The 236,577-nt window shown below is 60.2% G+C and overlaps 26 protein-coding genes across 63 annotated transcripts; 11 read left to right on the plus strand and 15 right to left on the minus strand.

Moving 5' to 3' along the window:
* Positions 1 to 71: 71 nt before the first annotated feature.
* Positions 72 to 9,635, minus strand: LOC114000803 (alanyl aminopeptidase, membrane). 2 transcript variants are annotated; one of them, XM_039386456.1, is made up of 21 exons: positions 9,115 to 9,635; positions 5,229 to 6,121; positions 4,861 to 5,006; positions 4,648 to 4,784; positions 4,441 to 4,567; positions 4,180 to 4,334; positions 3,983 to 4,096; positions 3,723 to 3,866; positions 3,581 to 3,646; positions 3,373 to 3,438; positions 3,040 to 3,212; positions 2,869 to 2,948; positions 2,569 to 2,702; positions 2,406 to 2,461; positions 2,142 to 2,289; positions 1,941 to 2,032; positions 1,687 to 1,797; positions 1,430 to 1,597; positions 1,181 to 1,321; positions 982 to 1,063; positions 72 to 437 (listed from the first exon to the last, which is right to left on the minus strand). In XM_039386456.1, exons 2-21 carry the CDS (start codon positions 5,822 to 5,824, stop codon positions 285 to 287), a joined length of 2,889 nt encoding a protein of 962 aa, XP_039242390.1. In that variant the 5' UTR covers positions 5,825 to 6,121; positions 9,115 to 9,635; the 3' UTR covers positions 72 to 284. The 2 variants fall into 2 exon arrangements, with proteins under 2 accessions (XP_039242390.1, XP_027601194.2); XM_027745393.2 differs by lacking the exon at positions 9,115 to 9,635 and having other exon boundaries at positions 5,229 to 6,864.
* Positions 9,636 to 9,871: 236 nt separating this feature from the next.
* On the minus strand, positions 9,872 to 16,394 carry LOC114000804 (AP-3 complex subunit sigma-2). Of its 2 annotated transcripts, XM_027745395.2 has the most exons (6): positions 15,899 to 16,389; positions 15,539 to 15,630; positions 15,341 to 15,452; positions 14,245 to 14,316; positions 10,942 to 11,049; positions 9,872 to 10,612 (listed from the first exon to the last, which is right to left on the minus strand). In XM_027745395.2, the coding sequence occupies exons 1-6, from the start codon at positions 15,965 to 15,967 to the stop codon at positions 10,484 to 10,486; spliced, it is 582 nt and encodes a 193-aa protein (XP_027601196.1). In that variant the 5' UTR covers positions 15,968 to 16,389; the 3' UTR covers positions 9,872 to 10,483. The 2 variants fall into 2 exon arrangements, with proteins under 2 accessions (XP_027601196.1, XP_039242400.1); XM_039386466.1 differs by lacking the exons at positions 15,341 to 15,452; positions 15,539 to 15,630 and having other exon boundaries at positions 15,899 to 16,394.
* A 164-nt stretch (positions 16,395 to 16,558) lies between these two features.
* On the plus strand, positions 16,559 to 39,114 carry ZNF710 (zinc finger protein 710). Of its 6 annotated transcripts, none has more exons than XM_027745387.2 (5): positions 16,559 to 16,769; positions 35,282 to 36,707; positions 37,237 to 37,428; positions 37,879 to 38,053; positions 38,304 to 39,114. In XM_027745387.2, the coding sequence occupies exons 1-5, from the start codon at positions 16,633 to 16,635 to the stop codon at positions 38,474 to 38,476; spliced, it is 2,103 nt and encodes a 700-aa protein (XP_027601188.1). In that variant the 5' UTR covers positions 16,559 to 16,632; the 3' UTR covers positions 38,477 to 39,114. The 6 variants fall into 6 exon arrangements, with proteins under 6 accessions (XP_027601188.1, XP_039242392.1, XP_027601190.1 ...); XM_039386458.1 differs by lacking the exon at positions 16,559 to 16,769 and adding an exon at positions 17,918 to 17,928; XM_027745389.2 differs by lacking the exon at positions 16,559 to 16,769 and adding an exon at positions 18,643 to 18,676.
* Positions 39,016 to 44,039, minus strand: IDH2 (isocitrate dehydrogenase (NADP(+)) 2). Of its 3 annotated transcripts, XM_027745392.2 has the most exons (11): positions 43,957 to 44,039; positions 42,901 to 42,992; positions 42,344 to 42,509; positions 41,790 to 41,950; positions 41,561 to 41,704; positions 41,315 to 41,451; positions 41,057 to 41,208; positions 40,862 to 40,974; positions 40,677 to 40,774; positions 40,466 to 40,558; positions 40,084 to 40,171 (listed from the first exon to the last, which is right to left on the minus strand). In XM_027745392.2, the coding sequence occupies exons 2-11, from the start codon at positions 42,949 to 42,951 to the stop codon at positions 40,084 to 40,086; spliced, it is 1,203 nt and encodes a 400-aa protein (XP_027601193.1). In that variant the 5' UTR covers positions 42,952 to 42,992; positions 43,957 to 44,039. The 3 variants fall into 3 exon arrangements, with proteins under 3 accessions (XP_039242393.1, XP_027601193.1, XP_039242394.1); XM_039386460.1 differs by lacking the exon at positions 43,957 to 44,039 and having other exon boundaries at positions 42,901 to 43,854; XM_039386459.1 differs by lacking the exon at positions 43,957 to 44,039 and having other exon boundaries at positions 39,016 to 40,171; positions 42,344 to 42,992.
* Positions 44,040 to 46,666: 2,627 nt separating this feature from the next.
* On the plus strand, positions 46,667 to 59,065 carry SEMA4B (semaphorin 4B). Its single transcript, XM_027745454.2, has 15 exons — positions 46,667 to 46,699; positions 51,262 to 51,399; positions 54,333 to 54,493; positions 54,736 to 54,798; positions 54,917 to 55,015; positions 55,128 to 55,239; positions 55,506 to 55,622; positions 55,723 to 55,880; positions 56,074 to 56,255; positions 56,354 to 56,501; positions 56,643 to 56,853; positions 56,934 to 57,049; positions 57,194 to 57,357; positions 57,434 to 57,528; positions 57,664 to 59,065. The coding sequence occupies exons 2-15, from the start codon at positions 51,312 to 51,314 to the stop codon at positions 58,437 to 58,439; spliced, it is 2,490 nt and encodes an 829-aa protein (XP_027601255.2). The 5' UTR covers positions 46,667 to 46,699; positions 51,262 to 51,311; the 3' UTR covers positions 58,440 to 59,065.
* Positions 59,066 to 60,479: 1,414 nt separating this feature from the next.
* On the minus strand, positions 60,480 to 63,613 carry CIB1 (calcium and integrin binding 1). The gene is made up of 7 exons (XM_027745452.2): positions 63,539 to 63,613; positions 63,259 to 63,293; positions 62,700 to 62,802; positions 62,244 to 62,334; positions 61,886 to 62,055; positions 61,726 to 61,814; positions 60,480 to 61,423 (listed from the first exon to the last, which is right to left on the minus strand). The coding sequence occupies exons 1-7, from the start codon at positions 63,587 to 63,589 to the stop codon at positions 61,402 to 61,404; spliced, it is 561 nt and encodes a 186-aa protein (XP_027601253.1). The 5' UTR covers positions 63,590 to 63,613; the 3' UTR covers positions 60,480 to 61,401.
* A 75-nt stretch (positions 63,614 to 63,688) lies between these two features.
* On the plus strand, positions 63,689 to 69,016 carry GDPGP1 (GDP-D-glucose phosphorylase 1). Its single transcript, XM_039386457.1, has 2 exons — positions 63,689 to 64,234; positions 67,899 to 69,016. The coding sequence occupies exons 1-2, from the start codon at positions 63,736 to 63,738 to the stop codon at positions 68,996 to 68,998; spliced, it is 1,599 nt and encodes a 532-aa protein (XP_039242391.1). The 5' UTR covers positions 63,689 to 63,735; the 3' UTR covers positions 68,999 to 69,016.
* On the minus strand, positions 64,667 to 67,889 carry LOC114000824 (calcium and integrin-binding protein 1-like). The gene is made up of 7 exons (XM_027745450.2): positions 67,719 to 67,889; positions 67,446 to 67,480; positions 66,887 to 66,989; positions 66,431 to 66,521; positions 66,073 to 66,242; positions 65,913 to 66,001; positions 64,667 to 65,610 (listed from the first exon to the last, which is right to left on the minus strand). Exons 1-7 carry the CDS (start codon positions 67,767 to 67,769, stop codon positions 65,589 to 65,591), a joined length of 561 nt encoding a protein of 186 aa, XP_027601251.1. The 5' UTR covers positions 67,770 to 67,889; the 3' UTR covers positions 64,667 to 65,588.
* A 2-nt stretch (positions 69,017 to 69,018) lies between the features above and the next one.
* On the plus strand, positions 69,019 to 77,519 carry TTLL6 (tubulin tyrosine ligase like 6). Of its 4 annotated transcripts, none has more exons than XM_027745434.2 (14): positions 69,019 to 69,522; positions 69,925 to 69,965; positions 70,970 to 71,088; positions 71,573 to 71,703; positions 72,067 to 72,223; positions 72,437 to 72,580; positions 73,145 to 73,230; positions 73,336 to 73,561; positions 74,008 to 74,198; positions 74,799 to 74,987; positions 75,453 to 75,594; positions 75,912 to 76,091; positions 76,382 to 76,709; positions 77,295 to 77,519. In XM_027745434.2, exons 1-14 carry the CDS (start codon positions 69,350 to 69,352, stop codon positions 77,513 to 77,515), a joined length of 2,328 nt encoding a protein of 775 aa, XP_027601235.1. In that variant the 5' UTR covers positions 69,019 to 69,349; the 3' UTR covers positions 77,516 to 77,519. The 4 variants fall into 4 exon arrangements, with proteins under 4 accessions (XP_027601235.1, XP_027601237.1, XP_027601236.1 ...); XM_027745436.2 differs by having other exon boundaries at positions 72,091 to 72,223; XM_027745435.2 differs by having other exon boundaries at positions 69,020 to 69,522; positions 75,918 to 76,091.
* Positions 77,520 to 77,536: 17 nt separating this feature from the next.
* NGRN (neugrin, neurite outgrowth associated) lies at positions 77,537 to 78,463 on the plus strand. Its single transcript, XM_027745451.2, has 2 exons — positions 77,537 to 77,942; positions 78,187 to 78,463. Exons 1-2 carry the CDS (start codon positions 77,818 to 77,820, stop codon positions 78,443 to 78,445), a joined length of 384 nt encoding a protein of 127 aa, XP_027601252.1. The 5' UTR covers positions 77,537 to 77,817; the 3' UTR covers positions 78,446 to 78,463.
* HDDC3 (HD domain containing 3) lies at positions 78,438 to 80,652 on the plus strand. The gene is made up of 4 exons (XM_027745448.2): positions 78,438 to 78,668; positions 79,106 to 79,161; positions 79,248 to 79,488; positions 80,485 to 80,652. The coding sequence occupies exons 1-4, from the start codon at positions 78,536 to 78,538 to the stop codon at positions 80,631 to 80,633; spliced, it is 579 nt and encodes a 192-aa protein (XP_027601249.1). The 5' UTR covers positions 78,438 to 78,535; the 3' UTR covers positions 80,634 to 80,652.
* Positions 80,653 to 80,716: 64 nt separating this feature from the next.
* On the plus strand, positions 80,717 to 87,877 carry VPS33B (VPS33B late endosome and lysosome associated). 3 transcript variants are annotated; one of them, XM_027745439.2, is made up of 23 exons: positions 80,717 to 80,845; positions 80,962 to 81,042; positions 81,111 to 81,172; positions 81,291 to 81,340; positions 81,540 to 81,607; positions 81,824 to 81,869; positions 82,168 to 82,262; positions 82,603 to 82,707; positions 82,989 to 83,085; positions 83,199 to 83,276; positions 83,576 to 83,649; positions 84,542 to 84,628; positions 84,716 to 84,806; positions 85,028 to 85,102; positions 85,399 to 85,463; positions 85,531 to 85,585; positions 85,667 to 85,713; positions 86,004 to 86,136; positions 86,417 to 86,490; positions 86,966 to 87,067; positions 87,245 to 87,320; positions 87,395 to 87,511; positions 87,737 to 87,877. In XM_027745439.2, exons 1-23 carry the CDS (start codon positions 80,750 to 80,752, stop codon positions 87,814 to 87,816), a joined length of 1,854 nt encoding a protein of 617 aa, XP_027601240.1. In that variant the 5' UTR covers positions 80,717 to 80,749; the 3' UTR covers positions 87,817 to 87,877. The 3 variants fall into 3 exon arrangements, with proteins under 3 accessions (XP_027601240.1, XP_039242415.1, XP_039242414.1); XM_039386480.1 differs by having other exon boundaries at positions 80,750 to 80,845; positions 81,114 to 81,172; XM_039386481.1 differs by lacking the exons at positions 81,540 to 81,607; positions 81,824 to 81,869.
* Positions 87,878 to 88,148: 271 nt separating this feature from the next.
* Positions 88,149 to 94,364, plus strand: PRC1 (protein regulator of cytokinesis 1). Of its 5 annotated transcripts, none has more exons than XM_039386483.1 (14): positions 88,149 to 88,265; positions 88,629 to 88,761; positions 89,062 to 89,184; positions 89,512 to 89,745; positions 89,824 to 89,994; positions 90,206 to 90,355; positions 90,593 to 90,740; positions 90,824 to 90,960; positions 91,189 to 91,284; positions 91,422 to 91,568; positions 91,926 to 92,036; positions 92,209 to 92,319; positions 92,898 to 93,081; positions 94,091 to 94,364. In XM_039386483.1, the coding sequence occupies exons 1-14, from the start codon at positions 88,255 to 88,257 to the stop codon at positions 94,210 to 94,212; spliced, it is 1,878 nt and encodes a 625-aa protein (XP_039242417.1). In that variant the 5' UTR covers positions 88,149 to 88,254; the 3' UTR covers positions 94,213 to 94,364. The 5 variants fall into 5 exon arrangements, with proteins under 5 accessions (XP_039242417.1, XP_027601242.1, XP_027601244.1 ...); XM_027745441.2 differs by having other exon boundaries at positions 88,150 to 88,265; positions 92,898 to 93,083; positions 94,135 to 94,364; XM_027745443.2 differs by having other exon boundaries at positions 88,150 to 88,265; positions 92,898 to 93,047; positions 94,135 to 94,364.
* Positions 93,835 to 99,628, minus strand: RCCD1 (RCC1 domain containing 1). Of its 2 annotated transcripts, none has more exons than XM_027745445.2 (7): positions 99,338 to 99,628; positions 98,581 to 98,929; positions 95,718 to 95,839; positions 95,452 to 95,553; positions 95,205 to 95,311; positions 94,963 to 94,992; positions 93,835 to 94,761 (listed from the first exon to the last, which is right to left on the minus strand). In XM_027745445.2, the coding sequence occupies exons 1-7, from the start codon at positions 99,492 to 99,494 to the stop codon at positions 94,447 to 94,449; spliced, it is 1,182 nt and encodes a 393-aa protein (XP_027601246.1). In that variant the 5' UTR covers positions 99,495 to 99,628; the 3' UTR covers positions 93,835 to 94,446. The 2 variants fall into 2 exon arrangements, with proteins under 2 accessions (XP_027601246.1, XP_027601248.1); XM_027745447.2 differs by having other exon boundaries at positions 94,522 to 94,761; positions 95,159 to 95,311.
* UNC45A (unc-45 myosin chaperone A) lies at positions 99,628 to 106,031 on the minus strand. 2 transcript variants are annotated; one of them, XM_027745433.2, is made up of 20 exons: positions 105,930 to 106,031; positions 105,595 to 105,753; positions 105,004 to 105,040; positions 104,730 to 104,905; positions 104,538 to 104,630; positions 104,151 to 104,318; positions 103,801 to 103,969; positions 103,388 to 103,558; positions 103,113 to 103,284; positions 102,642 to 102,942; positions 102,387 to 102,481; positions 102,161 to 102,302; positions 101,854 to 101,994; positions 101,588 to 101,715; positions 101,338 to 101,404; positions 101,064 to 101,177; positions 100,845 to 100,960; positions 100,639 to 100,756; positions 100,396 to 100,551; positions 99,628 to 100,188 (listed from the first exon to the last, which is right to left on the minus strand). In XM_027745433.2, the coding sequence occupies exons 1-20, from the start codon at positions 105,939 to 105,941 to the stop codon at positions 99,928 to 99,930; spliced, it is 2,796 nt and encodes a 931-aa protein (XP_027601234.1). In that variant the 5' UTR covers positions 105,942 to 106,031; the 3' UTR covers positions 99,628 to 99,927. The 2 variants fall into 2 exon arrangements, with proteins under 2 accessions (XP_027601234.1, XP_039242412.1); XM_039386478.1 differs by lacking the exon at positions 105,930 to 106,031 and having other exon boundaries at positions 104,730 to 104,921; positions 105,595 to 105,681.
* An 85-nt stretch (positions 106,032 to 106,116) lies between these two features.
* On the minus strand, positions 106,117 to 108,674 carry LOC114000829 (protein shisa-like-1). Its single transcript, XM_027745455.2, has 3 exons — positions 108,615 to 108,674; positions 106,579 to 107,000; positions 106,117 to 106,390 (listed from the first exon to the last, which is right to left on the minus strand). The coding sequence occupies exons 1-3, from the start codon at positions 108,672 to 108,674 to the stop codon at positions 106,171 to 106,173; spliced, it is 702 nt and encodes a 233-aa protein (XP_027601256.1). The 3' UTR covers positions 106,117 to 106,170.
* A 54-nt stretch (positions 108,675 to 108,728) lies between these two features.
* Positions 108,729 to 117,203, minus strand: MAN2A2 (mannosidase alpha class 2A member 2). Of its 5 annotated transcripts, XM_027745432.2 has the most exons (24): positions 117,118 to 117,203; positions 116,662 to 116,816; positions 116,226 to 116,480; positions 115,975 to 116,119; positions 115,701 to 115,872; positions 114,974 to 115,101; positions 114,675 to 114,848; positions 114,191 to 114,377; positions 113,936 to 114,113; positions 113,606 to 113,808; positions 113,170 to 113,352; positions 112,885 to 112,999; positions 112,646 to 112,713; positions 112,307 to 112,472; positions 111,809 to 112,045; positions 111,600 to 111,722; positions 111,395 to 111,509; positions 111,169 to 111,302; positions 110,913 to 111,054; positions 110,576 to 110,709; positions 110,210 to 110,287; positions 109,722 to 109,916; positions 109,523 to 109,633; positions 108,729 to 109,366 (listed from the first exon to the last, which is right to left on the minus strand). In XM_027745432.2, the coding sequence occupies exons 2-24, from the start codon at positions 116,791 to 116,793 to the stop codon at positions 109,214 to 109,216; spliced, it is 3,528 nt and encodes a 1,175-aa protein (XP_027601233.1). In that variant the 5' UTR covers positions 116,794 to 116,816; positions 117,118 to 117,203; the 3' UTR covers positions 108,729 to 109,213. The 5 variants fall into 5 exon arrangements, with proteins under 5 accessions (XP_027601233.1, XP_039242408.1, XP_039242409.1 ...); XM_039386474.1 differs by lacking the exon at positions 110,210 to 110,287; XM_039386475.1 differs by lacking the exons at positions 110,210 to 110,287; positions 117,118 to 117,203 and adding an exon at positions 116,914 to 116,983.
* A 453-nt stretch (positions 117,204 to 117,656) lies between these two features.
* Positions 117,657 to 122,852, minus strand: FES (FES proto-oncogene, tyrosine kinase). Its single transcript, XM_027745383.2, has 18 exons — positions 122,608 to 122,852; positions 122,336 to 122,509; positions 122,171 to 122,267; positions 121,581 to 121,764; positions 121,293 to 121,430; positions 121,063 to 121,182; positions 120,866 to 120,988; positions 120,611 to 120,797; positions 120,454 to 120,531; positions 120,029 to 120,238; positions 119,810 to 119,932; positions 119,527 to 119,580; positions 119,287 to 119,405; positions 118,990 to 119,084; positions 118,788 to 118,911; positions 118,533 to 118,690; positions 118,217 to 118,339; positions 117,657 to 118,054 (listed from the first exon to the last, which is right to left on the minus strand). Exons 1-18 carry the CDS (start codon positions 122,827 to 122,829, stop codon positions 117,912 to 117,914), a joined length of 2,472 nt encoding a protein of 823 aa, XP_027601184.2. The 5' UTR covers positions 122,830 to 122,852; the 3' UTR covers positions 117,657 to 117,911.
* A 2,432-nt stretch (positions 122,853 to 125,284) lies between these two features.
* FURIN (furin, paired basic amino acid cleaving enzyme) lies at positions 125,285 to 139,592 on the minus strand. The gene is made up of 16 exons (XM_027745414.2): positions 139,333 to 139,592; positions 137,169 to 137,536; positions 133,223 to 133,321; positions 132,531 to 132,626; positions 131,851 to 131,979; positions 131,535 to 131,611; positions 131,096 to 131,184; positions 130,716 to 130,888; positions 129,683 to 129,895; positions 129,502 to 129,602; positions 129,269 to 129,372; positions 128,962 to 129,079; positions 127,907 to 128,086; positions 127,680 to 127,804; positions 127,149 to 127,265; positions 125,285 to 127,071 (listed from the first exon to the last, which is right to left on the minus strand). Exons 2-16 carry the CDS (start codon positions 137,346 to 137,348, stop codon positions 126,503 to 126,505), a joined length of 2,370 nt encoding a protein of 789 aa, XP_027601215.1. The 5' UTR covers positions 137,349 to 137,536; positions 139,333 to 139,592; the 3' UTR covers positions 125,285 to 126,502.
* Positions 139,593 to 145,097: 5,505 nt separating this feature from the next.
* MFAP1 (microfibril associated protein 1) lies at positions 145,098 to 149,507 on the plus strand. The gene is made up of 9 exons (XM_027745422.2): positions 145,098 to 145,368; positions 145,454 to 145,673; positions 146,283 to 146,412; positions 146,716 to 146,903; positions 147,341 to 147,449; positions 147,520 to 147,680; positions 147,930 to 148,089; positions 148,569 to 148,658; positions 148,785 to 149,507. The coding sequence occupies exons 1-9, from the start codon at positions 145,290 to 145,292 to the stop codon at positions 148,965 to 148,967; spliced, it is 1,320 nt and encodes a 439-aa protein (XP_027601223.1). The 5' UTR covers positions 145,098 to 145,289; the 3' UTR covers positions 148,968 to 149,507.
* A 339-nt stretch (positions 149,508 to 149,846) lies between these two features.
* HYPK (huntingtin interacting protein K) lies at positions 149,847 to 150,909 on the minus strand. Its single transcript, XM_027745425.2, has 4 exons — positions 150,672 to 150,909; positions 150,426 to 150,481; positions 150,186 to 150,237; positions 149,847 to 149,992 (listed from the first exon to the last, which is right to left on the minus strand). The coding sequence occupies exons 1-4, from the start codon at positions 150,855 to 150,857 to the stop codon at positions 149,897 to 149,899; spliced, it is 390 nt and encodes a 129-aa protein (XP_027601226.1). The 5' UTR covers positions 150,858 to 150,909; the 3' UTR covers positions 149,847 to 149,896.
* A 667-nt stretch (positions 150,910 to 151,576) lies between these two features.
* Positions 151,577 to 155,873, plus strand: SERINC4 (serine incorporator 4). 2 transcript variants are annotated; one of them, XM_027745417.2, is made up of 12 exons: positions 151,577 to 152,078; positions 152,196 to 152,327; positions 152,730 to 152,908; positions 152,995 to 153,074; positions 153,169 to 153,262; positions 153,325 to 153,536; positions 153,809 to 153,904; positions 153,976 to 154,102; positions 154,415 to 154,487; positions 154,704 to 154,755; positions 154,861 to 155,017; positions 155,332 to 155,873. In XM_027745417.2, exons 1-12 carry the CDS (start codon positions 152,028 to 152,030, stop codon positions 155,546 to 155,548), a joined length of 1,470 nt encoding a protein of 489 aa, XP_027601218.2. In that variant the 5' UTR covers positions 151,577 to 152,027; the 3' UTR covers positions 155,549 to 155,873. The 2 variants fall into 2 exon arrangements, with proteins under 2 accessions (XP_027601218.2, XP_027601217.2); XM_027745416.2 differs by having other exon boundaries at positions 154,704 to 155,017.
* Positions 155,874 to 159,574: 3,701 nt separating this feature from the next.
* SERF2 (small EDRK-rich factor 2) lies at positions 159,575 to 162,931 on the minus strand. 6 transcript variants are annotated; one of them, XM_039386461.1, is made up of 9 exons: positions 162,381 to 162,757; positions 162,082 to 162,248; positions 161,900 to 161,988; positions 161,526 to 161,743; positions 161,283 to 161,455; positions 161,129 to 161,206; positions 160,849 to 160,952; positions 159,877 to 159,985; positions 159,575 to 159,775 (listed from the first exon to the last, which is right to left on the minus strand). In XM_039386461.1, the coding sequence occupies exons 1-9, from the start codon at positions 162,613 to 162,615 to the stop codon at positions 159,737 to 159,739; spliced, it is 1,212 nt and encodes a 403-aa protein (XP_039242395.1). In that variant the 5' UTR covers positions 162,616 to 162,757; the 3' UTR covers positions 159,575 to 159,736. The 6 variants fall into 6 exon arrangements, 4 of the variants coding, with proteins under 4 accessions (XP_039242395.1, XP_039242397.1, XP_027601225.1 ...); XM_027745424.2 differs by lacking the exons at positions 159,575 to 159,775; positions 159,877 to 159,985 and adding an exon at positions 160,312 to 160,759 and having other exon boundaries at positions 162,381 to 162,931; XR_005565492.1 differs by lacking the exon at positions 159,575 to 159,775 and having other exon boundaries at positions 159,901 to 159,985; positions 161,129 to 161,455; positions 162,381 to 162,931.
* Positions 162,932 to 165,803: 2,872 nt separating this feature from the next.
* Positions 165,804 to 173,592, minus strand: PDIA3 (protein disulfide isomerase family A member 3). Its single transcript, XM_027745421.2, has 13 exons — positions 173,320 to 173,592; positions 173,123 to 173,201; positions 172,326 to 172,443; positions 171,843 to 171,950; positions 170,826 to 170,955; positions 170,237 to 170,353; positions 169,727 to 169,852; positions 169,106 to 169,288; positions 168,467 to 168,575; positions 167,540 to 167,668; positions 167,054 to 167,133; positions 166,488 to 166,545; positions 165,804 to 166,204 (listed from the first exon to the last, which is right to left on the minus strand). Exons 1-13 carry the CDS (start codon positions 173,487 to 173,489, stop codon positions 166,085 to 166,087), a joined length of 1,527 nt encoding a protein of 508 aa, XP_027601222.1. The 5' UTR covers positions 173,490 to 173,592; the 3' UTR covers positions 165,804 to 166,084.
* A 4,843-nt stretch (positions 173,593 to 178,435) lies between these two features.
* Positions 178,436 to 187,795, minus strand: CKMT1A (creatine kinase, mitochondrial 1A). The gene is made up of 9 exons (XM_027745423.2): positions 187,543 to 187,795; positions 182,102 to 182,300; positions 181,642 to 181,737; positions 181,304 to 181,525; positions 180,694 to 180,779; positions 179,658 to 179,781; positions 179,355 to 179,489; positions 178,902 to 179,027; positions 178,436 to 178,686 (listed from the first exon to the last, which is right to left on the minus strand). The coding sequence occupies exons 1-9, from the start codon at positions 187,689 to 187,691 to the stop codon at positions 178,570 to 178,572; spliced, it is 1,254 nt and encodes a 417-aa protein (XP_027601224.1). The 5' UTR covers positions 187,692 to 187,795; the 3' UTR covers positions 178,436 to 178,569.
* Positions 187,576 to 235,140, plus strand: PPIP5K1 (diphosphoinositol pentakisphosphate kinase 1). Of its 8 annotated transcripts, XM_027745402.2 has the most exons (33): positions 187,576 to 187,680; positions 193,438 to 193,606; positions 193,892 to 194,066; positions 194,538 to 194,733; positions 194,826 to 194,916; positions 195,881 to 195,966; positions 196,202 to 196,356; positions 197,367 to 197,468; positions 197,749 to 197,910; positions 198,889 to 199,010; positions 199,468 to 199,569; positions 200,271 to 200,357; positions 200,800 to 200,875; positions 201,378 to 201,487; positions 202,421 to 202,506; positions 202,914 to 203,042; positions 205,018 to 205,139; positions 205,882 to 206,064; positions 206,972 to 207,113; positions 207,758 to 207,981; positions 208,864 to 208,991; positions 209,478 to 209,592; positions 210,955 to 211,062; positions 212,311 to 212,427; positions 212,704 to 212,865; positions 213,975 to 214,065; positions 219,661 to 219,783; positions 222,106 to 222,210; positions 223,571 to 223,633; positions 226,128 to 226,307; positions 232,110 to 232,247; positions 232,650 to 232,763; positions 233,365 to 235,140. In XM_027745402.2, the coding sequence occupies exons 3-33, from the start codon at positions 193,920 to 193,922 to the stop codon at positions 234,045 to 234,047; spliced, it is 4,449 nt and encodes a 1,482-aa protein (XP_027601203.2). In that variant the 5' UTR covers positions 187,576 to 187,680; positions 193,438 to 193,606; positions 193,892 to 193,919; the 3' UTR covers positions 234,048 to 235,140. The 8 variants fall into 8 exon arrangements, with proteins under 8 accessions (XP_027601203.2, XP_039242407.1, XP_039242406.1 ...); XM_039386473.1 differs by lacking the exons at positions 222,106 to 222,210; positions 226,128 to 226,307 and having other exon boundaries at positions 233,369 to 233,589; XM_039386467.1 differs by lacking the exons at positions 222,106 to 222,210; positions 226,128 to 226,307 and having other exon boundaries at positions 187,577 to 187,680.
* The last annotated feature ends 1,437 nt before the right edge of the window (positions 235,141 to 236,577 follow it).

The following is a 236,577-nucleotide window of genomic DNA, read 5'->3' on the forward strand; positions in this document are numbered from 1 at the left end:
AGGGTCCCTGGCACTTCCTGCCCAGCCCCTCAAAGTCCCTGCAGCGCAGTCCCCCAGCACCCAGTCCAGGAAACTGGACAAGCCTTTTATTTGCACACTCCCATGGCTGCACCAGCACAACATCCCTCCCACCCTGAGTCCCCCATGACCCTGCTGCCCATTAACCAGGAGTCAGGCCCCCCACTGGCAGTGGGGGACTGGGGCACAGGGGGCTCAGGGCCATGATGAATGGAGGTTGGAGTGGGTGAGGGTCTGTCCGGGTGGCAGGGGGAGGGCAGGCACCGTTATCTGATCTCGCCCTCGAACCAGTTCAGCACTGTCTCCCGGTTCTCCTTCACCCAGTCGATGTTGGTGCGGGTCCGTTCCAGCGCCTGCTCCAGCGCCCGCGTCCCCGACCCGAACCCGATGTCCTGGTTGTCTTCCTTGAACTGCTCCAGCTGCCAGGCAGAGACGGGGCTGGAGCAGGGTGGGGGCAGGCCTGGCAGCCCCTGGCAGACCCCGGCAGCCCCCAACACCACCCCAACACCACCCCACCAGGAGTACCCCAATAGCCCCTGACAACCCCTGTGAGCACCCCAGCACCATCCCAGCAGCTCTCAGCAGCTCCCTGGCAGAACCCCAACAGCCCCTAGGAGCAGCCTGACAGTACTCAGCACCACCCCAGGAGCCCCCAACATTACTCAACATCATCCTGAGAGCCCCAGTAGCATCCTGACAGCCCTTGGGAGGCCCCCAGCACCACCTCAGCAGCCTCCAGGAGCACTCCAGCAGCCCCCAGCACCCCATGGTAGCACCCAACAGCCTCCAGGAGCACTTCAAAAACCCTTGGGAGCCCCCAGCACCACCCCAGCAGCCTTCCAGCAGCCCCATGGTGGGGACAGAAGCTGCCTGCAGCCCTGGGCACATGAGGGGTAGGAATCCCCCTCTCTGCTGGGGCTGGGGTCCCCATGCCCAGGGTCCCCCATCAGGGTCCAGCCTCACCTGTTGCAGCTCAAACTCGGAGGAAAAACGCTGGGTCACAGATAAAATCAGGCGGGAGAAGGAGAAGGAGCCACCCCCATACCTGGGAAAGCAGAGGGGTGCTGAGTTGGGGGTCCCGCTGAGCCACAGCGGAGGGGACAAAGGAAGGAACAGTGGGTGTGGGCAGACAGGGATGCCCCCAGCCCCCTGCAGTTCTCACTGGCTGAAGAGAGTCCTCCAGTTGCCGCGGATGAAGTCCCAGGCCAGGGGCTGCCCTACCACGTTGCTGGCAATGCTGTTGATGGTGGAGGTGGCATCCTGTTTCCTGATCTTTGTGGGGTCAACGGTGTACTCCAAGTACCTGGGAGGACACAACGTTGGGTGAGGGGCTGGCAGGGGCAGCAGGCATGATGTGGGGTGAGGGGCTGGTGGGGGCACCCCCATGACGTCCAATGGACCCTGCACCCACCGGCTGAGGATCCAGGAGTGGGGGCTGCAGGCGAGGGCTGTGCGGAGCTTGTCAGCCTCGGACACGACGACAGCCTCCTTGAACCTTGCCCAGAGGAAATCCCACGCGTCCTCCCCGCCCGTGGCCACCATGCTGCAGTAGATGGCCGAGCGCAGGTTCGGGGGAACTCTGTTGGAGTAAGAGCCGTCAGTGCCGGGACCCCCCTGCCGCGCCCAGCCCAGCCACGCACACAGTGCCGGGGCCCCCTGGGCACTCACGGGTTGTTGCTGCTGTTTTGCTGCCACTGGCTCAAGTATTGGGTGGCCAACTCCTGGCACTCGGTGATGCCGTATGTACAGGCGGTGCTGATGGCATTGATCTCATTGTACCTGGGGAGAGAGGGGCCATGAGGCTGGAGTCCAGCACGGGGCACCCACCAGCTGGCACAGCTGCGGGCGGGGCCGTGCCCTCTCCCCAGTGTAGTCGGGGAGACTCTGGGGATCCAGCCCAGCCCCAGGGCCACAGCACTCACTGGTCCATCAGGTCACTGGGGATCGTGGTCCAGTTGCTGGTGATGGTCTTGTAGTAGTTGAAGAGAGGAGTCACCTGCTTCTGCATGTATTTCTAGGGGGCAGGAGCAGGTCAGCACCTGGTGGCACTGGCAGCAGCCCCCACTCCCCTGCAGGGGCAGCCCCGGCCCCTCACCCCCGGCACGTGGGGTGGCACCGCTCACCGTCATGGCCCCAAAGACCTCGCTGCGGTCGAACATCAGCTGGAAGTACTGGAGGTTGTTGAGCGCTGCCTCCCAGGGCATGTACTCTGTCTCCTGGCTCAGGAACCGTGTCGTGCTCAGGGCCAAGGTCACGTTGACGTACTTGGCTCTGTCGGGGTGAGGGCAGCGTCAGCTCCCCAGCCCCACCACCACTGCCCACCTCAGGGTGCCCACCCCACCTGGCCCCTCGCCCTTGTGGCACTCAGAGCACCCAGCAGAGCTCACCTGGCCAGGTTAAAGGCGTCATCGATGATCTGGGCACGGTTGATCACAGGGAAGACCTGGAAGAGGACAAAGGCAGCATCTCAGGGTAGCCCGGAGCGGGGTGTGGGGTGCATGGGGGATGTGGGGTGGGGTCCCACGCTACAGCCCCAACCACCCTGCATACCGTGTGGTCAGTGGTGAGCTGGTTGAGGAGCTGGTCCCAGTTCTCCTGGTTGTAGTTGACACGGAAGTATCCACTGACATTGAGGTTCAGCAGGAGCCAGTTGGGACTGTCAACCTTGAACGTGTTGTTGGTGTCTGGAAGGAGACAGCAGGCTCTGCTGGAGCTGACCCCACCCGCTGGGGGGGGAAAGCTCAGCCCCCACCACCCAGGTGGTTGAGGTACCCCCCAAGGGACCCCAAACTGTGCCAGAGCAGGGAAATTGGCAGCAAAACCACCATTCACAGCCAGGACACACCGTACCTGTGGCTTTGGTCAGCCAGTACCTGTCATTCACAGTGCCACTACGTGTCATCCAGGTGATGGGGACGATCCAGGTGTAGCTGTGCCGGGGACAGACAGGTGATGGGACTGGCCCATACGTCACGACCCCCCAGTCCCAGGTCCCCTGCTGCTGGACCCTGTTCCACTCACTTGAAGACAGAGGGTCTGTCCACTTGGGAATTGGGGTCCAGCAGGAAGTGGGTCTGGCTGATGGTGCCGTTCAGGGTGTTGGCAGTTACCACAGGGAAGCCCATCTGCAGCGTCCAGCGGTCCATGATGTTGCTGATGGTGTCAGGCAGTGGGACCCTGTTGTTCTCCACAGCCTGAGGGGACGGCAACACCGCTGGTCACCGGGGCCAGGGGCACAGGGCCACAGGGCTCAGCCAGTGCTGCACCCCTCACCCAGCACAGGAGGCCCTGTCCCACCAGGCAGCCCCCAGAGCTGGGTCTGGGGGAACAGCTCGAACACCAGCCCCCTCCTACCTCTTGCAGATGGACCCAGAGGTCAGTGTAGACGGTGTTGTTGTAGGCGAAGGTGTGGAGGTAGGACTGTGGGAAAGCACCAGGAGACATGGGTGGGCAGGGGCAGGTCTGGGGTGTGGGACACCCCCAGAGTACCCAGGGAGGCCCCTACCATGGGATGCCCACCCTGCACTGGGCTTGCTGCCCCCTGGCACCAGCAGTGTCTCACCTGCAGCCCCTCCTTGAAGACGTCCTCGGTGAGGAAGTCCGAGAGCATACGCAGCACTGACGCTCCCTGCAGGGACAGCAGGTCAGAGACCCCAGGGACACCCTGCAGCCCACCCCCCACCCCAGGGTGCCTCTGTTCCCACCTTGCTGTAGCTGATGCTGTCAAAGACCTCGCTGATCTGGGCCGGGGTGTTGATCTCATCCTCGCGGGAGGAGAGCGGGTGGGAGGTGGCCAGGGCGTCTGTCGCCATCACCTCGTGCACCTCATTCAGCACCATCAGGTCTTTCTGCAGGGGAGTGACAGCACCTGCCTCAGCCCTGCGTGCACCCCCTGGCACCAGGGCAGCCCCCGAGGCGCCTGCTCCCCCTGCCCACGCCCCTGCCCGCTGTCCCCACCACTCACAATGCTCCAGGAGGGTTCGGCCTGGTTAGCACCCAGGTACTCCACGTACGAGGCAAAGCCCTCGTTCAGCCACAGGTCGTTCCACCATCGCAGCGTCACCAGGTTCCCAAACCACTGTGGGGGGCACAACACCCCATCAGACACCACCCATCAGCCCTGGGGGTGGGGAGGGGGTGGGCAGGGGTCGCAGTGGGTACCTGGTGTGCCAGCTCGTGGGCGATGACGGTCACCACCCGCTCCTTGTTGCTGATGGAGGAGTACCTGTCGTCGAAGAGCAGTGAGTTCTCCCGGTAGGTCACCAGCCCCCAGTTCTCCATTGCGCCTGCATTGAAGTCGGGGAGGCCGACCTGGTCTGGGGACAAAGGGGTCCCATCACTGCCTCGCTGACGAGGTGCCATCTGCCCCCCCCCCGCCGCAGGCACCTTGACCCAGTGCCCCAGATGCCCCACAGGACCCACCAGACTTTGGGAGTGGGTACGGCGTGTCGTAATGTCCTTCAAAGAAGTTGAGGATGCGGCCGGTGACGCTGAGTGCATAGCTGCCCTGGCCCTCGTCAATGGCTTCGGGGCGGCCCCAGATGCTAATCTGGAGAAGAGAGATGCAGGGCTCAGCAGCAGCCCAGGCTCAGCCCAGGTGGGAAGGGGGTGCCCCACACCCCAGCCTACCGTTACATTCCCCGATTTGGTCGTCACGGAGCTGAACTGGCTGACAATGAAGGCCAGCAGGTATGTGGACATCCTGGGAGTGGTTTCAAACTCTGTGACATTCCAGCTCTGCTCGCCCATCATCTCCTGCCGGCTGCCTGCAGGGAGCAGAGGGTCACCCTGCAGCCCTGCCAGGCCCCCAGCCCCCCTCCGGGATCCCACCACCCCACTCACTCTTGACGGGCATGTTGGAAATGGCCGTGTAGTTGGAGGGGTGGATCAGTGTCACTGTGAAGTTGGCTTTCATGGCCGGCTCGTCGAAGCAGGGGAAGGCTTTGCGCGCGTCGGTCGCCTCCATCTGTGTGGTGGCCACCACGTGCCTGCAAGCCAACCCTGTCAGGCCCAGGGGGCCCTGCAGAAGCTACACCCCCCAGTTCCCCTGCTCCCATCCCTGCTGGGGCAGCATGGGGATAAGAGGAGCCCCAAAGCCAGCCCATGCCCTCCCACCCTGTGTCCCCCCACCCTGTGCCCCCCATTCCCCTTCCCACTGCCACCCCGGGCCAGCCCTGTGCCCTTCACGCTGTCCCCTGCCCTCCACCTACTTGGTGCCCGACTCGTCAGTGTACTCGCTGCGGTAAAAGCCAGCCAGGTCGTCGGCCAGCTCCCCAGTGAAGCTGCTGGACAGCCGGTACCTCTGGCCCTGCTGCAGGGGAGCAGTGAGCTCCACCACCAGGTACTGGGTGAGGGTCTCCAACCAGGTGCGGGAGATGGAGGGGGCTGCGCCGCCACCCTCCGCCTGCAGCGTGGCGTGGAAGGAGCCCTGCATGGTGTAGTTCAGCTTGTTGCTGTGGATGAGGATGAGGTTGGTGGCTTCCACACAGACAAAGACCACACTGCTGTTGCCCTTGAAGATGTACATGTTGTTGGCATCGGGCGTCAGGAAGGGCTGCAGGGACACCTCGTAGATCTCCGGCTGCAGCGTGGCTGGCAGCCTCCACCGGTTCCAGGGGTTGTTGGGGGCAGCGGTGGTGGTGGTGGTGCCAGGGCCGGCTGTGCTGGTGGTGTCTGGATGCGACGTCCCCTTGTTCTTCTCCTGGGCATACACCACCGAGAGCGCGATGATGGTGGCCACGGCCCCCAGGCCCAGCACGATGGCCACGATGCCCACACTCTTGCTGATGAAGAAGCCGGCTGCCATGGTGGGCAGCGGGAGCAGAGCCGGTGGAGGCAACACTGGCACGGGTGCGGCTTTTAGCCTCTTGCTCCCACAAGGTTTATTAGTCCAAGTTAATGGGTGAAGGATTAAATGGCCACGGAGCTCAGGGCGGCGGCAGCCCCTGGCATGATCTTTCCACCTGCCCACCCCCCAGCCTGGCAGGAGCACCAACACCCAGCGCCGCTGCAAGCAGGAGCAGAGCCAGCAGAGGGGGGTCACACTGTCGGTGAGAGCTGCGAGCCAGGGCCCCCAGGGTGCCTCCCTAGCACTCGCCTGGCTCTGCAATAGGAGCACAGAGAGGGTGGTCACAGCCCGTGGCCACATCCCCACCATGATGCAGGGCACAGTGGGTGTCACCATCAGTCGAGCCCAGACGCGGGCTCAGTGTCACCCCCTTTGCTCTCGAGTGACAGGGTGCAAACTGCTGTTGGGGAGTCTCAGATGACCCCCTACCAGCAAGGGGCACAGCTGACAGGCTGCCCCCCCACCAGAGAAAGTGGGGGGGTGGGGGTCAGCGCAGAGGTCTGGCAGCAGACCTGGAGCAGACCAAGGAGCCCGGGAGGAGCCCACCCTGCCCACAGCCCTCTCAAAGTCCAGGGTCATGAATCTGGTGGCACTGGGGTCAAATTCCATCCTGGTGAGCCCAGCCCCAGTGGGCACGTGCAAGGTCCCCACTCAGGGCAGGGTGGGGAGGTGACACATCCTGTCACACAGTGGGAACAGAAACTCCTGTTCCCAAGATCCAGGCGATAGGGAGACATGGGCAGGTGCTGCCAGGAGCCACAGCTGAGGCAAAGGGCAAACTGGGACAGGGCAAGGGGTGTCCTCAGGGAGCCCTGCCCTGTCCCTGACAGCACCCAGCCGCATCCATGGGGATCACTGTGCCTGGCACAAATCACTCTAGATGCTGCATCATCCCTGGCATCCCCTGGTTGGCACAGCCAGGCCATCCCCTGGCCCAGTGGCCACCGCTGGTTTGCTCAGCCTGATCCCTGCCCTGGCTTTGGCCAAAGGCTACAGATCTGGGGACAGGCCCCCAGGACCAGGGGCTACAGCTGGCTGGGAGTGTGCCAGGTACCCTGCACACCCTCCATCCTGCACTGATGGGCACAGTGGCCCTCCCCACAGCCCCTCAGGCATGGCACTCAGGCACCCACCCCCGCTCACCCCAATGCTGACCCCTGTTAACTCCAGCCAGACCCCTCCTCAGGCTTCTGCACTGCCCCACGGCATCCACCCCCACTCCCCCAGTGCCTACAGGATCCTGCCCCCCCGGAAGCCCCCTCCATGGAGTCCACAGCAGCACACACACATGTCCCATGTCCCATACGTGGCACAGATGTTGGGCATCACCCACACGGGCACATGGGTCCCTTGAGATTTGGCCCCACACGCCCCAAAGCCTGACACCCCCCAGAGTCCCCCACACCTTCATGCACCCCCGCAGACCCCCCAACCCTCCCCATTGAATACGGGCTCCATAACCTCCATATATGTGAATCCCACTGCTCACCCCACACCCCACAGCCCCCGCCGGCCCCTATGCACCTCCACAGCCCCTTCCCTGACTCGGCCCGCTCCAACCCACCCCCCGGACCCTCGGCTCGGGGTCTGTCCCCACCCCCTTCCCGCGGCAGAACCCCCACTCACCTTCCCGTGCTCAGCCGGGGGTAGCGAGGAGCAACGGGGTCCTGCCCGCCCTGCCCCGCTTCCTGCACCCTGCCTGCACCCCTCCGGTCCCCCTGCCTGCACGCGGCTCTGTCCGTCTCAGCTCCGTGCTTTCAGCTCCGGGAGGAGGAAAGTCTCCTCCAGAGCTCCAGGGTAGGAACACCGAGCTCCCGTCCCCTTAGCCCCGTGGCTGCTGGCCGGCGGGGCGGGGGCACGGCTCGGGGCAGACATGGGCTTGGGCTCCCCCCGCACTGGAACAGGCTGAGGAGGCAGCTCTGAGTGGGGAAAAGGTGCCTCCGCCCCGAGCAGAAAGCGACCCCCGGGGCTCCGAGACTCCCGGGACCACCCTCGGGACCCCCAGGGCTGTGGGACCCCCACCGCCCCAGCTCGGAGGCGTTAGCCGGGTGTGCTCGTCCCGTGCCCCTGCTGCGTTGAACCAGCCCCACCCAGCCAGCCCCTACAGCCCGGAGCTCGCCGGGGTCCTGCTGGGGGTCCCCTCCCTCACACCAGCCCTGGCCAGGACAGTCAGCACGGGAGTGTCTAGAAGGGGACAAACCGTCACCCGGCAGTCACCGAGCCGGGCTGTGCCCCCTCCTCACAGCCCTTGCAGCACCCCGGCACCCCAGGAACGGTGTCCGTGCTCGGGTGCCCCCGCTCATCTCCCCAGCCCAGCCCCCTGTACCCCAGCCACAGCTGGCACCCCCTGCCCTGGCAGCGGGGGTTCAGCAATGCTCCCTGCGGGCAGTCACGGCGCTGTGCTCGGGGTGCAGCACCCCCAGGTGCTGGGGAGGAGGCCTGGATTTGGGAACATGCTGTGGCAGGCAAACCCCGGCTGAGCTCAGCAAAGCCCGGCACCCCTGAGTGTCACAGCACAGCCCGACTGGGGCGGGCAGTGGGCTTGGGGCCGGGACCCGCGGGAGTCATCCCCAGGATCCAGCCCCATCTCCCATCTCCGGACCACGCAGGCAGCTCGGAGAGGGAGCGCTGAGACTCCGGGCAGGCCCTGCCCTGCACACGCTGCGGGCCCCCCGCTCGCTCTGGGGTGTGGGAGGGGTCCGGTAACCCCGCGCAGCCCCTCCGGGCACGACGCCAGGTCGCTGCCAGCGCCGGGCTCTCACAGCTCCCGCACGACCCACCGCCACCGAGGTCGGGGCTGCAGCCCCGTGGGCGGGGAAATAGGGGGCCAGGGGTTCAGCCCAGCGCATCCTTGGCGAACCACCCCATGGCAGGCTCGAGGAGAGGGAGCACCCGGGGGCGGCAGAGGGGATCCCCTGCCCCCAGCACGGTCCCCGGTCTCCAACCTCCCGCAGAGCCGCGGGGCTGAGGTGCCGGCCAGACGCAGGACAGGGAAAGAAGCCGCTACCGGAGCCGTGGAGGAAGCACGTGTGGCCGGACACATCTCCCACCGTCACTGGGGTGCTGCGGTGCGGGACCAAAGACATCACCCACGGCAGCCGACCCCCTAGCCCACCGAGCCCCTGGCCTGGCACAGAGTGGGATACCAGCACCTCACCCTGGGGCAAGCCAGAGCTTTCCCCTCCAACCATCCCAGTGCTGCCAGACCCCGAGTCCCAGCCCCAGGACATGGCCCACACATCGCTCACCTGCACCCTTCGCTGCCTGTCCTGGCAGGAGGAGGAGGAGGAGGAGAGCCAGCAGAGAAGAGCACTCAGCAGGTTGCCTGGCTCCTTGACCTCCAGGAGCACTGGTGTGGCTGGTGGCCAGCTGGGGAGGGGTTAAGCTGCAGGGAGGGGAAACGACAGGAAAATTCCTTCCAGGCAGAGTCACGGTTTCCCTGCCAGGGGAAGTGGATGCAGAGCCCGGAGCACAGCTGGGGAGCAGAGGAAGGGCCCTCGGCCAGCCCCAGGGGCTGGTGGCCAGATGAAGCTGCAGTGGAGCCAGGGGCGTGGGGCACATGGCTGGAGGAGCCTGGAGGTCACTGTGGCCCCCAGGACCAGCCACACTCGCCCCTGGCCTCAGGGGACCCCAGTCCCACAGCCCCCACACACCCACCAAGCCGTCAGGGCTCATGGCTGCTCTGCCCAGATGTTCTGCAGCAGGGAGAGGGCAGGAACGCTGGCAGGGGGTGATATGCCAAAGGCTCAAAGCCGGGGATGCCACTGTCACAGCCTGAACTGGGCCATCACCCTCCCTCCACCTGCTCCAGAAGTGGAGATTGCAGCCAGCAACACTGCCCTAAGCCCCCCACCCTCCCCTGGGATGTCCTGGGCCTCCTTATCCACCTCCCGGGCCTCCACCAGCCCAAAGCCCCCCAGGGCCCCCGCCCCAGAAGAGCTGCCCTGGCCCACTCCTGGTGCTCCCACCGGGGCCTGGCCAGCGGCACCCACAGCAGACACAGACACGGGTTCAAGGGCAGTTTATTGGGACACAGGAACACACTCAAGCAGCCCCAGCCTGGCCTGACCCTGTGAGCTGCCACCTGCTCATCCCCCAGCTCACTCAGCTCCCATCCCTCTCGCTGCCATGTCCCCACTCCTGCAGGTCCCCCCCCCACTGTGCCCAGGGTTTGCAGCAGCTCCCAGGAGTGACCCCCACCCAGCTGGGGTCCATCCCAGTGAGCAGGACCAGGGCAGGGGACAGCCATGGCCAGGAGGATGGAGGAGACAACCTGCAGCTCCTGATGAAGCTGTCACTACAGGCATGCATTTAGCACTGGGAATCCCAAGAATCCTGGGAGAGGCAGGAACCGGCTCTTCCCCACAGCAAGGAGAGGTTGCACTTCCATGGGGAGGGAGGGGAAGGAAGGGCACTCACCTTCTTGAGGGACCAGAGAGCAGAACTGAGCCCAGGTCCAAGGTGAGCCACCCTCCATCCCATTCTCTGAGCCCTGCCACTGCTCCCTGCCCTCGGTCAGCCCAGGCATCCTGGCAACTCTGGCCCCTGGGTACCACACAGGCAGTCCTTGAGAGGAGCTGGGGACCCCAGCTCTGCTTGGCCCCTGCCATGGGCCGCTCACATGAACTGGGACAGGTTGGGCACTTTGATGTTGATGTCCCCGATGTTGATGTTGCGGGGGATCTCGGGCAGGTTGATGTTCTTCACGGCTGACACAGCGCGGGAAGGAGCGGCCGAGAGGCCTCCCTGGGGACAGAGAGACTGTGACCACTGGCCCCCGCCCCACAGCACCCAGGCAGCTGCATCTTACCAGTGACAGTGCAAATAGGGCAATAAACCTTTTATTGCCTCAGGTCATTATCCTGATGGGAAAAGCCACTCCCATGCTTGGGCAGCTCCCCCGTGCTCCTGAACTGCTGATGTCCCCAGCCCCACCCTGAGGGCTCGGGCAGGCAGAAACTGGGGATAGCCCAGATGTCTCCCCCACATGCCCACCCCAGACCTCACAGGCCAGCTCCCCTCACAGCCTGGGATCCGTCAGCCCCATGGGGCAAAGCCACAGCATCAATGCTCACCTCCGCCTTCTCCAGCTTGCCCTGGGCCTCCACCTGTGCCACGATCTCATTCATGTTTGTCTCCAGCACCATCCCACCGATCACCATCTCCTGCAGGATGTGGTGAACCTAACAGGGAGGGAAGAAGGGAAGGGAAGGCTCAGAACCCAGCCCTGGCCTGGCAGCGGCCACAGCGCTGGCATGGAAGCATGTCAGGGGCCAGCATCTCCCCCCCTAAGGAGATAAATCCAGCTCCATCCCCTCCTCAGCTGCCCAGAGAATGAGAAGATAGCCATGGTCCTTGGCATGGGAAGTCCCACGGTCCTATTTACCACCCCTGCTCTAGAAAACACCCACTCCAGAAGCCAGAGCGAACAGACCACCGGGCACAGGGCAGCCCTCAGAGAGGCCAGATCCAACCCATCCTGCTGGCACAGCCTGGCTGCACCACTTCTGACACAGCCAGTGAAGTCTGATCCCTCCCTAGGCCAGGAGCCAGGTCACAGCAGGAATGTGTGCTAGAAAGGACCCCAGTGGGCAGCAGGGACCCCACCGGGCAGGACACTTCTCCCCAGGAGCAGCTCCTTCTCCCCAGAAAGCCAGCCCAGAGCCTGGCTTCTCCACTGTCTCTTAGGAAAGACAGGACTGTGATACAGGCACAGAAAAAGCACAAAACTGCCAAGGGAGTCTACTCCTTCCCTGGGGTTCCTTAGGTCCAAGGATGAACAGCCAAGGGAGGCTGGTGGAATCATAGAGCCACGGCACGGAAAGGGCCACTCGTGGTTTGCAATCTCAGAAATCCCAACCAGCCCCAGGGTGGCAGCCAGGTGGCTGGTGGTTGCAGCTGGTGGCTGCAACTACCCTCAACTCCAGGATCCAGCTCAGCCAGGCATTCCCTGCACAATCAGCAGCTCCTGCTGAGTTCCCGGCACAGATAATGGATTTATGGGCCCCAGTTACTTCCACGAAAGAGGCTGTGCAGGAGCATGGTCAGGTTACGAGATTGTTTAATGGCCTCACAGGGCCAGGCTGCACTTGTCAACACCACATGGCAAACACTGCCAGGGCAATGCTGGGGAGAATAAAGACAATGAGAAAACCTGCTCCAAGGGGGAAACCAAGCTCTGTGCCAACGGTGAGGTGATCCATCCCAGGGCTCCCCATGAGTTCCATCCTGCTCCGACAGTGCCCGGAGCAGCGAGGTGTGCGGGATCAGCACAGCACAGGGTGAGCCACAGGTACCATGGCAGCTCCTGGGACTCCCAGAGCCCTGGGACCCCCCTCCCACAGCCCAGCCCCAGCACACACCGCGCCGGCCAGAGCGAGCAGCCCCCACAGCCCGACAGCATCTGGGAACATCAGGAAATGTTCCTTCAAGGTCTGGCTTCAGCCCAAGTTGGCCCAACACCAACGGGGCAGAAATCCTGAGCAAGCTTTGTTTTCCAAGCCGAAGCACAGCACTTCCTGAGCAATCCGTGTCCCCTGCAGGACCCCACAGCTGCTGAGTGCAGCTCGTGCTCCTCTCCAAAGTGGGAAGCACGACCGGGAGGAGGTGGGCACAGCTCCCCCCTGAGCCTCCCCATGTGACAGGGGGGCCCCACAGCTCTGAGGCTGGGGAACCCAAAGCTCAGATAAAAGCACTGGTGTCACTGGTGCCCAACCAATGTCCCCCTTCATCTGCCCACGGCAGGCACAGGGCTCCAGATCTGCAGCACTTCTGGTCCCACAACCCCTGTGCTGCAGGTAGTGCAAGGTGAATCTTGAGGCAAAGAGAGAAATCACAGGATGCAGCCAAATCTGCACCTGAACTCCTGTCAGCCCCTGCCTGGGGAGACAACCACAACCCTGCCAGGGCATCCAAGGGGTGCAAACCAGAGCCCAGCAGGACGCACTGGCACATTCCCAGCGCCCCAAACACTGTCCCTCTGTGACCAAGCTCCTGGAAGCACAGGAACATGAGCACATCCGAGAAATAAACACGTGCCAAATATAGAAAGAGATGGGAGGACCAACTGACAGGGGCCAAGACTCAAGTCAAAGCTTGGAAGCAGCAGGAGCACAGGACGCAAAGTAAACAAGGCTGGGAGGGTCTGGGATGACTGAGCTGTAGGGTCTCCCCTATCAGAACCCCCTGATTCCTGTCTCCTGAACATTCTTCCAGGCAGGAGAGGTCAGAGGAAGGGTGACCCCGCTCTTGCTGGCAAAGCTGACAGGCTATGGGGTGAGGTGCCCTGCCCCAGGGCTGCAGGCTGGCTGTAGGGCTCAGTGTAAACCGAGAGTAAGGCTGAGCGAAAAGCTGCCAGGTCCTGGTCATCCACAGGGTCAGACCCCATGAGCACATCCTCCCCCCACTGCGGGCAGGGGTGATCTGGGCAACTGCCACCGCTTCTCCCATGGCTGCTCCTCCCTCATTCCTCCTTTGATAAACCCTTGATAAGTGCTTTTGCTGACAACATAATCATGTGGCATTTCGGAAAGGTTACAGCTGGGTAAACGGTAAAACCAAAGCTTGATATAAGCAGCTGGGAACACAGAGACCCCCCAGACCTGCTCACTCCCCTTCCCTGCCAATTCCCAAGTTGGAATCACCAACAGAAAGGGGACATTTTTCTTTTCCACTGCTCTTTTTTGTTGACATGTTTTTGTCTTCAGCAAAGCAAGAAAATCTTGATCAACAGCAACTGCAAGCACAGCACCGTCAGCCAAGCCTCTCCCTGCTCCAAGCCTATTCCTGGCTATCTACTCCTGGCTATCTTCAGCCTCATGACCCAGGAGATGATCAAAGGGGACGGGTTTCCGCCCAGAAACTCAGTCCAGCTCAAGAGGAAGCATTACAGGCTGTGGCTCAAACCAAAGTTTACCCAACACTTTGAATTCCAAATACCTCCATTGTTTGTTCACTTTTTTTCCTGCAGCCATTGTTCCTTCCCTTTTTTTCCCCTGCAGCTGTAGTAAAATGTTAAGGACTCCCAAGGAGTGTCACAGCTGGGGCAGAGGCAGAACGCCCCAGCACCACACCAGAGCCTGCCCAGTTCCACCAGCACAGCCCTGGAGCACAGATCCCTGTCACTTGGCTGCGGTCACCTGGCACGAGTCCCTGGAACCATGGTTGGGCACAGCTCACCCCTGGGCTCAGAGCAGCCTAGCACTTGGATCTCTTGTCAAGAGAACACGATGCAGCTTTCTAAGACCCCCGGCTGAAATCTTTGCACCCAGGATCGCAATCCCTGGCCACACAGTGACCCCTGATGCCTCCACACTTTCCTGGCCAGCTCCTGCCTGTGGGAGCGCAGGCTCTGGAGCAGCAAGGAGCCCACCACCCACCTTGTCCATGTGGAAGATGAGGTCCAGCTCACAGACGTTCTCAAAGCATTTGTCCAGTGTCTCCACAAACACCTGGGGAAGCAGAAAGGACAGTCAGCACAGAGACCAGGCAAGATGGTCACGCAGTCCCATGGAACGCTCCAGGCATGGGGCAGAGCAGCTGGAAAGATGGAAAAGGCCCTGGGGCTGCTGGTGACAGAAGCTGAACACGAGCCCAAGTGTGCCCAGGTGGGCAAGGAGGCCACTGGCCCCTGGGCTGTGCCAGCACTGCTGTGGCAGCAAGGCCAGGGCAGTGCCTGTCCCTTTGCTGGCACTGCTGAGACCTCGAGGGCTGTATCCAGTTCTGGGCCCCTCAGACAAGAGACACATTGAGGGGCTGGAGCTTGTCCAGGGAAGGGAACAGAGCTGGGGAAGGGGCTGGAGCAGCAGGAGCAGCTGAGGGAGCTGGAGGGGCTCAGCCTGGAGAAAAGGAGGCTCAGGGGGGATCTTCTCCCCATGTCCCGGTGTTTAAAGGGTGGCTAAAAAGCTGGAAACTCCCTTCATACAAGGAGTCATATGGAAAGTCACAGGGTGATGGATACAAGTTCCTCTTGGGAGATTCCAGTTAGACACAAAAGGAAAATTTTTCCCAAATAAAACACTCAGCCATTGGAATAATCTTACAGAGGAAGTAATTGGATTCCCCGACGCTGGACACCTTCAGGTGCATCTGGCCAAGGTGCTGGGCCTTGTCTAGGCCGTGCTTTGAACTGAAAGGTTGGACCAGACAATCCCTGAGGTCCCTGCCAACCTGGGATTCTATGATTCTAGGATTAACTTTTGGACTTGATGCTCTTAAGGGTCTTTTCCACCCTGAAATGATCCTATGGTTCTATTTTTTAAAGCCATTCATTTGGGTTGGCTTCTCCCCCTCTGCCCGTGGCGGAGCAGCCACGAATGGGCTCAGAGGGCAAGTGCAGCCCCCCCTTCCCCCTGCGGCCCCCGAGTGGCTCTTCAGGCCTCCCGGGGCTGGCACAGGGATGCCACGGGCATGAAATGCACCTGAAAGGTGGCGGGGCGGGGCTGTGCCCAGGGATGGGACCCTGCAGGGACACACCTGGATGAGGTCCAGGATGCCCAGCTCGCTCTCCGAGGAGTCCACACAGAAAACAAAGTACAGCGTGGCATAGTGCCGGTAGATCAGTTTGTAGTCCGAGCCGCCGAACAGGCTGTGGGGACACGGGGAGAGCTGAAGGGCTCTGGGGGGGCCATCTGGGCGAGGCGCAGCCCGGCACAGCCCCTCCCCGGCCGGTACCTGCCGCACTCGAGGAAGTTGCAGATGTGGTCATCCCGCTTCAGCACCAGGTGGAAGGTGTCGCGGATGATCTGCTGCTGGGCCTCCTCCGCCTGCCGGCAGGACACAGCCGAGGGCACCCGTGGGGGCACGTCCCACCCGTGGGACCCGCGACCCCCGCTGCCCCTGGGACACCGTGAGCCGGCGGCTCCGGGCGACAGGCCGGTCCCGGAGCCAGCCCGGGGCATCCCGAAGGACACGGCCAGGGCACCGGCAGGGCTCCGCCACCCCGCAGCGACCGCCCCGGCTCCCGGCCCCCCCAGCCCCACCGAGCCCCACCACACCTCCAGCCCCGCACCGATCCCGGCCCCGGTCCCGCACCAGGTGTTGGTAGAAGCGGACGAGCCGCGGCTTCCCGTGGTTGTTGAACACCAGGATGGCGTTGATCATCCCGGCGGCGAGTCGGGCCGGGCCGGGAGGAGGCCCGGGAGCAGCACCGGGAGCAGTCCCGGGACCGCGGCCGCCCCGCAGGAAGCCCCTCGCCCGCCCCGGAAGCGCGGCGGCGGCGGCGGCGCTGCGGCCCGGCCCGGTGGGCTGAGCCCCGCGGGGACCCTGCGAAGCCGCCGGGGCTCGGGACCGGCCCGGGGTGCGGGGTCGGGCTCGGGGGGATGCTCAGAGCCGCTCCTGGGCGGGGGCTCCCCGGGACGGCGCGGCTGCACCGGGGCCTGCCGCCGGGCGGGACGGGCGGTTCCTCGCGGCCCGCGGCGGGGCAGGATGGGCAGGTTTGGAGCCGGGATGCGGCCACTGCTGCCCGCGGCGGGACCGCCGGGACAGCCGGGACCGCCGGGACAGCCGGGACCGCCGGGACCGCCGGGACAGCCAAGACACGCCGCCAGGGGGCGCAGCAGTCCCGCCGCAACCTGAGCGGCGCCGGGGCGGGGCTTGGCGTTAGGCCACGCCCCCGCTTAAAGGACCAGCAGCCCTGCCTGCCCGGAGGGGGCGTGCCCGGGGCACCGGCGGGGGCAGAGCTCGCCGGCCCCGGCCCGGTCCCGCTCGGGTCCGGCGCGGGCACACACCGGCCAGAGCCCGCATTAACGTCCCCTGTGCTGGGGAGTATGAGAAAAGGGCGGGACAATCTCTCACGGCACCGGGGGCTACCCACGGGCCCTGACCCGCGGGGGCACGGACACGGCTTCGCGGAACCGGCACGGGGAGGGAGAGAGCCAGGGACAGCGCGGGCAGGGAGAGACAGGTCAGTGCGCGCCCCGGTGGGCGCGGGCGAACCGGGAGAGGGACCGGGAAGGGCCGTGGAGCGAGCGGGGCAGCGCATCGCGCGTCCTGATTGGCTGGGGCCGCTCAGCCTCCAACCTCCACGGTCTGATTAGCTGAGGCAGCTGGATCCGCAATCTGATTGGCTGAGATGTCTGGAGCATTCTGAATCCGCTCTCTGATTGGCTGGGGCGGGTGGAGGCTCCTGAATCCGATTCCTGATTGGCTGGGGCGGACGCGCAGCTGCTCCCTGACAGCCGGCGGGGCCGGGGCCGGTCCGGTCGAGCCCGAGCCCCAGTCCCTGAGCTCCGAGCCCTGATCTCTGAGCCCCGGTGCCTGAGCCCCGAGCCCTGGTCCCTGAGCCCCGACTGGGCTCCCGCTCCGCCCGCTCCCCGCCTGGCTCTGCCCGCGCCCGCTCCGTGTCCCACCCTGTGTCCTGCCCTGTGCCCTGCTCCATGCCCCGATCTCTGTCCTGCTCCATGTCCCGCTCCGTGCCCCGCCAGGTGCCAGGTCCGGGCGCACCCCCCGCTGAGGCCCCCGCGGGAATTCAGAGGAGCGAATCTCCCTGTGCCGCGTCTCTTCCCATCCGTATTTGCATATATTTACGCAGGCAGAGCCGTTCTCGGGCCGCGCGGGGCGAGGCCGGGCTGGGAACTTGGGCAGGGAAGTGGCGGTTTGGAGACCGGTGACGCCGCCGGGTCCGGGCTCCGAAAGGCCCCGGCAGGGACGTGAAGGGGTGCTGGGCAGACCCCGCCAGGCGCGGGGGATGTGAGCACCGGCAGCGGGGACGGAGCGGGGAGCTCGGTTTTCACCGAGAGTACAAAAAATCAGAAAAGCAGAAGTGCGCCCAGACAAAGGGCTGCGTGTGGAGACAAACTCTGCTGCGATTAGTCTGGCCGGCGCCACCTGCTTCCATGGAGATGAGAATCTCCCGACGCACCAGTCGAATCCCGGCTGCCTCCGCGTGCTCCTTCCTCCATGGGGAGGAGACCTTCCTCCTCCTCCTCCTCCTCCTCACGATAGGAGCCGGAGCCTGCAGCCCGCAGACCCCTGGCCGTTGCCACCCACTCTCCTTCCTACGCCACATCCCATCCCTCCCTTTGGGGACCGGCTGCCTGCTGCTATCACATCCCCACGGCCATGTAGGTCAACATCTCTCTCCACCTTCTTGGGGGAACCAACAGGACGACCGATTCTTGGACCACCAGCTTCCCTTCCCGCACCACATCCCGTCCCCTTCCCTGCCTTTGGAGACTGGTCATCTCCTGTCACCCCACCTCTGCAGACCCCAGCCTCTCCCTCCACCTCCTTGTGGGGGTGAACAGCACCCCTCCCAAAACCCTGCAATTCCTGTAACATCTCCAATTCCATTAATCCCATTTTTGGGGGGAAGGAGGTCCTTACCATCAACCCTAACAAGCTTTTTGGGATGTACATGATCTTTCCCACCATCACAGCAGAGGAGAGCAATGCCCAACCAGGATATGGGTCCCTTGGGAAGGGCGTTCCCCGCTCCCGCTATCACTCTATGGGTGATAACCTCCCAAAAAGAAAAGAAGGGGGAAGTAGAAAATGATCCCTGGGGTGCTGGAGGGGTTAGGGTTAGGGCATGGGGGTCCCCATCGACCACCCCCACCACCATTCCCCCCGGCTTTGTCCCCCCAGACTGGTACCGAGGGCGGCCCCGGCTCCGGTGGAGGATGCTGCTGCACGGGGGGGCGTTCGCGGTGGTCGGGCAAGTTGAGGAGGGGGAGGAAGATGAAGGGCGGGCGAGTTAGGAGGAGCTGCTTTGCATCCCTTCACGTCAGCCCTGCCTCATTCCCTCCTTCTTCCTTCCTGCGCACCCAGCGCCGGGCCCGGAGCCGCCGCCGCCGCCCCGTGGAGCCGCCGGTGAGTCTTCACCGGACCACCCCGTGCCCCTTAAACTCCCCCAACGAGGGGGACAACAGCGGGGGGGACAACAGCGGGGACACCGGGATGTGGCCGCCTTCCTCCCCCGCGCGACGGAGACGAGAGCGATGGCGGCGGGAGGTACCGGGAGGAGCGGGGAGGACGAGGGGGTTCCTCGCTCCGCGCGTGGGGCCGCCCTTCCACATGGACTCCCCCCCCCCGAGAACTTTCCCCGTGGCTGCTCGCAAACTTTCTCCTCCGGGAAAGTTGCGGGGAGGGCGCGGAGGGGGGGGCTGACCTGTTGCGGGACGGGGTAAGCAGCGCGGTGGGGACCTCGCGGCAGAATCGCGTGTGGGAGAGATGCTCGGGGGGTCGAGGTCGGGCAGCACCCTGGAGTTTGGGGGGTCAGGGCGGCAGCCGGGTGGTCCCCGCGGGCCGCGCCCGAAGTTTGGGGACAGTTTCACGGACCAGCCAGCGGTGGGGGGCCCGGGTAGGGCCTCCCGTGTTCACAGAGGCAAAGTGCCCCGCGGGGGTGAAGTACAGTGGGGAGGGGGGGTGTGACTCCATGGGCCAGTCCCATACCAGGCAGGTCTCGCTTCGCCTCTCTCCCTGGAGCACCCCAGGATTTCCCAGTGTGGGACCCCCCAGTGTTCCGTGGGAGCTGCGTGGGGGCTGGGGGGCTTTGTGTGCTGTGCCCTGGCGAGGGACCGCAGGGAGCCGCCTGCAAGCCCTCTGGTCATCAACCGAGTGCGGCAGATAAATTAGTTATAATTAATTAATCCATCAAGCATTAGGAGTTTCCTTGTGACCCGCCATGTAGGCAGAGGAGGGGGGTGATGGGAGGGGATGGGAGCAGTCCAAGCTTGACCCGCATTGTGACAGGGAGCCTGACCCCCCTCCCCCAGCTACAGAGCCTCCCTGAGTCCAGAGCCTGAAGCCTCCCCCCAGGTCCAAAGCCAGCAGCTCCGTCAGCCTCAAACGTCCCACGCTGCGCTCCTGCACCCCAGACCATGATCCTGCACCCCACCCCACACCTCCACTCCCCACACCATGTTCCCAGCCTCACCTCAGCAGCTCCTGTATCCCAGGTTTGAACCGGCCCTGCCAAGCCGTGGATCCGAGCGGCTCCTGCATGGTGCAGCTGGATCATGTGGGTGATCAGGGCCAGCCACAGGATTGAACAAACACAGCTTGGTTTGGAGAGAGAGTCCAAGCACAGTTCTCCCCGGGGACCCCAAAGAGTCATGGGGGGGAACTGGCCTCAGCATTCCCTCTGGAGCCCCAGGGGATGCCCAACCTCTGGCTGGCCATGGAGAACAGCAGCTGGGGCAGCACTGGCTGGGCTGTTACCATCCCCTGCTCCCACCCCAGGTGACAGTGTCCTCACTACAGGAGCAGCTGTGGAGCCAGTCACATCCCCCTCAGCTGGGCCCAGCTCCTCTTCTGTGAGCAGCCTTCCTTCCATCAGTGCCCTCCTTATTTCTCCACTGTATTTCTCCAAGATGAGAAACGGGAGCTGAAGCTTTGCTACACCCCAGGACACATTCCCACCCAAACTTGGGGGGTGACTCGGAGGGTTGGACGTGGGGCTCTGCAGCAGCGGGAGTGGAACATCTCCTGTGGTGCTGGGTCACGGCTCATCATGTTGACATTTTGGGTTTGGTTTAATCCCTGAGAAAGGGTTTGTTTCAGATAGTTTTATTGGGCTGTTTTAGTTTATCAACTAGTTTGGAAATCATGGTGTGGAGAGGGACGAGCACAGGCCCTGTCCTGCTCTGCTCCACATCTGAGAATGCTGAGGAATCTGCAAAGTGGTGGGTTTGTCTGCCAGGAACATGCCAGCGTCACATCCCATGGGAGAGGGGCTGCCTGCACTCCTTTATTTTAGTTATTCCTTGTGGAGAAGTCAGGTCCAGCTCAGCCTCTCCCAGAGCCCTGTCTCTGGGCACATCCCTGGGGTCTGCCAGGCCAGGGCCAGTGAGGGGATGACGGGGAGCCAAGTGCTGCCCTGACAGGCTGGGGGCTTCCTGCCAAATTTGTTGCCACTGCTGCCTCTTCCCTCCGCCATTCACTCCCAGCTTTAGTTTCCCAAGCCCCATCGCATCCCTGACCCGCAGAGCTCACCTGCCTGGGCACAGGTGGCAGCATCTGGAATGGCCCAAACACCTGCTCAGGGCACACGTGCCATGGAGGTGGTACGGTGGGGCGGGAAGAACACTGTGGGATGGGTGGGATGGGGTGGGCTAGGAGGAGTGGAAGAGCACTGTGGGATGGCTGGGATGGGGTGGGCTGGGAGGAGTGGAAGAGCACTGCGGGATGGCTGGGATGGGGTGGGCTGGGAGGAGTGGAAGAGCACTGCGGGATGGCTGGGATGGGATGTGCCAGCAGCGCCGCAGTCCCATCCTTTGTGCTGCCCATGGCCAGAGCCCTCTGGATGAGTCATGGTCCCTGCTAAGCTCTTCTTGCAGGGCTTGACCTTGGGGACAGGGACTGTGATCGGTGACAAATGTTTTCCCTTTGTCCCTCTGTCCCACATTTTCCTTCTCATCCCTGTGAACACCTTCCTTCTCTCACTCCCTTGTCCTGGCGAGCAGCTGTGGGTCGCAGTGGCGTGGGGCGGGAGAGGCTCCAGCACAGCCCCTGCCTAGCATAGCTTTCCCTAAATCCCAGTTTCTATCCAAAGCAAGTGAAATGTGAGATGTCAGCCTGGAAGGAGGTGCTCCTGCTGGGGTGAGCCATGGAGGAGGGTCTGTATTTCTTTATTTGGGGGGTCTGTATTTTGACACCAGGGAGGCTGCCACTCCGCTCACCCATCTTCAACGGAGGAACAGGGCTCTCCTCACTGAGAGAACAAGCAGTCATGAACTTTCTTTCCAAAACTTTAAATTAAGGGAGAGAAACATAATTTTTACTTTTCCTGGCCTTCCATCACAGCTGTCCCTCTGTCATTTGAGTGACAGTCAAGTGTTTCTACCACAAATTAACAGGAACAACATGTCAGCACCTGCATGAAACTCGTGGTGAAGCAGGTGGCTCCACAGTGTCCCTGTGCTGTCACCTCCTGGTTCTCGGAGTGTGTGGTCAATGTTCCCTGCAAAATGTCACCGTTTTTAGTAAAGAAGTGCCCAAGTGTTCTGTTGTACAGGGCAAAGATAAACTTGAAGAAAGTTCGCAAGAATCTTCTCCAGATTGGATCCGAGGATAGCCCAGGGATGACGGGGGTGCTGGGAAGCACCATGGCTGTGCAGAGCAGGGAGCTGTGGCAGGACAAAGTACCTCTTGCAGCCCCTGAGCTTTAAGACCAGGTTGGCCATCCAACCTGGCCTTGAACACTTCCAGAAATGAGGCAGCCACAGCTTCTCTGGGCAACCTGTGCCAAGGCCTCCCCACCCACACGGGGAAGAATTCCTTCCCACTATCCCATCTATCCCTGCCCTCTGGCAGTGGGAAGACATTCCCCCTTGTCCTGTCCCTCCAGGCCCTTGTCCAAAGTCTCTCTCCAGCTCTCCTGGAGCCCCTTTAGGCACTGGAAGGGGCTCTCAGGTCTCCCTGGAGCCTTCTCTTCTCCAGACACCGACACAGCCTTGGTCTTGGCAGAGGGCAAACCCAGCCAGGCCATTCTGGGCAGTATCTTGCCACATCCATTTGGGAAGAGCAGGCTGGGAGGAGGAAGCAGCACACGGACGTGCTCATTGTTTTACTTCCACATCTCATCCAGGAGGACCTGTGTTCCTGCCTATGCACTGTGCACCTCGACACACTGTGCTGGGCAGTGTGGGAGCTGCGGCCGGGAACGGGAATTTCCTGGGGATCGCAGGTGGGAGCCACGAACAGCGCTGGGATGGTGAGGGGCTGCTTCTGCTTTTTCCGGAGTCTTTGCTGTACAGATGGCCCCATGGCAGGGCTGTGCTCCCTCTCTGGCCAGCAGAGCCATGCCAGGCTGGAGCCCCTGTCCCGCCCGTGCTGGTGGGTGGCCCGGTGAGGGAGAGGAGGGGGAGGAAGGACAGGCAGAGCTGCCTGAGGAAGAGCATTCACCGCTGCCTCTAAATTTATCTTTCCTGTTTCTCGGCAGCAGCATTGTCTCGTACCCATTCTCTGTGGTGTCAGGCCATTCTCCCCCCTCTGCCTCTCTTCTGACATCCCGTCCCTCGCCGTGTTATCCCAGTTAACCAACTCTGTCCCTCCCCTGCTTTTGCTTTCATGTGTTTAACTCTGACATACTCCCTGGCTGGTGTTCCCTTCCCTCACCTCCAGTCTGTTCTCACACCCACCATCCTGGGGCCCTCCCCACAACCCTGCACAGCAGCCCCTGGCTGTGGGGGGTTAAACTGGGGGTTGGGGGTGTCTCAGTGCCTGTGGGCTCGGGACTGGGAATCCAGGAGCAAGCTGGAGAATGGGTTGTGAGGTTTCCCTTGATGAGCCCTTTGTCCAACCCATGTTGGGCTGCTCTCAGGGGAGAACTTCTCTCTCCCCTTGGAACCATGGAATCGTTTTGGTTGGAAAGGACCTTTGAAATCACAGAATTCCCAGGGTAGCCTGGCCCTGCTCGTCCCAACCTTCCTGGGAGATACTGCACGTGGCTGGGCAGATCAAGGACATCCTGGACCACCCAGACAGATCAGGGATGCCCAGGACTGACCCGGCTGGTGGCTGCTGTTGGGAAGAGTTGTTGTTGCAGTAAGGATGAATTTTCCTAGGAGCTGCTCCCCTTCCCAGCCAATCCACAAGGATTGTGAGGCTTTCCCTCCTCACAGAGGATTTTCCACTCTCAAGTCCTGACCCCTCTGCCATCTGCAATGGGGGCACTGTAAACTCCCAACTCAAACACCTTCCTGCTCCTTGCCAATCCAGTCTTTGTTCATTTATTGAGCTGGATGAGAGTTGCCATTCCCAGGCACAGATCGACCTGCCCTCCTGGCTCTGCCCTTGCCTTCTCTCCAGAGCCATCAGTTTGTCATCGCCATGACCGTTCTGTGCTCACTGTGCACAAAATCACCAGCCCCACAAGTGTTCAAAAGCTGTGTAGATGTGGCACTTTGGGGACATGGGTTAGTGGTGGCCTTGGCAGTGCTGGGGAACAGTTGGACTCAATGGTCTTAGAGGACTTTTCCAACCTTAGTGATTCCATGATTCCAGCCCTGCCTCATGTGTCCCCATGGCTTGGGGGACACCAGCTCACTGGGGGCTAATACTGCCATTTGGAGGAGCTCTGACCCGGGCCAGGGGTGCCCTCTGGAGAGAAAACACTTTCTCAGCAGCAGAACTGTAGGCAGAGCTGGACAAGTCTCCTCCATCAGAGTGCTCAGTCTCCTCTGTGCTGAATCCCTCCTCATCCATTCCCGTCCATACCTCGGCTGCTCCACATGTGCCAGCAGGGCCTGACTGGGCCATCACCTGGGGAGAGCAAGCCCTGATTTATGGGGACTCCAATGATTTGGTTTGGTTTTGTGATTATCAACAAGAGACACATAGAAAGAAATGATTTCAACAGCTGAATATTGTGTGTGTTTGTAGGACTTTCTGGCTGAGATAAGAAAGGGAACAAAGTACAGGGATTGTGCAGACTGGGATGAAAACGGGGACGGAGGGTGGCACAGACCTCAGGGCTAGCCAGGGCTGCTGGAGCCAAGGCAGAGACAGCCAGCCTCCCTGAGACCTTGGGAAATATTAATTAGGATGAGTAAATAGTGCAGATATCCCCACCCTCCCACTCACAGCCAGGATTTGCCCACTGCATCTCCCCGTATCGTCTGATGAGCCCTATCTGGGCAGGTGATCCATCCCCCAGTGCCCCTGGCAGCCCCTGGCCCAGATTCACCTGACACCGGCTCCATTTTCAGGAGAGGGGCAGACACGAGCTGCAGGTCCCCAGGCATCACTCCCTGGGCACAGCTCCTGCTGTGCTGGGCTGTGTCCTTGCCAACAGTCCAGCTGGTGTGACACACTCCGGACAGCGGTGCCAGACCCTGTCCTTTGAAGTCCATTTCAAAAGATAAATACGTGTTTTTCTGTGTAAAATCCCTCTGCCCAGAGTTGGGAGTGTGGTGGGAGCTCCCAGGGCTTGGTAACACACACGGACACGTGTGCTGGGAGCGGAGTCGTGTCCTGCCCTGGCCCTGTGACCCGGCAGCGCTGTGCAGCCAGCACAGCAGCCCCAGCGGACACCTCTGCCTTCCCCCTGGGAAAAGCAGCAGGGTACTCTGCTGGATCTCAGCCGTGGATCTCAAAGACATTGGCCATACAGGCGGGCTGGGGCTGTGGGGACTGGAGGAGAACAGCTGGCTTTGGGACATACAGGAATACTGTGTCTTCCACATCTGGCTCAGCACAGTCACTCCCTTGGGTCAGTCCTGAACTGGGAATTCATAAACTGCCCCCAGTGAGAACCTTTGTTTGGTGCCTCCTGCTCCATTCTGTCCGACCCAGCCTCCCAAACACTCGTCCCTGACCTGCTCAGCTGCACAGAAAAGGATCCGAAATGTTTCCCACCTTGGGGATTTGAAAGTAAGAAGTGGTGTTGGCAGCTGTGCAGCTGGTTAGTTCCTGAAATAGTGTGACATGTCCAAGAGCCTTGTTATCAGAAGATTGGGAGTGGGACATTCTGGGAGATCTGGTCCAGTGCCTGCTCCAGGTGAAAGGGGTCCAGTGCTCCCCAGTTCCTGCCTGTACCTCTGCCTGCCCACAGTGGAAAGCTCCAATTACCACTCCTCCTTCAGCTCTGGGCTGTAGGAAGTGGCACTGTCTGTGTTTGGGACTGGGCTGTGTGGGCTGAGTTCCGCAGCAGGGTCCGTGTGCTGGAGGTGATTCCCAAGCCATGGAGCTGGAGGTCGGTGTCTCCCATGCTGTTTCGGCTGTGCTTTGCCATGCGCAGGCTCACCGGGACCTCTCCCTTTGCCAAGGCAAACCGCCTTGGCACACTGGCGTTGTGCTCAGGGACGTTCTGGGAGGCAAAACAGCCTCAAAATCTGGAGTTGGGAGAGCAGACACAGCATGAAGTGTCCCCTCGCCTGTCCCCAGCGCAGCCCCCGCCCGGCTGCTGGAGCCAACTCTGCTGGGAGCGGCTGCAGGACTGGAAGATTTACACATGGAAGATTATCCAGCTGAGTATTAATTATCACACTCAAATTAGAACCTCTTGATTATGATTAAGTTATTAGCCGGCCTGGCAGTGGAGACAGCAGATGCGGTGCTGGTGGCAGAGCTCAGTAATGCCTGGCCACGGGTGGGCACAGCATCCCTGAGGGGAGCAGGCAGCCCCCAGCCCTGCAAGGCTCTGGGACTCCCTTGCCCCTGCTCAGGACAAGCTGTAGGAGAGCAGCGAGGAGCTGAGCGTGCCCATGCTGGGCTGTGCTGAGATTCCTGCCCCTGTTGGCCTCGGGGACGGCGGTCATGGTGTGAGGGGTAATGTCTGCCCTGGTCATGGTGTGAGGGGTAATGTCTGCACTGGTCATGGTGTGAGGGGTAATGTCTGCACTGGTCATGGTGTGAGGGGCAATGTCTGCACTGGTCATGGTGTGAGGGGTAATGTCTGCACTGGTCATGGTGTGAGGGGTAATGTCTGCACTGGTCATGGTGTGAGGGGCAATGTCTGCACTGGTCATGGTGTGAGGGGTAATGTCTGCACTGGTCATGGTGTGAGGGGTAATATCTGCACTGGTCATGGTGTGAGGGGCAATGTCTGCACTGGTCATGGTGTGAGGGGCAATGTCTGCAGGGGTGTGGGGGCACAGGGGTGCATCCTGGTGCTCGGCACATGGGAAGATTGAACCTGTCCACAGACTCACGTGCAGTCCGAGGTGTTCACCTTCTTCCCGGCCTTTAACTGTAGTTGGACATCCCTGGTGCCATGACTGGATCTGGGCCAGTGGTTAATTAAACAACTGTGTCCCGTTACTCCATCCTCGCAGCTCAGTGCAAGACGGAGCCCAGGGAGACAGGGACAGTCAGGCCTAGGAGCCACTGTCCTGCAGCATGGACAGGCTCCACACATGGCAATATCAAAACTGGACTAAAATTGTTCCCAAGGATAAGAGCAGCAATGCTCTTGAAAGTGAGACTCTTGAGACCCTTCCCTCTGTGGGGATCTTCCCTCAGTCCTCACATACGAGCAGCTGTTTCACATCCCACCGGGCAGCCCCTGTTCCCTTCAAGGTGACACACATCTCCCATTCGTACTCTTCCGTGTTGGTTTTCCCCTTTGCAGCCAGCTGCCTCACACACACCAGGGTGCCTGAGCTCCTCTGTGTTGTCTCCTGGGACCTCTGGCCGTGTTTATGGCTCTGCCCCGAGGTCCTGGCAGTTTGTGATTAACCCCAGCTCCAAGGGGTGCTGAGTGCGAGCAGTGCCAAGCAGGAGCGATCCCACATGAGCTCAGGACTCCCTGCCCCTGTGGCTCCCACCCACAGCTGGGGTGGTGCTGGGGCTTGCAGACCCCAGTAAAAGCCCTGTTGGCCCTCTCTGGGCAGGGGTGGGCACTGGGGGCTTTGGGATTTGCAGGGTGAGGGGGCTGCACCCACCCTTCTCCCCGCGCTCCCTTCAGGGCTCAGCCCAGGACCAGGCCCCCAGTTTTGCATCTGCCACAACCATCCCTCATCTTTCCCTGCAAGGTTTGGGGGTTGACATGAACCCACACTTTTTCCTGCAGATTTGTTTCCTCTGGGTGTTTCCTCCCCAGTTTTTCCAGAGGGATGAGGAGGTGGTGAAGACAGTCCTGCCCAGCACCGCTCAGTCCCGTTTCCTTTCTGTCCCCATCTGCATGTGTGAGTGCTGGGAGCAGGTTTGTCAGCGCCTCAGCGCCTTTCAGCGACTTCGCAAAGAGCAGATTTATTTTCTGCTATGCTGAGAATTAACTCCCTTTTCTTCCTCTTCCCTCTGCCCCCGCTGGAAAGAGAGAGAATGCAGGGAAGAAGAAAGGATTTCCATCGCGGTGGTGATTGGCACAGCCCTGAATGAGAGGTCATTCCAGCCGGCTCTTTCTTTTCAGGGCCCTTTTTTCCTGCTCCCTGTATTCAGGCTGTCAGCATTCTTTCTTTTCAAAGCTCCTCTGTCTGTCTCTCTCTTCCCCCTCCTTTATTTTTCATCCCTTTTCTTTACTTTTGCTGTCTTTTCATTCTGTTTTTCTCCACCCCCTTGGGGCTCCATTTTTTCTTTCCCTTTTCCTCTATTCAGTTCCTTTTTTCTTGCATCTCTTTTGAATAGCTTGGCTATTTTCGGAGAGGAAAGGAACTGTGCCGGGGAGAAGCCGTTGCAGCAAGGAGGAACTTGAAAGTCTTTTCTTTCCCTGTTTATTTCACTTAAAAGCAAAAATTGTTTTCCAAGGCAGAGTGAGGGTTCTGTGTGAAGCCTTTGAAGCCAGGCTGGGACAGCAGCAGGGCTGGGAGTCCTCCCTGCTCCTCGCTGTGCCACACACACTGCTGGTCCCGAACTGCTGACAAAGCCCCCAAAGCACCAGGGGGTCAGAGGTCGGTGCTGCCTTGGCTGGGCTGTGGGTGCTCCTGCTGCCAGAGGGGGTCTGGACAAGAGCAGCCCCTCTCCCTCGGCTCCCCCCACACCAGTTACCTGATTTAAAGGCTCTTCCTGCTGCTGGGGCTCCTGGGTGGCAGCATTTTTAGGGATGACGTGACCATAAGCTCCAAAGGCAGATCCTGGAGCTCTCCACTGCAGCACATACCTGCACAGCACATGGATGGGGATGGACAGGCCGTGTTTGTTCCAGAGGGGAACAAGGGGCTCATACAAGGAGTCCATGGGGAAACGTGGGATGTGCCGGGACAGAACGGTGCTGGGTGCCCAGGGTGGACATTGCCCATGGACACTCCCTGCACTCGGGTCTGAGGGACACAAGGGGCTGAGGTTTGGTCCTTTCCACAGAGGAATGGCAGGAAGGGTCTCATCCATGTCCATAAAGCCACAGTGATTCCAGTGGGTCTAAGGAAACCCCTCACTCAGCAGCATGAGGCTGGTCCCCACATCACTGCTCCAGGTGCTACCAGCAGCTCAGCTTGCTGTCACAGTTGTCCTGGCAGCCCAGCACGGTGTTCTGGGAAAGGCTGTGAGGGCAAAAGGGCTGGAAAATCAGGGCTGAAGCAGGATGGGTTTGGTCTGATGGAGAGGAGATGCTGTGCCATGTGGCACAGCAACAGGAGCTCCTCAGGAAGGCAGTGGTGGGGGCGAGGAGAATCCTCCTCCCAGAATGTTCCCAGCCTGGGTGCTGCTCCAGGCATGAACCCTCAGTGGCTTTGGTGTGGTTTTGGTGCACCTTTGGTGCAGTTTTGATGCGCTTTTGGCTGCTCATGGAGTGCAGGTTTTCCACTCCAGCGTTTGCTCTGGCTCGGCCCGTCCTGAGCAGCAGTTCCCCAAGGAGACCTCCCTGGAGCAGGGACAGCACTGGTGGCCATGGACCTGCTCTGCTGGGCTCCTGGCTGTGCCACAACACAGGGGTCCCCTGGAAGTGACCCTGAGCCAGAGCCAGGCTCCTTGCTTCTTCCCACCAGCCCCAGAGCAGCCTGTCCTCCATCCATCTTTCCATCACCCCCATGACCAAACAGATGCAGGCAGGACTCTGGTTTTCAGGAAACAACTTTTCCCCGTGAATTTTAGTCTCCTCTGGTTGTTTTGAAAGGACATAGACATTGAGGCTGATCTATGGCACAGGAGCCGCCAGCTTCTGTGCTGGTTGTGTTAGGATCAGAGAGTCATTGGAATCCCAGGTTTGGAGGGACCTCAAGGATCACCTGGCCCAACTTCTTTTGGGAAAAGCCTGGTCTGAACAAGAGGGGGCTGGAGGTTGGGGCTCAGCAGCCGTGTCCTGCAGTGGAGGCAGTGCAGGGCATGCCTGGGGTGCTCCTCTGTCTTAAAACCACGGCTCTGGGGGGTGCAATGACCCCGCCAAGCAGGGACCCCTCGCCTGCCCTTCAGGGCAGGATGTGGTGGAAGGGTGCAGGTGCCTGATCCTGAATTCTGCTCCCTGCTGTCGGACAGGAGCTGGAGGAGGGGTAGCAAGGCACAGTCACTCTGTTGTCCTCAGCCAAGGGGCACTTCGTGGTGCAGGCGGGGGTCCCGTGCTGGGCAGGAGCGGGGCCAGGGCCCAGTGGTTAATTAAATAGATCATTTATTTAAAGTGAGATTCAAATAATTGTAAACCTGAGATAGAGAAGGTATCAGAGGAGATAAAAAGGGAGAGAGAGAGAAAGGAAGCAAAGGACAGAGGTTCGAAATGGAGAGGGAGATTAGGAGAGAGATGAAAGAGAGAGGAGAAAGATAAGAGGGAGAGAGGGGACAGATCTCGGCTCGAGATGGGTGTTGCCAGGGAAACGAGAAGAATGAGGGAGCAATGGAGGGATGGAGGAGCAGAGGATGCTGGGGGTGGGGAACAAGGGATTGAGGAGCAGAGGGATGGAGGTTCGCAGGAGGGAGGGGTGGAGGGATGAAAGAGCAGAGGAATAGAGGAACAGAGGAATGGAGGAGTGAGGGATGGAGAGTTGGAGGCTGGAGGGCTGGAGGAGCAAAAGCTGGAGGAAAAGAGAGATGGAGGCTGGCTGGCTGGAGGAGCAGAGAGATGGAGTCTCAGTCTGAGAAGGAGAAAAAAATGGATTCCCAGCAGAATGGGAAGCAGGAAAGGGATGTCCCAGCTCAGCATGGGAGTCTTTGTGCTGGGAAGAGCATTTGGGATGGCAGCTCTGTCCCTCTACAGTGAGCAGCCACAGCACCTGCTGCTGCCCCCAGCCCGACCCTCTCACCCCAGCTCCCATGGGTGGATCCCACATCCCTGGCTGGTGATGGGGGAACCAGGCAGCTTCGTGCTCCACACACCTTTGTTCTGCAGCACCAGTAACCTCTGGTTACTTGAAAGCCATTCCCTTTTCCCTCTCAGTCAGAGTTTGCCAATAACCAGGTGGCTTCAAAGGGGTAAATATTTGCTTCTGACTGATGGACACGAGTGGTCTGGGTGAGAATCCTCCAGTTCCACGGAATATGTTCAGAGGAAGCCCCCGTGGAGCAGCTCTGGAGGGTTTGACATGCTCTGACAACATGGGGCCACTCCTCCCCAAGCTTTCATCTGTCCCATGGACCCCAGGTCCTCACTTTGCCTCACTTGGTTTTCCACCTGCTCTTACTAGAAACATTATCAACATCCCGCTGCAAATCCCAGGTTATGTCCCTTGTTTTGTGAAGCCAAAGCCTCTAAAGACGATGCTTCCTCCACCCAGAACCCCTTCAGTGACACACGTGATGTCGTGTCCACTGCTCTCTGATCCGCTGGCAGTCAGTAGAGGTTTCTTTTTTCTAGAGAAGCTTTCCTTAAAACAAAAGTTTTCCTTTTAAAATGTAGTTCGACTGTATCTATCTGGACACACCAACTGAATTTAAACACGTGTTTGCTTTCAGTGGTAGCAGTGCCTGGCCCTGCACAGCTCCTGCCCGTTTCACTGAGCTTTGACTCGTTTTTACAGCAGTTCCTCTGTGCTGGGGGTCAGTTCTGGGGCAAGAAGTGCTGGTGTCATATCTGCCATGGCAGCCAGAGCTGCTCTGCACATGCCACCAGCACAGAGCCAGGGCTGGGCAGTGAAGCCAAGGTGAACCCCAAATCCTCAGGCTGGTGCAGGACAGACACGCTGGGTCGGGTTTAGGAATAATTTTAGTTGTTATGATTTTCAGGAAAACAACATTATTCTGTTTGGAATTGTGAGGGTTTGAGCAGCTTTATGTGAAATCCACAGGCAAGATGAAAGCCTGTTTTCCCCTTTATTAAATTTAAATGAAAGCTGCTTTTGAGAAAGGAAGGAAAATAAAATCAAAGGTTTTCTCACAAATATCAGATCAGCTATTTTCTGGTAAAAAGTGCCGAAAAGTTTTAGCGCCCCCTCCTCCAAGAAGACCCCCCATGCCCAGGGTCCCTCCTCACCCTGAGCCCCAGTTTGGCTGGGGCTCAACCCCAGTGCCCCAGGAGCTTCACCTGGGGCTTGCACTGCTGCATCTGCCCCCTGGGAACCTCTCAGGACCCCCAGGCATCAGCAGCAGGGGGTCTACAGAGGGGTCCTGCAGAGGGTCTTGTAATGGGAGTTCTGCAAAGGGTCCTGAAATGGAGGTCCCACACTGGGGACCTGAAATAGGAATCCTGCAAAGGATGTCCTGCAATGGGGTCCCCACAATGGGTCCTGCAAAGGATCCCACATGGGGGACCTATGATGGGGTTCCTACAAAGGATTGCTGCGAAGGGGGTGCTGTAGTGAGGATTCCTGCAAAGGGGTCCTGCAATACCTGTCCCACAATGGGGGTCCTGCGAAGGGGACAGCCAGGAACAAGCCCCAGGTGTCCTCCTCACACGACCCCGGGTTTGTCAGGCAGCCCTTGAGCCCATGCAGGGAGCCAGGTGGGATAAGCTGCTGCTGGTACCAGCTGGGCTCTGGCACCTGCTGCAGTGCCTGTGCTTACCCTGATGGAACTGAGATAAGAGGGAGCAGTGGCAGCAGGGAGGGCTCCTGCATCACTGGTGGGGGTTACTGCTTCTTGGGACAGCTGTGAGAGGTAAATTCCCCAAATCCTTTGTATTTTGGGTACCTGGGACTCCCTTCCCTGCCGGAATAGCTGGGTGAGGAGGTGAGTGCTGCTGGCCTCTGGGCTGGTGGGGGAGGCAGGGAATGGAGCCAGGTAGAAAGCAGGGATCTTTAGTCACTAATGCTGCGGTGGAGGCTGTTGGGGGCAGCCAGGGCCAGGGAACAGCTCCATGGGAGTGGGTGGTCCTTTAGCTCAGGGTGCCCTGTTGGGGACCTGATGGGTCTCAGGTGTTGCAGGTAAACCCGTGGGTGCACAGGTGAGGCTTCCATGGATCAGATGTAATGTTTTTAGGCTGCTCAGTTTAGGATTTATCAGGGTCTCATCTCTGGAGCAGTAGTGCTGGCAGAGGGGCTGGATGGGACAGTGGCACAGGTGATGGGGCAGGTGGGTGAAACTGAGGGAAGTAAAACAGCAAAGGGAAGGGAAAAGTGTCCAGGGACAGACAACTCTTAGTCTGGTGGCTGGAGAATCTAGAATCCAGCAAGGAATGTGCTGGGGCTGAGGAGCCTGTTGGGCAGACTTTGCTGCCAGAGGGACCTGGGTGAATATTTGGGGGGTTGATGATGCAGCAAGGGAGGAAAATAAACTAACACAAGGAAGTGAAAGCCATGAAAAAGCCCTAACTGACTGGGAGGTAAGCGAGGAGCTGGTGGAGGCTCTGAGGGGGGCAGCCAGGGTCAGGGAGGGCAGGGACTACAGATGTGCCAGGGCAGAACACGGCTCTTCCCAGATGTGTTGGGAAAGATGGGAGGAGAGAGGAGATTGCACTGAGACTAAACCTCACAGTGGGAGGAGACATGGTGAAAGAAACCCAAATTTCACAACCCCAAAGGATCAGGGACAGCAGCCACTGCTGCTGGTCCAGGGAGCATCTGTCCCGTGGTGTCAGAGAGCAGAGAGCGGCGGCCAGGAGAGGAGGACGAGGGGACTGAGAGCTCGGCACTCACCACTGGTGGAGGGGACTCTGGCAAGTGTATCTGCGTGACCCCCATGTGGGAAAGGGATGGATGGGCAAGGGTCTGCGTTGGGAAATGAGCTGGAGGGACCTGAGCCTGGACCAAAGGGCTGGACTTGAAAACTAAAATTTATTAAGCCTGAAGGAGGGTTTGGTTCCCAGCGGTGGCACTGGGCAGGGACCCCAAGTTCAGTGGGTGAAAGCCTGCAGGTCCAGCCCCAGGAAGGGTCTGGAGGTCTGGGCTGGGGAGGAAGAGGAGTTGGAGAAGTTGCTCACGTCACTGCTGGGGTCAGCACTGGGACAGGAGTCTGTGCAGTGTCCAGGAGCTCTGCATGCTCCAGCCCCAGGCATCGTCCTGCTTCACTGAACCGACTGCTCTAGGGGGACCGGCCATGGCAGGACAGGACTGTGCTCTGTCACAGCAGTGGACCCAGCACTTCTCCTTTAGCAGCTTGAGCAAGGCTGGAAGTAGCTCCCTTGAAGCACAGAGGTGCCAGCAGTGCACTGCACTCTGGAGCCTTGAGGGTTTCCTGGGGGAGCTGAAGTATGTGACCCCACCTCACTTGCCAGTGTATTGGGAAACGGTGTTTCCAGCCGGCTCGGCAAGTCCCGAGGCATGAACAGGGAAGTGAGAGCGGGAAGTGAAACAGCTGCCTCTGCCGTGTTCCCGCTTCCCCGTGTGGTGTTTGTGCAGCTGCAGCTCTGGAGCGCTGTGGCCTCAGACAGCAGAGCTTCTATCCCGTGTCCCAGGGCTCCTGTGTCCAATGGAGACAAGTGCATGAGGTTTGTGCAGCACAAGGCTCTGGTTTTCCTGCTGAGAAGCAGAGCTCATCCCCTGTGGAAAGAATCCGCCTTTACTTTCCCCTAAAGCCCCTGGCTTGGGGTGGTAAGACCCCCTGGTACTGGTCTGTGGGACGTGTGAGTGTGTCAGTCTTGCAGCTCCCTCATCTCGTGGTGCTCGTTTTGGGGGACAAAGACCTGGCACTGTGCTGGGAGCCCAGTGTCCCTCCACCGTGCCAGGGGCATGGGGAGAGCAGCTGGGACCCGTCTCCCATGTCCCTTCTCCTCTGCCTGCAATGGGCAGTGCAGGTCCCCCATGGAGCCCCATGGGAAAGGGGGTCCCGTCTGGCGGGGTGGGGCCCCAGGGCTGTACTGTGCATGCTCTCCCTGGCTGCTCCCTCTTCTTCCTCCCACCCCTCCTCTTCTTCCTGCCACCGCCCTCCCCCGCTCCTTGCTTTGTTTCGCTGCCTCCGCACTCATCCTCCCCCCCATCCTCTTCCTCTCCATCTCCTCCCTGCAGCCCGAAGCCGCCCCTCCCCTCCATTCCTGCCCCCCGCCCCCGATCCCTCCCCGCTGCCTCTCCGGGGTGCCCGGGCAGACAGAGGTGCTTGGCTGAGACCTTCCTCCCACCTCCCCCCAGTATCCCCCTGGCAGCTCAGGCCTGGGCAGGGTCCTCTCACTGGGTGTGTCTGACCGTGGGCCGAGAGTCGCTGGCGCTGTGCCCAGTGCCGGTGCCATGGTGGCCCAGAAGACAAGAGGGGACTGGGGAGGGACCCCATACCCTGGGTGTCCATGGGCAGCAGACCCCCGCCGTTGGCATCGCTCCCTTTCTCTGTCTCTTCCTGTTCTCTCGCTGGTTTTTCCCCTTCCCCGTCACCATCCCATCCCCTTCCCCATCCCATCCTGTGCGCTGTGGCTGCTGTTCAGGTGGGCATCTCCCAGGGCCATGAAGGGACTGGCAGGAGCAGACAGCTGCCTGCAGCGGAGAGGCCGATGTCCCTGGCCACACTCCGTGTCCCTGCAGCTGACCTGGCTGTGGGGATGATATCCGGGCACAGTAGGGGTTCCCCACTCCTGGGAGTCACTGCCAGGAGCTTGAGGGCGTGCAAGGAGCCAGACCCCAGCCTCGGTGACTGATAGCCTGGCCAGAGAGGACATGTGGTGCTGGGCATCCGCACTGGCATCACCCACTTTGGTCTGGGGTTCACTGGGGATGGTGCTAAGGAAAGTGGTGATGGCTGGAATGAGCCCCTCACAGCACAGTGTCTGTGTGTGGGGTGCTGGGGCTCACGGCCGTGTCTCTCCCTCCCCAGCCATGACGGCGTAGGCCAGTGGCGAGAGATGAATCGGTTCAGCGAGTGCGGGACGCAGACGGATGCGGTGGTGGTGCTGTCCCTGGCACAGGCTGCAGTCCTGGGCCTGGTGTCCGATAATGAACTGCTTGGGGCCACCATCACCCCCACCGGCTTCTTCCCGGGGCTGGCCGGGGAGCTGCCGGACAACACCACGGCAGAGCCTGGGGAGCCCGAGGGCGAGGAGCAGGTGCCCGGGGATGGGCAGGATGAAGACACCCTGGAAGCAGAGTTCTCCCTGGAGAAGCACGCCCGGAGGAGGAAGCGGCCACCTGTGAGGCTGGTGCCCAAGGTCAAGAGTGAGAAGGCAGAGGTGGAGGCAGAAACGTCATACGACACGTCCGTCCCCGGGGACGACGAAGGCGAGGGGCAGCGAGGCCACCCGCCCCAGCCCCCAGAGCCCGGCCAGGAGCCGGCAGTGCATAGCGGTGCCATGAAGATGATTGACCTGGGCACCTTCAGCAGGAAGCCCCGGCGCCTGCGGCACCTGCGGCGGCACCGGGAGCTGGAGGGCACCGAGCGGCGCCGCGGGGGCGGTGACCCAGACGGCGGCCCCGCGGGGGCCCTGCGGACCACAGGCACGTTCGAGGCGGGCGCCCCGTCCCCTGGTGAGGTGGAGGCCCCCGCGCCGGGGGACCCCGAGCAGGTGAAGAGCGAGCAGGGCTGTGGCTGGCAGGAGCCAGGGGAGCTGGAGGCAGAGGTGGCCGGTGGCACCAGCGAGCGCAGCAGGAAGGCGCAGCTGGACCGGCTGGACATCAACGTGCAGATCGACGACTCCTACCTGGTGGAGGCCGGGGACCGCCAGAAGCGCTGGCAGTGCCGCATGTGCGAGAAGTCCTACACCTCCAAGTACAACCTGGTGACCCACATCCTGGGCCACAATGGCATCAAGCCCCACTCCTGCCCACACTGCAACAAGCTGTTCAAGCAGCCCAGCCACCTGCAGACCCACCTGCTGACCCACCAGGGCACGCGGCCCCACAAGTGCGGGGTGTGCAGCAAAGCTTTCACCCAGACCAGCCACCTGAAGCGGCACATGCTGCTGCACACTGACATCAAGCCCTACAGCTGCCGCTTCTGTGGCCGTGGCTTTGCCTACCCCAGCGAGCTGAAGGCGCACGAGGTGAAGCACGAGAGTGGGCGCTGCCACGTGTGTGTGGAGTGCGGGCTGGACTTCTCCACGCTCACCCAGCTGAAGCGACACCTGGCCACACACCAGGGCCCCACGCTCTACCAGTGCCTGGAGTGCAGCAAATCCTTCCACTACCGCAGCCAGCTGCAGAACCACATGCTGAAGCACCAGAATGTCCGGCCCTTTGTCTGCACAGAGTGTGGGATGGAGTTCAGCCAGATCCACCACCTCAAGCAGCACTCGCTCACGCACAAGGTAGGGCCTGGGGATCCCCAGGGGTGCTGCCCTTGCCGTGCTCTAGATGCGGGTGCTGGGGGAGAGGGGTGTCCCAATGTCCTGCAGCCCTGGCCAGGCCTGGGAGGAGATGGGTGGTGAGTGGGCAGTGGCACCTGTGGCTGGTGTTGCTGGGGTCCCTGGGACCCAGCCTCTGTCCTTCTGTGTATTCCCATCCTTGGGGAGGGAGTTTCAGACCTACTGCAGGGTGACCCGGGGGACCCTGGCCAGGAGTTGCCACAGGCCCTCTGGGTGGGCTGTAAGTGGGGATTTGCCCTTTTCCAGAGGTTCTTGCATGGGGCTGAGCCACAGACCAGAGCTGGGACAGAGCCTGTCCAGCCCCCACCCACAGCCCCTGCATGCTGCTGGGCTCAGGCTGGGCCATGCTCTCAGCACAAGGAGCCCATCCCTCACCCATGGTGTCCCCGCTCCATGCCCAGCACTGCCCATGTGCCCCCGGCACCTGGGGGTCTTGTCAAGCCCCTGTCCACAGCTCTCCCACCCCTGGCAGGGTGTGAAGGAGTTCAAGTGCGAGGTGTGCGGGCGGGAGTTCACGCTCCAGGCCAACATGAAGCGGCACATGCTGATCCACACCAGTGTCCGCCCCTACCAGTGCCACATCTGCTTCAAGACCTTCGTGCAGAAGCAGACGCTCAAGACCCACATGATCGTGCACTCGCCTGTGAAGCCATTCAAGTGCAAGGTACCGGCGGGACTGGGGGGCTGGCAGAGCCAGGGAGGGGGAGAATGGTCCTTTTGTGCAATGCCCCTGGGAATCTGGCCAGGCTGAGCTGTCGGGCACTGGAAGCAGATTTGTGATGCCTCCCCTGCTTGCTTCGGCATGGAATATCTGCTCCAAGCTGTGGTGGGAGCAGTGCTGCTGATGGAAGGACAACCACTGCCTCTCTCTGATCAGTGTTGGATGCTCTGGAGCTCCCAGCGCCAGCACTGCATCCCCAAGCCCCCCACACAGAGGGGGAGGAGGGCATGTGGCAGGAGCCACAAGGGACCCCGGGGGGGCAGCAGCCCCTTTACTCTTGGAGGGAGCCATGGGGAACCTTTGGGGCAAGGTCTGCTCTGCAGAGCCCTTGGCAGCTCTGGGGGTGCCCCCGTGCTGGGGAGCCCCGGCTGACCATGGGCATGCTGCTGGCAGGTCTGTGGGAAGTCCTTCAACCGCATGTACAACCTGCTGGGGCACATGCACCTGCACGCCGGCAGCAAGCCCTTCAAGTGTCCCTACTGCTCCAGCAAGTTCAACCTGAAGGGCAACCTCAGCCGGCACATGAAGGTCAAGCATGGGGTGATGGACATCAGCCTGGACAGCCAAGGTGGGTCCCCAGTGTGGACTGGGCACTGTGGCTGCCCCCAGCAATGCCAGTGGCTCCGGGAGCTGGGCTGTGTTGTGGCAGCTGTGGCAAGTTCATGTCTCCTCACCCAAGGGCTGCCCCCACGAGTGGCCTGGATTGAGCAGGGCTAGGGCTCCCAGGGAGCTTTGGGCTCCAAACCCAGGGAGGGGGGAGCTGCTGGCCCAGCCCTCCCCACAGGTCTGTCACCGCGTGTCCCTGTGCTGACTCCTAGATGCCATGATGGAGCTGGCCGGGCCCGACCACGCCGAGCTGGATGGGCAGCAGGAGATGGACGACTTTGAGGAGGAGAACTCTTACAGCTACGGGGCAGTGGGCAACCCCCCGGACGAGCACGCGCTGGCCGAGCAGGCCATGAAGGAGATGGCGTACTACAACATGTTGTAGCCGGGGCTGGCAGGGCTGTGGGGGCTTGGCAGGGTGAGAGGGGCTGCGGCATCCAGCCAGACCCCCTAGAACTGGAGGTGGTGCTCCTGCTGGGGTTGGAGAACACAGGGATGTCCAGAAGCCTTTGCCGGACCTGCCGTGGCTCCGCTGCTGCCCCCCTGCCCGCGCCCCGCGCCCGGTGACTTGAAACTGCGGGCAGGGGAGGCACAACCCAGAAAATCACTGAATGGGTAAGGGTGGAAGGGGCCACAGTGGGGCAAGATGATGAGCATCACTAACTATTCTACCTCCTGGGTCCCCCCTCGGGTGTGCTGGAGCTCCCCCCGGGCTCCCCAGGGGGCAGAAGCCCCTGTCCGCGGGAGGAGGTGGGTGTGCCCTCCTGCTCGCCCTGGGGCTCCCTGTGCCAGGCTCTGGGGCACAGAACAGAGTATTTTCATAGAAGCTCAGGGCGCAGTCGGTGCCCACAGCTCGGGGTCCAAAGCTGCAGCCGGCGGCATATCCAGGGGAGGCAAACCCAGCCCAGCCCCAGCAAATGATGGTATTTTGAAAGTAATTTATTTTTTTCAGATGTGCCGCGTGGTTGGATTTATCTTTTCACCGAGTTCAGTTCCCTTCAACCAATGTGCTTTGTAAACCCGTGTAAGCTGTGTGGTCTGTGCTGGGAGCCGGGGGGGGCTGCGGGGGCCTGAGAACAAACTGGCACCCCCTCCTTGCCCCTCAGCTGCTCTAGGGTTCAGGAAAAGGTTCTCGCTTGGGCAGAGGTGGGGGTTTGCCTCCTCCATGCCCAGGGATTAGGGAGGAAGCAGCTGGGGCAATGCTGGGTCCAGGACTGCTATCTAGGCTCCGCACCCTCCCTGCTGTGGGATTGGGGTTGGCAGCACCCACATAATTTCCCCCAAGTGTGCCCAGAGCTGGAGAGGGTCCTGGTAGACATCAGGACCTCGGGTCCAGCCAGAGCACAGGTTTTGGGACCCCTGTGCTGACCCCCCCACCCACTTTGTGCCCTTGGCTGTGCTCCTTGGGGCTGGGCACCACGTGCCCCATCCCCAGAAGCCCTGGGCTGGCTCTGGAGGTGGCCCCACTCAGCCTCCCCACAAGGCAGTGTGCCTACCACCCTTGCCCTCCACCTCCTCCCCTGCAACATCATCCAGCCTGGGGGCAGGATGGAGATGGCCACAGCTTTGGCCAGCCCAGACCTCTCCTCAGCATGGCAGGGCTGTGCCCCTTGCCAGTGTGGACCCCCACACGCTACCTCTGGCCAGTGCCAAAATGCTGGGGCACACGGCCTTCCAGGCTGGCGAGGCTGAGCCGAGGGGTCTGGTACTCCCTGTGCCCCCCATGCCCACACTGCAGAGCTGTGCTACTATGATGTGCCATGGCTGGGGAGGTGTTTAATGGCACCACAGAGTTATGGAATACATGAATCAGTTCAGGACAGACCCCCCCCCCAGCCCTACAACTCCTGCTACAAAGGCTTTAAAAACACTCATAAGAAAACTGCTTATAAAAACGATTCATCTGTTCCTGAGGAGTGTCAGGGAGCTGGGGGTGGCACTGGGCCCCTCCCTGCCCTATCCATCCTGGGAACAGCAGGGGCCCCCTGCCCCCTACTTCTTGCCCAGGGCCTTGTCCAAGTTGTTCTTGATGGTGTCGAGGAAGTCTGTGGTGTTCACAAAGTGCTCATTCAGCTTCACACTGTGGGGACAGAGAGGGGTTGGGGGGGGGATCCCTGCCCACCTCCCCTCACAGGCAGCACGGCCCTGAGTTGTGAGATGTGACCCTTGTCCAACCCCACCAGCTGCGAATAGACACCCCAAGTCCCCAGGGACTTTCCAGAGACCAGCAGCTGCCTGTGGCCACTGCGCAGGGCCAGCCTGCCCTTGTGGCTGCCCTGCGGGGACAGCCCGCCCTTGTGGTCACCCGTGCAGCCACGTTGCCCTGGTGCAGACGGCTGCCTCCCCCCTGCTCCACCCCCAGAGTCACCCGTACTTGGCGAGGCCGTGGATGCAGCCGGCGAGATCCTTCGTCATCGTTCCGCCCTCCACGGTGTCCACACAGACCTTCTCCAGCGTCTGTGCAAACCTGGGGGTGGCAGCGCCGCAGCTCCAGCACAGCCAGCACCAGACCCTGCCACAGCTGTGCCTGGGGCAGCTGCTGGCAGGGACCCTCACCCCAGGGACCCCCACCCCACCGTGCTCACTTGATGAGGTCGGGGTTACTGTCCAGCTTGCCCCGGTGCTCCAGGCCACGCGTCCAGGCGAAGATGCTGGCAATGGGGTTGGTGCTGGTGGGTCGTCCCTGCGTGGAGAGAGCGGTCAGTTGTCTGGTGCGGGCACCGCACTGTGGGCCTGGCACAGGCAGGTCCTGCCGGCAGAGCACACCCACCTTCTGGTGCTCCCGGTAGTGGCGGGTGACAGTGCCGTGGGCGGCCTCAGCCTCGATGGTCTTCCCATCCGGACACACCAGGACGGAGGTCATCAACCCCAGGGAGCCGAACCCTGCAGCAAGACAGGGGTCAGGGTGGCTCTGTGAGGGTGAGCACACATAGCCCACCCCACCTGTCCTCTCCTACTGCCCCACCTTGTGCCAGGATGTCTGACTGCACATCCCCGTCGTAGTTCTTGCAGGCCCAGACGAAGCCGCCAGAGGATTTCAGCATCTGGGCGACCATGTCGTCAATGAGCCGGTGCTCGTACCAGATCTTCAGCTTGTCAAACTCAGTCTTGTAGTGCCTGGGAGCCCAGGCCGGGGGTCAACTGCGTCCACCCCAGGTGGGTCCTGCTGCCAGCCCCTCCTGGGCAACCCCCCACAGCAGCCCAAGCCCCCCCAGGTCCATACTTATCAAAGATCTCCTGGAAGACGTCCTTGAAGCGCCCGTCATAGGCCTTGAGGATGGTGTTCTTGGTGCTCAGGTAGAGTGGCCACTTCTTCTGGATGGCGTACTGGAAGCAGCTGTGCGCGAAGCCCGAGATGGACTGCGTGGGAAGTGCACAGACCCCCTGGGACTCTGACCCCCCGCCTGGCAGCTTCCCCAGGGTGGCAGGGCACGCTGCCCCGCAGGGACCCCTCCAGCCCCACCGGTACCTCGTCTGTGTTGTACATGCCCATGCCCACGCCGCCACCGGGGAAGTTGAACACCTCCCACTCCTTGGCCCCACTGCCATCCTTCGGCGTGAAGACCATCTTGAACGTCCCAGACTTGCTCACCACGAAGTCAGTGGCTTTGTACTGTGGGGGGCCGGGCAGAGCATCAAGCAGTGGCCACAGGAGCTGCTGGACATCCCCACACCGCCAGCCCCTGCACCAGGCTCACCTGGTCGCCGTGGGCATGGCGGCCGATGGTGATGGGCTTGGTCCAGCCGGGCACCAGGCGGGGGATGTTCTTGCAGATGATGGGCTCTCGGAACACTGTCCCCCCCAGGATGTTTCGAATGGTGCCATTGGGGCTCTTCCACATCTTCTTCAGCTTGAACTCTGTGGGACATGCAGAGGTGAGACCCTCAAGGACCCCCAGACCCCCAGAAGAACCCAGCCCCTGCCAGCCCCCACTCCACCGTGCTGTGGGCTGACTAGGTGCTGGGCTGGCCAAGGGGTGGGACAGCCAGCGCAGAACCGTGACTGGCATGGGGCAGTTTGTCCCCCAGCCCCATGCCTGTGGGGTCCCCACAGCACCCACAAGCCCCCCAGGATGGGGAGGGAGACACAGCGCTGAGCATGGTGCATCCCCCAGCCCACCAGAAACCTGAGCTGGCAGGGGGGAAGCACTGCTGACCCCGAGGGGCTGCACACAGACAGGGGGCTCAGCACTCCATGGAGCTGCCAGCACCCCACACTGTGGTGGGAACTCGGCCCCTCACCCCTGCCCACCTTCCACTCTGGCTTCGTCAGGCGTAATGGTGGCACACTTGACAGCCACACTGTACTTCTGGGTGGCCAGTGCCGAGTCAATGGTGACTTGGTCATCTGTCTTGTCCCGGTGTGGCAGTCCCAGGTCGAAGTACTTCAGCTGGACATCCACATTGGGCAGGATGAGCTGGGGGGCCGGGAGAGCATCAGAGCAGGGCGACAATGTGGGGTGCCTGGGGAGCAGCACCCTTGCACAGCCAGTCCCAGCACCCACCCCAGCACAGCCCAGCTGCCTGCCAGGGACCGTCCCCCCCCAGCCAGGATGATCCCCTCTGCCTGGGATGGGCCTCCTTGTGTGGGATGGGCCTCCCCACCCAGAACAGTCCCGCCTCCCTGGGACCCTCTCACTTCCAGGCCTTCCGGAAGCTGCGCTGATTTTACCACCTGCTTCCTGCGGACAGAGGGACGGAGGTGGGAGGGACGGACGGAGACCAGCACAGGCACCGCTTGCTCCCCATACAACCTCCTCAGCTTCACTTGTGGCACACCCACCCATTCCCAGGGCAGGACCCCGTCACCTTCTCCTTGATGAAGGCCCAGATGATCCTCGTCATCTCGTCCCCATCCATCTCCACCACTGGGTTGGCCACCTTAATCCGCTTGTCAGCATCTGGGGAGCAGCTGGAGGGTGTTAGGGGTGCACCCCTGGCCCCGCAGCTCCTCACCCTGGTGTGTGGCCAGGGCGTCCTGCGGGGACCACACAGCCCCATCCGGCCAAGTGCGGGTGCCACCCCAGCTCAGGAACAGCTACAGGTCGGGGGCAAACCCTGCTGGGGTCCGGGCCAGTTCATGGGTCCAACACTGCTGTGGCAGGGGTCAGGGTGCAAAATGCCCCATGGCAGTGGGACAGGGACAGGTGCACATCCCCCTTGGGGTGGGACCCATGCGCAAGCTGGGCTGCAACGCCCCGGTGAGACTGAGACCAGGACCAGGTGCAACCCCCCTGGAGCCAGGCCCAGGCACAAAACAGGGTACAAATCCCTGCCTGGCTCCTGGACCGGGACTAAATACCTCTGGGTGCCAAACTTGGCTGCGGGTCGGGCTGTAAAACCTCACGTGGGACCCAGACCAGAGGTGACCCCCCCACACACCTGGGCGGGACCTGAGCGCTGACGGTCTGCAAAACTCTACGTGGAGCTGGGAGCGGCAGTTGGAGCGGGAGCAGGAGCAGGAGTGAACCTTCCAGGGGGGCAGATCGGGCGGCAAAACCCCGTGTGGGTCTGGGAGCAGGAACGGAACCCCAAGGCTCCGACCGGGTACAAGCGGAGGTGCAAAACGCGGCATGGAACACGGACCAAATCCCCCTGGGACCAAACTCCCCCGCAACCAAACTCATCTGTAAAATCCCTCGTGGAACCGAGACCAAACCCCCTGGGACCAGACCCAGCTACAAAACCCGGCGTGGGTCCGCAGACGCCCCCCGGGACTGTCAGCAAGCGTGGATGCGGATCCAATTCCAGACATCGGCCCGCAAAAGAATCCGACTCGCCTCCCCGTGGGTCTGGAGCACACCCCCCTCGTGGCGTGCGCAGCCCCAAGGACACGAGGCTCCCCCCCCCGGTCCCCCCACTCACAGTGCCGGCGCTGCCCCGCGCAGGCGGCGGGGAGCGGGCGGCGGGACAGGCGGCTCAGCGCCGGGGCGGCGCGGAGGTAGCGGGCGGCCATGGCGTGGGCGGACGCGACAGGGCGGACACGGGGGCGCGGTTCTCTCCGCCCCGGGGCGGGACAGAGTCCCGGCCCCCGCCGTGGGGCCCCGCGAGAGCTTCGGAGGGGCCCGCTCGGGGTCCCACGCGGAGGGCTCGGGCCCTTGCCGCATCCCCCCCCCCGATGCCAACGCACAAGGTGACCAGAATCCGCAGCGGCCCACATTCCCAGCAAAGGGATGTGGCCTTCCTGGGTACATCGGGGTTGCAGACACGCGGCCAACCCCCGCGTACCAGGACCAAACCAGGACCAAACCCACCTGGCATCAAACCCGGCTGTAAAACCCTGTGTGGAATCGGACCAGACCCTCCCAGGACCAGATCCAGCTATAAAACCCTGCGTGGGACCAGGACCAAACCCCCACAGAACCTGACCCAGTTGCCAAACCCCACATGGATCAGGGACCAAACACCCCCCAAGACCTGATCCAGTTGTAAATCCCCACGTGGAACCAGGCACGAACCTCCCTCCAAGGACCAGACCCGACAGCAAAACCCCACGTGGGACCAGGAACAAACCCTGCCCTGGAATCAAACCCAGCTGTAAAACCCCTCGTGGAACCAGGAACGAACCCCCCTGGGATCAGACCCATCTGCAAAACCCTTCTTTAAATCAGGATCAAACCTATGCAGGATCAAACCAAGCTGTAAAAACCCTTGTAGGACTGGGACCAAACCCCACTGCAAAATCCCGTGTAGAATTGGGGGGTACACTGAGACTGGGGACACGCTGCCATAGCCTGTCCCTACATGGAAGCTGGTGTTCCTACTCATGGCTGGCGCGTGACTCGGCAGCTGGATCCAGCGGGACAAGGGCAGCTGCCACTGTTGCACTGGGGACCTTCACCTCGCCTGGCCCCTGCATGGGAAGGAGGAGGAGGAGGAGGAGGAGGAGAAGGATGGGGGTGATGCACACCAAGGGCCCCCCAAGAAGGAGCATGGAGTGTGCTGGGGTGGCCAGGAGGCTGCTTGGGCTAGGATTTGTGCTTCCCTGCTGTCCCAGCCAAGCCTATGGCTTTTTTTAGCCACATGGGATGGGCAGATCCCGCTCCAGGAGGAAAAACAGCTCTGGAGCTGGCAGCCCCCGGCGGAGGGGCTGGGGGGGGGCCGCAGCGGGCACTGACGTCTGCCTGGCTTTAACATTAACCAGAGCAGGAGCCACGGGGCCGCAGCAGTGGGGGGGTCAGCACCCAGTGCTCCAGGGTCCTGGGTGTCCCACTCCCACTACCCGCCCCATGGCACACCACCTTGCCAGCAGCCCCGCAGCCCGCATGCCAGCACTCCTGGGCCTGCCACCCGGCACAGGGCCCAGGGGGCTGCCTGGCTTCCCCCCCCAGATGCCCTCCCAGCTGCCCTTGCCCTGGCCCGCGGTCGGAGCCGCCCAGTGACCGCAGCACTGGCAGGACGAGGTCAGGCCAGCGCGGCAGTCGTCCCCCGCGAGGAAAGGACAAGAGCAGTCATGTGGCACAGGCCCAGGAAAGGCTCCAAACAAAGGCATCATCCGTCCATCCCTGGCTGCAGCCCAGCCACCCGCCCTGTGTCACACCAGTGTCCCCAGTGAGGTGTCCCAAGGGGAACTGGAAAGCTGGCAGGGTTGGCTATGGGGCTGGGATCTCAGCAACAAGTTGGGGACCCAGCCAGGGGATGAGCAAGGACATGGAGGAGGGTCTGCATGTCATCCCCCCGCCCACAGGCAGCCCCATATCTGCCCGTGGGCAGGGGCACCGGGGCGCTCATGGGGGCCACGGGCTCAGTGGGGCAATGTGCCATGTTTCCTTGTGCTGTCCCCAAATGTGGGAGCTGCTGGCCTGCAGGCTGGGGTGGGGGCTGCAGTCCCCCCTTCAGCAACCATCCGACTCCCCCAAGCCTGCTGCAATGCCCCTGCCCCAGGACCCCTATGGGGACCCCTGCCCACCCAGCACTGACCAGTGTTTTGGTGCCCACTATCCCAGCAGCTGCTCTGGGCCCTGCTGACATCCAGCTGGCAGCCACTGGCTCCGAGCGTGCCACCATGGGGACACCCATGGCCATGGTTACCCCAAACCTCACAGAGCCATGGGTCACCATGAGGTGCCCAGAGCCATGAGTTACCCCAAAACTCCCAGAGCTGAGTGTCACTTCCAGGGTCTCACCGTGATGCCTGGGGCCAAGTGTACAGGCACCAGCTGTCCCCACAGCCACCCTTGCTACTGGGCATCCTGAGAAAGGACCCCCAGTGGGTGCTGCCCCCTAAAACCACGCTCCCCGCCAGCCCCACGGCGCTGTGGGCCCCTGGCCGTGGAGAGGGGGCTGGGACATGCAGCCTCGGGGACACCACCATGGCCCCATTTGGGCCAGTGTCACTCCAGCAACGGCGAGGGGGGTCACAGCCCAACCCTACAGCTCCCGCCCCCAGAGCTGAGCCCGAGTCAGCCAGGAGCTGCCGCCCGGCCCCTGCCCCCCGGGACCCCCGGGGCGGGGCGGGCCGGAACGGGGAGGGGCGGGGCGGCCTTTGTTGTGCCGCGGGCGGAGCCCCCGGAGCCGCCCCCGCACCGCCCCTCGGCGCCGGCGGGGAACACCCCGCAGCCCGCCCCGCTGCCGGCGGCTCCCGCCGCGCCCCGGAGCCGCCGAGCCGGTGAGCAGTGGGGGGGCACCGGGCACGGGCGGGGATGTGTGTGTGTGTGAGGCGGAGAGAGAGAGAAAGGGAGAGAGAGAGAGAGTGTGTGTGTGTGTGTGTGTGTGTGTGTGTGTGTGTGTGTGTGTGTGTGTGTGTACGTGTACGGGCGACTACGTGTGTGTGTGTGAGGTTGTGTGTGTGTGGCTGTGCGTGTGTGTGCGGAGCTGTGCGTGTGTAGGGGGATGCGTGCGTGCGGGGCTGTGTGTGTGTGTGTGTGTGTGTGGCTCTGTGTGTGTGTGTGTGTCTGTGTGTGTGCGGGGTTGTGTGTGTCTGTGTGGCTGTGTGTGTGTGTGGGGCTGTGCGGGTGTGCATGCACAGGGATGGTGTGTGCATGTGCACGGAGGTCCCCGAGAGATGGGTGCACAGGGGATGGTGGAGGGGCTGGGGTTGCGGGTGAGTGTGAGAATGTGTGTGTGTGACTGTGTGTGAGTGTGCATGTGTGTGACTGTGTGTGAGTGTGCATGTGTGTGCCCATGTGTGTGACTGTGTGTGGCTGTGCCTGTGCATTTGTGCGTGCATGGGTAAGTGTGCATATGTGTGCATGTGTTCGTGGTGTGTGTGTGACTGCACCTGGATGTGAGTTTGCCTCTGTGTGTTTGTGAGTGTGCCTGTGTACACGCGTGTATGTATGTGCAAATGTGCTTGTGTGTGTGTTTGTGTGTGTGTGTGTATGTGCAGGGTGCAGGCACACCGGGGGCCACTCCCTCAGCCTGTTCCCAGACGTGTGTTTGCTGCCCAGGGTGTGAACACCCCGTGACCTCGCTGCGTGTGTTTACATGTGCCGGGTGTGTGTACGCCGTGGCTTGGCCGAGGGTGTGGAAGTGCAGGCACGGACGGTGCTTGGGATGGGTGTCATTGGCTACTCGTGGGGAGGCATGTTAGTGCACGCTCAGGGGTGGGACACACGTGTGCGTGGTGTGTCCCACTGTGTGCTGTGCCCTGGACACCTGCACACATGCTGTGTGTCATGGCCGTGTGGCCACAGCACCTGAGGAAGTATTGGAGCCCAGGCAGCCCCTGGGCTGGGGGCGCAGGGAAAGTCAGCATCCCATGGGCTGTCAGGTCACACCATGGGCCCCAATGCCTGCTCCACCCGGGCCTGGGGCTGCTTGGGGGGCTGGCACCCCCTCTGATCCAGGCATCACTATGGCAAGGGTAACAAGGGTGACGTGGGACCAAGGAGACTGGTGCTTGTTTGGGCTCTGCAGAGCCCAAACTGGCTGGGAAGGGGGCATCCATCCCTGAGCCAGAACCCCCCATTCCTGCACTCCAGGGTTCCGATGTGCCTGTGCTTGGGGCCCACCACCTTGCTGCCCACCAAGGGTGCCCGCTGCCAGGGGTGCCTGCTGGCTCTGCTCTGCCCTGTGCCAGGGGTGCCTGACAAGCAGTAGGGGCTCAGGGAAGCATCCCATGTATCCTGCAGCCCCCTGGGCAGGCAGTGCAGAGGTGCAGGCAGGCACTGGCATCATGGGGGACAACTGGGCTGTCCAGTGGGGATACCCCATGTGGGGATACCCCATGGCCCTCAGAACTGAGCCTCTAACATTGTGCAGGAACAATTGGACAAGTGTGTGTTTTGGGGTGCCCGGTGCCCTGGGTGCAGGGTCCCCCACAGCACCCTGCTGGGGCAAAGGGGCCTCTGTGGGGCAGTAGGGGCTTGCTGTGTGCCACCATCAGACAGCATCAGCACCCCAGCCTGGAGGTCCTGGCAGCAGAGTCTGAGCTGGTGGCAGGCCAGGGTCATGGTGGTGGGCCAGGGTCATGGTGGCAGCCCAGCTTTGCCCCATGGGAGGCTCTTGGCTCAGGCAGGGTGTCACAGCTGGTGCACAGGGAATGAGGGATGCCCCGGGGCCCTGTGGGGAGCCCTCATGCCGCAGGCCAGAGGCTGCCCCAGCCCCTCATCCTGCTTGAGGCCTCTCCTGGGGGGCTGGTGGGAAGCAGCAAAGCTGAACCATGCTCCAGCTGTGGCCATGCCTCCAGATATCCCCATGCAGAGAGACCTGCAATCTCCGAGCAGCTGGTGCTGAGCAGCTGGAGCTGGAGCATCTGTGACTCCGCAGGGCCCACAGCCACACACTGCAGGTGTGTGTCACGCGTGCTCACACGCTGTGCATGTGTATGGCCAGGAGGAGGGACCGCCTGCTTCTGTCTGGCAGCTCCCACAGCCAGCCGAGCCGGGGGTGCGTGTGTGAGCCCCGGGAGCTGGGGAGAGCCCAGGCACGTGGGCTGTGTGCGAGCCGGGTGTGGGTCTCTGAGCAGGGGCCATGCCCACACTGCTGCCCATGCTGGGGCAGGCTGTGGAGGAAGGTGGGAATACACAGGCAGCAGCAAAATCGAGGCACACGCAGCCCTGTCCCCGTTCCCTGCAGGCAGCAGCAGCACTCAGCTCCACCACCACCTTCCCAGGCACCCGCTGCCAGTGGAACAGGGCGGCAGGCACTGGCTTTGGAATTTGGTGCAGAAACCGCCACCCCACCTGCCCACTGACCCTAGGCTGTGTGTTTTGGTGCTGCCCAGACACCCAGAGTGGTTTCCCCATGGCTGGCAGCAAGCAGGGAGGGTGGCATGGCCACCGCACGAGTGCGTGCCGGTGCCTGCAGCGGGGTACAGGGCACGCACGGGCCTGCGCGGGTGCAGAGTGGGACAGGGTGCTGCGGGTGCCCCCGGCACTGCCCCACTGGCAGCTGCGTGGGCAGGACAGGAGATAAATGGGAGTTTGGCGTAAACAGCCCCAGCTGCCAGCAGCACTGGAGCGGCACTTAAAGGCGCAGGCTCTGGCCTGGCTCCACTGCCTGCTCCTGCCCTCCCTTCCCACTCTGCCTTCCCTCCCTCCCTGCTTGACCCTTCCCTCCTTCCTTGCCTGCCCCTTCCTTTCCCTCCTGCTCCTGTCCCCCCTGCCCACCCCAGAGCAGCTGCCCTTCCCACAGAGGGGTCCTGTCCTTGCTGTGTGCCATCACACCGTGGTGTTGGCACTGCACTCCCACGGCCATGTACAGGTGACGGCTCAGACCGCAGAGTCCCCCAGGGTGCCGTGGGGTGCCATGGGGAAGGGGGCCATGTCTGCAAGGGGAGTGCCTGCTCCCACCCCACACAGGGTGACATGCCTGGCTGACTCCTGTCTGTCTATGGCACTTCCTGGGCAAAGGGTGCTGATAAGGCCGGGGTGGAGCTTTGGGGCTGTCCCGGGCCTGGGAAGGAACCTCTGGCTTCGGCAGGCACAGCAGGAGCAGCAAGAACAGGAAGGAAGCAAGGCCAAGGGGGACAGCGAGGTACCCCACAGCCCCAGCCCCTGAACACCAGCCAGGTACAGCCCAAGAGCCGGCACTGTCCAGCAATGCTGAACAGGCAGAGTGTGCGAATGTGGGCACAGTTTTTCCAGGAATGTGGGCACAGCCATTCCAGGAGCATGGCTGCAGTTGTCCGGGGAGTGTGGGGAGTGCTCCTCCTATGCAGGGGGCTCACAGGGTGTCCCACCAGTGGGGTGCCAGGGCTGGGACTGGCCAGGCAGGGCATGGGGAGTGGTGGGAAGGGCAGCGGTGGGCACCCCAACCCCAGGAGAGCTGTCTGCTGCAGAGTAGCCCCCAACCTGCATCCCTCTGTCCCCCTGTCACCCTGTTGCCATGGCGATATGAGGAGCTGTAATTAATAACAGTTGCGTGGGAGCTGCTGGCCGGGCGGGCAGCACTCCCGGGGGTGTGGGGGCTGCAAATCCTCCCCACACCTTGGCCGGGAACAAAGCCCACCGAGGGCCCGGGCAAAGGGTCCTGCCCAGCAGTGCCTGCTCGGCAGCATGGCCACACCAGGACCCCCGGGACGGCTACAGGGGATGGCAAAGGATGTGTCCCCTCTGCCGGGTGCTGCCTCTGGGGACACCGGTACCAGCCAGTTCTGCCCGTGGCAGGGCTGGCACAGGCACCCCGTGGGACCCCAGTGTTCCCGAGGGAGGGCAGGGAGCGCTGGGCTGTGCCAGGCAGAGCCCTCAGCCCCAGCAGAGCGGCCATGGGGCACAGCCTGAGCTGAGGGGCTGGGGGGGCTCTGGCAGCAGCCGTGGGGCCGAGCTGTCCCCAGGGCAGACAGACACCCCCAGCCAGTCCCTCCCGGGCCATCCCCGGGGTCCTGGGTCCGCCGGTGATGGAGGGAGGTGCGGGGAGTGGCGGGGACAAAGCCCCGTCCCCTCCGGACCGTGACGGCCGCGGGGCGGGGACCAGGGCCGGGTCCCACCGGGGCGGAGCGGGGGCGGTACCGGCGGGAAACCGGCCGCCTCCTCTTCCGAGCGGCCCGCCCCGCCCGGGGCACCGGCGGGACTGGGGCAGCCGGAGCGGCTCGGTACGGCGGGGAACGGCTCGGCAACAGATCGGTAGTGCTCGGTCCGGTTCGGTGCGGCCGGGCGGGGCTCTGCGCGTGGCCGCCCCGCCCGGTGCCGAGTGGCGGGCGGGCAGCCCCGGGGCCGGGCGGGCGGCGGGGTCGAACCGGACCGTACTGTACCGTACCGAGTCTCTGAGCCCCTTCTCTTCCTGCAGGTCTGCAGCGCCCGGGCGGCTTCGCGGCGGCGGCGGAGGCTCGGCCCGGGATGGCGACCCGGCCGGTACTGCCGGTCCTGGCTGCGCTGCTGCTCTCGGCGGCTCCGGAGCCCGTCCCGCGGGTCAGCCTGCCCTACGGTGAGTGTCCGCTAACCTTCGGTGGGTGAGGGCCCGCCGGCACCGGGGAGGGGGGTCAGCCCTCGCCGGGGGCTCTGGCAGGCGTCCCCACTGGGGCGGCGGAGGGTCCCACGTCCCCCCGGGCTCCCCGCGCCGCGGGACGGGGCGGCCCCGCCTGGAAACGCCGTGTGACAGTGCCGAGACTGCACAGCCCCTTCCAGCTCCCCGGGGCACGGGGGGACACGGGGACACCCTCGTCAGCGGATCATGGACCGAGGGCTGGGGCAGAGCCCCGGGGATGCTGTGGGGCACAGGGACACACGTCTCTGTGTCCAGACCCGCACCAAGGGCGGGAGGGTCTGGGGCACCCAGGGGTGCTCATGTCCTTGCACGCAGGGCAGTGGTAGCAGCCGTGTCCTGTACAAGATGGGATGGGCTGAGCCGGTTGGGAGGCTCTGCCTGTGGGCCCCCTCCCTGCTGAGTGTGTCCCCGGGGCTCCCCCAGCCCTGCACTATGCTGTGCTCAGCTCCAGGCAGCCCTGGGCCCCACTGAAGGCCCCCGTCAGCCGCATGGCCCCAGAGCACTGAGGGCTGGGGAAGGACATCCGGGAGGGTGCTCAGCTAGGCAGAGCCCTCACAAGTGGGGAGCCTGGCTGCAGCCCCCTCCTGCCCTGCAGAGCCCCCCAGCAGCTGGCACAGGGTGGAATAGCAGTGGGGCACGCTCCTTGGGCTCAGCCTTGGCAGCTGTGTTGGGACGGGGGGGCTGCCCACGGGTGTCCAGACTGGCTGCACTGCCAGGAGAAGGTGGCTGGATCCAGCTGCTCCCGGCCAGTGGAGCCCATCCCATCCTGCGCTGGGCAGGGCCTGGGAGGGTGCCGTGGTTTGGGCAGCTGGGAGCACTCCCTGGCTCAGCACGCTGTGGCTCACTGGTGTGGACGTGGCCCCACCACATGCTCCCGTGACCGCTGGCCATGGCCATGGTGGCACCAGCAGATGTGGGACCCGCCGAGCTGGACGGGAGGCTGGAAGCCAGCACGATGGCCAGCTCAGTGTCGTGCTGTGCTGTGCTGTGCTGCCCAGCCCTGCCTGCACAGACGGGTTCTGCCCACCTGAGAGGCTATGGGGCTGCAGCCACAGGCAGTGCCTGAGGGTCCCAGCTGGACCCCAGCGCTGCAAGAGGAGCTGTACGGAGGATTAGGGAGAATGGGGGAGACCTCCAGGCCTTAGGGTGCCAGCCCCATTACCTGCGAGGTGAATGCCCTTCCCCCCACCCCTGCACATGGTCCGGCGACCCCGCAAGGAGCACACACAGACCACCAGAGAGGGATGGACGAAAGAGGAGGTTTATTGTGGGGTTGGGATTTATAAGGCTTTTAGGAGGGTCAAAGGGGGCCAATCGCAAGTTCAGGGTCACACAGAAAAAAACATCAGGTAAGGGGTCAACAGCCAATAGGAAGGGGTTAACAAAGGACCAATGAGAAACACCTCAGGACACCTTCCCAGGACACCTTGTGTGAGACAATAGCTTCACAGGGGGTGTCTGGGAGAGGGAGACAGTGACACTGCAGAAAATACAAAAAGCCCATTTTGAAACATGTTTAAACCACAGTAAAAACTTCTGTTTCTATAACATTTGAGCTGTTTTCCTCACCAGTCCATCTCTGACAGGACTTTTTCCATCCTGCATATGGCAAATCCATTGCCACAGAGCTGGGCAGGAGGCATGGGCCAGTGACCGGTGTGTGCCCAGTGGTGGCTCCCGTGGAGCATGGCTGCATGGGGCTGCAGTTAGTGGGAGGGAGGAGCTGGGAGCTGCTCCCCTGGGAGCGCTGGATGTGCCTGCAGCAGGTTTGTCTGGAAGAAGCAGGTCGTGTCCTGACAGGTCCTTGGCAGCCGCACCAGCAGCTCCCCATGTCAGGACAGCTCTGCAGGGCGCAGGGGCCCTGCTGCCCCTCTGCTGCCGTGCCCAGCACAGGTGGCATTGTCCCAGCACTGGGGTGCAGGACCCCTTGCAGGGGATGCCCCGGGGCATTGACTTCCCTCTCTCTGCACCACTGTGGGAGAACTGGAGTGGGTGCTGGGGCAGGGGCCAACTGAGTCTCGCAGGGTAGGGGGAGATGCTGCCCCATTCAGAGGCATTTGAGGTGTGTGGAGCAATGGGGGGGAGAGCAACAGGGTCCTGCCCCTCAGCAGTGTTGCCTCACAGGTCCTCAAGTGCTCGTACTGGCTCTTACCTGGCAGGGACTGGCAGGAGCCCCAGGGCTATCCTGGTGGGGCTCTGGGAGCAGGCAGGGGGTCGGGGGAGGTCGGGGAGTTCCCAGGGTGTCAGAGGTCAGGGAAGTTGGCAGTATGAGTCAGCCCAACGTGTCTCGCTGACACAGCCAGGCCCATCTGATTCAGAGCAGCAGCAGGAGAGGAAGGGTTTCCGGGGCCAGGCCACCCACGCGGGACAGGACGGGACGGGCACTCCCTGACTCAGCACAGCCACTGCCCCGTGTCTGGCACAGGCTGAGCCCCAAGGGCCAGGGTGGGCAGCACCGGGCTGAGCCCTGAGTCCAGCACAGGCTGAGCTCTCTGATCTCTCTGATGCTCTCCCTACTGCGATGTTGGGGTCCCCGTGGGCCCGGGCTGGGCTGAGCCTCCTGCGCCACAGGGCTGAGCCCTTGGGGCTGTGTGCAGCTGGGCAGCTGCCCCAGTGCTGGGCAGGGCTGCTGCAGCATCCCCAGGGCCTGGACACAGCAATGCCTCATGGCTGCCCTCGGGCACTATTGTGGCCGTGTACAGTTCACCGCAATGTGTGTGGTGCCACACGTGTCTGGCAGCATAGGCCAGATCCAACCCTGGTTGCTCTGGGTGGATGGCACGGCCGAGGTGCTGAGCAGATGGGCCGTGGTGAGGAGTCTTGGGGGTCAGGTGCCCATATGAGGCTGATGCCAGTCACTGTCCTCCCAACAGACTCAGCCGAGCGGGTGGTGCAGCGGTTTGAGGCACCCGGCGTGTCCAACTACACGGCCCTGCTGCTGAGTCGGGACGGCAGGACCCTCTACCTGGGGGCACGGGAGCTGCTTCTCGCCCTTAACACCAGCCACTTCCAGCCCGGTGCCCCAGCTCGAAGGGTGAGCTTAGGGATGGGATGGGCTGCCCACAGGGAGGGAGGGGGCACCTAACCAGCTGGAGTGCAGGGACTGCCCTCCCCACCAGCATTTTGGGTCTGAGTGAGCTGCTGTATTCAGGAGCAGCCACCCCGGAGCAGGATGGTTGGCGTGGGGGGGACATGGGTGCTGGGGATGAGACCAAGGAAGGTGTGGGTGGACCAGGCAGAGACAAGGGGCTCCCAGTGACTGTCCCCTCTCCACAGTTGCTATGGAGTGCGGATGAGGAGAAGAAGAGGCAGTGTGTGTTCAAGGGCAAGGACCCCCAGGTGAGCCCCACTACCAGTGGCTGTCAGGAGCTGCAGTAGAGTGGGCAGTGCCTGTGCAGGGTGGATGCGGGTGGGAAGGCTGAGCCGAGGGCTGAGCTGGCTCCTCTGACCCCTGCAGAGGGACTGTCACAACTACATCAAGCTGCTGCTGCAGCTGAACAGCACCCACCTGTACACCTGTGGGACCTGTGCCTTCAGCCCAGCCTGCGCCTACATTGTGAGTACAGGAGCAGGGCCCCACTCAGGTCCCTCCACACTGATGGGGCCCTTCAGCGGGGTCCTGGGCACTGGGGTGAGCGCTGCCAGCTCACAGCCTTGTCCTGTTGCAGAACATGCAGCACTTCAGCCTGGAGCGGGATGTGTCAGGGAAGGTGCTGCTGGAGGATGGGAAGGGACGCTGCCCCTTCGACCCCGAGTACCGCTCCACGGCTGTCATGGTCGGTAAGGCACAGTGCCCTGGAACTCTCACTCTCCCTGGAACTCTCACTCTCCCTGTGCTGCCTCAGGACCCTTGCCCTCCCTGTGCCACCCTGGCACCCTTACCCTCCCTGCAGTGCTCTGCGACCCTCGCCCTCCTCCCTGTGTCTCACCCTCCCTGCATCTGCCCCACCAAGCTGAGCCAGGGCCGGGCTGTCATGGACCCTGGTGGGGAGCAGGGCCATGCCAATGGCATGCGCTGAGTCTCAGCAGGAGCATGTCTTTGGTAGATGGAGAACTCTATGCCGGGACTGTCAGCAACTTCCAGGGCAACGAGCCAACCATCTCCCGCAGCCAGGAGAACCGCATTGCCCTCAAGACCGAAAATTCCCTCAACTGGCTGCAGGGTGAGCACTGGGGCTGGCACGGTTGGTCAAGGTCCTCGTCCCCCAGAGCGTGGGAAGCTGGGGATCGGGCCAGTAGTGCTAAGGGTCCCTGTGTCCCCAGACCCAGTGTTCGTGGGCTCAGCCTACCTGCGCGAGAGCCTCCCTGCCGGCAACCCTGAGGGCGATGATGATAAGGTCTACTTCTTCTTCAGTGAGACTGGAAAGGAGTTTGACTACTTCGAGAACACCATTGTCTCCCGCATCGCACGTGTGTGCAAGGTGGGCACAGAGCAGTGGGGGTGCATGGGGGACTGTGCCTGGGATATGACTCACTGTTGGGGTGGGGGGTATGTGGGAGCACCCTGCACATTTCCAGCCCTCGGTGCCTGGACCCCTACTCCACTCACCCAGCCCCTGAGGCTCCCCATGGGCACAGCTGTGGTGTCACGCCCTGACCCGCTGTGCCACACAGGGGGACCAGGGTGGGGAGCGCGTGCTGCAGCGGCGGTGGACGACCTTCCTGAAAGCTCAGCTGCTCTGCTCACACCCCGAGGACGGGTTCCCCTTCAATGTGCTGCAGGACATCTTCGTGCTCACCCCGGGTGAGCTGCGCTGGAGGGACACGCTCTTCTATGGGGTCTTCACCTCACAATGGTGAGTGACAGGGACCTGGGCCACTGCGGGGGACAGTGCAGGGGGTTCAGCAGAGGCAGAGGCCTGATCTTGCCACGGGCTCTGCCTCTCCCCACCAGGAACAAGGGGGGGCTGGGCTCGGCCGTCTGTGCCTTCCCCATGCGCAGTGTGCAGCGTGCCTTCGGCGGGCTCTACAAGGAGGTGAACCGTGAGACGCAGCAGTGGTACACGGACACTGGCCCGGTGCCAGAGCCCCGGCCAGGCACAGTAGGTGCCCCCTTGGCGCCTGCCCAAGCGCAGGACGCGACACAGCCCCTCGCGCTCTCCTGGTCCTGGCGGCCGCCACAGCAGAGCCGCCCACCCACCCGCTGCCCTGAGGACTACCAAGCCCCTTCCTCTCCCCCACAGTGCGTCACCAGCCACACGCGGCACCTCAAGATCAATTCATCGCTGCAGATGCCAGATCGGGTGCTGAACTTCATCAAGGACCACTTCCTGATGGACAGCCCAGTGCGCAGCCAGCCGCTGCTGCTGCAGAGCCGCCGGCGCTACCAGCAGATCGGCGTGCACCGCGCGCAGGGCCTGCACGGCACCTACGACGTCCTCTTCCTGGGCATGGGTGGGTGCAGGCAGGCTCTGGTGGGGCAGGGTGTGCACTGTGCGCCCTGGCCCCACTCAGCACAGCCCCTCTGTTCACAGATGATGGGCGGCTGCACAAGGCTGTGCGAGTGAACCACGGCGTGCACATCATCGAGGAGATCTGCCTCTTCCCTGACGGGCAGCCCATTCTCCAGCTGCTGCTGGACCAGGACCAGGCAGGAGCCAGGGCAAGGGGGGAGGGACACGGGGGGCTCAGCCTGCATGAGGCAGGTCCTGTCTGTGGGCTGGGAGACAGAGACCTGGGAGGGCAGGGGTGTGCAGGAACCCACCCCCTGACACTGCCGTGTTTCTTCTCACAGGGCCTTGTCTATGCAGCCACCTACACAGCAGTGGCCCAAGTGCCCTTTGCTAACTGCAGCCTGTACCGCAGCTGTGGGGAGTGTGTGCTGGCACGGGACCCCTTCTGTGCCTGGAGCCGTGGTGCCTGCCGCAGGGTCACCCAGCACCCCCCAGCACACCCACAGTAAGTGCTCACCCATTCTCCTCCATTCCCCTGCATCCCGCAGCACCCTACTGCCCTGACACCTGTCTGTCCCCAGGCTCTGGGCACAGGACATCGAGGACGCTGACACGGAGCGGCTCTGCCAGCTGGCCAATGCCTCCCAGCCCCGTCCCCGCATCCTCCTGCCCCCAGGTGAGCTCCTGTGGGTGCTATCATGGGACTGGGTGTCTCAGGGGCTCCCACACAACCCAGGCTCCCAATCTGCACCCCCATTACTCCCCCATCTGCATCCAGGGTCCCCTCGCTGACCATGAGTTCTGTCTGCAGCCTCGGGTGCCCCATGCCAGCGGATCCAGCTGCCGCCCAACGCGGTGCGGCCGCTGCCATGCCGGCTGCTCTCCAACCTGGCCTCGCGGCGCTGGCTGCACGACGGGGCACCTGTCAACGCGTCCTACTTGGTGCTGCCCGACGGGGCCCTCATCCTGGTGGGCAGCCCCGAGCGCGCAGGCACCTACGAGTGCTGGTCACTGGAGGAGGGATTCCACAAGCTGATGGCCAGCTACTGTGTGAGCGTGCAGGAGCTGGGCCGTGGGCCGCTGGACCCTGGCAGGAAGGTGGCCTCCGGCCATGATGCCCTGGAGACAGTCAGCACGTCCCGGAGTACCTCGGCAGTGGGCAGCGCCGCAGCACGGCTGGATGGCAAGACCTACTGGACTGAGTTCCTGGTGATGTGTGTGCTCTTTGCTGCCGCCGTCTTCGTGCTGGCCCTCTTTGTCCTGCACCGGCACCGCGATGGCATGAAGGCCTTGCTGGAGCCTGGAGACCCAAGCCGGCACCAGAAGCCACCTCGCAAGCCAGTGGAGAGCCTGCCCCTGAATGGCAGCAGCTTGCCCAGTGCGGCATCTGAGCACAAGGGCTACCAGGCCCTGCAGGACAACTACATCGTCAGCACCCCAGTGCACGAGCCCTCGGGCACGCCACGCGCCTTCTCCGAGTCAGAGAAGAGGCCCCTCCACGTCCGGGACAGCTTTGTGGAGGTGTCTCCTGCCTGCCAAAGACCCCGGGTGCGCCTGGGCTCTGAGATCCAGGACTCAGTGGTGTGACAAGGACGAGAGCCAAGCCCTCGCCCATGACCACCTCTGCTCTGCTGAGCCTCACCGGACCGTGCCGCGGCCGGGGTCTGTGTTGTCTGTGTGTGCATGCCTGGAGCCTGGTGCCCGTGGCCTGCGGCAGCACCCACCAGCCAGTGGGGTCTGGACCCCTGGGAGCTCCCTGGGCATCACCTCGGTACTGGCAACGGTGGGTGTGAGGGGTGCTGCATGCCTTCCAGGGATGTCTGCGGGACCGTGCCAGCCCAGCGTCCCCACCATGGGAATGGACACAGTGCCTGGCTCGGGCTGCTGGTGCGGCCCCGGCTCCGCAGGGCCCAGACCCCCTCTATGCAGAGAGCAGGAGGGGGCAGCCACAGCCCCCTCGCACCCCGACTCACTGTGATGTCCTGCTGTGGGACCCAGGGCCACACGTGTGGCCAGGTGGTGCCGGCCCCGTGGCATGTGCTGTGTGTCTGTGTTTGGTTCATTTTTAATACGTGGAAAATGTGAATCGTGTCCGGGGAAGGGGGCAGGGAGCAGCTCCCCCTGCACCGGGTGGGCAGGGACACCTCATGGCCCCATGTGCGTGTGCAGAAATGTCAGTGGTTTTTATATAAAGTCCAAGTGTCTCCTTTGGACATGTGTGTGCAGTGGGGCTGGGCGACTTCCCAGGCTGGAACCATCCTGGTGGCCCCACGGAGAGGAGCCATGTCCGGCTCTTGGTGCAGCTGGGGGAAGATCTGCTGTGGCTGCACCTCACTCAGTCAGGGCAGGAGGGCCATGCTGGCTGTCAGACTTGCAGAGTCCCCATGTGCTTGGCTGAGCATTGGGCCAGGGCACGGGGGGCCCTGCAGCGCGGTGGCTGTGTGCCTGCACAGCTGCCCAGGGCTGTGCCAAGGGTCCCTGTGACCCTCTGGCAGGGTGTCACTTGAGCAGCCATCGGCTGTCTTGGGGCCGTGCCTGGAGGCCCATGCTGCAAAGGGCAGCGTGGTGGAGGCAGAGCAGGGCTGATACTGTCTTGACACCATGAGAAGCTGCGGAAGGCAGAGGTGAACAGGACTAAGAAAACTTGGTGCCTGGGGCTGGGAGCGGAGCAGCCTCCAGCAAGAAGGGGCTGTGGCAGCCCCTTCCCCAGGACCATGGTGTTGTGCTGCACATAGGACCCACTGCCCATCTAGAGAGCAGCAGGTCCTTGTCCCCATCCCACCTGGCTGTAGGCAGACCCCAGCTGCTTTGGTGGCAGGACCTGACTCCATGGTAGCTGAAGACCAGGACTGGGACTACGGTGCAGTGCTGCTCATGAGCCCTCACACACCTTCACGCCTGGGGAGCACCAGCTGCACCAGGACGGGGCTGACGGAAGCAGTGAGTGCTGCACAGAGCTGGCGTGTTGAGGCAGGATCACCCCCAGGGGCCAGCACTGCCTCACTCCCAGCTGGACCTGCACACTGTATTTCCAGCCCAGCCTGTTCTGGGACATCAAAAAAGCCACCGGAGGCGTTGGCTGGTGCGTTGCCAGCAGACACGGCCCTGGGGCCACAGGGGTACAGGCCTTGGCGGGCAGATACTGTCAGCTACACGGGGCACTGAGCTGGAAGGGCCAGCAGCACAAGGAGCGGGAGACAGAGTGTGAGAAACAGCCATGCCAGTGCCTCAAGCTGCTTCTTCCCAGCACAGGGGCTCTGCAGGGCCAGCTGGAGCCCAGGCCCAGGCCCCTCACCAGCCCAGTGGGGCCGCTGGCTGCGGGCCAGGGCAGAGCCGGTGGCTGAACGGGCACAAAGGGCCCCAGCGCTGCCCACAGCGAAGGCCCCGCTCGCCTGGCCGGGATTTGCCTCAGAAGCACCGAGATCTTTGTGCTGCCCAGAACAATCCCATCATGGAGGAGGGAGGGAGGAAGGCAGGGGGGTGGCCATGGAAAGGGCTGTCACCGCGCAGGACGTGGGACCTGTCCCACAGCGGTGGCTCGTATACGGGCAGACGGGCCTGGCAGGGGCCCGTGTCCCCAGCACCCTCGTGGCACCTGTCCCGCAGCCAGACAAAGGCAGCAAAGAGTGAGGGTGAAACCGGAGCCCTTTATTTGTGTCCTCACAGGGGCTGGGGGAGGAAGAGGCCGGCACAGCCAAGCAGCTGCTGGGCTGGAGCCAGAGGAGGGGCAGAGAGGGAAAGGGAGGAAGAGGAGAACAGGCTTTGAGAACGGTCAGTGCTGAGGCAGCACGGGGGAGTCCAGCTGCACACCCGTGGGCTGTGCCAGTGGGGAAGGAATGTGTCCTGTGCAGCCGTGGGGGGACAGCTCTGCTGTGGGTTGGCACCTGTACAGTGACACTTGGGTTATTGCTCAGAGAAACGGCCCCCGTTTGGGTTATTGCTCAGGAAAAACGATCCAGAATTTGGTTATTGCTCAGAGGATCCATGTTCGGGTTACTGCTCACAGAAATGAATCCATGTGGCAGCAGGGACGCTCCCAGGAAGATGAGGAAGCTGAGAAGAGGCTGGAGAGGGAGGCAGCTCTCTGCCTGCTGCTGGAAGGCACAACTTGGGAATTGGTCTTTAGGGATTTGGGAATTGGTCCCGAGGGCAGGGAGGGGGGCTGTGCTGGCGCAGAGTGGCCCCAGGCAGGAGCAGCTCAGCCTCCCCCACCTGCAGAGCTGCCCTTGGACTGCATATGGAGTCAAACTGGTGCTGGGAGAGCAGAGGGGCTGCAGGAGAGGCAGATTCGTAGGGCCCCCCACTGCCAGGCACCTGAGAGGAAAGCAGGAGGGCTCCTGCCCAAGGCACTGTGGCATTGCTGGGCCAGTGAGGGGCCAGGCCTGTGTTCTCTGAAAGAAAAAATGGCTGAGCCCACAAGGAGCTGCAGGAGCCAGAGGAGCACTGGAGGAATTGGAGGAGTGGTAGAGAAACTGGAGGAATGATGCTGGAGGAACTGGACAAGTGGTGCTGGAGGAACTGGAGGAGTGGTGTTGGTGAGCCATGGGGCTCACAGGACGATCTTGAAGGAGCTGCAAGAGATACAACAGGTTCTGCATCTCCTCGCTGGGTCACACAAAGAGTTTGCGAGCACCCACTGCTGCAGGGACCCGTGTTCCCACGTGGGAGAGGCTCTGGAGAGCCAGCTTGGGATGCAGAGCCAGCTTGGGATGCAGAGCCAGCTTGGGATGCAGCTCACTCTGCCATTATGGCAGACCTGGCAGAGGGCAGCCCTGCCCTCCTGTCACCATAAGCTCTGCCCCAGCTCAGCAACTGGGACAATGAACCCCCCGACAGGCCCCGGGATAGGCTGTGCTGCTGGGCACCACCGCACCTGGCAAAGTCTGGGGAGCGGGAGACGACATGCTGGAACTCGGAGAGGTTGATGGTGCCATCCTTGTCGATGTCAGACTCCTCCAGGATCTGGGGGGAAAGGGATGGTGAGCTCTGTGCCTGGGGCCGTGCGGTGTCCGTGCCCTGCCCGACGCGCTCACGTTTTGGATGAGCTGCTCCATCTCCGCCCTGCTCAGCCGGGACTCCTCGCCCTGCCCCGTCAGGCAGTTCACCAGTTGCTCCAGGTCCTTCCTGTCCAGAGTCCCATCGTCGTCAAAGTCTGTGGGGACAGGAAAGGTACCTTTTGGAAGGGCCACAGAGACCCCAGAGAGTCACAAGCACCAGCACTGCGCAGCTTCATGCGCATCACTGTGCCAAAACAGCCAGTCCCACAGGGAGTTCCTAAAGCCACCGTCCCCATGGGCAGCCCTCCTGAACATGGATTCATCCCCCCATCCCCTCTTCCTTGAGGTGTGGGGACCCCAGGAGACAGCAGCAGTCCCCAGCCTTACCAAAGATGCATGGCAAGGAAGTCTTCAAAGGACATGCTGTTGTCCCCGGCCTCCGAAGTGGAGAACACATGGCAGATCCGGTGCTGGAAGGGGTTTGCCTGTGGACACGGGAACGGCTCAGGCAGGGCTGGGCTGGGCTGGCTCCCTCCGGCACACACCGGCTGTGGCTGCTGCTCCAGCAGCTGAGCAAGTGCCCCACTCTGCCACCAGTGCGGCACCCACAGCACAACTGAGCCTGTCCTGTGCCTCCCGGGATGCACCACAGGGATCCCTGGGATCCATGGCACAGCAGGAGGAGGATCCCCGGGATCCTCAGCGACTCACTGGGGACGAGGAAGCTGTTTGTGGGCACAGCTGAGGGCAGAGCATTGGCACGGTGAGGCCGTGGTGGGTAAACCGAGGCCCTGCCCAAACATGCCCCCACCCAGGAGTAGCAGCGTCCTGTGTGTGCCAGGCACCGTACCCGCAGCTCAGGCAGCGTCAGGATGTGGCTCTTGGGAACCCGCGCGGAGCAGGCGTTCTCCCGCTCCTGCTTTGGCAGCAGTTCACTGAACCTCTTGTAGGCACTTGAAGAGGAAAGAACAAGAGCGGCTCTGTGGTGCTCCCGGGATGGCAGCAGCCCCTCTGGGCACCGGCAGTGCTTCCCAGGGCCGGGCGGGTGCATGCCGGCCCGGGGGTCCCCCAGCTGCTCCCGGGGCCAGGGAGAGGAGCCGGCCTGGTGCTGCCCGCCCCAGGGCTGGGGATTCAGAGGGGGCTCGGGGCGGCTCCCCAGTCCCCACCCCGCCCGTCAGGGCGGACCCGGCCCGGCCCGCGCCACCGGCAGCACCCGCGGACCTTTGCCCTGTGACACCCCGCTGTCAGGGAACGGCACCGGCACCTCCCGGCTCAGCGGGGCATCACGGCGGAACGGTAGCCCCGGGGCAGGGCCGGGGCCCTCCGCGACCCCCAGCACAGCCCGAGGCCCCGGGACTACGGGGGGCCGGGGGTCTGCACCCACATCCCGCCCCACGGGCGGTACTTACAGCAGGATCTCCTGCTTGCTCAGGAACGTCAGCTCCTGCGGGGAGAGTGTGGGTCAGCACCGGGCACCGGGGTCAGTACCGGGGTCAGCACCGGGCGCCGGGGTCAGTACCGGGGTCAGCACCGGGGTCAGCACCGGGGTCAGTACCGGCAGCGGGGTCAGGGCCTGACCCGGGGCAACGCAGCCCCGGGTCCCTCGGCCTATGGGCAGCTGCCCCCCGGGGTCGCGCCGCCCCCGTGTCCCCCCGGCGCCGCCCCTCTCCGCCGGTGCCGGTGCCGTACCTGGTACTCGCCCAGCGCGTCCCGCGGCAGCAGACTGGCCGAGCCGCCCATGGCGCCGCTTCCGCCGCCTGTCACTCACCCGCTGCCGTGGCAACGCCCCGCGGCCAGACAGCCACGCCCCCCCGTCCCGCGTAGCCCCGCCCTCCCGGCGGACCCCGAGTCCGCGGGTTCGCGGCTGAGCCCGCCCCGCACCGGCAATGGCGGCGGCGCCGGCGGCGGGCGAGGAGCGGGGCGAGCCGAGCCCCGAGGAGTTCGTGTACGGCGAGGAAGATTTCGTGCTGCAGCCGGCCGGCTGGGACGACCCGGACTCCGCGCCCTCCCGCTTCGACAGGGCGCTGCTGGCGGGCTGGAGCGACCGTATGGAGCGGGGGCTGTTCCGGTACCGGCTCGGGCCGATGCCCACCCGCGTCCTGCCCGGCCCCGTGCGCCTCGTGGCGCAGCTGAACGAGCAGCGCAGCGCCGAGCGCCGCCCACCGCAGCCCGTCCGCAGCCTCCGGGACCCCTTCGACCCCGACGCCTTCAACTTCACCCGGCTGCGCCCCGCCGAGCTGCTGCTCCGCCTGCGCCGCGCCGGGGGCCCGGGGCCGCCGCCCGACCCGCTCCTGGTGGCCATCAACGCCAGCCCGCTGGAGCGGGGCCACGTCCTGCTGCTGCCCGAGCCGGCGCTGCGGCTGCAGAGAGGATGGCACCGGGACTGAGACTGGGACGGGAACCGGCGTGGGTTGCTCCATGGCGGGCCCCACACCAGCACAGGGGCTCTGCAGGGCCAGCTGGAGCCCAGGCCCAGGCCCCTCACCAGCCCAGTGGGGCCGCTGGCTGCGGGCCAGGGCAGAGCCGGTGGCTGAACGGGCACAAAGGGCCCCAGCGCTGCCCACAGCGAAGGCCCCGCTCGCCTGGCCGGGATTTGCCTCAGAAGCACCGAGATCTTTGTGCTGCCCAGAACAATCCCATCATGGAGGAGGGAGGGAGGAAGGCAGGGGGGTGGCCATGGAAAGGGCTGTCACCGCGCAGGACGTGGGACCTGTCCCACAGCGGTGGCTCGTATACGGGCAGACGGGCCTGGCAGGGGCCCGTGTCCCCAGCACCCTCGTGGCACCTGTCCCGCAGCCAGACAAAGGCAGCAAAGAGTGAGGGTGAAACCGGAGCCCTTTATTTGTGTCCTCACAGGGGCTGGGGGAGGAAGAGGCCGGCACAGCCAAGCAGCTGCTGGGCTGGAGCCAGAGGAGGGGCAGAGAGGGAAAGGGAGGAAGAGGAGAACAGGCTTTGAGAACGGTCAGTGCTGAGGCAGCATGGGGGAGTCCAGCTGCACACCCGTGGGCTGTGCCAGTGGGGAAGGAATGTGTCCTGTGCAGCCGTGGGGGGACAGCTCTGCTGTGGGTTGGCACCTGTACAGTGACACTTGGGTTATTGCTCAGAGAAACGGCCCCCGTTTGGGTTATTGCTCAGGAAAAACGATCCAGAATTTGGTTATTGCTCAGAGGATCCATGTTCGGGTTACTGCTCACAGAAATGAATCCATGTGGCAGCAGGGACGCTCCCAGGAAGATGAGGAAGCTGAGAAGAGGCTGGAGAGGGAGGCAGCTCTCTGCCTGCTGCTGGAAGGCACAACTTGGGAATTGGTCTTTAGGGATTTGGGAATTGGTCCCGAGGGCAGGGAGGGGGGCTGTGCTGGCGCAGAGTGGCCCCAGGCAGGAGCAGCTCAGCCTCCCCCACCTGCAGAGCTGCCCTTGGACTGCATATGGAGTCAAACTGGTGCTGGGAGAGCAGAGGGGCTGCAGGAGAGGCAGATTCGTAGGGCCCCCCACTGCCAGGCACCTGAGAGGAAAGCAGGAGGGCTCCTGCCCAAGGCACTGTGGCATTGCTGGGCCAGTGAGGGGCCAGGCCTGTGTTCTCTGAAAGAAAAAATGGCTGAGCCCACAAGGAGCTGCAGGAGCCAGACGAGCACTGGAGGAATTGGAGGAGTGGTAGAGAAACTGGAGGAATGATGCTGGAGGAACTGGACAAGTGGTGCTGGAGGAACTGGAGGAGTGGTGTTGGTGAGCCATGGGGCTCACAGGACGATCTTGAAGGAGCTGCAAGAGATACAACAGGTTCTGCACCTCCTCGCTGGGTCACACAAAGAGTTTGCGAGCACCCACTGCTGCAGGGACCCATGTTCCCACGTGGGAGAGGCTCTGGAGAGCCAGCTTGGGATGCAGAGCCAGCTTGGGATGCAGAGCCAGCTTGGGATGCAGCTCACTCTGCCATTATGGCAGACCTGGCAGAGGGCAGCCCTGCCCTCCTGTCACCATAAGCTCTGCCCCAGCTCAGCAACTGGGACAATGAACCCCCCAACAGGCCCCGGGATAGGCTGTGCTGCTGGGCACCACCGCACCTGGCAAAGTCTGGGGAGCGGGAGACGACATGTTGGAACTCGGAGAGGTTGATGGTGCCGTCCTTGTTGATGTCAGACTCCTCCAGGATCTGGGGGGAAAGGGATGGTGAGCTCTGTGCCTGGGGCCGTGCGGTGTCCGTGCCCTGCCCGATGCGCTCACGTTTTGGATGAGCTGCTCCATCTCCGCCCTGCTCAGCCGGGACTCCTCACCCTGCCCCGTCAGGCAGTTCACCAGTTGCTCCAGGTCCTTCCTGTCCAGAGTCCCATCGTCGTCAAAGTCTGTGGGGACAGGAAAGGTACCTTTTGGCAGGGCCACAGAGACCCCAGAGAGTCACAAGCGCCAGCACTGCGCAGCTTCATGCGCATCACTGTGCCAAAACAGCCAGTCCCACAGGGAGTTCCTAAAGCCACCGTCCCCATGGGCAGCCCTCCTGAACATGGATTCATCCCCCCATCCCCTCTTCCTTGAGGTGTGGGGACCCCAGGAGACAGCAGCAGTCCCCAGCCTTACCAAAGATGCATGGCAAGGAAGTCTTCAAAGGACATGCTGTTGTCCCCAGCCTCCGAGGTGGAGAACACATGGCAGATCCGGTGCTGGAAGGGGTTTGCCTGTGGACACGGGAACGGCTCAGGCAGGGCTGGGCTGGGCTGGCTCCCTCCGGCACACACCGGCTGTGGCTGCTGCTCCAGCAGCTGAGCAAGTGCCCCACTCTGCCACCAGTGCGGCACCCACAGCACAGCTGAGCCTGTCCTGTGCGTCCCGGGATGCACCACAGGGATCCCTGGGATCCATGGCACAGCAGGAGGAGGATCCCCGGGATCCTCAGCGGCTCACTGGGGACGAGGAAGCTGTTTGTGGGCACAGCTGAGGGCAGAGCATTGGCACAGTGAGGCCGTGGTGGGTAAACCAAGGCCCTGCCCAAACATGCCCCCACCCAGGAGTAGCAGCGTCCTGTGTGTGCCAGGCACCGTACCCGCAGCTCAGGCAGCGTCAGGATGTGGCTCTTGGGAACCCGCGCGGAGCAGGCGTTCTCCCGCTCCTGCTTTGGCAGCAGTTCACTGAACCTCTTGTAGGCACTTGAAGAGGAAAGAACAAGAGCGGCTCTGTGGTGCTCCCGGGATGGCAGCAGCCCCTCTGGGCACCGGCAGTGCTTCCCAGGGCCGGGCGGGTGCATGCCGGCCCGGGGGGCCCCCAGCTGCTCCCGGGGCCAGGGAGAGGAGCCGGCCTGGTGCTGCCCGCCCCAGGGCTGGGGATTCAGAGGGGGCTCGGGGCGGCTCCCCAGTCCCCACCCCGCCCGTCAGGGCGGACCCGGCCCGGCCCGCGCCACCGGCAGCACCCGCGGACCTTTGCCCTGTGACACCCCGCTGTCAGGGAACGGCACCGGCACCTCCCGGCTCAGCGGGGCATCACGGCGGAACGGTAGCCCCGGGGCAGGGCCGGGGCCCTCCGCGACCCCCAGCACAGCCCGAGGCCCCGGGACTACGGGGGGCCGGGGGTCTGCACCCACATCCCGCCCCACGGGCGGTACTTACAGCAGGATCTCCTGCTTGCTCAGGAACGTCAGCTCCTGCGGGGAGAGTGTGGGTCAGCACCGGGGTCAGTACCGGGGTCAGCACCGGGCGCCGGGGTCAGTACCGGGGTCAGCACCGGGGTCAGCACCGGGGTCAGTACCGGCAGCGGGGTCAGGGCCTGACCCGGGGCAACGCAGCCCCGGGTCCCTCGGCCTATGGGCAGCTGCCCCCCGGGGTCGCGCCGCCCCCGTGTCCCCCCGGCGCCGCCCCTCTCCGCCGGTGCCGGTGCCGTACCTGGTACTCGCCCAGCGCGTCCCGCGGCAGCAGACTGGCCGAGCCGCCCATGGCGCCGCTTCCGCCGCCTGTCACTCACCCGCTGCCGTGGCAACGCCCCGCGGCCAGACAGCCACGCCCACCCGTCCCGCGTAGCCCCGCCCTCCCGGCGGACCCCGAGTCCGCGGGTTCGCGGCTGAGCCCGCCCCGCACCGGCAATGGCGGCGGCGCCGGCGGCGGGCGAGGAGCGGGGCGAGCCGAGCCCCGAGGAGTTCGTGTACGGCGAGGAAGATTTCGTGCTGCAGCCGGCCGGCTGGGACGACCCGGACTCCGCGCCCTCCCGCTTCGACAGGGCGCTGCTGGCGGGCTGGAGCGACCGTATGGAGCGGGGGCTGTTCCGGTACCGGCTCGGGCCGATGCCCACCCGCGTCCTGCCCGGCCCCGTGCGCCTCGTGGCGCAGCTGAACGAGCAGCGCAGCGCCGAGCGCCGCCCACCGCAGCCCGTCCGCAGCCTCCGGGACCCCTTCGACCCCGACGCCTTCAACTTCACCCGGCTGCGCCCCGCCGAGCTGCTGCTCCGCCTGCGCCGCGCCGGGGGCCCGGGGCCGCCGCCCGACCCGCTGCTGGTGGCCATCAACGCCAGCCCGCTGGAGCGGGGCCACGTCCTGCTGCTGCCCGAGCCGGCGCTGCGGCTGCCGCAGGCGCTGACGGCCTCTGCGCTGCGCGGGGCGCTGGAGGTGGCGCTGCTCAGCGCCCACCCGGGATTCCACGTGGGCTTCAATGGGCTGGGCGGTGGAGCCTCGGTGAACCACCTGCACCTGCACGGGCTCTACTTGGGTCGCCCATTGCCGCTGGAGGCGGCACCGGCTGAGCCGCTGGGGCCGCGCCTGGGACTGCTCCGTGCCGGACCGGCCACCGCCTTTCTCTTCTTTGCCGCTGGCCCCGCGGCGCTGGAGCCGGTGTCGCGGGCCGTGTGCCGGGCGGTGGAGCACCTGGACGGCGCTGGGCTGGCCTGCAACGTGCTGGCCACGCGGGGCGACCCTCCGGCGGGGCCCGGCGCCAGCAAAGACCGCGGGCTGCGGGTGTTGCTGTGGGCGCGCCCGCCCCGCTTCGGCCCCAAGGTGGGCGAGCCCTTCCCCGTGGCGGTGTGCGAGCTGGCGGGGTTCCTCCCGCTGCCCGCCCCTCCGCTCTACTGGCACATCACCGAGGCACAGGCCCTGAGCGCCATCCGCCAGCACCTACTGCCCGAGCCCGAGCTGCTGCGCCTCGGCGGAGAGCTGGCGCGGCTGCTGGAGAGCTGACGGCACCGGGACCGAGACTGGGACAGGAACGGGCGCGGCTGCTTGAGAGCTGACGGCACTGGGACCGAGACTGGGACCGGAACGGGCGCGGCTGCTGGAGAGCTGATGGCACCGGGACCGAGACTGGGACAGGAACGGGCACGGCTGCTGGAGAGCTGACGGCACCGGCACGGCTGCTTCAGGGCTGGTGGCACCGGCGCGGTTCCTGGTGCCGCCCGCCAGGGGCCGCTGCGCGGCGGAGGACTGCGGAACTGACAGTCACGTGCCCTCAGCGGGGCCGCTCTGGCTGGCACCGCCCGCGTCTCTATAGCCTTGTCGCCATGGGAACGCGGCGGCCCTGGGAGTGGCGCGATGGCGGCGGGCGGTGGCGGGGGGGGGCCGGGACCGGGACCGCCCTCGGGAACCCCACCGGGCGAGGAGGCCGCCCCTGAAACCCCACCGGGCGAGGAGGAGGCGGCCGCCGCCGCGGTCCCCCTGGACCGTTCCGGTGCCCCCGTCGGCCCCGAGACGCGGAGGAAGCGCAGGCGAGTGCTGGGCCGCAGACCCCCGGCAAGGCCCGGGGAGAGCCCTTCCAGCCCCACCCCGGGGCGCCTCCCGCTGCCTCAGTCGTGCTCGGTCCCGGTGTAGCCCGGCCCCGCTGCTCCCCGCGGGCACTGCCCTGCCGGGGCCCGCCGCCCCCAGCCCCCGGGAGCTTGTCCGGGGACCCACAATAAACAGTTCCCCTGAAACTGCCCCAACGATCTCCCATGTGACGCACCCAGGCGCGGCCCCGTGCCCGGGACCCCTGTGCCCCATCTCCTCAGGGCTGTACCCGGTCAGACCTGACTGCTGTGCTGCGTCTGTGTGAGGGATCGGGCTGTGTCCCCCCTCCATCCCGTGCCCACTCCCTCGCTGAGCCCCTGTCTTCTCATCTCTCTCAATTCCAGTGTCCCCTCCATCAACCTGAGCGGCTGCAGGTACGAAAGCGGTAAGTCTGAGGGGCTGCAGGGTCCCTGTGGGGTCCCTGAGGGGCCCAGCCCACCCCTGCAGGCTCTGTGGGTGCCTGTGCAGCCGGGAGCACTGTTAGCATCCAGTTCTCACTGTTTTATTTACTGGTGCCCAGTGACTGGGTCCCTGTGGTAGTGGGGAGTTTGTCACACTTTGGACTGAGGTTTCCCCTGGTTTAAAATGTGTAACAGCAGCATAAGCCCTCAACATCCCCCCACACCTGTGTTTGCCAGGTGTCTGCTAAAGTGGGTGAGAAGGGTTCAGTCAGGTACAGTGCAAGGGGGTACCTGGGCTCGGGAACAGGACCTAAGGGCTCTCAACTGTTTCAGGTAAAGCTGGTGGTGGAACAGTCAGGATCCATACCTTGAACCTCCCCCTGTGCCATCCATCCCCAGTGACTCCAAGGAGCTGGTTCCCCTCCCCTGTCCCGCTTTTCTTTCCTGCCACAAGCTGGATCTTAAAAGAACAAACTCCTGGCCCTTGGGGGGTGTTATTAAGCCACTTCGCTAAGGTGTCTTGGTGTGCACAGACCTCCATCACCCCCCCAGCCCTGCGAGGGCCAAATTCAGACCTGGCACTAACATGAACCATCCCAACCGAGACCCTTTGCCCCAGAGCTGTCTTCTGCTGCCAAAAGACCTTGGATTTGGAGATTAAAGTCACACTTTCCTAAGACCTGTACCTGCCTGTGAAGTATCAAACCCGTGGCAGGTTCAACCCTGCTGTCAAGTGGCCCTGGCACCCCAAGGCAGGTGGAATTAGAGGGCTGAGAGCACCCAGAACATCTTCAGCCAGAGGCTGGGGGGTAGGCCAGGTAAAGCTGGTGTTCCTGACACCTCCCAAAGGGTCCCACCAATACCTTGTACTTCTGAGAGAAGTGCAGCCCAGAGAGGTTTGTTCCACGTCCTGTCCCTGGTTATTTTGGGGGTTTGTCAGTCACTGTGGCTCCCCTGCCTGCCCCTGTCACCGCTTGCCTTGGCACAGTTCGGCGGGCAGCACAGCACTGCGGGCTGAAGGAAGCGGGAGAGAACGAGGAGTGGACAGTGTGCTGGACAGACACCTCGGTGTCTCTGGAGCGCCTCATGGAAATGAAGCGGTTCCAGGTAAACAAATGGGCTGTCCAGCAGGAATCGCTCAGGGAGGAGGGTAACACGGGGACTGTTGATGGAATAGCATATGGCAGAGTGGAACAGAGGCATCCAAAGCAGTGCCTGTTACTCATCTGTGCCTCAGCTCCGCACCTTTCCTTGTGCCGTGTCTGTGGTCGGTGCCTCAGGAGAACTCAGCAGCTGCAGTAGGAGTGGGAGCACTGCCAGCCCTGTAACGTGCTGTGAAATAAATGGGCTGGGATGACGAATGGTTTCTGTGGTGCTCCGGGCAGGGAGAGCTCCAGGGCTGAGATGGAGCAGATAAATCACTGGTGACGCTCAGATAGAGCAGCTGTAGTGCAGTCTTGCCCCTCAGCAGCAGTTCAAGGCAGCTGCAGGCCCAGCCTCCTGCCTGCTCTGCTGCCGGTTCTCCGCAGGGCCGGGAGGATGCATCCGTGCGGGGCTTCTGCTGATCTGGCTTTTTCTGCCCCTCTTTCAGAAAATCAACCACTTCCCAGGCATGATTGAGCTCTGCCGTAAGGACCTGCTGGCTCGCAACCTGAACCGCATGCTCCGGCTCTTCCCCGAGGAGTACAACATCTTCCCCCGCACGTGGTGCCTGCCAGCCGAGTGAGTAGTGTGGGACAGCGCCACGGGGACGGGCTCACACTGGGAGGGGTAGCCTGCTCGCCTGCTCCCTCTGGGCACCAGAGCCCAAATCTTACTGGCTCCGGCACATTATCGTGGTGACCTCTGCCACGGACCTCCTGGTACAGATGCAGATGTGTACAAGGAAAAGGTGGGACTGGGAGAGCTGAGTCAGGTCACACAGGGACCAATCTGTGACTCTTGTAGATCAGGAATGGAGGTTCTATATCTCCCCTGTGGACATTTGATTTGTACTGGCCCACAGTGCCATGGTTTCAGTACCCAGCTGTTAGAGTTCAGAGGGTGTTTTTTGCAGCTAGTGACCATCACCCCTTCCTTGCACAGCTATGGAGATTTCCATGCCTACAGATCCATGAGGAAAACCAGAACATTCATCTGCAAGCCCGACAACAGCTGCCAGGGAAAAGGGATCTTCATAACCCACCACCCGGAGGAGATCAAGCATGGGGAGCGCATGATCTGTCAGCAGTACATCTCTGAGGTACCGGGAGAGTTCTGGAACACCAGAGGAGGATTCCAGCCTCCTCATTCTGCCAGAATCCCACATCCTTCCCATGTCTCCCCAGGTCTGCTGGGGGTGGCTGTGGCACAGCAGGGGCACGGCCAAAGCTCTCCCCCTCCTCTGCTGCCAAAGAGCAGCACAGGCAGATGGGGCAGTTCCTGATCTCACCCTTGCTCCTGACTTTCCTCACAGCCCTTCCTCATTGATGGCTTCAAGTTTGACATGCGCATCTATGTGCTGGTCACATCCTGTGACCCGCTGAGAGTTTTTCTCTACAAGGAGGGCCTGGCCCGGTTTGCCACCATGAGGTACATCGATCGCAGCAGCAGAAACCTGGTAAAAAAAAGGATGTTTCAAAAAACCTCACATAGTATCTGTAGGTGTCACTCCCTAACTTGTCCTAGGGGCATTCCAGGCCTCGAAAAGGTTGGGGGCTGCAAGGATCCCAGCTTGCTGCTTTCCTGTTCTCCCTCTATACCCCTTCCTTGTTCTCCTCACAGGAGGTATTTCAGGAGGGTCTGAAATAGATCTACCCCCAGATCTAGCCTCACATTTGGGCTGTTTACTGACATTACCACAAAATCATAGAGTTGTTTTGCATTGAAGGAACACTGGAAGGTCTCCAACCTCATGTTCAAAACTGGGTCAACAATAAACTCAGATCTGGTTTCTTGGGGTCTCACCCTAGCAGGTGTTGAAAACCTGCAGGCCAGAGCCCCCTTGGTGCCTCTGGCCATCACCTACTGCTCCTGGCCCTGAGGAGCGTGCTCCATTCCACACCATTCCTGCTCTGCCCATGCATCAGGCAGAAAAGAAGGACCTGGGATTGTCTGGTGGGGCTGTTTCTGTTCTCGCTGCGTGGTTCAGAGTGAATGAATGTCTCTCCTGGTTTCCTGCTAGGGTGACATCTGCATGCATCTGACCAATTATGCAATCAACAAGCACAATGAGAACTTCGTCCAGGATGACACAATGGGCAGCAAGAGGTACTGGCACATCCAGGCACCACAGGAACGCTGTGGGACTCTGGTTTACCTCATCCTTCCTGGGGTGGCACAGCTCAGCCCTTACCACCTCCTGTCCCCATGCAGGAAGCTGTCCACCCTGAACACCTGGATGGCAGAGCACAGCTACGACACAACAAAGCTCTGGGCAGATATTGATGACATTGTCATAAAGACACTGATTTCGGCTCACCCTGTGGTGAAGCACCACTACCAGAGCTGCTTCCCCAACCACGCTGCCGGCTGTGCCTGCTTCGAGATCCTGGGCTTTGACATTTTGCTGGACAGAAGGCTGAAGCCGTGGCTGCTGGAGGTGAGGGAGGAGCAGACAACTAAAACCTGGGAGAGGCCTCAGGACAGGGGGGTTGGCATGAACAGGACTCGTTTGATTCAAAAGGGCCACCTCACTCACAGAATTAACCAGGCTGTGAAGCCAAGCACCCTGCTGTGAGTGGGATCCAAGACAACCAGTTTCCTGCACACCCTTTAACAGCAGGGAATTTCCCAAACCTTAGGACCCCTTTTCCTGTAAGAGCACCCTGAGTTTGTGACAGCTGCCCTCTACTTGCAGCCTGTGGGCTGGGATCTGGGTGACCTGTGGCACAGTAGGCACCACACTGCAGGGACAGAGTGCTGTGTGTGGCCTCCTGCTTCCTGTCACTGATATAGAGAAGAGCATCCATGGATAGTGTGGGGGGTGGCCAGGGCCATGGGCTGGGAGCTGGGGTGCCAGGTTAGGTTACTTGCTTGTCTTGGCAGGTGAACCACTCTCCCAGCTTCTGCACAGACTCTCAGCTAGACCGTGAGGTGAAGGATGCCCTTCTGTGTGACACCTTCAACCTGATCAATGTGCACGCCTGTGACAGAAGGAAGGTGCTGGAGGAAGACAAGCGGCGGGTAAAGGAGCGGCTCCTTCAGGCCAACCAGACCCAGACTCTCCGTGAGTCCAGGTATTGCTGTTTCCCTCAGTGCTACACGTCTCCAGTGAGGAGAGACAGGGCATGGCAGAGCAGGATAATGCCAGGGCTGGCAGGTGAAGCTCCCAGACCCCATGGCACTGTGCAGCCTCTGAGCTCTCCCAAGCCATCTGCATCCTGGAAGGAAGAGCTAAGGGCTCCTCTCTGGGTACCAAGAGATTTGTGACACCTAGTGCTCTGTGCCCCAGCAGAGACATCCCCATTGAGCAGCACCTGCTTGTCACATCCCTCGGTGCAGACAGGCAGAGCCAGTGTCCCTGGGCTGGCAGGGATGCTTACAGGAGGGACCACAGCCCTGCCTCAGGGACCAGGAGCAGCTGAGGGCATGGACCCTTCTCCAGAGCAGGATTCCTTTCCAGGGTTGAGGGTTTCCCCCTCCTCTGTCTGCGTGCCCTTTCACAAGGCCAGTGTTTACTGAGCCTGCTGCCTTGCAGGCAAAGCGGGGACTCTCTCCAGCTGCTGTTTCCATATGGAGTCCTGGGATAACCCTGGGAAACACCAAGCATGTCAGCCCTGTGCTCTGCCTGCCCCGGAGCTCCCTGTCGCAGCTCCCTGTCCTCCCTCCGGCTGCAGGCGCAGGGAGCAGGAGAGCAGCCAGGCTGCCTGGCTGGCACAGGCCGAGACCTACGAGAACGAGCACCTGGGCGGCTTCCGGCGCATCTACCCAGCACCTGGCACAGAGAAATACGAGCCCTTCTTCCACCAGGGCAGGTCCCTCTTCCAGGAAACGGCAGCCTCCAAGGCACGAGAGGAGCATGCCAGGTACACTGCTCCTGTGGAAACCCTCTCCTCAAGGGGGGTATGGACACCACTCGCTCCTGAGCCCTCCTGGGGAGCCACTCTGCTGCTTGGCAGGTGTAAGCAAGTGGGGAGAGCAGGAGGGGAAGGGAAGGAGCCTGCACGTGCTGTGGCATCACAGCAAAGCAGTTCCTTTTGGATGGACCCCAGAGAGGCAAGGGCAGCGCTCCATTGACTTTTGGACCCTGGAGAAACCATGTCCCAAATGTCCCACTCCCTTCTGTTAGGCAAAGCCTAATCTAAGCCCATTTCTCTTTTTAAAAGTCTCTTTACAAGCATCCCTGGCCTATCTCTTGGCACACTTCTATTATGGGCTGTTTAGACAGAACTTTGGCCTGCAGTAAATGTCTTCAGGTCAAAGGCTGCCCTACAGCCTTTTGCTGTTGTGGCTCTGACTGAGCAGTGAGTGACTCTGCTGTTCTGTGGCAGGCAGCAGCTGGAGGAGATTCGCCTGAAAAACGAAAAGCTGGAAGCTGCCACCAGGAAGAAGAAAACAGAGAGGATCCAGAATAGAAGCACAGCTTCTACAACCCACCTCACTCACAGAAGCACCAAGACATGGGATAGAAAGGTATCTCAGTGTCAGCATTGTCCATGGGCTCTCCAAGGCAGTGACATGGCTCTGGGAGCCATGCTGGGCCATGGATGCTCCCATGGAGCAGAAATTCCAGGTTTGACTCCCTGTATGAAGTCCAGAAAATCGACAGCTTGTGGTGGGCAGCACTTGCAAGCAGCAGTGTTGTCCTTTCCTGTTGTGGCTCCCACTAGGATCTCCATCCCACCCCAAGTCTGTGACTCTCCCCAGGGTTGGAGCAGCCCATGGCTTTGTCTCACCTGTGCGTTATCCCAGGTTCAGCTTTGCTGTAGCTCAGGTGTTTCTCTGCCGAGGTGCAGCACGTGCAGTATGACTCCATGCAGCCCCAGGACATTGTGGAACACGAGGAGAAGAGGAGAGTGACTGCTCTGCTGCAGCGTGAGAAGCTGATCCGAGACCTGGGCATCACCAACCAGCTCTCTCGGCTGCTCCCCACAGCTGACAGCCAGGGATCCTGCACCCTCCGGAGCCAGGTAACGGGGTCACCCAGATCCACCCACAGCCAAGGCAGGAGGATGGTGAGGAGTGAATAGGGCACTGAGTGTCTGGGGCAGGATGGGGGTCCCAGCTCCACTGCCGGCAGATCAGCTGCTGTGCTCCTGGGGTGATGTGAGTCTGGGATGGTTGTGGGGGTGTACCTGGGGACAACGTGCAGGGGATGCTTTAGTGAACACCTGTACACGACTAGAAAAGACTTTTTCTTCCCATCTCCTGCCAAGGCCTCCAGAGCTAAGCCATGGCCATTTGCCTTCCCTCCTTCCAGCTGCAGTTTCCATGGGATGCCCTTGGGAACCAGGACACCCATGACTTAATGATGGTCATCTCAGTCCTGGGAGGCCCAGCCCATGCCTCGGAACACTGGGTCAGAGCCGAGGCCCTGCAGCCGGACACGCTGGGCCCAGCCCCCAACGACGTGGACACCCTCTGTGTTCGAGGCCGGAGTGTCCCGTACCACACGCGGCACGAGGGCTCCCGGGTGCTGGGCGGGGGCTGGCTGCGGGGCCGGGCAGCACGGGCAGCCGTCACCCACCCCGAGGGGCTGCTGCTGAGAGACCAGCAGCTCCCTGGTGCCAGAACACAGGCTGAAGGCTGTGAGTACACATCACCTTCCCATGGATACTCCTGGCCTTACCAGGGTGGGAGGAGTGGGCAGGCTGGATGAAGCTCAGAGTGCCAGGGGTGCTGGGACCCTGCGGAGGGGCTGCTGTGCTCTGCTCAGGGCACTGATGACCGCTGGAAGTCTCTGCTGGAGGCCATCAGCATCCCATTCGCAAGGGCAGGGATGAATGCAGGTGGATTGCCAGAACCAAGGGTTGATGTATGGGGAGGAGGGAGCGTGAGAAGCCCCAATGTATGGGAGAGAGTGAGCTGGAAGCACAGCAGATGGGACAGTCGAAGGGGTGTGTTAGCTGCAGTGGGTACGGAGGGGACACGGTGACATAGCACGGCCCCCACCAGGCCCATGCTGCTCTCTGCCTACAGTCCCACCACCCCTCACCCAGCCCTGCTCTGCTTCCCAGCATCAGCTCCACCCACTTGGCAGCCATAAGGCTGGGGCAGCAGGGCCAGAGGGAGAGCTGCCAGGGCCAAGCCCCACCGGGGAGGGCAGTGGGGACTGCTGACCCACAGAGCTGCCCGGTCCGCAGACAAACCCACATCTGTCTGTGCTGTTCCAGGTGATGCTGCCAGCCCGTCGTCCTCCCATGCAGGCAGCTGTCCCCCAGCATCCCCAGCCAGCCCGGGGGAGGTCAAAGACGATGGCATCTTCAGCTGTGCTGTGGTCCAGGAGCTCCCCGCCGCCGCCGCCGCTCATGTGCAGCACACACGTGCCTCACACCATGGCAGAGCCTCACTGTGCCAGTGTGTCACACACTTCCAGCATGAAAGGCACAAGTAACGTGGCCGAAGGCTCAGCCTTCCTCTTGTGGGTGCTCGCTGGACAACCAGGGCTGCTGGATAGGTTGGCTATCCCCATCAGCCCCGGGGCCGGCTGCGGAGCCCCCTGACCGGAGCCTGGGCCCTGCCCGGGTCTGGCCACGCGCCCCGGGCAGCTTCACCTCTGCCGGGCCAGGGGCTGGTGCCTGTGCCCGCACTCCTGGCTGCGCCCCCGCGGCTGCAGCCGGGCCCGCCACGGGCCACCTCGCTGTGGATCCCGCCGGGGCCGCCCCCCGCCGGCCCCGCCCGTTCCCGCTGCCGGTCATGGCGGCGCTGCTGCGGCCCGGGCTGCGGGCGGCCGCGCTCCTCGCCAGGACCCCGCGGCGGGCGGCGGCGGCGTGGCCCGGGGACCCGGAGCCGCCGGACCCGGCGCTGGAGGAGGCGGAGAGGTGCGGGGCGGCCGGGCCGGGGCCGGGCCGGGCCGGGCCGGGCGCTCACGTGTGTCCCCCGCAGGGGGCGGCGGCGGCGGGTGGCGGCGCGGATGGAGCGGCTGCGGCGGGAGCTGGGCGGGGGGCGCGGAGCCCCCGAGCGCGTCCTGACCTGGCAGGCGATGGAGCAGATGCGGTGAGCGCGGGGATGGGAGGTTCGCGCCGCTCCCGGTGACCGCCCCGGTGACCGTGCCCGTGCCCGCAGGTTCCTGCGGCAGGAGCTGCCCGAAGAGTGGCCGCTGGAGCGCCTGGCCCAGGGGTTCGGCGTCAGCACCGACGTGGTGCGGCGAGTGCTGCGGAGCCGCGGCTGCCCTTCGCCGCGCCGCCGCCTGCGGCAGGACCGGCGGGCGCTGAGCGCCGTCGCGGCGGCACCGGGGCACGAGCGCGAGGTGCGCGCCCCCGACGGGACGCTGCTGTACCGACTGCCGCGGGGCTGGGGCGGGCCGGGGCCCGGCGCGCAATAAACGGTGTTGGGACCCGCCTCCGATCGCGCCGCTTCCGCCGCGCCGGGCACGGGCTGCGAGGTGGCGGGGACGGGATTCGAGCTGCCGGGCATGGGCTCCGAGCTGCCGGGCATGGGCTCGGACGTGGCGCGGCTGCTGGAGGCCGCGGACTTCGCGGCCAGGAAGCACAAGGAGCAGCGGCGGAAGGACCCCGAAGGCACCCCCTTCATCAACCACCCCATTGGTGCGGAACCCCCCGGCACCGCGTCCTGCTCCGGAGGGATCCTCAGGACCCCTCCTGCCCCTGAGTGCCGCCCGCCCACGGGAGCCCCTCACCCCGGCCCCCGGGGAAAGCCGTGTCCCCTCTCCCATCCCACGTCCCTGAGCCCCTGCCCTAGCCACGTGTTCTGCTGTGGGTGCTCCCCCCACGCTGTTGCCGTGCAGTGGACGGTGCCCATGGGAGCTGATGAGGGACCCTTGGGGGCAGTGCCAGCCTCCGGGAGTTGCCTGATTGCCCAACCTAACGATTCACCCCTCAGGATGTGCCCAGGGTGGATCTTGGGGACCCCTCCTTGCCCTCTGTGCAGTGCAGCCCCTGTGTAACCCAAGGCACGGCTGTCCTGGCCCAGAGTTGCCCTTTCTCCCCCCGTGCCCGTTCCCAGCTCTCTGCTCTGGCCGCAGGCGTCGCCAGGATCCTGGCACACGAGGCTGGTGTGACGGACATTGTGGTGCTGCAGGTAAGGCCATGCCCTCCCCTGCCTGCTACTGCTGCGGCAGGGCCTGGCCTGGACCCTCTGGCCCCCTTGACCCTCCCTGGCCCCAGGCCGCCCTCCTGCATGACACGGTGGAGGACACAGACACCACGCTGTCTGAGATCGAGGAGCTGTTCGGGGTGGATGTGAGGCGCGTGGTGGAGGAGGTGACAGACGACAAGATGCTGCCCAAGATGGAGCGCAAGCGGTTGCAAGTGGAGCGGGCGCCCGGCTGCAGCCCCCGTGCCAAGCTGGTCCAGCTGGCAGACAAGCTGTACAACCTGCGGGACCTGAACCGCTGCACCCCCCAAGGTACCGCGGCAGGGCCCGGCCGTGCCCAGGGCAGCTCCTCTGCCTGGGGCAGGGCTGGTCCTGCGCCCTGCACGGAGGGACAGACCTGCCGAGGTCACCCCGGACCTGGGGTGGCTCCAGCCAGGGGCAGTGTGGGGAGCATCTGTCCTGTTGTGTGCCAGTGTCGTGGTGTGTGTGTGTGTGTGTAGTGATGTCTCAGTCTGTCCCGGGGTGTGTGTGTGGTGGTCATAGAATCACAGAATCAGCCGGGTTGGAAAGGACCTCTGAGATCAAGTCCAACCCTTGATCCACTACTGCCGTGGTTACTAGACCATGGCATTAAGTGCCACATCCAGTCTCATCCTAAAAACCTCCAGGGATGGAGAATCCACTACTTCCCTGGGCAGCCCATTCCAATGGCTGAGCACCCTCTCTGTAAAGAGTTTCTTCCTAATATCTAACCTAAACCTCCCCTGGCAGAGCTTAAGACTGAGCCCTCTTGTCTTACTGATAGCTGCCTGGGAGAAGAGACCAACCCCCACCTGGCTACAACCTCCTTTCAGGGAGTTGAAAAGAATGATGAGGTCTCCCCCGAGCCTTCTCCAGGCTGAACAGCCCCAGCTCCCTCAGCCTCTCCTCACAGCACTTGTGCTCCAGTCCCTTCCCCAGGCTTGTTGCTCTTCTCTGGACCTGCTCCAGCACCTCAGTATCCTTCCTGAACTGAGGGGCCCAGAGCTGGACACAGCACTCCAGGGGTGGCCTCACCACTGAGTCCAGGGGAAGAATCACTTCCCTGGACCTGTTGGCCACACTGTCCCTGATACAGGCCAGGATGCCATTGGCCTTCTTGGCCACCTGGGCACACTGCTGGCTCAATGTCTTGGTCTGTCCTAGTGTGTGTGTGGTGATGTCTCGGTTTGTCCCGATGTGTCTGTGGGGTGGTGATGTCTGGGTCTGTCCCGTACCGAGGTCAGGGCCGGGGCGGCTCCAGCCGGAAGTGACGTCATGTTTCCGCAGGGTGGTCGGCGGAGCGCGTGCAGGAGTACTTCCGGTGGGCGGCGCTCGTGGTGTCCGGGCTGCGGGGGACCAGCGCGCCCCTGGAGGGGGCGCTGCAGCGCCTGTTCGAGGAGCGCGGCGTGGCCACGCGACTGCGGGGCGGCCAATAAACGTGCGTGCAGCTCAGCGTCTTGCGTTGCTATGGTGTCGCTCGCTTCCGCCGCTGCGGGTTCCGGCCGCGCCGCGGCCGCGCTCGGGCGTTCCGGGCGCCGCGCCGGCCCCCGCCATGGCCTTCGCCGGGCGCCGCGACGCGCCCGAGCCTCCCGACTTCGGGATCCTGAAGCGGCTGGCGCGGGACCAGCTCGTCTACCTGCTGGAGCAGGTCCGAGGCCGCGGGACAGGGGTGCCGCGCCGGGGTGGCGGGGCTGGGGTGGGCTCGGGCGGGGCCGGGCCCCGGGGCGGGCGGTGGGTCCCAGCCCACGCGCACCCTGCCCGCAGCTCCCCGGGAAGAAGGACCTTTTCATCGAGGCCGACCTGATGAGCCCCTTGGACCGCATCGCCAACGTGTCCATCCTGAAGGTACCGCAGGGCCCGGCGGGCGGCCCACTCCCCCCCCCGGCCGCGCTGAGCCCGCCGTGTCCCCGCAGCAGCACGACGTGGACAAGCTGTACAAGGTGGAGACCCGGCCGGCCCCCGGCGCCAGCGACCAGTGAGTGCCCGGCCCGGCCCCGGCGGCAGCTGCACAGCCCAGGCACGGCTGTGGACGGGAAGGGCCCAGCGCAGGCAGGGCCAGGTACGAGGAGCCCTCGCTCCCCTCTGTAACGCAGGTTCTGCTTCCTGGTGCGGCCGCGGGTCAGGACGATGAGGTTCATCGCTGGTGAGTGCGGCACCGGGGGCAGGTGTCCCTCCACGGGTTCCGGTGCTCTGGGCCACCGCTGGGAGCGGGCCTGAGAGGGGCTCCAGACGAGCCCCGTGCCCGAGGCCTCACTTGTGCCCGGGGCGTTGGGGCCCCGTGAGCTGTGGGGCCCCGGGCCGAGGGGGGGCAGCTGTGCAGGGGCTGTACGGGGTGTCCACAGATATTGTCAATGCTGACAAGATGTCAGGGAGAAGCAGGAAGTACAAGATCATCTTCAGCCCCCAGAAGGTCAGTGCGACCCCGCTGCCCGTTCCCACTTCATACTGTGCCTGCCCAGCCTTTGCACCTCCCACCCCATCTGTTGGCACCAAAAGTTGTGTGTTGCTAACCCAGGAATGTTTAACTAAAATCGAGTGTTATGATGCCTGGGAAGGAGCTGGGCCGCTCCAGAGCTTCTCCCGCTCAGAGCCTGCCTGGTCCTGAGGGTCTCCCCTTCTCTTCCAGTTCTATGCTTGTGAGATGGTGCTGGAGGAAGAGGGGGTCTTTGGTGGTGAGTGGAGCTGTGATGCTGGCTCAGGGTAGCTCTGACACCGCAGGGTTCCGGTTGAATCCCAGTATAGGGATCCCTGTGTGGGCAGGGAGCACGAGTTGCTTCGAGGGTAGCTGCCAGTCTGTGGGCAGGCATGTGCCCACCACAGCACCAGCCCCTCTCCTCTGCCTGTAGGGAAGAGAGAGGGCCCTGCCACCCATCCTGTCTCTCTGACACCCTGTTTTGGGGTTGTCACGATCCCTGGGGCTGTTCATGCACAGTGATGGGTAACGGTCCCCTCTCCCTGCCCCAAACCCAGATGTCACCTGTGATGAATGGTCTTTCTACCTGCTGCCCCTGGACGAAGATATCATCAGCATGGAGCTGCCTGAGTTCTTCCGCGACTATTTCCTGGTCAGTGGGACGTGGTGGGTGGCAGCCTATCGTGTCCCCTGTGTCTTGGGACAAGGGCAGCATTTGGAGAGCAGGTGTGATGTCCTGCTTGGCTCCTCAGCCACACCACTTGTCCTGTCTGCTCCCCAGGGGTGCCTTTTGGGGGTAGTGGCTGCTCCCACCCTGTGCTGGCCCCTCTGCTCCCTTGGGAGCAGCTTTGGGGCATCCCAGCATGTTCCTGTGTGTATTCCTGTGCACGTACCTCCTGGAAGCGCCCAGCCCAGGGCCCATTCTGTCCCCAGTCCAGTCCCCTGGCAGTCATTCCCAGCCAGCTGCCCACACACACTCCCTGGTCCCACAGGAGGGGGATCACCGCTGGATCAACCCCGTTGCCAGAGCCCTGCAGTTGCTGAACTCCCTGTACGGCCCTTTTGGGAAGGCCTATGGCATCGGCCGCTGTGCCAAGGTACAGCCGGCACCGGGAGTCCCTCAGGTCCCCTTCAGCTGTGTGGCAGCACGTCACCACAGAGCTGGCACACCTCCGGACGGCGCTGGGGGCTCGGCAGGCTTTTGGGGGTCCCATGTGCCAAGGGTGGGCAGGAGAGCAGCGGCTCCTGCTCACTGGGGTGTGTCCTGGAGGGGGGAACGCTTGTGCCTGTCCTCCATCATGAGCCTCAGTGTCCCCCGTGGGACACCCTGGCCGTGCCTTGGCTGCACCCCCACCCTGGCACATTCTGCCCCTGACAGATGAGCCACGAGCTGTGGCGGGACCTGGAGGAGGAGAGCGAGGGTGAAGGCCAGGGCAGGAAGCCCGAGATTGGACATGTCTTCCTCATGGACAGAGGTGGGCTGGGGTGGGAGCAGCTGGTGAGAGTGGCCGGGGGGAGCAGTTTGGGCAGCGGTGGAGGGGCAGGGAGAGCCCCCGGGAGGGCAGCCTGGCACTGGCTCTCCTTGCAGATGTGGACTACGTGACAGCGCTCTGCTCCCAGGTGGTCTATGAGGGGCTGGTGGACGACACCTTCCGTATCAAGTGCGGTGGGTGCCCGGGGACGGTGATGGGGCAGCCGGGGGCTCTGCACTCAGGACAGGGGTGGCATGGGGCTCTGCACCTCCCTGCCCAGAGTCCACAGGGTTTGTGCCCGGCACTGTCGTGCACAGGGCCGTTCCTACAGGGACAGCCCTGATGTGAGGTGCTGCTGGAGGTCGTCCACAAGAACAGCCCTTGCTCTGACCAAGCAGCTGGGCCACATCCCCTGCCTCTGCTGCAGCAGGGCTGGTGTGTGCGGGGATGCCACTATGGCTGGGACAAAGCAGCTCTTCACTTTTCCCTGCAGGCAGTGTGGATTTTGGGCCAGATGTCACTTCTTCTGACAGGAGTATTAAGGTGCTGCTCAATGCCCAGGACAAAGTGAGTCCTCCCAAGCCTCAGGGGAAACAGGTCCTCATAGGGGGAGAAGGCAGAGCAGGGCATTCCCTCCCCTAAGCCTGAGCAGAAGTGGCCAGGGGCTGCTGGGCCCCTGAGTACAGATTGGGATGAGCTGGGGCACAGAGACCAGGGAAACATGGTCTGCAGGTGCAGCTCCACTTCTGAACTTGGCAGAGTCCCCACACACAGGGGCTGTTTCGTGAATGAGTGTTTTAAAGTTGCTTAAGGAATCGCCATCAAAGGTATTGGAAAAAACATGTTTAATATAAAAGCGACAGCTTGACAAAGTTCGGTGGCAAAACAATCACTCTAATTCAAAATCAACCCAAAAATATATATATGGAGGCTGAGATGGCAATAGGGGCAGAGAAAAGGATAGGTAAGAGTAAGGAAAAAAAGGAATATGGACTATGAAATGGAATATGGAATATGGAATATGAAAAAGGAATATTGTGGCTCAACTGCTGTGACTCAACTGCTGTTGAGTCACAAGGTTCATAGTAACTTTTCATCCTGGCCACAATTCAGGTCGGTAACTTTCTATGAAAGTTTGATAATAAAAATATTATTCCACTTGGGTTGAATAAAGCAAGAAAAATAAGTTTCCAAGGCTGTTTGTTAAAAAAACAGAGCTTGTTAGACAGCACTAATTCTTGGGAACAGACAGTGCTTCTGAAAAGCTTGAGAAGAGCTCAACCCAAGTGCTGTTCATAAAGGCTGATCCCTAAGGAGCATTTCTCAGATGATAGTGCAGGGGGATGCATCACCACAGGCTGCCGTGCCTCTGGCCAGGGTTTTGGGGCTGGCTGCTGGTGGGCGCTGGCCCCCCCGGGGGTGCAGCTGGCTGGGCCCGACAGCTGCGGTGCTTCTGCAGGTGTTCAGTCAGATCCGGAATGAGCACTTCTCCAGCGTGTTCGGCTTCCTGAGCCAGAAGTCACGAAACCTGCAGGCACAGTACGACGTGAGTGTCACCCGGCGTGCGGGACACCCGCGGCACTGTCCCTGTGCACAGCCAGGCCACCTCCCTGATGCTCTCTCCCTTCTGCAGCGGCGCCGGGGCATGGACATCAAGCAGATGAAGGACTTTGTGTCCCAGGAGCTGAAGGGACTGAAGCAGGAGCATCGCCTGCTGAGCCTGCGTAGGAACCAGAGGGGAGGGAGGGGTCCTTGGCTGTACTGCAGGTGCCTGAGTTCTGGGGGGAAGGGGGGAGCTCGGGGGGCCCTACATGTCCCCAGGAGGGGCAGGTGACCCAAGCAGTGGGCAGGGCGGCAGGGGCCGTTGGTGTGTGCCAGTGCCTGAGGTGACAAGCTCCCTGCAGAGCCCATTCCCCTACAAAGCTGCCATCTCTTGGTTCCACAGATATCGGTGCCTGTGAGTCCATCATGAAGAAGAAAACCAAGCAGGACTTCCAGGAGACCATCAAGGCTGAACACTGTGAGTACTGCTCCCTGCCCCCATCTGCACCTACCCCTATCCCAGTCTGTCCCACAGCTCCGCTCACCCCAGGCCCAGGCAGCCTCACACCTGGGTGTCCCCAGCATGGCCACTGTCCTCCCAGTCCCTTTGTGTGGGGGTATGTCTTGAGATCCTAAATAGGGTCAGGTACCCTCTGTGTGGGGGATGGTGTGGGGGCTCTGTTCCTCAGGGCTCTGGGAGAGCGGCTAAGCCCAGACCACGGCTCGGTGAGCTGGCACGAGTCCAGGGTGACAGTGCCTGTGCTCTCGCCACAGCACTGCTGGAGGGCTTCGACATCCGTGAGAGCACCAGCTTCATTGAGGAGCACATCGACCGGCAGGTGAGGCCGTGGGACCGGCTGCTCTGGCCGCCCTATCCTGCCCCTGCTCACCACCTGCTCCCCACAGGTGTCCCCCATCGAGAGCCTGCGCCTCATGTGCCTCCTGTCCATCACAGAGAACGGTGAGTGCCCGGCTGGGCTGGGCTGGAGCAGTGGCACTGGGCCCCAGCCCTGGCATAGAGCTCACCTGGTGCTTCCCACAGGTCTCATCCCCAAAGACTATCGCTCCCTGAAAACCCAGTACCTGCAGGTGAGGGGCTCAGAGAGTCACAACAGAGCAAGGGCTGTGTGGGACGGGGGTTCCCCTCCCTATGGCTCTGGCCACAAGACACGGGGCAGCAGTGCTCCCCAGGGATGGGCCCTGCCTCTGTGAGCCTTGTCTCTGAAGGATAGCCCCTGCCTCCACAGGCTCTGCCTGAGCCAGGAGCTCTGCCTGTGCCTGCCAGGGGGCTCTGAGCAGCCTGTGCCCCCTTACAGAAGGGACACCCTTCCCATGCCCGCAGCCAGGGCTCCATGCTGATCTGGCTGCTCTGTTCCCAGAGCTATGGGCCCGAGCACTTGCTGACCTTCCACAACTTGAAGCGCATCGGGCTGCTGACGGAGCAGGCGGCTGGGGAGACCCTGACAGCGGTGGAGAGCAAAGTCAGCAAGCTGGTCACAGACCGTGCTGCAGGTGAGCCAGCCTGCTGCCCTCATGTCCTTGGGAGCCTGGCAACAGAAGCTGCTGCCTTAGAGCTGGCTGGAAGCACGTGGCAAATGCAGAGGCTCCAGGCACTGAGTGTGTCCTCAGCAGTGGTGCTGCAGGCAGGGCACTGGGCTATCCACAGGGGCAGTGGGGCTGGCAGCCACCATGGCCATCCTCCAGAGCCCACAGCTCTGCACATCCTGCTGCCAGCCTGGGGCTGGGACCCAGGCAGGGTCTCTGAAACATTTCTCCATGCCATGTTTTCCAGGAAAGATCACAGATGCATTCAATTCTTTGGCCAGGAAGAGCAATTTCCGAGCCATAAGCAAGAAGCTGGGGTTGGTATGTCCTTGGGGGCTGCTTGCTGGCCACAGAGCAGAGCCCATGCCCGGGCTGCAGGCTTGACATCTCAAAGACACACTGCTCAGGGCTGGAGCTGGAGCTGCTGCAGCCGCTCTGGGCAGCCTGTGGGCTTCTCCCTGGGACCGGGGGGCAGTGCCAGCTCCCCACTCTGCCCTTGACCACTGTGGTGGAGGGCTGGGGCTTGCCTTGCCCCCTTCAAACAGAGCTGTCCTGGGGTCAGCCCTGTGGCCTCTGTCGTGGGCCAATGGAGAGGTGCTGGGGTGCTGGTGCAGTGATATTTCTGTCCATGGCCCCCCGATGCACCGCCCGCCCAGGCTATGCAATGCTGGTCCTGGGGCAGCGGGGCAGGAGGTGGGGGCAGAGTGTCTGTCCCTCCTCACCCCCTGTGCCTCTGAAGGGGGGTGAGGCCCCAACCAGGCTGGTCCCATACCCCTGGTGTTGCCTATCCTTGCAGATCCCCCGGGTGGAGGGCGAGTATGACCTCAAAATGCCCAGGGACATGGCGTATGTTTTCGGCGGGGCCTACGTGCCCCTGAGCTGCAAGATCATCGAGCAGGTGAGCTCACCTGCTGCGGGGGAGAACTGGGCACATCCCCTTGAGCCCCTACCTCCCTCGGGGGGTCCACTGGGGGTCCCTCTGCCCAGGGCTGAGGCTGATAATGCTCATCTGCTGCTCGGAGCCTCCTGAGCCATGCCCAGCCTCTGTGGCCAGCCTGACCCGCCCATCCCTCAGGTGCTGGAGCGCCGGGGCTGGCAGGGCCTGGAGGAGGTGGTGCGGCTGCTCAACGGCAACGAGTTCTCGGTCTCAGGTAGCGGCTGGGCTGGGCTGGGGGCAGGGGGGCTGGGGGCTGGCAGGGGTCCCACCATGCCCTGTGCCATCCAGACAGCACCGTGGAGGACAACCCCGCCTGGGAGTCCCAGCGTGTCATCCTCACTGTCTTCCTGGGGGGCTGCACGTTCTCCGAAATTGCTGCCCTCCGCTTCCTGGGGAAAGAGAGAGGTAGGAGCTGCCTGCGAGGGGCAGGGAGCAGGCAGCAACCTGGGGGTCCCACTGTCGCAGCGTGTGGCCGAGCAGGGGCCACACTCAGGGCTAGCGCTGGCTGAAGTCCATGGGGAAGGGGGCCGTGAGGTACGAGGCTCTTCCAGGAAATGGCCAGGGACAGAGCTGGGAGCGCTGGGGCTGCCCCTGGGCATAGCCGGGGCACTGACAGGTCACATCTCGTAGGATGCAAGTTCATCTTCCTGACCACGGCCATCACCAACAGCGCCCGGATGATGGAGGCCATGATCGAGGCCAGGGCCTGAGCCCTGGGGGGGCCCTGCGGCCCCTGCACCCTCTGCCAATAAACGGCTCTGTTGACGGCGACCGGCCCGGGGTGTGTGCGGGGACGGGCCCGGGCTCTGCGCGGGGGGTCCCGTCCCGGTGGCCCCCTGGCGCATGCGCAGTGCGGCGCAGGCACCGCCCGGGTGTGGCGCGCGGGCTGCCGCGCGCGGGCTCGTGGCCGCTGCGGCATCGCGAGCGCGCGGCGGCGCCGTTGCACGCGGCCGGACGGCGGCGGCCTCGCCCGTGATTCGATGGAAGAGCCGAAGGTTCTTCGCTGCCATTGGCTAACGGGCGGCTTGGGGCGGGGCAGGGCGCGGCCCGGGTGGCGGTTGTGGGCGGGGCCGCGGTGACACGACAGCCAATCAGCGCGGCCGGGAGGGGAGTTCGAATCGGCGGAGCGGCGGCGTCCGGCGGGAGCGATGAGGAAAAGGTGCGGGAACGGGGGGGATACCGGGAATTGGGGGATAGCGGGAACGGGGGGGATACCGGGAACTGGGGGATAGCGGGAACGGGGGGATGGAACGAGGGACAAGGACCGGGAGGATACCGGGAACGGGGGGACAGGGAATGGGGGGATACCGGGAATAAGGGAGACAGGGAACGGGGGGATACCGGCAACGCGGGGACAGCAACGGGGATACCGGGAGCGGGGGGGATACCAGGAACGTGGGGGAGACAGAGAACGGGGATACCGGGAACGTGGCTGGGGGTGCGCGGCGCGACGGGAGCCGGTGGCTGCGGGAGCGCTCGGCCCGGAGCCCGCCCTTGGCCGTGACGCCCGCGGTGCCCCCAGCGAGGTCCTGGCGGCCGAGGCCGCGTCCTGCCTGAGCCGGGCCATGGCGGCGCTGCGGGACATCTGGGAGGAGATCGGCATTCCCGAGGAGCAGCGCCTGGAGCGCACCGACGTCGTCAAGCAGCACATCAAGGTGAGGAGCGGGGGCGTGTCCCCGGGTTGGGGGCTCACCAGATTCGCTGTCGAGCCCCCAGCCCGGGACCCGGGCAGCTTGGCATGAGCTCTCTCAGGGCCCCAGGACTGGACCGATGGGGGTCCCTGCCCGGGTGGGAGCATCCAGGGCTGTCACTGCACCTCTGCCCTGGCCCTGTCCCACTGGGGCCCCCACACTGCCCACTCTCACTCAGCCCCAGCAGGGGTCTCCAGTGGTGGTCCTGCTGCTCTGCCTGCTCTCCATCCTCACACCCTGCTTTGAACCATGCCTGTGCCACAGAGTCTCCTGGACATGATGGTGGCAGAGGAGCAGAGCCTGAAGGAACGTCTCCTGAAAAGCATCGCCATGTGCCGGAAGGAGCTGGACACCTTGTGCAGTGAGCTCCAGCTGGGCCCCTTTGAGGTGAGGTGTTGCTTTTCACTGCTGGGATCCTGCTGCTGCCCTGCCTAGGCGTATCAAGAGGCCAGAGCTCACAAAGCAAACGCCTGTTCAAAACTGGGTGCTTGGCAGAGCCAAGGGCTTTGTGGCTCCTTACAGGCCAGCTGTTGAGAAGCAGTTGTGAGGTGTCCTCCGTCACCTCATTTTGTGTATTGCTGCTTTGTTTGCAACTTCCTGGGGAACATCTTGCCCAGACCCAGGGCTTGTGTCCCTGGACTTCATTTAAAATCCTAAAACATGAGCTAGGTGTGGGAGAGGTGTAGAGCAGAGCTGATTTCTGGCCTCTTGCAGACAGAGGAGGAAAGTACCATCCTGCAGATGGAGAAGAATCTGCGCATGCGTGTGGAGGAGCTGCAGAGGCAGAAGCAGGACCGGAAGCAGGAGCTGAAGGCCCTGCAGGAACAGGACCGAGACCTGTGTGACATCCTGTGCACAGCCCTGTTCAGCATTGACAGCAGTGCCGTGCCCAGCCTGGAGGACCTGGACTGCTACCGGCGCCACGTGGCCTCCCTCAACACCCTGAAGGTGAGCAGAGAGACTGAGGGGGTTGGTGAAGGACCCATGAGGGGCCCACTGGTTCCTGACACTGCCCCTCACCCCCAGGAGCAAAGGCGGGAAGAGTTTGTCAGCAACAAGCGTCAGATCATCCTGCTCATGGAGGAGCTGGACCACACCCCGGACACCAGCTTCGAGCGCGACGTGGTGTGTGAGAACGAGGAGGAGTTCTGCCTGTCCAAGGACAACATTGTGGCCCTCCAGAACCTGCTGCAGCAGGTACGCCGTGCACTGAGGCAGCATTTGGGGCTGCTGTGGGTCCTGACAGCAGCTGCCATCACAATGCAAGAGTGACGGCTGGCTTTTGGGCAAGGCTGTATGTCAGAACATCCTTTTGGGGGTTTGAGGAGATCTTGGGTGCAGAGTGCATGGCTTTGCGGGTGTAGCAGAGCCAAGGGCTGCACTGACCCCCTGCTCCCCCTGCCTGCAGCTGGAAGCCCGGCGGGCTCTGAACGAGGCCGTGTGTGCGGAGCTGCGCTCCAGGATTGTTGCGCTCTGGGAAAGGCTGCAGATCCCACAGGAGGAGAGAGAGACCTCGGCCGTGCACGTGGATGGGTCCAGAGCCAAAACCAGGAGAGCTGTAAGGACCCTGCTATGTCCAAGGCAGGAGGGCTGGGGGTAGTAGCTCCTGGGGCTCTCATGCTCCTGTTTGCTCAGTCAGTGGTGAAGGGAGTGGGCCAAATCCTGCCCTCGTGGGGGGAGGAGCTGGGGGTTGGTGCTGGCAGCTGCCTCATCCTAGAAAGTGGCTTGTGCAGAAGATGAATCCTGTTCTGCCCCTCCTCTTTCTCCCTGACCTGTGCTCTGATCTTGGGAGCAGTTGCAGTTGGAAGTGGACCACCTGGAGGAGCTGAAGCTGCAGAACATGAAATCCGTGATCCAGGCAATCCGGGCAGAGCTGGTTGACTACTGGGACAAATGTTTCTACAGCCAGGAGCAGAGGGAAGGCTTCGGCCCCTTCTATGATGGTGGGTGCCAGCTGGCCAGGCAGCTGTGGGGAGGAGTCCAGGGGTCCCAGCTGCCCTCTGACCAGGCTATCGTGCCCTTCCAGAGGATTACACAGAGACCCTGCTCGAGCTGCATGATCACGAGGTGGGCAAGATAAAGAGCTACTATGAAACACACAAAGATCTGTTTGAGGCGGTTCAGAAATGGGAGGAGAACTGGAAGCTGTTCCTGGAGCTGGAGGTATTGTCTGGGCAGGAGCCCGCTGGGTCGTGGGGCAGCACACACCTCTGCTCCCAGGGGCTGAGTGCTCTGGGAAGGAGCAGGGAGGCACTGGGGAGGCACAGTGGGCCACTGCAGGGATGAGGTGCTGTCTTGAGCACTGGGGTGTTTATGCAAGGCTGGCTCCCTGGGGGGTGGGGGGAGCTGGGTGGTGTCTTTAAGTCTCTTCTGATCCCCCTTCTCTACTAGAGAAAAACAACTGACCCCAGCCGCTTCACCAACCGCGGGGGGAACCTGCTGAAGGAGGAGAAGCAGCGAGCAAAGCTGCAGAAGACGCTGTCCAGGGTAGGTCTAGCCCTGGGGAAGGAGCTGTGGTCCCACTGATCAGGAAGAAGGGATCCCTGAGCATGGGGACACCCACGTTTGGTCAGTCCCTACACTGATCATGTCCTGATCAGTCCTACACCTCATGTCCTGATCAGCTGCAGGAGGAGCTGGAGAGAAAGGTCCAAGCCTGGGAGCAGGAGTTCAAGGAGCCTTTCCTGGTTAAGGGGCAGCAGTTCATGGAATACGTGTCAGAGCAGTGGCAGCTGTACCGCCTAGAGAAGGAGAAGGAGAAGCAGGAGCGGGTGAGTGTGGAGCTGAGCGTGCTGGGCTCCTTCCTGGGAATGCCAGCCTGGGAGTGTCTGTGGTGGGCCCCAGTGCCCCCCAGCTGCTGCCCTGGGCTCTGCCTGCTCAATCCCAGCCTGGAAGCAGCAGGTAGTGGGACAGGTACCCATTGCAGTTGTGTCTGTGTGTGCTGAGCCCCTTTCTTGGCCCCAGCTGTGCCAGAGGTGCCACTTGGCTCTGGATACCTGTAAATCTTTGGTGAAATTCCTGCTGCATGGCCTTGCCAAGCTGTTGGCAGGGCAGTGCCCACTGGCAGTGGCACAGAGGTGCACCAACTCCACAGTGTTCAGGTGTGTAAGTGCACGTGTCTCCCGCAGCACCTGAAGAAGAGCCGGCAGATAGAAACGGAGATGCTGTATGGCAGCACCCCACGGACCCCCATCAAGCGGCGTGTCCTCAGCCCCCACACACCTGCCAAAGTAAGGAAGGTAAAATGTCCCTGTGGAGCAGTGCAGCTGGGCCGGGGCCCTGCCCAGAGCTGAGCTCTCCCCGAGCTGGAGCCTGGCCTTGGGCTGGCCTTGGCCCCGCAGGAGGGGTCGGGGTGCTCTGGCTCTGCAGGGAGGTGTCCCTCGTGTAATGCGTGCTCTGCTTTCTCCTCAGTTCCACGGCACCTCCATCACCAGCACTACTCCCAACAGCACAGTTCGCTCAGCCTTTGGGGGAACCATCTCCCACTCGCCCACGTCTCGGCTGCCGCCCTCTGGGAAGAAGGTGAGGGGCCCTGGGGGACTCCCTGCCCAGGGCTAGGATGGGCAAACCAGGGCGGCACAGCTCTGCCTGCTGTCACCCTGTGCTTCTCTGCTTCCCCTGCCAAGTTCCTGGGGGGCTGAAGCTCCTATTTGTCTGCAGCCTGCTCCGTGAGGCTGCTGCCGTCCTGTTGGGGAGTTTCTGGGACCTGAGGGAGGAGGAGGGTGACAGGAAATCTTTCTCCAGCCCAGATTTCTAGTGTACCCCTGTTCCTTGCTGCTGAGCCTGCAGCTTGGGGGGGGACCTTCAAAATATGGTTGTGCTGCTGGACAGGGCCTGAGCACTCTAGTCTAGTGGGTGGCACCCCTGCCACTGGGATGGAACAAGATGGGCTTTTTAAGGTCCTTTCCCACCCAAACCATTTCCAGGATTCTGTGACTCTATGCTATATGTTTCTGAGACTAGAATCCAGCCCCAGACTCCGGAGGGCACCCAGAGCCTGACACCACTCTGGCCTCATAGAGGGACAGGCACTGAAGCTGCCACAGCTCTCCTGCCTCTGCTCGATTCCTGCATCCCGTAACTGTTGCCTCCTCCTGCAGTTTGGCCGTGCCCGGACCCCCAGCCGCACGGCAGCGAAGCCCCCCCGACCCAGGCTGAGGCAGTGGAACAAGGAGAACATGTCCCAGCTGGATGGAACCACCCTGAGCGGTGGGTGCACCCCCACAGCCCCTGCCCAGCGTAACCACAGCGTTAGTTCTGTTGCCAGCACCTATTCTGAGTTTGTGGTAATTCACCTCTTCTAACCCCACCCCCTCCCCAGGCGGCACAGGACAGACGCTTCCCCTTCCCCCAGCACCCCCAGGGCTGTGTCCTCCCCGTGTCCCCACGCAGGGTGGCTGCTCCTGCCCATGCCTGTGGCTCCACATGGAGAACTTCAAACTGTGGTTTGGTGGTGGAGGTCTCACACTGCTCCTGCCTCACACGGCCCCTGAGCAGCCAGTGGGGACAGACACCAGCACAGGGGCCAGGCTGGGCTCAACGACACCCCTGTGTGGGGACAGAGCCCAAGGCCCAGCTCTGCTTGTTGAGCCTGTAAGGGGGACCCTGCTTCAGTCCCACCTTCTCCACTAGTCTCTGGGGGTGGTGGGGTGAGCAGAGCCTGCGGGGGGCTGCCAGTGGATGGGGCTTTGCTCTCTAGGGCTGGGGGGCCCTGGGCAGCCTCTGTCCTTTTGTCAGGATGGGCTGAGCCTGAGCTTTACCTTTGTGTGACAGTGGACTGCCCCAATCTCTTCCCTGTGGCAACTGACCTGGTGTTGGGGCACCCTGTGTGCCCTGACACTGAGCTGAAGGGGTTCCCTGCTCCAGGCTGTGCTCCCAGGCTGGCACCCAGCCTTGGGTAGGGCTGGGGATGATTTGTGATGGAAGCAGATTCCTGCCAGGAGTTCTCTTCCTCCAGCAGCTGAACACAACTGTTCCTGTCCCCTTCTCCTACTGATGCTGCAGATTTTAGGAGGTCTCTAAACATGGACAAAGAGGTTTAGAAAGGAGATATTGTTTATTCTGAGCAGGGTGCAAGGTGGGGATTCCCACAAATCAAGCACCCAACTATCAAAACTTTTTACTATTTATACATTTTAGCAAAGGCATTAACGTTCATTGGTTACAGGTTACATAGTTCTGTTATTAGTATTCTGTCTCCCCTTAGCAGGTTGGGCTGCCCTCCCTGCCCATCCCGACCTCTCCCTGCATCCCTACTGACCTTCAAAGCAGTGGCCCTGACCTTGCTGCCCCTCCCTCCCTCCCTTCATCCCCCTCTCCCCCTTCTTGTTCCCACAGCGCGAACTTTCAAAGGCTTCCAGCTCTGAAAGCACCTCCCGCATCCTCAACTCCACCACCACCAACGCCTCGTGCTGAGGCCCCTGCACCCGGCAGGAGCTGCTGCTCCAGCGGCACCACAGCATCACCCGCTCCAGGATAACCCACCTCCAGCTCCCCCCTTGAGAAATTTGCTTTTATTTAAAAAATTTTTCAGGATGTTGTGAATAAAGTCCCTGTACAGTCCACAACTCCGAGTCTGTTGGGGTGGTGCCTGTGGTGAGCAGGAGGAGGAGAAGAAATGGGGGGAAGGAGGGGTTGGGGGGGGCAAACTCAGCACCCCAAAATCTCAGGTGCGGCTCTGGGAGTCTGAGCCAAGCAGGAGCCACGCCTAGGGCCTGCAGCCTCAATCCATGTCCTGACTGGTCTTGGGGCTGGTCGTGTAGAGCAAAGCTCGCCCTCATCCTCCTCCTGGCAGCAGCCATGGCTGGGGGGCTCCAGGGCCTCACGGCTCCAACACACGGACGTAGGTGGTCCAGGGCCCGCACACCACCTCCTCTGCCCGCAGCCCCTCGGCCACCAGGTGCTCGACCCGACGTGCCTGGTCAGAGCTGGCGATGTCCCCATGTCCCAGCTGTCCATATTTACCTGCAGACACAGTCATGACACAATGTGGCCCTGGGGCCTCACAGGGTGATGGCTCCTGGACGTTTGGGGGGGAGAGGGAACGTGAGAGCCCCCGGCACAAACGGGCCCCTCACAGTGATAAAAGAGCCAAGGGTGAAGGAGCAGGAACCAGAAGCTGCTCCTGTGGGGGATGTAAGGTCCCAAAGCTGAGGTGCCACTTACCCCAGCCCCAGGTGTAGAGCTCTCCACCTCCTGCAAGCAGGACAGCACCATCAGCCAGTGCCTGGTGAGCCCCTGCCCCCCTCAGCCCCCCCCTCGCCCCCAGGGGTGCTGCCCACCAGGTCCCAGTGAGCCCCAGCCCCCACAGCCCACCCCCCCACCCCGAGGGGTGCTGCCCCCAGCCCCACCAGGCACTCACGTGTGACAACAGCTGTGTGTCGGGACCCACAGCTGACCCCACTGACCTCCAGGTCCTGTGGCAGATCCAGCAGCGCTGGGAATGCCTGGATGGAGATGAATGGGGTGTCTTTGGCAGCCGACTGCTCCTGGCGGGGCACCAGCTTGGCATTTCCTGTTGAAGAGCTGACTCTCAGGTCCCAGGAGCGACTGGGCACCACCAGCATTTCCTGCAGGCTTGAACTGCACCGGCCCTGCATTCAGCCGTGCAGAGACCCTGCACCCCCTGCCCGCAGCCCAGCCAGCAGCACCCACCTGTGCACACATCATCCTGAGCCCGCTCCTCTACCAGTGCTTTGGAGGGCAGAGCCAGCTGCCCTGACTCGTTCCAGCCCCACATGTACAGGTCTCCTGCCTCTGCAGGGTGGAGGGGAAATGCATCAGGCAGAGTTCAGCCCTTAGCAGCAGCGCTGGGTGCTGTGGGGGCACCAACACCCCATTCCCACCCCTGGGCCAGGTCCCACCAGGGCCGTATGCTGCCACCAGCGCCCTGACCTCCCACGCCAGGCCCAGCCCCTCACCACTAATGCTGGCCGAATGCCACCCGCCAGCTGCCACTGCCCACATGGGCACCCCGGCCAGCGCCTCCACCAGCCGTGGCTGCGGCTCCGACTCCAGCGTCCCGTGGCCGAGCTGCCCATGCCTGCAGGGACACACAGAGGGACAGACAGACAGATACCCCCATATGCCACTGCCTCCAGCCCTCGTGCCTCCTGCCCACACTCCCCACCAAGCCCTTCCTGCTGCCAGTGACACAGACCCAGCCTCCCATGACCCCCAATGCCAGGGGGGTGCAGCGGAGGCACAGGGCTCAGGTTGGGCAGGGAAGGAGGGTGCCCCCATGCCCTGCAGCTTGGCGAGCTGCAGCAGGCATGGCACAACATGTGAGACAAGAGTCGGTGTCATCGCACAGTCGGTGTGCGCTGTGCAGCGATGACACAACTTCAGATTGATCAATATTTTTATGAGTCAGTGCAGTGAGCAGGGGATCGATTGCAGAGCTCATTGGGCCACGCTGAGCCAGCAACCAGCAGTGCCAATCAGTTTGGCCCCGAGCCTCGAAGCACAGGAGGGATCCCACCAGGGACAAGTCTGGGCTCATCCCGGGGAGGCACCAGCTGCCAGCACAAACGTTTCCCATGGTGGGCACAAATGAGGGCAGGATCCAGAGACACACCCTAAGGTGTGTGAATCCTCCCTACGTGGGCAAACTGTGTTTCCCTGTGTGCTGCCAACCGTGGGATGGGGGGCACAGGCAGTGCCAGCCATGGGATGACACAGTTCCCAGCACCATCCAGGCTGGCAGAGCTTGAGATGCTGAAGGAATAGGGAAAAGCCGAGCGTCAGTGGTAGGGCAATGCCAGCACCAGATCCCAGTTACAGCCAGGGGTCACTGGGGAGCAGTGGGACAGACCACTAGGGGCTTTAGTTGTCAGAGCTGGGGCAGAAGCAGAAGGAGCTGGTGGGGGCTGTAGGAGTGAGAGGAGCAGCTTGGCCTGTGTGGTCTGGGGAGCACCAGTATGACAGCCCAGACAGCCAACAGCTGTGCTAATGCACAGCACTGGGAAGCATTTTCGCCTTCCACAGGAGGAATCAGCAGAGGACCAAGGCAAAGAGACACTGAGAGCTCAGAGACAGGGAAAGGTGTGCTGCAATGGGAAAGGGGCTCCAGCCTGAGAGGGCGATGGCGACCACAGCCAGCAGTAAGAGAGGGGCTACAAAGGGGTGAGCTGGGCCAGCACCTGTCTGTTACACAGCAGAGCTGTCACACTGCAGGACAGCTGGCAAGGGATGGGTGAGAGCATTCTCAGCCGTGTTGAATAACCAAATTCCAAAAAGGTTAATCCTAAAGTACACATTCCCACATATAGAAACCTTTCCTCTGAAGGCAAGAAGGATAAAATAACGTAGTGTCTGCAAAGCAAGAACTCCTGATGTAAACTGAGTTTTGTGTTTGCCATGAGCTGTGTTTGCTACCAGCTGGCCTAGAGCCAGCAACTGAGGAGAAGGGACTGGGGAGTGAAAAGCTCCTGAGCAATGAGGAATGGGGAGGGCACTGGGCCAAGGTATGCAGCTTGTGACGCTGACTGATGGTCAGTACTGCGTTTGGCTTCCATAAGTGGCAAAGAAAGAGGAACACAGCATCCCTTCAACCCTACAGACAGGAACAGCCAGTTCCTGCGGCCAAGCCTCATCACGCACCAGCAGAACTCAGGGATCCAGGGCACGAGGACCTGGGGCCAGACCCTCTGGTGCCTCCTCGGAAAACCTGACTGGGGCAGCACACGCACAAGCAACCCCCAAACGAACAAACACCTCCGTGGGAATAAACTGAGTGATGCCGCTGGCTGTTAAATGTACCCAAGTTCAGCGGCTGGCAGGTGACATGGGACTGGAGGCTTTTCCCAAGGGGTTCACTGCTCTCCCACAGGCTATAGCAGAGGGATCTGGCACTGAACTGTCAGACTGATGGAACAAACCTCCAGCTCGGAAACATAGAGCTGGTGTTGGTGTGGCAAGTTAACAGAGGAGCAGGAACAGAGCAGGGACCTCAGTGGTCACACAGAGACACCCAGGTGTCCTTGGAGGCCACCTAGAGGGAGTCACAAGCCAGAGCAGAGGCCCCACAGGAGCCATGGCCCTAGCACGTGCAGAGGAGACACGAGTGCTCATGGGGTCAGCAAGAGGGGACACAGAGGAAATGGGAGCATGGCCAGGCCAGTAGTCCCTGGGAGAAGCTGCGAGCTGGGTTGCCTGTGTCATCAGCATGGGGGTGAGCATGGGGCACCTGGGGCTGGTGCCCCAATACTATTGTCACAACCACACTCCCATATTCTTCTGGAGCCCCCACACCCCCATGGAAAAATCAGGAGGGATATCCCAGCCCCAGGCAGTATGCAAGGGCGGAGGGAAGGACCATAACACAGTAGCACCTGTATGTGATCCAGATGGCTCAAAAGTTATTAACTGAAGCTCAGTAATTCTGTGCAACACAGGGAATAACAGAGGGATCAGGATGCAATGAACAGGGTGGTTATTAGTGAATTCACTGCTGATCATTTAATCACTTAATTAGATTATGTTACTGTGTTGACTCACCAATTAACACTACAGAGATGTGAACTGGTGTGTCTAAAGCCTGCAGGCTAAGGAGGGGCTCAGTCCCTGAGGTGACCCTCGTCTGGACATCCTCTCACCTGCACCCCACAAAGCCCCTCCTGCATCCTCCAAACTCATTCCGCATCCCCGTCATTCTCTCTGCATCCCCTCAGCACAGTGTTTATCCTGTTGTTCCTGAATCCCCACCCGTGACGCACCAGCTTCCCTCCCGAGACCGCTGCTGCCCCTCTCACGCACCCCTGTGCCCCCACAGCCCCCGCTCACCTGCCGCCGCCCCAGGTGAAGACCTCGCCGGCGGCTCCCAGCGCCAGGGCGTGCTCCGTGCCCAGGGCGAGCCGCCGGGCGCGCAGCCCGGCCGGCAGCGCGGTGAAGAAGGGCGGCCGCGGCGTGGCGAAGCCGCCGGGCAGCAGCGGCAGCGGCTGCCGGGGCTCCGGCGGCAGCGCCCGGCTCCAGGCGGGCTCGTCCTGCAGCGCGCCCGTCACCGCCGCCTCCCGCCGCCAGGCGCGGGCCTCGGCCGGGCCCCGCAGCACCAGGTGCGTCTCGGACGGCAGCGCCTCGGCCCAGCCCGGCAGCCGCCGCCGCAGCCCCGCGCTCCGCACCTCCAGCCCCGCGCCTACCGCGGCGGCACTTCAGGGACCGGCGCTGGGGACAGTGCGCGGGGCGGGACGGGGACAGCCCGGGGGTCTGGGAGGCCGGGACGGGAACGTCACGGGGGAACCAGCGGGGAGCATCCCGGGGGCGGGACGGGGACAACCCGGACCGGCAACGCATGGGAACACAGACACACCCGGGGGGACCGGCACCGAGGGGAAACGGGGACATCCCGGGGGAACCGGCGCGGTGGGAGGGCGGAGGGGTCTCATCCCGAATCAGGAGGCGGGGCGGACAGGACGGAGCGAAGGGACCGGCCGGCGGCGCGGGGCGGAAGGGGGACGGGGACGGGAACCGTGCACTAGCCGGCAAAGGGCCACACCGGAACGGCGGGAGGGACCGGGGCACCGGGCGGGCCGGGGGCGCTCACCGGTCTCCACGACCACGTAGCTCCACGCGGGCCACACGCGGAGGATCCCCTCGGGACCCGCCTCCAGCCGCCGCGGCGCCAGGCCCGGGCCCGGCTCCCCGGCCGCCTCCTCGGGGCTGAACCCGAACACGAGCCAGGCGCGGGCGGGCGCCGCCATGGCGGGGCGGCAGCGGGAGGGAGGGGCGGGACCGGAGGTGACGGCGGAGGTACTGACGGACAGATGGACAGAAGCTGTGGTCCAGGAGCAGCTTTAGTGTCATCGGGCGGGCCCAGCCCCACCGCGCCGGTCCCAGCCCCACCGCGCCGGTCCCGGCCCCGGGCCGGCCCTCCCGACTAAGGCAGACGGTGGCAAAGGCAGCGGCGAGTCCCCTCCTCCTCCTCGCCCCGGGACGCCGGGATGGCGCCGCCGGGCACAGCGTGGCCCCAGCTCCGGGCAGTGCTGAGCCAGCCCCGCGGGCGGCCGGACCCTGCCGGGGCCACCCTGAGAGCAGCGTGTGAGCACTGGCCCCGGCAGCGTGTGCCGGAGCCCCGGCAGCGTGTGAGCACAGCCCCGGCAGTGTGTGCAGCGTGTGCGTGAGCCCCACGGGCCCTCAGGCCTGGGCAGGGTTGGGCTTGATCAGGCCATAGGCCACAGCCTGGGCCAGGCTCTCCTGGGCCGCCTGGGCCACTCGCGGCTTGTCCTTGTCCTTGGCCAGCACCGAGAGGATCTCCAGCATCTCGCTGGCGATGAGCTGTTCAGCCACTTCCCGTGCTGCCGCCATCATGTTCATCACCACTACGGCACCGCGGTGCTGCAGCTCGGTGCTGGGGCTCAGCAGCAGGGCCTGCAGGATCTCCAGCCAGTGCACCGTCTGCAGGGGAGTGGGGCCAACATCAGCATGGCCCCTCGAGAGAAGGGAGCCAGCTTCTCCTCCCTGACAGTCCCAGATTAGTCAGGCTGAGGGGTCAGGACAGGTTGCCCCCTCTTCTGGGGCCAGCACTGGGACAGAGCTCCAGGCCACCATGGGGAGGGAATAAGGGACACAGGGTGCTGTCCCGCCCCACTGCTGGGCACTCACCACCTGGGGGATGCGCTTGCAGATGGGAGGGTGCAGGGCAGTGAGCATTGCCAGGGTCCCCGAGGCTGCCCGACGCAGCTTCTCATCTTCCTCCCCACTGTACAGGACCATCAGCTTTAGCCGGTCGCTGCCCTCTGCCAGGAACAGCTCCTGCACCTGCACAGGAGGAGGATGAGGAGGGGATGGGTGGGGGTGTGGGGGTTGAGCAGCCCAGCGCAGACCCCAGCCCAGCCCAGCCCTCACCTCCTTGCTCATGGCCATGTTGCACATACACTCAGTCGCAGCCAGCCGGATCAGCTCGTGCTCCTCAAACATGTAGCCCTCGATCATGGGCACGGCCCGCTCCTTCAGGATCTTCTGCCTGCAGGGTGGGGAGTGTGAGTGCTCCCTGCCCAGGGAAGCCCACTGGGCCTGAGGGAACAGACAGCTCCCCTCTCCTCCCTTCTTACCGCAGCCTCTCGCTGATGCCGGCCAGGTTGGTCAAGGCCATCAGCCCCTCAAAGTTCTCCAGGCCCGTGCGCTGCAGGTGCAGGAGGCTGACCAGGGGTCGCACCACCTCGTAGATCTGTAGAGACAGCACACATGGGACTGAGTCAGTGCCCACTGCTGTTCTTACATGAGCCCCTGGTTGGCAGACCTGACCCCCATTCCCCAGCCACAGCACTCACCCGCTCCCCAGGGAATGCCATCTCTGGGTTAGAAGTGATGGTGATCTTTGCCAGGGCCTGTGCTGCCTTGGTCTGCCCCACCTCAGTGCCCTCCAGGGACAGTGGGATCAGAGCCTGTGAGCAGAAACAGCAGCTCATCCTGCAGCCAGCCCACAGCAGCCTCATGTACGAGGCAGCAAGTCTGGCCCCTGCAAAGCAGAGACCCCCAGCCCCCCGAGCCCCAGCCACCCAGATCGGTGCAGGGTAACAGCACAGTGGGGTCCCATCCTCTCACCTTGCCTCCTCCCTGCGCAACCACGCCACCTCGGTCCTCTGCCTCCTCCACCAGTGCCAGGAACACTCTAGGGACAAAGTGGGAGCAGCTGGAGCACCCAGACAGCTGCAGGGGGCCCAGGCTGCACCGGACTCCTGGACATTCCCATTACTGTCCAGGAGCCGTCATTCACCATGGACACGTAAGTTGGCCAGCAGGATGCCAGCAGCCTGGAAACCCAGCTCCCTCCTGTCCCTTGGCACACCCATACCTGGAGATCAGCTCCCGACAGGAGTTGGTAAGCGCCGGGTTCTCACTTTTTACCATGCAGGCCAGAGCTGACACCACGCCGGCCATCAGCAGCTTCCGCACCCGCCGCTTCACGAACTCTGGCTTGTCCTGTCCCACAGGCGGGGTCACAGTTGGCTCAGGGGCACCAGCTGGCTGGTGAGGTGCCTGACCTCACCCCTGTGGGCCCCAAGGACACCCTGTCCCACCCCTCCACTCTCCTCCTGAGCACAGCCATACCCCACTCACCTTGGGGTGCTGCTCTGGAATGTGCTGCTTGGCATACTTGGCCAGCTCCAGCATCTGCGGGTCCGGCTCCTCATGGTCGTAGCTGTTAGTGCAATTCACCAGCGTGGAGGCGACAGCATAGAGCACACTCCTGTCCTCCGACTGCAGTGATAACGGTCACACATCACACTCGTGGCAGGGAGAAGCAGCCAGGGCTGGAGCCCACCCAACATCTTCCACATACCCCACCCCACAGCGTGAGCCCCACACCCCTTCTGGCATGTTTCCCTGGTGTCAGGGTGCCCACCCTGCAGTGCTTGGCACATACCTTGGCCAAGTGGAACATGGCCTGCATTGCTGCCTTGTCCTCCACAAACTCCTCCTTGACATCTGCATCAAAGGTGAGGTAGGCCAGGCCTTCCACAGCCCAGCGCCGTGTGCCTGCGTCGATGGCCTCATTGCAGAGCCACCTGGGAGAACAGTCCTTGAGCCCAGCTGCAGGAGCCCATCTGTGAGGCACCCTGCCCACTCCCTCCGCACCCGGCCCCACTCACTTGCGGCACTGCTTGGCCAGCTTCATGGTGGAGCCCTCGGCAAATTGCTTCATGCTGAAGTCAGTGCCGCCAGCAGATCCCAGCTTGCAGAGCCCCTGCAGCCAGGACCAGAATGTGGGAGCAGGAATGGGCACGAGCACCCCAGTGTGTCTCCCAGACCCCCAGCAGGGAAGGGCAGTGCTGTGAGTGGTGGTCCTGCACCCACAGCCCGCCCCGGGGCTCATCCCCGCCGCTCCTCCATCCCGCCGCACTCACCACGAGCGCACGGATGCGGATGCTGTCCCTCTCGCTGTGCTTGTAGATCTCCTTGAGCAGGCTGACGCCGTTGGCTGTGATGAAGGAGGCACGCTTGGCCTTGTCAGCCGCATGGATCAGCGCCTCCACCGCTACCAGCTGGTGGGCCTCACAGACAGAGGCACACAGGGACAGCACGCTGTCCATGATGCCCTCCAGCTCCAGCACCCTGTTGCCTGCATCCAAGGGGCCCTGCAGCAGGCATGACACCGTCTGGATGGCCCGCAGCTTCCCCAGCAGTTCGTGCCCCTCGAACCAGCCCCTGTGCACAAAGACCACCAAAAAAGGTCGAGCTGATCCCACCTGCTGCCTCCTGCTCCACCTGCTGAATACCCCCACAGTGGGTCTGCAATTGACTTTAGCACTGAGAGTGGCAGGTGCTACCAGGTTGCAGGTGACCGAACCCCCGAGCCCCTGGGACCCCCGGCTCACCTCACGTAGTCCTCGCACAGGTGGTGGAAGTTTTCCCTCTCGGCATCGCACTTCAGGTCCTCATACAGTTTGCTCAGCAGGACGGAGGCACTCATCCGGCTGTTCTCTGTCACAGGCAGGCTGCCCGGGCTGCCGCACACCGTGCTGCCCACCTCCAGGATCTTCTTCAGGCCTGGCAGGGGTCAGACACCCTGGTGAGGGGCACACTGGCATGTGCAGAACCATGGCAGAGGGGCACAATGCCCCAGTGGGACGCTACTGGCCATTCCACTCACCCTGGTCAATCACCCAGAGACTCATGCTGTTGTTGGTCTCCTTTGGTGACTTCCTGGGCACCACCTTGATAAGCAGGTTTAGGGCGTTGTCACGGCCGTGTGCTGAGGCCCCTTCCAGTGCCAGCAGCTCCAGGAGGTGCTTGATCAGCAGTTTCAGGTCCCTAGAGGAATCTTCCAGAGGAGATAGTGCCCAGCAGTCAGTGCCTTGGGCACAGCCTCACCCCCACTGTTGTACAGCTGGCAGAGACGCTGCCATGACCAGGGACTTCTGCCTCCTGTTAACCCTGGACCAAAGCCTGGCTTTGCCACAGGGAGCAGTGACAGGGTGGACAGCAGGAGAAGAGCCCACAGCAGCTCTGCACTTCCCTGGGACTGTCCCCTCCCACCAGCCAGCAAAGGTTGCCCACACTCACCCAGCACCACTGCGTCCTCCTTCCCACGGAAGTCCTTCTGCAGCCCCTCCTTCAGGGAATCGAACATCACATGCAGCAGGTTGCAGGCAGCCAGGGACACCTGCTCATGCTCCACACCCAGCACTGCCGAGAGACGGGGGGCCCCCAGCTCCGCCAGGATGGCCGAGGTCTGCAGGTACAAGCACACCTGTCTGCTGAAGGCCCTGGGGAAGCCTTGGCACTTACCAGCCCCTTATCAGGATTCTTCCCTCTTACAAACTCAGGCCTGGCACATGACAGCTCAGAGCTCCCCTGTCTGACACTTTGCAGCCTCCCCAGCGTGGTTCTCCCCTGGGTGCAGCGGTACCTACCCGGGAGCGGTGGCCGGAGCACAACCCCACCAGCGTGCGCAGGGCTGCCAGCATCAGGTCAGCCTTGGCCGTGTCCAGCAGCTGCGTCAGCAGCCGCACACCATCACTCTGGAAGATCTTCTCTGCTCCAGCCTCCTCTCGTGCCAGCACGATCAGGTTCTGCACAGCCTGGGAAAGGAGACTCCTGTCTAGATCACCAGTCCACCGAACACAGGAACCCCTGGCAGCCACGGGCACCCGCCCTCCACCGTCTCGGGGAGCACATTCCGCAGGGGGGAGCCTGGTCTGCCCAGGCAGCACCGCTAATCCACTGTGGACTTGGGAGCACTGATCCTCCCCTTCTCACCTCCCAGCCACAGCGCTACCCCCTGCTCCCTGAGCTCAGACCTTCTGCTTCTTGTCCGCGTCCTCTTCTTTAGGATCCAGCAAGATCTGGAACATCTGCTGTACCTTTGAGTCCGTACAGGACATGGTCTTCATCTGAGAGAGAGCAGAAAGAGCAACTCAGCCCTCCTTGCCTCCCCCAGCTGTCCACAGCCACAGGGGATCTGGCAGTCCCCCACTGCCCCCACCACTGACCTTCTCGTGCATGCTGCTGCCCAGCGCACGCAGGGCCTCCTGGAAGGCCTTGTTCCTGGGCTCCAGGCTCACGCACCGCTGCAGGTCACCGACGGCCTGGTCCAGGCGGCCCAGCTGCTGCAGCGCCTGGCTACGGCGGAACAGCGCCTTCACATCCCGGCCGTCGGCCTCAATGGCTGTGCACAAAAGAGTCTATCGCAGAGCCCCCAGCCTGCCCTGGCCTGCCCTGGTGGGCAGCACAGAGGCCAGCCCCCCTCAGCCCCACTGACAGTACCTTTAGTTGCATCAGCCTCCGCCTTGGCGTAATCCTCCTGCAGAGATTTGGGAGAGGCAAAACCTGAGGGCTGCCCAGGCAGGCCCCACATAGACCAACACCCCCCATTTTGGGGAGCAGGGACAGGCTGCAGACTGTGAGCCAGCCCAGCGGGACACCCTGTCCTTCCCAGAATGCAACCCTCAAGGGATCCCTGTGGAGCCCTAGGGCGCCCGATGCTTTTCAGGTGCTTCTGGTCTACTCAGGCCCCTGAAACTCCTTGTGTTCCCCCCTTGCCTCAGAGACAGTTCCCCAGCGGGAGATCAGAGATGCTGTGACTGCCTGGGGACAGCCACAGGGCACATGCACAGCCCAGGCACAGACGGGAGCATCCTGGCCCCCACAGCCCACCTGGGAGGTGAGGCAGCAGGGGACAGCGGGCAGGGACAGGGGAAAAGGTGAGCAGAGACAACATCTGATAGTGCCCTGTCTGGGACCAAGAGCATTCTACTTGGGGACCGACACTGCCTCCGGCGCAGGGAGCACCTGGCCAAGGCAGACAGCCCCAGCCGGCCGGGCAGGTCCTGCGGGGCCGCCCCGCCCCGCGCTCACCAGTTTCAGGTAGCAGGCGGCCCGGTTGCGGTGCAGCACAGCGCGCTCCGGCGCGGCGTCGCTCAGGCTCAGCGCCTCCGTGTAGGCAGCGAGGGCCGCGCCGTGGTCCCCCGCCTGGAACAGCGCGTTGCCCCGCGCCCGCAGTTGCTCCGCCGTCACCTGCCGACGGGAACCGGTTGGGACGCGGCCCCGGGCCCCGCATCGGCGGCTGCCCGGAGACGGGCCCCGGATCCCGGGACAGGGAGCCCCCGGGACAGGGACCCGCCCGCCCCAGCACGCCGGTCTCAGCCCCGAGCCCCCCCGGTCCCGTCCCGGTCCCGCCCGTCCCCGCTCACCGGCTCCTCCATCGCGCTCGTGACGTCACCGCCGATCGCCCGGGGAACCCGGACGCCACCGCCCGTGTCACGTGACGGGGCGGGGCCGAGCCTGCAGCGCTGCCCCGCGGCCCGGCGGTCCCGGCACCAAGCGCATGCGCCCTCGTGGCTGTCCCCGCGCGTCCCCCCGGACATCCCCCGTGCTGCACCCCGGGGGCGAGTGCCACCACCCCTACACCCCTGCCCCACCCGCGGGACCCCCTCAACAGCCCCGGCTGGGGCGTGGCAGGCTGGGGGCACCGTGGGAAGGCTGGGCACGGGGCAGGTGCCCTCCCCGGGGTCTGCAGGGTGGGCAGCGGGCGCAGGGCAGGAGGCGGCCGAGGTGGCAGCGTCGGGTCCAGTAGAAGTGGCAGAGGTCGATGGTCATGAGCAGGAGGACAAGGAGCCCGTAGAGCCCAACGAAGGGCAAGGCCAGTGGGTTCCTGCGAGGGGGGTGCACTTCAGGAGGGGGCAGCCATGGCCTCCCCCAGCACAGCGGCACTAGGGAGGGCCACCCAGGGCCCAGTGTGGGCTCCAAGGGACATCACAGGCCCAATGCCAACAGCCACGGGAAGTCCCTGGGGCTGTGCTGGGATCCCCAAGCAGCACACCCAGCCACAGTCCTGCTCACCGGAGTAGCTCAGGGCTGGCCAGGCTGGAGAGGTTCACCCCGGTGAGGGCCTCCAGGGCCAGCTGGGAGCAGCAGGACTTGAGGGCGCGCGGGCTGGGCTGGCAGCAGTAGCGGTGGCCGGGAGGGTCAGTCAGCCGTGGGCAGTAGAAGCCGGGGTGGGAGCGGCCGTCACGGCCAACGTAGCCCTCGCAGAGGTGCAGGTTCTGCACTGAGACTGCGGCGGGTAGCAGGGGCTTGGAGAGGGCCAGGAGGGAGTCCCCACTGCGTGAGCCACAGAGCCACACGGTGCCGGCAGGACAGGCTGCCAGCTCCAGCAAGGTGGCCCTTGCAGGGATGCCACAGAGCAGAGCCTTCCCAATCCCAGCAGGGATGAACTGGAGCTCACTAGCCCCAGGGGACCTGGCTAAAATGACACAGGGACCCTTGGCTCAGCTCTCAGCGCGGGCTCCAGCCCCCCGGCAGTGCCTGCTGCAGCCACGGCCCTGTGTGTGCCGTGACCACCAGTGCTTGCCATGGCCTCAACAAGGGCAAACATGGGTGAGGAGGGTGATGGTGGCAGAGGGGAGGGAAAGCCCTTGGGGACATCAGGTCAGCCCCCATCTCTCCATGCTGAATCTTTTCCTGTTCCCCATGACCCCACAGGGACAGCACTTACACCCCACAGATGTGCTGCAGTGGGACCAACCCCAGCACCACCACACCTCAGCCACCATTCCCAGCATGAACCACCACCTCCCACTGTGGACCACTGCCTCCTAGCACAGATGCCCCCAGCCTCTGTTCTGGGCTGTCAGGGAGCAACCCCCAAAGCTTCGTCAGGGATGGGGAGGACAGGTTCAGGGAAAAGAAGGGGCAGGAATGGGGCTGTACCTGTCCCAAGGATGCTGGGGAACAGAGCCGTGGTGAGGAGCAGCTGGAGCAGGAGCCCACCCAGCATCATCCTGGCCGACACTGAGCAGAGGCAGCTCTGGCTCCAGTGGAGGCAGAAACCACAGCCACTCCTGCTCCCGCCTCCATCGCAGCCCATCAAGAGCCGCTCAGAGCCATTAGAGCCTCCTGCACTCACTCAGGCTCAGTCCACAGGGACCAGGGCGGAGGCGGGAGCATCAGTAATGAGCTTCTGGGGCCAGGAGCTCCTTCCCCACCCAGCCACGGATCAGCAGCCACAGGGTCCAGGGCCCTGGTTGGGCACCGGGACCCATCCCAGGATCCAGGAGTTATGGCGAAGGCCGTGGGCCAGGCCAGGGCATGGGGTGAGTGCCTGGCACCAGGTGGGGGCAGGTCGCCTGTGCTGCAGTCCCTCGGCACCCACTCCCTCATCACCCACCCCTGGGCCCTGCGCCAGCCCCCTGGCCCCCTGCCAGCCATGACATTAGCCAGGCTCCAGCAGAGGGTCTCCATGCCAGGCATCCTCCAGGTGCTGCAAAGGGCCGAGCTGCTGGGGCTGGTCCATGCTGGCTCCATGAACTCAGCCCCTTCCAGGGCTGTGGGATGCAGGACCATGGCCGAGCCTGTAGCATGCAGAGGTGCTGAAGGCTGTGCAGGAATCATGGAAGCACAGAATCATTTAGGTTGGAAAAGACCTCTAAGTTCATCGAGTCCAATGAAGCCAGAGCTGGGGGAGCTCCCCCGCCTCCCCCTGCAGCCCTCCCCGCTGGCGGTAATTAGCCCCAGGGGCCAGGGAGCGCGCAGCCCCTGCGGTTCCCACAGCAACCAGGAGGATGCTCTGGTGAGGTGGCATCAGCACCTGCACCTCAGCTGCTGCAGCCTCAGCAGAGACTGGACTGCCAGGTTCACACTGAAACGGGGCTAAAGGCTCTGGATTTGGGAGAGGCCATTGCCATGCTTCCCCCCCGTCAGTGCTGCCAGCACAAGGAGCTGCCTGACTCCTGTCCCCCTGGTTCCTGCTGCCAAGCATAGCTGGGCCTGGCCATGCCACCCGCCTTTCACACCCAGCTCAAGATCTGGGAGCACTGGCAGGGCAGGGACCTCAAAGAGCAGAGGACAGCACAGCTCTGGCAGCCCACCCAGCCCACCCAGACTGACCCTGGCCCCGAGCCAGACTCCCCACCTTGGGTGCTGCCCTGTCTCCCCATGGCGCACTGTTCCCACTCACCTGCACGGGAGGCACAAACCACACACAGACTGGGCCCTTGGAAACAGCCTCGTGTTTCCTACGAGCTCCAGGTGAGCTCAGTCTCTAGTCCACAGCACCTCTCCAGGCAACTGCCCAACACCACCAATCAGCCCCATGCTGCCCCACTAGGCCAGGGGAGCCCAGAACAGGCCCCTGCCCCAGCCACTGGGGTGGCCACACTCCCGGGCAGCCTGTGAACGTGGCAGGGCAGCAGTGCCCATCGCACCAGCAGCAGCAGAGCCTGGCCTGTTGCCCCTGCCAGCTGTGCTCAGCCCACCTGGCACCACATTCCGCAGCCTCCGCCCAGCCCCGGCCACAGCAGTTCATTCCAAAATCTATCTGAGAATGTGGGACTAATAAATTAGAAGGCAGCAGCAGCCTCTGCAAGTCCAGCGCCTCCTGCCCGCGCCCACCACAGTGCTGCTGGCCCTGCTCTCCTGCAGTGCTGGTGCTGCTCCCACGCTGCCCAGCCACTCTGCTCCTCTCCCACTCCACACACTACCCCAGGCGGATGCGGAATGTGGCAATTTCCATGGGGTCCAGGTAGATGTTGGTGCTGTTGGAAGCCGTGCCCAGTGGATACATCAGCGTCAGTGAGGTGGGCTGCAGGGAGCCCAGCTCCAGCCCCTGGAACAGGCCTCCCAGGACCAGCTGGGGAGAGAGGAGGGAGAAGAGAGGAGGCCTGGGTGCTGCCTCTGGTGCCTGGGGCAGCACTGTGCCCAGGGCAGCCTGTTATGTGGCATGCCAGCCGTGCCGAGGTCCAGCCTGGCTCTGACTCAGTGTGGGTGTGGGGCAGCCTAGCCCTACCTTGCCCTGGCTGGTAGTGCAGTTGAAGCCCAGGTTCTTGGCCTCCAGGCTGCAGTCAAAGCCTTTGCGGTGCAGAATCAGCGCTGCCTCGGTCGAGGGTAGTGAGTCGTCCTGGGGGAAGCCAGGGCGTGAGGCACAACAGTGCGGACAGCAGGGCAAGAGCCCCCCAGAGTCCTGTCACACCCAGGCTGTAGCTCACTTCTGCCTGCAACGTCCGCAAGTTAAGGATGTGGAAGTCGCAGGGGAGGGTGGTGGCAAGGGGCACGAAGGAGCGCAGGGCTGGCACGGCTGGCTTCTCCAGCGCCACCGGCATGACCAGGGCCTCGGCATTCAGGTGCATGGAGGTGATGTGGCTCAGCAGGGAGGGGAAGCTGATGGGGCGTTCGTCCTGCACCTGCCGAGGAGCACACGGGTCAGCATAGGCCTGGGGAGCTGTGGGGCCAGGCAGAGCCTGGGCAGGGCCCACAGAACGAACCACTGCTCCAGCAGTGCCCCGAGACCAGGCACCTGCAGGCACAGGGCACCCAGAGCTGCCCCCACCCAGGCAGGACTCCCTTCCCCAGCACCCAAACAGGACCCCATCTAGCTGATGCTCAGACTATGGACCTGCTATGGGCCTGGCTAGGCTAGTGGCTAGCAGCTAGTGCACGAGACAGGGAGAGACAGCAGGGCCAGGCCGGCCATTACCTCAGGGCTGCCAGTCCTGGTGCCAGGGAAGCCCAAGGCTTTAAACATGGAGACCAGTTTGGAAAAGAAGCCGGAGCTCTGAATGGGTGACATGGCGCAAGCATAGAGGGCAGCGAGGGGATGGGACAAGAACACTGTGATTACAAGGGCAACGTGGCTCCACAGGGACAGATCCCACTGCACAGGTCCCACCCTCCCCGTGCCCCCTGCTCCAGGCCCATCCCTGCCTAGAGCCAGCACAGTGGGACAGGAGGGGAGCAGATGCTGCATCCCATCACACGTGTGGCTTTCTGCAGGTGCCTCCACCCTGCTCCATCCCAAGGCAAGGCTGGGCATTCCCATCCTGTGGCCTCACAGCCCAGGCACCTTGTTGGCAGTGGTGCGGCGCTCCAGGAGGAGCCGGAATCGGTTGCAGGTTCGCTTGTTGTCCTTCAGCCCCTGGCCCAAGCCCCGGTTGTCATCCTGCATGAGGCGCCGGTCCAGGATCACCTCCAGCTGGCCTGTGAAGAGTGGGTCCCCATGCCCCAGGCTTTACCAGGAGCCAGCCACCCCCCATGGCACGGAGCTCCAGAGACAGCAGGACCAGGGCACCCTGTGCCCAGCCTGCAGCACCCTCCTCCCCTACATCCCCTGGGGAGGGGAGCCCCAGCTCTACAGCAGGTCTCCAAGGCATAGGCCTCCAAGACACAGGCCTCCATCTCACCGCTGCGGAGGCTGGAGACTCCCAGGGCCTGGGCTGTGAGCAGTGTCAAGCGGCTCTGCATGTCCTGAATGTAGGCCATGGCAGGCATGGGGTAGAAGTTGGCCTGCAGCGGCAGCTTCCGCTGGTACCTGCGGGGCTGGATCTGTCAAGGGACAGAGGTCAGTGGCCAAAAGTGGCTCCCACAGTGCCCAGCGCTGGGTGTCGGGGAACTGTCCTGCTGTGGGCAGGTGCCGTCCCTCCCTAGGCTGCCACATACCTGGAAACCATTGAGGTCCGTGAAGAAGGTGTTGTCGCTCTCAATGTCGGTGCTGAAGCGCAGGGCCAGCTCCTTGTTGATGTGGTCACGGATGTCCACCAGGCAGGACACATCCAGGGACAGGCCCTCCACCCCTGCAGGTAGGCAGTGAGGGGCTGGGCCCCACAGGCAGCATCGCCCAGCACCACTGGGCCAGCGACACCCCGGCACCACCTCAGGATCTCACCTGGCACATTGTACAGCCGCACCATGGTCTGAACGTGCTCGTAGTAGCTGGCAACCTCTGAGAAGAGGGGTCCCTCCGTCACCCGCACCACTGGGGGGTTCTTGGGGGCATAGGGCTGGGAGGAAGGAGCGCTGTGCTGAGGCTGCTGCCTGAAGACAGTCCCACAGGCACAGCTGCCAGCTGGCTAACAGGACAAACCCTATACCTTGGCTTCTCCATCAGGCAGGAAGAGATAGGCCCCACTTTTGTCCTTGGAGGTCCTGGTGCCATAGACGAGGAACTCGCTGCTCACTCTGTGCCCCTGCTCCTCCCCAGCTCTGTGTATGCTCTGCGGGTGCGGGCCAGCACAGCCATGAATGCAGAAGGCAGCATGGTGACCCCCTCCCCTCCTCCACTCCAGAGCCCCACATTCACCTGCAGCAGGCCCGAGTGCCCTGAGAAGCAGGCCTGCAGGTGCTGGTTCTCCAGGCAGAAGTCATCGGCAGCAGCCGGGAAGACTTGCAGGGGCACGGCCTCAGGCTTGCGCACAGGCAGGTCCCGACCGTGCAGGTACAGGCGCGTGGAGGACCTCAGCGTGGCATGGCCGTCCAAGGACCTGTGCAGCTGCAGCACACGCAGCCCCAGCGCGGGCAGGCGGGCCAGCACAGACACCTGCAGGCAGTATGGGGACCTGAGCCAGCCCCCTGTGCCTGGGGACGGACTGGGAGTCAGTCGGGCAAAGGCCCCCCCCTCTACTGAGGGGAGACGTGCATGGGGGCCTGGTGGTTTGACAGCTGTGGGAGCTTGTGTTGTGGGGCAGGGACAGAGCAGGGCTGACAGAGTATCCTGGCAGTATGCAGGGACGGGAGGCTGGCATACATGGTATGTGCAGGCTGAGGATGGGGCAGGCAGTGTCACCGGGGCATCCTGTACCTGGTAGACATCAGGAACCACTTCGGTGGCGGAGCTCCAGGTTGCGCTGAGCTGGAAGGGCAGGGGCTGGCCCTCCTCGGAGAGCACATGCACATGCGGGGAGTCCACCAGCATCGTCACCACACTCAGGCGTTCCTGCTCCAGAGGGTTGAACACCACCAGGAACCTGCAGGGGGTCACCCAGGGATGGCATCCCAGCCCCACTGCATCCCAGATGCCCAATGCCCCACACTACCCACAGGTTCACTGCATCCACCTATAGCTTCACAGCATCCCAGATACCCCATCACTGCCTCTCCACAGCCCCACAAGTCCCTAAAGCAAGGCATGAGGCCCTACCGGGGTGAGGTGTCCAGTTTGACCACTGTCTTCTCCGGGAGGGAGTCCTGGCTGGGGCGCGTGTCATCCTGGGGAGAGGAGCAGTGAGAGCTGGGGTATGCCCACACCCTGCCAGCTGGGCCCAGAACACAGGCACAGGCTGGGGCCCTTTCCCCAGCCACGCCTGCACAGAATTGTGCTCCTGAGGGCATGGGGACAGCATAACGAGGTCCAGGGAGCCAGGGGCAGGCACTGCTCACCATGCTGAGGAAGGGCGCAGCGGGGTCATGGTGATATGTGTCCTTATCCCCCAGCACAAGGTAGTGCGCAGCGTTGATGATGACGCGCTTCAGGTTGGTAAGGGAGTGGAGCAGCCTGGGGCACAGGCAGAGTGAGCCACTCAGGGCCATTCAGCCACCCAACACCCCCCACCTCTCCCCAGCAGAGGAGCCCCAAAAGACCCCTACACCCAGCCGCACTCACAGCCCTGAGCCCACCAGCCCCTCCCTGACAGGCTCTGAGGGTGCTCCAGCCCCCACACACACCGGACTCCGTAGTCCACAGCTACAGCCTCCTTGGCGGTGCCAGTGATGGCGTCGTGGTGCTGGAAGAGGCCCAGGTTGCGTCGGGCGTTGCTCAGCAGGGCGTAGTCGGAGAGCGGGTACCTGCCGTCGGCACTGGCATGGCGGGCGTGGGCGAGTGCCAGGCTGTACAGGATCTCTGCCCCCCTGCACAGGGACAGGGTCACAGAGGATCTCTGTCCCTGTGCCCCAGTGCTGCGGGGGCTGGCCTGGACGTGCCGGCGGGGGGCACACACTCCCCTGGGACTGGGCAAGGGTTTGGCACTGCCTGGGCCACCCCAGTGCATTGGTGGCTGGTGCAGACCTGGGGGCTGCTGGAGCTCCCAGATGCTGCCTAATCATCCCTCACCCACGCCCTGCACACCCCCCATGCTCCACAGCCCAGTCTGCTGCCCCTCACCGGAGGTGGGCCTCTAGTACCCGGTCCAGGCTCTTGTAGAACGGCCGGGAGGTATAGTATCCCGTCCAGTAGTGGTCCTCCCGGTCAGCATAGGAGAAGAAATCCCCAGTCAGCACTGGGAACCCAGGCGGCCTCATCCCCGGCACAATGCCCATCTTCTTATACAGGGCATCAAAGTAGTCAGAGAGCGTCCCAAACTGCGCCTGCAGGAGAGCACATGTGGCCCTGAGCCAGGGCTCCCATCAGCTCTCCCAGCACTGCCCACCCTCTGGCTACACTCTCTGGTGGCCTCCTGGTGCCCCCAGCCCCACTGAAGATCCTCGCACGTACCTGGACGTGGAGGTCGGGCCGGGAATTGAGGAAGTCGAAGATGCGCTGGTAGTTGAGGAACTGGGCGTCCCACTCCTGCGGCTTGTCGTATCGGAAGTCATCTCCCAGGGGCACCAGGAGCACCTTGCTGCGGTACAGCTTGGACTTCTTGCGGTACTGGTCCAGCAGCAGCTGGGCTCTGCATGGGGACCGAGGCATGAGACTGGCCCTGGATAGGCCACCGGGCTGGGAGCCATGTGCCCCTGCCACACTCACCGCTCCGCCACATTGGCATCGGTGATGGCACGGGGAGGAACCTTCCAGGGGCAGTTGATTCGGCCTCCAGGCAGGCGCTTGAAGTCAAACTGGCAGCAGATCTTGGGGTCTGGCCCACAGGTGTGGGGCACATCGTAGCTGTAGAAGGGCATCATGTGGCAGAAGATGTCAGTGCTGGTGTCTGGATCTGTAGGACCAAGGACAGGTGAGCACCAGCAATGGCTCTCCCTTGCCTGTCCCCGAGCAGGGGGTTCCAAGGACAGCTGTCGGACAGAGCAGAGTTGGAGCCCAGAGGACACAGCAGCCTCCCTCAGCATGCTGGGCACAGAGGCAGATGGGGAGTCACCCTGGGGCTGTCCCATGGGGCAGAGCCATCGCCTCCTGGCGCTCCGCTCATCTGCACAGTAAAGTGGCTGGTAGCCATTCCCTGCTGCCACTTGCCCTACAGGGCCCCTTCTGCCGTCCCCTCCTGGCAGCCTCTCACCCCACGTCTGTCTCCACATAAACTCCAGGTTCTGGGTGGCAGCGAAGTGCTTCTTGATGGCATAGTGCACACGCTGGATGAGCATGGCCGTCAGGTTGGAGCGCTTCAGCAGGTAGGGCATGGTGGAGCTGTACCCAAAGGGGTCCACGGCCCAGCCCGACCGCGGTGTCACACCTGGAGGCACAGAGACCTGTCAGCCCGTGCTGAGCCAGCATCACCTCCTGTGAGGAGGGTCCTGCCAGGGCCAGGGTGCCAGTCAGCATTGTGCTCCTCCTGCTCAGCACCCACTCTGCTCTCACCAATGTTCTTCTCTAGCCACTGGTGCCCCTCGATCAGCTGGTCAATCATGGCGAAGTAGTGGGAATTGGCCTCGTCGGGCATCACCCAGCCACCTGTCACCATCTCCAGCTGCCCATTGCCCACCAGCCTGTGAGGGGGACACCCGAGATGTGACCAGAGTCCCGCATGAGCCACATGTCCATGGCAGAGATCCCCTGCCTTTAGCCACCTGGGGCCCACCCACAGCCCCCACAGCCACTGCTGCCATTCCTCACTACCCATGCTGACTTCACACAGAGACACATTCCTCCACAGCTCAGTGCCAGCTAAGGCCCCTGCCAGAGCGCATTCCCACATAGGACAACACCCTCTGCTATGTCCTCCATCCCTAGCTCTCTCAGGGCAGGAGGCTGACAAGGGGGCCCTGTCCCACTATACAGTCCTGCCCTCCAGGTCTCCCACAACTCCAAGGGTGCCCTGGGCCTTGCACTCAAGTTTCTCAGCCCAATGAGCACAGGCAGAGGCACAGGGTGAGACCTGCCTCTCCCAGCCCTCAGTCCTCACTGCAGAGACCCCGGTGCTGGCAGCACCCAGCTCTCACCCCTCACTGCAGTGGCTCTGACATCTGGTGGCACTGGGAGGCTGCTGGCAGTGCCAGGGCACCCCATGGTGAGCAGTGCAGGGCCCACGGTTGCTGCACTGCAGTCAGGGCAGCCTTCCTGTCCCCAGGGCTCTTTACTGCCCTACCTGCGCACTGCAGCCCGCTTCTGGGCACTGATGTTGTCCCACCACTTGGAAAAGAAGGAGATCTCGGACCAGATGAAACGCCGGCGTGGGTCCTCCTGCATCTTCAGCACCATGCTGTTGAGGATGTGCTGCGTTTGGTCGTAGTAGTACTTGTCGAAGGTCTTGATCCAGCCTAGCAGCACAGCTGGGGGTCACTGTGGGGGCCCAGCCCTTCCCTGCCAGCACTATGCGGCAGCAGGGGCTGGGCCAGCCCTTCCCCTCCTCTGCTGCTCACCTGGGTCATTGTGGGAGTGCGGCACCACAAACACCTGCAGAGGTTCCACGTCCCACTCGTTGGGCTCATAGGTGATGTCGAAGCCCTGCTTCCAGACACCGCCATCCTGGTTGTCAAAGGGCAGCAGGGAGTACACGGCCAGCATCTGTGGGTGGGAGGCAGGGCTGAAAGATCCCCAAAAGAGTAGAGCCAGGACCCCACAGACGCCCAGGTATGGACCCCTTGTGCTAGCAGAGCCACCAGCCCCTCACCTGCAGGTCTGGGCTCTGTCCCTTGCCCCCCAGGGCGAACTGGCAGTCCTGTGGGGACACGGAGAGGAAACTTGGGCGACTCTCAGGGGGCAGCACCCAGGAGCCATTTGGGGGGTGATGGGGCAATGCCGGCTGCCCCTCTGCGTGGGCCGTCAGCTCCAGCACCGAGTCCTTGATGTGGCTGATGATCTCATGGTTCTCCTCCAGCAGCTGCTCCAGCTGCTCGATGCGGTTCTGTAGCACTGAGATCTGGCTCTGGGGGGACAGAGGCCACGGTGAGAGCCAGGAGGTCATCCAGAGCTATGGGGAGCCAGCCTTGGCCCTGGCAGCCGAATGGTGGGAGGCCAGGGCTGGCTCCCCATGAATTTCCCTGGCTGAATGTCCCTGTTTGTCATCCCATGGCCCCTCTCACCCACCCCAACCCCCTCAAACTCACCCTGGGGAAGTTGCCCCCACTCTGGTGTCGTGCAGGGTCGTGCTGTACCCGGTCCAGCATCAAGTAGAGGGAGAAGACGGCCACGCAGAAGATGGCAGCTCCACACACTGTCACCTGCTTCTTCAGCTTCATCACGAAGGGATGGAGGGACTCACCTGCGCCGGGATACGGGGAGGGGGGCACACGTCGGACAGCGCAACCCCCCACCGCGGCCTCCCGCCTCCTTCTCCGAGCGCCCTCCCCGCGTCCTACTTGGCTTAATCCGGTGCTGAGTATTTATAGCTGCGGATGGGGCTGGGGAAGGGGCCAGGGCCGGGACAGGCCGCGTGGCCCCGCCGAGCCGGGCAGCGCCCGGGGCCGCCGCGCTGCAGCCCCGCGGGGCCGGGCCGGGCCGGGGAGGGACCGGGGAAGGCCAGGCCGGTGCCGGCGGGGACACCGCGGGCGCTCCGCTCTTACCCCGGGCGGCTCCGCGGCCCGACCCCGCTCCTCACATCGCCCGCCCGGGCCCGCCGGGATGGGCCAGGCCAGGCCAGGCCCCGCCCGCCGCTCCGCCCCCCGAGCGCGGCCCCGGGGGAGGCGGTACCGGAGCGCGGGCCGGGCCGGGCGCCCCGCGGAGCGCCGGGATCGGCCCGGCCGGGACCCACCCACGAGCTGGCCGCCCTCCCAGCCGCGGGGCCGAGCTGGGATGCCGCTGCCTCATCCCTGTACCCTGTCCCAGTGCCCTGTCCCATTCCACCACCCCATTGTGCCCTGTCCCAGTGACCCGTCCCAGTACTCCCCATCCCAGTGCCCTGTCCAAGTGCACCCTGTCCTGGTGCCCCACCCTGGTACTTCATTCTGGTGCTCTATCTCGGTGCGCTCTGTCCCCCTGTGCCCTGTCCTGGTATCCCGTCCTGGTGCATCATTACGGTGCTCCATCCCAGTGTCTCGTCTCTCAGTGCCCTATCCCAGTGCAGTACAGACCCATATCCCCTCACAGACTCCAGACACGCAGCTGCAGAGCTCCTGTGTTTATTGAGCAGGATGAAGCCGGGCAGGAGCTGCGTGTGCTGTGACCTCCACCCAGGGCATGCGGGAGCCTCTGGAAAAGGAAAGGGGCACAGGCACCCACAGCTGCACTGCAGCACGTGCTGCCCAGGCAGGGTTCTGCTGTGCCCCCAGGCACTGCCATGGGATGGATCCAGGGGCTCCGTCACTGCCCAAGGGAGGGACACTGCTGCGGGATTGATCCAGGGCCCTTGGTGCCCCCATCAACGGTGCCTCTTGCGGATGGCAATGAGGTCCTGGTGGATGGTGCTGAAGCTGGGCCGCTTGTGGGGGTCATACTCCCAGCAGCGCTGCATCAGCTGGTACACCTCCTCAGGGCACTGCTCGGGGCGGTCCAGCCGCACACCTGAGGTAACAGGGATGGGAACATGGCAGTCTGGACCACCAGTCCCTCACCCCCCACAGCCCCATCTAGCCCTCCCATGGGCACAGCTCTACAGTGGATCTGCTGTGCTGGACCCACGGCTCACAGTGGCCCTTGGGAGCCAGCCTTGGCTGTGTCCCCTACCCTGCTCCACTGCCTCCCGTGTCTGCTGGTTGCTGAGGTTGGCATAGGGGATGGCACCCAGGCTGAAGGCTTCCCACAGCAGGATCCCAAAGCTCCAGACATCGCTCTCCGAGCTGTATCGGCCTGGGGACATGGAGCAGGATGAATGGTGGCAGCTGTCACCACTGACTGGTTGTGCCTTCGCTCCTGAGGGCTGGGGTACTTTGGATCTCTGCCTCCCTCCCCAGGATCAGGCACGTGGGAGTGGGACAGTGCTGGACTCCTGGCTCCCAGCTGAGCTGTGGGGTGTCAGGCTGTGCCCAGCACCATCCCATACCATAATTGAGTGCTTCAGGGGCCGTCCACTTGACAGGGATCTGCTTCATCCCCCCTGTGGAGGCATAGATGCCATCCTCCTCCTCCCGTGACATCCCAAAATCACTGATCTTCAGGGTGTTCCTCTCCGTCACCAGGCAGTTGCGAGCAGCCAGGTCCCTGTGGCGGCCCCGAGCCATCAGCCGTGCACCCGGCTGTTCCTGGGGCTCCAGGACAGTGAGGGTTCCAGGGCTCTCCCTGCCTTGCCAGGGCCCACCTGTGGATGCAGTGCTTGCTCTCCAGGTACTCCATGCCAGCAGCAGCATTCTCTGTCATCCTGACCAGCTCCTTCACCCGGAGGTGGGGCCCCTCGCTGCGCAGGAAGCTCAGGAAGTCCCCCCCTGCACCCGGATTGTGGAGCTGGTGGGTGCCTGGGCACACCCATTTGTGCTGGGGGGCTGTGGGTCAGAGCCACTCACCCTGCACCAGCTCCATGACAATGTAAATGGGCTGTTTCTGTGTGCAGACACCAATGAGCCGCACGATGTTCGGGTGCCTGTACTGCTTGAGGATCCTGCGGGGACAAGGATGAGCACCACAATTGTGTGGGAGCCCAGCTGCCTCAGGCACAGGCCACCCAGTACCAACTCCAGGGTGCTCCACCGAGCTGGCTCAGGGACACAGCCCTCAGCACATCCCCCACTGCAGACCCAGCGGGGTTGAATAGCCCCAAGGATGGATAGACAGGATGAGACAAGCACACTGGCCGCACAGACCTGGCTTCCTGAAGGAACTTGGCCTTGAGCTCAGGCGGGAGGTTTTCCCGGCAGGATTTCACAGCCACAGCGGTGTTGTCAGCACGCAGGCGGCCACTGAACACCTCCCCAAAGTTACCCTGCCGAGACACAGCTACACTGGCTCAGCTCACCATGTGGCCCAAGGAAAACCCTGTTCTTCTGTAGACCCCTGTGGGGACAGCTGGGCCCTCCCCTACACCCCACAGCACCTCGACTCACCCGGCCAATGCGCTCCCCCAGCAACACATCTTCGTGGTTGAGCACCCATTTGTCCTGCAGCAAGCAACACTGGTGAGCTGTCCCCCAACCCACATCTCCCTGCAACCCCCTCTCAGACAGCCCCAGAGGGGATCCCCAGACCTCAGGGTCCCCCAGGCCTTAGTCCCCCCATCTAGCTGGAGAAGCATGCCTGGGGCTCCCAGCCAAGCCCTGGGAAGACGAATGGGTCGGGCAGGGCTGCCCCTGCTCAGGGGCCAGTCCCCCTTCCCGCTGCCTGTGTCACCTTGGGTACAGCCCTGGCCAGGACGATGCCACTCTTGCGGGTGATGGGCTGCTGGCTCTGCAGGAGGTGCTGGATGAGCAGCGGGATGGTGGGGAAACTGTCCCCCTCCAGTCGGAACATGTTCTGCAGGAAGGGCAGCTGAGGAGTTGTGCCCAGCAAGGACCCCTGCCTGCTCATGTGGGGTTGCCCTGGCCTTCCCCCCTGCCCATGATCACTCACATCGGCAGCCTGGATGATGAAATGCCGGGGCTGCCCGTCCCACAGCACGCTGAGCACATACTCCTGCTTGCCCTGGCTCTCCCGCACCAGGAAGTCCCCACTGCAGGTCAGCAGCTCCTGCACCTCCGAGCGTGGGATGGCCCCGTGATACCAGACCTGCTGGCACAGCGGCTTCTGCACCTCCGGGATCAGGGGCACGGGGGGGGGCAGCTGGAAAGAAACAGGGTGAGCCCAGCCACGTCCATCCCTGAGTCGTGCCAGAGGTTGGCAGCAGTGGTGCCTGGAAGCTGTGCCCAGGGTAGAGCTGGACGAGAGTCTGGAAGGGCTGGAACAGGGAGGGGAGGGGGCTGTGAGGCCAGAGGGGAGGGGGGCAGAAGGGCCAGCTGGGTGGAGAGCAGGGTGACTGGAGGTGCCCAGGGACTCACCGAGTACTTGGGGCTGAAGATACCCGTGATGTGGTTCTTGAGGGTCTCTAGAGCACTGGCCCCACTTCGCTCCTGCTCCTGGGGGAGGTACAAGCTGTGCGCCAGCTGGGGAGGGCCCCATCCCTGCCACTCCCAGGGCATGGGAGGCAGGACTCACCGTGGAGGAGACAGACTGCCGGTCCTCTGGCACAGGCAGGGCAGGCAGGGGCTCCCTGGCCCCCAGCTCTGCCAGCTTCCCTGCCAGCATGTCCCGCTGTGCCTGCAGCTTGGCCTGGGTGCAGAGGCAGCCCTCGAGCTGCTGCTGTGCCTCGAGCAGCCCCTGCCGCCTGCTCAGCAAGTGCACCCTGGGGAGGGGACAGGGTGGTCAGCACCCGCCGCCCTGGCCCCTTGCTCCCCCTCCACTGCACCTCACCGCTTCCCAGGGCTCCAGCCCTGCTCCTCTTCATGGATCTCTGCCTTCAGCTCCCACACCTGCTGTTCCTTGCTGCTTACAGCCTCCGTGGCAGCCACCAGCTCCTCCTCGACCGACGTCAGGCTGCAAGAGACACATGCCGGCATGCTGAGCCCCTGCTCCTAACCTGTCCCTTGCCTGTGGCCAGCCCCACTCACCAGTGCTGGACACTCTCAAGGGTCAGCTCATTCAGCTGCAGTTCCCCTGGTACCAGGCTCTCTGTCTCCTCCAGCAGGCTCTCATCAAAGGACACAGTTGGTGGCACCTTGGAGTCATACCTGTGGACACCCAGTATGGCTCTGCCTCCATCTGCTCTGTGCTGGCTGCCAGCAACTGTGGGTGGCAGGGCCGTGCCCGGCAGAGAGGCTGCAGCTGCACAGGGCCGTACTGGTGGCTCTGGATGAAGCCGCTGTACTCAGTGGCAGGGTTGATGGCCTCGATGGCACCGGCAATCTCATGGTGAATGGCAAGAACGTCCTCCTGTACCAGGCTGCTGATGCTGCAGTACTCTCCAAGGATCTCCTTTCTGCAAGAGCACTGCTGGTTCTGGGGGACCATGGGGGTGTCCAGGGGTTGGCAGTGGGGTGAAGGGCTGGCAGGGGGGTGCAAGATGGGGAGTGGGGCATGGGATGGGCAGTGGGGAACAGGACAAGCAGCAGGGGGGCAGGAATCTTACAGGATGAGGACCATCTCCTGCTGCAGGTTGTAGAGGGACTGGTGCAGGCTGGGCAGCACCCGCTGGTAGTAGTGCTGGTGGTGCAGCGCAGCAGCCTGCACGGCCAGCACATATTGGTTGTGCAGGGCATAGAGCTTCCAGAGGCTGCGCACATACTTCTCCTTTGCTTTGTCCCGCTCTTTGTCTGTGGGGAGAGGCCGTGGAAAACACCAACCACCAGCACACCACCAGTCCCAGCATTGCAGCACATCAGTGAGGGGCAAGAACACCTGGCAGGGCTGGGGCAGGGGCCAGGGGGTGTCGAGCTGGGAGAGGGTCCCAGGGCAGGCAGGGCAACCAAGGCTGGGGCAGTTACACTATGACACAGGGATGCTCCTGACTCACAGTGTGGTTTCCCAAAGCCTCTGGACTTTTGCCTATCTCCTTGGGGGCCAGGCTGGGCCCTCCCCACGCTGCCCACCCCAAGAGTCCCCACCCGCTCCAGGCTGGGCCATGATTCCCACAGGGCGCAGGATGCTCCAGCCATACTTGGCCCACAAGGGGAGCTGGGAGGGGATGCAGTGGGATGGAGCTGAGGGCCAGGCTGGCACCTTTGCTGGCCTCCTGGTACTTGCGTTTGGCCTGGGCGCTGTCACGTGCCAGGCTGCGGTACTGCGCCTTCAGCTTCTCCATCTCCTGCTGTGTCGTCTGGGGAGGGACACGGTCAGGGAGCGGGGCCAGGCCACGGCCTCACTCCCCCGCTGGCCCCCACATACCCGGGTGTACTCCTGGCTGAGCAGCTGCCACTGCTCACTGAAGGCCTTGCGCAGCTGCTGCTTGTCGCGGATGAGCAGGCTCAGCTTGGCCAGCGGCCCTGCCACCAGCTCCTCTGCGTGCTGCCGCAGGATCTGGCTCAGCGTCTCTGTCCGGCTCGCCAGCACCCACCAGGTCTGTGGGATGCCAGCGCATCAGGAAAAGTGTGGGGACAGCACCCTCCAGCACCACACCAGGCTCTGCAAAGCATACTCCTGCTCCGGGGCATCCCTACCTTCTCCATCTGGCCACCATGGTCACCACGGAGCTGCCCAGTGCCCTCCTGCTTCTCCAGCTGGGAGAACATGTGGTGCAGCATCCCTGCGTATTCCCGGTCGCTCTTGGCACGCTGCGACATCCACTTCTTCATCAGCTCCAGGAGACGCAGCTCCCCGTCCTGCAGCCGCAGCAGCGCGCTGTGCCCCCGCGGGCACCACAGCTCCGGCCCGAAACCCATGGCACCACCGTCTGGGTGGGGGGAAGCTGTGGGGTGCCAGGCCAGGCTGAGTCATGGCTGCTGCCCCGCACTGCCTGCACCAGTGGCCAGGGCCTTTGTATCTCACACCCTCCCACCTCGTTGCCTGGCCTGAGTGGCAGGGCAGACCCTCCATGCCCCCTACAATCAGCCTTGCAAAGTGCATTCAAAGCAGTGGGGTGAGCGCTCCAAGCCCTGTGGGAGCTGGAGCCTGCAGGGACAGTGCCAGGGAGGAGGAAGTGTGGGGTGAGACACAGCAGTGTCACCTCTGCTGCGTGTGGGGCTGCTCCCGAGGGCAGCACAGCTGTGCCCCCCATCCCAGCTGGGCACCAGTCCCTGTGCCTGTGCTGCCTGTTGGCACTGCCACCCCTGTGCCTGCGGTGTGGAGGCTCCCGGGGACCAGGACACAACCGGGAAGCTGGTGAGAGCAGGACAGGGTGCTGAGCCCCAAAGGAAAGTGCTGAGTCTGGACATGCCTCAGCAGCCGGGACTCCAGCATGGCCATTGGGAGCCAATTTGGGAAGCTGGGAGCCAAACCAGTCCCAGCAGTGGTCCTGGGGTGCTCTGCCCCTTGGCAAGAGCACAGCAGGAGCAGGAGAATGCTGGGGCACCTCCCTGCGCAGGGCAGGATGTCCCCTGGCACAGCCCTTGACCCTGCCGAGAGACAGGGCCTAGAACCCCCCTGCCCTACAAAGGTATCCCCTGTCCCTGCCAGCACCCTGCTGGGGCACAGGCCCTCCAACCTGCGTCTGCTGTGAGGTCCCCGCCGTGGGGCTGCTGCTGGCGTCCTGCTGGAACCGGGTCTGGCGTGGTCTTGACCTCGTGCAGCTCCAGCTCGTGGGGAGGAACAGGAAACCCGGGGCTGACCATACAGCCATTGCGAGATTTCCTGTGCTTCCTCCCCTCCCTGCCAGTCCCTGCACCCACGGCCAGCACTGGCTCATGGCTGTGCTGCAGCTGGGCAGCTCCCAGCCCTGTCGCCCCTCTCAGCTGCTTCCCACCAGGTCCTGGCACCATCAGGGTCCAGCCCTGTGTACTCAGGGCTCTACTGCCACCGTGGAGCCTCCACTGAGCCCTGATCTGCGAGGGTCCCACCCAGCAAAGCCCCCTCAGCCATGCCTGGTCCTGTCTGACCCACAGCCTTGCTCCATGCCTCTGCATCCCCAAGAGGCTGCAGGACGTGGGGGTTCCCCAGGGCTCGGTGCAGTCCCACTGAAAGGTGGCCACCCTGTCACCACCCCCCAGCCTGGCCCACGTGACTGGGGAAGGCCTCAGGACAGAGCACCACCAGTGCCACTGCCAAGTGCCACCACATATCTCCATTGCTGGCACAACCCAGGTCAGCTCCACTCTGCTCAGCCTGGACACTGCCTGGGTGTTTTGGGCTGAGCTCCCCCCCTGTGCCCAGCAGGGAGGCCCCAGCTCCAGAAGGGTGTCACTTGCAGGACACTGTAAGACCAATTCCACTTTTAGAGGAAGTCAGGGAAAAAGTGTGTCAGGCAGGAGCTTTGCTGACTTGCCTTCCCGGCTGAGCAATGTGGGATGGTCACACCACGGAGCAGGTCCATGGCAGCCAGGGGCTGCCACGGTGATGCTTCTCCCATCCCCAGCATCCTCCCGGGGGTGCACGGGTTCCCTCCCTGCCTGTGCCACGCTTCCCTGGGAGCCCCGAATGCTGCCCGCCCCCAGCCCGGCCTCGCGCGAAGAGGAAGAGCAGGGTGAGCTGCAGAAGAGGAAGAGCAGGGTGAGCGCGCTGCCGTCCCTGCACGCCGCGGGGAACTCGCTCCCGACCACAGGAAGCCGCTGTGGGCACAGCAAGGCCGAGAGGCTCCACAGAGAGGAGCTGCCTCTGCGAGCAAGCGCTGCCCCGACAGGCCCTCCTGTGGGGGACGGGACCCTGCAGGGAGCTTGGGGAGGCCGAGGTGGGCTGTGTCTGCAGCTTGGCCACGGCACGAGCGGGTCCCACGTCCAGCCTGCCCATCCCTACGCCAGGGGCACCGTGCTCCAGCTGCAGGCTGCCGCAAGACACGGGGGCTGCAGCTGATCCCCAGGCTGCAGGGGAGTCTCAGCCTGCACGCTGTGGGAAGAGGTGGAAGGCACCCAGACTTTTGAGCCCCCACCCCTCCTCCACCCACCACAGCCAGTTCCCGAATTAGCTGCCTGAGCTGCAGGTCCTCATAAAAAGCTGCTTCCTCTTGCTCAGGTGAGGGACGGTCCCTGCCTGTCCCTACCGCATCCGCTGCCACACATCAGCTCCTGCCCACAGCCAAGGGAACGGCAGTCCCTGGCTCGGGGGGGATGCTCTGCAGGCAGGGCCCAAGGCCCCTCTCCTGCAGCTGCAGCGCAGATCCAGGTGTCCCTGGGGCCTATGGCCCCCGTGGCCAGGCTGCCACCCTGGTCAGGGCACCCGCAGCACACAGAGAACAGGTAGTGGAGCTGGTTTGCATAGTTCTGAACATTTAATAACTCAGTCTCTCTAGCGTTATATCCACATCCATTAAATTAAAAACAGGCTCAGGAGGCAGCTCCTGGCTGATTAAATTACAAGAAAAAATTACTGTGCACCAAAAAGTTGTTATAGAAAAATAGTCCTGTGGCCCCCAGCCAGCGGCTCCATCCGTGGCTGGCGTGGGTGGGAGCCCGTGCCACGGCCCCAGTGTGTGGCGGCGGACGGCAAAGGGGCTCGCGGCACCAGCCCCCAGCCCGTGGGGAAGGGGCAGCGAGGGAAGGGGCTCCGGGGGGGAGCAGAACGGATTGTCACCAAATGGGGGCAAGGCACATCAGGGGGCTGGGGCTGCAGGGACGCCAGGCACTGCCTGGCACAGGTGGGGTGCAGGCAGAGCTGGGGCAGTGCTGGCACCAGCGCTGCCTGAGGGCAGAACACGAGGGGCTGGGGCAGCCCCCCAGAGCAGGGTCTGTGCGAGGGGTCCCTGCCCAGGCTGTGGGCTGCACCGCAGGCACGAGGGAAGGCGGTGCCTGGCCCCACACTCCCCGGTGCCAGGGCTCCTGCCCACTGCAGGCAGCCATGGTGGGATGGGCAGAGAGTGGGCAAGCAGGCAGCAGCAGCAGAGGCCTGGCCATTATTGCTGTTGGAAGGACACCGGTGGAGGCGGACAGGTCCAGCCAGGTGGCAGGGAGCCAGGACACAATGGACCAAGCCGGGGCCACAGCCTGTCATGCCAAGGGTGGCAGGGACAGGGGGACACTGTGCCATGGGTTGTGCTCAGCCCTGGGGGGCAGAGCCACCCCTGCCCCAGCCAGCCCACCCTGAGCCATGGCAATCGAGAGACCCCACATGCTGCCCACCCTGAAGGACTCAAGGGATCTCAAGCAGCAGCTGCCCGCCCAGGGTAGGAGACACAGCTGCCAGCACAGGGGCAGGGGCCCCACAGCCACCAAACACCCCAGCATGTGGCACAGAGTCGATGCGGGGCCGGGAGAGATGGTGCAAGACTGGGACAGTGCCGTGCTGGAGATGGTGCCAGCAGGGCCGTGCCAGGCCACCCAGGCTGGGGCAGAGGGACAGTGCCAGTGGGTGAGAGCCCCAGGCTGCTGGAGTGCAGGAAGGGGACAGGGGCAGAGTCTGGGCCCCTCAGCCTCACCTGCCCCGGCCCCATGGTGCTGGGCAGGGAGGAGGGAGGGGCAGGAGGGCTCATCAAAGGGCACTTTGGTCTCTGATGAAGGCAGTCCTCTCACTGTGGGCCTCGTAATCCTCACCGTCCGATTCGGAGGGGCCCTCCTCCTGCCAGATGTCAGAGGGGAGCCCCTTGTAGGAGATGATCCCACTGTCCAGGGCATAGACCTTCACGCCCCGCAGGCTGAAGCCTGACCGTGCCTGCAGCACCAGGAAGATGGTGACAAAGATGACAACAATGAGGACGCAGCTGAGGCTGGCGATGAGGACAGGGAGGTTGACTGGAGAGGGGGCCTCAGCTGGCCCCTCACCATCTGCCAGGGCAGGGGATGCACGGCTGCTCTGTGTCTGGTGGGAGCAGGAGAGGTCCAGGCTGCTGAAGTGGGAGTGCGCAGGGCAGGTGAGGCACTGGTTGGGGCCGGGTCCCACACAGGTGGCGCAGGAGGGGTGGCAGGGCAGGCAGAGGTGGGGCGCGATGGGCTCCACGCTGTTCTCCAAATTGTAGTGCGTGCTCTGGACACCGGGCGCAAAGCCAGGAGGGCAGTGCTTCAGGCAGCTCTTCTGGTGCAGGTAGTACCCCTCCTCACAGACTGTGGGACAGGCAGGGTCAGTGCGGGCTGGCAGTCACCTCAGCCCCCCGCCCCCTCCCCACCAGCTCCACACTCACCCACACAGGTCTGGCTGGGGGTGAGGGTCTTGCAGCCACTGCTCTCCAGTTGGTTGGAGAGGCTGGGGGAGTCGGTGGCCGTCCCATACAGCACAAGTGTGAACTTGGTCAGCGTGCCTGCAACGATGCGGGGTGAGGACCACCAAGGTGCCTGCGAGACCACCCATGCTTGGGACAGATGGGGGGGGGGCCTCGTAGTGCTCCCCTCCACAGCTGCCAGGGGACAGCAGGGCTGTGTGCACTACCTGGGAAAGTTCCTGATATGGGGCCATGCCCCTGCACAGGGCTGCCCATGGGGCAAGGAGGTCAGGCCAGCTGGCATGGGGTCACCTGCTGCCCAGACCCCACTGCCCCAGAGGGGATGCATCCCATCTCACATGCCCAAATCCAGCCCCTCCCCAGCCAGGTCACCCAAAACATCAGAGGTGTTATCAGCCACTCAGCTTGGGAGCAAGGGGGCGAAGCTGGGTAACAACACAGTTCCCATCTCAGACTTAGAGGGAGGCAGTGGAGGGGAAGGCTGAGCCCTACCATAGTTGTTGGCGTCACTGGTGTTCTCAATCTCCAGCACCCACTCTCCAGAAGGGTCCTCATCCCACGAGTGTGTCGTCATGAAGGCCCAGTCATTGAAGCCATCAGCCGAGAAGTCGTGGGGCCTGGGTGACGGGGGCAAGAGGTGGGTGCCAACATATCCTAAACTCACCTGTGCCAGCCCGGGTCGGGGGCCAGCCTGGAGCACCCCACAGCCTGGTACCTACCTGGCAGCCAGGAGGGTGGAGCGGGTGCCCATGGGGCTGACCAGGTGGATGGCCAGGTCCCCACGCCGGTTGTAGGACAGAGTCAGCCTGGCCTGCGCGTGTTCCAGACGGCTGATGTAGTTGGCTTTCCCCAGGCAGGCGTCCACCTTCCGCCGTACCTCCAGGCGCTTCCCAATGTCCCTGCCGAGGTGGGGCATGAATGAGGCCAGTCCCGGACCAGGGGGACATGACAGAGTGCCCCAGTCCCTACTCTCCCCTGTGGGGCTCTGTGGCTGTCCCAGGGATTAAGCACTGTGTGCCAGGGCAGCTGGACAGGAATCAACCCTGCAGTGGATGAGAGTGGCAGCATCTCCGTGCCATTTCCCGACGGGTGTCGATAGTGCCCCAGCTCCAGGGTACGAGGAGGTCTGTGCTGCCCAGAGCTGCCTCCCCAGCCACCACCCTGTGCCAGCCCTGAATGGGCCCTTTATTCACACATCACAGGCCAGCTACACCCTGCACAGCATGGCCAGGGACGGGACAGGCACAGCCTTCCCCATCCTGCTGCTGGCATACAGCTGTTCTCCCTACCAGCGCCGGCTCTGGTGCCAGTGCAGGATGTGCCCACTGCGTACCCTCTTGGCTTCATCCCCAGGGGGTTAGGGCAGGGACCAGCCCTGGCTCCCTCCATGCCCAGGCGCCCCCAGGGAGTGCCCCAGATGGGCACAAGATTGCACATGTTGTGCTGTGGCGGCAGCAGCCAAGCAGGAGTCAAAGGAGCTTCTGTCTGGCCCCTGAAAAGCCCCTCTGTCCAGGGTGACTGGTGCTGGCTGTGCCCCGACTGCAGCGCCCCAGCCTGCCCACACCCGCCAGCCCAGCCCCACAGCGGGTAGGCTCAGCAGCTGACATCGGTGCTGGACAGCTGGAGGTGTCTTTCCCAGCTCTCCCCAGGCTCTCGCAGGAGGATGCTCTGGGGGTCTCAGCAGCAGCTCAGCCCCTGCTCTGAGCCCAGAGGCTCTCAAGTTCCTGTGTGGGACAAACACCGGGTGATGCCCTCCCAGGCTCACCAGCCCTACCTGGGCTCTGCGAGGATGTCGATGACGCACTTCCTCTGAGGTCCCACTGTGGTCCAGTTCTTGGCCAGGCTCACCATGGCCCCAGCATCCAGCAGACCATAGCCGTAGGAGTGGCTGACTGTGGACAAAGAGGGTACACTCCTGAGGGTACTCAGTGGGGGACATTTGCCCAGCCATGCTGCATGCTCACTGGGGCCTCCTGCTTCCTCCACCCGCCAGGGCTGCCAGCGCACTCTGCCCCAGCACCCCCAGGCTAGTGGTGTGTGTTGGAATGGGAGCCCCTGGTCTCTCCCCAGCACCCTGGTACCTTTGCGACCAACACCGTTGGTGACCCAGTCATTGGCATTGAGGTGAGCTGGCTTCGAGGTCTGCACCACCAGGTGCTGCATGTCCCGCCAGGTCAGGTTCTTGCTGCAGGGAGACACAGGGCTCAGGTCAGTGCCAGCTACTGCTGGCCCCATATAGGTCTGTGTCCAGGTGCCACTGCCATGTGGGGCTGGCACAGCCACCCCTATCCAGCCTCCTCTGTCTTGCCCTTACTTGGCTTCCAGGGCAAGGGCAATGATGCCAGCGGCCAGGGGTGCCGAGGCTGACGTCCCAGTGTGCAACTCGGTGCATTTCTGTCTGAGGTCAGTCGTCACCTGCGAGGAAGAGTGCCGGGCTGGGTGCTGCAGGCCCATCCCACCCCCGGAGCTCCAGGCCTGCAACAGCCCCTACTCACAATCTGCTTCTCGTTCTGGTTGCCGCTGCTGTACGTGGTGGCGAGGGTGGAGGAGCAGGCCTCGCTGTACCAGGGCACGTTGCCGTACTGCGTGGTGCTGCTGATGGACAGCGTGTAGATGCTGTTGGTGTAACCGTCGCAGTTGCAGCTGTCGTGCTCACGGCCCCCGTTCCCGGACGCCCAGACGAAGATGGAGCCCAGCCCCCCTCGGCCCTAGCAACAGAGACAGGGTGAGGGCCGGCACCAGCACTGCTGCAGGCAGGAAGCCCCAGGCTGGAGCTGGGGACAAGTGGATGGTGCCAGTCTGAGTGGGAAAGACTGAGCAAATGCAGCTGTGACACAAGAGACACCAGGACACCCTAGTCACAGCCTCGACAGAGGCTCCAGGCTGCCTCGGTGGGTGAGACATCAAGTGGCAGGAGGCCCTGCCAATGTGATGCTTCCAAAAGCCAAAGCCTTTTTCCTCTCGAAAGTCACCCAGGCTGACTCCGCCTCCATGGGATTGCAGCGCCTGGCAGTGCTGAGGGAGCCCACGGCACAGTCCCAGACAAGGCTCGGCACCCAAACGAGGCAGCTCCCCTTGCAGCAGGCGTGACAGAGCCGGAGCAGCACTGCTTGTGTGTCTCTGTAGGGAATCCCGGGCAGAACACAACAAAGCTCCCCAGACAGATGACACTGCCAGCACATGGGGATAGTGGGGGAGGACAGGCAGAGGAAGCGAGGGTGAACAGCTGGCACAAAACCAGACAAGAATCAGCAGAGGGCTTGGGAGAGCAGGGAGAGACCATCCCTCACAGGAGCCCTCCCAGTGGGGAGCATAGAGCTGCTTGGAAATGCAGCTGGGAGGAGTCCTGACTCAAAGCCATCACACAGGAAGAACAAGAAAAACCAACAGAGCCCGATCCAGGATATGGACTGGTAGACAGTTCATCTCGGAAGGGCCAGGAAAACGACCAGGGCAGGTAGAGAAAGGGAGACTTGGGGGAAGGGGCAGGAGCCAGGCCAGTGGCCCCTGGCAAACCTTCCTGCTCACCTGGCTGACCCCACGGAAGAAAGCCTCCTCTGCCAGCCGGGCCGGGCCATCCACAGTCTTGCCATCATCCTCAGGGCCCCAGCTGGCACTGTAGATGTGGATGTGGTTGGGGTTGAGGCCCAGGGAATGGGCCTCCACAGCATCAGTCACCTCCCCATCCAGCATGCGCACGCCTAGGGCCAGAGAGCAGACGTCATGGGCGACTGGACGGGGCAGGGCGGCCACGGTGCCGCTGGCAAGAGCCCTCCAACCCCTGCTGCCACCTGTGCCACAGGCTGGCACAGGGCTGCTCCAGCCAGCAGTGCTGAGGTCCCCGGCTCAGCTGCTCCAACGTGCCCTCAGCACCTGCGGGGCCCAGCACAGGGCAGGGCAGCACCCACCTCCGATCCTGGCATTGTAGGCCACGCCAACACCGCAGATCCCGTTGTTTGCCACGGCAGCCACTTCCCCGGCACAGCGTGTGCCGTGTCTGCAGCCAAAACAGGACACAGCACGCTCGTAAGGGGCACAAGGAGTACAGGGCTGGGCACTGGCTACAGCCCCAGCAATCCCCACCCATGCTGCCTCCTGTCCCCCGGAACCAGGTGGCCAACAAAGGCTCCTCCACCTGCCCTCCTGCTCCAGAGCCAGGGCACTCAACGGCACGCACCGGCAAAGGGCAAAGGATGCTGCTCATGTTGGAAAGGGAGTCAAGGGGTTCCCCATGGGGCAGAAGTGTGCTGCTAGCCCCACAGCTTCCCGCAGGCCACAGGGGGTGGCACTGGACTGAGTCCCTGCCGCACCTGGGCTCTGCATCCTCGCCACTCCCTCCTGCCTCACCTGTTGTCGTTCATCTGCGTGTAGCGGGGCTGCGGGTCTGGGTCCTGGTCATTGACATCAAAACTCGCCCCTGGGTCCTGGAAGTCAAATTGGGCACTTGGACCCTGTCTACCTGGGCCACCGAGCCCCACCGCCCTTGCTCCATGACTGTTCCACAGTCGGTCTGTGCAGGGTGGGCAGGCTCCAGTCCCACCTCCATGTCCCACCATGGCGCACAGCAGCCCTGCCCCTTGCAGACCCAGGGCTGCCCCGTGCAGACACAGCCACCCGGACCGGCTCCTGTAGCACTCCGCCCTGCAGCATCACCCACACTCACATAGTTGGCCTCCAGGTCAGGATGGTTCTTCTCAATGCCATCATCCAGGATGGACACCACAATGCCCTTGCCTGTGTATCCTTGCTCCCAGGCCTGACGCACGTTCAGGTCCCGCTGGTTCGTGTTGTACTGCCAAGAGAAACCCTGGCACTAGGAGCTGCACCCAGCCATGGGGACTGTGGCAGGGGTGTGACCGAAGCCCTCCCAGTGTTCACCCTGCTCTGCTGTGGGTGGGGACGAGGAACCCTGGTGACCCAGGCAAAGGGCTGGGCGCAGCAAGCCAAGGAAAGCTGCTCTGAAAGCAAGACTCAGCCCCAGACTCTGCTTGGGTCCCGCAGACAAGGCTCCCTTTGCAGAGATCAGGCTTGTGCCCAAGTTCCAGGATGCAGACAGGGGCACAGACCCATTCCTGGGCCAGGCAAAGGGCTGCACCACGCTGGTTCAGGCCTGGGCCCTCCCAGCCTCCTGGCAGGGAGCCACAGCTCTGTGAGCAGTGCCTCTTCCCTGAGGTGAACCCTTCACACAGCACCAAGTGGCTGCCTCAGGCCTTCCCCCTTCTCTTTCTCCTCCCCACCAGCCTGGCAGCAGCTGCCTGACAGCAGTTCCTCAGGTGTCGAGTCTACATCCCCAAACTCACACTCACTATTGTGACCACACACCCCTCGTCACCCAGCACTCACCAGGTACCACTGCTGTGGGAACTTGGGGTCCGTGGGCTCCATGAAAACGTCTCGCTTGGTCCTGCGCTTTGCCACCTGCTGCTCCAGCCACTGCACCTGGGGGCAGAGACGGCATGGGGTCCGCCACCACCCCCTCATGCCAGCAGCTCCTGGGACCCCACCCTGAGCCCACCTGGAGGGGCTCTCCCTGGGGAGCTCACAGACAGCCCTGGCCTGGCAGAGCATCAGACCTCCCAGAGTTACGGCAGCCCCCAGCCCGGCCCTCCCAGCCCCCTGCCCAGTCGTGCCTCGCACAGGCTGCGCTCCAGCAGAGTGGGACGGTCAGAGCGCTGAGCTCCGCTGAGCTGCGAGCTGCCAAGAGCCACCGTGCCACACACCCTGCAGGGCCTGAGCCGGAGTCCCCCCATACTGCTGCACTGGGATCCAGCACTGCCCTGCAGATCTTGTCCCATGTACAAGGACACAGAGCTCTCCCAGGAGCAGAGGCTGCCCTGGGCCCTGGGACTGAAGCAGACCACAGGCCAGTGGCACTGGCTCCACCACACCCCTGCTCTTGCTGGACACACGCTGGGCTTCCACCAGGGTCTGCCAGGGGATGGTTAAGGCAGCTCAGCCCCATTCTGTGCCCAGTGCTGGCTCGCATGCCCGTGTGAAGTGCCCGGGACCAAGGCCAGGCCCTCCCCCGCACGTACCTGCGGTTCCCTGGCCAAGCGGCTGTGCCAGGGCTGGTGGGGTGAGAGGGAACGCTTCACCACACCACGGTGCCGAAAGTGGTAATAGTCGCCAAAGATCTGCAACGGAAAAATGCCGTTCATGGGACAGACACGAGAACCTGGTCTCCTCAATTCACCGCCCCCCCCCCCCCCCCCCCCGCAATCCTGAGCCCCAGGTCTGTCATGGGCAGGCTGGGCCCCCCACTCCAGAGTGGCAGCTGGTGCTTGTGTCCAGGTACATAGGGCAGCACCTCCTGTGAAAGGCTGTGGCAGGTGGTGACAAGGCAGCTGGGGAGACCCTGGGGCCGCAGAAGTGCAGCCTCCACACACTTCATCCTCCTGTGGGTCCCCACATGGCAGCAAGTCCCAGATTGTCCAAAAAGGCTGCTACCCTAGCAGGAAGGCCCAAGGCAAGCAGTGGCAGAGAGAGATGGGCCTGTTGAAGCCAGCCTGGGTGAGGCACCAGCCTCAGGAGACAAAGCCACGGTTCCTCTCCCAGCACCAAACAGCTCCTGGTGGAAGAGGGTCCCAGGGGCTTCAAGCCCCTTGCCCTAGGTGGTCCCAGCCAGGGCAGGGTCTGCATCAGCCCCTGCACCCACCTTTGCATGCCTGGACAGGCCACTGGCAGAGGCCTTCTCATCAAGCACCCCACTAGAGCACCCACCCAGTGCTAATCTCTACATGGGGCACAGCCAGTTCAGTGGGGCAGAGGGGGGGGGGCCACACAGGCGTCCAACCACAGCAGGGTCTGACCCCCACTGCCAAGGAGCCAGGCTGTGCTACCCCAGCTCCACTCCCACGCATGCAGGGACAGCCCAACCTGGTACTCCAGCACAGTGGGGACTGGGGCAGGCTGGGACCCCAGCACAGCCCGGCTGGGGCAGGACGGGACCCCATCACAACCAGGCTGGGGCAGGAGGCCGTGTCACTGCCCAGACAGTTATTTTTAAACTCCAAACCCTCTCCAGCACTGTCATTTCCATATCCCTTCCCGCACGTCCTGGGGCTGGCGGATGCAGTGGCCCCACCCCAGCCACCCAGAACCTCCTAGCCCAGCAGCCTGCCTGGACTGTGGAGAAGTGGCTGAGCACCCACCCAGCCCCCTGGGAGCCACGGAGCCCAGGCAGCAGCTGCAGGCAAGATCCGGCTGCCCAGGCTGTGCCAGAGCTGGCAGGGCTGGGCTGCAAGGGCTGCAGGAACATGAGGACACCTTGTCCTTCTTCATCTCAGGCTGCCCCAAAACAGTCTGTTTGTGGCTAACAAATCTCCCCAGCTTATCAGAGCTCTGCAGATGTGCTGCCAGTCTGGACAGCCTGGGCCAAGCAGGGAGGGAAGGTGCACCTGGCTGAGCAGCACCCTTAGCCTCAGGGCAGCAGCTACGGGTTGTGGTCATGCACTTCACCCCAAACTCTGGATCTGTTCCTCTGGCACATCGTGTCCCCCCAGAATAGCCTGGGATGCCTGGCAGTTCAGAAGCCTTGGGAAGGTGCTGAGGTGCAAAGCCTCTGCCATGGGCTGGCGGGGGAATGCAAAGCGCAGGCTGCTTACCCTCCCCCAGCATCCCTCACCCCCTCCAGGGGTACAGACAGAGCCCCAATTGTTCCTGCACACAGATCCTGGCTCTGCCTGGTCATCCGACTGGATTAGGTCTGCACAGACAGTGTGGTGGCAGCCAGGAGCCAGCCAGCCCACACGCTTCCACCCTAATCCCTATAGTCCCTGTCCTCGGCAAGGACAGAGCCACCCCCCAGCACCGTGTGTCCCTGGTGCCATCTCAGCACTGCTGCCCAACCTCCTGCCACAACTTGAGGCCACCCCAGCCAGCCTCAGGGCCAGAAGGCTGCCCACACGCCTGCTCACAGCCCTGGGAGAGGGGCAACATGTTGGACCTGAAGCCCACTGGTTTGGGAGACAGGAGCACCCTATCCCAGGCTGGCACTGTCCTGCCAGCACAGCCCAGAGTGGGCACCAGTAGTGCCCTTCCCTGCGTGCCCCTCCTCTGCACAATCCCAGTGGTGCAAACCCCCATGCTTCCACCCCACTGCCACACCCGCCCCCCTCCTCTGACCCCACCTCCCCACCCTGTCCCCTGGGTCATCCTCAAGGCCACTGGCACCAGTCATGGGCCCTGCCACCCCTCTGCCCGAGGTGCCGCTGGCCCCCGCTCTGCAGGCAGCAGTGGAGCCGGGAGTACACCAGGACAGCATGGCTTCAGGGACAGTGTCCAGACGCCAGGCTGAGGCCAGGATCCTCTCAGATAAGGACCCTGGGGGCCTCTCACTGGGGCACTGCCAGAAGCACCCAGTCTCCCCCCTCCCAGCCTGACTGTGCATCCTGTCCCAGCGACATGCACCCCAAGAGCAGCAACCTAGAAACCTCCTGAGGATGGAAAGCCTGGCTCCTTCCAGCCCTTCTCCTCCCACCAGGCCACTATGGCCCCTCTGCGAAGCCCAGGCCAGACAAGCCTTGTCTAGCAGCACAGACACTGGGACAGGCTCCAGAATGGGAGAAAACATGCCCGGACCAGGAGCTCCCGCCACAGCCCAGGCTGTCACAGCACGCAGGGCTTTGCCTGCAAGGACGGCCTCACTGCAGCTCCACTAGCTGTGAGGGGCCAGAGAGCCAGGGAGAGGCAGCCTAGGAGAGGCAGCCTCCAGCTACAGCACCATGGTGTGGGGAGAAGGCGAGGGCTGAGCTGGCACAGAGCCTCTATGGCTCACTGGGACAGACCACAGAGAGGCCTTGGCTCCCAGCTGAGGCACAGGGCCCTGCAGTGGTAAAGACACAGCCATAGAGCCAGTGCCCCTCGGCCCTGGCAGCAAGGCCTGGGACCTAGCACCACAGTGGGACGGGAAGCCCTGCCAGGAGCAGGCTGATGGCATGTCAGCCCCATGCACACTCCAAGTGGTCTTGTCGGAGATCCGGTCCGGTGGGACATGCCCTGGGCAACTTTCCCAGTCCCCTCTGCACAGCAGTAGCTCTGGCCTGACAAGTTCTTTCCCCTGAGATCGGCTCTGAGCCACTTCCATGCTGTCAGCACCTGTGTGAAGGCCGTGCCACGGCCCCCACAGCACAGGCACTCTCAGTGGAGACCAGCCACAATCCCCACAATTCCCTCCTCTGGCACAAGCCCCAGAGGATTCAGGGCTCCCTGTCCCAGGGGCCCTGTGTACCTAGCGCCTGTGCAAGGCTCCTTTCAGACCGCAGGAAAAGGCCCTGCTGACTCCTGCAGTAGCCACCTTTCCACCACCACAGCTCCCAGCAGCTGCTCACAGCGAGGTCCTGACACCGCAGCTACCAATTGTGCAATTTCCTCTGGGATTTCACCCCGTGCTTCCTTCCCGGAGAGCCAGCTCAGCCCCAGCACAGCCACACGAGCTGCCTAGTCCCTGGCTGAGGGCAGGGAAAGCAGAGCATGGCAGGGACCTGCTGACACACCTTCTGCCAAGGCCAGTTTAGGGCCAAGGACATATGGCTGCTGTCAGACCCACTCGGTGAACACCCCAGAGGCACTGCTGCAGCCCTGGCTGAGCCGAGGCCGTGCCATGCTAAGGCAGCTCACACCAGCGGGAACCAGGAGCCCTCCCATCCTCCACCAGCACACAGCACTCCCAGTCCAGTTCTTTCATGCTGAGACGGGCTTTTCCTCCATCTCCCTCCAGCAGGGAGTGTGCCATGCCATGTTATGCCACACCATGCCATGAGACCATCCCGCTGGCAGGGGGAAGCTCTGGCTCCATCCAGTTAATTGCAGCCCTTGAGTCAAGGCAGGGGAAGCTGGAAGGCTACAGCAAACAGGCACAAACACCATGGCCCTGCTGCCAGAAAGAGCACCCCCAAGCTGGCTCCAGGGCCAAGCTCAGTGCCCATCCAGACCACGGCAGAGGACACTGGTTCCATAGGGAGAGGGAAGTGGAGGACTTACCGGGCCCAGGTTAAGGAATCCATGCTTCCTGGCCAGCCTGTCAGCCTCCTGGGGCCCCGCAGGGACAAGCACAGCCCAAGTGTTGGTGTAAATACGCTGGGCCAGCACCTCTTGAGCCAGGAGAGCAAGGGCAACCACCAGAGTCCAGAGCAGCAGCAGCGAGCAGGGCCTCAGATCCATCAGAGAATCGGGGTTCCTTGAGCTGGGGAGCAGGAGGGTCCCAGGAGCGGCAGGTCCAGTGGCCTCCCAGCGTCAGCACTCTGAGGCGTGCCGGCCTCTATGCCCTGCTGGTTCCCACTCAGCCCAAGCCCTCATGGGGCTGAGCCCACAACAGCACGGGAACAGGCCGTCTGGGACAGCAGCACAATCTGCAGAGAGACAGGGCAGTAGTCAGGCCCAGGGTGCCTCTCCTCAGACCCAGGGAGGGCAGGCTGCATCTTGCTGAGCCATGGCTCTGGCATTGGGCAAGGGGGCCCTGGCACATGGCACCCACTGCCCACTGTGGCACATGGACAGCCGAGGAGGCGCCTGGCTCAACGGGGTGCCCAGCATGCCTGCCTTGGCACTGAGCTGCTGTTTACCTTGCCTGTTGCCCAATGTTTGCTTACAAAGACAGGGAACCAAATGGGAGGGGAGAGGGAACCGAAGGAGGGCAAGGGACACTGCTCCTCCTGCCACCACTACACCTGCTTCAACTGGGATAGGAATATCTGGGCACAGAGCTAGGAGTAACTGGGATGGGAGGCCTGCCTCTTCAGTCCCAAGGGGAGACCGCAGATGTCCCCAGGCACTGTGCGAGGAACTCCAGCTAAATTAGGGACTGGATCCTTCCAGGAAAGCCACGGGGAGCCTCTGCTCTCCAGTTAGCAGACCCCAAGCCCACACCTCCACAGACATCGACCAGGCAATGCCTGGCAGCTGTGCCAAGCGCTGCACTGCCTGTCACCAGCAGCAGCTCAGCTCTGCCCTTCCTCTGGAGCACAATATGGTGACACCAGTGTGACTCATCCTCACAACAGGGAGAAAACCAGGACCAGGAGAAGGGGCACGCCGTCACCTCCAGCACAAACCCAGGGATGCCTGGGGATCGCTCACACATGGGAGGGCAAATCCAAGAAGTTAGTGGGGACAGAGTAGGGAGTGGCCCACCCAGCGCCAGGGAGCCCATGACATGACGGTGCCGGAGCGAGCTCCACACATAGAACTCCACAAGGGCTCTGGAATACCTGGTCATGCTTCAGAGACAACAGGAAAGGTGAGAGCTAGCAGTGCCCAGAGAAGCCCCATCCCCCTCCGGCCACAGCGAGCCGGGAGCCTGCGGTGCTGCCAGCGGAGCGAGCTCCTGGCAGCCGCCGGAGACCTCGCCGCAGGCTGCGGCACAGGCAGTGCTGCGACTCCGGCACAGTGAAGCTTCCCCTCAGCCGGCCGCGGGCCGGGCCGCCCCGTCGAGGCACCCGCCGGAGGCTGGACGGGAGTCCCGCGTGCAGCCCGTGCCAGGGCCCACAGCAATTTCCCGTGGGAAAGGCTTCCAGAGCACCTAAGGAAGGGGGAAAGCTACCGCAGGAGGAGAGAGCAAGAAGCACAGACAAGGGAAACTGTCTGCCGTGGCCGATCTCCACACCAGCACCCGGCCCCGGAGCCGGGCAGCCTGCCCCACCTCGCTGGTCGCGGCGCCAGCAGCCACCCCGCTCCGGCGGCGACCGCTCCACGTGGGGACAACCCTGCCCCGGGAAAAGAGCCCGGACCCCGGGAGGCCTCCACGCCGGACCCGGCGTCTGCGAACCGCCTGGCGCGGGGACAGCCAGCCCGGGCCCGCACCGGCGGGGCGGCTCCAGCGGCGGAGCCCCGGGCGGCGGCGGCCGTGTCGGGGCCGCGGGCGCCGTGGGACGCGGCCTGGTTCCTCCTCGGCCTTCCGCAGCGGCGGCTCTGGCCGCCCCCGCCGCAGCCCCCCCGGCCCCTCGCCCGCTCCCCGGTGCCGCCGGGCAGACGGACGCGGCTCCGCGGGGCCCGCACGTCCCCGCCGACAGCGCCCCGAGCCCGGGCCTGCCCGCGCCGGCCCCGCTGCCGCCGTCCGGGTCCCGCCCGGCAGGGCCGCCCCAGCTGTCAAAATGCGAGGGCCGGCGGGTCGAGCCGTCCCCGGCCGGCGCCGGTCCCGCGCCCTTACCGCGCGGCCTGCCCGCTTCGCTCCGTCTCGTCCCGCCGGCGGCCGGGCCCGTCTGTCGGCGGCGCCGCGTCACGCCGCGGGGCGCCCGGAGCGCCCGCCCCGGAGCCCGGCCCGGCCCAGGCAGGGGCGGCCGGGGCGGCCGGCGGGGCCGCTTGTTTACGCCGCGCAGCTGTCAGCGCCGCCCGGCCCCGCCCCGACGGCCGAGCCACCGGCCCCGCGCGGCTCCCTCGGCCCGGCCCGGCCCGGCCCGGCCGCCGCTCCGCCGGGCGCCGCCGGATGCCGTCACCGCCGCCCGCCCCGCCCGCCCCCTCGCCGCAGCGCCGGGCCCGCCACGGACCCCCGGCACCCCCTCCGAGCTCCCCGCCCGCGGCGCCGCCAGAGCCGGAGCCGCTCCCCCCCGCCAGCACCGGGCACGGCCCGGGGCTCAGCGCAGCCACTCCTCGTGGGCCTGCCCGCGCCCACCCGGGGGGTACCTGTGCCAACCGAAGCAGGAGACCTGGATCTACCCCGTGAAAGCCGTGACCCCCATATGGGCTGCCGGCGCTGACCAGGGGTACGAGGGCACCTGCAGCAAAGGGCGCACAGAAGACGCCCCCGTCTCCCGCCTGGTGCAGCAGGTGGTGGGTTGTGCTTCAACATGGGGCTGGTGAGACATGAGCCCAGTCAGACCAGCCTGTTTCAGCCCTGGCAGCCCCCGGAGAAGAGAGCTCCCCAGCCAGGCTATGGGAATAACACTAGCCTTCCCATGAGGTCCGTACCATGGGGCTGTGGCCCCAGGTCAGTGTGCAGCAGCCTGAGAGAGAAACTGTCTGGAAAGCAGCAACGCAAGGAAAATCCATTAGCCCTGTTTCAGGAGAGAGACTTCCACCAAGGAGAAAAGGTGAGAAGTGAAAGGACTTCAGTCATTTGTAAAAACAATCCACTGTGTCACAAGCAACACAAAAGCAGCGGAACCCAAACTGACCTGAACCCAAACCTGAATCCTCCGCACCTGCAATGGCTCTGGCAACCCCAAGCAGGAGCAGGTCCTAGTGCTCCTTACAGAGGAAAGGAAGTCACTCGGATATCATGATCGAGATCGTGAAGCATTAGCAATCGCACAGGAAACAGTCACCTTGGTAACTGAAATGCTGAGAACAGCCCAGAAAATCTGGCACAGGGCAGGTTTCTGTGCTAACTGGGTTGGTTCTGCAGGGATTCAGGCTGGGCAGACCCCAGCATCCAGCCCAAAGAGCTGCACCAGGAACCACCGGCCACGGGGGCTGTGGTACCCCAGGCCCACCCTCAGGGCCACGGTCCTGCTGGGGGGCCTGGCACGCCGTGGACAGGCAGCACTCACCCCAACGCCACCTCAGCGTGCTTGGAAGTCGTTCCTGCAGCCGTCCAGCCCAGGCCGGCCCTTGGTTGCACAGCAGAGCTGGACATGCCCCACGGAGTTATATAGAGGATATGTGGATGGGGGCAGACCCAGTGGTGGGAGGTGGGCTGGTAGGCAGGCTGCCTGCCCCACCCACGCACCTTATCTTCCGATGCCTCCTTTGGGCACCGGCAGCTATGCCAGGGCAGGTGAGGCGCCACTGCACCTGGCCCTGTGACATATGGTGCTGGGGAGAGGAGCTGACAAAGGGCCCTTGTCACCATGGGCTTACCGCAGTGCCGCGGGGCAGACAGGCAGGAAGCACTGCACTCTTACATAAACCGCTGGCCTGGGACCTGCGCTGACCCCGCTGCCCTGCCAAAGACAACGCCTGGCCTGAAGAGCACCTGGCTGTGGGTGGCACAGTGCCACAGGCAGGGAAGGGACATGCTGTCCCAGCAGCCCCCCGGAGCACAGCTGCAGATGGAGCAGAGACAAGGGCCACCAGCATGGATCTGGGCGGCTGCTGTGCCCCCCTCACCTCACAGGACCGCCTGGCAGGACCTCTCTGCCCCCAGCCGTGGTGCAGCAAGGGGGTGAAGCAGTTACTGCAGCCACGTTTGCCAGGACCATGAACCCTCCTCTCAAACTTGGCGCCATGGCTCAGAGGCACCAGCACACCCCAGGAGACAGCAGGAGCAGCTGCTCCATGCAGCAGTGTACCAGCAAAACCGCAGCCCTATTGCGAGCCAGCCGCACTGTCCCATCTCGCAAGGTCTGCCCTGCCAGGATCCCCTGGGGCCCGCACTACAGGCACAGGGGCCAAACTTCTCGCTGGGGCTGGGAGAGACCCCCCCCGGTACTGAGCACACTCTGCGGTGTGGCCCAGCTGCACACACAATCAATAGAAACCTACTTTCGTGGAAAAATCAGGTCAATTTTTGGCTTTCAGGTTGCAGAGACTGAACAAACCCAACAGTGATGCAACTGCCCATCTGCCTGAGGTCTGTGGGAGGCAGAGCAACACAGGGCTGCACCCCTGCCTGCAGGCACAACAGCCCGGGGGACCCCCGGGACTGCAGGCGGAAGCAGCCAGTGAGTGGGGACCAGCAGAGGAAGGGCAGAGGACCCACACAAACAGCAGAGAAAATGAAGTAACAGGCAGCAATGGCAGGCAGAAACATCCGGAGGGACAGAATCAATACCTGAATGTTTACCTAGCACAGAGCAACCCGCTCTGCCTCCCCCCGTCCTGTGCCAGCACAGGGCAAGCCCGCAGTCCCTCTGCTGTGCTGTTCAGCCCCTTCCCTGCACCCGCCCTCACCCTCTCCCAAAGCTGAGGCTGCAGTCCCTTTCCCTGGAGCCTCTCCAACCCCTCTCCTCCCTTCCCCCCCGGATGCTACCAGCCTGAGACTGCCGTGGCCCTGCCAGGAGCTGTGCTCCGCAGGGTCCTGCTGGCTCCAGCGGCTCTATTCCTCTCCAGCTCCCAGACACAACATCTCACTGTGGCCACATGCAGGGACTCGGGCCCAGCCTGAACACTCTGACCTTGTCCTGCAGTACAGCATCAGACACAAACTGAGTGGCTTGGGGGAGTTCTGTAACTTTATCTGCCTCTGGCTTTGTCAGCAGAAGCTGTAACGCTGGCAACGTATAGACCTACCCCAGCTCTGCCCCTGCTCTGGGCTGTGGTACGTGAGCTACCATCACCTATCCCATGACAGCACCCTGCCATCACCCGCCATGCAGGTGTGGGGACACCTTTCTGCAGCCCAAGCACCATAAGGTGCTTGTGGTACTCAGGGTGCTCCACACGAGTGACACATATAGGAACACAAGTACACGTGTGCAGGGAACACCAGGCTGGGAACCCACCTATGGCCCAGCAGCGGGAGCCCTGTGTACCCATGGGCTTCAGTGGGCTGGGAAGGGGGTGCTCACAGACACGGACAGACAAACCCAGCCCAAAGCCCGGCAGGCACAGCTGGCACAGCACTGCGAGGCAGACTGGCCCATATTCCAGGCTCACTCATGCCAGCAGCTGCCAGCCTCCCGCAGCCTCACACCACTGTGGGAAGGGGGGGCTCAGCCCTACTAAGTGCCCCCCACCTCTGCCGCAGCCCGGCTGCCGACAGCCAAGCGCTGCAGGGCTGACACGTCAGCAGCCACTGTGCTGGGGAAAGGGGACGTGGGGCAAAGACACTTCATAGCCAACGGTGGCTTCTTGCCACAGCCTCCAGTGCCGGCGGCCACAGAACCAAGCCAGGCTTAAAGATATTTCCCTGTTTGCCCAGGTCTTTACTTTTGCCTCACCTGAATGGGACAGTACGTGCTTTGTGTGCAGTCCCCAAACTTCCCCTTAGCTGCTGTGGCCAATTGTTTTTCTGAGCGCTGTTGGAGCTCCCTCCTTGCCCCCCTGGCACAGGACTCATCAGGTGGGAACACACTGTGACAGTCCTCAACATTAACTTCTCATCAGATGACCAAACACAGAGTGGGAGTTCCAGTTGTCATCTGAGTGCAAAGGCCAGAAGCACACAGGTCGGCTCTTGCTCGTTCCTGGTGGAGGCTGGGGAGAACCTTCAGGTGCTGTAGGATTATAAAGCCACCAATGCCTCAGTTGCTCAGGCAAACCACCAGCTTCAGGGCATGAAGGGAGCCCCCCACACCCCATCTAGTGCAGGGACACACTAAAGCAGGGGAGCCCTGGAGAAAGCCCCCAGCTCTGCCTGCGGCAGGAATGGGACAGGGAGACCCTTCCCCAGCACCACAGCAGGGACTGAGCAGGAATGGCTGCTGGGTGCAGCCAGCTGGCATTGCAAGGGGCTGGGCCCACCTGCCCCCGTGCCTGGGGGCAGCCACCCCTGCCTGCAGCCCTGCCGGATCACGGTCACCCGACCGGATCTGCCCAGCCCCAGCATTTCTGTGGGCCGGGGAAAGTGCCCCAGGAGGGAGCCGGCCTCAGGACCTCTGCAGCCACTGCTGGGACCCTCCATCCCAGTGGAACTGGGCCCAGACTGGGATGGTACTGCTGCCAATTGGGTCTGCTCTCCCCAAGACAGGCTCCACAAAATCCTTCCAGAGGGACATCTCCCAGTCCAGACCAAGGACACTTTTCCTGCACTCCCTTATGGATTGTGCTCCAGTGCTGACCCACCAACTGGAAAACACATGTGCATTGGGCCTTCCTCACTGCCAGGGCTGGCCTCGCCCCACACAGCCTCCGCTGCACGGGCACAAGGGCACCTGCTCCAGCACTGACAGGGCAGGCACCCGGCAGTGCAGAGTTAAGCACGGCTCTGCTTCCCAAATTCCCCTGCCAGCAAGCAGATTTCATGGAAGATAAAAACTCATTCTTAAAACCTCTTCCTTTCTTCAGCAGAAGGTAGCAGGCAGAGGGTGGCAGATGTGGCTGCGGTGGCTTGTGCTGTAGTTTTACCCAACTTAGAAGTCGTTATCTTCTGCACAGGATGTGAGACATCCTGCATCAGCCAATCGCTCTGGCGCTGCGAAACCTCGAGCCCCACGGAAGCTGAGACATGCTGACACGGGCAGCCCCCGGCTGCTTATGGAAAACCCCGCATGGCTTTTCTCGAAGCGGCCGTGGCCCTGACCCTTCTCCACACGTACATCACTGCACCGATGCCACCAGGAATCCCAGGGGCTCCCCCAGCATCGCTCTGCGGCACGGCGAAGGGTCCTGCTGCACCGGCAGCAGCCCTATCCCAAGCGCTGGCGTCCCCGGGGGCTGCGGGGGGACACACGGCTGGCCCGGGGCCACTGGTCCTTGCTGCCCAGGAGGTGGGGACCCAGGCGGCAGCGCTGGGACTCGGCGGGGCTGTCTGGCAGCGGGCAGAGCAGTAGGGCTGGGGCCAGGGTTGGCTCTGGCTGTCGGGGCCAGAGCGGGAGGGACTGGGCAGCTTCAACAGTAGCCACGACCACCCTGCCCCAGCCCTGCCCCGAGCAGCCGCCTTGGCGGCGGGCACAGCACAGACCCACGGGCCCCGCTGTGCACTGAGCGAGCAGCAGTTTTTCCAGGCTGTGCCGGGGGAATTCAGTAAAGGAATGCGCCAGCTGCAGGACGTGGCCCACAGCCCAGCAAGTTACGGAGCCCCCGAACCCTCGGTGTTCCAGCAGCGGCCGTTCAGACCCAGCCCCGCACGGAACGCGCCCTCCCCGAGCGGGGGGAGGCAACCGCGCCGGCCGGGACTGCAGCCGGAGCCCCGCGGCGCTCAGACACGGCCGGAGGCGCCAGAGCCCCGTCCCGGGGATACCCCGCGTTGCCCCGCCGTGCGGTGGCCCCTCGGCCGGCGCCTCGCCCTGACGCCCCGGTGGATGGCAGAAAATCTGCAGCGTGCGGGAGGGAACCTCCCCCGGCCGAAGGCGGGACCCAGAGCGGCCAGGGGCTCCCCCCGCCACCCCGCCCCAGGGCCAGCGGCTCGGCCCGGCCCGACCCGGCAGTGACGCCACACTGAGCGTCACTTCCGGCTCCCGGCGCGGCCCCGACTCCGGTTCCGGCGAAAGCGGCCGCGGTTCCGGTTCCGGCGTTGTCAGCGCCGCAGCTCGGACCCCGCTCGGCCGGGCCCCTGCCGCCGCCACCATGGCGGTCCCCAGCGCTCTCATGAAGCAGCCGCCGATCCAGTCCACGGCGGGCGCCGTGCCCGTCCGCAACGAGAAGGGTGAGCGGGGGCCCGGGGGGCGCGGGGGGGGCAGTGCCGGGGGGGCGCGGGGCCGGGACCCTCGGTGACGGCCCGGCGCTCGCAGGTGAGCTGTCCATGGAGAAGGTAAAGGTGAAGCGGTACGTGTCGGGCAAGCGGCCCGACTATGCGCCCATGGAGTCGTCGGAGGAGGAAGACGAGGAGTTCCAGTTCATCAAGAAGGCGAAGGAGCAGGAGGTGGAGCCCGAGGAGCAGGAGGAGGAACTGGCCAACGACCCTCGGCTCCGGCGCCTCCAGAACCGCATCGCAGAGGACGTGGAGGAGCGGTGAGTGACGGGTGAGGCGGGAGCTGAGCTCCCTTTGCCTGGCAGGGGCTGGGGAGCCTGCACTTTTCTGCGGCACTGCAGGGAAGAACTGCACCGGGCAGGAGCTGGGAGCATTGCCCGGGCAGTGCAGGAGAGTCCGTGACTCTTCTCACATCCATGTTGCACTCTCCCTGGGGCTCCTTTCCAACCAGGAGCCAGCCAGGCAAAGCCCCACATCCAGGCGCACTTGAGGGGGTGGTGGCAAAAGCAGGCTCCAAAATAGATATTGGTACAGTGTGCTGAGGCTCGAGGCAGTGGGGAGGGATAGTGTCATGTGAAGTGTGCTCTGGGGAGGGAGCACCAGGTGCTGCTTGCCTCCTGTGGAGCTGCTGCTGGTTTTGTTTCCAGTAACAGGGAGGCTTCCAATTGAGAACTCCATTCCTACTCGAAGCATGGACAGTGAGGAGCTGCCTGTGCCCAGCCACTGCAGCCTCCTGGGAGAGCACGTCTCAGTTCTGTCCACACCTGGCAGTGCCAGTGCTTACCTTGCCAGGAGCGATTCCTGAACAGCCACCTTCCCGTAGCCTCTTGACATTACGAGTGCCATGGGTTAATTGGGGCCTGTTGCAGGCTTGCGAGACACCGCAAAATTGTGGAACCTGAAGTGGTTGGAGAAAGTGATTCGGAGGTGGAGGGGGAAGCATGGCGGCTGGAGCGGGAGGACACCAGTGAAGAGGAGGAGGAGGAGATCGATGATGAGGTGCGCTTGCAGAGCTGGAGAATGGGCCTAGGGAAACTGGAATGGCACAGGCTGAAACTGCCCTTTGCACAGATATGTGGGTTTTCTGATGGAGCTGGACAAGTGTTACACTTGGCCATGACTTACCTGGTGGGTGACCATCCTCTTGCATGGGACTGGACACTCAGAGAGGCCACCCTGCATCCGGAGGGGTGGGTGTATCTTCTCAAAGCCAACACTCCAAACATCATGCGTGTTTTACAGAGGAGAGAGGGAAGCGGTAGCGGGGCTGGTCTCTGACTGCTCTGTGCTGTTCCCCATTAGGAGATCGAGCGTCGACGTGGGATGATGCGTCAGCGAGCGCAGGAGAGGAAAACGGAGGAGATGGAAGTGATGGAGTTGGAAGATGAGGGTCGGTCTGGAGAAGAATCTGAGTCAGAGTCCGAGTATGAGGAGTACACGGACAGCGAGGATGAAATGGAGCCACGTCTCAAACCTGTCTTCATCCGCAAGTAGGTGACACGGTTGCATGGGCCGGCCCTGGCAGGGACTCAGGAGTGACAAGCTCGGGGCTGAGCAGACCCCGCTGCCGCGGTCCCTTCCTTGCCATGGGGCAGCCGTTTGCCTCCCCCAGATGGGATGGTCACAGCCTGGCAGGGCATAGCTGAGGAGCGAGAGGCGGTCCCTGTACCCACAACCCCTCATTGGCTGTGTTGTGTCACTGCGGGATCACGCTGTGGAGTCTGAGCGGAGCCCTTGGGTGAGGGCTGTACAGTGGCAAAGGGAGGTGGTAGCCTCGAGAAAGGGGAGAGGCCCAGGGCTCGGCCTGTGCTTGCAGAGGGCAAAGGCTGAAAGCGGCCGCGGTGCGGGAGGGGATGGAGTCAGCAGGGGGCCAGGCAGCTGCGCTGGGTTGCGGTAGGGCTGAAGGCTGTTGTGGTCCTGCTCTCAGGAAGGACCGGATCACAGTTCAGGAGCGAGAAGCGGAAGCCCTGAAGCAGAAAGAGCTGGAGCAGGAAGCAAAGAGGATGGCAGAGGAGAGGCGCAAGTACACACTCAAGGTGCGGAGGGTTGGGCTGGGGGCTGCGGGGGGCAATCACTGCAGCAAGTTTAGCTTGGACCTCGCTGCAGATCGTAGAAGAGGAAGCAAAGAAGGAGCTGGAAGAGAACAAACGCTCGCTGGCAGCACTGGATGCGCTTGATACAGATGATGAGAATGATGAGGAAGAGTATGAGGCCTGGAAGGTCCGTGAGCTGAAGCGCATCAAACGGGACCGTGAGGAACGAGAAGCGTAAGTATTGTCTGTGTAGACACAAGGCTTGGAACCCACAGGCTCCTCTAAAGAAAAAGCACCTTTTCCCTGCCCTTTGGCAGCAGGGTCCCAGCTGGACCGAGTGCCCAGAGCCCTTCCTGCTTGCCCTCAGGGCACCTTTGCTCCCTGACAGTAAATGTGTAACCCCTTGGGTGGTAGCTGGCGACAGCTGCTGTCCTGGGAGCTGCCCTGGGGACACGGGATCTCAGCGGCTTCTCTCTCACCCAGCATGGAGAAGGAAAAGGCGGAGATCGAGCGCATGCGGAACCTGACGGAGGAGGAGCGCCGAGCTGAGCTCCGGGCCAACGGCAAAGTCATCACCAACAAGGCAGTGAAGGGCAAATACAAGTTCCTGCAGAAGTACTACCACCGCGGCGCCTTCTTCATGGTGAGTATGCCAAGGGCTGGGCATGGCCACAGGGGCTGTGCCAGACCCCAGGGCCACCTTTTTGCTCTGGGGACCCTCCCCTATCCTGCAGTGCTCTGGGGCTGAGGTTGCCCTGGGACAAGAGCCAGCCCTCAGAGGCATCACGGGGCTGAAGCTGACTCAGCATGACCTCACCGGACCCCGTCAGGTTGAGGGTTCCCAGCTGAGATGAAGTCAAAGCTGCAGAGCTGTCCCTGTGCTGCTGTCTGGGCCACAGACCCAGCCAGAACCAAGCTAGCTCCATGTGGGCTATGACCTGCGCGTTGGAGAAGTGGCCTGGGGGACAACGCTCACATCCCCCCCTCCAGCAGTAGTTAATAGGGCTGCAAGTACTATGGCAGCCCTGGCAGAGCAGCGATACAAGCTCTGGGCAGCTCCCCCACTTCTGCTGGTGCTGGCCGGAACCTTTGAGGCTGAGCAGACATGTCCTTTTTCTGCAGGATGAGGACGAGGAGGTGTACAAGAGGGACTTCAGTGCCCCGACCCTCGAGGATCACTTCAACAAGACCATCCTGCCCAAAGTCATGCAGGTGGGTGCATTGGCAGAGGGTGCCCAGCCCACGTGCCAGACCAAAGGGTGGGGGTTCTGGGCAGGGGGGAGCAGCGGGTCCTGCAGCCACCCTGAGCAGCTGCTCACGAGCTCTTCTGCTCCCCAGGTCAAGAACTTTGGGCGCTCAGGGCGGACCAAGTACACGCACTTGGTGGACCAGGACACCACCTCCTTTGACTCTGCCTGGGGCCAGGAGAGTGCACAGAACACCAAGTTCTTTAAGCAGAAGGCAGCAGGTGTGCGGGACGTCTTTGAGAGACCCTCAGCCAAGAAGCGAAAAACCACCTAAGGGCACGGGCAGGAGGGTCTGGCGTGGCTGATGCTGGCAGGAGGGCACTGCCCTGCCAGCTGTCGGAGCCTGGGCAGGGACAGAAGGGACTCGTGCCGGGACTCCTGTGGTGACAAGCTCTTCCTCTGCCCGTGCTGTGCCTGCCCTGATGTGGTGTCCCGCTCCCGGTGCTGCACAGACCAGGTGGGCTCCTTGCCTGTGCGCTGTAGAGGACAATGGTCTGTGATGCTGGCCAGGCCAGGCCTGTGGACAGACAATGTCCCACCAGCTGCCAGTCTGTAGCCTCAGCAGCGCCCAGCAGGCCGTGCAGGCGTGCAGCAGTACCCCTAGATCCAACACACCAACTTCTGGAGAAATTAGAGGACTTTTGTACCCATCTGTTCCACAACACCTCCCCTTTTCTTGTACTGTCCCTGGTGTCAGTCTGGGCCCTGTTTTGGGGTGGGCAGCGGTGATCCTGTCTCCTTACCCTGTTCCTGCAAGGTTTGGCTTTTCTACCTGTGTGGGGTGGGGGGGTTTGATTAAAGATGATTTTTCTTACATGCTCTGGCCCTGTTGTTCTTACAGACATGGCCACGTGGTTCTGCGCCTTCCTGCGAGCTAGGGTGGGCACCAGCCTGGGCAGGGCATGCACGGGTGGCTGTCACTGCTGCCTCAGGCCTGGGCCTGGGCCTGTGAAGCCCCAGGGGGGTGAGGTTAAAAGAGGGGAGTGCAGCAAGTGTTGGTGCTCAGCCAGGTCACCTTGTCCTGCTCCAGTCACGGGTGTGCCAAGCCAGTACTGCCAAAGTGATGCCACACACATCTTCCCGCAGGCTGGGCCCTGCCTGTGGGACCTGCTGGGCAGGTCCTGGCACTGCGCAGACCACAGAGACAGCCCAGTCCCACCAGTGCCTTTATTGGTGCAGTGAGAGCCATGCCCGTGGCCCGGCTCAGTTGGTGAGGGTGATCAGGGCCTCCACCACGTTGCCCATGTGCTCGCGCAGACTGCGCTCCGCTGCGGCCCGGGAGATCTCCATCTCCGTCATCTGCGGGGAAACCACAGCCCGGTACAGCAGCTGCAGGGCCCCACGGGCTGGGCAGGGGACGGTGGACGGCAGCTGCCCGGGAGGACACCTGCCCGGCCTCAGGGCACGCGTGCACCAGCCCCCTCCGTGGGTGCAGTTTCACCCCCAGGTTTGGGACACGACAGGGCTCACCCGGCGCCCCGCCTCTACTCACAATCAGCTCCAGGTCCTCCTTCTTGATGGTCACTTTTGCCAGTTCTTTCTCCCTGCGACAAGAGACGAACAAAGCTCCGATGATCGACAGCCCTCCCCGGTCACTGCCCCGGCGCAGCAGTGCGGGGTGTGCGCTGAGAGGGGGCCGGGCCCGGGCCGGGCCGGTCAGACCGGGTGGGCACTGCGGGCCGGTGTCCGGGTGGGCACTGCCCCCAAGCCCCGAGCGAGCGCGGGCTGTTACCTCTCCTGCTTTGCTTTCTGCTCCCGGGATCTCCGGTCTCCGATCACCGACATGGCCTGCCAGAACGAGCGCAGTCACCGCGCTGCGCGGCACCGGGCGGGTCAGCGCCGCGCCGGCGGCACGGGCACGGGGACCGGCACCGGGACGGACGTGCAGGCTCGGTGCTCAGGGCCCGGCTCGGCCCCACTGCAGGCGGTGCCCAGCCCCCCACCCCGGCCCGGTCCCGGCCCCGTCCCGCCGCCGCACCGTCTCCAGGTTGGAGCTCTGGATTTCCTTCTCCTCCGCGTAGTCCGTGACGCGCTCCAAGTCCGCCGCGCCGCTGTCGTGCTTCCGCGGCTTCTCGGCCGCACGCCCGCCCGCTCCATCGCTGCCGCCGCCGGAGCCATTCGGCTCCGTCTCCAGTTCCAGCTCCACGTCTCCCTCCGCCGCCATCCCGCCGCCGCCGGGAGCCGCTTCCGGTCACGTGCGCCGCCGACGGAGCTAACGGGAGGCGCGCGCTTAAAGGCGATGAGGGGGGGCCGGGACCGCCTTCGGCCCTGGCCCCGCCCCTCCGCCCGGCCTGACCCCGCCCCCGGGGCCGCCGAGCGCCCGTGGCTCGGTCCGTCCCGGTGTTCCCCGGGCGGTTCGGTCCGTCCCGGTGTTCCCCGGGCGGTTCGGTCCGTCCCGGTGTTCCCCGGGCGGTTCGGTCCCTCCCGGTGTTCCCCGGGCGGTTCGGTCCCTCCCGGTGCTCCGAGCGCTCCGGGGCCGGCGGCCCCGGCGCTGCCGAGACGCGGAGCTGGGCCGGGCGGGCGCAGCCCCACCGCCGCCCTCTGGTGCCCGCCGGCGCTAAGCCGGGATTACTGGGTCAGCGATCCCGATTTGGCTCCCGCTGCCACACGGATGATCGGACGGGCCCGGCCGCAGCGAGGCCCTGGCCGGGTTTCGGGCGCTGCCAGAGGCGGGAGGCGGCCGGGCCGTGGCCTTGCGCCCCCGAGCTCGGGGTGCGCTGGGTCAGCGGAGGCCGCACCGGCAGCGCGGCCCCGGCTGCCGCGGATACGGCGGGTCCGCCCCCGCCGCTCCCCGGGTGGACACCGCGTCCCTCGGGCCGGGCTGCGTGCGCAAAGCCGGAACGGCTGCGGAGCAGCCGAAGGAAGGTGACGACGGCCCCTGCACGCCGTGGCTCGTCCCCAATCTCCTGCCGACACTGGGGGTTCCCGCTCACCGCTGGATGTGCCTTATGCCATTCCCCTACCCTCGTGGTATCCGTGTCCCTTGGGTGCCTCTGTGCCTGGGGGTGCTCCAGACCCCCAGTACCCCCACACTCCCCAGCTCCTCCGCACAGACCCGGGGCATTGCTCTGGGATCGGGGTTACATCATCGGCAGACCCCACGTGCCCCCCAAGCCCGCCCATGCCCAGGCCGGCTTCCACGGCCTCGTCCTGCCCAGTGAGGGGCCGGGGTGCAGGCAGGGCTGCCCATGGCCGGGGATCACTGGACACTGCCCACGGAGCGTCCCAGAGGCGGCTGCCGGGAGGGAGCAGCGAGCAGATGGCAGGGCGGGCCGAGCCGACAATCCTCTAATCCCATCAGCGCCGCGGGGGCTGAGCAGAGCCGAGCCGGGCCATGGCGGGCACACGGGCACACGGCTACCTCCTGCACCCGCTGCTCTCCCAGGTGGGACTCGGGGCCTGGCGGGGCTGGGAGCGGGGCCGGGAAGGGAGGAGATGCCGGGCCAGGCTGGGGGGCAGTGCTGGCCCTGCGGGATCCTCGCTGACCGTGCTCCCCCCCCAGCTGTGCTGCGGTTGTCATGGGCTCCGCATGTCCACGAACACGCGGATCCTCTACACGCTCCTGCATGTCCTGGCCTCTGCCGTGTGCTGCCTCATGCTGTCCCGCACTGTGGCCCAAGCCATCACAGAGAAGGTGACAGCAGGAGCTGGGACATCCAGGGTGCTGGGAGTGCTGGGGGTCCCCTGGGGTGATGAGGGTCTCAAGGATACCATGAGTGCTGGGGATACGGGGGTGCCAGACACCCTGGGGCACCCAGGGGCATCCAGGAGAGCACTGGGGGTGCCAGAATTGCCAGGGAGTCAGGAGTACTGGGTTGCTGGGGATAGTAACAGGGCTGCTGGGAGTGACAAGGGTGCTGGAGGTGTCAAGGGGGAAGGGGTGCAAGGAGTACCAAAGATGCAGGGTGTTGGGGGTCCCAGGGTTACTGGGAATGCTGGGGATATCAGAAGTCTGGGTGCACTGGATGCCATGGGTCCTGGAGGGTGCTGGGTGGAAGCACCAGCAGCCTTGTCCTGTCACCCACCATGCCTGCAGGTGCCCTTCTCCGTGGTGCTGTGCCAACACCTGCCTGGGGGCACAGACTGTGAGCGGCTGGTGGGCTCCTTGGCTGTGTACCGGGTCTGCTTCGGCACCTCCTGCTTCCACCTGGCACAGGCTGCCCTGCTGCTCAACGTGCGCTCGAGCTCTGACTGCCGCGCGCAGCTCCACAATGGGTACGGGCAGGCCATGGGGCTGGAACAGGGTGTCCCAGGATGGGGCTGCCAGGGGCTCTGTCCCACTGATGTTCACTGCCCTGCAGGTTCTGGCTCCTGAAGCTGCTGGCACTGGTGGGCCTCTGGGCCGCAAGCTTCTTCATCCCGGAGGACAACTTCATCCAAGGTATGTCCCCCACCCCACCCAAGCTGGCAGCCTGGGCATCCCTCACAGCCCCCACCTGCCCTTAGCTATCCCCACCTCTGCCCTCTCCCCCCAGCCTGGCACTACACGGGTGTCTGTGGGGGCTTCGCCTTCATCCTCATCCAGCTGGTGCTGATCACGGCCTTTGCACACACCTGGAACAAGAACTGGTGAGTGCCGGGGTGCCGGGTGGGCACCCACCTGCTGCCACCGCTCACACGCTCTCCCACAGGCTGACGGGCGCCGCGCAGGATAAGCGCTGGTACCTGGCTGTGCTGCTGGCCACGGCCGCCTTCTACACCCTCGCCTCTGCCGCCTTCTCCTTCCTCTACAAGTTCTACACCCACCCGGCCGCCTGCCACCTCAACAAAGCGCTGCTCACCATCAATGGCAGCCTCTGTGGCATCATGTCCTTCATCTCCATCACGCCCTGTGTGCGACTCAGTGGGTATCGCACGGCACAGTGAGGGTTGCCATGCTGGATGACCAGCTACGTCCTGGGTTAGGGGTGGCTCTGCCCCCCAGCTCAGGGCCAGCACTTGACCACTGGAGGAGAACCCATCTCCCCAGGGCTCCTGACAGCCCCTCCTGTACCTTGGTGCAGGGCACTGGGCAGGGGGGTGGCATAGGGGGCTACCCGGGGCCCAAGCAGAGCTCACCCACCAGCTTATGGCACACCAGGGATTCCAGTGACACCTCTGTCCCCACCCTTGCAGAGCAGCCGCGGTCAGGGCTGTTGCAGTCCTCAATCATCAGCTGCTACGTGATGTACCTCACCTTCTCCGCGCTGTCCAGCCGTCCCCCAGAGAGAGGTGGGTGCCCCCACCCACCACCAGCAGCCCCCACCATGGTGCACTCCTGTCTCACCTCTGCGTCCCCGCAGTGCTCTACAAGGGCCAGAACCTCACTGTCTGCTTCCCGGGGGTCCGGCAGGACGAGCTGCAGACAGAGGACACCACCGTCGCCGTGCTGGGCGCTGCCATCATGTATGCCTGCGTGCTCTTTGCGTGGTACGTATGCCCAAGGCACAGGGTGGGCAGGGCCCCTGCAGCACTGGCCCACCAGGCACCAGCTCTGCTGGGCACAGCCAGCCCAACTGGCACCACACAAGGACCCCTATGGCCAGCAGAGCTGGGAATGTCCCAAGGGGTGGCAGGACCAGAGCAGATGGGGCATTGGTGGGTGGGCAGGGGCAGCACAGGGACCCTAGGTACAGCACAGCAGGGCTCCTGCAGCTGTGGGGGATCCATGGGATGGGCTGAGGGCCTGGCACAAGGCAGTGGCTGCCTGTGTTATGATTTCTGTCTCTCTCCTGGGCACAGCAATGAAGCCTCCTACCTTGCCGAGGTTTTCGGGCCCCTCTGGATGGTCAAAGTCTACAGCTTTGAGTTTGAAGTGAGTACGAATGCAGCTGTGCCTCGTGTCCTCTTGCCACAGGCACCCCAGACCCACCACCCCAAGCCTTTGTCACAGTCCCAGCATGGGGCAGGTCTGTCCAGCCAAGCACAGGGGGCTGCCCAGAGCACACCCACCTGCCCCAGTGCCAAGGAGGGCTCAGCCCAGCCACCGTGGCCACGGGGCTGGGCAGCCACCACTCTGCTGTCCCTGCAGAAACCCTCCTGTTGCTTCTGCTGCCCCGAGAAGATGGAGGAGGAACTGAGAGGTGGGTGCAGAGTGGGTGCAGGAAATCAGGCAGAGCCTGTGTCCCAGCCTGAGGGTGCCAGTGAGGGGGGCATGCAGGAGCTGCCGTGCCCCTGCGCTCTCCCAGGAACCGAGCAGACGTGTGAGCAAGTGGAGGAGAGTGCTAGGGGACAGTTCCTTGTCCAGGATGAGCAAGACCGGGTGGTCTACAGCTACTCAGCCTTCCACTTCGTCTTCTTCCTTGCCTCGCTCTACGTCATGATGACCCTCACCAACTGGTTCAGGTAGGGACCCACACTGCTGCCCAGCCTTCCCTGCTCTTGCTCCAGCCCTCTGTGCCAGGCCACGATGCTGTCACCAAGCTGGTGCCTGCTGGGGACGTGCAGGGCTCTGTGCCCACAGACCTGCACTGCTCCGGCCAATGACCAACAGCAGCCATGCAGTGCAATGAGGTCTGCAGGGCTGGAGGGTCCATGGCAGGTGGGACATGCCCAGGATACGTGGCTGCTGGGACACAGGGTGACCTGGTGTCTGCAGCTGGCACAGGAACCCTGTGTCAGCATCCCTCAAGCACCCAACACCTGCCCTCTCCCACCAGCTATGAAAACGCGGTGCTGGAGACCACCTTCACGCACGGCAGCTGGTCAACCTTCTGGGTGAAGGTGTCCTCATGCTGGGCCTGTGTCCTGCTCTACCTCTGGCTGCTGCTGAGCCCCTTCTGCCTCCACAGCTCCCCACAGCACCGGCGCAGCAGCACGGGGCCGCGCGTTGTGCGGCGACGACGTGCCCCGCAGCGCATCAATGTCTCCACATAGTCCCTGCCAGGACGAACTGTACCTGGGGCTGGTCCCTGCTGCACCCTGTGCCCTGGCACTGCCTAGTCCTCCTGATCTCCCCTGACCCCCCATCCCAGGAGACGTTGGCATCTCAGAGCCTGAGGGGAACCTGGAAGGTAAATGCTTCCAGGGATACTAGCCCTGTGCTGAGCCAGGACCACCCAAGGGGCTGGAGCAAGCCAGAGGCAGGTGTTCAGCCTGGATGCCCTGGCACCCGCAGGGTGCACTCAAGGAGCAGGGCTCTGCCTGGCCACCCCTGCCATGATGTGCTCACTGTAAATACCTCCTTCAATACATTTTTATACAAAACTCTGAGCTGAGCCTGTGCCATCACCCCACGCAGGCTGCAGCCAGAGGGGGGAAAAGTGGGGTGCCTGCAGCACCCCAGCACTGGCCACACAGCAGCCATAGCTGAGGGCACCTTCAGGTGGCCATGCTGGAGAGGGGAGACAAGCAGGAGGTGCTGAGCACGGGCACTGCCCTGGGACTGCAGGAGGGTATTCAGCCTATGGCCACTGCTCCCAAGGAGGGCACAGTGTCAGCAGGCCACAGGATTGCAGCAGCCCTGGGCCCCCACCTACAGAGCATGTGGATGCTCTTGGGGTCCAACTGATCCCAGTGCAGCAATACAGCCTTTGTGGGGTCCCTCATGGAACAGTGGAGGCTGCAGTGCCCCAGGGCTGCCCCTCACACCTCTCCTTTCCCAGGAGATGCAGGAACCCACATGGGGCTCAGGGATGGGCAGCTGTGGCACCAGCTTGGGGACATCAGCCAGGTAGGGCTGGGGAGGGGGGTCCCTGCAGCCTCTGGCACCCAAGGACTTCCCAGTGTCCTGGACTGTGCAGCAGTGGAGACCCATCTCTCCCTGCCCAGGAGAACACCGGGCTGCGTGCGGCATCTCCTGGCTGTTGCAGAGCTGGAGCAGCTGAGGGGGGGTTTTGGGCGGACCCAGCAGCACAAGAGGTGGCACCACGGAGAGGGAATGGCAGGGCTGTCCCAGCCTGACAGGGCACCCCAATCCAGCAGCACTGCTGCAGGTGCCCACAGAGTCCAGTGCAGGTGGGGGGGCTCTGCCACACCCCTGTACTGCAGGCAGGGCCCAGTGCCCACTGGGAAGTGCTGCCTTGCTTATCCATGCCATGAGCATGGGCCACTGGGCAGCCTGCCTGGAGCCACCAGCACATCCCTCCAGGCCCTTTGCTGCTACACACTGACACCGGGTGTCCTTGGGGCTCCCTAGGTGTCCCAATCCCACACAGGCCCTGTGACAGCTGCAGGCAGGACCTGTGAGGCCCTGCTGGGAGGATGCCAGGTCCCCACTGGGAGCATTGGCCTTTCAGGGAGGGTGGAGGAGAACCGGGCAGTCGCAAGCTACAGCCAGGCAGCAGCAGGGGAGCAGCCACTGAGATAACAGGGAATGTGCCCCTGCCCAGGGGTGCCAGTGCTGTGGGTACAGCCCTCCCTGGGCCAGGTCCAGCTGCTCTCTCATGCCAGGATGGTGAGCAGGAGCCTCTGGGAGAGCAGCAGCAGCCATGGCTCAGCCCAGTGGCATGGGCCTGTGGCAGCAAGCCCTGCAGACCTGGGGCATAGGGGCTGTCATCCATGCAGGAGGGGAGGGAACAAGGGCAGGGGAGCTGTGTGATGTCACCGCCCCTGTGCAGGGCAGGCTGGCTTGGTTCCCCTCACTTGCCCCACCAACACCATGGCTCACAGCACACAGGGATCTGCATGATCCACTGGAAGCCACACAGCCCCCACCCTGGCAGTGCTGAACACCCTCTGCTCTGCAGAGGAACTGCAGCAGGTGAGCAATGGAGCACGGAGGGGCAGCATCGCTGCAGCCCCTCCCTCAGCATTACCCTCTGCACAGAAGGGATGACAGCTCCCCACATCCCTGGCTCTCCAGCGCAGCCTCCCAGGCAGACAGGGTGGGCTGCAGCAGTGCTGGCCTTGGACAGCTGCAGAGCTCAGCCTCCAGCACAGACAGAGCCTCCTCACTCAGCAGTGTGAGCAGCCACAACTCAGTGGATGGGCCTTGCCCCAGCTCCCACCAGAGCATTGAGGCAAGGGACCTGCCCCTGGCCCAGAGAGGGACACAGGTCTGCTCGCCTGCAGCTCCTGGGTTTGGGCCCCCTACTGTACACATATCACCCAGCAGGCCCCCAGCTCATCAAAGTGTGAGGCAGAGGGACCCCAGAGCACTGCCAGATGCTTTGTCGAGAGGAAGCTTCCTGCCTTCACCCCAGAGGTAACCAGCACACCCCATGTGAGGGTGAGGGCCAGGCTGGGGGAGCTGAGCACACTCCTGTGCTATTGCCCAACGCCCTTGTCTCAGCAGGGGTGTGATAGGACGGAGGGATCCATGCTCCTCTGTCCCATATATCAGCTAGTGCTGGCAGGGGATGGGGACACGGGAAAGTCCAGCTTCCTACTGCAACTCTGCATGAACAAGTTCTAAGGAGACATCCCCAGCACCCTTGGTATGAGCCCCCAGCACCACTGACTCCACAGCTGGGGCAGAGGAGCAGGGCCTGATTGTCCCTTCTGGCAGGAGTGGACTTCCAGATCAAGCAGCTGCTGGTGGATGGGGAGCAAACCACACTACAGATCTGGGACACAGCTGGGCAGGAGAGGTGAGAGCGCAGGGCCAGGGGTCCCGGGGCTGCACCAGGGTTCCAGCAGCTGCACCACACCAGGCAGTCACTGCACCAGCAGCAGTGACACCCCTGGCCCCAGGTACCAGAGCATTGTCCCGTCCTACTTCCACAAAGCCCATGGCGTGCTGCTTCTCTACAACATCAGCTCCCCAAGCAGCTTCCGCAGCATCCGCCAGTGGATTGAGGACATCAAGATGGGAAGGGTCCAAGAAGCACCAAGCCCTCAGGAGAGGGGTAGGAGCCTTGGGGCTTCCAGGGGGTTAGGTTGTGCTGTGCCCCAGCCTGTCCTGGGGAGCAGGAATGAGGCAGGAGAGAGCTCAGCTGCTGCCAGGCAAGAGGGGCCTCCAGAAGCAGCAAGAGCACTTCCCTTGACTTTTTCCCTTTTGCTGGTGTCTGGAACAGCACTTGGGTCCCAGGCATTGCATAGGTGTGATAGGAGGTGGCCAGTGTGGCACCCGAAGGACATGGGCCAGGGCTGCAGGTTGCCAGAAAACCCCGAGCCACCCTTCTCTCCTGCAGGTCACCGAGCAGCCACTGCCACTCATGCTGATAGGGAACAAGACAGACCTGCGGCCCGGCTTGGTGGAGGCAGGGAGGGTCTACACAGCCCGTGGGAAGCACCTGGCCATAGTGAGCAGAAGCTTCCTGGGGCCCCTGGGGCAGCCGAGCCCCGACCCCTGCTGCCGCCCCCAGGCCTACGGCTGCCTCTTCTGCAAGACTAGCGCCAAGGACGGCACCAAGGTAGTGGAGGCGGTGCTGCACCTCGCCCGGTGAGGAGCCCCCGGCCGCCGCGGGACCGGGCCCCGTGCTGCCAGGCCGGGCTGACGCTGCTGTTCTGCCCCTGCAGGGAGGTTAAGAGGACGATGAACAACGGCCTCAGCGCTGGGCTGGACCTCGGCTTTGCCCCGCGGGTGGCTCCGCGCTGCTGCCGGGCATAGCGCGGGGAACGCGCGGCTACGGCTCGGCCCACCCCGGCCGTGCCGCAGCGCGGTTCCCCGTCGGTGCGCAGGCCCGGCCGCCATCTCTCCACCACCGCCCTCCGACTGGCCCCGAGCCCCGGCTGCGCCTCGGCCCGCTCCGGCGCCATCCCGTCCGGCTTCGTTCCTCGAGCCTCCCCGCTCTCCCACCCGCCCCGGGGCGTTCGCCCCTCAAACCCATCCCCCGCGTTGACCCCCGGTGATGTCCCAGGGACCGCCCAGGCCCGGCCCCACCTTTGTTCCTCACCGTGAAGATGCCGCCGCTCCACCACCGCCGCGCTTGGTCCTTCTCTCCGCGGCCGCGATCGTTTCAGCGGTGGTGCCCGCTCCCCCCCGCCCCCCGCCCGGCGGACGGACGAGCAGACGCGGCGTGCAGGGCTCCACAGCTACTTTAATAGGGGACAGCGCCGCGCGGTGCGGGGCGCGGCCGGGGGGCCCGGCCCAGGGCGGTGCGGGGCATCCTGCCGGCGGGACCGGCCCTGGGGCGGCGGCCTGGCACGGCCGCCCGCTACTTGTTGCCCTCCTTCTTCTCGTCAGCCTTCTTCTGCTTCTGCTGCATGATCTCCGAGTCCCTGCGGGGAGCGCGGCGGGGCTGGCGGCGGGGCCGGCACCGCCACAGGGCGGGAGCAGGGAGCGGGGCGGGGGAGGCCGGCGGGGCCGGCCCGGCGCTCACCTCTGCTTGCGGGCGGCGGCCGAGAGCCCGTCGTCCCGCCGCTTGCCCTTGCCCGAGTCGCTCTGCTTCTTCAGGTTCTTCTGCCGCGCCAGTTCGCGCTGGTTTCCGCCTGCCACGGCGCGGCCGCCTCAGCGCGGCCGGCCCCGCGGCGCGGCCCGCCCCGCACCCCGCGCTCACGGGCTCCGCCACCCTCCCGCCCCAGCCCAGCCGCTGCCCGCAGGCCAGGTCCCGGCGCGCCACTGGGCCGTGGCACGGCCGGGTCATGGTACGGCACCCCCGGGCCAGCCCACACTCACGGGTCCCAGCTCAGGTCCCCCCCCCCACACTCACGGGTCATGGCGCCGCTCCTTCCCACCTCCGCTCCGCCGCCACGTCCCGCACTGACCCCCCCCCACGCCCCGCCCCGTGCCAGAGTTTAAAGGCAGTCACAGCCAATCACAGTGCCGATCCCACCCTTGCTGCACTCCCACTGGTGCGTCTCTCTGGCCAGACCCCGCCTGATTGGCCGCGGGCTACGACCGCCGTTCTGCCGGCGGGGGCGAAAAAGCCGGGGATGGGGCGCACGCGCCACAGCCACCCCTCGCGCAGGGGGTGTGACGCCGGGGCCACGCCCCATTGTGACGTCATGAGCCGGGCGGAAAGCGCTGCGGAGAGGGGGGAGCGATGCGGGACGGAGAGGAGAGGGAGGGGGATATACAGCCCCGCTCTTCCCCTCAGCCCTCCCGCCCGCCGTCCTCCCCCACTGCAGCGCTCTTCTCCACCCCAGGGAGTGCGGGGCAATGCAGGGAGGATGGTGCGGGAGCGTTCCTCTCTCCTCGCTCGGGCTCCGGTGCGCTGCGGGGCCGCTCAGACCGCTCCTTCCGCCGTGGGCGGTGCAGGAGATCTACAGGGAGGGACGGCCGTGGGTGCTACCCACGCCAAGACGGTGCGGGACGGGTATCCGTCCCCGCACAGCCAAATTCGCCTACGCACCCGGGGCTCGGCGGCGGCATCGGGTCGTGGCGGGGGTCCTGCGAGGCGGTGCTAGATGGGGCGCCCTGGCGCTTCGCTAGCCGTGAGAGCTCGGCGTGGATCACCTGCGGGAGGAAGGGCAGCTGTGGCGAACAGGGCTCCAGTGGGACTCCCGACGGTCCCGGCTCCTGCGGGATCTCCTCCCGCCCCACTGCTCCCGGCACTGGCTCTTGCGAGAGCCCCGCCCGTCCCATCGCTCCCGGTACCAGCCTGCGGGACCCACCCCCTCCCGCCCCCGCACCTTGCTGGCCGGATCCAGCTCCAGGGCTCTCCTCAGGACGAGCGCGGCTTCTGCGTCCCGGCCCTGCTCCGCCAGCAGCTACAGGCAGAGGAGTTGGGGGTAGCGGGCGGCCGGGCCGAGGGGCGCCAAGAGGGGCGGAGCGGGGCGGTCCCACCTGCCCCCGCCGGAGCAGTGCCCGGCCGTTGTCGGGGCTGATCCGCAGGGCCGCCTCGCAGGCTGCCAGCGCCTCCTCCACCCGCCCCAGTTTCAGCTCGGCGGCCGCGCAGTTGTTGAGGCACTTCACGCGCTGCTCCTGCAGCTCCTCTTCCTCCTCGGGCCCGGGAGGCGCTGCGGGGCGAGCGGCGGTCTCAGCGTCCCGGCCCCACCGCCCCGGGCCCTCCCTCCCGGCCGGTCTCACCGGTAGCGGGGCCATCCAGGGCGTGCAGGGCCAGCCGGTACGAGCGCAGCGCCGCCGCGAAGTCGCCCCGCGCGAAATGGAAGTTGCCCCGCTCCCTGCGCTGCGAACCCAGGCGCAGGCGGGCGGCGGGCGGCAGCGGCTGCGGGTCGGGGCCGTCCCGCACCTCCAGCAGCGTCACCTCGAACAGCAGCGGCGCCTCGGGCGGCACGTCGGGCTCCCTGCGGGCACAGCACCGGCTGCCCCCTGCCCGCCCCGGTCCCCTGCCCACCCTGCCTTCCCGGCCCCATCCACCTGCCCCTGTCCCCATCCACCTGCCCCGGTCCGTCTGCCCTCCCGGCCCCTGCCTGATGGCTCCCCCTGCCCACCCGCCTTACCTGCCCGGGCGGCCATAGGCGTAGGGGCAGGCGGCGAGGAAGAAGGAGATCTCCCCGGGCTGCATGGTTGGGACGCCCAGCTCCAGCGCCTGCGGATGGGCATGGCGAGGCTAATGAGGCGCGGCGGCACCGGGCGACGCTGAGCCTGCGCCGCACCGAACAGTGCACTGGTTTGAGCTCACCTGCACGACGTCCCCGTGGCCAGGCACGAAGGTGAGCCGCGGGTCCCGCTCCACCAGCCCGCCGTCCTCCAGGGCGCCCAGCACCTTCACCGACACCTCCTGGCCCGGCCGCGGCTGTGGCCCGCCCAGCCCGGCCCGCACCACGCGCTTCCGGAGCAGCCGGTCGTCTGCGGGGGAGACGGCGCTGAGAGCCCAGCCTGGATCCCCGAAACCGGCATCCTTTGCCCGGCTTTCCCCGGGCCCCTCACAGCCCGCGACTCCCGGCCTGGTTCGCCCCAGGGTTGCCTGAGGGCTCTCACCCGTCAGGTCGCTCCAGCCGTCGGCGGCGAAGAGTGGCCCGAAGCCGCCTGGCCCCGGCACCGCCAGTGCCTCCAGCCGCCGGTAGAAGAGCCGCTCCTCCTCGCGCACCGTCGGCAGCGCGATAGCCGTGTGGGGCAGCCGGAACCGCACCCGCCGGTCCCTGCCCGGCCCCCGCGGCCGCCCGCCTGCCCCTGTCTCCCTCTCCGGGGAGCCGCCGGGCGAGGGGCCCGGCATGCCCGCCCCTGCCCCGCCTCGCCGCACGCCGCTACCACCTGGCCTCGGTCCGGGCGTCCCCGGGGCTCGGCGGCGGGTGCCCACGGCCCCCAGCACGCACAGGGCGCGTCGCCACCGGTTCCGCCGCGCGGCGACTGCCGGGGTCCGCCCGGGCCGGGGCCGCCGCCGAGCGCATCCCGCCGCGCCGTTACCTAATGCTGGGAAGCGGCTCAGGGGATTAGCCGGGGCCGGCGGCAAAAATAGCCGGCTCAGGACGAGCCCCGCCGCGGGGCTCCCGGCGCCCGCCCCGCCCGCCGCTGCCCCCCGGGACCGCCCGCCCGCCGCTGTCGCGCACGCCGTGCAATGCCGCGGGCGTAGCTGCGCGGGCATCTCCGGTCCCGGACGGCGGACCGGGTCTCTGGCTCAGCTTCCTGCACGTGCACATCGCGGCGGCGGCGCGGGCGCTGCGGGGCTGCGGGCGGCGGCGGCTGGGATCGGGCCTGGCAGGGGGGACCGGGCAACAGAGGGACTTACCGACGCTCGCTGTTGTTGCAGAGAGCGCCGGGGCCCGTGATCGCCTTCCAGTGCAGCTGGGGAGTGAGGGGATTGGGGGGATTGGAGAGCCCAGGGCAGCCGGGATGGGGCGTGCAGGGGGGAGCAAAGAGGCTTTGGCCAGAAGGCCACGACAAACACAAGGACGTTGCAAGCCTGGGTGAAACCTCATGGCCTCAGGCTATCTCTGCTGCAGTTGCAGGGCATCCCCTGTGCCCTGCACCACACCATCCCCAGGGGCTTCCCAAAAGGCCCTTGGGATCTCCCTGGTGGGCCAGGGGCTCTATTCCCACCAGAGCTGTGCAACTGCTAGACTTTGGAGAACAGGTCTTCCAGTAAGCCCAAGGTCCTGGCCAAGTTGGAGGAGAGGGGCTCCAGAGTTTTAACCCTTGTGATCTTCTGCTCCTTGCCAGATGCAGGTCCCAGGTGAGCAGTTCCTCCTCAGCAGAGATCCTGGATTACTTACAGGAAGAGAGCTTAGCACCCACAGGCTCCCTGTTGCTTGGTGTAATTTGGCCCAGCCCCACAGCATGGAGGGGTCGAGATGAGCTCCTGCCTCATCGCCCATGGCTATAAGGTAAGTTTGGGCACAGCCCTGCCTGCTCACCGCCCTTCAGGTCTCAGCAGGAGCATGGGCCCTGCTCTGCCACGCAGGTCTCGCAGGCCCCAGGAGAACAGGCATTTCCTGGTTGCAGGAGGTGGTACCACACCGCCTGCTCCACAGAGCAGCATTTAGTGTAGACAGAGTACTGCGACTGCATGCTCATATCAGCAGCATGAGCTGGAGGTTTGTGCAACTGGAAGCCAAGATGAAGAGGCTGAAGCAAGGAACAGAGGAACACAAGGCAAGCAGGAGAGCCAGGCACCGTGGCACCGTACAGCCGTGCTCTGGTCCTGGGTCCTGCCCACTGCATCTCTGGATTTCAGGTACTTGAAACTACAATTGTGTTTGAGTACCACCACCTCAAGGTGAGGCTGGATGCAGGGCATGGACTGATTTCTCTTCTGGAGCTGATCCATATATATTTTTTCCTCTCCAGATGCATCCCAGCTACCAGCAAGAGAAGAATTGCTGTGAATACCTCCACCAGAAGCTGTCTCATACCAAAAGAATGGCTCTGCAGTTTGAAAGAAGTGGGAGGTCCTAAGCAAACTGCTGTTGCAGTTTTTTTCCTTCCTTATCCAGCCCTGTCTCTGAAGCGGTGCCTGCTGCTCCAGCTGTCCTGTAGCACCTGAAGCCAGCTCATTCCCTGCTCCCTGGGGGAGAGCAGGAGGCCGTGGCTGCAGGGGAGAGGCAGAGGAGACCTTTTGCTGAGGCCTGAGCCAGCCCAAGGGGGATGTGTTACTTTGGATAGTGGCTCAGTCCCCAGCTGCCACCAGGTCTGGAGTCACAGTCCAGGGAGCAAAGCCAGGATGAGAACAGCTTCCCAGGCTCTCCCTGACTGAGGGCACTGCCCTACCCACCAATGAAGCAGTGCTCCAGTTTGGTGTTACAGGGGTAATTGTGAGCTGTCAGGAGAACTTGTTGTGTTCCTGTTTCTTGCAGCAGTGCCTGGAGCCCACGGCCAGATGTGGGACTCCTGCTAGTCTGAGGTGCAGGGACCACTGGACATTATATCCTCCCCCCAAGGAGCCTCTAGACCTGTACTGGGCCACAGAGCACCTGCCAGAGCAGCAGAGCACAGGAGGAAGATGTTGTTTGAGCTGCTGATGCAGCCGGGGAAGAAAGTGTTGTACTGCACAGCTGCTGTAGCCAGAGTAGTGTGTGCTAAGCCTTGTATGAGCTACTGTACCTGGAGAATTCCAGCAGCGATAAATAACGTGCCCAGCCTTTTGAGTTGTGGGGGAGGAATCCAGAGATAGAGCAAGCTCTGGCTCTTGCCCTGGTAACTGCTGCCACACAGCAGTGCCCTCTTCAACTTGCATGCAGCACAAGAATCAGGGCAACAGCCCCTCCCTGGTCAGCCCATCTCACTCCTGCCTTTCCCAGAGGAAAGTAGGATATCCTGGTCAGTCACAGCCCACACCATCCAACCACAACACAGGGTTTATTCCTCTCCCTCCTGAAGAGTAACTCAGCTATCAGCCTGTTTCCTACCAAGAGACAAAATGATCTTACAATTAACTGGTCTTAACTGCCCTCACCACAGCCAAGCACCTGGCTATGAGAAACTCTCAGCCCAGACCCTACCTGTGTTTGGGCAGAGTCTGTAGGAAGTAGCACTCCTCCCCTACACCTGACTACTTCTGCACCAGCTTCAAAGCTCATTTATTTCTGCTGCTGAGCAAGCCCCATGCCAGCCTGCTCCCTGTGCTTGCACTGCTCTGATCCAACAGTCACAGTGAGCATCACGTTCCTCTGAACTCACTGGGGCAGCACACAGACAGCAAAGGCACTTGTGATCAGAGTCCCAAAGCCCAAAATGTGTGTAAATGGAGCACCTGAAGCCCAGCACACTGGGACAGTTGCTGCTGCTATGTTCTGGAGGGACTGTGGTAGCTGAGGAAGGAGGAGAATAGGGTAGACGGCTGAGCTCAATGGTTAGGAACAGACGTGTGAGAGCTCACTGAAGGGAATGACTCACAGCAGAGAGCTGCTGTCTGTGAAGAGAAGGATCCCAGTGTTAGGTATGACAGGTCACCCCAGGACAGAGACACTTGGTCTTAAGGGGGTCATTTTATTGTTTCACTTCTCCAAATGTACAAAAAAAATTAGAAAATAACTGTATCCCCCACCCTTCCCAAACCACAAAACAAACCAGTCTGGGGAGCCCAACAACAGTGCAGCTAAGAGACGGCAGGAAATTAAACATTACTAGATACAGCAGCTGAGGGCCATCAGCCCATTGGCTCTCCACAGCCCAGAACTGGCCCCAGTCTGCCCAGTGCTTCCCCAATTCACAAAGAGCTCATCCTGACCAGATAGCAAGTGGGTACTTTACAAATCCTCCTTCACCTTCTTCTTGGATTTCTTGGATTTATCTTCCTCCTGCAGCACAGGAGTGTTGGTTGCCTCCCGCTTCAGGTAGCTGATGAAGTCACTCACTTCTCTGCCCCCCTGCAGAAAACAGATGACAGTGAGGCAGGGCCTGTACCCGCCCTGGGCTTCCCCTCTGCTGAGAGGGGTTCAGGTGCCAGGCAGGAGACCCAGGTGACTGCAAGCATAGCTCTCCCCAGGGCCTGCAGCATGCAGTGCAACATTCCCAGCAGGTACCACCAGGTGCGTTCCCAGGGCAACAGGACACAGAGCCACCCCCAACTCCAGAGCGGCTTGAGTGTAATTTGGACACCCGGATGCTCTTCACTTCTTTGTAAAGCAGCAAGAACAGCAAAATACTCACCTCATACTTCTTTGGACTCTGCTTCTTGCCAGCTGGAGCAAAATAGATGGTGGGGAAGCTGGGGAGAGAGAAGGGACACCTGAGCTCCTGACATGCTTTGATTTCTGTCAGACCAGCCCATACGGAAGGGACTTGCAGCCCACACTGCCCTGGTTTAACATGGCACAGCTTTGGCAGCTCTGAGGCAGCAGGTGTGGCCTCCAAGGGCCTGGCCAGGTCTGCAGAGCTTGCTGAGCTCACAGGTCCAAGTTTGCTGGCTGACTGCTTTTGGAACAGCAAGTCCAGATTTGTTTTCACACTGCTAGGAACAGAATCACAGCAGATTCCAAAGCAGCAGGGCAGGCCTCCAGGCAGAGCCAGGACACCAGAATCCTGGAGAATCGAGGCAGATCAATGTCCTTTTCTTCCACTCTTCATTTCTCCAAATCAAGCCATTGCTCAGCAGTCGCATGTCAGTCCTCACACACACCCTCCCTGTGAGGCTCTTCCAGCTCTAGTGCTGTAGCCGACGGCAGACAGAGCCGGACCCTCCCACTAACACATGGAGTCACAGCAGTCAGACCTACCCTCGGACTTCATAGGGAGAAGGCACATCATTGGCTGTAGCATCCATTTTGGCAATGATGATATTGGGATCTTTGCTGAGCTGTGGGTAGAATGAGCCCATTAGTAACCAATCCCAAACTCCAGGAACCCAGCAGTCAGCAACGGCTGGGATAGCAGTGTCAGAGGACAGCACGCAGGAGATGCCATCTCACCATCCCTCCCCAAATGGGAGACTATCATCATGCAGATGGAAAAGATCCAAAAGGAAGCTTGGCCAGTTGAGGCCAGTCACTGAATCAGCCACAGCCAAGGGCAACAGACTAAACCTACCACTGTGATTGCTACCACAGATCCTGCTGACGGACATCTGCACTCACCAGATGCCAAAACTCCAAGTCCTCAGGAAGGCACAATTATGTCCCATTATCACAGAGGCTACAAACAACCTGCAGGATTGTTTAGTGCTGCAAAATTCTAGTTCACTTTTGCAAGAGTTCCAGACCTACCTTCTCCCCCAATTCTTTGTATTTGGGCTCCAGATTCTTGCAGTGGCCGCACCATGGTGCATAGAACTCTATCAGGACATCTTTGTCTTCTGCATTAACAATTTCATCAAAGTTCTCAGCCACCACCACCTGTAAGGTTTGATCACACCAGTTAGTTGCTTCCAAGTCGGGTATGAGGCTGTGACATGACATGTTCCACACACTCCACCCAAGCCTGGGCCTCCCACACCTGCACAGCAAGCAGCAAGACGACCAAACATAGCACCCCTCATCCTCAGCATGCTGATAAAAGTTTGCTATAACGTACCAGCACTACCTGCAAGTGAGGTCTGCACATGGTCTCCATGCAGGAGGAGGACAAAACCATTTCTTTTTAATCCCAGCAAGTTCCAAGCTGAGGAATTAGCCTAGCAGGGCCAGTTGAGGCCATGCCCATCCCCTCAAACACAGTGATTCTCACTCCTGTATGAGGGCCTCACCATAAAGCCATGACAGGAAATGCTCTTACTCAGGGCAGAATTGCCTGGGAGGATGAAAGGCAGTTCCCAAAGACAAGATGAACACAAAGCTCCCTAAAACAGTGCAGTCACAACCAACAGGAAGGCCATGCCACCAAGGGAGCACAAGCCAAGACAGCAGGCCTTTGCATAATCCCTGGAAATCTGGATGATGCTGCACTTGTGAAGCACATAGCTGTTGTGCTCAAGAAGCAGTTACTATGCTAAGAGAACAAAACAGAACCCAAACTGCAAGCTGCATGTCTCCCTTGCCTCAAAAAGCTGCAGTGCAACAAGGGAGCAAGTAATTCCTCCATCTATCACCGCAGAGGCTCCTCAAGCTGCCACCATGCCACACTCACAGTACTCCATCCTGGCACTGGCTGGAAGATGCTGCCGAACAGTCTTCACATCCACATGCAGCACTCACCTTTACAGGGCCGTCATTGCTTTCAGGGATAGGCTCTGATTTCAGGTACTTTTTCAAGTTTCCATCAACGTAATCTTGCAGGAATCTCTCTAGAGCCTTTCCATCACGGCTGAAAAAGAAGTGATATTACAGCCATCATCACACATATAGGATGAGAGAGAGAAACTTTCAAGGCTGATTTAAGCTCCTTCCACCCACACAACAGATGCCACCTGCATCTCTGACAGCACCAGTCTGGGCTGGCTTAGACCCCAGAACACGTGCAAGGATGCCCTTAAGGGCTCTGACAGGAGGCTGGATGCACATCCCATTTGAAGTTTTAGGCTTCCAGCACCGTTTATTTTTTCAAGATAAAAGGTACAACTATCTCCTTTGCCTTTTATTGCACCCTAGTTCCTAACCAGACACTTTGATATCTTTAATTAAATTCCCCCCCTTTGTATAACAGGAAGGGCTGCAAGCTCTCTAGAGAGCAGGAAAACACACAAGCAGGAGCCATTTTGACCCAGCAATCATTTCTTCCAACCGCATCATTCAGCTTTCCTGTTTCCTCCAAGCTAACAAAGTATCATCTGGTCAGAGACTTGTAGACCAAAGTCCAGCCAGTGAGACTCAACACTAACAAGTTCAAGAACTCACGAGAACTCTTCTTGCATGACGTATTTATCTCCTTTGGCAGTTCTGATGGCAACAACTGGGGCCTCACCCACGCTGCTGTCCAGACCAAACTCGGAAAGCTCATGGCCAAAGGTTTTCCGACTAGCAACAGCATAAGAAAGTTTATGGCCGGCATCCAAGAATTTCTTTGCAACCATCATAACTCTGAAAGGAAAAAATAACAAACAAAAAGACAAAGCATTATTTCTTGGAACATTTTCTTACACGTGATGTAACACCCTTCAAGCTGACGTGCATGCTGGACAAGGAATTCAGTGGCACAACGTGCTCTGCAGAGCCAAGTCCTGTAGAAATGGTGCTGAGAAGCAGAGCAGTAAGCTTGTGTCTATGGTGACCGAGGTGAGTGTTGTATGTTTTCATCCTCCACCCTGACCGCATGACCCCGGTGTCTCAGGCATCGGGGAACACGAAGGATGGAGTTGCACACCACAGCAGCGAGGCGGTTTGTGGGAAAGATCTAAGTCCCTAAGGACCAGGGATCCAAGAGCAAGCAGGCAGGGTTTCAGAGGACTGTCGCTCAAGCTACGGAACCACAGCAAGACAGGAACATCGCAAGGCCGATTCACCCTCCACCCCTCCCACCTGTTGCGCCAGTAGTTGGATCCCTTTGCATTCTTCTCATAGTCTACATCGTAGTATGCCACCAGCAAATCCTTGCCCTGGATCAAGTCTTTGTTGTCTTCAGTCATGTGTGGGCAGATGCCAAAGCTGTCAATGAGAGAGGTGTTAGCAGAGCCCATGACCGCAGAACAGGCTCAACACAGCACACTTGCTTCCCAGGAAGAAACACTTGGTTCATTTCTATACCAGATTATTCTGAGTTAAATCTGCGTCTCCAGCCACATCAGTGGCTAAAGTGATCTAAATAAGGCCAAAGCTGGCACACTTCTCATAAGTTCGGTTTTTAAACAGAAGCATGGTTAGAACATGGAGACTGCATGCCAACAGCCAGGCCAGGATTTCAGGAAGGTGTCCCCAAAGGGGAGCAGTGCCAAGACATTCAGCACAAAGTGGCAGCAATGCCAGCTAGGAAAACAAGCTCTGACAGGGACAAAGCCAGTCTGTCATGTTTGCTGGTGAGGAATCGCTCACATGTTCTCCTGGATGAATTTCTTGATCTTTCCACTGGTGATTTTGTCTTCTGGGTACTTGATGGAGCTCTCCTCAAACTTGTTGGTCAGGCGTGGAGGACGGAATAAGACTATACCTCTGGGGGGAAAGAGGTATTGTGAATTAGTTCAATGGGTCCCTGGGAGTCGAAGGACAGCAGCCAGATGACGCAAGAGCCCATTCTCCAGAGACTATTCCCACTCACCATTCATAACTCAAACAACACTGTCTAGCTTCTTGGTGGCACTACTACATTAGATGTACCTGTCAGAGCCTCCTCTATGATCCAAACAGGCCACAATGAGAAACAACCCCCCCACCATAATAAGCAATGGGGAAGCAAAATGCCTCCATTGAGATATTTCCCATCCGCAGGCAGATGCTAACCTTCCAGAGCCTGCGACCATTTGCACTTGTCTATCTCAACTCAAAAAAGACATACACCACTGGCAACTGGGGAAGAAACTAGACCTTAAGCTATGTTCACAAAGTGAACCCAGCTAACAACTAGAATCCACGAATCTGTTCCAAATGCCTCAATAACAAGAAAGCTTTGTGTTAAGTAACTTACTCTCCATCTTCTTCATACTTCTGCACCAGCTGCTCCTCGGAAGTGTGTGCGAAGCGGTAGTTGTCCCTGAGGCTGTTGGCTGCTTTCATGAACTCCGAATAAGCATCCCCAGATGCATCCCTAAAGAAGCCTGGAGCAGAAAGGTAGATGACCCCAAACCGACCCAGCTGGAGTCCCTCTGCAGCCCTCAGCATTTTTCTCTACAGTGCACTGAAACATCACTCCTGAATAAAGTCTTCCAATGTATGTTCAGGCCTTCACCTTTCACTGTTTCTCTCCCACTTTTTTGAACCCCCCTGCACTCTATCCCTTCCAGCAGGAGAAAGTTACTCAGGAGTTGCTCATCTTGGTCATTCAGCCAAAGGTAACTGTCCACTGAGCACCCAAACATCCACTGGTGACCGTGTGACACTGCCAGTGGTAACAACTGCCGTTAGCACTTCATAACAGCAACTTTGAGGATGCTGATCAATACTCATCTTCAAGACAGCACACCTGATCTGCACACTTGCTGTTGCCACTGTAACCACAGTCACATGACCTGATGCCAACAGCCCCCCGGTGCCACCAGAGCCCCAAACGTACCCTCCAGCACCCCAAAGCTACCTGTTGTCAGTCAGCCAAGAAAACAACAATCTTTGGAAAACATCTACTACAGTGCTGGAGGGGGCATCACAGCCAGAGGGCCAGGGGAAAAAAAAAAAAATTTGGAAGGAATTCTCAGGGTCCTCAGGTGCAACCTCCCATTTGAAGCAGGACCAGCCCCAGTCAGACCAGGCTGCTCAGAGCTTTGTTCAACTGAGTTGTGGAAGTCTTCCAGTCTTTGTTCAACTGAACTCTTTGAAACCCCTCTGGGCACATCTTCCAGGGCTTTATTGTTCTCATTACCAACAGCTTTTTTGCTTGTGTCCACCTGGAATTTCCCTTGCTACAGCCTGTGGTACTGCCTCTGATCCTTCCGCACGAGCTGCCAGAGCACAGTGTCTGCTCATTTCACACTGCACTACCTCTACTCACCCACGACAGAAGCATCTTTATCGCCAACGAACTTCTCAAACTCAGCCACAGAACTGAGAGCCACCGAAGCAGGTCCTGCCTGTTTCTTAAGATGACTGACAATCCCATCTTGAAAGAGAAGTAAAACAATTAACGGGATCAATACCAGATTCCACAAGACACTTTTCAAGCTTCCTAATCCAAAAATTGTTTCTAGAGAATCCATACATGTCCCCACTATAATAAACATGTGAACTGAAGGAGTGCTCCCACCAGCTTCATACAGGAACTTTCTAGCATCCTGGGAACTAGGAGTTAAAGTGGAAACCTTCACGGGAAAATAAACATCCAGGGCTTTGCCAGCGCAAAGAGTTCTGAAAAGGGCAAGAGGGCGGTGTATGTGTGGGTGGGAACCTTCTCTGTATCCCTGGACACCAGGCTGTTACACGTGGGCCTGCCTCCTGCAACAGTTCAGCAAGCCAGGCGCTGCTGACCAGCTCTTACCTGCTGTCCTGGGCCCATCATAGGTTCCTGCCTCTTCTCCATCTCGAAAAATCTTTAAGGTAGGATATCCGCTGACTCCATACTTGTTACAGGTGTTTGAGTTTGCTGTACAGTCAACCTAAAGGGAGAGAAACCTTTCTATTCAGACCAAGATCGAGCCCTGACACACCCAACCCAGCCAAGGGACTGGAGAAATCCATCACATGGCCCCTGGTGCTGGAGAGCCCAGACTGGGAAGGAGATAGCACAGGTGTAACGAGAAGCCTAGAAAAATATTAAGAGGAAATAATGGAAAGACAACTTTGGCCATATACACACAAAAAATACTAGAAAAGACAGTTTCTTGTAACCAATAACAAGGAATTGCTCAGCACCTTGTCAGTACAAAAGAGTTCCCACACCACCTGAAGAAAGCAGGCTGACCTGTCCAAGAGTCCATGCCAGTGCCCATAAAGGAAGCGAGAAACTGATTTGAGAAAACTCTACAAGTTTTATGGCAGAAGAGAAAGCTCCTGGTCAGAAACCCTCACTGGGTAGGAGCAGCATGGTGCTCGCTCTCCACCTCATCACACAGCTCACGGCAGGCCTCCTCCTCCAGGCTGGGGAGAGCCCTCGCACACCCAGCACACTCTCCGCACACCAGCTGCGCGGCTGCAGCCCTGCAGGGCTCCACTTCCAGATGCTTCCTGGACTTCAGTGCTTCACGCAGACGAAGCCCCGTCGGAGCACGCCGAGCTCCGCAGGGCCGGACCCCGTCCGCCGGCCCGCCCCACCCCGCTGGGGGAGCCGGTGCTCACCTTCACGAGAGGCACGATCCCCTTCAGCCGAGTCGCGGCCGACTCGTACTCCGGCGCCAGCCGCTTGCAGTGCCCGCACCTGGGGGAACGGGGGGGGTCAGGCCGGCCGAGCGCCGCGCCCGGCCCGGCCCGGCCCCCCGCCCGGCCCCCCGCCCGCCTGGTCCCGTCGCCCCCGCCCGCCCCGGGTGGCCCCTCACCAGGGCGCGAAGAACTCCACAAGCACCAGCCCCGGGCGCTCGGCCAGGCCGCTCTCGAAATCGGCATCGCTGAGCTCCACCACGTCGGAGGCGCGGGCACCGAGGGAGAGCAGAGGGAGCAGCAGCAGCGCTGCGGGCAGGGCCCGCGGCGGGGGCCGGGGCGCGGTCATGGCGGCGGGGCGGCGGGGCGGCGGGACAGCGGATGCGGGGGCAGCGGGAGCGGCGGGTCCGAAAGCGGCGGCGGCTGAACAGGCGCCGGGGCCGCAGCCGGAAGTCCCACCCCTGCAGCCGGATCTGCCGTGTGGCAGCTCCTGATTGGGCGTGCGTCACGCGGGCCCTGGCCAATGGGCTGCTGGCAGGGGGTGGGGTCCCTGCAGCCGGCCCCGCCCCTCTCTCACAGCGGCGGGGTGGGCGCGTTCGGGAGCGGCGGGAGGGAGAGCGGGGTGGGGGGGAACGGGGGAGAGCCCGGCGCTGTTCCCGCACAAAACCCCGAATCTCAGTCTCCCAGGGCCATCTCCCTTCGCGATGCGCCGGGCAGCTCAGATGGGCCTTGGGGGACAGTGCATCAGTCGGGGGACAGTGCTCGGTACCCCGTTTCTGCCTTGCTGTCCGTTTCCCCTTGGAGTCCGTACGCTTCTGCCCTCCCTCGTCTCCAGGTCCCTCCTGCTGACCGCTGAGTTTCAGCAACTGTCCCCGCTGTCCCCAGAACTGATGGTCGGGGCCAGCCGGCACCGGGTGCTCGCCACCGGCACGGGGCCAACCTGCTGGGCCGTTTCTGGCTTTTTTGTCACCGATATTGAGCTGTACCGGCCGGTCGGCCCCGGAGCTGCGGAAAGAACTCGAGTGACGTATCTGACTTCATCGCCGCCTTTGCGACAAAGAGCCCTGGACCGGGACCGCGTGCCGGGAAGGGCTGTGCCGCCGCCCGGCCGCCGCCCGCCACCTCCCGTCAAGCGGCCTCGGGGCCGGCAGGGGGCGCTGCCCACCGCGCGGGGGCCGGACGGGGAGTGAGTGGCGGGGGGCGGGCAGGGCCCCAAAGCCCCGGGCAGGGCCCGAAGCCCCGGGCAGGACCCCAAAGCCCCGGGCAGGACCCCGCTGCTCCCGCCCGTGCCGGGTTCCGGCATCAGTAATGCGTGAGCTCGGCACCGTCCGCGGCGGCGGAGCCAGCGCCGGGCTCGGGTTACAGGCTGGAGGCTGTGTGCAACGACAGCGTCCCTGGGCTGCCAGCGTCTCCAGCTTCACCATCTACCTCTACTGCACCCTCTTCAACAGCTCCTGGATCTCCGGACAGCTCCCACGGGACCTGGGGGCCGCCTGTGCCAACGCTGCCTGGTACCTCCCTGCAGGCGAGTGTGGCTCGGCGTGGGCGCAAGCCTGCTGTGGGAGCACGACCCTGACCAGTTCAATGCCACGGTCTGCAGCAACACCTCCCTGAGGGAGACTCCTGGGCCTCGGCAGGCCCTGATGGAGCGGCTCTGTGCTGACCCGGCCCGGGGTCCAGCAGGGGCTCGTCCCCTCAGGCACAGTGCCTGCCCACTGGGTGCACGGTGGGAGGACACCCGGAGGTGCTTCCTGAGAAGCTGCCTACTCTGGGGCACCCAGCTCTGCTGTAGCAGGAGCCGTGAGGTGCTACCCACCGACCTCCAGGCCCAGTTCTCCCAGCAGTGTGGCTGTTCCCAGTCCTGGGCACAGATGCCCAGTGCCTCAGAGCCTGGAAGAACAGCTCCCTACTCCTCCGGGGGCCAGAACCTGTGGGCATGGGGGAACGCTCCCCTCTTGGAGCTGTGCAGGACTGTGCGTCCCAGCTGATTCCAGGAGCTGGTGTGCACCAGCGCCTCTCTCCTGCAGCCTCTGGGACATCCCCAACCCATGGCCAGGGCACATTGCCAGAGTGCCCTGCCCAGTGAACACTGCCTGCTGCAGCAGCTCCGGGTGCTCCTGCCCCTGTCCACCAGGCTGGATGCTGGGGACCTCTGCCCAGACCTGGCTGCCTACCTGCTGGGGCTGGCCTCACAGCTCCCACCATGCTGGGAGGAGGCTCCAGGCTGGGCTTCACACCTGAACTATGTCCTGCATCTGCTTGACCGCAGCCTCGCCCTGTCCAGACAAGAGGAGGTTGGGCAGGTGGCTGGGCAACTGAGCAAGGCTGAGCAAGGCCATCCTCCTCACCAGCCTCCTGGATAACACCTCCTTCTGGGACTTGCTGGGGGCAAATGCATCTGCAGGCATCCTGCAAGCCATGGGCCAGTACCTGGAGTGGGAGCACTGGGCTCGGCCAAGAGGGAGCTGCTGAGCTGCTTCAGTGTGAGTGGGGCAGTGCTGGGGCAGTGAGCGAGGGCCTCCCTGGGTGCGGGGCAACGTTTGGGGTGATAGGCCCAGGAGCCCTCCTGCTGGCTGCTGGATCAGGCAAGGGTCGGGCAGGGGTGCAGGCCACGGTCCCTGGATTCTTGTCCAGTGCCAGCTGTGAGGGAGAAGGACTGGTACATGTGCCCTCCTCCCTTGCCCCTTGGGTCATTATCCTTGTAGCAAGGCTGCCCAGACCCAATATGGGGGAAGAATTGGGCAAAGAGCTCTGGGGAAAGGTGTGGGTTGCATATGCAGTGCAGTCGTGCTTTCTTCTGCAGCCTGTGCTCTGGGATCTGCTCCAGGACAGTGAGGGTGCTCCTGCCTTGGAGACCCTGGTGCAGGTACTGCCCATCTTGGAGTGGCTGTCTCCAGCCCATCCAGGACCCTGCGGAGCATAGGGCCTGCTGGCCCCTGCGCTCCTGCTGCCTGGTTGCTGAGCTGCATTCCCTGCAGGAGTACTTTTAGATACCAGAGGGCACCTTCCAGGGTCTGCTGCTCAGCATGAGGCCTGAGGCCATGCAGCGATTCCTGGCTTTGCTGCACCACTCCTGGCACCATCTGCATGGAGAGGTGGTCAGATGGGCTGGGATGGGGCGGAGAATGCAGAGCCCATGAGTGGTGGAGCCTTGTGACTGGGAGGAAAGTGCCTATGGGGAGGTGTACAACATGTGGGGTTATGGCCCACAGATGGTGCATAAGACTGTGCACAGGACAGCCACAGAGTCAGTGCTTAAGAGAGTTCAGACCTCCCACATGTGAGGAGTTGTGGAGTCTGTGCATGGGGGGGGGGGGGGAGGGTGCAAAGCCCCGTGCAGGGATGCAGAGCCCATGCTGTGGGGTGTGTGGGTGCAGAGGCTCTCTCAGCCGTGCGTGACTCATGCCTTGGGGTTCTGTCCTGGAACACAGCTGAGTGGCACTGGGCCTGTCCTGTTGCTCAGGGCCATGCCTTTCCAGTGCTAGGGCTCACACAGCTTCACAGATGCTGCTGCCCGTGCCTGGGGAAGAGGTGCTGCTGGCACTGGCCGTGCTGCTGCTCTGCAGGTTGCCCCATCTCACTCCCCAGCCATTTGTCAGCCTGTCACAGTTCATCCCCTTCTTGGCTGTGTCTGACATTGCGAGGGTCCCACCAGCTCTCCTGGCCAATGAGAGCATGTAAGCAATGTGGGGTGCTGGGACTGTCCACACATGTGGTGTGGCCGACTCCAACCACTGCCCTGTGTCACCACTGTCTGCAGAAGCCCCAGCCTGGCCCCGTGCTGCCCTGTGCCTGTGAAGCCCCAGCCCAAGGAGGCTCTGCAAGAGTCATGACCTGTAAGTAGACCTTGAAGTGCCGCTGAGTCCTGGGCTCTGCGGGGCCTGGGTGTGGTGGTGGTCTCTGGGGTGCCTGTTGAGGCTTGTGTGGTGTTGCCATAGCTGTGTCCCTGCACTCTGTCCCCACAACCTTGCTACCCTGTGGACCCACAGTGCTCTCCTGACGCGGGGGCAGAAGGCTGCCTTTGCCAGGCATCTGCTACAGGTCCCCTCCCTCAGGGCCGTGCCCACCTAGCCCCTTGGCCTCCTCCGTGCCATCCCGCTGCTGCTGCCCCACTTGCCACTGCGCTGCTTTCTGCAGCTCACACCCCAGCAGGTGGGATACCAGCTCCAGGACCCCCACACAGGCTGCTCTGCCCAGTCAGCACACCTTTACCCCGTGGCAGGTGGGGGTTCCAACCCTGCACCCCATGAGCTGGGACCCCTGCACGCTCTGTTCCCTGAGTGGGAAATCCCACCCTGCCCAACCCTACCCTCCTCTGGGAGGGTAGGCTGGGACCTCTGCACACCCTGCTGTTCCCTAGGCCTTTCTGCCGGTGTGGTTTGTCCTGGCCCCTCTCCCCACATCTGTGTGGTGCTGCCCCAGGACTTGCTGAGCAGAGACACAGTTCAGCAGCTGCTGCAGAGCCAGCGGGACTGGGAGCAGAGCTAGCTGGGACACCTCTGCTATCCCCCAGGCATCCCAGGTGATGCCCCCAGCCTGCAGAACGTGTGGGTTGCCCCACTGGTGGCAGTTGCCAGGCCAGAGGACCAAGGTGAGACCATGCACTCCCCTCCCCAACCCTGTCCCCGTTCATGCTGGTGCCCTCCCATACCCTGCCCAAACATTTTGAACTCTTGCTGCCCAGTGTCCCTGTGCTGTTTGCGCCCTGGGCTGCTGTGTCCCCCTTGTGCACCCTGTGGTGGGTGCTGCAGGGGCCTTGGGCTGGGGCCAGCCTTCTCAGGCTGGCTCTGCAGCCCCCACACCCAGCTGTGCTCACATGCGTGCCACCTTCCCCAGTGGCATGCTCAGCTCTGACCAGGCTTTCTCTCTGCAGGCAGGAGTGGATCAGGCCCCATCTGGCTTCACCATGGCTCTCCGTCCTCTTCCTGCCCCACTGCTTCCTGTGAGCATCCCAGCAGTAAACTCATAATGGTCACAAAGGTTGAGCTCAGCTCCCTGCTGCCTGCAGTGACACATGGCCCCAGAGCACCTTTTCATGTGCAGCCTTGACTATTCCAGCAGCTCCTGGCACTCTGCAGCAACTCCTTACCCACATGCAGTTCCCTAGGCCAGGGCGGCCCCAGTGGTCCCTCAGACCCTTTCCCCATGGCAGCAGTAGCTCAGGGACATCCTGGGGAGGGCTGCTCAGGACAGGCACAGGAAACCCATACCCCAGTGGTGCCTCTGCAGGGGGACAGGGTGCTTGGACTCAGTGGGGTACTGGGTGCTGGAGTAAGGAGGAGCCCGAGCCATGGCTACAGCAGCGCATGTTTATGGGATCTGACCTGGTGTGTTGTGGGTAACAGGATGCAGCGACATGCTGGGCACAGAGATCGCACAAGCTACAGGGGGACCGGGGTCCCACAGGGCTGGCGCTGCCACAGTCCCACTCAGTGCCGGAACTGCGGCAGCGGCGAAGGGATGCGGATGTCCTGCCCCTTCTCCAGCCGCCGCTCACAGTCGATCAGGTAGTTCACACCGTCTATCACCAGCTGTACCAGCTCCACCTGCACCAGGAGCACAGATGTAATAATTCAGGGGCTGTCTTCAGAGCCACACCAGCAAGGCACCTGGCTAGCCCCGCTGCACACAGGGCAGGCACTGCTACCCCCAGCACCCACATGCTGGCCCCAGCATACAGCCCTGGAACTGCGTGGGTGCCATGGGCCCATCATGCACACATACTCCAGAACCTCCCTCCCCAGCTCTGCCTGTCACCCACCTCTGACTTCCCCAGCCGGTCCAGGTTGGAGATGTCGAAGATGCCCCCTGTGGCAGCAGTGTCCACACCGCCCGTCCCACGCTTCTGTAGCCGGAGGTTCTCCAGGATCTTAGGGAAGCGGCTATCCTGGTGCCCAGAGAAAGTGTCGGTGCTCAGCAAGACCAACAAGGGAGTCAGGGTCAATGCTCCCTGGAGCAGCCCCCTGCCACTCACAGGACCCTGTTAGTGGGTCACTGACCCCACACAGAGCCCTGCCCTGAGCAGACCCAGGCTGACACCTGGGATCTGAGCCTCTTCCTTCAGCCAGGGATGCAGGCATGGGCGGGACCCTACGCCTCCTGAGGAAACCTGAGCAAGGCCCAGGGCCAGGTCCCATGCAGTCCTGCAACTCCCATGTGGCTGAGCTCCCCACAGTCTTAGCCTGGCTCCCCACAAAACTGGCCATAGTAATACCTTGCTGAGCAGTGGTAGCTTGATGTGGACACCCGCTCGCAGCCCCGTGCCCAGGTTGGAGGGGCAGGTCAGGATGTAACCCAGCCGCTCGTTCCACATGAACTCCCAGCCTCGCTCCTGGATTAGCCGCTCCACCTGGGTTAGAGATACAAGCAGCCATTCAACCCTGGCCACAGGGTGCCCAGCCCTGGCCACGGGGTGTCCAGCCAAGGCTGAGCGCAGAGAGCCAGCACTGCAGCAGCTCTTCCTGCCCCTCTCTGCCTGTCCACGGGGCTAGCACAGCACTGGCTGTTGGACGCTCACCTCCTTCAGGCCCCGGCAGAACCGCTCAAAGACACGCTTCATATTGCCCCCCTTCTCCATGGAGATGACACGTGTGTGGTCCTCCTCATTGATCCAGATCAAGAAGGTCTTCTGGTGGTTGTGCCTAGGGACAGGGCAGCATTCAGCTGTGCTGGTGGCTTGCAGACGCCCTGTGCCCACCCAGCTGTGCCCCTTCTGCCACCATGGTGCCAGTGCTGCTTATGGTTCCAGTGTGCTGCCTGTGCCTGTGGCTGGGAGCACGTTGCCAGAGCCCAGCCTGGCAGCAGGGTGGGCAGCCAGCAGATGCTCCTGGAGATGGGCCAGTGCCCATCCACGTGAGCCGCTGTGAGTGATGGGAGCTGTCTCCAGCGCCTTGGGCTGGGGACAGGAGCACAGCTCCTGCACCGGGCAGGCAGCAGGAGAGGACTGTGAGGCACAGAGTGCACACTGGGGGCTGTGTTAGGGGCAGCTGGAGCTGGGGACCATGCATGCTGTAGAAATGTTTTCCATATAAAGGCACAATGCCAGAGAGGGTGGCGTGGGCGGATGCGTGTGCCGGCTGTCGCTCTGCAGGAGCGTGGGATGTTGCATGGCTGCACAGAGATGCTGGGAGGGAGCAGTAAGATGTGACTGTGGCAGGACAGGTTTGGTGGCACGTAGTGTGTGCAGAGATCCAGGAGGAGCTCTGGGGATTGCCCAGGGAGCAGAAGCAATTACAGTAGCCTTAGTGTGCAAGGTGCTGTTGGATGGTAAGAGTGGGCAGGATTGACAGCAGGGGCTGGTTCTGCAGTCCCCCTTCCCAGGACAATGCTGTGGTTTGTGTAGGGAGCAGTTGGCTGCTGACTGTGGTGCACACAGGTGAGACCACAGAGCCCAGGGTGGGCACGGTCCAGGGGTACTGGTGCCACATGTGCTGGGGGTCTGCGGTGCAGTGAAGATGGGAAACATGGGTGGCAGGGCTGAGACAGACAGATGGAGCAGTAGCATCCCCCCCTCTCTGCTCTGCTGACTGCTCAGTGCTGGGACAGATCCTCACCAGATCCCTCGGGCGTCGGGCCAGTCCCGGGCCATTCCTGCTGCTGTCAGGAGCGGGGACACCGGCTTGTCAAAGAGGAAGTGGTCCTGGAGGGAGGCAGAGTGCATGGGCTCACCAGGGTCGCATGGCTGGAGCCAGGGCACCTTCATTGGTCCCAGTGCTCCCTGTCTCACTGGTCCCAGCCTGCCACTGAGGTGATCCACTGTGGCTCTCCCAGGCAGGGCACCCATGGGCAGGAGCCCCTGCCTTTCTGGCCTGGAAGGCAGAAGGCTGCTGGTGCACAGCCCACCCTATGCCAGGGGCCAGTGGGGCACCAGCCATGTGCCTGCCACAAGCCCGCCTTTCTCTGGACGTGGGCAGAGACATGGGGAAGGAGTCAGAAGGGGCTGTGAGCTGCTGGGGCTGTGATCAGACAGGTGGCTTGGGAGGGCTGAGCAGCACTGTGAGCACCCTCTGCGCTGTCGGACAGACTCTCTAGGGCAGGGATCCTGGTCCCACAAGACAGGGGGGTTGGGAAAGGAAGATGAAACCTCCCAGAGAAGCAATGCTGGGGAAGGGGTCCTGCTCTGCATGCACCCAGGGAGGCTGTTTGGGAGCTGTACCAACTCACATCAATGAGCTGCTGTTGCTCCTTCTCAGTCATCTCGCTGAGACGGTAGTACCGGCCTGCCAGGTCCCCAGTGAGGCCATTCAGTGCGTCCACGGTCACCTTCTCCACCTCTCGCCGCTCGGCGCGGGTGCAGGCTGGCGGCAGGCTCAGCCCACGGATGCTGCGCCCCGTCCGGACCCGGGATGAGAGCACGTAGCGCTCATCAAACTGGCCAAACTTTATCTGGAACAGACAGGAGCCACAGGACGTTTATGGTGTGGCACTGGTGCTGGCAGGGCCCTGTCCCCAAGGCCCAGGAAAGGACTCCCGTGTGCAGCATGGCTGTCCAGCTCACACACCTTGGTGGCATCCAGGTCCGTGGTGTGCTTCATGGTGCGGGGGTTGTATCCGTTGTGCCGCTCCTGAATCACGGGGTCAAACAGGTCGGCAAACACCTGGAAGCAAGCGGGACAATGTACAGTGCTGCAGACCCAGCACTTCATAAAGCCCCTGCCGTAGGCTCAGCATGGCCCCACTGCCAGCAGGGGGGACATGCAGCAGGGGGGCTGCAGAGGATGGCTGGGAGAACAACATGTCCTGCAGTGCAAGCAATCCATGGAGCAAGTGGGGCAGAAGGCTGCAGGGCTCCAGGAACAGCTGCTCCAAAGGAGCCCTCTGTCCCATAGGGATATGTGGGGGCCAGCCGGGGCCTTTACAGATGTTCAGGCTGGGCAGGATGAGGTGGGCAGTAATGCCCCAGGTTGCTGGGTGTACTGTGGGTACCAGGACTCCTCTGGCTGCTGCAGGTAAGGCACTCACCTCATAGGTCTCTTCATCGCCAGCTACGATACCCACAGTCTTGATGAAGGGGTGGCCAGGGTTGTCAACACCAGTCTGAATGCACTGGTCCAAGGTCCAGCCATTTGGGGTTGCCTTGTCACAGAGCCTGGCATAGATGGCTGGTGTCAGGTTGCTGGCCATGCAGTTGTTGTGCTTCCGGAGGTCAGGGTACTCAGCACTGTGGGAGGAGAGACAGATGAGTCCTTTGGGACCAGGGGACTCCAGCACTTGTGCCAGTGCCCCTCAGAGACTCATGGGGCAGGTGTGAGCAGGGGAGGCTCAGAGAGGGGTCAAACTGCTCTGCTTGTCCACAGCAGCCAGGGGCAGGGAGGCAGTTACTGGCATTGCAGGGCAAGGGCAGGGAGCAGCCTGAGCTGAAGGTTGGCACTCAACCAGGACGAGAGTCCACGAGCAAATCTGGATCGGTCTTTAGGGATTGGCTCCTTATCAGCCACGCAGAAGGTCCCCAAAGGCAGGAGAACCTTCCAGGTGAGCAGTGGGGCCACATCAGTCCAGCCCTGTGCTGCTGAGCTGCCAGGGCAGCTGGGCAGCACAGTGGGGGTCCCACTCCCCTTGCCCTCCCTGAGGCTGTCCCAACACCAGCCTAAATGGAGGGGGCCTGCTCCCTGTCTGCTAGTGCAATGGGTGGGGGAGGCAGGGCTCATAGCCTGTGGGGCCCTGGCGTGCCTGACCCCTGAGGCTCCTGTCCCTCTGCCCCCCCCCCCCGGATGCTTCGGGGCAGGAGATCAGCTGACCCCGATCTGCAGCCGGTGGGAACTGCACGGCCCCGGCGCAGTTTATTGTATTAGGGGGACGCTTTCCTCTAATCAGCTTAGTGGGAGGCCGTCCCCTGACCTCATTCCCACTTTAGACAGGCTTTGTGCTTGCTCTGTGCTCATGGAGGGGATTGGCAGGGCAGGACCCTGACAGTGCTTGTCTTGGCCAAATCTTTCCTGCTGGGACCTGGTGCCTTTGCTTGCCTTAGTGGGACAGGACTGGCCCTTATCAGCCCAGGAGATCTGGCTGGTGGCTGGAGGGGGTCCTGCATCCCTGGGGACACCTGTCTCCCCTTCTGAGAGAGGCCTGCTCTGGGGACGACACAGCTTGAGGGGGATCTATGTGGGACAAAGGGTGCCTGGGCTAGTGCAGGTCTGGGTTGGTGGGAGCAGCTGTCCGACACCAGCACCAGCAGGAAGTCCTGGCACTCTCCTGCGCTCAGCTTCTACTCCTGAGGGCTCACACTGGGCACCAGGTCTGGCTGCCAGCGCCAGCCCCATGCTGCAATGCAGAGCCTTGTGGCTGCCACCACCTCCTCCCCTGCGCCTGCAGGCCAAGGAATGTGCATTGGCCCTTTGCCCATGGCTTGTCTACTGCTTGTGGCTTCCTGTACTGTGTAGAAAGAAAGGGTGGTAAGGCTCACATTGTCTGTATTGTGTGGATAAGCACTGGCAGCTCCAGCCAAGACCAGCACAGGGAGGCATTTGCTCCAGGCAAGAACTTTTCTCAGGGCTGAGGGCTGCTCCCAGCCCACACACAGACCTGTACCCTGGTGAGATGCCCCAGCTCAGAGGCTGATGCGGTGTGGATGGGACACAGCCTGCCCTGGTCTGCCCCACTGCTCCTGCTACCATCTGCTGGCCACCAACCCACATCTCCCCAGGGTGACAAACTCATAAAAAGCATTTGCTGATTGGAATGGGACACTTGGAGAGGTTCCTCCACTGCCCCAGCATGGGTCATGCTGCCGGGCATGCCAGGACCACCTGATCTGCTTTCTACACAGCAGAGTCTGCCCAGGAACAGCAGAGGTTGCCAAGGGAAGCCAGCTTACTCCTAGTAGGCAGGATACTGCTGTGGGTTGAAGCATGCTGTCTGCCATGGCCGTCCACACATTCCCTGAGGTGGTTAGCATCCAAACCCTGAGACTCCAGGCTCTGCCTGCAGGTGCTGTGCCTGCTGCAGTACTGACTGCCTGGTCAGAGTGCACCCTCCCCTGAACCACAGCCAGTAAATCAGGGCAACCTTTTCCCAGCCTTTCTAAAGTACCCGAACTCAGATGGATGATGCCAGGGTGAAGATCCGGAGCACCTGTTGCTGTGCTCACCACGGTGCCACAGAGGCAGCAGGGGAGGATGCCAGTCACTGAGCCCAGGCTTTGTCCAGGCTGGAGGGCTCTGGCAGTGGCACCGCTTTCCCACTGTGTGGTCAGGGTGTCCAGAGTCCTCTGTCACAAGCGTGAAGGTGATGCTGCACTTGGCCTTACTTAGGCTGCCTTGGCCCCTTGATTTTGGTCCCCGAGGCTAGTTTTAAAATTATTACCCTTCCAGCACCATATTTTGTTACCAGTGCCACAGCACCAAGCGATATCTTGAAGGTCTCTTCCAACCTGAGTTCCATGATTTCACAATTCCACGGTTCTGTGATAGGGTGGGCTTGTCCCTGGCTGCAGAGGCTGGAAGTGTGGATGTCTGCCAGAAGCACAACTCAGCGCTGCTGCCTGCGCTGTCCTGCCCTCACCTCAGCTCTGCCGTCCTGCCCGTGACCTCGGGGTGCAGCCGCCCGCAGCAGTCACCCTCTTTGCCCTTGCGCGAGCAAGTGTCTCAGCCCGGGGCAGACCTGCTCAGCACCCAGCAGGGATTATTAGCCTGTCCACCGACTGGGCAGCCTCTCTGGAAGCAACAGCCACCTGCATCTCGCCATGGCTCTTCATCGCTAATCTGGCAGCCTCCAGTGCCTTTCCTGGCATCACGGGCTCGTGGTGCCCAGGCAGCCCCCGCTGCACGCGGCCTCTGGAGAGGTGTGGGGGCACGTGGGGCAAGCAGCAGACCCCGTGTGGTGGTACAGAGTCAGGAGCTGGCAGGTTGCTGCAGGCAGCTGAGCATGAGGCTTGTTTACGCAGGGAGGAGGGGGCTTGGGCTTTGTGTGGAGACGCTTTGGCAGGGAGCCCCAGCGTGACCGCCCAAACACGGTGCCCTGCCTGCTTGGCAGCAGGCACATAGTGCCCATATTTCCTCAAGGGGAGAGTCCCTGTGCCCTCTCAGCATGGCCATTCATACTGCAGTGCCTCTGACAGGAGGCTGTGGAGTGTTACTCAAACCCCTTAGGGCTGCTGCCGATGTCTCGTTTTTTAACCTAAGACTAGGCAGGATCCCCGGCGAGTTGGCTCATCCCTGCAGAGCGAGGTGCTGCAGCTCATCCCTAAGGCTCTGTCTAGGCTCTTTTCAAGTGTCAGCACTGTCACAAAACCATTCCCAGTTGAACATGATCCCCCAGGAGGCTCAGTTTAGAGTTTCTCAACCGTATTCCCACCTTGATTTCATCCCCTCCTGACCTGATGTCTGTGGCTCTGCAGTTGTTCATAAAGCTGGAAAACACACTCCCCTTGGGAGGTGGATAATTCATAACATTCAGCCTTTGTCATTCTTTGAACTCTCTCCCTTTCCATCCCCGGATTTCCATGGCCCAAAGCAGCACACCGGAGCCCCAGTGCCAGCTCCCTGCCAGCACTCCACACGCGCAGAGCTCCCAGCCTGCAATGCAGCGCCGCGACACACTGCTCTGACTGTCGGCGTTTGGTGCAGGGATGGCAGCAGCTGATGGTGTTCAGAGCAGCAACGTGCTGCCTCCTTCCCATCCTGCTCTTTCCCTGTGCTGAGTCTCTGCTGGCCTTGGGATGTGGAGGAATACCCAGTCCTCATATTCCTGGCCTGACTCTGGGAACTGCTAGGCCAAGCAGCTGGTGCCAGTGTGAGGTGGAAGGACTGGCCAGTGGCTGCCATGTCCCTCTTCCCTCCCAGCCCTGGCCCTGTTCCTACCCTGCACAGCCCTTGTGAGGCACAGACAGCTCCTGCCTCCAGTCCCGTCTGGTGCCTTGGCCCTCCATGCTCAGAGTGGAGGGCCATGCTCTTTGGAGCTGGCAGCACAGGCACCAGGCAGGACCAGCCTCTGCCTCTCCCAGCCCCGCTTCCTTATCACCACGGCAAGCAATGGTGAGCAGAACCATGGGAATGCGGAGCACCTGGCTCTCCCAGGCCCGTCTGGGCTCCCTGTGGCAATTCCTGGCAAAGAGCAGTTTGGAGGGGAGCGATGTGAGACCTTCTGGTCTGAAGCTTGAACCTTAGCACTGTGCTGCAGCTGTGACACTTATCTGGCTTAAGGGATCAGGCACTGGGCATGCAAATAGGACCAGGGCTCTTGCAGAGCCAGAATTACCTCAAAAGCACCTCTAAGCCGGGCTGTGGCCGTACATGTGCCTGCCTGGCCCGGCTCGAATTTGTGCCTGCCTCCCAGAAGTCCCGATTGCACATCTCAGGGCTCATTGTCATCCAAAATCTGCTCACAGGCTGGGGCGGCCTCCTCAGCACACGCAGGCCCCTCCAGTTCTCCCTTTAAAAACTGGTCCAGAGAGGGAAGGGCAAGAACCTGCCAGCAAAGCTTTTCCTTTCAATAGAGGAGTCCCTGTCCCAAAAGCAGGCGCGTGGGAAGGCTGGAACAGCCAGATGAGGTCGGGCCAGGAGCTGCTGCCAGTGCCTGGGGGCTGCTTCGACACCAGCTCCCACAGTCGGAGCTCTTGAGTGTGCCACCAGGAGGACAAAATGGACCCTTTGCTCCATCCTGTTCCTACCAGGACACTGACAAAGTCTCTCCTGGCTTCTCTTGGACCAAGCCTGGGGTACGTCCCTGCTGGCCCTGGCTGTCCCAGCTGTCCCCCCCAGGCTGGCCCGTCTCTCCAACAGCCCTCATCTCTGCCCTCCCTGGCATCCCGGGAAGTCCCCTAGGACCCCCAGCCCTGCTGCCGGGCACTTTCCCCCCTCCCTCTCCCGCGTATCTCGGGCTGCAGCGGCTTGTTCCGGTGTTTCGGGACCACCCAGGGCCGCCCGCAGCCCCGGGGCTCCCAGCCCCGACTGCAGCTCCCACAGTCAGGCCCCGGACACGGGGATGCGCTCGGGGTGGCCCCCGCAGCCCTCATGGCCCCTGTCCGCACGGGTCCCGCGAAGGGGTCCCGCGGCAGCCCCCACGAGCCCCGGGGAGCCGGGACCCGCGGCCCCTGCGGGACCGTGCCCGGGGCGTGGTGGGGCCGGTGCCCTTGTGCGCGGGGACGACGGGGCCCGCGGCGCCGGTGACCGTCAGCCCGAGGCGGGACGGCTCCGTCCAACACGGCCGAGCCCCGCCGCCGCCCCCCCGTCTCCCTCGCCGCCCGGAGCCCCGGGGCCGGCGCGGACTCGGTTCACGGGCCTCCCGGTCCTCCCTGCCATGGACGAGCAGCGTCCGCCGCGCCGCCCCCACGAGCTGCTTCGAGACTCGCCGCCCCGGCTGGAGCCGAGGGGCGGCCCCGGCGCCCTCCCCGGTGCCGGTGCCGCAGGGACCGTCCCCCGCCCGCCGCCCCCCGCCCGTGCGCCCTCGCCGCCCGCGCACATTACCTGGGCGGGTATCGCCGACGCTGACGGTCGCCCGCGCTGATCGAGTCCCGGGCGAGCAGGAAGCCGGCGGCGAGGGAACCGGCGCCCACCATGGCCAGGAGGCCGGTGGTGCGGCGAGCGGAGAGAGCGCGGGCGAAGGTGCTGGCCATGGCGGAGCGGCGGAGCGAGCGCGGCGGAGCGAGCGCGCCGGGGCGGGCGGCGGACGTGAGGGGAATAGGAACGGGAATGGGAATGGGAACGGGAGCGGCGGCGGGGCGCGCGGGGGGGCGGGGAGCCGGCTGGGCACGGGGGGGGCCGGGCAGCACCGCCACCTGCTCGGCCGCCCCGCCCCGCCCCGCCCCACCGGGGCCGCCGGCGCTTTCAGCACCGCGCGCGGGACAGCGCCGGAGGGGCGGCTGCGTCGGGCCGGGCCTGCTTCTCACCGAGAGCCACACCCCGGAGCCCCGCGCCGCGCTCTGTGGCGGTCGGTGGCGGCCGGGTGAAAGTTCGTGCACCTGAAGCCGGGAGCGGCGGACGCGGCTACTCCACGGGATGCGGCCCTCAATGGGTCGGGGGCCCGGGGGCCGGTTCTCGGAGGTCACCAGCCCTCACACAGTGCTCTGTGCCCGCCGCACCGCGGGACCGCACCGGCGGGGCAGGGAGCGCACCGCGTTCGCCGCCGCAGACCCCGCGGGACGGGAGGTGCTGGCGCACCGCCGGGCCGCTCCGGCACATGGGAAACGGCTGCTCGGTAGAGCCGCGCGCCCAGCCCGGTACAGTCGGTACGGCCGCGTGTCCCGCCCGGTGCAGCCGCGCGGTTGCCGTTACAGCGCGGACCCGGCACGGGGCCCGCGCCCACGTGCGAGCGGCGCGCCCAGCACCGCAGCAGCTCCCGCCGCCGCCGCCAGGGGCCGCCACGCCGCGTCCGCCCGCGTCCCGGCCGGCCCGCCCCCTCCGCGCCGATTGGCTGCCTGCGGCCGTCAGCAGGCGGTGATTGGTCGGCGCAGCGCCCTCAGCGCAGGGTGCGCTCGGAGGCCGCAGGTGAGCGGAGGGAAATGGCGGCTCCCGGCGTGGCGCCCCCTGCTGCCGGCGGGGGGGGCCGGGGCGGCCCCGGGGCGGCCGGGGGGCCGGGGGCAGGCGGGGCCGGCGCCGGCGCCGGCGAGGGAAGGCAAGCGAACTGAAGGAGGGGTGGGGCGGCCGGCTGGCTGCGCCGCCGCTGGGCCCGGTTTGTTGGCGGCTGTCAGAGAGCGCCGGGCGGGCGGCAGCAGCGGCACCCCGTCGAGCGCAGCCCGGCGCCCTGCCGCCCCCGCGGCCCGCTGCCGCCACCCGCCCGTGTCTACGGGGCCTGGAGCAGCGGCCCCCCCCGCGGCGCGGGAGCTCCGCCCGGCACGGGCGCAGCGGCGGGCGGGGCTCGGCCCGGCCGCTCGGGGCCGCCGCTCGGTCTGTCGGTGCCGGTGCCGGTGCCTGCCCTCCGGCCCGCCGCGTGCGTGGCTGCTTGGGGCCGCACCGCTCTCCCGGGCCGACCCCGGCCCCGCTTCCCAGGCCCGCTGTCCCGCCCGCGCCAGGGTCTGCGCGGCCCCCGCGGTGTGCGCGGGGCGGAGCGGCAGCGGCCCCGCGGCAATAAACACTCACGGACGGGGACCGTGTTGGGAGAATTCCAGTGCTGAGGAGTCTCACGCTTTACAGATTCATGAATCTCATTAAATATCTCGTTCTGAACGATGTAGGCGAGGCACAGCCCTGCTCGGTGTGCGGGGTGAACCCAGAGGCTGCCCGGGGTCTGCAGGAGGAGCTGGGCACGAGCCGTGCGAGGCTCTGCGCTCTGGGTTTGCAGCTCTTGCTGTGTTCGCCCTTACTGAAAATGCTGCTTGAACAGGCTGAACTTGACTTCAGCTTCCTGGCTGTGAACACCTTGAGCTCCTGTGTTATCAGAACAGAGGGATTTCTGTGATACAGCACATCCAAATAGCTTTAATTATTAGCCCTGGTATAGGTGGTTTTCCTCTTCTGAAGCAATTAAGTGTCCATGATAAGAGCACAGCTATCACCTTTTGTAAGTATGGAATTAACCTTAATGCAAACAGCCCTTGTGGCAATGGAAGTAACTCTTTGGGCAAAAGTGTGTCACTGGTCATGCATGCAGAGATACTTCACTGCTCGGGGGCCTAAGTTTTCAGGGTTGGGTTTTTTGGGTTGGCTGGCTGGTTGTAGGGCCCACAATAGTTTCAGGCAGTTCTACAAGACAGTGCCAGTATTAGTATTTTTAAATACCAGCTATGTGTATTCTCAAAGGTCGTGATCCTGCAGGTGCTTGACGTGGCTTGGCCAGGCTGTGGGTCTCTAAGCTGGATCATCCTTGCAACCTGTCTGCATGCTCAGATACCCCGAATTCCTCGGGCCTCCTGCCCAGTGCCCCCTGGGGTGCCCAGGCCTGGGTGCTGCTCCAGAGCTGCCTCTTCCACTGCCACCAGTGATATGACCAGCTATGTTCCCGTCCGTCAGCCCCGCACTGCAGAGACTGCACCTGCATCTGCACATTTTGTTTAAAAAACAAAATGAAACAAAACTCCAACATCCAAACCCACTCTTTTGGTGGTTAATGCCACACTGAATTCAAAGTCAATATAAGACCTTCTCTCTTAAATGTCTGGTACCTCAGAAGCAGGGCACAAAGAGTCTCTTTACTCTGTGAACACCCTTATCTAAACAGCACCGGAATAATCTGCTCAGGAACTGGAAAGCCATTTACTATCTCATTTCTTATCGGTAATACAGGGCAGTCTGGGGAGCTGAATCAGTCCCAGGGCTCTCAGAGGCAAGGTGTACGGCTCCATTTCGGGTTGTGTGTCAGCAGGTTCTGATTGCTGTTGGGTGATTACAATAACCTTTGGTATGATTATGCAGCAGATCACAGCTGCCCTTCTTGGAAGTGCAGCAAGAAAGTATTAACTGCAGCGGCTGGCGTGTACTTCTTCCTGTATCTGTGGCAGGACTACCAAGCCTGAATATTCTGACTCAAAGCCAGAACCACCTTTACCTTTTGTGTGCATGTGCCAGAGCTGTGTTAATGCTTTTGTCTCCCTTGGACAACACAACCAGCAGCATTAACTCACACTGAATTTTCTTGCTGTGATAAATGAAAGGTGAGGCTCATAACACTCTCAGCAACTGGGAACTGGGCTGAATATGTGGCCTCCAGGAGCAGTTAGCTCAGCAAGCAAAAGGGATGATGATGAAGCATCAGCATTGTGCATTTGGTGCCTCTTGTAGCTCTGGGTGTGATGAGGTGTGGGCTGGGTGACACTCAAGACCCTGTAAGGGTTGTGTAAGGGCAATTGCCACCGTCCTGGCGCATGAACCCCATGACAGCTCAGCACTAGAGCTGGCTCAGGTGTTGTGGGCAAACCTCCTCTTACTGTCCTTCGATACAGAATAGAGCTCCACTTGCCTGTGTCCGTTTAAGAACAGCAGTCTGAGTTTTCAATGCCGTAGTTATGCCTGTAGCTAAAAGTTCTGTTTCATCAAGAGTGTAGTCACTTGGTATAAATCTAGTCAGGTAAAGTATCTTCTTTTAAGAAAAACTTGAAAAAGGTTTTTGGTTAACCCTCTCCCCCTACCCACACCTGAGATCATGAGGCTTTCGCTGTTAATGCCACAGATATCAGTAACTGTCAGCTTCAGAGAGGCTCTGAGTTTTTACCTGCTTTGAGTACGGTGTGTCATGACCTTGAGACACAGCTATAGAGCAAAGAAGAGGCTTTTCTTCTGGAATAGGAGCAGGAGTGTAGAGAAGTTGTTGCTATCTTAGTTCTTAGGGCAAAGGTTTCCCTGCTGCTTGATCTGTTTTTTTCCAGGAGGGAGGGGAGAGTAAGGGATTGGAGAAAATAACCCTCCTCCTCTTGCGTGGTTTGCTTCTCTTCATTAAATCATCAGCCATCAAGCTGATAGTGTACTTGCTAAGGACTCGTTCTGCACTGGCATGCTGAGGCAGCAGGGCATAGGGATGAAGATGGTTCCTGAGCATGTTGGGAATCGTACTCTTGTCCTCCTGTGGAGATAGAAGGCCTATATGGAGGACACAGTAAATGTCTTTATAGCCTGGTCTGCCAGCACTGTTGCTCCAATCAGCAGCGAGCACTGATGGTGAGTTACAGCTCTAACTCTCTCTGATTGGGTCACTTCTGTGCCAGGTGTGTGCTGTGTCTTCAGGCTTTTGTGGAAGCAGCAGCACTGGGCCTGGTGCACAGGCATCAGTTGGGAGTTAGGTGGAGGAGATCGTCCTTGGTGTGGTAGGTACAAAGTCCAGGCTTGTTGTGTCCCTCTCTGGTTCCTGTTGGGTTGGCGTCAGCTCCCCCAGTGGATCTGACGTGACATCTGATGGGTTTGTGTCCAACCAGCGCCTGGTAGTGCGACTGCAGGTCCTTGTCTGATGTACTTCTGCTCCAGCACTTTCTCTGAGCACTTACGTGTTACATCTCCTGCCCTTTCTGGGAGCACTCTGCCTTTCTGCCTGGAGGTCTGTATTATTCTGCCCTGACTTCTGAGGGGATTTCACATACAGATGGATTGTTCTGTGCGTTTCTTTTGCGGGTTCCCACCCTGCTCAGGTGGATTAAGACAATCTTCTGCTCCTGTTCCTGGTGAGGGGATTCTCACCTGCCCCGATGCTGTGCTGGTAGCAGGCTGATGGCCTTGGGGTGTGCCTCCTGTTGCTGCCAGAGGACTGGGAACTGACAACTGTATGTGGCAGTTTGGTCTTCTGCAGTATCCTGGCTGTGAGGGAATGCATCACAAAAGAGGAGGAAATACAGTAACTCTTAGTCTGGAAATCATGTGAGAACACGAGAAGCAGCTGCAGAGAGTGTTTCATGTCCGTTTTTAGGAAGTACTTAATAACATGAGGTGTTGACAATGTCCTGTCCTCAAGGTTGCACTTACGCAGGAGGAATACTTTTGGCCACTTTATAGTTGGGAAAAACACAGTGAAAGGCACCCACTTCACACCTGTGTGGATGCAGCTCTGGTCAGAGGTGAACAGCTGTGTCCTTGACGTGTACAGGTCAGGGGAACAGTGTGTTCAGACTCTGTCCCTTCTGCGGCAGGCAGTGCTGCTACTGTAGGTGACAGTGCAGGACATGCTCCTTTCCTGGTATTTCTAACTCATAGCATGTATTTGCCAACCAGTCAAAAGAGGTGATTGTCCTGCTCTGCTCTGCACTGATGAGGAGCATTTTGAATTTTGGGGGCAGTTTTGGACACCACAATATAAAAAAAACATTAAGCTATTGGAGAGCATCCAAGGAGGACCACAAGGATGTGGAAGGGTCTGGAGGGGAAGCCTTATGAGGAGCTGCTGAGGGCACTTGGTTTGTTCAGCCTGGAGGAGACTGAGGTCAGACCTTGCTGGGGTCTGACACCCTCCTGAGGGGCAGCTGAGGGGCGGGTACTGATCTCTTCACTCTCATGAAGACTTAGTAACAGGACTCAAGGGAACGACTGGAGCTGTGTCAGGGGAGGTTTAGGTTGGATATCAGGAAAAGATTTTAAACCCAGAGGGTGGTCATGCACTGGAACGGGCTCCCCAGGTCATGGCCCTAAGGCTGACAGAGCTCAAAGAGTATCTGGACAATGCTCTCAGTACATGGTAGAATTGTTGGGGTGACCTGCACAGGGCTGGGAGTTGGACTCGATGATCCTGATCGGTCCCTTCTAACTCAGTATATTCTGTGATTCTATGATTCGACCATGTAGTGAATCAGAGCCAGCTTGCAAACTCAGACACCCTGACCTGCAATCCAGACTGTTGCTGATGCTTCCTCTGTGTCCTCTTTCTCTGCCACAGAGTTGTCACTTCTTCCTTTTCCCTCTTCCCTGCAAACTCCTGCACCTCTCAAACTGATCTCTCTGTTACTGTAGGTCTTCTTGAGCTGAAAGGATGAAAATTGGCGATTGGAAAGTCACTGTCACTGTCCTGAGCTTTATCCTGACTTCTGGAGTCCCAGTTGATGTCTTCGGGCATATGAGCCTGTGAGAGTGTCCCTTGTCCCTATCCACGATTTAGGCAGCGTCTGGAGCATGCATCACTGTAAGGGTTACACGATTTCAGTGCTGGTGGTGACACTGTTCCAGTGCAAGGGGGTTGATTGCAAAATGGAGCTGCCTATCTAAAATGATACAGAATTCTGGATCCCCTCCCACACTGAGGGTCTCCTCCTACTCCCTCCTTTTGTGTTGGGCAGCACCATCCCTGGGCTCCCTCATGCCAGATCAGTCCCTGCCCTCCCCACCATCACCTGCATCCGTCACGCAGCCAGTCCCAGGATCACCCTGCATCTGACTTCTCTCTCCCTTTTGCACGCTGTCATTCCAGAGCGGGATGGTTGGCCACCGAAGCTGCAATGTCGTCCCTGACGACCTCCAGTGAGGGAGAGAACTCCACTCCCAGGTTTGTTGTTGGTTCCAGAGATGATGAGACAGAATTTCTGGGATCAAACATGAAGACAGACGAAACCGATTTCTTTGAAGATGATGAAGAGGAGGAGTCGGTAAGGAGGTCCCAGCGTTCTGGGCTGGAGCACTTGTGCAGAATCCCTGTGTCTCAGCCAGGTTGTGCATGGTTACTGCTGAGCTGCAGGCAGTTGGGACTGCAGGGGACACAGCTCTGGCTGTGAGGCACAGCTGTGGCAGTGGCATTTCTGACAAGGCACATTACTGTTGTCGTGCTGCCTCAGAAAATCAGCATTTTCGCTTACAGGTCTGATTCAGGGACAATATGGATTTCTTTGTCCTAGAAACTTAACCCTGACACTCCTGTAAACCTTTCTGTTTCACCAGGAAAATTTTTGAGAAAAACTCTGGGACCTGTGAAAAGGGCAAAGGTGTCTCTGCAGAAGAGAAACATTTATTCTTTTCTGTAACCTCCAGGAATATGAGAATGATCTCCAGCTCCCAACTGCTTTTGACCACTATTCAGTGTGATATTAAATTTTACTAAACTGATCTCTGTCTTCCCTTAGCCACCAGAACGGCAGATTGTGGTGGGAATCTGTGCCATGACCAAAAAGTCCAAGTCAAAGCCCATGACACAGATTCTAGAGCGTCTGTGCAAGTTTGAGTACATCACAGTGGTGATCATGGGGGAAGATGTTATTCTGAACGAACCGGTGGAGAACTGGCCCTCTTGTGACTGTCTGATATCCTTCCACTCCAAAGGTAACACATCTGTAGCAGGCCTTAGCCTGCTTGAATTGTGGGCAAGGGAGCTTGCTCTCAACCTTCCCCTCTGTCCCCGCCCTGTATTTCAGGATTCCCCCTGGATAAGGCGGTTGCTTATGCCAAGCTGTGCAAGCCATTTCTGATCAATGACCTTGATATGCAGTATTATATCCAGGACAGGTGGGTATCCAAGCCACTAAAGCCCCTTCCCTCTTCCTCTGTCCGATTCTTCTCAGCACACTGTGCAGAATTCATCTTCCTGGCCACAAGCAAATGAGTGAGGTGGGAGGAAGGAGATCTTAGCTGTGGCTTTTTGGGGTTGCTCCTCCAAAGCATGAAGGGGAATAGCTTTGAGGGTAAAACTATTGAGACTTGGCATATTTCATTTTCTGGTGCAAATGTCTTGTAAGGAATGGATGGGAAGTAGGAAGTGCAAGAGTTCTCACAGAACAAGGCTGCCACAACTAAAGAAAAAAGGTAGTTTTTGAGCAGAAGAGCCAAGTGGTAAGATGGGCCTCTGAGTCAGAAATTAGGAGCAAGGCCAAGTCAGATTGTGTGGAAGATGTGTTGGTCAGACACTTGAGGCCTCATCTGTTGGTAGAGGCCACCAGCAGCCACGTACTTCAGCTGTTACACCCAGGCTGTTTTGGCTGTGTGTGGGTAGGGCTCCTACAGACCCCAAAACTCCTGCCCTGTCTTTGAGGTGGTGAGCGTAGTTACGTGGTTGCTGGCAGGCACCTCAAGCTGTAACTAGTGAAAGACACAGGATGAAAGAAGGCTCTGCTGCCTCTTCTTGGCTTAGGCACTGGGCAGCTTGGCATGACAGGGCGCTCTCCAGGAGGGCAGGTCTGGGCAGGTAGTGTGCACTGGGTGTGCTGCTATGCTTTGAGCATATGCTAATAATTGAGCACCCATGCTTAGGCCGGGTAGAGATTTACTCTGGGGCGTCTAGAATAGGACTGAGGCAAACCCCATAGCCCGTAGGTCTCATCCAGAGAGCATGAGCTGAGAAGTGTTTGCACTTTGTCTTGAGGCTTTTTTGTATTCATTTGACTTTGTTTGTCATCAGTGGGAATGAAGTCTCCCCATTGACATGTACTGAGGACCTTCTAGACTCTTCTGACTCTGTGTCTGTCCTCTACAGGCGCGAAGTGTATCGAATCCTTCAAGAAGAGGGAATAGATCTGCCTCGCTATGCTGTGCTCAATCGAGACCCTGACAGACCGGAAGGTCAGTGTCCAGGCTCTACTGAAAGCCATTTCCCCAGGCTGTGCTATTTAACATACTCTGCAGAGAACAGGCGCTGGTAGTCACCTCAAAGAGGCCTGACTCACAAGTCTGAAGGGTGTTTTTGTGAATAAAGGTCCCAACAGCAAAACTGGCTGATGGGTTGGGAAGGGGCTGTGGCTCTGCACTAGGGCTGTCCCACCTTTCCTGATGTGCTGCTGCTGTGCTCTGTCTTCAGAGTGCAACTTGGTGGAAGGAGAGGACCACGTGGAGGTGAACGGAGCTGTTTTCCCAAAGCCATTTGTAGAGAAGCCAGTCAGTGCCGAAGACCACAATGTGTATATTTACTACCCGACATCAGCAGGTGGGGGCAGCCAGCGGCTCTTCCGTAAGGTGAGGAGGGGTCCCCAGAGCTGGTGTTGAAACCAACAGATCCGTGGGTCTGAGACCCACATGGCTTCAGCAAGGAGTGTTAGGGCAAGTGAAGGGGAAATAAAGGTTTTGCGTTATGGAAGTCTAGACCTTCTTAGAACTTTTTGTTCAACCCCATATACCTGGGAATCACAGAAGGACGTATTTTACTGGTAGTGCTGAGTTCACCTTCCCCATCCTCTGTGTGACCTGAGTCCCATTTTGAGCAGTCGTGGAGCACTGTGGTCCTTTCTGAATTGCATGTTGCTTTTTCCAGATCACTTCTTGGGTTTATCAAGATGATTTTTTAAAAAAAATTCTCTTCCTGTCCTTTAACATTATTCCTGCCCTTCTCAGCTAAGTGTAGCTTGCACATGTGATAAAGGCAGTATTTATTCCTAGATTCCACAGTAAATCTGCCCTTACTCACTTCTCCCACTTTGCCAGTGAACAGTTGTATCTGTGATGTATCTTTTTTCTAATCAGTTACGCATCTGCCGTTAATAATTCTAAAATGATTGTTCCCTTAGGTAAGATACAGGCATGCCACTTGAGATTGTATCTAAAGCCTTATGAAAACATTATCCTTGATGTTGATAAGATCAGTCCCCATTCTAGAAGGAAGTTAAATGGGTTGGATTATCACCTGTCATCGTTTCTTTTAATTTGCCTATTAGGCTCCTTTTTTATGTCTTTGTCCACTGTTTTTTTTTGTTACGTATCATTGAAGTGATTGGAGTCAATCTAATGGTTTGTAATAGCTTTTCTCCTCTTTAAAGCCTGGAAAATGACATACTTACTGCCCATGTTTTGCAGTCTCTTTGTCCTCTAGTAAAAAAAAGTGTGCTGTAACAGCTGGGGGTTCTGAGAGGCTAATTCTCCACTAATTCCACTAATTCTGTACGTGTGGAATGAAACTTCTTAATTTTGTTGTTCCATCTAAAAAAGGGAGCCTAGTGTTCTCCCCTGAGGTGTTTATTCTGTACTCTCAGATTGGCAGCCGGAGCAGCGTATACTCACCAGAGAGCAGTGTGAGGAAGACAGGCTCCTACATTTATGAGGAGTTCATGCCTACAGATGGCACTGATGTAAAGGTAAGGGAAAGCCTGGAACAGCTCCTTCCTTCTCCAGACCTGTGAGAGCTGAAGGCTGGGGAGTCCTGCTTAGTCCTACTTAGGCTCTGGAGTGTGCGTTTAAGCTGTGAGGTGCTGACTGCGCAGCTTGGGCCCCAAAGCGGGGAGTGTGTGCTCTGTAGGTCACACCAGAAGGTGTGTGTGAGACCATCTGAACTCCTCTGTGTCTGCATCAGAAATACCTTCTGGAAGGTGCAGTTAGTCTAGGTGCCTGTGTCAGGTTTAACCCTGTCTCTTCCAGGTGTACACTGTTGGGCCGGACTATGCCCATGCCGAGGCTCGCAAATCCCCCGCTTTGGATGGGAAAGTGGAACGGGACAGCGAAGGGAAGGAAATCCGTTACCCAGTCATGCTGACTGCCATGGAGAAACTTGTTGCCCGTAAAGTCTGTGTAGCCTTCAAGGTCTGTATTTTCTTTCATGTGCAAGCAGGACTCCGTGAGTGTCTGATCCATATCTGGGTCAGTGTTAAAACTTGTCACCCTGGCGTGTCTCAGGCATGGCAGTCCTCCATGCCTGATGCCAGCTGCTGGTCCTGCTGGGCAGAGGTGACTGGGAAGGCAGGAGGCCTGCAGCAAATGCCCTCTGTGCTGGCAGGTCCCACATACATCTGAGCATTTAATATTGGATCTTGAGCGCGCTGCTCTCCATCTGACCTGTGCTCATCCTGCCTTTGCTATTTCTTGCTTTTGTTTATGTGAAAATTTTTTATATTTTTCTGTGGTGTTTTGGTACTTTTCTTTTTTCTTTTTTGCCTTTTTATCTGGCTCTGGTGCAGATTTATGTTTTATTTTACATGTGGGTAGAGAGTGTGTGTGAGTCTAGGTATGGTTCCATGACGTGTTCAGCAATGTCAGCAGAAGAAGCACTGGCTCCTTGTTCCTGCCTCACTGTAATCAGTAGCCCATGTAGTTTTGCTGATGCAGATTTGGACTCCTTTCAACCTTGTAGCCTTTTCCACATGATGGGTATCTATGCCTGCACCACTCCTTGTCTGTGCTTATCAGTCTGGTTCAAGATGGTTGGATTTGGAAGGAAGAGCAGGAGATGCAGGAGCTGCTCTGTTTTAGGCCTCTAGAGCTCTGGGAGGTTCTGGGTTGGCTTCATCTGGGGGTTTGTGGGTTGAGCCTTTGGACAGCAATGGGGGTGAAAAGGTTCCTCTGAAGGGCCTGGCCCTTCATGGCTACGGCACGTGTTCACACTTCTTGGAGGCTCGTGAGGTGGGCACAGAGTGGAGGATGGCTCCAGCAGCAGCGGGGCTGAACTGGGCAACATTGGCTGGGTCTGTGTGTGCCCCACTGGCAGGGCAGCTGCTGTCCCCCACTGTGGTGGTGGTCCCTCACTGTGTGCCCAAGTCCCGTGTCCTCTGCTTCTTCCTTCAGCAAACCGTGTGCGGGTTCGACCTCCTGCGGGCCAACGGCCACTCTTTTGTTTGTGATGTGAATGGCTTCAGCTTTGTGAAGAACTCCATGAAGTATTATGATGACTGTGCCAAAATCCTCGGGTATGTACAATTCAGATTTTGATAAGGGAGTAAGGTAATTCACAGCAAAGTAAAATGAACATGGGGTCCTAGTCAGTATGTCAGAGAAGTCTGCAGATGGTTCATTTGGGTCATTTGTTCAGCAGGTGAAAGCTTGGCTCTGGGAGGAATGGGTTAATTATTTTAGCCCCTGGAGTTCCTGCCTGCATTGGCATTAGCTGTCCTGTCTTTGTCTACAGCTAGGTATATCTTACAGGACTTTTCTTTGATAAGCCCACTTACAGTATTGGTGATGTGAGGGAAACTGGTGCCCCTTTGGGGTGCCCTGATTAGCCCACAGTGTAATAGGTGTCTCTCCGAGGAAAGTGAGGGGAAATTCTGTGTCTCTCTTCAAGTCTTTCAGCTGGACTGCTAAGGAGGAGGTGTAGAACCAAGGGAATGGAATTTCTTGTGAGTGTTGTATTCTGATTTCTTCCAGAAATATAATCATGCGGGAATTGGCTCCCCAGTTTCATATACCCTGGTCCATCCCAACAGAGGCAGAAGACATTCCCATTGTCCCCACAACTTCAGGCACTATGTGAGTACCTACAATCTTATCAAAAGAATGCCAGTGATGGCTACATGAGGGGCAAAATGCAAACCCTGTCCAACACCACTAGCAGCACAGCATCCTCCAGCTGCTGTGCTGCTTACAAGCCTGGAATGCCTGTGGAAAAGCTTACCCATGCACACAGAAGGCATGGCATAGCATGTAGGTTTGCTGAATACAGACAAGGAGTCACTAAAGAAATTACAGAAACTGCTCACATGGCTTTCAGAGGGCCCAAATTCTTGATCAGAACAGGAAACAGATCAGGGCATTGCTGTAGCTGGCTGCTAGTTTAGAGAAAGTACATGTTGAGCTGCCAGTGAAATGGGTGGAAACAATTAGCTGAAATACTCTCATTACCCATACACTTGGCAGCCCCTCATTTCATACCTTTTGCCTTACTAGTTTTCCACCACAGAAGGCTAAAAGACCAAAGGCAAAAGTTTCTTTATGATCCTCAGCATACCTGTACACGTGTATGAAAACAGACAACCTGGTAGGGTCTGAAGAGCTCTGACTGCTTCTGCAACCTTGGCACTTGTGCCTGCTTTAGTCTGAGAGAATTTCTGACCCTGATGGGGAAAGTAGCTGTCAGAAGAATGGAACTGAAAGACAAATGGGAAATTACTCCCTGGTGGCAGTTTGGAGTGTAGGGGCACATAGGTCAGGTGTACCTTATGTTTTCCCAGGATGGAGCTTCGCTGTGTTATTGCAGTCATCCGGCACGGAGATCGCACCCCAAAGCAGAAGATGAAGATGGAAGTGAAGCATGCCCGGTAAGAGCCAAGGCAAGAAGGTGCTGTGCTGCTGGAAAGGGAGGAGGGCCTGTTCTCTGAACCAGGAGCAGGAGCAGAGGGATGACTGTGTGGGAGGCAGAGCTTTTTTCTGGCTCCATCCAAGCAAATGCTTTCGGCCCAGTTGAGAAAGCCCCCTTCCCCCATAAGGGTCCTGGCACCTTCTGTGTGAGCACTGGAAGGGAGAATGAAGGTCTGCTAGGTACTGTAAAGGGAAGTGCCCCACTAAATTGAAAGCTAGTGGCTGCTTCCTGGTCCTATGTTGAAAACCACTTGTTTTTTCAGAATTTCTGAAGCACAGGGAGGAGCCAACAGGCTGCTGGTTCTCCCTGAAGGACAGAGACTGAATGCACATGTAGGGATGATGTTCCTTGTATCACTGAAACAGCAGAAAATGAATCAGCATTCTTTGTTGTCTGTTCAGGTTCTTTGAATTATTTGAGAAATATGATGGTTACAAGACAGGGAAGTTGAAACTGAAGAAACCAGAGCAGCTACAGGTGAGGAAGTCCATTCTGGGGTTACTGTGTGGGACATGCGGGTAGTAGAGATTCTGGTGCAAGGCAATTCTTTGGGACAATAAAAACCCTCAAAAGGGCAATAGTCTGTCACACAGATGCTCCCTGTCTCATTCTGCACCCCGTGCACACTCAGCTAGATGACAGCAGGAGAGCAGAATGGAAACTTCTCGGGGCTGATGTGCACACTGTAGGATGGGGATGTAGGGCCTGATGCAGCTTGCCCACCTGCTGCAGTTGCCTCTGGTGGCAGATGGGAGTGGGGCAGTTGGAGGTACCTGCTCAATTCTCAACGGGACTGGAGCACAGGGTGGGAACGAAGCAAACTGCCATGTGAAAGTTTGTCTTGCCTGAGCTGTGTCTTATGAAATGACATGTCTTTGAGGAGTGTCTGTGTGGACCTGATGCTAGGTAAAGCTGTAAGGAGTCCTCACAGGAGTACAGTGGTGAGTCTGAGGCAGAATTGCTGTCTGCTTTCCAACAGGAAGTGCTGGACATTGCACGGCAGCTCGTGGTGGAGCTGGGAAGCCACAGTGATTGTGAAATTGAGGAGAGGAAATCCAAACTGGAACAGCTGAAGAGCGTCTTGGAGATGTAAGGGTTCCTATCTCGGGGCACCATGGGTTTACCTCAGAGCATGTGATACAGAAACAAGCTGTGCTGCTGGTGTCCTGGCCAGATGGCACCCACAGACTGGGACCTCCTCTGTCCCCTGTTAGCAGCTGTACATGAAAGGTACCATGATCCTAACCTTTTCTTCTTGACATCAAGCCCCCTGCTGGTTCTTTTCCTATGTGTGTCTGATCTTTGGCTAAACAACTTGAGACAAAGTTGAGCTTTTGTTGCTGCAGGAGAGAAACTGGAGTTCTGTAGGGACCACGTTGATAATGAAGCATTTTGATAAATTTGGAACAAATCTCGTTTTAAATAAGGTTGTCCTGGTGCCAAAAGTTTAACAAAAAGGAGCTCAGAAAACATGAAAAGATGTTTGTGTCCTTTCAGGTTTTATACAGTTGAAATAAAAGACAATATGGTTGGCATCCTAGAAACAAAATCAGGGTTTCTCTCAGAACTGCAGCTCGCTGTGGCACACACAGCTGATGTCTATGTTCAGATTGTGTCTCTGGAGCACAGAGGAGCATTTTTTGCTGTGATTCCCTGCCCTGCTCTTTCTGCTCATTGGAGGTTAGTTATCCTCAAAGCATCTGGCAGAGTGTTTTTTGTTGTGATCTCATTAATTCACTTGTTAAATATATAGGTAGAGATTAAAGCCCTAGTGAGATATGAGAGCTCAGAGTGTTTTCGGTCGAAGAGCAAGTAAATGGATCTTTGAATTTCGTTTGGGGGACCTGTTTGGCTTTTTCTGGGGCTGTGTGCTGAGTCACAGGGAGATGGCAAAAATCTTCATATTCCATGGCAATGGGTGTTGCAGCAGAAAGTCTCTTGCCTGTGCTGTACTTTAGCCGTGGGCAAAAGCTGAGTGGAATTGACTCGTTTCAGGTTTTTTTCTCCTCTCCCTTGTGACAGGTATGGGCATTTTTCTGGCATTAACCGTAAGGTTCAGTTGACCTATCTGCCTCATGGACATCCAAAAGCTGCAAGTGAAGATGAAGGTAAAGAAACCTCATGTTGCTATCCTGATCTTCAAGGCTGGAGTTCAGATGTGCATGCAGCTGCCCTACTTGTATAGGCCTCTGGACATGCAAGCAAAAATTGGTGACCCGTGTCTTATCTTTGCTCACATCATAGGAAAGGTTGGAGTGATGCATAATGTGGTTACCAGTACACCCTGGTTTGTGCCACAGGGCTTGTGCTTCTAATTTTGTGAACGTCACCTTATACCTTCAAAAAGTAGTGACCAAATTTCCTCCTTTCTGGTTTGGTTCCTGGGGATTTTGGGTCAGGCTTGTGTTGAGAACACTCTGTGAGGTGCTGATGACAACCTCTTCTTCCTCCCCTCCTCTCCCTCTGCAAGCTCAACTATGAGATCTGATGTAGTGAGTACCTGTTTGTCTCCTAGAAGCTCGCCGAGAGTCCTCCCCCTCCCTTCTTCTGGTGCTTAAGTGGGGTGGAGAGCTGACCCCAGCAGGAAGAGTCCAGGCGGAGGAGCTGGGGCGAGCCTTTCGCTGCATGTATCCTGGAGGCCAAGGTGAGCTTTGTACAGGTACCTCTGGTCCTGCCCTGTGGCTGCCAGGCTGCCCAGCCCAGGTGAGGGTTACTCGGGCTGTGGCTATGTGTGGCCTCTAGGACTAGTTTTGCTCTTTTGAGTTGACATGGCAGGAGTAAATAATTTTGCACCCAAAGATGTGTAAGCTGTCCAGAGAGGTCTGCTGCAGTGGTTAAACTTCAGTGTGTCAGAGCTTTCTTTAAATAATGTGCCAGGATTAAAAAAAAAAAAGGCTGTTCTAATAAGATACAGTCTGACGCAGCAAATATGATTCAAAATTTATGGATTATTAAAAAGGAATTTAGGTCAGATGTAGAGAACAGAGGAAATCTGTCTTGGAAAACAGATAATCCTGCCCTGAGACAGGAGAATAGGAAGCTTCTCCATATATTTCCGTCATAGTTTTGTGACACTGAAAAACATCAAGTATGCACACAAATCAACAAGAGCCAAAAATGAAAATAAAAAAGACTGAGATTGGAGATTGCCTTTGAGTCAGGACTAATACACTGCTACTGGATTGGCCCAGTGAGCCCAGTATTGGATACTGCTTGTCTTTGACTTGTATGTTTAATTAATTCAATTTAATTAATTACATTTCAAATTAATTGAGCAAATTTAAATTGGATTGGAGAAGATTTCCTTCTGGAATAAGGAAGAGTTAGTTACCCCTGGTGGAAAAGGATTGGATCAGGGAACACTTAAGCAAGCTGGACATATGTGAGCCCAAGGGCCCTCACAGGCTACACCCACAGTGCCAGGGGAGCGGGCAGGTGTCCCTACAAGGCCCCTCGAGGTTCTCTTTGAAAGTCTGTACGGACTGGGGGATGTACCTGAGAACTGGAGGAGAGGAAATATCACTCCTAGCTTCAAAAATGCCAAGAAGGAGGGCCCAGGGAACTGCAACTGGGTCAGCCTCAGCGCAGTCCATGCGATGGTAGTGGAGCAGCTAATCCTGGAGACCATTCCTGGGCACATGAAGGATAGGCCAGTGACTGTGAGTAGTCAGCATGGATTCACAAAGAGAAGTCATGCTTAACTGATGTGATAACCTCCTACAGGGAAGTGACTGCCTTGTGTAGATAAGAGTCATTCTGAACCACAGCTCTGAAGACTTTGCTCTATGTGGTCATTCATCTCTCCATGAGAGTACTGTGTTCTTGAGTAGCATTTAATACCTAGCAGCTTTGTCAAGACATACATCTGACTTCTGGATAGTGCCTGTCCTTGTCTGTCAGGGTGTTTCTCTGATTTGTGAGGTCAGAGCTGGGAGCAGTGTTCCCAGTGTACCCTGTCATGTCATGCAGTGTGAGTGGGTACTGTGCAGAATTACCCTGGGATTCAAGGCACCAGCAGCAAATAGTCACCGATAGTCACTGTCTTTGAAGGTCAGACTCAAGAACTGCACGAATTGCTTTCCTCCGTTATTGATCTGACTCCTGTGGCTGACTCGGCCATCAGAAATAAACTGGCAATTTGTACCACAAGGTTGTTATAGCTGTACAGGATCTACTTTGGAAACTGTTCCCTGCTGAACAGCCTGGCCTGCAGTTCTGAGGGCAGCAGGGCCTGCTCTTGTGCAGAAAACAAGCAGAAGGAAGTGATTTTTTTTTTTTTCCACATCTTTATTCTGCACTGGAGTATGCAGGCTAGCAGGACTCTTACAAACTACTTAGAGGGGTTTGCTGCAGAATTTGGGCAGCATCAGACTTGACTGGTGAATGCTCACTTTTTCCCTCAAAATGAACTTTCCCAAGTTAAGCAAAGCCTTCATTATGTTTCTAGTCCTCACGTATATCTAGAACTGCTGATCTTGAAGCAGCCTAAGTGCACATTAAAGTGATTAATTCTCTAGATAAGTTTGTTACTACAATAAAGTTTGTTGTCTAAACCAGTATATTCAGCTGATAGTTTTGCAGGTGTCAGAATATGAATTTTGAGTTGTCCTCTGTTCCAGGTGATTACGCTGGTTTCCCTGGCTGTGGCTTGCTCAGGCTGCACAGCACCTACCGCCATGATCTGAAGATCTACGCCTCAGATGAGGGGCGAGTTCAGATGACAGCAGCAGCTTTTGCAAAGGTCCTTCCTCTCTTTTGGGCATCCATTTGTTCTGCTATGTTAGTCTTAAAATATGCCATTTCTAAAGGAAAACCTCTGGTGATGAGGAAGGAGCTGTCCTAGGATCTTCCCCCTCTGTGTTGGATGGACTGGGGTACACTGAGCTAATAGCAGGTGTATGGGGCAGGACTGAACATCTGGTGCAGCTGCACACATCTGTCACCTTTAGTGTCCTGTCCAGGACAGGACTCTGACTGGAGAAGAAGTTATGCATGGAGTATTTCTGGTGTTTGGTGTTAGAGCACACGAAACCATTGCCTACGGAATGAGTATTTCTGGGATGGCTGCCCAGCCGTAGGGGTTATTCCTTGCCTGATGGATTTAAAAAAGTAGTTGAATATCTGGTGCAGTGTGGAGTGGGGAAGAAGACAGGTTCATCTGCAGCTAAAGCTTCTAAAGCTTGAGCCAAGGGGAATCCTGTGGTGGCCTTAGCTGGTCTTCAGAGCCTTTGCTGTATCAATATTTTCAAGCAAACTGAATTGGCTGCTCTACATTTGCCTGGACAAATCTGGGGCTGCTGCAGGCAGAGCTGTCTATTGCTTTAACAGCTCTAGAAGCATGCCAGAGTCACCTCTGACAGGAGGGGCTGTTACTGTAAAATTGCTCTTCAAGGACAGTTGAGATTTCACTCAAGTTGGCTGAAACCAGAAATGTTTGTTGCTTGGGTTGCACGGAGCTGAAATCTTGTCCTGTGTGGCTTTAGGGTCTGCTGGCCCTGGAAGGAGAGCTGACCCCCATCCTGGTGCAAATGGTGAAAAGTGCCAACATGAATGGTCTGCTGGACAGTGACAGTGATTCCCTTAGCAGCTGTCAGCACAGAGTGAAGGCACGACTGCATGAAATCATGCAGAAGGATGCTCAGTTCTGTGAAGAGGATTATGAAAAGGTAAAGCACTTGTGTGGCTTCATTGCTCCCTGTACCTGGAAGGAGAGTAGCATTGCTGTAGTGGTTTGATATTAAGTCTGTGGTGTGTGAACAGTATTTGGTTAGTTTGAGATCAATTCTGGTCAAAATTACAGGATATGCACAGAAGTGGGCAGGTGAATAGCCCCTGCTCTTCTTTGAGTGACAGTCCTCAGTGTTGCTCTGCTGAACCCTTCAAGATTCATCATGGTGCCTTCCTCTCTCTTTAGGAGTGCCAGTGCATTTTTTCTTGTGAGTGTGCTAAAAGAGTTCTTGTGGTTTCCCTCAGGCTGCCCAGAGCAATCCCAACTACTGTGAGCAGGGAGTCTGCCTCGTTGGATTCTAGATCCATGCTCTGTGCACATGTGGACAGACCTTTTGGATACAAATCCTTGTGTGTCCTCTCAGAGGACACACAGAGAGTCTGGTAGCTGCAGAGTACAGAGCTTGGGCTGCATCTGGCCCTATAGCTGTGAAAGCCTTGCAGCCGCTTCTCCAGCAAGCCCTGAAAATACTGGTTTTTTCCCAGACTCTGAGATGTGATTACTGGACCGAAATCCATTAAGGAACATATTTATCACCTCAAAGAACTACTTAAAAAGTCTATGAAGCCCTTCTGCTCAGGCTTAGAAGCAAAGTGAGACAAGAGAGGATGTTGCAGGTGGAGGGAGGTCCAATCTAATGTGAGGAGTTGTTTTCTCCCTCTGAATTTGGTCCTGAGGAAGATTTTAAAACATGCCTGACTACTAGGAATAGGCCAGCTTATTGTGCTCAACTAGGAGCACAGCTTTTGTCCCGAGTCAGAAAGCAATACAACTGCAAAAGGCAGATATTTTGTGATCCCAGTTTGTAAAGACGCTAACTAATCTCTGCTGGAATCTTCTTTCAGCTAGCACCAACAGGCAGCGCTTCTCTGCTCAACTCCATGACCTTTATCCAGAACCCGGTTGAGGTCTGTAACCAGGTGTTCACCTTGATTGAGAATCTCACCTCCCAGATACGAAAACGTCTGGAAGACCCAAAATCTGCAGGTGACCATCAGAACTGGAAAGGGTCTGTTACATCTTCAGAGCTCCCAAACACCACTAGGGCTTATGTTCGTTTGTAGTAAAGAAATTCTGAAGCGAAATTCTCTATGTGCCATTGATGTAGAAGGCTCCTGTTCCACTTTTCAACTACGGTTAAAGAGAACTATAATGCAAAGGAAATTATGTGTGCATCCTGGTTTAGAGTGAATGTAAACAGCAGCAGTATAGCATGGAGGGGTATGCCTATTTTTTTCAGGCATTTTCTGGAGACTGTAAACAGCAGATTTTTCAGTCACAATTTGTTCATCTCTAGGAACTTTCCCAATAACAGTACAAGAGTTTTAAAAAGGCATCTTGGGGACATTCTGCGGGATTTATGGCAGACCTAAGCAAGAAGGCAAATGGTTTCACTTTTCTCAAGTATTTCAGAAGTAGCTTGTTGCTGCAGGTTAAAACTTTGTGCAACAGGTCCAGTGGCTTTTCCAGACTAGGATTCGTGTGGGTGACACAATAATCAGAGCCCTTCTGTGCTGGGAGAAGTCCGTCGTAGCTGTCGCTTGAAACCTCTGCAGCAATAGTCATTGTTCTGAGATTCTGTGGTTCTCGGATGTGAATTTGTTTCAGGTTTGGTGTTCTCTGCTGTTTAGACCTGCAGCTGTATCACAGTGAGACTTTGGAACTGATGCTGCAGCGCTGGACTAAGCTGGAGCGAGATTTCCGCATGAAGAACGGGCGCTATGACATCAGCAAGATCCCTGATATCTATGACTGTATCAAGTATGATGTACAGCACAACTGTGCACTCAAACTGGAAGGCACAGCTGAACTCTTCAAGCTCTCCAAAGCCCTGGCAGATGTGATCATACCGCAGGTAGAGCCTGTGTGACAGTGCCTGTAGCACCAATTTCTGACCCTTTCCCTGTGTGTTTTGTCTCAGTTCTCTTGCACATTAACCCCCAGGCAGTGTATCGCAGTGAGTGTTTCTCAGATCTATCTTAGTGTTTGTATAAGGCCGAAACCATTTATGACTTAAAATGTGGCAAGGCTGGGCTCATGGTTGAGGATTCTGGCAGGGTCAGAGTAATGAGCAGCTGACGCAGCAGCTTCTCCATGTTCGTTGTGGTGTGTCACAGCACAGCTCTGAGCTGCGTGTGCACTGCTGCGACATCCCATCCTCCACATGCAAGGTCGTAAAGGTGAAGAGAGATTTCTGTGTTGAAATTCTGACAAGTTTGTTATTCTTGTCAAACTAGGACTTGCACAGTTTGCAAAGTTGACTTGCTTCTTGCAAAGTTTCATTCGTATGGGATGAGCTTCTACCAGCAAGGTCCAGCTGCACTTGCGCCCCTGTAGAGCAGAAGTGGTCTTCTAAAGTTTTTCAGTGTTGCTGGTGAGATGCAGTTTTCAGCATGGCACTGCAGGTTTTGTCTTTGCCAACAGCAGTTGTTGCTTTAATGTTCATGCCAGGTCAGGGTGTAAGTTTGCATGTCATAGGTTGGAGGTTCGTTCACGGTACTTGCACCTCTCAGCTGTTGGGAGAATACTGACAGTCATGTCCAGACATGACTGGGGTTCTTGGAACCCTCTGAAATATATGGAGAAAAAAAAGGCAAGAGATGCTAAGTTGCATCTCTCTTCCTGTCCTTGCTTAGTCAGTGGTGCTGCAAGCAGGACTGTTGAAGTCAAGCTGCCTTTCACATGAGGATGTGGCAAAGAACCAGGGCTCAGGGTATCTGTTGTTTTGTTCCTGCAGGAATATGGGATTAATAAGGAGGAGAAACTGGAGATTGCTATTGGCTTTTGTCTTCCTCTCATTAAAAAGATCCAGTTGGACCTACAGAGAACCCATGAAGATGAGTCTGTCAACAAACTGCATCCTTTGTAAGGCTTGTGCTGCATGCTGCTGCTGGTGGGGAGGGCTATGGAGCAGTGGGTGGTTCCCATGCCACAACAGCGTACAGGTGTGAAAGGAGGTACTGAGCATACACTGCAGGACCTTCCAAGAGGAAAGCACGTTGGTGCTCCTAGAACTAGAAGAGAAATGGAAAAGGCACATTGAGACTGCCAACCAGGAGCACACTGCCACAGAAGCTTCTACCCTTTGTAGCTGGATGGTGGTGCCTCATCCCTTTCCCTGCACGGGGCAAGTGTAGTGTGATGAGCCACTGCCCTACTGTGTGTCTCAGTTAGGACTCCATGAAACTTTCTGCTCCTGTGCCCCATGCCTCTACTGTTTGTTCTGTCCTGCTACCTTTGGCATTTCCCAGTGTGGGGTTATCTCATTCCATTAAGTATACAGAAGTGTGGCTGTGTGATAGATGGCAATTCGTTGGCAGACTGAATAACTCTGGGCTGATTTTGGTTTAGGTACTCAAGAGGAGTCCTGTCACCAGGTCGCCACGTTCGGACACGGCTGTACTTCACTAGTGAGAGCCATGTGCACTCCCTGCTCAGTGTCTTCCGCTATGGGGGGCTCCTGGATGTAAGTGTCCCAGCAATGCTCACAGAGTAAGCCTCCCTGCTTTTTTCCAGTAGCCTTTTCCAAGGTGGACAGTGTATGTTTGTAGGTTGCCCCTTGAGCCAGCTCTCCCAGAAATGCTGTGCATCAGTGGCCTCTGGCCAGCTCCATCCCTGCCGTGTTTGCATGCTGCAGCTTCCTGCCTTTCCGGCACAGAGGAGCATTGTTTTTCCTCAGTGTCTGTCTTGCTTGCACAGAGACATGTTTTCTCCAAGAGCTGTCCTGCTGGTTTCAGGTGAGCAGACCACTTACCTGTGTAGGAGGATAGCAGTATGAGGCAGTGGAGATGGGGGAATTTCTCTCTTCCTGCTACCTTCAACTCTTTATTTCAAGAGCTTGACCCTATTATTTATTGTCTTTATCTCGATTCTACATCAATAAAATCACTTTGCTTACAGAGGAAGTGACTTGAGGTTGCAAATGCACAGACCATGCTCTCTATCAGAGAGGCAAATGACACATTTTTAGGGGACTAATTCACCCACCCTTCACTTTCTCTCATAACCTGCTTCCTGAAGGAATCAGCATGCAGACCCTGAGAAAAGCTCTGCTCCAGTCTCCTCGAGAGGCTCTCTGATTTATCTTCCTATTTTTAAGGATGGGCTGAAACGCCTTATGAGTTTGGGCTTGCTTAGCAGGCATGATTTCTGATGTCTATGGCAGCTCAGCATATCTGTAGACAGTGATCAGACAAATACCTCTGAATCGCTCACTGAATAAGATGCTCCTTTATTCTCTGACTCAGGTGTATGAGGATGCCGTGTTGCCAGTGCAGGGATATTGAGCTGCATCTGGGTTTGTTTTACCACAGGGGTTCAGTTCATGTCCATTAAGGTGGTGAGATGCTCTGCAGCATCATGCGTGGCACTTCAGTTGTGACTGTTCTCTGGCAGTGTGGGGAGGCAGTGAGGGGTGGGCTTCCCTGCCGTGCAGAGCCCAAGTATGTCTCTAGATTTTTCATTCAGCATCAGGTAAAAGCATTTCACTTTGTCCCTTATTTAGCACAAGGTCATCCCCTGTGGTCCATTCTGTTGTTTGAGAACGGCTGTGTTTGGAAACCGCTGTGGGCTCTGCTTGTCTCTGAGTCAGCAAGGCACAGGGGCTTGCAGCTCAGATCTGCACATGGGTGGTGTGGGCAGCTGCTCCTCACTGCAAGCACCCCACCTCATTGCAAGGTCATCTCTTCATGCAAGTTGAACAAGGTGGTTTTGTCTTGACAATGTTGTTACCTTGTGGAGAGAGGAACTCTCTCCGTCCCATTTCACTGAATGCTGCAAGGTGTCTGCTGTTGCTTACCCCATGCGACTGTTTATGTGTATATATCAGGAAAACAAAGACCAGCAGTGGAAGAGAGCCATGGACTATTTGAGTGCTATCTCAGAGCTGAACTACATGACCCAGATTGTTATCATGCTCTACGAGGACAACAACAAGGTGAGGGATAGAGCTGTAGGATAAAATGCTTCCTGCCGTGACGCCAGGCACAGTCCCCAGAGATGAGTTCAGCTGGAAGTCTGTAACCTGAACTCTCTACACTTGTGAACAAAGACAGATGGATCATTAACACAACTGCTAGTTTTTGGTTTTAAGCGGGAGGCAGTGACCCAGGTTTAGGATTGTTACATGTAAGCAGAATGTCACCCTGAGCAGTAACACCAAACTTATGTAATCAATACCAACTAGTTTAAAGCATTTCCTAGTGCAAAATTATTTGCTGCTTCTCAATATTAATTGCAAATGAACAGTAGGAAAAAATAAGTAAAAGCAAGTGATATTTGGCTGTGTTTTTGAAATATTTCTAGAAAATACCCAGAAATTCCACATTCATAAACTTTTTTTTATTTTAAAAGTGTGCTGGTATAGTTAGGGAAGTGTATACCGGTATCTTCAGGAAATAAAGAGAATCATTTAATAAACATCTGGAATGTGGGAGCTGATGATGGTGACTGTAAGTAGGTATGGCACCAAACTGCACATCCTGATCCCCAGACCTTGTGACTCAGGTCTATGCTGCAGGAGGTTGTAGTGGTGAGGGGAGAAGCCCCTTCCCCACATCCTATAAAGTTAGAGCCTTGTATTCACAGAGCTAGTGTGGGCTTCTAATGGTGGAAGTTCTGCTTGTCAAAAAAAAAGTCTGACAAGCTCTCAGGAGTGGTGTGGATCTGGCAGTCAGTCAAAATGGTGAAACTTTTGGTTTTACATCATTAGTGCCAGATACTGTAAAAGCTCTGGCTTCCTTAAAAAAAGCTTAATGAAAAATTAATATTAGAGACAGTTATTTAAATCTTGGAACAGCCTGACTGAAGGTCCAGGAGAGACCCAGTCTCCCCCTGTCCTGCCATGTTCCAGGTTTGCAGCAGGAGTGGGTCGTAAGGGGCTGGGGTTTAGGAGTGCGTATATATATACACATAGAGCCCAATTCTGTTTTACTCCTCTGTGGCTGTTGTTCCAAAATGACAACAGTCTGAATGCCTCAACTGTGGGCTGATCAGGGCTGTCCTTTTGGATGAGACAAACTTGAAGCCATTCTGTTTGTGGTTTCTTGTTGCTTCTGCTTTCCCTCCAAAAGATGTGCCTGGGAAATGTGCTGGCCGGCATGGCAGGGTGGGACCTTGGCCTGTGCTGATGGTAGGATAAACCGGGTTTGGTTATTTACCTGTTCCCTGTGCCGTGTGTTCACAGGACCCCACTTCAGAGGAGCGTTTCCATGTGGAGCTGCATTTCAGCCCTGGTGTCAAAGGCTGCGAGGAGGACAGGAATGTGCCCACAGGATTTGGCTTTCGGCCGGCCTCGGCAGAGGTGAGCAGACACCTGGGCAGGGGCCACTGGCCCCAGGGGACCCTTTCATGCTGTTCTGCTCTGCCTGGCCCTACTGCAGCGAGTTCTTCGCTGGCTGCTCTCCCCATGACCCAGCTGGCAGCTGGTGGGTCATGTCCCTGCCCCGTCCTGGTTCGTCAGGGGCTGGTGGGGCCACGGGTGTCCTCCAGAGCTCAGCGGGATCTGAAGCTGGAGCTGGTGCAGGGCAGCTGTGGCAAAGGCCGCGTGCCTGTAGGCATCAGTGTCTCCTTATGGCAGAACGAGGACAAGAAGGCTGACCAAGGCAGCCTGGAGGACCTCTCCAAAAAGGGCAGCGATGAGCCAGACCGTGCTCAGCAGAAGTCCCCACAGCCCTCTGAGCCAGTCAGCATCCAGCGAAGGTCGCCGCTCATCAGGAACCGGAAGACGGGGTCCATGGAGGTAACTATGCTGTGGGCATCCTTCCTTGTTCTAACAAAGGCCTTTTGCTTGGTTTTGGTTTCCTGGCATTCCTTTTGACATGTTAGAGTCTGAGTTGATGCTGGGGAAGGATCTGCAGAAGGTAAAGAAGGATGTTGTGGAAAGCAGACCTCTAAAACTCCCCATTGAGGAAGGATGGGGGAAACACAGGCTAGAGGAACTGATGAGGAAGAGCAAGTAAAGAAGTGCTTGAGAAACACAAGAATTGTTTGGATTACATGCTCTGTAGAGGCACTGGTGTAGCCAGCTATGAGATTACATGCAACCTCATCACCTAGCTATGGTGACATCTCTGCCTTCCCTTAGGCTCCATCCTTTGCCTCTCACAAAGGCAGCTCCGTGTTTCTCGTTCTTCTCTCCCATCTGAGATCTCATGCTGATCAGGGGTCCCTGCTCACTGGTGGGTTCATCCAGAGTGTTGAAACTGTTAGAGTTTAGAACTGTCCCATTCACTGATCTGCTGGAGTAACAAAATTGATTTTACCATTCTAACCTCTCCCCTTCTGACCGTTCCATGTCACAAGGCCAGTGTCACAGTCAGCACGTGACTGTCACCTTCAGAGTGCTCTGGAATTGTCCCTCCTTTTGGAGGGATTTCACAGGTGTTTTTGCCATCAGTTTTCTGAACCAGTGAAAGCAGCGTTAAGGTTCAAGATATTTGTTAGCTCGCTTCCAGTGCTGAGTGTTGTCACCTTTGTGTGCAGCGCTCAGAGGCTTTTTGTAACAGGCTATGTTTAACATGCTAAGTTGAACAGGATATGATTTCCTGCTGCTAAAGTGGAAGTCTATGTTCCAGTGATTCCAGCAAGAGTCTTGGGAGACAAGGAGCTCACTACATGAGTCCCTTTGTACTTTTCAAATCTCCACTGTTTCACAAACCAACACAAACTTTAAATTAAAATTGAGCATTCACTGTCACAATTTTAGCATATAAGTACCTTTGTGCTTCTTGAAAATGGTGTTTTTATGGAAGAGACATACCTTTCTTTACCTTCAATTGATGTATAAAGGCTTTTGAGAGCAGTGGGTAACTTGGAGCACAACACTGATTACACTATCTGTCTTTGCAGGTACTATCTGAATCTTCTTCCAAATCAGGAGGTTATCGCCTCTTCAGCACATATTCCAGGCAGTCTTCTGAGATGAAGCAAAGTGGCTTAGGTACTGTACCTCACCTGTAACCAACCTGCTCACCTGTACCTTTGTATTTCCATGGGCATCAGTCTGTCTCTCCACATACACGTCTGGCTTGAGTTCCTTGTATGTCTCTGTGTGTTTTATGTCTTCTCTCAGTGTTACTGTTGAGACCATTGTAGAGACTGTCTTAGTGTATTTCTTTTTGTGTACGATCTTCTCCTTCACCTGATAGCAACAGAAGATGCACTTTTCGTTCCTTATAGTATGGGAGAAACAGGGCAAACTGCCTGCCTGCAGGCTGGCCTTCTGCTTCTCTGATGCTCTCATTTGTTACACCATTCCTGAACTTAGTAGGAAGAAATGATTTTAGGTTAGAACTAGCATGCTTTCTGTTCTGCAAAACAGCAGTTTATGTGCAAAACTGCTCTTCATGTGAGACTGTTCTACTTCTACCTTTGCTTCATAAAGATCCATTGTATGGAACAGATGTGTCACGTGCAAGGTGTTTGGCAGCCCTCTAATTGAGCTGGAGTCCTTGGTCACCCGTTCTTCACGTGGTAACCAGTGGAAGAGAATATTTTGGGGCACTCTGCCCATCCTTGATAGTTCCATTCCCTCTCATCCTAACCTGAACTATTTCTGAATAGTTGAAACTCTTCCTGAAAGATTTTTGCTAAAGCAAGGTCTATTTGGAAACTCAAAAGCTGTCTTTGCTGTCATGAGCTTCCGAGATGGCTGTGCAACCTGAGTCTTGCAGATAGGAGGTGATAATGGCCAAGTTATGCCCACTTTCTTTTTCTCTAAAACCGTCTTAGCATTGTGGCATGGCTGCAGACTTGCAGCAGTTCTGATTCATCAGTTCTTTACTCTGTTATATGGACAACCTGCAACCAAGAAACTTCTGAAAGGCTGATCATTTCTTTGTCACTTTTGAACAAGCTACTTCTTTGGAAAGCTAATTCTTAACAAGGAAAGAGAATTTTCTTCTGAGTGGTTAGGAAGTATGCCTGGAGTCTGACAGGTATGCTCCCAGCAAGCTGGAAAAATCTAAATAGGAATTGCTGATGCATATTATTTTCATAAAGGGACAGTAGCTTTGGCTATGGTGGGTTTTGAATGTGTTGTTTCACTTATTTCTGCCTTTCCCAGCCCCACTGTGGGATTCAGTGAGCTGTGACAGACTGCCTTGCTTAGACTTGAAGAAACCTCTGGGTATTCTGTGAGTCCGTGTGGATCAATATGGGAATTTCTGAGGTGGCACACAGTCAAGGAGGTGCATCTGCTTGGAGAACAACCAAGTGCATCAAACTGTTTTTACTGTTTGGATGTGTGAGCACCAGAAGGCCTGTACTCTGGAAAGCAGGTATTACAGCCCTTGGACTACAGCCTTTTCCAGGTTTCAGAGGACTGTCTGTTTTGACAATGGAGAAGACCACTGCTCTTCTGCGCCTTTGTACAGTACTACTTTTTCTTGACAACAAAATTTGAAATGTGAATCCAGCAGATTTCATTTCAGATTCTTGCCTGACTTGCCTTGCTGGGAAGTCTGTGCTGGTCAGTCTTCTGACTGTGAAGCCCTGCAGAGAGAAAACCTTAAGCAGGAATTGATAGACCTGATCTGTGACACAGACCTCCAGCTGGATACTCAGCCCAGCCATCATTCTCCTCTGTAGAACCTTGTAGCTGCAGGCACAGAAGGATTGAGCAGGAGAGACCTGTGGTGCCACACCAGCTTGCACGACCCTTGGAGATTTCTGTGTTTCTGTGAGTTTCTCTTAACCTGAGGCCTGTTATGAAGAACAATGCCTCTTCACCTGCACAAGTCAAGCTCTTCACGGAATCTTCCTGATTCCTTTCCTGCTTGTTTCTTTAGAAATCTAATTTCTTCTCCCTTTAGGATTTGAAATGTGTTCTCTCTGTGAGAGATAATACAGAACTCACTGGAGCTTGAACTTTTGCTTTAATACTTGTCTCAGCAGCTGTGCTGTGAGGGGCCTCATTCAGGCACTACCTGCTGTTTCTGAGTTTTCTGAAGTTGAATGTACCTCCTGTTGAATGTTGCCTGACCTTGCCAGTGCCTGGCTGTCCTTATCTCTGGAAAACGGAGTGTCTGTCCAGGTATAACCTCGTCTGTGTAGGCATGCAGGAACGGGGAGAAGGACGGAGCTCCTGCAATAGCCCTGCTGCCATACCTGCCAGAATGGTGCCTCTACTGTCATTTAAAAAATGCCCTTGAAATCTCTCTTTGGAAAAGGGGTGGCTGCAGCTTGTTTTGTCTGTGCTTTGGAGTGTGCCACTTTCTCTGGGCAGCATCAAGTGCATTGTTGTGGATTGTTTGCCATAGTGTGTATGCTCTAGCTTGAGAAGCTCGGGGAAGTTTCAGTGCCTTTCTTTGCTTGCAAGAAGGCTTCAAAATGGGGTAAAATCACTCCAGGCTGTTTGAGCACTGCCAGTGGCATGAAGCTGTATGCTGAGACTCCCAGAGGGAAATCGAGGATGTCTGTTTTTAAACATCTGAAACATCAAATGAAGATGTGAAAATTAAATGCACAGAAAAGATCCAGCGCATACAGTAATTTCTAGCAAGTGCAGGTACATTTAAATCCAAATGGCCTTTATGTTCTTTAGGATGTGTGTGTGTGTGTGTGTGTGTGTGTGTGTTTGTGTATGTGTGTGTGTGTGTGTGTGTGTATGTGTGTGTGGTCTCCTGGAGTTCACTGTAGATAATTGCTGTTGTCCATACAGTCATCTTTGTAAATTTTCTTCTGGCTTAAGGGCACTAGCAAAATGCCTCTGTCTGCAGCAGGGAAGCAGAAACACTGGGGTATCCTCAGCCTAATGGTTAGTGGCACAAGGTTTCTCAAGATAGAAAGTCCCAACAGTCCGATGTTCCATTTTTATCTTCCAGTAAATGAGTCACTTGGGTGGGTTTTGTTGCTGTTGTTTGTTTTTAAGCCGTGGAAGAGCAATTAAGAGCATCATCCTGGCTTCTGCATGACAAAATTTCATTTGCATTTTGACAGATTCCAGTTCATGCTGAGTCAACACTCAGCATCAATTTAAGACATAAGGAGGAAATTTTCTAAGGCTTGTGTATCCACGACCCTGCAGGCAAGAGTTCTTTGTCTGTGCTAGTCTGTGCTGTGAAAGCCATCAGCAGTGTCACCGTGTGGGAGCAGCTGCAGTTCAGTGCTGTGAGAATGCTTTCAGTCACCCCGGGAGCAGATGGTCAGCTCAGGCTGAGCTTAGGTGTGAACAGCTCACTGCTCAGGACCTCTGTGTTTTCTCTAAAGAACTCTGGCTAAAGGATCTTTGCAGAGACAGAGCTGGGGCCCCAAAAAGCAGTGAGTGGATGTGAGTCAACAGCACGTCCTCATATGAGAAATAAATAACCTGGTTTTATTACAAGCAAATGAACTGAGTAGAAAGGCAAACGGGGGGAGGGGCTTTTATTAACCAAAGAGGGGTTCTTTTTTTAATTTTTAATTAAAATAGGTATGGCGCAGAGTTGTAAGGTGAATGGTTCTGTCTGAACCTGACACCAGGGAACTTTTGTGACTGGGAATAGGGAAAAATACAAACAGTAAAGATGTAACTAAACAAAGATCTTTTCTGCCATGCAGCAGCCTGTTGTATACAGGGGGACCCCCTGGGACCAGGTCCAGGGGTGTACATCACAATCAATCAAAAAGAAGGGTAATACCCCCTCCCTGGTCGGAGAAATTACCTTTTTAGGTAAAAAGCTCCATTTAATGAATATGTAACCGAAAAAACTACAAAAGGCGCAGTTTTCAAACCAGTCATGTGCTTCCAGACCCTAGTGGCTTTGGGACACCCAGCACGCTGAAATAAAACCTTCCATTATGCTTTTTTTGTCTCACAGGTTTTTGCCATTTTTCTAAATTTGAAGGAGGAATTTTTCCCACACTCACACCAGGGAAGGCTGATGGCATGCTTGGCTGCATCAGCTGGAGTACAGCCATCAGGCTGAGGGGTTTGGCTCTTTCCTGCCGTTCATCTCTTGTGAGAGGCTGTGCCTGGAGCTCTGCTGTCCTGCCCTGGGCTTCCTGGGCTGTGGAGGGGGTGGGTGTCAGGGTTGTGAGTCCACTAAGGGGCAGTGGAGGTGGATGGGCCTGGAGCACACGACATTGGAGGGGAAGCTGGGAGCAGGGCTTGTTCAGATCAGAACCTGTGGGGAGTGGAGACCTTAATGCTGTTCCACCACCTAAATGGGAGGTTGTAGAGGGGACAGACATAGACTATCCCCAAAGCCTGTGCTGGTCGGTTGAGAACCAACAGATGCAAGTTGCAGCAGGAGAAATTCCAGTTAGCTAGGAGGAACCAATTTTTCACCCACCATGAATGTGCCAGATATTGGAGCAGGGGCTGAAAGAGGATGTGAAATCTCCTTTCTTGGGGATATTGACAACTTGACTGGGCAAACACTAGCAAGATGATCTGAGTTAGTCCTGCTGGAGCATTGGGAAAGAAGCTTCAGGCTCCTTCCAACCAAAATATGATGCAGTATTTTAGAATCAAGAACTGCTTCCAATGTAGGCAGGATCTCTTTCACAGTAGTAATAGTTGCACTGTTCCAATAAATACTAATAAGCAGTGTGGCAGGTTTTTTTTACCTTGGCAGACAAGGTGGAACCAGATCAACCTGCTTGTTTCTGGAAGCTTTTTGTATGTAGGAGTAATGTTGGTTTTAGCAGCTGGTAGTCTTGGTAGAGAAAGCAGCAGCAAGACAGTTTAGCAAAGAATTTACAGCCAATCAGTGGCTGTATCTGGCCCATAATAGGGTTTTGTCTCACTCACAATTGTTTTCCTCAGTCAGTCGAAAGAATCCTTTTTCAAATGCCTGGTGTCCCCTCAGTATCACACAAAGTCAAGTCAGTCTGCAGAGCGCTGTGCTTCAGCAAAGCCAAAGCCACGGGATTAGGTTGCTCTCCATTTTGCACGCCATGTTCCTTGACACCGAGTAGGTAAAATTCCATGGTGTGTGCACATCTGGTGCTTTGCAAGGCTTTTTCATGGACCAGGTGGACCTATGCTGGAGCAGCGAGACATGACTGAGCGGCTGTGCAGTATCAGCTTGTGAAAGCAAACTCTCTATTCACAGTGTTTTCCTTGCTTTTTTACACGGAATTAATCCACGCTGGCTGATCCACAGATCAAACAGTCCTTTCCTCTCCTTGGTGTCCTACAGAAAAAGGAGCTTTCCAAAGAGAAAGGGCAGAAGAGCAGAGCAATAAAGCCCTATGACAGGAACATCAGCAGTTTGGCATCCTGACTGCTCTGACATCAGTGTGCAGCTTTGCTGACTGGAGGGAGTAAAGGTGTTTCTCCTAGGTCAGGGCAAGAAAGCCAAACAGAATTAAACTCCTGGATGGAGTTAGGAACTTTCCTGGTGCTGAGCTTTGGGCTACCTGCTGTGAATTTGGCACTACAGAATTTAGAACTTTGGAGAACTTTGCCGCCCTGTGCTTCCCGGCATCATGTTTTTTCCTGAGATTGCTTGTAAAGTGACCAGTTCATTCTTCATCTTTGGACTAACCCTGCTTTTCTGTAGTTGCATGCAGTGGATATGTTATACTAACACCTTCCCTGCCTTTCCAGGATCACAGTGCACCGGGCTGTTTAGCACCAATGTGCTGGGAGGCTCCTCCAGTGCCCCCAACCTCCAGGACTACGCACGCAGCCATGGCAAAAAGTTTGCCAGCAGCCTGACGTACAAAGACGGTATGTGTGTTCCCTGGCAGCAGGGTGGTACTTTGTGGACATTGGTATCTCAGGGTGCTCCTGCGGCACAGACTTGGACTGCTGAAAACAGTGACAGCTGAATGTGTATATTCACTGCATCTACAGTAATGAATTTACCATATCCCAAGAAACTGTGATGCTTGCTAGGACAGACAGGGGCTGACATTGTGAGAGGAGTTTTAGGCTGATGTGTGTTATTGCTGAGGTCTGACTTTGGTCTGACATTTTAATACTACTCGCTGTTGTGAGTGGGGATTTATTGGTCCAGATCTTGAGTAGGTTTGATCTGGTATGGAAATCCAGCAGATCACATCAGCTTGCTTACCTTGGTGACCTTGCTGATGCTAAGTGAAGCTCTTTGCCCTACAGAAGATGGAGCTGTCCCAAAGGCAGAATAATATGCTTGGGCATGGATGAGATGGACTAACCTCACTAGAATGAGGCTGGGCATGCAGTGGAGTGTGAGGTAGCTGTCAGGAAGCAAGGGCAGTATAGCTGAAAGGCTTGAGGTAAGTGGGCTGCTTGTATGAAATACTGCAGAAAGACTGGAAAGTCTGGTTTCTGTGCAGTTGTGCTGAAACTGCCAGAAAGGTCAGAAAGACAATCTGGTGAAGGCACTTGGGCCATTGGGTCTGAGCGTTGCCCGATGCTCATGGGTGCAGGTGCTGCAGCTATGCCCTGTCCTGCCCAGCACTGGTGCCACGCACAGAGAGCAGCAGAAGGTTGTTACCTGCAAGGAAATTGGGGGACAGGGAGAGACTGAGCTGTCCTGGAGCAGTTGGAGGGTGTAATGCACAAGTACAGGTGTCCATTGTGGTCCCGATAGGAAAGGCACTCAGACTCTAATTACTGATTCACATACCGTTTGTTGGGACACTGAGTTGAGGAGCTCCGTGGACAGGGTCTGCACAGCATGCTGTGACCAGGTTGGAAATCCACCTAATGTTGTACCACTGATCTGAAATGGATGTAAAATCATCTGTCTTGGATATCTCATCTTTTTCCTTTTGGTGTTTTAATCAATACAGAATGTGAGTGCCTTTCTAGTTAGGATCATAACAGACACTAACATTGGTGGATTACAAGGTGGGGAGGTGAGTAGGGCAGTAATTTGGAGAAAACAGGAGGTCGGTTCATTTTAATTTTTGTCCAGTTTTGAGGCAAGGAAAATGGCCTAGCAAATCAGAGTGGAAAGATGTCTAGTTTTCAGCCCTATTGGAACCCCATGAGTGCCATTATGTACACTGGCTTCCTGTGCTGCTTTTCTTGTGTAAGAAAAAACTGAGCTGGTTCTCACCTCCTCGGGGCACTCCCTGGCATACAGTGGGCTGTGAGCGACAGTGACAGGGAGGGTGACGTGAGAGCAATCTCAGCATCACTGTAGCAGTCTGAGCTGCCCCAGGCATCAAGTGCTGGCTACTCACAGGTCACAGAATAAGCTCATGGTGTTTAGCACAAGACCGGGGTGTGAGTCATAGGGGAGCTGCTGGAAAGGCCAGCAAGGGACCTGGCTGCTGTACTTCCCTAACTCTGCAAGGAGTGGGAGTCCAAGGCAGCACTGATTCTCAGGGAAAAGCATCAGAGACTGCTCTTTGCCCAGCTGGGCGCAGAACAGACCTGCTCAGTCCTAGTGCTGGGCTGCCTGTGTCTGTAGGCTGTGTAGCAGAATGTTCCTGCAGCTGGCTATGGGCATTCATGGGCGAGTGTAGTCCTCCTGCATTAGCCTAAATTCAGTGACAAGGTCACTGTGTGCTGAGATGTAGCTGTACCCTCAAGTACCTAAAAGACAGACTTAGTTAACTACCATGTGACTAACACAGTCCAGAATTATTGACTTGATGTTACACCTCTGTTTTCATGTTCCTTGGCATGCCCTGGCACCCTGTGCTGCCAGTGCCTTGCTGCAATAAGGGCAACTGAGGGGAAGGAGTTGGGAGCTTGGAAAAGCAAGTAGGAGGCAGAAGGGCATTTAGCTGCTGGATAAGGTAGTCTGGAATGTGAAATGAGCCCTTGATTTGCATGTTCCTGCTTAAATGAGCACCAGTGAAATGCTGAACAATGGAATTTAAGCCGAACATCACTAGAGCTGGATGCAGTCAGTGACAGAGCAGCTACAGCAGATGCTTGGAGGACATTTGTTTCAGCACCTTTTCCACACTCATTGGGCTGATAATGTTGAAAAGCTTTCAGATTCTGCAGCACATCTTTGCATGAACTCTGATAGTTTTTCATGGCTGTGATGCTTCAAGGTGCAGAGTGTGGCTAATAGCACTTCACCAATGTGAACTTACCATGTTCCAGGGAAGTTTCAAGGGCCCTTATTTCTGAAGTCTCTTTTGCTTGGAGCTGGAAGAGGGCTAAGGAGCACTTCAGCAGAAAGTTGTCCCAATCTCAAGCTGAGGGAAGGTGCGTGGATGGTTGTAATTTGAGGTTGTCTTGCTTGAGGACAGGGACCCAGTAAACTGGGCCAGTGCCATTTCATTTGATGTGCCCTGAAGGCAAGGGGAGGTGTTGGGGTGGGATGGACATGGTCAGCAGCTGACTGCAGCTCCAGGGCTTGGACACCTCTAAGGGATTGCATGTGTAGGGAAGATTGTTATGCTGTTTGTTGAGTTTAAAGAAAGAAAAAGAGTTTTTAGGGCTGTTATGCTGGTGGATGAGATTGCAGCATTAGAGTTGGTATAGATACATTATTTGGCCAAGCCAGTGGATGTAGCTAGAGGAGCACAGTGGGGTTGTGGAGCATGAATTGGTACACTGGTGAGGGGGATAGGCATACAGACCTTATGGACTAGAGAGAATGGATGCATGAAACATGAAGGAGAAATAAAAGGATTTTCTAATATTTCCTAAAAGTTCATAAATAGCAGCAAAAGGTATGATTGGCTGGGGTCTCACATTGAATCCCAGATACAGATGGTCTGATCCAGGTCATTCTTTTCCATGATAGCTAAGGAATTTCCAGAGTGGGAAAAAAATTAAGTTTCCAGCCCTTTTTTTTTTTAGTGTCCTTATGGAGCCTAATCCATGTCCTTTAAAGCCCATTGTTTGCACCCCATTAGATGCACAGTATCTGTCCTTGCACTGTCTTTCTGATGTGTGATTTGTATGGGAGAGCTTGGCCTGTCCTGGGACGTGGCCAGGAGAAGCCCTAGGACCACTCTGACAGGTGTATCCCAAAGCCTCTCCTGTACTGAAATGCTCTGAGCAAAGAACTGTAGAGGCATGTCTTCATGGATCTTCTGTTTCTTCCCTAGTCAGGTGATTTACCTTTAAATTCATAAATAGCTCTGTGTAACTTGCATTAGGAGGATGTTTTGAGCTGTTCCTGTGCCAGAACTCTTCAGTCCCTCTGCAGAATGATGTTCGTTTTCCTTGGGCAGAGGTAAATCCTGAGAACGATCCTCCTGTGGTGCTGCTGCTTGCTTGGTCGCGTGCTCTGGTGGCTGCAAGTATGGCCTGGCTGCATCCTGCACTGGACTGAGCCTGGTGTGGTGGGAAGGTGTGAGGTGCTGTCTGTCACTGGGAGTGTGGCTGTGCATTGTCAGGGGAGACCCTGGGCATGGGGAGATGCAGAGTGCGACGAGGCTGAGCAGTTCAGTCAGACCCGCAGGTGGAGTGTCTTAGGTGCTACCGCAGCGCCAGCGGGAGCAGCTGTTGTGGAGGTCAGGAAGGTGAACCTGAAAGGAGAGTTGCAAGCATATGAGGGTAGGGGGATCTTTCAAAGCAGGCTGTTAACTGAGATGATCTGTTTTTATTTCCTCAGAGCTCTTGTCTATGCCAGCCGTAAAACGATTTTCTGTGTCGTTTGCAAAGCATCCGACTAATGGTACGTTTGCTTCCTTGACTTGACATTCCTTCACACTTCTAACCCCACGCTCACGTTCAGTTCTCTCTGCACATGTTCTGCTCTCAGCCTTCTTGTGGTTTTTTTGTCTGTGTATCTGGTGTCCAAACATGCTTCACCTTCCCCCATTGTCTCATTGTGACTACTGTGTTCACTCATCCCGTTACTGCTCAGTGGTGCCTCTGCTCTCCCCTGAGGTGTTTGTGTCCTAGGTGAAAAAGCAGAAACTGCGGCTCTGTGAGTGGACTGCTAAAGCAGCTTTTAACTCCACTGCTGACATTAAGGCCTTCTGTCATTCTCCCTTTCAGGGGGGTGGGGGTTGGGGGGAGACTATCGCTGGATTGGAGTGTGATGTCCACTTCATATGCCAGAGCTTCAGCAGCTTTGGTCCTCCATTTCCACACTGCAGATTTACAGGATGAAAACAAGGATAGCCTTAGCCCAGCTGTATGTCACCTGGAAGAGCCCACTGTAGGGTGGGAGAGAAGGAGGTGCCAGCAGCATTCCCTCTGTGCGTGGTGTTCCATGTCAGGAGTACTGGTAGCCTCATGGCCTCCTGTTTGCAAACCTGTCTGTTAGGCTGGTTGTGTGGTTCCTCCAAGCACGGTGATGTTGATACAGGTAGGCTCACCTTGCCTGCAGACCTCATCCTAGGAATGGTTTCTCTCCAGAGCTTTTGTCTGCTGTTGGTGGACAGTGCTGGCTCGGGCCTTCCTGAGGTGGGAGGGGATCAGCATCGTGCTGTCACCTTCTTCACCCCATCCTGCCCATGGCTCTGGAAAGGCTTGGTGGAGGACGTCTGCCAGTGCTTCTGCTGACTCACTATCTCTGCTCCATGTTGCTACTAACCTGACACTCAAAAGTGGGAGTCTGTGAGGTTACAGACCGCTAGCTCTGTGCAGCAGGTGCCTTGAACTAGTGTTTGTTCTCCAAATCTTGGACAGATACTTTTATAAAGGTTTCACAGCATGGCTCCTCCCCTCATGCCTCCTGCTGTTGAGACAAGTTGGAACCAAAGCAGATCACTGAACGATACCAAGTGAAGTATTTTTGCCCTACGTGATCAAGGCAGCTTCTGCAATCTTGTTGCGAATATGAAGACATCCTGTTTAGTGTGATCTGGAAGATGAATGAAATTCAGAAGACTGTTTTGGGAAGGATGAAAGGGGAAAGGGCAGCTCGCTGTGGTTCTACTGTTTCAGATAACTGGAGGGAATCTGTTCTCTGTGTTTGCTTGGTTTTGCTTTTCCCAGAGTGGCCAAAAAACTGCTCTGTTTGTCTGTATGTCTGGACACCATCTGAGCTCACGTAGTGTATGTCAGCAGGCTGTGTTGTTTTATCTTGCCTGCAAAGCTTGCACCCAGCTCCAGACTTTCCTAAGCCACGCTGCAAAACAGTTGCCCATGCTCCAAATACAATAGTGTGAAACTGGGCATCAGGTTTCTCTCAAAAACCCAACGAATATTTCCAATTGAAAAGTGCTCCTTAATCAAGAAAACAAAGACGAGGTCCAGCAAGAACGAGCTTGAAGTCAGGGATATTTGGTCTAGGCTTGGCACTGCTTTGAGCAGGAAGGATGTTTAACCCCATGAACCACTTACCTGAGGATGCAAAAATTGTTCCCAGCTCTGAGTCTGGATTTTGTTTCTGGAGAGCTGCCTCTGTGTGGTGAAATGGGACGGGTGAACCACGGCAGTGGCCAAGCACAGCGTCAGGCCAGATGGTTTATGTCCTGGTCACATGAGTCTTGGGCATATGATGCGAGTCCTGAGGCTGTGCATGTGGAGGAGAAGACATGCCTGCATGATGGTGTCTTGTCTGCCATGGAAGGATATCACAGAAGCTTGCACAGGGCTGTTCTCAGAGTCTAGAGGGAAGGTCAGTGCTTCTGTGGACCCCTCTGTTCTTTCACACTCTCAGCACTGTGCTCTCAGCCAGACCTTGCTGTCCCTCGTGTCCCTTGCACAGCCTCTGCTCATTTGATGCTGGACCATTTGCTCTCTGTCCCATGTGCTGAGATGCCTGACAGCACTTGAATGCAGGACTCGAATGCTCTGTTGGCAGTTTGGATTTCTCATCTCAGCTGCGGGAGGGCAAGTGTGGGCCTGAGCCTGATCTTCTTATCTAGCCAAACCTGAAGTATATTGGACTTGGAATGTGTCCTAAAATTTATTCACTTGTCAGACTTTCACTTCCAAAGATGAAGCCTCACTGTTCAGGTGCTGCCCTGTGCTGCAGCCAGGTGAAGGCTGGGCCGGGAGGGAGGCTGGCCTGCCCCGCTGTCACTGGGGGGACACAGCTGTAAGGGCATTCCTGACCTGCTCACTGCGGGAGGGATTGGGCTTACTATGCGGTGTGGGTCCTTCTCACCCAGCAGCCCTGGTGCTGACACATCCATCCCCACATCTCCACAGCTTCTCTGTCCCCAGCTGCACCTGCCCCTCTCCTCTCACTCTCTATGGCCCCTTTCCTCCAGATGTGTTGGAGCACCAGCATGTTGCCCAGTTGCTGCGCCGTTTTTCCTCTGACTGTGCCACGAGCCGGACCATCTCCCTGGATGCCACCCTAGCCCATCACCTGCAGCAGTGCTCCTACCACCTGCGCCTCTTCAGGAGCTGGCTGATCTCAGGGCAGGATGACTTGGAGTGTCTTTACGGTACTGCACGCTGCAGCTGCCTCCGTCCCATGCTCTTGTAGCTGAGCAGGGACCACTGCTTGAGAATGCAGAGTATGCTTTGCTTCTAAAAAGGAAAGCGTTTCCCTCACTGCATCCCGAGGTCTCTAGGCTGCTGCTGCAGCAAGCTGTGTGTGCTGTTGTACCAGCAGTGTTGGAGCCTTAGGCAGGAACCTTTCCATATGGAGCCAGTGCTGTTTCACACAGAGCCCATACTCCTGTGTAGCTGTAACCACTCTTTCCATCTTTGGCAATTGTTGCCTCCTTCCTTTAGCCAGGGTAAGCCATTAAGTTCCCTTCAGGGTAGGTGCTAAGCTCCTACCAACGGGATACCTGGCTGGCAGGATGCTCCATGCAGGTCTTGGTGGGATGCCACGGGGTGCCCCCTTAGTAACAGAGGAACTAAAGTGAGTAGTGAGAGTATGGGAAGAAGAGGTTAAGTAGATGCTGCAGCTGGCCACATGCTGAGTGAACTTTCTGTGGAAATTCTGGGGCAGTGAGTGCTTGTGGGTGTGTTGTTTCTAGAGAAACTGAGACAGTGTAGAACTGAGCTTCTGTGGCTGCACTGCATGGCATCTGTCCTGCCTCTTAGGGCCTCTCAGTGTGTCATGTCTCTGATGGGAAAAGATAGACGACTTGAGCATTAAATCCAGATGTTATAAATCAAAGCTTGCTGCTGTTTCTCCGGTGTTTTTCAACCTCTGGCACGGATTGGAAGTCTGGTGCATGGAGGCCTTGATGCTTCTTCCACCACACAGGTGGAAGGATTGCTGCTCCCGGAGTGGGGCAGTGAGCTGGGATTGACTGCTGAGGTTTAGCTGCACCATAGAAGCTGCTCAGAGCACGTGGCTTGCTGAGCTGTGTGGTGTGATGCATGGACCCCCTTTTCCATTCAGACCCACAGGTGGAAGAGGCACAGACAGTTCAGCCATCTGTGTAGTGAAGCAGCTGGACTTTACAGAGCTGGGAAGATTAGAATTTTTCTTACACAGACTGTTTTAACTTGAGAGAACCCTTTCTGTCAAGCAGGCAATTTTGAGACAGCGGTTGCTTTTCATGTGTAATTAGGGCAATCCTTGGTCTCCTGGCAAAGAGGAGCAGTAATTGCTTCAGGAGAAGAGATGCTGGATCACAGCAGACTGCTCCAGAGCAGGGCTGAGCTTCCCCTGCTGCAGGTCTCAGCAGCCTGGTGCAGTCTGGCCTAATGCAACCAGTTACATACTCCTGACGTACCCAGCACAGCAGCCCTCCTGGGTGGAAATCAAATCTCTGCCATCAGGGAGTTCATTCTTGCGGTTTTCTCAGTGTTTCGTCAAGCCCACAGTTCATTGGAGTGTTTGGAATTCCTGCTGAGGCCCTTCTCTGAGCAGACATTTCCTCCTTGTGAAAACTGCATTCTCCTGTCCTCTCTTTCTTGGCTTTCCACTGTGCTTCCATCCATGCAAAGAAAACATGAATTAGATAGAATCAATGAGTCAAAAGTATGCAGTTGGCATCTGTAGTTGGAAAGATCAGCCGTGGAGCCCTGAAGTAATGTCTGGGAACCTGTGTAGTCATAGCTAGGAAAAAGAATAGTGTGAAGTAAGTTCCTATTGGTAAGGAATTACCCTGGTACTGAAACCAAAGGTCAGCTATGGAGAAACAGAGTGGCCCTGGGATGATGAGCAGGTGATGTCCAGTGTAAATAAATTTAAATGACAAGGAGAAACAGCCCCAAACTCCTCTATAAAATAGGGGGCTCTGATCTGACCATCACCACTTGGAACAATGTGAAAAAGGTAGAAATTTGCAATCTGGGAAGGATGTTTGTAATAGTGGTCATAGTGGCCTGAGGGGAGTGGTGGGGATCCACAGATTCATGGAGTTCCAGGAGCAAGGAGGTTTCTAATGAAGTGAGTTGAGGCACTTCGACCAGAAGTGTTTTGTTACGCAGTCCTTACCATGGTATCTGGGGGCACTGGGAGCTTAACAGAGTTCAAGGGGAGGCTGGAGAATATGGAAGAGACACATCATGTCCAGAGCAGTTCTGAGCTATGGGTCACTAGTGTTTGGGACACTGCTTGAGGAAGAGTCATCTGTGCTGTCTAGCCACATTCGAGCCACTTCTGGCATTGTGGACAGAGGGATGCTGAGCTAGGATAGACCTTCAGGCCGACTGATGGCTTAAATTTATGCTGGCTGGCAAAAATCCTTGTTCGTGTACATACCATGTGTGCATATATAAACATATACCAACATACATGTGGCATGTTGGAGTTTTCCCAGCAAAATAGAGCTGGACTGACCATGCGTGTCAGAGAGGAGCCTGAGTGCTGTCATCTGTGCTGAGACTGGACAAGTTCTTCTTCATTGCACAAGAGCTGGCATGCAGAGCTTTGGAGTACAGACCTTTTGGGGATGTGCCACGTGCCTTTGGTCTGCCTTGTTGCTTCGAAGGTCTCCAGCAGAAAGGGAAAGGCACCCTCTCACTCCAGTGTAGAGTTCTCAACTGGAGACCCGAGTAGTTACTACTCAGCAACTTCTGCTAATCAAACTGTAATAATGTCTAATAATGACTTATTTGAGGTCATCTGCTGAGAGGTAGCTGTTCGCAAGAATTTTGTGTGTTCCTACTGCCTGCTGGAGTCTCCTAGAAATCTGAGATTCTCTGATTTAGCTGGATGATATGAGACAGGTGCAGGTCTCTGTTTGCTTTATGTGGTGTAGTGTGCTAGATGATCTCTGCCAAAGGGTCCTTGTACCCAAATCACCTTCTTAATTCTCTTATGAAGTGTGTGTCAGTATGAGGCAGCTCTAAAAGTCCTATTCTAAGGGGAGGGTCACTCCTTCCTTGAACATCTGGAATTCTTCCTAACCCAGGGTTACACCAAGTAAACTCTCTGCCTGTGCAGTAGAGTGTGCACATGCTGAGGACATGAAGCACAGGGGAGAAGAGCTCAGACTGGAACATGGTTAACTCAGCTGTAAAGTGCGTGGGTCTTCAGCTTTGGCATCAGAGTGCCTGGGAGAGTCAAAACAGGCTTTGTGACTCTCTGCCTGGGTCGTACCTCTGCTCTCACCTTCAGAGCAGCTCTTCAGTCAGTACTGTTCCCACTGCAGCTGCATCAGGATGCTGCTGCACTATGATTCAGAGGGGAGATTCCCCCATAGCTGCTCCTCCACATCAAACACACTCTTCTTGGACAGCCAAAATAACACATACTTGGCAGACTTTTCTGCCTTGCGTATCCCGAGGTTTTTCCTGTAACCAAATCTTGCTTTCTTTAACAGATGATTTCTTCCTATTACTGAACAAAGCTTTGGGAGACATAACTATGGTGTACTGTACTCCTTGCCCAGAGAAGATGACTGTTGACTTTGGGGTTCATTTTTAGCTACTCAGCTCTACAGACCCCTGGCACATGCCTCTGCCTGGGGGGCAAGCCCAGCTTCGGAGGACACAAATTGCCCTCTGTGTCCCTAACACAGCTGGTGTACTCAAACCTGAATGAAATGAAAAATGAAACTTCTTCCTCTGTGGGCTGTTGTTGGACGTTGGTACAAAATGGGTGGAATTCCGTCCAATTTCTCGTGCCATTGTCCGCATTGCAGACAGCTGCCCTGCAGGCCCCAGGAGAAGAGTTTGGGGGAGCATCTGCAGTAGCCACGCAGACAGCACAGTGTCAGTCTGGGACAGTTCCTGTGGCTTACTCTCACATTTTATTTTTGTTGCCCATTCCCAAAGGTGTTGATTCTTTGCTATGTGTGTGTGGTGCAGCAGTGGTCAGAGGCTTCCCTGGGGACACATAAGGATTGCAGTCTGTAGCAGTGGCTGCTGCCTTTGCTGTGCTGTGGTGGCATGAAACCACTGGTGGCCTCTCCCCAGCAGCTCAGCAGGTCCAAGGAGGTCAGCAGGGAAGTGGGCTGCCATACTCTAAGGAGAGGGGCTCTTTGAACACAGTAGTCGTCCATCTTGGAAAGGGAAACTTTGGCTGTTTTCTCTGCTTGCTCGAGAGTGGTTCAGTGCCACAGCGCTGAGCAGAGCTGTGCAAGAGGCACCTGGCACTTTGGGGGTACAGGTGTATCATTTCACATCAGCTGTGTGTCAGTGTCTAATGTTTCCTCTAACTCTGGACCTTTGATTTCCTCATCTTATTAAAGGGGCGCCCAAGCACTCAGAGCCCCATGGGTGTCTGCAGTGTGTCTTGTAACAACGTTGCTTTGCCCTGTGTTCTATTCAAACTTCTTCCCTTTTTTGAGACCCCAACACCTGAGCCAACTTGGCTCCTCTCAAACCAGATTCTGTTGTGAAATGAGAGTAGCCTCATACGGGACTCCTCCACAACCATCTCCCATGACCGTTTAAGTTTTGCCCTCACCCTTTTTCTTTAGCTCTGTCTCCCAGGAGGCCTATGAGAAAATAATGAACATACATTCTTCCTTACTCAGTACTTCCACTCTCAAGACTTCTCATCAACAAACAGAAGAATGTGATCTTTTTCTTGTGTCTTACATTTCCTCATCCTAACCAAGGATTTGTTATCCTGCCTCTCTTGAATTATGTTGTTAGGCATAGGTAACCTTGTGGACTCTGGAGGGGTTTTTATCTCCACCAGTTGCTATGTCAGTGAACATCTCCACTGGCTCATGCTCCTTGCCTCTTGCAGGACTGGGTTAGGTGAGGGGATTGAACAGTCTGTTCTGGAGGTAGCTGGAACTGACTGCACTTTGCAAACAGGTGCTCCAGGACTTCTCCTGAGGGGCAGCCAAGCTGCAGGGGTCAGTTCTAGCCTGTCAGTGTGCTGGACAGCAATTGTGACACAGATTGCATCAAAAACTCTAACTTTTTGCATTTAAAAATATTTTGCCTTCTTTGTAGAAACAAACGCAATTCCTTCCCAGGGTCTTTTTGAGCTCCTTGGAGGGAACTGTGGAGTCACAGAATGGGAAGCCCAAGCTTGAGGAGTTGAGAGGCCTTTAAGCTCGAGAGGTGCAGAGCAGGAGGAGGCCTCATTCCATACACGTGTTGGTATATGTTTTTTCCTTGCTCCTCTGACAGTTCAGGTTGGTTTGGTTCCACAAGGCATTTCCAGGAAGCTGGGATGAAGAGGAAGATACTTTGCTGTAACACTCTGCTGACTTGAGCAGCAAAGGATTTATTGTGAATGGTTGTGTTGCAGCTTAGCTCTGAGCAAGTGTTTGTTACACGCCGAGGTGCCTATTTCTGCTTGTTCTGGGTTTGCTGGCAGCAAAGTCTGCTTAAGGGGACAAATAATTCATTGCCCATCCCCTCCTTGGGACACAGCCTGTCAGGGGTGCACAGGGGGCTGCTGTGAGAGGGAGGTGCCGCAGCAAACACTTCCTGCAGTGGGGAGGGGGGGCTGCGCCAGGCAGGGGGTCACCAGCAGTGGGACCCCTTTAATGGAAATTTTGTCAGCATCACTCGGTTTCTGTTTGGCTTCTGTAAGTGTGGGCACTGTGCCTGGCTCTCTGTGGGCACTGTGCCAAGCTCTCCATCACGGCCATGTGTTACAGCAGAAGGGTCACAGGTGCCGCAGCAAACGCGGCAGCCGCCAGACACATTTCCTCCTCTCCCCTCCCTGTGTGCCCAGGCGCTTGCTTTCAGGTCTGTTATTGCATGGGATTGCCTCATGGTGATTTTCTTGGCCTAGAAGAGGAGACCTGAGGCCTGAGTGTGCCTGTTGTTTGATACCCAGAGTGCCCAGCTCCTTCAGCCATGAGTGCTCCTGCATGGATTTACCTTGCTGTTTGCTCTACTCATTTTCCGATTGGATCTCTTTCTAGGTTTTGAAGGCTGTTCCATGGTTCCCACCATTTATCCCCTGGAGACCCTGCACAACTCCCTCTCTTTGCGACAGGTCAACGAGTTCCTGACAGCTGTGTGCAGGAGTTGCAGCGAATCGCATGTCCAGTCCACTGCAGGTACTGGTCAGGTGGACTTGTCTCTGGAGAGGCAAGGAGCACTCCTGGTCTTTTACATTCTGGGGACAGATCAGCCTGATAGGACTGGAGATAAGTGCAGTCTCTGGAACCTGTTCCAGAGTGCTCTAGCCCAGGGGTGAGCCATGGGACCCAGCTCAGAGCCATCTTAGGCCACTTACTTGGGAGAAAAGTAATCAGTCAGGTCTGTCTGTAGCTGGTGACTACAGTGATGTGGATACAAACTCCAGCTTGGGAAATATTCCCAGGAGCTGACGGGCAGGCATGGCTCTGATTTGGCTAGTCTTGAGCTCTTCCCGGAGTACCTGATCATGGATGCTGGGCTATGAACTGTTCCTTTATGTCTGTCTGAATATTACTGATTGTGTATTCTTTTTCTTAAAGCTTTATTTGATTCAATGATTGGTAGCCAGATACCAGGAGACCCCTTTATGTCCCAGCGAATCCTGTCATCATCCTCTTTGCCGTTGCGCCAGCGTTCAGATAAGCCCCCTTGGTGTGAGTGTGCTACCTTCTTGATTGGGGTGAATGTGGTGGGGAGGGAGGGAAGTTCGTGAAGGTTAGGGAACTGATCTGGCTGAAAACAGTTGTTTAATCCTCCTCCTTTATTGGATTAGATATAATTTAGATCTGTTCTCTAGTTTTGCTCATTGTGCAATATAAGGCAAGGATAAGGATTAGTAGAGAATCAGTGTTTCTTTCTCCAGCGTTGACTCTTGCTCAGCATTCAGGAATTGTGTGTCAGGAACCAGGAGGAGCAAGGTGAAGCTGAGACTGATCCATAATAGTAGTCCATAATAGGGAGAGAATGAAAGAAAATGGTTTTGTTTTCAAAGCCATCACACTTCACATTTTGCTCTGTGACAACAGAATCCACTCTTGGTTGTATGCCACTGGATTACAGGACGGAACTGACCTGTGTGTGATTGAGTTTTCATCAGCTAAGCTGCCAGAAACACCCCAAGACCAGTTGCAAGCCCCTGCCAGGTTGCCTGGCATGTAGACAGCCGTCACGTGTTGGTTGTAGAACTGCGGGACTGTGACAGTTTGGGTGGGAAAGTACCAGCTACATGTTTAAGATTTTTCTTCCTCTTTGCAGACAGCAGTGGCCCCTCCAGTACTGTCTCCAGTGCAGGCCCGTCCTCTCCAACTTCTGTGGACAACTGTGCTCATTTCAGCTTCACTGAGAAACTTTCCATCAGCCCCCCAAAAAGTGAGGAGCAACTGAGTAGACAGTCCCCTGAGCAGGAAGAGAGTCAGCCTCCAGGCAGAGGGCTTGACACGGAGGGGGGGAGGTTTGGGCTGTCAGCAGCAGAGCCAAGAGTTTCAGAGACCCTGACCTGGAATAAAGGCCCAGAGCCAGGCAGGCTGTGCAAGAAGGAGTTGGCAGAGGAGGACACTAACCCAGAGGAGAAGAACATGGGGGAGCTGGATGAAGAATCATCTGGGGAAATGTTAGATCCAAGTAACACGGGAAACCCAAAGTGTGGTGCAGGATCTGACCTGAGGCTGGCTGGGGAGCGAGTGAAGCCAGGTGAGGGGTGTGTTGGAGGAATGACTGACCTGGATCAGTCTGGGCTGTCCAAAGAGATCCTGGTACCCTGTGAAGAGGAGCTACTGGGAGAGGTGTTGGATGCAGAGCATATGGGCAAGGAGCTGCTGGGAGACAGTGCTCTGTCAGACCAGCTTCTCTCTGGTCACCTGTGCCAGGTGCAGGCACTGCCTCCTGAGAAAAGCATGGAGGAACTGCGGCTGCTGTGTCAGGAGGACCAGCAGAATTAGTGGCTCGCTAGACAGCACACTGCAAGCACTTCTAACCTGGAGGTAACCCAGTTTCCTGCACAGCACCTCATGCAGCTGGCGGTCCATAGCACAGAAGAAGCCATGTCCCAAGGCCACAGGACTCTGGAGTGTGGAAGGATCTGCTTTGCTCCTCCACAAGCCAGCTCTTTGCCATTCAGCAAGAATGTTTGCCTCGTTAAATGAACAGCAAATGCAGTCTTGGTATTGGCATGGCACCTCTATGGAGTGGGGACATGGCACTGCACTGGTGTCCCAAGGTCTGTGTGCTCGCTGGGACAGCAGCATTAGAGGACTGGTACAGCCAAGGCTTTTGGGGTGGTAAGTCCAAGGGACCAGATACTCCCTTGAGACTTTTTGGCCCATAGCTTTCAGAAAAAGGCATTCTGGGCCCAAATTAATTGGATCTGTCACAACCACCAACCTCCTCTCTGTTTCTTCTTTCCTCCTCTCTCAATTCCCACTGCTGGCCACCAAAACCAGGTCCAGAGGGTCAAAGGCAGGAAGACTAGGAGAAGCAAAAAGCGTTCTGAATGTGGGAAGGAGGGTAGTGAGGGCATCGAGTTCAAGACTGCCACTCCCAAGCAAACATCTCTTTGGCGTGGCCTTGGATGTTTTCCTGCTGGGCTGGGGCAGGCAGGAGCGTGGGGATCCAGTCTGAGAGAGGTATGCAAGGAGGATGCACACGGGTTTTTTTTCTCGTCCCCAAGGGTCAGGCAGGGTACAGCTCTGAAGTCTTGGTGACAGAAATTAAAAGAAACTGCTCTTTGAACAATTCAGGACTATTAGAAACCAATAAGGAGAAATCTTTATTATATATAAAATGAGAAGTATTTAATACATATTTATGTAAATGCCTTGTGAGCACAAGCCTGAAGGCAAGATTGATACGGGTGTCCCTGCCGCATCCCGAGTGCCGGCCAGGGCTGTGCTTCCTACTCCTCCTATATTTATGGACAAGTCTGCGTGTCTGTCTGTAGCTAGAATATGTGTTTTTGTGAAGCTGTGCCCAAAGATCTCTATGCTGTGTTGTGATGACATGTTCACAGTAAATCTATGCTGTGGGTCCAGCGTCTCTCTGTCTCTGATGGCAGCAGTGTGTGTGTGCCAGTACTTGCAGGTGCAGCCCTGCTTATGTCCACTGTTCTGGGACAAGTGTGGCTGAAGTCACACCCAGAGTGAGTGCACAGGCTCAAGGCCAGGTACCTTTTTTTCTACATGGAAGAACTGGTCATACTGGGGAAGATGTCCTGGCTTTCCAAGTCCCAGGGTGGTTTGTGATAGAATGAAGACACTGGGACAGTGTGTTCGGCCCCTTTCACTTAGTCCACATCTTCCAGTCACTTAAAGTACATCCTGGGTGCTGTGTCTTCTTCCTCATGCCCAGTAATCCTGAGCTGCCAGTTCGGGCAGGTAAGCAAGATCACGTTTGTTTGCACTGGGAACGTAGCAGTCGTGCAGCTGCCCGGAGTGCAGCACTGTGCTGAGGGCAACCTGGCCCCCCTCACACCAGGCTGTGCCAGCCTGAGGAGGTGAAGGGCCTGCCCTGCCCTCTGCTCTCCCTGTGTTACAGTCCTGCATGAACAGAGACCTTGGCCACGGGGCTGCAGCTGGCCCCGACCCCAGCGCAGGCTGAGGGACCACACGAGATGCCCCTTGGGCACTGCCCACAGCCCCCACCCCACACCGCATGGCATCTGCTGCCACCAGCATTGCTCCAACAGCCAGGTCTCTGCTGGGCACCAGCTGCATCTCCTGCCAGGACCTGCGTGTTTCTGCCAGGGCCAGCGCCTGGGGTCACCCCGATGGACCCGGCAGCACCTGCCGCAGGGTGTCATTGCTGAGAGGGGCCCGGAGCAGGACCCTGTGGGCTGGGGGCCTGGCTCTCAGGTGCTGACCCCACACAGCCGGATGCTTGTCACTGCACACCTTTGGGAAATGCATTGTGGTCACAGCATCTCGTTTACCAGGAGCATGGCCAAAGCCAGTGCTCGTTTACCTGGAGTGTAGCTGTGGAAATAGTTCCTGGTTTATGGTAACAGTTTGTGGTTCCTCCCCTGTCAGCACCAGCTTTGGCAGTTGCTCTGAGCTCTCCATCAGGCACTGCACAAGCTGTGGTGTGTTCCATGGCCATGATGGCTTGTCTCCTGAGGATTGCAGCACAGAACCTGCTTTCCTTTTCCCTTGCATCCACCTGTGCTATTGTTTCCCCCTGAGGACAGCCAGGTAGGAGCAGAGCTAACTGGGCATCAGCCTCCGTAGACTGCATCACCACACAGGCAGAGCAGCAGCCATCCCAGTTTTCTGCTGAGTAACTGAGAGTTCCCTTGCACGAAGTCAGGTCAGAGTTCTGCAGAGGTGCAAAAGCCCTGTTTCTGCAATGGGGACAGAAGGTGTGGGATCTGTACTGTGCCTGGCCCCAGCCCTGAGCCAGCAGGTGCTCTGCCTACCACAGGGCCAGAGATCTTCCCAAGGAGTGCCAGCAGCACTGGACAGAGCTGCCATTCCCAAG

Source organism: Pipra filicauda, unplaced genomic scaffold, assembly GCF_003945595.2.
Source record: "Pipra filicauda isolate LSUMZ 115617 unplaced genomic scaffold, ASM394559v2 scaffold486_size446389_pilon, whole genome shotgun sequence".
Classification (NCBI taxonomy): domain Eukaryota; kingdom Metazoa; phylum Chordata; class Aves; order Passeriformes; family Pipridae; genus Pipra; species Pipra filicauda.

Bases quoted from the DNA above. Each gene is read 5' to 3' on its own strand.
- LOC114000803 (XM_027745393.2), bottom strand. From the start codon at position 6,202: ATGGTGACACCCACTGTGCCCTGCATCATGGTGGGGATGTGGCCACGG. The intron at 3,647-3,722 runs GTGGGAACAGAG...CTGTCCCTGCAG, and splicing joins ACAGCATCAGCTACAGCAAG to GGAGCGTCAGTGCTGCGTAT. The intron at 2,462-2,568 runs GTATGCAGGGTG...GTCCTCTTCCAG, and splicing joins AGCTCACCACTGACCACACG to GTCTTCCCTGTGATCAACCG.
- ZNF710 (XM_027745387.2), top strand. From the start codon at position 16,633: ATGAGAAAAGGGCGGGACAATCTCTCACGGCACCGGGGGCTACCCACG. The intron at 36,708-37,236 runs GTAGGGCCTGGG...CACCCCTGGCAG, and splicing joins AGCACTCGCTCACGCACAAG to GGTGTGAAGGAGTTCAAGTG. The intron at 38,054-38,303 runs GTGGGTCCCCAG...GCTGACTCCTAG, and splicing joins CATCAGCCTGGACAGCCAAG to ATGCCATGATGGAGCTGGCC.
- PRC1 (XM_039386483.1), top strand. The intron at 89,185-89,511 runs GTGAGGTGTTGC...GGCCTCTTGCAG, and splicing joins TCCAGCTGGGCCCCTTTGAG to ACAGAGGAGGAAAGTACCAT. The intron at 91,569-91,925 runs GTGAGTGTGGAG...TGTCTCCCGCAG, and splicing joins AGAAGGAGAAGCAGGAGCGG to CACCTGAAGAAGAGCCGGCA.
- LOC114000829 (XM_027745455.2), bottom strand. From the start codon at position 108,674: ATGGGGAGACAGGGCAGCACCCAAGGTGGGGAGTCTGGCTCGGGGCCA. The intron at 107,001-108,614 runs GTGGGCTGGGTG...AGCTGAGCCAAG, and splicing joins CGGGGCCAGGGTCAGTCTGG to GGTCCCTGTGTCATTTTAGC. The intron at 106,391-106,578 runs GTGAGCAGGACT...CCCCCCTCGCAG, and splicing joins GCCAGCCCTGAGCTACTCCG to GAACCCACTGGCCTTGCCCT.
- SEMA4B (XM_027745454.2), top strand. From the start codon at position 51,312: ATGGCGACCCGGCCGGTACTGCCGGTCCTGGCTGCGCTGCTGCTCTCG. The intron at 57,358-57,433 runs GTAAGTGCTCAC...GTCTGTCCCCAG, and splicing joins CACCCCCCAGCACACCCACA to GCTCTGGGCACAGGACATCG. The intron at 57,529-57,663 runs GTGAGCTCCTGT...TTCTGTCTGCAG, and splicing joins CCGCATCCTCCTGCCCCCAG to CCTCGGGTGCCCCATGCCAG.
- UNC45A (XM_027745433.2), bottom strand. The intron at 101,178-101,337 runs GTGAGAGGATGG...TTCTGCTCACAG, and splicing joins TTGCGCAGGGAGGAGGCAAG to GCTCTGATCCCACTGTCCCT. The intron at 100,757-100,844 runs GTAAGAAGGGAG...CCCACCCTGCAG, and splicing joins GGCATCAGCGAGAGGCTGCG to GCAGAAGATCCTGAAGGAGC.
- VPS33B (XM_027745439.2), top strand. From the start codon at position 80,750: ATGGCCTTCGCCGGGCGCCGCGACGCGCCCGAGCCTCCCGACTTCGGG. The intron at 81,341-81,539 runs GTGAGTGCGGCA...GGGTGTCCACAG, and splicing joins GACGATGAGGTTCATCGCTG to ATATTGTCAATGCTGACAAG. The intron at 85,714-86,003 runs GTGAGGGGCTCA...CTCTGTTCCCAG, and splicing joins TGAAAACCCAGTACCTGCAG to AGCTATGGGCCCGAGCACTT.
- PPIP5K1 (XM_027745402.2), top strand. From the start codon at position 193,920: ATGTCGTCCCTGACGACCTCCAGTGAGGGAGAGAACTCCACTCCCAGG. The intron at 196,357-197,366 runs GTGAGGAGGGGT...CTGTACTCTCAG, and splicing joins GCCAGCGGCTCTTCCGTAAG to ATTGGCAGCCGGAGCAGCGT. The intron at 202,507-202,913 runs GTAAAGAAACCT...TTTGTCTCCTAG, and splicing joins AGCTGCAAGTGAAGATGAAG to AAGCTCGCCGAGAGTCCTCC.
- CIB1 (XM_027745452.2), bottom strand. From the start codon at position 63,589: ATGGGCGGCTCGGCCAGTCTGCTGCCGCGGGACGCGCTGGGCGAGTAC. The intron at 61,815-61,885 runs GTGAGCGCGTCG...CTTTCCCCCCAG, and splicing joins TGGAGCAGCTCATCCAAAAC to ATCCTGGAGGAGTCTGACAT. The intron at 61,424-61,725 runs GTGCGGTGGTGC...TATCTCTTGCAG, and splicing joins CGCTCCCCAGACTTTGCCAG to CTCCTTCAAGATCGTCCTGT.
- LOC114000804 (XM_027745395.2), bottom strand. From the start codon at position 15,967: ATGATCAACGCCATCCTGGTGTTCAACAACCACGGGAAGCCGCGGCTC. The intron at 14,317-15,340 runs GTGTGTCCCTGC...CTGCTTCCCCAG, and splicing joins GCATCCTGGACCTCATCCAG to GTGTTTGTGGAGACACTGGA. The intron at 10,613-10,941 runs GTGAGCATTGAT...CTCTGTCCCCAG, and splicing joins GCAAGCTGGAGAAGGCGGAG to GGAGGCCTCTCGGCCGCTCC.
- HYPK (XM_027745425.2), bottom strand. From the start codon at position 150,857: ATGGCGGCGGAGGGAGACGTGGAGCTGGAACTGGAGACGGAGCCGAAT. The intron at 150,238-150,425 runs GTAACAGCCCGC...CTCTTGTCGCAG, and splicing joins CAGAAAGCAAAGCAGGAGAG to GGAGAAAGAACTGGCAAAAG. The intron at 149,993-150,185 runs GTGAGTAGAGGC...GTTTCCCCGCAG, and splicing joins AGGAGGACCTGGAGCTGATT to ATGACGGAGATGGAGATCTC.
- TTLL6 (XM_027745434.2), top strand. From the start codon at position 69,350: ATGGCGGCGGGCGGTGGCGGGGGGGGGCCGGGACCGGGACCGCCCTCG. The intron at 73,231-73,335 runs GTACTGGCACAT...GTCCCCATGCAG, and splicing joins GACACAATGGGCAGCAAGAG to GAAGCTGTCCACCCTGAACA. The intron at 74,199-74,798 runs GTATTGCTGTTT...CTCCGGCTGCAG, and splicing joins CAGACTCTCCGTGAGTCCAG to GCGCAGGGAGCAGGAGAGCA.
- SERINC4 (XM_027745416.2), top strand. From the start codon at position 152,028: ATGGCGGGCACACGGGCACACGGCTACCTCCTGCACCCGCTGCTCTCC. The intron at 152,909-152,994 runs GTACGGGCAGGC...ACTGCCCTGCAG, and splicing joins CGCGCGCAGCTCCACAATGG to GTTCTGGCTCCTGAAGCTGC. The intron at 153,075-153,168 runs GTATGTCCCCCA...CTCTCCCCCCAG, and splicing joins GGAGGACAACTTCATCCAAG to CCTGGCACTACACGGGTGTC.
- RCCD1 (XM_027745445.2), bottom strand. From the start codon at position 99,494: ATGGCGGCGCCCGCCCGCGCCTGGCTCGTGTTCGGGTTCAGCCCCGAG. The intron at 95,840-98,580 runs GTGAGCGGGGGC...GTGTCCCTGCAG, and splicing joins TTCACCTGGGGCGGCGGCAG to GCATGGGCAGCTCGGCCACG. The intron at 94,993-95,204 runs GTCAGTGGGGTC...TCCTGCTTGCAG, and splicing joins ATCTGCCACAGGACCTGGAG to GAGGTGGAGAGCTCTACACC.
- LOC114000824 (XM_027745450.2), bottom strand. From the start codon at position 67,769: ATGGGCGGCTCGGCCAGTCTGCTGCCGCGGGACGCGCTGGGCGAGTAC. The intron at 67,481-67,718 runs GTACGGCACCGG...CTCTCCCCGCAG, and splicing joins ACGCGCTGGGCGAGTACCAG to GAGCTGACGTTCCTGAGCAA. The intron at 65,611-65,912 runs GTGCGGTGGTGC...TATCTCTTGCAG, and splicing joins CGCTCCCCAGACTTTGCCAG to CTCCTTCAAGATCGTCCTGT.
- HDDC3 (XM_027745448.2), top strand. From the start codon at position 78,536: ATGGGCTCCGAGCTGCCGGGCATGGGCTCGGACGTGGCGCGGCTGCTG. The intron at 78,669-79,105 runs GTGCGGAACCCC...CTCTGGCCGCAG, and splicing joins CTTCATCAACCACCCCATTG to GCGTCGCCAGGATCCTGGCA. The intron at 79,489-80,484 runs GTACCGCGGCAG...ATGTTTCCGCAG, and splicing joins GAACCGCTGCACCCCCCAAG to GGTGGTCGGCGGAGCGCGTG.
- FURIN (XM_027745414.2), bottom strand. From the start codon at position 137,348: ATGGATCTGAGGCCCTGCTCGCTGCTGCTGCTCTGGACTCTGGTGGTT. The intron at 131,612-131,850 runs GTGAGTGTGGGT...TTTGACTTCCAG, and splicing joins CTGACCTGGAGGCCAACTAT to GACCCAGGGGCGAGTTTTGA. The intron at 129,080-129,268 runs GTACCAGGGTGC...CTTTGTCCACAG, and splicing joins CAACGGTGTTGGTCGCAAAG to TCAGCCACTCCTACGGCTAT.
- MAN2A2 (XM_027745432.2), bottom strand. From the start codon at position 116,793: ATGAAGCTGAAGAAGCAGGTGACAGTGTGTGGAGCTGCCATCTTCTGC. The intron at 114,849-114,973 runs GTGAGAGCAGAG...CTGTGCCTCCAG, and splicing joins GTGGCTAGAGAAGAACATTG to GTGTGACACCGCGGTCGGGC. The intron at 114,378-114,674 runs GTGAGAGGCTGC...TTGGTCCTACAG, and splicing joins TATGTGGAGACAGACGTGGG to ATCCAGACACCAGCACTGAC.
- FES (XM_027745383.2), bottom strand. From the start codon at position 122,829: ATGGGTTTCGGGCCGGAGCTGTGGTGCCCGCGGGGGCACAGCGCGCTG. The intron at 120,798-120,865 runs GTGAGGTGCAGT...TCCCCTCCCCAG, and splicing joins GGCTGGAGCCCTGGGAAGCG to GGTGCACTTGCTGAGCAGGC. The intron at 120,239-120,453 runs GTGAGTCCCTGG...GTTTCTTTCCAG, and splicing joins TCTTCAGCCCCAAGTACTCG to CTGCCCCCCCCCGTGCCCCT.
- GDPGP1 (XM_039386457.1), top strand. From the start codon at position 63,736: ATGGCGGCGGCGCCGGCGGCGGGCGAGGAGCGGGGCGAGCCGAGCCCC. The intron at 64,235-67,898 runs GAGACTGGGACG...TTCGCGGCTGAG, and splicing joins GAGAGGATGGCACCGGGACT to CCCGCCCCGCACCGGCAATG.
- MFAP1 (XM_027745422.2), top strand. From the start codon at position 145,290: ATGGCGGTCCCCAGCGCTCTCATGAAGCAGCCGCCGATCCAGTCCACG. The intron at 146,904-147,340 runs GTAGGTGACACG...TCCTGCTCTCAG, and splicing joins AAACCTGTCTTCATCCGCAA to GAAGGACCGGATCACAGTTC. The intron at 147,450-147,519 runs GTGCGGAGGGTT...ACCTCGCTGCAG, and splicing joins GGCGCAAGTACACACTCAAG to ATCGTAGAAGAGGAAGCAAA.
- PDIA3 (XM_027745421.2), bottom strand. From the start codon at position 173,489: ATGACCGCGCCCCGGCCCCCGCCGCGGGCCCTGCCCGCAGCGCTGCTG. The intron at 171,951-172,325 runs GTAAGAGCTGGT...TTCTCTTTCAAG, and splicing joins TGATGGGCCCAGGACAGCAG to ATGGGATTGTCAGTCATCTT. The intron at 167,134-167,539 runs GTAGGTCTGGAA...TTCTACCCACAG, and splicing joins ACAAAGAATTGGGGGAGAAG to CTCAGCAAAGATCCCAATAT.
- IDH2 (XM_039386459.1), bottom strand. From the start codon at position 42,878: ATGGGTGGGTGTGCCACAAGTGAAGCTGAGGAGGTTGTATGGGGAGCA. The intron at 41,951-42,343 runs GTGGGCAGGGGT...CATGTCCCACAG, and splicing joins TGACGAAGCCAGAGTGGAAG to AGTTCAAGCTGAAGAAGATG. The intron at 40,559-40,676 runs GTGAGCACGGTG...TGCCACCCCCAG, and splicing joins AGTAACCCCGACCTCATCAA to GTTTGCACAGACGCTGGAGA.
- CKMT1A (XM_027745423.2), bottom strand. From the start codon at position 187,691: ATGGCCAGCACCTTCGCCCGCGCTCTCTCCGCTCGCCGCACCACCGGC. The intron at 181,526-181,641 runs GTGTGTGAGCTG...TGTCTGTTCCAG, and splicing joins CGGACCTGGATGCCACCAAG to ATAAAGTTTGGCCAGTTTGA. The intron at 179,782-180,693 runs GTGAGGATCTGT...CCCTGTCCCTAG, and splicing joins CCCGACGCCCGAGGGATCTG to GCACAACCACCAGAAGACCT.
- SERF2 (XM_039386461.1), bottom strand. From the start codon at position 162,615: ATGCCGGGCCCCTCGCCCGGCGGCTCCCCGGAGAGGGAGACAGGGGCA. The intron at 160,953-161,128 runs GTGCGGGGGCGG...TTCCTCCCGCAG, and splicing joins AGCTGGATCCGGCCAGCAAG to GTGATCCACGCCGAGCTCTC. The intron at 159,776-159,876 runs GTGAGCGCCGGG...CGCTCCCCGCAG, and splicing joins GCCGCCGCCCGCAAGCAGAG to GGACTCGGAGATCATGCAGC.
- NGRN (XM_027745451.2), top strand. From the start codon at position 77,818: ATGGCGGCGCTGCTGCGGCCCGGGCTGCGGGCGGCCGCGCTCCTCGCC. The intron at 77,943-78,186 runs GTGCGGGGCGGC...CCGTGCCCGCAG, and splicing joins GCGCTGGAGGAGGCGGAGAG to GTTCCTGCGGCAGGAGCTGC.